We start from the raw sequence: 251,687 nt of genomic DNA on the forward strand, positions 1-251,687 counted from the left end.
GAGAAGACTCCATGAAAGTAAATACAAAGGGTTCACATCTAGATGCAAACCATTCATCAATTGCAAAAATAGACAGGCCAGAGTTAAATTTGCTGAAAAACACCTCAAGAAGCCAGCTCAGTTCTGGAAAAGTATTCTATGGACAGATGAGACAAAGATCAACCTGTACCAGAATGATGGGAAGAAAAAAGTTTGGAGAAGAAAGGGAACGGCACATGATCCAAGGCACACCACATCCTCTGTAAAACATGGTGGAGGCAACGTGATGGCATGGGCATGCATGGCTTTCAATGGCACTGGGTCACTTGTGTTTATTGATGACATAACAGCAGACAAGAGTAGCCGGATGAATTCTGAAGTGTACCGGGATATACTTTCAGCCCAGATTCAGCCAAATGCTGCCAAGTTGATCGGACGGCGCTTCATAGTACAGATGGACAATGACCCCAAGCATACAGCCAAAGCTACCCAAGAGTTCATAAGTGCAAAAAAGTGGAACATTCTGCAATGGCCAAGTCAATCACCAGATCTTAACTAGAGATGAGCGAACACTAAAATGTTCGAGGTTCGAAATTCGATTCGAACAGCCGCTCAATGTTCGTGTGTTCGAACGGGTTTCGAACCCCATTATAGTCTATGGGGAACAGATACTCGTTAAGGGGGAAACCCAAATCCGTGTCTGGAGGGTCACCAAGTCCACTATGACACCCCAGGAAATGATGCCAACACCTCTGGAATGACACTGGGACAGCAGGGGAAGCATGTCTGGGGGCATCTAACACACCAAAGACCCTCTATTACCCCAACATCACAGCCTAACAACTACACACTTTACACACTCAATACCACCTCTCTGACAGTAGGAAAACACCTTGAAACATGTGTATTTGGCACTTGCAGTGAGGAGAGCTTGTCACCAGCAGTGAATTTGGCCCTTGTAGTAAGTTGAGGTTGGCACCAACATTTGTTTTGAAAATCAGGGTGGATTGAGCCTCTAACCAGCAGAGTTTGGGCAAATTCATGGTGGAGGGAGCCTCTAAAAACCCCAGTTTGGACCAATTCATGGTGGAGGGAGACTCTAAAAACCCCAGTTTGGACCAATTCATGGTGGAGGGAGCCTCTAAACAGCCCAGTTTGGGCAAATTCATGGTGGAGGGAGCCTCTAACCAGCAGAGTTGGTGGAAATCAGGGTGGAGGGAGCCTCTAACCAGCCCAGTTTGGACCAATTAATGGTGGAGGGAGCCTCTAACCAGCCCAGTTTGGACCAATTAATAGTGGAGGGAGCCTCTAACCACCCCAGTTTGGACCAATTCATGGTGGAGGGAGCCTCTAACCAGCCCAGTTTGGACCAATTCATGGTGGAGGGAGCCTCTAAAAAACCCAGTTTGGACCAATTCATGGTGGAGGGAGCCTCTAAACAGCCCAGTTTGGGCAAATTCATGGTGGAGGGAGCCTCTAACCACCCCAGTTTGGACCAATTCATGGTGGAGGGAGCCTCTAAACAGCCAAGTTTGGACCAATTCATGGTGAAGGGAGCCTCTAAAAACCCGTTTGGACCAATTCATGGTGGAGGGAGCCTCTAACCAGCCCAGTTTGGGCAAATTCATGGTGGAGGGAGCCTCTAAACAGCCCAGTTTGGGCAAATTCATGGTGGAGGGAGCCTCTAACCAGCCCAGTTTGGACCAATTCATGGTGGAGGGAGCCTCTAACCAGCCCAGTTTGGGCAAATTCATGGTGGAGGGAGCCTCTAAACAGCCCAGTTTGGGCAAATTCATGGTGGAGGGAGCCTCTAACCAGCCCAGTTTGGACCAATTAATGGTGGAGGGAGCCTCTAAACAGCCAAGTTTTGGGAAATTCATGGTGGAGGGAGCCTCTAACCAGCCCAGTTTGGACCAATTCATGGTGGAGGGAGCCTCTAACCAGCCCAGTTTGGACCAATTAATGGTGGAGGGAGCCTCTAAACAGCCAAGTTTTGGGAAATTCATGGTGGAGGGAGCCTCTAACCAGCCCAGTTTGGACCAATTAATGGTGGAGGGAGCCTCTAAACAGCCAAGTTTGGACCAATTCATGGTGGAGGGAGCCTCTAAAAAACCCCAGTTTGGACCAATTCATGGTGGAGGGAGCCTCTAACCAGCCCAGTTTGGGCAAATTCATGGTGGAGGGAGCCTCTAAACAGCCCAGTTTGGGCAAATTCATGGTGGAGGGAGCCTCTAACCAGCCCAGTTTGGACCAATTAATGGTGGAGGGAGCCTCTAAACAGCCAAGTTTTGGGAAATTCATGGTGGAGGGAGCCTCTAACCAGCCCAGTTTGGACCAATTCATGGTGGAGGGAGCCTCTAACCAGCCCAGTTTGGACCAATTCATGGTGGAGGGAGCCTCTAAACAGCCCAGTTTGGGCAAATTCATGGTGGAGGGAGCCTCTAAAAAACCCAGTTTGGACCAATTCATGGTGGAGGGAGCCTCTAATTAGCCCAGTTTGGACCAATTAATTGTGGAGGGAGCCTCTAACCAGCCCAGTTTGGACCAATTAATGGTGGAGGGAGCCTCTAACCACCCCAGTTTGGGCAAATTCATGGTGGAGGGAGCCTCTAACCAGCCCAGTTTGGACCAATTAATGGTGGAGGGAGCCTCTAAACAGCCAAGTTTTGGGAAATTCATGGTGGAGGGAGCCTCTAACCAGCCCAGTTTGGACCAATTCATGGTGGAGGGAGCCTCTAAACAGCCCAGTTTGGGCAAATTCATGGTGGAGGGAGCCTCTAAAAAACCCAGTTTGGACCAATTCATGGTGGAGGGAGCCTCTAACCAGCCCAGTTTGGACCAATTAATGGTGGAGGGAGCCTCTAAACAGCCAAGTTTTGGGAAATTCATGGTGGAGGGAGCCTCTAACCAGCCCAGTTTGGACCAATTCATGGTGGAGGGAGCCTCTAAACAGCCCAGTTTGGGCAAATTCATGGTGGAGGGAGCCTCTAAACAGCCCAGTTTGGGCAAATTCATGGTGGAGGGAGCCTCTAACCAGCCCAGTTTGGACCAATTAATGGTGGAGGGAGCCTCTAAAAAACCCAGTTTGGACCAATTCATGGTGGAGGGAGCCTCTAAACAGCCAAGTTTGGACCAATTCATGGTGAAGGGAGCCTCTAAAAACCCGTTTGGACCAATTCATGGTGGAGGGAGCCTCTAACCAGCCCAGTTTGGGCAAATTCATGGTGGAGGGAGCCTCTAAACAGCCCAGTTTGGGCAAATTCATGGTGGAGGGAGCCTCTAACCAGCCCAGTTTGGACCAATTCATGGTGGAGGGAGCCTCTAAACAGCCCAGTTTGGGCAAATTCATGGTGGAGGGAGCCTCTAACCACCCCAGTTTGGACCAATTCATGGTGGAGGGAGCCTCTAAACAGCCAAGTTTGGACCAATTCATGGTGAAGGGAGCCTCTAAAAACCCGTTTGGACCAATTCATGGTGGAGGGAGCCTCTAACCAGCCCAGTTTGGGCAAATTCATGGTGGAGGGAGCCTCTAAACAGCCCAGTTTGGGCAAATTCATGGTGGAGGGAGCCTCTAACCAGCCCAGTTTGGACCAATTCATGGTGGAGGGAGCCTCTAACCAGCCCAGTTTGGACCAATTAGTGGTGGAGGGAGCCTCTAACCAGCCCAGTTTGGACCAATTCATGGTGGAGGGAGCCTCTAACCAGCCCAGTTTGGACCAATTCATGGTGGAGGGAGCCTCTAAACAGCCCAGTTTGGGCAAATTCATGGTGGAGGGAGCCTCTAAAAAACCCAGTTTGGACCAATTCATGGTGGAGGGAGCCTCTAATTAGCCCAGTTTGGACCAATTAATTGTGGAGGGAGCCTCTAACCAGCCCAGTTTGGACCAATTAATGGTGGAGGGAGCCTCTAACCACCCCAGTTTGGACCAATTAATGGTGGAGGGAGCCTCTAACCACCCCAGTTTGGGCAAATTCATGGTGGAGGGAGCCTCTAACCAGCCCAGTTTGGACCAATTAATGGTGGAGGGAGCCTCTAAACAGCCAAGTTTTGGGAAATTCATGGTGGAGGGAGCCTCTAACCAGCCCAGTTTGGACCAATTCATGGTGGAGGGAGCCTCTAAACAGCCCAGTTTGGGCAAATTCATGGTGGAGGGAGCCTCTAAACAGCCCAGTTTGGGCAAATTCATGGTGGAGGGAGCCTCTAACCAGCCCAGTTTGGACCAATTAATGGTGGAGGGAGCCTCTAAACAGCCAAGTTTTGGGAAATTCATGGTGGAGGGAGCCTCTAACCAGCCCAGTTTGGACCAATTAATGGTGGAGGGAGCCTCTAACCACCCCAGTTTGGACCAATTCATGGTGGAGGGAGCCTCTAAACAGCCAAGTTTGGACCAATTCATGGTGGAGGGAGCCTCTAAAAACCCCAGTTTGGACCAATTCATGGTGGAGGGAGCCTCTAACCAGCCCAGTTTGGGCAAATTCATGGTGGAGGGAGCCTCTAAAAAACCCAGTTTGGACCAATTCATGGTGGAGGGAGCCTCTAATTAGCCCAGTTTGGACCAATTAATTGTGGAGGGAGCCTCTAACCAGCCCAGTTTGGACCAATTAATGGTGGAGGGAGCCTCTAACCACCCCAGTTTGGGCAAATTCATGGTGGAGGGAGCCTCTAACCAGCCCAGTTTGGACCAATTAATGGTGGAGGGAGCCTCTAAACAGCCCAGTTTGGGCAAATTCATGGTGGAGGGAGCCTCTAAAAAACCCAGTTTGGACCAATTCATGGTGGAGGGAGCCTCTAATTAGCCCAGTTTGGACCAATTAATTGTGGAGGGAGCCTCTAACCAGCCCAGTTTGGACCAATTAATGGTGGAGGGAGCCTCTAACCACCCCAGTTTGGGCAAATTCATGGTGGAGGGAGCCTCTAACCAGCCCAGTTTGGACCAATTAATGGTGGAGGGAGCCTCTAAACAGCCAAGTTTTGGGAAATTCATGGTGGAGGGAGCCTCTAACCAGCCCAGTTTGGACCAATTCATGGTGGAGGGAGCCTCTAAAAACCCCAGTTTGGACCAATTCATGGTGGAGGGAGCCTCTAAACAGCCCAGTTTGGGCAAATTCATGGTGGAGGGAGCCTCTAACCAGCAGAGTTGGTGGAAATCAGGGTGGAGGGAGCCTCTAACCAGCAGAGTTGGGGGAAATCAGGGTGGAGGGAGCCTAGTATTAGCAGAATTGTGCAACGCTTATGGTGGATGAGTATGAGGATGCGGAGGAATTGGAGAGGTTGAGTACAGACATGGAGTTTCATGTTGGGGTGCTTTACACAGGTGGGCACAAAAATGACGGCTCTACCCAGTGGTGGTTCATTTTTATCAAAGTGAGCCGGTCGGCACTCTCAGCTGACAGACGGGTGCGCTTGTCAGTGATGATGCCACCGGCTGCACTGAACACCCTCTCAGATAGGACGCTGGCGGCAGGACAGGACAGCACCTCCAAGGCATATAGGGCAAGTTCAAGCCACAGGTCCAACTTCGACACCCAATACGTGTAGGGCGCAGAGGGGTCGGAGAGGACAGGGCTGTGGTCGGAAAGGTATTCCCGCAACATGCGCCTATACTTCTCACGCCTGGTGACACTAGGACCCTCCGTGGCGGCACTTTGGCGAGGGGGTGCCATCAAGGTGTCCCAGACCTTAGACAGTGTGCCCCTCGTTTGTGTGGACCGGTGAGAACTTGGTTGCCTACTGGAGGAACTGCCCTCCCTGCCGCCAACGTCACATGCTGGAAACATCTCCATCATATTCTGCACCAATTGCCTGTGGCAAGCATTGATGCGATTGGCCCTCCCCTCTACCGGAATAAAAGACGAGATGTTGTTTTTATACCGGGGGTCAAGGATAGCAAAGATCCAGTACTGGTTGTCCTCCATGATTTTGACAATACGCTTGTCGGTTGTAAAGCACCCCAACATGAACTCAGCCATGTCTGCCACAGTGTTAGTTGGCATGACTCCTCTGGCCCCACCGGAAAGTTCAATCTCCATTTCCTCCTCATCCTCCATGTCTACCCATCCGCGCTGCAACAATGGGACGATTCGAAGTTGCCCGGAAGCCTCCTGTATCACCATCACATCATCGGACAACTCTTCTTCCTCCTCCTCCTCCTCCTCCTCCTCCATTAAACGCAGTGAAGCGGACAGATGTGTGGACCTACTCTCCAGCTGTGACGGATCGGATGCTATCCCTAACTCCTCTGTGTGATCTGAGTTATCCCTGATGTCAATCAGGGATTCTCTCAGAACACACAAGAGCGGGATTGTAAGGCTCACCATCGCATCCTCAGAGCTCACCCTCCTTGTGGACTCCTCAAAGACCCGTAGGATGTCACAAAGGTCTCTCATCCATGGCCACTCATGGATGTGAAACTGAGGCAGCTGACTTTGTGGCACCCTAGGGTTTTGTAGCTGGTATTCCATCAAAGGTCTCTGCTGCTCAACCACTCTATTCAACATCTGAAACGTTGAGTTCCAGCGTGTGGGGACGTCGCACAAAAGCCGGTGTTGTGGCACATGCAGGCGTTGCTGGAGAGATTTTAAGCTAGCAGCGGCTACTGTCGACTTGCGAAAGTGGGCGCACATGCGCCGCACTTTCACCAGTAGCTCTGGAACATTGGGGTAGCTCTTTAGGAAACGTTGCACCACTAGGTTGAAGACGTGGGCCAGGCATGGAACATGTTGGAGTCCGGCAAGCTCCAGAGCTGCTACCAGGTTCCGGCCGTTATCACAAACGACCATGCCTGGGCCCAGGTGCAGCGGCTCAAACCATATTGCCGTCTCATCGAGGAGGGCATCCCTCACCTCGGAGGCAGTGTGCTGTCTGTCCCCCAAGCTGATCAGCTTCAGCACAGCCTGCTGACGTCTACCAACGCCAGTGCTGCAACGTTTCCAACTCGTAGCTGGGGTCAATCTAACAGCGGAGGAGGAGGCGGTGGCGGAGGAGGAGGCGGTGGCGGAGGAGGAGGCGGTAGAGGAGGAGGAGGAGGGGGGTGTTCTTCTCGTGTCCCTGCCAGGAATGTTAGGCGGGGAGACGAGGTACACCGGGCCAGTTTGGGAAGCAGTCCCAGCCTCAACTACATTCACCCAGTGTGCCGTCAGTGAAATGTAGCGTCCCTGTCCGCATGCACTTGTCCACGCGTCGGTGGTCAAGTGGACCTTTGTGCAAAGCGCGGAACTAAGGGCCCACCTGATGTTGAGTGACACGTGCTGGTGCAAGGCGGGGACGGCACACCGGGAGAAGTAGTGACGGCTAGGGACGGCATAGCGAGGTGCCGCAGTTGCCATCAGGTCCAGGAAGGCGGGAGTTTCAACAAGCCGGAACGCCAACATCTCCTGGGCCAGCAGTTTAGCGATGTTGGCGTTCAAGGCTTGCGCGTGTGGGTGGTTAGCAGTGTATTTCTGCCGCCGCTCCAATGTCTGAGAGATGGTGGGTTGTTGTAAAGAAACGCCTGATGGTGCCTTTGATGGTGCAGGAGAAGGAGATAAGACAGGACCAGGGGAGGATGAGGTAGAAGTCAACAAAGTGGCGGAGGCAGATGAAGTGGTGTCCTGGCTCGTCCTCTGGAGTGCATCGCCAGCACAGTCAGCAGTGGCAGTGGCAGAGGCAGAGGCAGAGGCAGTGGCAGTGGCGTGAACGGCAGGCGGCCTTTGTCCTGCCGTTGCTGCCTGCCACTGATTCCAGTGCTTGGATTCCAAATGACGGCGCATTGAAGTGGTGGACAGGTTGCTCTTCTCAGAGCCCCTAATCAATTTCGAGAGGCAAATTGTGCAGACAACACTATATCTGTCCTCGGCGCATTCCTTGAAAAAACTCCACACCTTCGAGAAACGTGCCCTCGAGGTGGGAGTTTTTCGGGGCTGGGTACGAACTGGAACATCTTGGGAGATTCCGGGTGTGGCCTGGCTTCGCCTAAGCTGCTGACCTCTGCCTCTGCCTCTAGCTACCCTTTTTGGTGCTGCACCTGCCTCAACATCCACACTACTTTCCCCGCTTGACATCCCCCCTGTCCAGGTCGGGTCAGTGTCCTCATCATCCACCACTTCCTCTTCCAACTCCTGTCTCATCTCCTCCTCCCGCACAATGCGCCGGTCAACTGGATGCCCTGACGGCAACTGCGTCACATCATCGTCGATGAGGGTGGGTTGCTGGTCATCCACCACCAAATCGAACGGAGATGGAGGAGACTCTAGTGTTTGAGCATCTGGACACAGATGCTCCTCTGTTAGGTTCATGGAATCGTGACGTGGAGAGGCAGGTTGAGGGACAATGAAAGGAGCGGAGAACAGCTCTGGGGAGCAGGGACAGTTTGGGTTATTGTTCTGTAAAGCTTCGGAATTTTGGGAGGAAGGAAGACAAGACTGTTGGGTAATAGGAGGAGAGGAGGCAGAGTCTGACTGGCTGCTGGACAATGTGCTGTAAGCGTTCTCTGACAGCCATTGCAAGACCTGTTCCTGGTTCTCGGGCCTACTAAGGTTTGTACCCTGCAGTTTAGTTAATGTGGCAAGCAACCCTGGCACTGTGGAGTGGCGCAATGCTTGCTGCCCCACAGGAGTAGGCACGGGACGCCCTGTGGCTTCACTGCTACCTTGCTCCCCAGAACCATTCCCCCGACCTCGCCCACGGCCTCGTCCACGTCCCTTTCCGGGAGCCTTGCGCATTTTGAATTCCTAGTTAGAAATTGGCACTGTATACCAGTAGTAAAAATTGTGGGTGCACGTAACCCCAATATATTCTTTGAATTACCAGTCAGAAACTGGCACTATATGGCAGTAGCAAGAAATGAGGGTATTTGTATTCCCAATATACTCTTTGAATTCCCAGTCAGACAATGGCACTGTATACCAGTAGTAAAAATTGTGGGTGCACGTAACCCCAATATATTCTTTGAATTCCCAGTCAGAAACTGGCACTATATGGCAGTAGCAAGAAATGAGGGTATTTATAACCCCAATATATTCTTTGAATTCCCAGTCAGACAATGGCACTGTATACCAGTAGTAAAAATTGTGGGTGCACGTAACCCCAATATATTCTTTGAATTCCCAGTCAGAAACTGGCACTATATGGCAGTAGCAAGAAATGAGGGTATTTGTATTCCCAATATACTCTTTGAATTCCCAGTCAGACAATGGCACTGTATACCAGTAGTAAAAATTGTGGGTGCACGTAACCCCAATATATTCTTTGAATTACCAGTCAGAAACTGGCACTATATGGCAGTAGCAAGAAATGAGGGTATTTATAACCCCAATATATTCTTTGAATTCCCAGTCAGACAATGGCACTGTATACCAGTAGTAAAAATTGTGGGTGCACGTAACCCCAATATATTCTTTGAATTCCCAGTCAGAAACTGGCACTATATGGCAGTAGCAAGAAATGAGGGTATTTGTATTCCCAATATACTCTTTGAATTCCCAGTCAGACAATGGCACTGTATACCAGTAGTAAAAATTGTGGGTGCACGTAACCCCAATATATTCTTTGAATTCCCAGTCAGAAACTGGCACTATATGGCAGTAGCAAGAAATGAGGGTATTTATAACCCCAATATATTCTTTGAATTCCCAGTCAGACAATGGCACTGTATACCAGTAGTAAAAATTGTGGGTGCACGTAACCCCAATATATTCTTTGAATTCCCAGTCAGAAACTGGCACTATATGGCAGTAGCAAGAAATGAGGGTATTTGTATTCCCAATATACTCTTTGAATTCCCAGTCAGACAATGGCACTGTATACCAGTAGTAAAAATTGTGGGTGCACGTAACCCCAATATATTCTTTGAATTCCCAGTCAGAAACTGGCACTATATGGCAGTAGCAAGAAATGAGGGTATTTATAACCCCAATATATTCTTTGAATTCCCAGTCAGACAATGGCACTGTATACCAGTAGTAAAAATTGTGGGTGCACGTAACCCCAATATATTCTTTGAATTCCCAGTCAGAAACTGGCACTATATGGCAGTAGCAAGAAATGAGGGTATTTGTATTCCCAATATACTCTTTGAATTCCCAGTCAGACAATGGCACTGTATACCAGTAGTAAAAATTGTGGGTGCACGTAACCCCAATATATTCTTTGAATTCCCAGTCAGAAACTGGCACTATATGGCAGTAGCAAGAAATGAGGGTATTTGTATTCCCAATATACTCTTTGAATTCCCAGTCAGACAATGGCACTGTATACCAGTAGTAAAAATTGTGGGTGCACGTAACCCCAATATATTCTTTGAATTACCAGTCAGAAACTGGCACTATATGGCAGTAGCAAGAAATGAGGGTATTTATAACCCCAATATATTCTTTGAATTCCCAGTCAGACAATGGCACTGTATACCAGTAGTAAAAATTGTGGGTGCACGTAACCCCAATATATTCTTTGAATTCCCAGTCAGAAACTGGCACTATATGGCAGTAGCAAGAAATGAGGGTATTTGTATTCCCAATATACTCTTTGAATTCCCAGTCAGACAATGGCACTGTATACCAGTAGTAAAAATTGTGGGTGCACGTAACCCCAATATATTCTTTGAATTCCCAGTCAGAAACTGGCACTATATGGCAGTAGCAAGAAATGAGGGTATTTGTATTCCCAATATACTCTTTGAATTCCCAGTCAGACAATGGCACTGTATACCAGTAGTAAAAATTGTGGGTGCACGTAACCCCAATATATTCTTTGAATTACCAGTCAGACACTGGCACTATATGGCAGTAGCAAGAAATGAGGGTATTTATAACCCCAATATATTCTTTGAATTCCCAGTCAGACAATGGCACTGTATACCAGTAGTAAAAATTGTGGGTGCACGTAACCCCAATATATTCTTTGAATTCCCAGTCAGAAACTGGCACTATATGGCAGTAGCAAGAAATGAGGGTATTTGTATTCCCAATATATTCTTTGAATTCCCAGTCAGACAATGGCACTGTATACCAGTAGTAAAAATTGTGGGTGCACGTAACCCCAATATATTCTTTGAATTACCAGTCAGAAACTGGCACTATATGGCAGTAGCAAGAAATGAGGGTATTTGTATTCCCAATATACTCTTTGAATTCCCAGTCAGACAATGGCACTGTATACCAGTAGTAAAAATTGTGGGTGCACGTAACCCCAATATATTCTTTGAATTACCAGTCAGAAACTGGCACTATATGGCAGTAGCAAGAAATGAGGGTATTTGTATTCCCAATATATTCTTTGAATTCCCAGTCAGACAATGGCACTGTATACCAGTAGTAAAAATTGTGGGTGTATATAGCCCCAATTCTATTGCTAGGGGACTTGCAGGGTATTTCTGGGGTGAAGGTGGGGGGGCACACCGTTGGAACGGGTATCGGGGTATATATCGGGTATACGGGAATACACTGACAGTGTATTCCATTCAGGATCCTGGGAAAGCTGGGTTGCGGCGATTGAGCCCGTCAGTGCCACGTTACACTGACAAGCTTCTCCCTGGAATTTAGCTCTTACAAGAGCTGTTGGTTGTCTTCTCCTTCCTATCCTAGCCTGTCCCTGCCTACCCAGAATCTAAGCCCTAGCTAGCTGGACGGAAACCTCCGTCCTCGGTGAATTGCAAGCTCAGAATGACGCGAAGCTGGGCGGCGCTGTTCTTTTAAATTAGAGGTCACATGTTTTCGGCAGCCAATGGGTTTTGCCTACTTTTTTCAACGTCACCGGTGTCGTAGTTCCTGTCCCACCTACCCTGCGCTGTTATTGGAGCAAAAAAGGCGCCAGGGAAGGTGGGAGGGGAATCGAGTAATGGCGCACTTTACCACGCGGTGTTCGATTCGATTCGAACATGCCGAACAGCCTAATATCCGATCGAACATGAGTTCGATAGAACACTGTTCGCTCATCTCTAATCTTAACCCAATTGAGCATGCATTTCACTTGCTCAAATCCAGACTTAAGACGGAAAGACCCACAAACAAGCAAGACCTGAAGGCTGCGGCTGTAAAGGCCTGGCAAAGCATTAAGAAGGAGGAAACCCAGCGTTTGGTGATGTCCATGGGTTCCAGACTTAAGGCAGTGATTGCCTCCAAAGGATTCGCAACAAAATATTGAAAATAAAAATATTTTGTTTGGGTTATGTTTATTTGTCCAATTACTTTTGAGCTCCTAAAATGTGGAGTGTTTGTAAAGAAATGTGTACAATTCCTACATTTTCTATCAGATATTTTTGTTCAACCCTTCAAATTAAACGTTACAATCTGCACTTGAATTCTGTTGTAGAGGTTTCATTTCAAAACCAATGTGGTGGCATGCAGAGCCCAACTCGCGAAAATTGTGTCACTGTCCAAATATTTCTGGCCCTAACTGTACATACACATATATACACACATACACTAATACACACATATATACACATACATACACATATATACACACATACACTAACACACACACACACAATCCTTATAGAAGAGTCCTGATTACTCCGCCCCCACACACAGATACAGGGACGGCTGTCAATCACTGTGTGTGGGCGGAGTAATCAGGACTCTCATTGTCTCTTCTAGGAGTCCTGACATCATTTACTCCACATTGTACTCTGAAATCTATTTTCAAAACATAAAAACCTACATATATATATATATATATATATATATATATATATATATATATATATATATATCCCCTATATTAACCCCTTCTGCCCTTATCACACACATACATCTATATATCACAGCTCAATTTCTCCCCGTCATCACCTGAACTTGTCACTTGGCTGATTCACCACTAGATGGAATTTCACCGCTAACTCCTCACAGTATTATAGCTTGAATTCTATGATAAAACCTTATGCACTACATCCGCCTGTGAAGGGAATTTAGAAATTTGTTTTAGCAACAGATGACTGCTATGCAAATGTATTATTGTTGGAAAACTGGTGCTAAAAATGACCTGTGAATAAAAGCTAAAGGGAACCTCCACCTTTTTTAAATCATAAGAATGGACTATTGATTTAATGTTTGAGAACAAAGAATGTAGCTATTATGTGTCCTGCAGGCTGCTGTATACGTAATCTGGCTCTGAGAATTGATCCCTGTATCAATTGTCAGTGGGCTAGTAAATGCGACTGTTACATGTGGGCTGTTGCCCAAAGCTGTAGATGATTCTTCTCAAAAGTACATACTTTGATTTTTCAGTGTTTTTTTCCCCTTGTTATTTTATTAAATTGGTCTGTAATAAAATTCCTGTAAACTTGAATATTCTTCTGTCTTTACTGTAGAAAACCCTTATCATTTACCCCACTACATTCCTATAAGCCTCCTGCACTACTATCCTACTATAAATACATTTTCTGTTGCATCACACCATCAACAACCATATTCTATATGTAGGGCGAAAAACTTTATTGGGGCTTGCATACTTGTGACCTTAGGCTGAGTTCACACAGGGTTTTTGGTCAGGATCTGCGTCAAAATCCTGACCAAAAAAAAGTCTCCTATTGAAATCAATGGGTGCTGGTCATTTCTTTTTTCCTCGAGCGGTTTGTTCCGGGATCAAATCACTCGCGGAAGAAAGAAGTGACATGCCCTTTCTTCAGGCGGATTCCACGGCCGCGACTGGATGCTGGTGCACTGCGGTTACCATTTTTTTGGTCCGGAATCTGAGGCGGCCTCTGCCTTCTATTAGTGCTGGAAAGCAACCTAGAAACAATTGATGACAAGGTAATGTATTACCGCTTCATAGGCCCGGTTGATATCTGCATTTAGGTTTTCTGTTCAGGGAGTCTGCTTGGGAATCCCAAAAGGAAACCTATATGCATTAAAAAGTGGTTAGCTAAGAAACCACACGGACCCAATAGACTATAATGGGGTCCGTATGGTTTCCGTTTTTTTCCCCTCACAAATCAGCAAAGTACTGCAAGAATGCAAGCAGCTCTTTTCTCTCCACATGTTTCGTGCAGAAACCACACGGACCCCATTATAGTCTAGGGGGTCCATGTGGTTTTTTAGCTAACCACTTTTTAATTCATGTACATTTACTTTGGGGGGGGGGGGGGTCCCCAACCAGACTCCTCAAATGGAATACCGAACGCAGCTATGAACCGGGCCTATGATAATATCTTGTCATCAATTGTTTCTAGGTTGCTTTACAGCACCAGGCCACCCTAAATATTACTTGTACTGGAAGAATCACACACACATACAGAGGTAGCAGAGATGACCAATCTTATGTAGCGTGATATGTTATCACAGAAGACTGCAAAAACCAATGAGAATACCAAACACAGATGTGATCCGATGCATACAAGCAGACGTAGCCCTGTTTCACTTGACGTTCACCTTCTGCAGTGTGATAACATTCTTATCCTATCTCAGAAGACCACAAACCAATTGAAGGAGTGCACACTCTGTGCCAGAGTGGAGTTAATGTGAGATCTGTACAGAGAATGATCCATCCCATAACATTATAATGTTAACAAGTGTCACAATAGCAGTATACAGGTACTGTAATATGACACAAGAGTGGGACCATCTATCTTGGTGTGTTTCTGGTAGGACACTTATTGTAGTGCACCTCAGACAAGAAGACAAAGGGAGGTCCTAATCTCCATGTCTCTTATTATTGCAGGTATAGTGATTATTACTGCAGCCATGTTGTTCAGTATATGTTGATGCAGTCACTGATGTAAAGGAATGATGGGCCTCAGTAGCTATTGCGATTGAGGCCCATGGCCAATGGTGTTATGAGACCAGCTCTAATTGTTGGTGTTTTTTGGTTTGGTCTGTTTTCTCCCCTCCCCCTATTTTGTGTTCTCCATTGGTAATTACCTGAGTAAAGGTCAACTTTGGTTCAGCTTCCAGAAGCTTCCACAAGTCTGCCTGGCAGCAGGTTTTCAAACAGCTGATTGGACCATTGAGGCACAGTGTTTATCATATTCTGCCTAGCAGCTGATCTGAACAGCTGATTGGACAGTTGGCGTCAATGGCGGGAAAATTTGAATAGAAATAAGCCTTGTCACCAGTATCAGGTGTCTTCTGGCCTCACCTCAGGATGGATCAGCAGTACCCAACCTCCCTCCCTTTCTAGTTTTAATTCCTATAGACTTGTCGTGTTGCGTTATTAGAGGGGCTTTTAGTCCCCCAGCTAATGTTGGGGGGACAATTTCTATACAGTTATTGGTTATATGATTGGTTATTAATTATTTTATTGATTTATTTCTTTATTTAAATATTATTTATTATTATTTAATTATTTATTTCAATGGAATTGGTAACCCCTTAATAAAGGCGTCGTGGCTAAAATTTTATCCACAAGTAAAGTGTGTCGGTCTTTATTTTATATGTTTATGTTTATATAATGGTTATGGGAGCATTGGGGTCTACAACGCCATGACTGAGGACTTGGTTATGTGCAACTACTAGGTAGTGTGAACGGACACTTATTGTAGTGCACCTCAGAAGGAGGGAGGTCCTAATCTCCATGTCTCATGCATGTCCCTTATTATTGCGGATGAATATTAATAAAGAATATAATCCCCTTCCCCCCCCCATCCACACCAGTGTCAACTCATTAGGCATACAACATTCAGATGTTATGAGACATGTATGATATACAGATGAATGGTCGCTTACATGTTTCAAGACTGTTGCCTAAATTGGGAGTTTCTATCCGTTTGTATGGTAATTTTTACGGTATCTAGATTTTCCTCTGGTGCTGGATTTTTTTTTTTTTTTTTTTTTTTTTTTTTTTGGTTTTTCAGTATGAATTTCTAAGTATGAATGGGATCTAAAGTTGGCCAAAATTGCAATTATGACTAGTTCGGCCAACCAGTCAATGTTCAGAGTTAGAATCAAAGTTTGCCCAAAATACCAAAGGTTCTGCTTGGCCAAGTGTGCAAGATGGCTGTCAACTGTTAGCCACATTCTTATTGAGCTATCAAAACTGTATGGCCAGCTTTATGATTCTCTATATAAAGTAAAAACATATGCAATGCTCCCTAAAAATTCCTTATTTACAGAGATATACAGTGTTGGCCAAAAGTATTGGCACCCCTGCAATTCTGTCAGATAATACTCGTGTTCTTCCAGAAAATGATTGCAAGCACAAACTCTTTGGTATTAATATCTTCATTTATTTTGCTTGCAATGAAAAAACACAAAAGAGAATGAAAAAAAAGTCAAATCATTGATCATTTTGCACAAAACTCCAAAAATGGGCCGGACAAAAGTATTGGCACCCATTGCCTAATACTTGGTAGCACAACCTTTAGACCAAATATCTGCGAACAACCGCTTCCGGTAACCATCAATGAGTTTCTTACAATGCTCTGCTGGAATTTTAGACCATTCTTCTTTGGCAAACTGCTCCAGGTCCCCCCTGAGATGTGAAGGGGGCCTTCTCCAAACTGCCATTTTGAGATCTCTCCACAGGTTTTCTATGGGATTCAGGTCTGGACTCATTGCTGCCACTTTACAAGTCTCCAGTGCTTTCTCTCAAACCATTTTCTAGTGCTTTTTGAAGTGTGTTTTGGGTCATTGTCCTGCTGGAAGACCCCTGACCTCTGAGGGAGACCCAGCTTTCTCACACTGGGCCCTACATTATGCTGCACAATGTGTTGGTAGTCTTCAGACTTCATAATGCCATGCACACGGTCAAGCAGTCCAGTGCCAGAGGCAGCAAAGCAACCCCAAAACATCAGGGAACCTCCGCCATGTCTGACTGTAGGGACCGTGTTCTTTTCTTTGAAGGCCTCTTTTTTTTCCTGTAATCTCTATGCTGATGTCTTTTCCCAAAAAGCTCTACTTTTGTCTCATCTGACCAGAGAACATTCTTCCAAAACGTTTTTGACTTTCTCAGGTAAGTTTTGGCAAACTCCAGCCTGGCTTTTTTATGTCTCTGGGTAAGAAGTGGGGTCTTCCTGGGTCTCCTATCATACAGTCCCTTTTCATTCAGACGCCGTCAGATAGTACGGGGTGACACTGTTGTACCCTCGGACTGCAGGGCAGCTTGAACTTGTTTGGATGTTAGTCGAGGTTCTTTATCCACCATCCGCACAATCTTGCGTTGAAATCTCTCGTCAATTTTTCATTTCCGTCCACATCTAGGGAGGTTAGCAACAGTGCCATGGGCTTTACACTTCTTACTGACACTGCGCACGGTAGACACAGGAACATTCAGGTCTTTGGAGATGGACGTGTAGCCTTGAGATTGCTCATGCTTCCTCACAATTTTGCTTCTCAAGTCCTCAGACAGTTCTTTGGTTTTCTTTCTTTTCTCCATGCTCATTGTGGTACACGGAATGACACAGGACAGAGGTTGAGTCAACTTTAATCCATTTCAACTGACTGTAAGGGGGCATTCACACTGAGTAACGCCGGGCATGTATCACAGCCGTACACGCCGGCATTACGGCAGACTGCCGAACACTTCCCATTCACTTTAATGGGAGCGCTCGTAACAGCGGCATTTACGAGCGCTCCCATTGAAGTGAATGGGAAGTGTTCGGCAGTCTGCCGTAATGCCGGCGTGTACGGCTGTGATACATGCCCGGCGTTACTCAATGTGAATGCCCCCTAAGTGTGATTTAGCTATTGCCATCACCTGTTAGGTGCCTCAGGTAAGTAACAGGTGCTGCTAATTACACAAATTAGAGAAGCATCACATGATTTTTCAAACAGTGCCAATACTTTTGTCCACCCCTTTTTTATGTTTGCTGTGGAATTATATCCAATTTGGCTTTTTCACAATTCTTTTTGTGGTTTTCCATTGAAGACAAATTAAATGAATGATAATACCAAAGAATTTGTGATTGCAATCATTTTCTGGAAGAAACTGAGTATTATCTGACAGAATTGCAGGGGTGCCAATACTTTTGGCCAACACTGTATGGAAGCACAGGACATTGATTCTATATGGATGACACCTAAGCAATGATTTTGGGTGAACTAGTAAATGCTATATGGCAGCAAATAGTGACAGTGTCAGATGGTGCTAAAGAGTCATATAGTTGGTATCCTCAGATGGCTGGGGATGCATGTTAGTCACAGGATCAGGGCTCATGCACACGTTCTTTATTATCGTCAGTGTTCTGTCTGTATTCTTATTTTTTCACGGATGGAACACTGACCTATAGAAGTTTAGGGGGCAATGCACAGTGTCCATTTTTTTGTTGGAACAGATCCATGAGTCTGTGCCATTTTTTAATATACAGCATGCCCTATCACTGTAGACTTCGCACTTTGAGGTCTATGGGATCAGTATAGAACTGGCATACAGGTGCAACACAGAAGTCTATAAATGGCTATGTACATGAGCATTCAGCGTTCTTTCCCTGAAAAATCTGACAGATAGATAAAAGCAAGGTGTGCATGGACCCTAAAGCGTGTGAAGCGGCAGATTGGATTGCAGTTTTAGCTCCTGCTACGTAATGGTGTCTACGTTTAATACCACACAGTTATTGCTTTCATTATACTTTATTTCTCCCCCAAGTTACATGGTTTAACAAGTTTCAAAATGTGACCCTTTTCTCAACACACTGAAGATTTAGAAAAAAAAATACCGCAAAGTAAAATAGGAGTTGTCCTGTAATCTGATGTCATCCCTGATTTCAAGCGCTAACTAGAAAAGCGAAATCTATGGCCAGCGAGATTTACCCAAAATGACCAATATCGAGCATTGATAATGACTGACGGTGCTCTTATGGGGGTACATTTTCCATTTATTATCAAGTACAGACTCACATTTTCCTTACGCAATTCCTGCTCATTTGATCATGTGTTGCTGCTCATTATTGTGTTTTTTGCCGATTTTTTTTTTTTTTTTGGGTGGGAGCAACTATAACATTACCTACTGTATGTACCCCTCTCCGTTGAACCTAAAACCCATCTCACACCAAGGCAGAAAGATATTTTATGCACAAAAAAAAATGTAAAAAATATATACTGTGTCAAAAGAGTACTCAACACTAGAGATGAGCGAGTAGTGTTCGATCGAGTAGGTGTTCGATCGAATACTACGGTATTCGAAATACTCGTACTCGATCGAACACTACTAGCTGTTCGAAGTTTAAGGTTCGATGCAGAACCAGCGTTGATTGGCAGAATGCTATACATTCTGCCAATCAACGCTGGTTCTTCTCTTACCTTTCCGAAGTCTTCTCCACGCTGCGTCCCCGCGTCTTCTTCCGGGTGGAATTCACTCTGCCTAGGCATCCGGCCTAGGCAGAGCCGACTGCGCATGCGCGGGCATGCACGCGCAGTTGGCTCTGCCTAGGCCGGATGCCTATGCAGAGTGAATTCCACCCGGAAGAGTACACGTGGACCCTGCGCCAGGAGAAGACTTCAAGCAGAATCAAGCCCGACCGTCACTCGTGGACTTGGTAAGTATGATTTTATCGAATGTTGCCTACCCCTTAAACGAGCATTTCCCCCCATAGACTATAATGGGGTTCGAAATCCGTTCGAACAGTCGAACAGTGTGCGGCTGTTCGAATCAGATTTCGAACCTCGGACACTTCAGTGTTCGCTCATCTCTACTCAACACCAATCTCCATGTTCCCTGCACCGGTGGAGGATGTGCCCACCTCTTCATAACCCTCGTAGTGCCATGCGTCTACACACTAGATCTATGCCAGCTTATAGCCAGGGCAGATTTCAGGTATCATACAAACTGACGTGAATGGTAATAAATCTATCACACCGCCCACAACATGACCACGTTGCGAAAAAGTTGAAAACTTGCGTAAGCAGTCTGCGACTTTGTTAATCCCTTGGATGCCAGATAACAGGCATATGAAACAGGCTATCGCTAGGTTCACCCTAGCATTCAAATTTCCATTCGTTGGGTCTACTTGGGGACCCAAAATACGTAAACCCTATCTTTCCACAAAGTGCAATTATAGACTATAATGGGGTCCGCCGGCTTTCCTCCATTTTTATTCTGCTTCCAGGACTTTTCTCTCCACCTATTTCAAGCAGGGGATTGAGTTCCTATAATATTGTTTTTCCCCATCAATAAGATGCAGTTGCATGAATTTCTTTTTATCCTCTCTCTAAGAGGGAGGATATATCAACTATATGCCTAAAGCGTGGCACAAAAGGAGTCTAAAACCTTCATATTATTTGGACGTTACAGTGTATATGAAAACTGTAGGTGAGAGGTATCATACCTCCCAACTGTCCCGGATTCAGCGGGACAGTCCCTGATTCCGTGTCCTGTCCTGGTCGCTAGCTATAATGTCCAGGAGTAGTAGGCGCGAGGCTGTGAAGTCACTTACTGTACATTGCGCCTGCTGATCTGTGAAGTCTCTGAGACCAGAGACAGCAAAGAACAGCTCGGGAATGCTTTGAGGGGAGTATTAGTTGTTTTTTTTAATGTTTGCTTGGATCCAGGAGAGACATAATACTTTGGGGGGAGCTGGAGGGGAACATTAAACTGTGGGGGCTACTGGAGGGGGATATTAAACTATGGGGGGAAGCTTGAAGGGGACATTAAACTGTGGGTGCACCAGGACTTTAGGGGTGTGATACTGCAGGGGGCACAAAGAGAAATGGATGGGAATGGGTAGAGTCGAGTCGTGTAAGTGGATGGGGCTAAGTTTGCCTTGACGCATAGCACATAGCATAGCACTGATAAGCCAGGTATGAAATTTAGTTACCTATTGGAGATAGCTTTACTACAAGTCAATGTCTAATTTTACAGGTACATGCACATGACCAGGATTACATGCAGATTTTCTACATGGATTTCAATGAGAAGTTGTATTTTTCAAAGATATGATGGAAATTCTTTTCCATGCACAAATTGAACCATGATGTGAATCGTCTGAATATCAATTTTAATTTTTTTTTCTGGTTTGGATTAAAAAATAAATAAAAAATAAAAATTACAGCTATTGCCTTTCATTAATTGCTTTGAGATTTTTTGCATGTAAATCCTGCTCATGTGCATGTACCCAAACAGGCCTTGCAGTATGACTAAAGTTATTGGTTTCTGAATGAGGAAAATACACCCAACTATGGACAGCTGCTTTGGAGAAACAGCAGTACCCCGACTACCTATGCCAAATCCATGGTCAGCCAGTACCATGCTCTGTACTAATGTGGAGAAGAACCCCGAAACAGCTGTATGTGGATAGGTGACCTTATCTTATGGCAAAGACTCTAGATTGACAGGTACATCTGCACTGGAGACTAACGACCGAAAATCAGCGGAGAGAGAGGTCCTGCACAGAGGACTCCTCTCTTCTGGTTTCAGCATAAAATCAGTGGACATCCAAAAGACTATAGTCTATGGGGTCCGACAGTGTCCACAGGAAACCACTGTTTTAGAGGACAGGCCCAGCATAGATGTGAACTTAGCCTTACGTATGATGAAAGGCGAATTTAAAGGGATTCTACCATTAAAACTTCTTTTTGTGGATAAGACGTCGGAATAGCCTTTAGAAAGCCTATTAGTCTCTTACCTATAGACGTGGTCTCCACCGCGTCGTTCCTCAGAAATATCGGTTTTTACCAGTATGCAAATGAGTTCTCCCGCAGCGAAGGGGGAGGGCACAGCACTCAAACAACGATGAGGACGTCCCCACCGCTGCCAGAGAAGTGTCTCCAAGCACCACCTCCTTCTTCGTCCGCCGCGTCATCTTCAATGTCTTCCGGTGCAGGCTCATAACTTCTAGCAGAGCAGACTGCGCAGGCGCATAGGCCACGGGAAAATGGCCGCTAACAATACTGTGCAAGCGGCCATTTTCCCATGACCTGTGCGCCTGCGCAGTCTGCTCTGCTCTGCTAGCAGTTACGAGCCTGTGCCAGAAGAAGACATTGAAGATTACGCAGCGGACGAAGAAGGAGGCGGTGCTTGGAGACACTTCTCTGGCAGCGGTGGGGGCGCCCTCGTTGCTGTTTGAGCGCTGGGGCCCACCCCCATTGCTGCAAGAGAACTCATTTGCATACCGGTAAAAAACAGTATTTCTGAGGAACGGCGCGGCGGAGACCACGTCTAAAGGTAAGAGACAATCAAATTGTACAGCGCTGCGGAATATGTTGGCGCTATATAAATAAAATGTATTATTATATTATAAGGCTATTCCGACGTCTTATCCACACAAAAAAAAAGTTTTAATGGTAGAATCCCTTTAAGGGTCAGAAAGAGATGTATAGAGAAGCTACTTCCAGTAGGTGGCCCTAAAGAGGCAGGTATTTTGGAACCTGCACTGTGACAGCACACAGAGTCTCTACAACTCAGTATTATGGACCGATAGGCGCTGCCTATGTAGCAATATGGTGCCTCCTCCCTGACAAGCACTTACAGTCCTATGAAAAAGTTTGGGCACCCCTATTAATCTTAATCATTTTTAGTTCTAAATATTTTGGTATTTGCAGCAGCCATTTCAGTTTGATATATCTAATAACTGATGGACACAGTAATATTTGAGGATTGAAATGAGGTTTATTGTACTAACATAAAATGTGCAATATGCATTAAACCAAAATTTGACCAGTGCAAAAGTATGGGCACCTCACTAGAAAAGTGACATTAATATTTAGTAGATCCTCCTTTTGCAAAGATAACAGCCTCTAGTCGCTTCCTGTAGCTATTAATCAGTTCCTGGATCCTGGATGAAGGTATTTTGGACCATTCCTCTTTACAAAACAATTCAAGTTCAGTTAAGTTTGATGGTCACCGAGCATGGACAGCCCGCTCTCGAATGATCTAAAAACAAAGATTGTTCAACATAGTTGTTCAGGGGAAGGATACAAAACGTTGTCTCAGAGATTTAACCTGTCAGTTTCCACTGTGAGGAACATAGTAAGGAAATGGAAGACCACAGGGACAGTTCTTGTTAAGCCCAGAAGTGGCAGGCCAAGAAAAATATCAGAAAGGCAGAGAAGAAGAATGGTGAGAACAGTCAAGGACAATCCACAGACCACCTCCAAAGAGCTGCAGCATCATCTTGCTGCAGATGGTGTCACTGTGCATCAGTCAACAATACAGCGCACTTTGCACAAGGAGAAGCTGTATGGGAGAGTGATGAGAAAGAAGCCGTTTCTGCAAGCACGCCACAAACAGAGTTGCCTGAGGTATGCAAAAGCACATTTGGACAAGCCAGCTTCATTTTGGAAGAAGGTCCTGTGGACTGATGAAACAAAGATTGAGTTGTTTGGTCATACAAAAAGGCGTTATGCATGGCGTCCAAAAAAAACAGCATTCCAAGAAAAACACTTGCTACCCACTGTAGAATTTGGTGGAGGTTCCATCATGCTTTCTGGCTGTGTGGCCAATGCCGGCATCGGGAATCTTGTTAAAGTTGAGAGTCGCATGGATTCCACTCAGTATCAGCAGATTATTGAGAATAATGTTCAAGAATCAGTGACGAAGTTGAAGTTATGCCGGGGATGGATATTTCAGCAAGACAATGATCCAAAACACCGCTCCAAATCGACTCAGGCATTCATTCAGAGGAACAATTACAATGTTCTGGAATGGCCATCCCAGTCCCCAGACCTGAATATCATTGAACATCTGGATGATTTGAAGCGGGGTGTCCATGCTCGGCGACCATCAAACCTAACTGAACTTGAATTGTTTTGTAAAGAGGAATGGTCCAAAATACCTTCATCCAGGATCCAGGAACTGATTAAAAGCTACAGGAAGCGACTAGAGGCTGTTATCTTTGCAAAAGGAGGATCTACTAAATATTAATGTCACTTTTCTGTAGAGGTGCCCATACTTTTGCACCGGTCAAATTTTGGTTTAATGCATATTGCACATTTTCTGTTAGTACAATAAACCTCATTTCAATCCTGAAATATTACTGTGTCCATCAGTTATTAGATATATCAAACTGAAATGGCTGTTGCAAACACCAAAATATTTAGAACTAAAAATGATTAAGATTAATAGGGGTGCCCAAACTTTTTCATAGGACTGTATTCTAGGCGAGAATACTTACACCACGCAGCAAGTCATGGATATATGCCACAATCGGACATGACCATGAATGCAGGAACTTTCTATGGTCTAGGACTTGTCAGAAAGCCAGCCATGATCTCCTTATTGTGGGCAGGTTATCATGGATGAAATTTATGCAAAACACCCCCAAAACTTTCACATGTGAATTTATCCTTTATACTGCTGTATATCAGAAAAACCTACAGGCTCTGACCGCAGCAAAACTCTGAATGTTACTTGCTTACCTAGCAAGTATAATAATCATGAATTGCATTATAATAGGTTACATAATAGCTTCAGTATGGTCCTACACATATAAGGAGCAGGGTAGCAAAAAAATAAGAGCTTCAATGTCTTTCTATGCAAAAATACATTCTATCTGTAGTATTTGTTTATAATCCCTTTAATAAATTTCTTAAAATTGTTAATTACTTTTCTTAATTTAGACAATGCTAAAATAAAGTTCATGTTAAAGGGATTCTATCATTAAAATGCTATTTTTTTTCTCCCTAACACGTAGGAATAGTCTTAAGAAAGGCTATTCTTCTTCTACCTTTAGATGTCTTCTCCGTGCCGCCGTTCAGTAGAAATCCGTTTTCTTCAGTATGCAAATGAGTTCTCTCGCAGCACTGGGGGCGTCCCCAATGCTGCGAGAGAAATCTCCAGCGCCGCCTCCATCTTCGTCTGGAACGACCTCTCTCCGCGTCTTCTTCCGGCGCTGGGTTCAAACTTCTACACATGCGCAGTCGGCTCTGCCATCGGGCCTCAGGCAGAGCCGATTGCACATGCCCGTGGCCATTTTTACACAGTAAGCTAGGGTAAGCAGCCACAAGAAAATTGCCGCGGGCATGCGTAGTTGGCTCTGCCTAGAAGTTTGAAGCCAGCGCCATTAGAAAACGCAGGGAGAGGCCGTTCCAGAAGAAGATGGAGGCATTGCTGGAGAGTTCTCTCACAGCATTGGGGACGCCCCCAGTTCTGTTTGAGTGCTGAGGACCGCCCCCAGTGCTGCGAGAGAACTCATTTGCATACCGAAGAAAACCTGGGATTTCTACCGAATGGCGGCGCGGAGAAGACATCTAAAGGTAGGAGAACAATAGCCTTTCTTAAGGCTATTCCTACATGTTAGGGAGAAAAAAATAGCATTTTAATGGTAGAATCCATTTAAATTATTTTGATCATCACATTACAATTTTTCAGGGATTTGCAGGAAGCATCTTAAAAAGCAAAGTGCGCTGAACAGAAAGCCTTTATCTTGTGGGAAAAGGTTTCAATATAATTTGTATTTCATTGATCTACAGTCATGGCCAAAAATTTTGAGAATGATACAAATATTAATTTTTACAAAGTCTACTGCTTCAGTTTTTCTAATGGCAATTTGCATATACTCCAGAATGTTATAAATAGTGATCAGCTTAACAGCAATTACTTGCAAAGTCAATATTTGCCTAGAAAATGAACTTTATCCCCCAAAACACATTTCAACATCATTGCAGCCCTGCCATAAAAGGACCAGCTAACATCGTTTCAGTGATTGCTCCATTAACACAGGTGTGGGTGTTGATGAGGACAGGGCTGGAGATCAATCTGTCATGATTAAGTAAGAATGACACCACTGGACACTTTAAAAGGAGGCTGGTGCTTGGCATCATTGTTTCTCTTCTGTTAACCATGGTTATGTCTAAAGAAACACGTGCAGTCATCATTGCACTACACAAAAATGGCCTAACAGGGAAGAGTATCGCAGCTAGAAAGATTGCACCTCAGTCAACAATCTATCGCATCATCAAAAATTTCAAGGAGAGAGGTTCCAATGTTGGCAAAAAAGTTCCAGGACGCCCAAGAAAGACCAGCAAGCGCCAGGACCGTCTCTTAAAAGTGTTTCAGCTGCGGGATCGGGCAACCAGCCGTGCAGAGCTTGCTCAGGAATGGCGGAGACTCTTGGAGCAAGGCCTGGTCTCAAGGAGCGCAGCAAAGAAGCCACTTCTCTCCAGAAAAAAACATCAGGGACAGACTGATATTCTGCAAAAGGTACAGGTAGTGGACTGCTGAGGACTGGGGTAAAGTCATTTTCTCTGATGAATCCCCTTTTCGATTGTTTGGGACATCTGGAAAACAGCTTATTCGGAGAAGACGAGGTGAGCGCTACCACCAGTCTTGTCTCATGCCAATTGTAAAGCATCCTGAAACCATTCATGTGTGGGGTTGCTTCTCAGCCAAGGGAATCGGCACTCTCACAGTCTTGCCTAAAAACACAGCCATGAATAAAGAATGGTACCAGAATGTCCTCCAATATCAACTTCTCCCAACCGTCCAAGAGCAGTTTGGCGATCAACAATGCCTTCTCCAGCATGATGGAGCACCTTGCCATAAAGCAAAGGTGATAACTAAATGGCTCAGGGAACAAAACAGAGATTTTGGGTCCATGGCCTGGAAACTCCCCAGATCTTAATCCCATTGAGAACCTACAAATTCTGACAAAATGCAAGCATTGATTGTGCAAGAATGGACTGCTATCAGTCAGGATTTGGTCCAGAAGTTGCTTGAGAGCATACCAGGGAGAATTGCAGAGATCCTGAAGAAGAAGGGTCAACACTGCAAATATTGACTTGCTGCATTAACTCATTCTAACTGCCAATATAAGCTTTTGTTACTCATAATATGATTGCAATTCTATTTCTGTATGTGATAAAAACATCTGACAAACACACATAAAAACCAGAGGGCAGTAGATCATGTGAAAATAGAAGATTTGTGTAATTCTCAAAACTTTTGGCCATGACTGTAAATCTGTGATCATTCTGAGTTTAGGAGTATAGTGGGCAGCTCTGATCAGTGAGATCCCCTTTTCTTGAAGATACAATTTTGACAGCGAAGGTACATTACTATGGTAGTAGAAGACGTAGCGTGGCCGACAAGGAATGCTAATTATTAAAGAATTTTTCTGGGCTAAATATATTGATGACGTCCCCCCAGTCCTGCCTTTCCTCCTTCCCATTTCTCTCTCCTTCTCCCTTTCCTTCTTTATTCCCCTCACTCTTCTCTGCTCTTGGTCCTATCTCATTGTGCTCTTATTCATAACATGCCTTGGGCGCCATTACCTCTTCTTTCCTACATGAAGTTATGTACCTATACATGCCTTATTTTTTTCATATATTTATAGTTTTGTTTTTTTCTGGTTTGAGCTTGTACCTTCTCTATGTGTCAAAATCAACAAAATCTGTATTAATAAAGAAAAAAAATACTGATAATCTATTAAGGATAGGTCATCAATATCAGAAAGCTCAGAGTCAGATACTGGGCACTTCCACTGATCAATGTCGTCTGTTCTCACCAGCTGAGGTACAGAGAATGGAGTAGAAAGCAGACAGCTCCCTTCTGAGTACAGAGCAAACCAAGCCACTGTAGCTTAGCTCATATACATTAGAATGGTAGCTAAGCTGCAGTACCTGGTCTGACCACTACACAGAGAACAGAGCTGTCTGCTTCCTGCTCCATTCTCTGTATATCAGCTGCTGAGAACAGCTGATAGGTGTCAGACCCCAACTATTCTGATACTGAGGATAGGTCATCAATACTTGTAACCCAGAAAGCCCCTTTACCTTTAAACAAGCATTAAAAAAGTCACACAGCATAAAGGGTTTGTCTACAATTATTAAGAAGGGTGGTTTGTTTTTTTAATTGTTTTATTTTTTTAGAGCCATACTTGTAAATGAATTGTTTCTACTTCTGCAGCTCAAACATGGTGTACATAGAAGAGACCGGTCCTCATCACGGTGCCAGATTTTTTTCCACTCAGTACAGAAGGTAGTGTTGTTTTCCCCCTTTCAGGACCCTCTGACCAATTCCTAACCATCATCATCCCCATCCAACAACCAAAGGGATAAGAGATATCTATAAGCTGCCATCAGGGGTGGGACTAGTGCCAATGCCTGGAACAGGTGTCCTGACTTTAGGCAGCACCAGTATTTTGTGTGTAGCGGCACATAAAAGTCCTTTGGGGTCTGATTTAGTTTTCAGGGACCGGTGTGGGGTTTGCATGAATTTGCATTTATGTCGTTGGGGTAAACACTACTGGTCTGCGGTATTATTTAAATTGTAGAGGACTGGTCTGGTGTCTATATTCATTATAGGGGGACTAGTCTGTTGCATTTATTGTAGGGGACTTGGTGTAGCATTTGCATTCATTATGAGGGACTTGGTCTAGGGTCTGTATTTAATTGTGGGGAACTGGTCTGGAACTTTATGGGACTGGTCTGGTGTCTGCATTCATTATAGTGCACTGGTTTAGAATCTGCATTCATTACACCAGACTTATCTGGTTTCTGCATTCATTATAGGGGACTTGTCTGGTGTCTGCATTCATTATAGGGGACTTGGTCTAGGGTCTGTATTTAATTGTAGGGGACTGGTTTGGTGTATGAATTACTTTTAGGGACTGGTCTGATTTCTGCATTAATTATGAGGGGCTTTTCTGGGGTATGATTTAAACTTTATGGGACCGGTCTGGTGTCTGCATTTATTATACCGGACTGGTTTAGGATCTGCATTCATTAGACCAGACTTGTCTGGTGTCTGCATTCATTGTAGGGGACTTGTCTGGTGTCTGCATTCATTATAGGGGACTAGTCTATAGCATTCATTGTAGGGGACTTGTCTGGTGTCTGCATTCATTATAGGGGACTAGTCTATAGCATCCATTGTAGGGGACTTGGCTGGTGTCTGCATTCATTACAGGGGACTTGGTCTAGGGTCTGTATTTAATTGTGGGGGACTGGTTTGGGGTATGAATTACTTTTAGGGACTGGTCTGATTTTTGCATTAATTATGAGGGGCTTTTCTGGGGTATGATTTAAACTTTATGGGACTGGTCTGGTGTCTGCATTCATTACACCGAAATAGTTTAGGATCTGCATTCATTATACCGGACTGGTTTAGGATCTGCATTGATTATAGGGTACTGGTTTAGGATCTGCATTGATTATAGGGTACTGGTTTAGGATCTGCATTGATTATAGGGTACTGGTTTAGGATCTGCATTCATTATAGGGTACTGGTTTAGGATCTGCATTCATTATAGGGTACTGGTGTAGGATCTGCATTCATTATAGGGTACTGGTGTAGGATCTGCATTCATTATAGGGTACTGGTGTAGGATCTGCATTCATTATACCGGACTGGTCTGAGGTCTGTATTCATTTTACCGGACGGGTCTGGGGTCTGCATTCATTTTAGGGTTCTGAATTAATATTAGAATGTCACTTTATTCCTGATCCTGGAAAAACTCTTCAGGTCACAACACCAATTTCAGTTGGATATTTTATAGCAGAAAAATACAATAGTGGTGTCACTAAAACCCAGTTGTTCACATTCGCTGAGAACAGACATGTTCTGAACTAACTCTAAAAGCTCTAAGATGCACGGACACGTTGGGGGTCTCTATCGTCCATTAACAAAAAAATAAATAAATGGAATACTGTATGTGAACTGTATCCTCTAAATTTGTAATAATACTATATATTAAAAAAAATAAAATAAACACACATGCATGATATTTACGAACTGGACACATCAATTGCTCTGCAGCGTGACCTATCTGAAGACTCATAATATATCTCTATATATAAATAGCCCTTTGTGTGATTACATCGCTCTGGATGTATCGTCCACAGAACATCACAGTCTCGCTGCCATTGATAGAGAGGAGAAGAAGAATCAGCAACCCATATTTTTGGCATGTTCAGTCCGCAAGTATGCAGTAACTCCACCCACTTGTGTGACATCATCATTCCATCTGATAATGTAACGGGATGCATAATAAGATTAGTGAGTGTAAAATACATTTATAAACAGGCAGGACCTTATACAGCGGACCCGCTTTGCTACAAATTCCTTATTCCAGGCACAGCATGAATACAGTCAATTCCACATCTCAGGCTCTATTGCTCTTTATTGGGTGCGCCCCTAAGAATAGATTTTTTTTTTTCCAAAATTCCAAAACATCTGAATTTTTTTTTCTTTTTTATTTAAACTTTTTTTTTTTGTCCTAAAAATCCTGTTTCCACGTTTGCAAAACGTGAAGTTCATTCCTGTCCGTGTCACGTGGGGAAGAAACCTACAATCTTAAGTGATGTCATCAATCATAGAAGTGGGCTGGGGGAAAAAAAAATAACATAAAAGGAGTTCATGATGTCACCGGTTTATGATACTCAGCATCATTATACAGTGTGACCTGCTCTTTAGCATCTGCATTCTCAGCATCACCTTACTGTACAATACGTATATTTGTTGATGTAGGTTGACAAGGTATAGGATACCTGGTATCGCTATACGCAGAGGTGTTTTCATTGGTGTGCAGAAAGACCACATCGTACAACGAGGTTGCATATTATTGGTGAACAGATACTCGGCATCATTATACAGCGCAGCATGTTGAAGGTTAATGTATAGAGATACTTAGCATCATGATAGTGCCATGAGAGCCAGACGTATTGAGATACTATGCATCAGCACAGTTTAGTGGGTTCACTATTAGTGGACAGGGAAAGGGCGGGCGGTGATCTCATATAGTACAGTGTGCTTTGTTTCTCCTCACATTGCTGGCCTAGCTTGCAGATTGGAGATTTCCACCCGCAAATATATTGTCTTCACTGGGTCTAAATCATAAGGACATTCACAATTAGCAGAAAAAGCGAATCATCTGCTAGTGAAGTCAGCAATGCATTGCTGTGATTGTACAGAGCTAACCATGACTGCCCTCTGCTGGGAGCACAGCACAGCGTCTACATATTCTGCAGAGCAACCTGTATGACTACCAATGCATCGCAAGCCGTCGGTCTACTCCAACAGATCAAATTTAGGGCTGTAGGAGCAAGTGTTTCATCAGAATCATACAACCGCATGCTCCTGCTTTAAAGAGGAGAGGAGAGGGATGCTAAGGGTGGGGTTTGTTCCTTATTGCAATAGGTGCTACTTATCACAGACAAGGGGTGATACAAAGATGGCGGACTGTCCAAAACCAGGGTGCAGTCTTTGTGCAATTGTGAGATTTTGGGGTGCCTTATTGCCTCGGCCCAGATAAGGAAAGGGGTAGTGGGGCTGCATAACAGGGATACCCCTTCCAAAAACCTTCTACTTTGGGTCTCTTCCCCACAAAGACATGAAAAATCTCCTTAATTTTAAGAATAATTAGTTGAAAAGTCCTGGCACACCATCTGTGGAACCCTCCTGACAGCACCGCGTGACTGCCAGATTTAGCCGCCTAGAAGTAGCGTGCTCTTGTGCCTTTCTCCCTGTGTCTCCCACTTGAGTCTGTCAGTAAGTCTATAGTTGCCAAGACCCTCCATTTCCCCATGATTGGCACACCAGAGGCTCTCTATGTCTCAGAGCCGCGTCTGTGCCTCTGGCACATAGATCTCGATGCTGTCCGCACTCTCTGTAGCAGAATTCTGGCGCACCGAGGCTGCTCTTTTGGCTGCCATCAGCCTCTTGCGGGCTTCTTGTCGCTGCTTGTCACTGTTGGAGGGGCCAGGTGCCTTGTCACGACTCAGGGGAGGCTTGGGTCGGGCTGGCTTCTTTGGCACAGGGGGAGGGGGCCTTTTTATCTCCTGTGAAGTGGAAAGATAAAAACAATCAGTTTTTTTTTAATGTTTTATTCTTTTTAGTTATTCATTTTGTCTTTCTCACTATATATTTAATATTTTGTAACATACCCATTACACAGCAGTAGTAACGTGTGATATTTGTGCATGTTAGGAATGCTACAATAGTGAGAATTAAAGGGGTTGTCCAGGAAATACAGTTTTTTTTCCCCCTAGAGGCCGGGGAAGCGCCCTGAGGCTTGATTCGGCAGGAGCTCTCGCTGCACATGACCACTAAGGCCAATCAACCGGACGTCACAGGCGACTTATGTGAGTGACGTCACCATTGCTTTCTTTAGTCCACTGATTGGCCTCTGTATACACGTGTAATGAGCACCAAAAAAAATCCCCTGGTCACCGCTGACCAGTATGTTTTTTTTTTTTTTTTTTTCACCTCCCCAGCCTCCAGGAAAAAAAACCTGTATTTCCTGGACAATTCCTTTAAGCCCCAGACCATATCTGCGTTCGGGGATTCTGTTCCCCTGTACACATGAAAAATATGGAGACAAAAGCACTGAAAGCAAGACTTTTCTCTCCGCATTTGTTGTGCAGAAACCAAGCGGAAACCACACAGACCCCATTATAGTCTATGGGGTCTGCGGGTTTTCTCAGGTAACTGCTTTTTATATGCGGATTAGGTTTTTGTTCTCAGGGTCCCCAAGCAGACCCCTGAATGGAAATCCAAACGCAGATGTGAACCTAGCCTAAGACAAACAGTACTTTTGTGTTTGGGGCCCTGTATCCCTACTCAAAATAAACAGCAGGCTGACGTGTTCAGGGCAAAACTGAAAAATCTCTGTTGCAGTAACCGCCAAAACTTGTTGGGTGAAGCCCAGCCTATTCATCTGTCAGTTGCAGTCTAAAAGGACGGACATTTTGATGGAATCCATTATAGTGAATGGGGTCCGCTGGCACTCGCTGATTTGATGATCCATGTGTCAGATGTTCTGGTCTTCTGACAGATCAGAGCAACGGACACAATAGTGCAGATGTGAACAGAATAAGGGTAAGTTCACACTGTGATTTTTGGTCCGGAACCCGAGGCGGCCGACCAAAAGCCAGGTAGCCGTGACTGAAAGCCGCTGCACTGCACCGACATGCTGATAACATAATGGGGCAGATTTACTAATCTTGTCTAAGTGAATTTCAGCTCTGAAAAAAAGCCTCCCATTGACTTCAATAGGAGGCTTTTTTTTTTTTTTTTCAGCGCTGAAATTCTACACCAAATTTCTCACCATTTTCCTCCGTGTGAATGGACCCTAATATTTACATTGTAGATAGTCTAAAAATGTGCCAGATTTATCCTGACTAGCTGAAGTGCTCACAGCCAAAATTTTGCTCTACAATTCTGGTGCACTGTAGCATTTTAAGCCACTCCTCCTTGCCAAGGAAAGGGTAAAATAGGACAGATAGAGTAAACTGGTCTAAAAGCAAATCCATTTAGTCACCCATACCAACCAATCACATCTTATGGCAACCTATCACAATGCAGCTTTTATTTTTCAGGAGCAGAATACAAAATGACAGCTGCGCTGTGATTGATTGCTATGGAAGATTCAAATAAAATCTATCTCAATGGCAGTCTTCATAACCCCATCAAGCTTTCCACTGGGCCGTGAGGCCGGACTGAAATCTATGCCAGTTTGTAGCTGGTGTATATTTCCATTAGATTTCCCAGAATGCGCTCACTACACCCCCTTTTTTGGGATAGTGGCATGGGCAACATAAATGTGGTATAAAATTACATTTGCCCCAATGTGTCTAACACACTAAATAAATATGGTGCACTGTCTTTAGTAAATCTGCGCCGATTCTGAGCTCTCCTCTTGTCTTCTTGCCCTAACAAGAAGAGGTCTTTTTAAAAAATATATATATATATATAAATAAAAAAAAAAAAATATATATATATATATATATATATATATATATATATATATATATTTTATTTTTTCTGCATTCTAATATCTAGTTATATCTCCATTATAGGTCACTATTAGAGATGAGCGAATAGTATTCGATCGAATACCCCCCTTTGCATAGTTATTGGTGTACTCAGTCGAATACCACGTGGGAAAAATTCGAATCCCCTCCCACCTTCCCTGGCACATTTTTTTTTACAACAATAACTATGCAGGGGAGGTATTCGATCGAATATACTCATCTCTAGTCACCATCGAAACAACTTTTTTCAGTACGGACATCATGATGATGTTCCATACTCTTCAGGTTTTCCAATGACGTCATCAAATATAGAATCATAGACTGAGGTTCTGTGGCTGTATGTTGCGAATACGTTCTGGCGGGGCTGAGACATAATGTTTTTTTCCACAGGAGGAATAGGCTGAGGCTACGCTGTAGAGAAAGCAGGCAGCAGCTGCTCGGAGGGGAGCGATGTATTTGTGGGAATTTGGAAAAATGTCAGGACTAAGTCATGCATGAAGGATACTGTGCTAATGAAAAGACATATGGAGAGCAGCAAAACGGCTCCAAATACTTATTAAGGGCACCAGTTTCACCAAGGCCGTGCTCTGGGCTCCCAGTGTTTATATGGCACAGCACAGAAACGAAAATTAAACTCGGAAATAGAAGTCCTTGCGTTATGACGAGTCTTAAAATTCTATGCGTTTGTATCTCAAAAAAACATCATGATACTTGCACTGTACACGCGTCCAAGTACCTTTATTTAGATAAAGTAGCTCATAGCTAGTCGGGTATGACACTAGTAACTAAAATGGCTGCGGGCGCCATCCTGTATGATAAACATGTCCTAGTATGTGTCGCCACAAAAAGACCTATTTTTCAATCAAAATCAACTTATTTTTAAAGAATGTTTGGTGAGGGTTTAAACATTTTTCATGTTACTATCTAGATTTAAAAAAAAAAAAAAAAAAATTACAGCTCTGACTCTGGCCACTAAGCCAAATAATATACTACAACTTCCTGTTTTCTTTGCAGCAGTCGTCTCATTTACAGTACACTGATGATCACAGCTATCATGTATATGTAGATAAGACTCAGAATCCACCTTTCAGAATAAGTGATTGAATTGCTTATCTACTTCCCTCTCTGTGCAATGATCTCTGCAGAGGTCACAAAGCATGACTAGAAAACTCTCCCATAGACGGCAAAAGGGTCTGCACCAGACCAATGTGTATGGCCCATGGTCCATCTCCAAGAGACTGGAAGTCAGAATATTTTAGGCTTAGTGGTAAGAGTTGCAAGATTTGTAGTTTTTTTTTTTTTTACTAAAAAGAGATAACATAAAAAATTAAAAACAAAATAATCAAAAAATCTTTAAAAACATATTTAATATAAAAATGTGACTTTAAAAAAAAACCAGGTCATTTTCTGGCGACACTTTCCCTAACTAGGATGGTTTACGTGCTGTTCCAGACCTATCGGGGTTGTGCCCAGTATCATTCCCTTCTTTACTATAGTCCTGCTAACTAGTCAAAACAAGCTCCTGTAGCTAACTAAGGGTATTCTGGAGGCATAATATTAATTGCTTTTGCCTCTTCACTACTTACCGAGCACAGTGTATAGTGGTTTTGATTAGTATTGCAGCTCAGGCCCATTCATTTGCATGGGCCTGAGCTGAAGCTTGTCCATGAGAAGACGAAGTGGAGCTCAAAATCATAGTCTTGGAAAATCACTTTAAAATATATTTCAGGGCAAGTACCTTACTCTGTTAGCTTTTTTTTTTGTAGGTTTTATTTTTAATGCATGTATTTTTTCGCCTAACTCACACAGAATCGGGAAGACAGGACATCTCCTTTTCAATGTAAAGGCCCTTGGACACATCAGAATCATTGTATCAGGTTTACCTAGAACACAATACTTACATTTCTATCAGGGGTCTCGCTCAATGCCCAGCCATTGGCTTTGAGCTGGAAGAGTTCATCAAATTTCATGCTAATATCTTCTATAGAAAGCTGTAACAGGTCCCAGAATCCAGCAAGGTCCTGTGCTGATGGACGTGGGTTGGAGTTCGGGTTCTGGAAAGCAGAAATACAGGGTGAAGAGTGAATGGCTTTCTTAAATCATTCCATTTTTCGCCGTTCCATCCAGATAAATGTGAGAACATACATCATGAATAAAACTTCTGACACGCTGAGACATATACATCCCCCACAGGAATATGAGATCAGCTGTGCCGTTCAGCTAAACCCACTCACTTAGACGGTGCCACATGGCCATCCGTGTGCCAGGGGATTTGTGTGTCCTCAGACTCTCCTGCCCCTTGCACCTTCTCCCAGCACTGACCGCCATGTACGGCCGGCCATCTTTGTGCACTACAATGTGGAACAATACGGCTATTACCGGCTGTTATAGTCTTCCTCCTCCACGTCTTTCAACAATACAGGTTTATATAATCTCGCCCAAGAAGCGCACGTGGGCTAATCTGTATATGAGTCATACCGTCAATGACAGAATCGCTTGTTCTACACAGTATCCTGTAAAACTGGTCTACTGGGTTATCTGATAGCATAATGTACATAGGACATAAGCAATATGTGGTATTATTATACATAATACAGGGTGGGCACGGCAAATACAACCCTGGGCCAGGACAAACACTGCCATGTTTCCCTTGTGCGGTTTGTATGGAATATTGCCTATTGGGCCTATCCACTAACACGGTCTTAAAGTAAAACAGCCTATGGCAACCAATCTCAACGTAGTCATTTAAAGGGGTTCTCCGGGAATAGGCCAAAATGTAAAAACTCAGGGTACCTGCCCTACCTACATCCTCTTAGCAAGATGCAGGAGCTGGTTTTGCCTCAAGGGGTAGCTTTATGGGAAAAAAAAATGGCTGCCAATACTCTTTTATACATAAAACCTATCCTAGATGGGTTCTCTCATGCTGGAACGGAGGAGGTGGACTAGGGATAGAGTTGGGGCGAGGCATAATACCGTTTCCGTTCAGACGGTATTGGCCCGATAGGATTTCTGGGGCAGTGACCATGGCGGATCTACCAGATGGTGGAGCAGTAATAGCAGAAGATGGTGGAGCAGTACAACCTTCTCATCTTCTGGTCACTGCCTGACCCTGGTACATCACGTGAATAGAAACCATAATATTAAGCCCCGCAGTCAACTTCACACAGCAGTGCTTTGATTCTCCGCTCTAATAATAGGGAACCTGCCATAGAGAAGAGTAGTGGCGGCCATTTTATCATACTCATACCCCTAGAGGCAAAGCAAGCGCCTGCATCTTACTAAGAGGATGCACTAGGTATCAGGGCAGGTACACAGACATCTCTTAATTTTTAGGCTCATTCCTAGAGAACCCCTTTAAGAAATTCATAAGGCCCATGGCCTTGTTCCCAGTAGAGTGGCACACTTTGTGGAAGACAACCACATACATGGACACCTGTCGGGAATTTTTGCGCAACTCAATGCGAAAATTATTCCAACTTTTAATACGGATGACCTATCTTTATGATAGATCATCAATATCAGACTGATGGGGGGTCAGACTCCTGGACAACTTTGCTGATCAGCTGCTTAAAGGGGCCATGGCCCTTTAATCCCCTTCAAATTTCCAGAACAGTAATACTATCCTTGGATTTGGGTGCAGCATGTGACAGCCTGTACTCCATTAAAGGGTTACACAGCGTTTAGGGTCTCAAAAGCAATTCAATGGTCACGTCTCGATAGATTTCTTCATTGACAAACCATAAGCAGTTGTCTGGGAAGAGAGTCCAATCCCCGGCCATAGACAGCTTATGGAGCAGCATGTGCATTACACTTGGTTTATTTGAGGACTATTTATAGGACATTACAGAGCAATAGGAAATCTCTGTATAGCAGATTAAAAGAAATAACCAAATTTCCAATATTATGTTCTTGTGTACAATCCCCAAAGGCTTTTCTCCATTGTTAAAATACCCCAGGAATAATGCCGGAAATCCGGCTGTGTGAGAGTTACTTTGATAGATGACTGAATAAGCGCTATACTTCATTGCACCGCAACAATAGTGTACATTAGAAGACGTGTATTTTTCCATGGCTTGTCTCATGACTTCCGATGTCTTAAAGTGCATAATGGAAGACTCTGCTCAAAGGGACTGTAATATTCCGTACAGACAAGGAGATACATTAATAGTATTCTGACGAATTGCAGTGTACATAATGACGCTATTATAAAGGGAATATGATGGTTGTATCGCCCTTTATAGCACACACTACCTATAAGGCTGGGTTCACACCAGTATTCTCACTTCTGGTTTTCTGCACCATTTTAGGTGAAAAAACAAATAAAGCACCGTGTTGGTTTCATGAATGGTGCCCAATGGACCTCATGGACTATACGAAAGTCCAACATGTTACCATCTGGGAGTCCAACATTTTGGAAAGAACGTGCAAGGCAATCGCCTAATGGAACCTGCGACGTATATGTGAACAAAGCCTATGGGGAATGAGTTTTAAGGGGTGTTCCCATTTCAGTATTTAAGGCTACATCCATGCCAGAAATATAGTACCTGATAGATGTGGGTTCCACCTCTGGGAGTCACATCTATCCTGACAAAGGGGCCTGCACCTTAAGGCTGAGTTCACACTGAGGCTGGTCTTGCACGGCCGTTATGATTTTACGGTCCGCAAGTTGCTGATCAGCAACATAGACTCCGCAGACGCTCGTAAACTGCCGCACTCGCCCATAGAATTCTATGGGCGAATCCGTGCAGTGCCGCAATTCACGGCCATTATGGACATGTTCTATAAATTGCGGACCACGGTTGCAGCCCGGCCACACCACAGATAATATAACCGGTGGTGTAAGAGGCTGCGTTGAATATAATGTGTCTGCAAATGGTCCGCCATTGAAAACCCTCAATTGAGGACTTACATTACGGCCGTGTAAGACCAGCCTGAGTTTTTTGGTCAGGAAACTGACTCAAATTCCTCCTCCTAAAAACGCCTCACCATAGGATTGTATGGTGAGGCGTTTTTTGAAGGAGGAATTTGAGTCAGTTTCCTGACCAAAAAACTCCATGTGAACTCAGCCTTTAATTCACCCACCTTCTAGCAATAAGGAGAGGACTGCATATTCTGTCCCAGTCTATACAGCAAAGCTTTCAATTGAGCTACAGAAAGCAAGACATATGATCTAGTCACCAATGCAAAAACTGGAATATTATAGAGTTAAAGTTTTTCAGTGGATTTGATTTTCAGCACACAATGCTATCTAAAAAAAATAGCTGCCTGGGTAATATAACTTCAAGCATGCAAGGTGAAGCAATAAGATAAGATAATCCTTTAATAGTCCCACAGTGGGGAAATTTCAGATGCTGAAAATAGTAAAATAAAAAAAAAAATACTCAATATTCAAGCTTCATATTAATCCTATATGAAGGCTACATCTGTAAAGACGAAATTATATATATATATATATATATATATATATATATATATATATATATATATATATATGAAGAGCTCAACGGAAAAATGGCCTAAGTCCAAAAATCAATATTGTGAGAAAAACGAAGTTTAAAGTTTTAGCCTAAAGCAAACGGGCATTATTGTGGAATATATCTATCCAATGTAATCAGCTAATGAACACCGTTAATCCTAATCATAAATTGTATTATTAATTAAAAAAATTGCAGCTTCATGTATAAATATTATTTATTTAATATTATTAATTAATTACTACTATTATTAAACGATGAAGAATAATAATTACCTGCCTCCCTTTTCGGCGCTAAATATGTGCAAAAGTCGATTTAGAGCCTTTTAAACAATAAGACAAAGTTTTTACACTAATATAAACAACAGACCGGAAGTCACGATTTCAATGAAAAAAATGACCAACGAGAGTGAAGTAAGTAAGTTTGTATTGGACTTAGGCCATTATTCCATTGAATGTAAATTCTTCTGCATTGAAATATATGGACTTAGGTCATTAATCCTAGGTACCTTGTAAACCCAATGCATAGAACGAGGTACAAAGAAGCTTTCTAGGTAATAATTTGAAATATGACAAAATGTGGACTTAGGCCATTTTTCCGTTGAGCTCTTCATATATATATATATATATATATATATATATATATATATATATATATATATATATATATATATATATATATATACACACATATACACACACATACACACACACACACTATCCTCACACATCCCATTACATCATGGCCTGAACTGGACACCACATAAATATAAGGAAGTAAATGAATCCAACCAAATGAGCACAAGAAAAGCAGAAATAAGAGCTGTAATATCCTCTAGTACAAACACACGGATACGACCTATCAGATAACAATTTTACTATACTCTCATTGAACCCTTTTGGCATAACCCAGCCATTACAACATACTCTTCCACCCACATAGCCAACAAGCCTTTGGCCCAATCCACACTCCTACATTGCACTTCTAATGAAAATGTAAATCCCCTTAGTGGCTGAATAACCATTTTCCTGGAATCGTAGCCATAGCGCCTGACAAATCCCATAATCTTGCTGCCACTTTAAACATCTCATCTTTCTGGGAGGCGACAATGAATCTGGGAGATATTTAAAACAGACCCAAATTCTACATTTTTTTTTCTGCTCTTTATATCAGTTTCCAAGAAAAAACAAGAATTTACCTTTCAGTGAAATGCAAATGTTAGATTGGAATGAGAAAATATGTCCATACAGTATATCGGGGTCTGCATGTGGTTCAGGGACAAATCATAGGTTATCAGAACGTTACTTTAAAGGGGAACCCCACCTAAAATGTCAAATAGATGTGTCAGGCGATATCACTGACAGCGTCCGTGAGCTTAGACTTCAGCTGATTCCTCAAAGTGGGTAGAATACTGAAATTCTGGCAGTGGGCATATTATACTGAGCCCCACGGGAACATGTACGTGTTTACTAATGCCGCCACGCTCTTTATCAAAATCATGACTCGTCTCCATTAGGTTATGAAATGCATTGAGTATAACACCTCAAGGCCCATGTATTGCAAAAAAAAAAAAAAAAAAAAAAGGCGCCGCAGGAAAGAATGCGGCAACACATTGTGGATTTTCCGGCAATTTTTTACACAGGAAGTCCGCAGAATTTTCCTCTGCGAACCTTCTGTTTCCATTATACCTATAGGGAAACCACCAGCATTATCGTAGGTATAATTGACCTGATGCAATTCACAAAGTCACAGTGTGTCCATGCGTGTATTTTTCCACAATGTGTGTATAGCATTCTGCCATGGCCTAACTGCAGTGTTTATGCCACCGGTGTTTATAGGACAACTGCAGTGTTTATAGGACATACTCCTGAAGAAGCTAAGGGTATGTTCACACGGCCAAAAATGGATTCTGCGTGTGAACAACCCCCACGGCTAGCCGCAACAGAATGCCGATGTAATGCATTGGCATCCCATCGCGCCATTCCGCTCTGGATTAGGCCCGAATGAATGTGCCTAATTGGGAGGGAGTCTCGCGCCGCAGACGCCACGGCTGAATCATTTGTGGAATCCACGGCAAAATAGGGTATGTCGCTTCTTTTTTCCGCTATTAGTCAATGGGAGACGTTTTTGGCAGCGGATTCCATGTCAAAATCCACTGCCAAAAAACTCTGTGTGAACAGACCCTAATGCTCCCTTTTCCCTCCCAGTGTAGACATACTCATTGATCTCCAGCTCACAGTGATATTAGATCTATGAAAAAGCTCTCCTCCCCCTCCTCTATAACCCGACTGTTGTCAGACATAACGCTCCCACCATGTAATGTCCCTTTTTCACCATCAGATGGCAGAGTATTACAAGCAGACTAGAAGGAGAGGTGCAGGAGGAGAGGCGCAGGAAAGTATTTAGTATATAAGGGTATAAGGGGAAGGTATTATCCAAGTGATCCCACTCTTGTGTACGTCCCGCTATTCCCTCCATCATAACAATATGTTGTAAACTCAATATGGTATAGATCACCCTATCAAGTCACCGACCTGCAAAGCATTACAGAGAAACCAACCATTAGCATTCATCTAATTAGAAACATGTCCGACATTTTCTATTCTCGGGATGTGACCATCCAGGTCTCAGCATCTACTAATGTTCATACCCACATCCGCTCCACTTAGGCAGAAAAGGAAGGAATATCTAAAATGACTGAATCCAAGGTCAACAGTAATGCAACTGAATAATTCAGTCTGGCCAGAATTAAACTATAGGATCAATTATTCAAGAGGATGCAAGTCATAATAGATATTATGGGAAGGCCGTGGATCCCAGGGATGGACTGCAGACATACTTCGTGGCTACAGATTAACCCTTTTCTGCTCTGTGACCTTCTGTCTGTTTAAAGGGGCTATGCCACGAAAATTATTCATCCCCCATCAAGTTAAACAGCGCTACATCTATACGTATTGAAAAGATGTATCCACATCTATCGGATATTTATGGAATATCGTGTGCATATGCCATAAATGTCCGAGAGAGGAATACGTCTTTAATACAAAAGAAGAAATGTACATTGCAGCCTGATCACCATTTCCATTTCCATAGGCTTTACCTAAGACCATAATCACATAATATTTCAGCATTAGCATATAGACTTTTCTTCCTTTGATGTTCTTCACGCCATATTTTTTTTCATGTGCCGGAACACAATGAGGACGGAATGAAAGACTAATAGACCAATTCTGGATCCATTACACGCTTTGTTTTTCTACAGCTCAATGCAATTAGAGCCCATTCGCACGGTGAAATTTTGCGCTGATTTTAAAGGCAGCTTCAAAATCAACGCCAAACTCCGTCTTCAATGTACCTCCCATTGAAAACATGGACGCTGAAGAAATAAGTGTCCGCACAGATGCCGCACAAGACACTCCACCCATTAGGATTATCTGAGGCTTTGCAGCGGGTGAAAGCCGCAGTGGAAATGGAACAAGAATTTGAGGTGGCAGTGTCTGAAATTCCCCTTTCATTTCCGTTTTGTGAACTTACCCTTATAGTGTTGTGGTGTCATAAGTAAATCTGCCATACGGTTGAAGACACAGAGATACTCTCCTGAGACTAATGACACCATGTCATCCTGCGCAATGACATTGCTTAAAGGGATTTTCTGGACCAAATCGAGTTCCATACTGATGACCTATCCACAGGATCAGCCAGAAACTTTTAATGGTCCGGCGGTATATGCAGCACCGCAGCTCACCAGAACCACCTCTATGTAATGGAAGGGGCTGTTGGGCTGCTTCTACTACCTGAATCGGTGTGGTGTTGCAACCTTTGGTATCTAGAGCTGATCTGAGCAGGGTCTGTGTGTTGGACCCTGACAGATCACAGACTGATGACCTATCCTGTGGATAGCTCATCAGTATGAAAATTTGATTTGGATATCCCTTTAAGATGGCTATAAACCTTACACAGATGAAAGCCGCATGCTTCTTCTGACAGCTATTCCTTCCATCTCCATATACTTGGAGTATGCATGTGGGAAGGGAATAAGCTGCTGTCAGAGACCCCTGCTGTCTCCTATATGTAAAATCCAACATGTTGATCCCTCTATAAAATTGGGGTGCCTCCATATGAACAAAAAAAGCGTAAAACGACAAAAGTAATGATACTATGCACAGCACACAGGATGACTGCTCATTCATTTTATATGGATCGCTTACCAGGTTTTGCTCACACAGGCCACGAAACTGCTGGAACTTCTGTGACATCAGGAGCTGAGCGCTGCCAACAGCACTGAGAACCTTCCCAATCACTGCAAGCAGAAGGCAGAGGTCACCGTGAGCAAATATCAAGCGAGAAATGCGGATCTGGGACATGAATTAGCTTCTACTAAGCCAGATGGACTATTGGCACTATGTTCTCACAGACAAGAGAGCGACCGGGTCTGGGAATTATAGGTGATTGTGTACAGCCACAAAATATCGGCACATGCTCTTATCAACATAGGACATTTATAGAAGGAGAACCCTGAATTTGGAAGAACGGCTTAAAAAAATTAAAATCAAAAGCAAAATCATGGTAAATTTTGTAATAAAAAAATGCGGTAGCAGACTCATCTGCAAAGCAGATCTGTGAACTTAATAGGCTACCCCATGTAAGGACAGGATATTAAAAGGGTTGAATTTTCACACGGATGACTTATCCACAGAATGGTAGGTGATCTGTGAGGGGCCGACACCTGAACCCCGCACAGACCATCTATTGTAAAAGCCTGCAGGTGCCGAAAGCTCCTAAGACGCCATGTGCAATAATAGGAGGGGCACTGCAGATCACCTGGAACCACCACAGTGGATAGGGCTGCTGTTCTTCCCCTATTACTTGCATAGGATCTACGCTGCATGCACGCCCCATCCACTAGCAGCTTCTGACACCTAGAGGCTAATAGAATAGATGATCTGTGCAGGGTTCAGGTGTCAGATCGCATACTGATGACCAATTCTGTGCATAGGTCATCAGTATGAAAATTCGATGTGGAGCTGGACAACCCATTTAAGGATGCAAATCCACATTTTTAGTGGCCAAAATGGCACACAAATGTTAGGTTGTTGTGGCCATTAAAAATGAAGAAAGAATGCACTGGATAAATAGTTGATGGGGCAGATTTATCACACCTTGTAGGCCAGTTGTCAGGTGTACAAGGCATGAAAAACTTGAAAATTTTTGCACAACCTGGGTCTTTGCATAAAAAAGCACTTTCCTTTACCCATTTGTATCACCCTTCCCAATTTTCAGGTAGGGCAAGGAGCAGGGCCATCAGTCTTACCAGATTTTTTTTCACTATCAGTATGCCTTTTGGAGTATGGGAGGAAATCCACACAAAGACAGGGAGAACATACAAACTTCTTGCAGATGTTGTCCTTGGCAGGATTCAAACCCAGGACTCCAGCGCTGCAAGGCTGCAGTGCTAACCACTGAGCCACCGTGTTGCCCCAGTCCTACCAGATTTCTGACCAGTTACAGCTGATGCAGGATATATGATATGATATTTTCAATGCCAGTCTGTATAAATCAGCCCTGATGAGTCCAGTGAATTCATGAGCAGAGTGGCCCACTCTCTCTCCACCCCTTAGGGCAGTGACTGACATGTTTCTGTCTAGGCATAAATGGACAGCAGCCTGTAAGTTACTACAGAGAAGCTCTCTCCTCCTATATTATGCGTCCAGTGCTTTTGTTCACCTTTGTTTGTAGCCATACGATACATTTTTCTGTTCCCATAGCCTTAATATGTGGCTGTTACATGGGACAGGATACTAAGCTGACAGATCAAGTGAGCCCAACCAATAAGTAGTAAGATTTTCCTGCATCTATGAAGTCTGGCTCAATTTCACCCATTTATTTGGTGCTAATAGGACATCATTTCATGAGCTGAAGACATTGACTACCCAACATTCCTGCAAACTAGTAAATTATGTTCTGGATATATACAACCCATACAGAAATAACATTCCATGCAATACCTTCTTCACACAAGTTGTTATCGCCTGTTTCTCTTTGCATCTGTTTACACCAGCCCTCGAGCCTTTCTGTCTCGGCCTGCAACAACTTCAGGAACCAGTGTCCATCCCTGCGGCAAGCACCTGCCTGGGCAGGCTCAGTAGAAGGAGGAGAGGCTGCAGAGTCCAGCCAAGGGTCTGGAGGAGGAAGGGCAGAGGCCTCCGTTTCCCCACCATCTCCATAGGAGAGGTGCTTTTTGGGGAGGGGCACTGGAGGACCTGGGGTGGGTTGGCGAGGTGGTGGGCAGTCGGGAACACTTTTGTCTGATGAATTGCTGGGCTCTTGCGTATCAGAATCTGTCTCTTGCTTGGAGGTCATACTGCTCGATCGACTATTCCTATTGGCAAACAAGAAAAAAATTGTGTTAAGTTTTTGAATAAAAAAAACACAGGTCGAAAGATATAGATATAGAATTGTATCTGTGGAACATGATATTTATACAGACGCTGATAAGAAAGGAACCCATTACAAAATAAAAATGTGGGCTCTGCGTCCTGGTGCTAGTCTTTGCCATGCAGGTATCTCAAACCAGTGGAAGGTCAGTAATGGTCGCCAATGCACCTGTAGCTGCCATGGTTCTATCTCAACACCTGAAGTAAGTCATGGCTGTGCAGCAGCTGCCTGGCATCACTAACCGTGACAACCTGTCCAGCTTTCCCAGCACCCTACCAAATCATTGGTTACACAGTGCTAGCGCGTTGCAAATCTGGTGATAAAGGTTTAGAGGGAGATGTAACTTCCTGTTTCCTCTTCCATCATCTCTATAATATATAAGGAGGTGGAGATCTACTTAATACACTGTCCAGCTACTTTATACTCCAGGTAAATGTGCTACGCCGAGTGCCAGGATCGCTGAAATGTTCCTTATATATTCTTCATGTATGCACGGGAGGCCATAAACAATGAATTCACCTTGTCTGCACTGCCACATTGACCGTCTAAGCAAATGTAGAGAATCGGAGAACAAGTAAACAAATAGGCATAAAATGATAAGATTATATATTTACATATGCCAACACCCGCCCATACTGGGTATTATAACAAGTTCTAGTTAATGGCCAGGAATAGTTTTACCCTTCCACACAGATGGCAGCTGATCCTGATATGTCAAATGAAACAACAGGAACGCAAAAATTGTAACACAAGGAAAGTATCGTGAACAAACATTGTAAGGACGCTAAGACAAGCAGTGCATTGTGTATCTTTTATGTTACACAAAAATAATATATAGAAATAAATAAAATAAAAATGAACATTTGTTGGCAGTGCATCACCGTGTGTAAACAGATATGTGCTGCCGACAAACAATGGAACTGTATAGGGGTTAAACATTCGCTTTAGCATTCTCCTGACAAATCACTTACATCAGCCAGCAAAATAGGCTGATGCAAACAAATACCAATCGACGTGTTATATTGTTGACAGACGCTTGTCCTCCCCTGCATCAATCTGTGTATTAGGGACTTTATATGCCTGTTGTTCATTATTTTACTCCCTATTATTGTGGATACCAGGACCAGACTGCTTGGTAAAGGAGGTCTTGCTTTTCCAGACTTTATCAGATTGAGTTAAAGGCAAACCCAATGGCAGATTTTGTAGCTGGACCCAAAATACCAAATGCACCTTGAAAAACTTTCAGCCGCTGGCAGATAAAATTCCAGCTCCCGTTCACTTCAATGGAGATTTGGGTGAATCCGCCTACAGATAGTTTCTTTTTACCGCTAGTTGATTTTTTTTTTTTTTCAGCTAGTGGAAAATGAAGTATCTGCCTCCTCCCCCCCTTCCCCATTGAAATAAATGGGGACATAATTTTTGCATTAAATTTCACTGCAAAAATTCCACCATGTAAACTTACCCGAACAGTTTTATAACTTTAGGTAATAACAGATGACAGATATACAATGAATATAATGACAGATCTAGAGACGGATTCAAGTTTACCTCCACTCTTCTTCCACTTGGACTCCAATGGACTGAAATTTGGCGGGAGGGGGCGGCTCGGGAACAGGCACTGGTTGTATGCTATCCACCTGTATGAAATAGATATAGAAATGGGATTACAATCAAAAATGATAGGGATATAAAGATAAGAATTAATGAATTTGTTATAGTTATCAAATACATATACATTATATATATATATATATATATATATATATATATATATATATATATATATTATATACACACATACATATACACTGTGCATTGGAATATACTACATACGTTTGTATGGAATAGCATCGTCTACTACACTACCTCATACCAGAAAAAGAAATGTTTCTAAACTATGAAAGCCTATTAGTGACATATTCCATTGTTTGACTATACATCCCACTGACAGGCAAATAATGAGATACCTCACTAACACGCTCCCATTGTGACAGTGTTCCAGAAGGTAGACCTACATCATGAAGGACAATGTAGAGTCTAGTGAAAACAAGGCGATAGATTGCAAGCTGTTCGGTTTCTTAAATTCAGCCATATTCTCTGAACTGTTCATTGATCCAGACTCCTAGCATCAAAGTCCCTATCTCTATGTGGACTATAGTCCTGTACAATAGGTGTGTCTTCAGTGCCGGACATCAGTCACATGGGGAGGCAGGAACTCCTAGAATTGTACATGGCTATGATGTTGGGAGTCCAGGTTCCTATTCATTGTCGGTGATTCATGGATCAAACATGGCTGTCTGAAACCGACCTTACATCTACTGTTCCAGCGTTCAGAAGCGATTAGTCAGATTAGATCTTTTCCTTAATGCTTGAAAAGACCTAAACCATCTTGAAAGCTTGCATCTTTAATCTATGCAGTTAGCCAATAAAAGGATCACTTATCTCTACATTGTGCCGCCTACCCATGATGGTTTACAAAGTACAACGCTCTACCGCATTTACCGATGGGATGGTAAGAAGAGAATTACCAACACCAATGTGAAACCAAGTACCAAGTGTGTGATTCTGGTACTCCTGTGAAGGTATCAGAAAGGTAGAAAAAACATTTCTAAGCATCTATATATAGCATGACATGTGACTGCCATCATTTATCTGGATATTACTCTTGATCAGGGTGCCCCTCACCAAATGGTTCAGGGATCATGACAGTGACCTCAGTGTATTTTAGTAGCATGCATGTATTGGACAAGTGGACTAGTGGGTGTCCAACCACAGGTTCATCAGCACAGAGACCTCAGGTCTCCCCCTTACTCACATCTACAAGACAGTCTATAGCTGCTCCACTTCTAGCCAAAGACGTAAGGGTTGGGGTGGAGATGTACCAAGAGTCCCTGTTCCAGCAATAAGTGCATACTCCAGCGGTCAAACCCCACCAATATAGCATTTGGACACGTGACAATTTCATCCGATCAGAATACCCCTGTAAGCCTAGAACCCATTGCTCAAGTACATTAAACCCCCAAGACGATAATCACATGGTTTTGAACCTATTAAGAAGATAGGGACCCTTTGTCCTACATGTACAACAGGTGGAAAACCTACAGTGTAGACTGTTCACTCACTTATGTCTACAGCAACTCAACACTGCGGACTGAGAATGACTTACCGCTCCCTAAAAGAAGGCTGTCCCTGTCTGAGCTAAAGGGCTCATAAAGGGTTAAAAATTAAAAGCAGCAATGCTCACGTCGCCAATCCCCTACTGCTCGTGTTCCAATGCTTAGTAGGTCCCCAGTGGATGATGCGTGTCACTATGGAGAAAGAAGCAAAACCAGAGACCAGCAGGTACCTGGTAAGTGCTGAAATGGGAACAGAGGGATATCGGTAATATGACTATTGCCGTCTCTCTTCCCTGTTGGACATTCCCCCTTAAAAGTGAGTGAAGTCATTCTCTGTTCACGTTGAGTTGCTGTGGATATAAAATAGCAAACAATCTAGATCAGACTCTCCCATGGGTGCCATGGACATACGTCAAGGGTGCCAAAACACTCCAGTGGGAAGATGGCCGCATGTCTGGATTCAACTCAGTATACTGCATGGGGGTATACAAAGGGAGCGTAGTGATGGTGAACTTACTGTGGGTGGTAGGTGATGGTATAAAGGTGGGGGTGGTTGGGTGGAAATGTATGTATAATATACGACACTGAGCTTTGAGGTTTCCTTCATGAGGTTCATTAAAAATTGCATGTATTTTTGATGCCGTTTTTGGGGAGGTTCTCTAATTTTACAAAATAAAGTAAATTATTTCACATATTTCAGCTATAAATTCAAAACTACTGTTCTGTCTTAAAATTTATTTAATAAGGGAGTCCCAAATTTTCAGGGAGTCCGAAAGATTTGTGAAACGCTGGCCTAGATCATAGGTTTTTTTTTTTAATCTGTTGTACATGTAAAACAGAGAATCCACCTCTCGATTCTCGTTCTCTGTGCCATGTATATTCACATGAAACAAACAGGTTCAGTTCTTACAGCAGGAAACAAATCTGTGCTATAAAAGTGACAATCATTGCTCGGAGCCAGAAATCTGCTCGGAGCAGTTGTCACTTCCATTCCTTCGCGCCGCGGTGAAGAGCACTTATGTTTGTGCTTGGCATCAACTGCGAAACATCACAGGCCCAACATTTCAGGACCCTTTTTGTACCCAACAGCTGCAGTTCTACATTGACTTTATTGTTTTGTAGGATATGGGTGGAACAAGTTCCTCTATGAAAATAGATTTATTCTCACAGACAGCAATTACTTTAATGAACACTTCCATCTTTTTCCCACGGTGTTCTCGCTGCACTGTAATAAAGTACCTTTAATTGAAAGGCGCAGGCATTGTGGGAATTATACCATGGATTCACACGTCAAGTGATCTCACATAGAAGTAGAAAACCTTTGTGTGAAAACAGTGTATACTCCCTCAGATATAGGAGCAGGTAAGTTACTAAGTGCATACTGTATCATTTTCTGCTTCACTGAGTAGTATGGATCAAAGTATAACCACCGTACACAATATAAATTCACTTATGACAAATTATGGGGTATCCAGGATCAGAGATATATGACTGCTTTCCTTCAAAGCAGCGACAGGTTACGGGTGGTATTGTAGCTCAGCCCCATTCACTTATTAGGGCTGAACTGCAATACCAGACACAACCCATGGACAGGTGTGGCAGCAGCGTCCAACCCTTTTAAAGGGATAGTTTGGTTTCCACAAGACAAGAGGAAACCCACATAATCATCAATGACCTAAGACCAACATCCTCTTATTATCAGAACCTCCCACGCTCGTATACAAGACTTCTCCCAAGCTGCACCACTTCTCTGGAATGCTCTACCCCGGACAATCGGATTAACTCCCAATTTCTACAGCTTCAAGCGCAAACTAAAGACACATCTTTTCAGACAGGCCTATCACGATTCCTAATGTAAACCCTTCTGTACTGTAATTAGAATTCCTAAAACAAACCCTCCTCTGTTCCCACTCCCATATTACCCTACATGATATGATGCCATTTCAGGATAACTTTATATGTCCAGGCACCAGCTGCATGTTAAAGGACACAACTGGTGACGGCTCATATCATACAGTCTTAGGTTTGTGTAATGACAGTAACCTCTATTACAGAATTGTCTGATCACTGTATAAGCAATGCTACCTCCGATATCACCCCTGCTACCGCTTGTGTCACCCCCTCTACCTCAAAAATCAGCAGGGCCCTCAGTCCATTGAGTGAAGTGACTATTTCTTTGTAATGTATCTCTTTGTCTGTACTTGAACCCTACAAATTGTACTGTACTGCGGAAAATGTTGGCGCAAAAAAAATATATTATTATTATACTGAAAACTCTTTATTTTCCTTGCAGCACCACAGTAGGGAAGGTAGATGCTGGAAAGGAGTGGCTAAAAAAAAAAAATCAGGTGATAAAATCACCACTCCTAAAAGGAAGAAGAAGAAGAAGCATGAAGTTGGACATTTTGCCCCTTCGTTCTTATCAACTCTATGAGTGAGTGGTCTAGGGATTCATAGAAAGACCATAAGCTATGAATCCAGGCACTACTCTACAAGGAAAATTGAGTAAAGCCTATCACAGAGGAAAGGGCACAGCGCTCAACTGAATCTTCATTTTAGCAATCGGTGGGGTATCAGCGCCCGGACCCTCACTTCTGTTTGTAAAATAGGTACAATTTTTTAAAAACTCAAAATACACCAACATGACCTAATAGGACCAACAGGAAAGTCGCTACACTAGAAATACTATGTATTAACCTGCAGATCCATTGTAAGCTGCTATTTATGGCAGCCTGCACTCTGTTAATGGAGTTCACATTACAGGTTACTGTGAAGCAGCACGCATCTCCTGATGGACCTGTAGGCTGAGACTTCCCCAAAGCTCTGCAGGTTATTATTGGATCATGTGGCTAATGGGATTGATTCCAATAATAACATTAAGTAAGACAATTTCTGTAGATATAATTCCCTAAGCTAATGATAGGTTTAACTTCCTTTTCACTTACGGTGTTCCTGAATGTTCCTGTGTGTTATATCTATAGGTCTATAGGGTGGAAGGATGGATATAAGTAACCAGGTTGAGTTAATTGCAATAGTTAAAAAAAGCAAAAGTTCCCAAGGAGAATCTGGTGACAAAAATATCGCAAGTTCTAGACTCACCTGAATTCCAATGGAGGACAGTTTGCGTTTTGGGAGGGGTTCGGGGGCACGCGGCTCTTCTTTGATGCTTTTTACGGCTGCATTTTTTGGGGGTATCTCAGGAGGGATTTGCCTGATTGGAGTTGGGGGGCCAATGCGGGTTACACTTGGTGCCCGGGTGCTTTCAAGGCTCTCAGTGGAGGTGCTGAGCCCTGACTGGCTGTTGCCTTCACTCTGCCCCTCCTGTGCATCCAGGTAAGAGTCCTGGGCAGATTCAGTACTACTTTGTACAGTCACAGATATAAAGGGTTTGGAGGTGGTGCGAGGGGGTACAGGTGGGGGGGTCTTCTTGTAACCCACCAGACAAGAGGAGCCTGTGAGAATAGAGAAGAAACCATGTTAACATGGGTGAAACAGTCATGATCAGCATGTGAACAGATAGCGCTGAAAGTTAGTACTAATAACATCCAATAACCAAAACCTAATAGTGTTTGCATCGGTTTACTACGCGATACCTAGTATTCTAGTTTTATCGCACCATCAAGTCAATTTTGCACCCCATTCCTAATAATGCCACTGATGGTACCCATTTCTATAAAGCTTTAAGTGGCATTCCTGACATTCACCCTCAGAAACCTGGGAATCATAGTATTACGGTATACATCTACCGTACGTGCAGGAAATGTCTGCAACCGTGCACCCTAATGGTTATAAAGTATGATGAAGTGTTCTCTCAGCCATGTCAAGTGTAACTATGGCACCCTGTAATGCCACCTTCATTTATACATCTGGGACTTGGCGATAAAGGGCTCAGAATATGGAAATATTACTGCTGAAAGGCTCTCAGGGTAATCCTAGACAGACATAGATCAGGGGGTTTAAGGCTCTCGCAATACACAGACATCAATGCATACGGCAATCTCAATGTCCCTATAAGGATCACAGCTAGAAGGCACAAGGTTCTGCAATGAATTACGACACCATAGGAGACAGGAGTATACGGAGAATGGAAAAACTGAAGCGTTTACCAGCAGGGAGAGACCTAAAGGGGAAAAAAATTTGGAATCCTTTCTTGGAATGCAACCTAGTCTATTAAAATACTCAGACACAATTCACACGCTGCAACTAGGGATACACGTAATAATCAAAACAGACAGCGACGTATGTGCTCAAGAAAGCCGCCACGCAACATAGCAGAGGCTGTACAATAGGCATACATGCTGCATACCAGACACATAGTATTACATTCCAGGCAGTGCACACATGCAGACACACACCCAGCACAGACACTTGCAGGGATTAGTGTCTGACTCCGCATCCTGATCGCTTCCCTTGATGTCTGACCTACATTTCCTGCACACATCAGCCGGTGACATATTCAGGACTACGAATTCTGCTCAAAGCAACAACCCAACTCTGCTTAAACTCATATTAGAAACGCAAGCGGGGGGGATAGTCAATTATTTACCATCATAAGAATTCTGTCAATGTGCGCAGGCTGTCCGAAAAATCATGGCTTAAAAAAAAAAACAAGTGGAGAGCGGAGTCGGATATACTTTATAGGGATTGTCCAATGCTGATAAACCTTTACGTATGCACTAATAGGGAATATGGGTGTCATAAAGGGGGCGCATGCTCAGCTATGGCAGACCTGGCCCCTCCGTCTGGTACAATGGCATGTGGACATGATGCGGCCCGTGCTTATTTTTGGGTCGTGTGCGGTCAATGGTTGTGGACCGTGCTTATTTTTGGGTCGTGTGTGGTCAATGGTTGCGGACCGTGCTTATTTTTGGGTCATGTACGGTCCATGGTTGCGGACTGTGCTTATTCATGGGTCATGTGCGCTCCAAGGTTGATTAATATATCACATCCTTGAAAAGTGTTTTTTTTTTTTTTAATTAAATTTTATATAATTTTTTTATGTTTTCGGGTCTGTAAAAAAACAGGCAGAACACAGTTGGCATCCGTGATTTTCTTGGGCCTGTACACTTGTGGCCATTAAATTCTCGTGTGAACATACAGAGAAATCGCACATTCGCAGAACGCGTACATGTGAATAAAACCTAACTCAACAAATGTTCTACAAATGGATGCCCCGCTGCAAATGCCCATATCAGCTTTCTGTCGGCGGCTTCACAGCCAGCACCCAGCGCATCATCGGACTACCATGCCAAGCTCGTGGCAACCCGTTGCGTGTTATCCAAGATATTCTATTTACAGTCTGTCCTTATTCCAAGTGCATTGGGGGCCAACGAAAGGGTACAATACAGCTATTAAGCAATTTATCTAAATTTTAACTCTAAGGGTGCATTCACACTGAGTAAACGCTAGCTTATTTTGTAGAGTAAAATTACACTTGTAAATTTTGCTATCCCATTGACTTCAATGACATTTTACAGGCGTATTTTTACAGGCGTATTTTTTACAGGCGTATTTTTTACAGGCGTATTTTTTACAGGCGTATTTTTACACTTGTAAAAAAATATCATTGAAGTCAATGGGATAGCAAAATTTACAAGTGTAATTTTACTCTACAAAATAAGCTAGCGTTTACTCAGTGTGAATGCACCCTAAAGGTGTTATACCAAATGAAGGCCATCAGTGAAGGTGTGGTGGGCTGTCACCTTTGCAGGATCCTTGCCGTTTATCAGAAAGAAGGGGCTGGGGCGTTCGTCGGAGCAATGTGGCACCTTCATTATATAGCGGGAAGCCATACAGTACATAGGATTGTGAATGGACTGGTACAATAGACAGAGCCATGCTCATATATATGGAACAATATGTGGGTACAGAGTAAATACATGCCCCTTATGAACGTCAACGGTCGTGGGTTGAGACATTAGTGGCCTATCCTAAGGCAAGCCCATACATTGTAAAATCCAGATAACCCCTGGAGCTTGTAACAAAAATCTAAGGACACGCCTCGGTTTCTGCTGCGCTTGCACAGGGCCAGTATGCCCAATGGAGCCAGTGTGTGGCCACCTATCGTTATTTAGGCAAAAAAAAGACCACACATTGAAATGAACCGGCAGTAATTGAATCAATAAGCAGTAGATTGGAGTTATTTCCCATGCTGATTCCGGCCCCATTTCCACTTCGGAATCAGTATTAAAGAAAAATATTGTTTTGAGGATCAGAAGGTAATAAAGTTGTACATATTCTTATATTATACCTTATATGAAGATATTCAAGCTAAAAATAAAGTGCGGTTTACCTTTTACAGTCACGTTGGTAAATACCTGTCAAGCATCTGATCACGGAGAAGCCATTTTACTGACGGCTTTGTACACATGTCAGTACTACTGTGCCAAATACTGTCATATGACAGATGTATAATTGCGGTGTATGGCGGGTACTGTCATGGATACAACCGCTGATAAGTGATTAACTTATCATCCTCAAAGCCCTGCCTAGATTACCAGGAATAAAAAACAGCACCTTCTATATAAGGGCTCCGCACGTGTAGTATAACATATAGGCCCACTTTTTATTCAAGTGTCGCAGGTTCGGTTTCTGCGTCCCGTCTAAATGCAGCAATAAGGGAACAATAAGCGGTGAGACTGGGCTTTAGATTTGTTGTGTTGGATCTTTGCTACACGGGTGTTTTGTACAATTTCAACCCCCAAAACATGCGAAGGACAATATTGTGTCGCTCTGTTTGTACACTGTAAATTATGCTGGGCTTCTGTTACAGATCTGCTCCGGGTGTCGCTTCCAACATTTATAAAGCAAGCCTGCTTGTATAACAAGTACTATGAGATCACAGTACATTGCAAAAAATAGCATACCAAAAATATCATCCCCTACAGCAAAGTAGGTCAATATATCATATCCAAACAATGCTTCTTAAAGGGAACTTGTGACACTGAAAATGCAGTACGGTATACAGGGAGCGAATTATAGTGCAGTAGGAACGGCTTAGGCTGGTTGCAAACGACCATGTTTTTCAGGCAGACCATGTATTAAAGGTACAGGTGGCGCATGGGGGACACGTGGATGTCTCCCGTGTGCCACCTGTGCACCGGCCTTGCTTCTGCGGCGACTTTCATTAAAGGCATCTCATCATTAAAACTCTATTTTTTGTCCCTAACATGTAGGAATAGCCTTAAGAAAGGCTATTTGTCTCCTACCTTTAGATGTCTTCTCCGGGCCGCCATTCGGCACAAATCCCGGTTTTCGTCAGTATGCAAATGAGTTCTCTTGCAGCACTGGGGGCCGGCCCAAGCGCTCAAACAGCACTGGAGGCATCCCCAATGCTGTGAGAGAACTCTCCAGCGTCTTCTTCACGTCTTCTTCCAGCGCTGGCTTCAAACTTCTAGGCCTTGGGCAGCCAACTGCACATGCCTGCCGGCCACAAGAAAATGGACGCTTACAATACTGTGTAAGTGGCCACTTTCTTGTGGCCAGCGGGCATGCAGTCGGCTTTGCCCTAGGCCCGAAGCCGAGAAGTTTGAAGCCAGTGCCGGAAGAAGACGCGTGAAGAGGCCGTTTCTGAAGAAGATGGAGGCGGCACTGGAGAGTTCTCTCGCAGCAATGGGGACGCCCCCAGTGGTGTTTGGGCGCTGGGGCCCACCCGCAGTGCTGCAAGAGAACTCATTTGCATACCGATGAAAACCAGGATTTAAGCCGAACGGTGGCCTGGAGAAGACATCTAAAGGTAGGAGACGAATAGCCTTTCTGAAGGCTATTCCCACGTGTTAGGGACAAAAAATTGAGTTTTAATGATAGGATCCCTTTAAATGAATCGGAGACCCGGAAGCACAGGCCACGAAGTAGGACCAGTTTTATATTTTGTGGCCCAGACTGTTGGCCCACACATGTGGCCATGTAATTCACAGTCATGTGTACGGGCCCATACAAATGAATGAGTGAGTGTGCTATCTGGGAAAATCATGGATAGAACACCAATTTCGGCCATGGTCGTCTGCAACCGGCCTTAGTGGGAAGAGTCTCAATGTAACTTACTGATCTAATTCTGTGCTAAGGAGTCCAGTGGGCGGCCCGAACCAATGACTCACAGCCCTTCTTGTATGAGTATGTTGTAAATCACTGCAGACCACAGACTGGGCTCCTAAACCCTGAATGTTGTTTACATTGTAGAAGTCTTACAAGAAAAAAAAAAAATTAAGTCACCAAGATTCAAGATTGCAGTCTTTGGCCTGCTATTGGCAGTTGTGTAACTTGTCACCTCGTAGTCCTAGTCTGAACGTATTCCTGTTATTTAGCCTGCCATCTAATGGCCTACATATTCATGATGACAGACAAAGCCACTTATTAAAACAGACTTGTCACATTGTGCACATCAATCGGCAATATATACTGACAAGCGGGAAACATGCTTCCTTGTATTACGGGTTACAGCTGTCCAGCTTCTTCTATACTTACAAGCGTGTTGTCAGGTGTCACCAAAGTCATAGAACCAGTATATGTGATTCATAGCTCTATAAAGTCATGAAACTATATGGTTAAATTAGTATTTTAAGGGGTAGCCATGCTTAAGACTCTCTTTATTAGATTACATAGTGTCCGTGCTACTCTGGGCACTGGAGGGATTCATAAACACCCAAGGTAAGTAATATATACCATGGACATCCATTCATTTCAGACTTCCATTTTATTGCGTCATAAGCAGTTCTGGCAAGTTATCGCTTATACAAGGGAGACTGAAAAGATCACCCAGATCAAGAGGATTTCAGGGTACACCTTTAAGGAGGGAACATTCTCTTCAACAGAGAATATCGGTAACATTTCAGTCCACGGGGAAGACTAAAATCAATACAGAGCGATGGCGAGGAGAACATTTTTTGATGAATTCTACAACTTAGTTGATGAGCCCCATACTTGCTTCATCTAACCTGACCACTGGTGTCCTATCTACATAGCACCCACCATCACATTACTCGGAAAGGAACATCTTTCTGATATCGAACTGCATACAACAGTATCTTAAAGGGAACCTGTCAAACCTATTTGGGGCACTATACCAGCATATGCCCGTAAGTGCCAGCGGTTAGCCCTACCCTAACGCTATCTGTGGTCTTTATATTCAGTCAGTTTCTGGTTTTCATGGAAGCTAGAGTAGTAGACTTTGGCTTCATCCAGTATGCGAGTTGCTTAGGGCGCATGGTCTACTTCCCTGGCTTCCGTGAAGAACAGCACAGGCTTGTGGAGGACCAGAGACGAGTCCAATGAGACTGATCCCTAGATAAGTATGTTGCGTTACGACACTGGGTCTGTGGTTGGTTTAGCGTCCCTAATAGACCTGACAGGTTCCCTTTAAGCTGCCCACAGCTAATTCCTACAGGACCAGCTCACCATCTAATGTGAACGGATCCTCACGACTCTCCCACAATGGAGAAGAATTGGGTTGTGGTGTTATACAAATAACCATCCTTCCCTCTCCTTGTTCAGAACGTAAAGTATATATGTTTTGCTAAGACGAGCGGGCCGAGAAAGACACTTATCAACCAAATTAATCTTCAGCTGTCGGCTATCTAAAGCGTATGGCTAGTGTTAGCACGGGCATTGGTGACGCCCTCACAGATTCCATCATAATTGCTATTTTTTGCATCGAGTCTATGACGACAGAAAGCAACAGGTTCTGATATATGGTAATGGGATCCAGCCAACCCAGACGATATCCAACATTTGACGGATCAGGCACTGTATTATAGTTTATGTTATGAACAGAAGCCACAATACAGATGTGAACAGAGCCTTTGGGCTTTTACACCTGGCAAAGCTGTGTGCATAGACCCTATGTAACCCCTAAATGTCTGCATCACATCACAAAGTTTCTTTGGTGAACATATTTGCAATTTTTTTTAAGGTCATGTGGATTAATATGGGTGCGTAAAAAAAATGTCTATGTTCCACCATGTAAAAATGGAGGGACACAAAGACTATGCAATATATAGCATCCTGAACAAAGCCAGCAGACCATGTGATGTTCATGGAAGTCTCCTGGCTCCGCCATGACCACATATATTGAGGAAAAGAAGGATCGGACATGTTGGATTTCATGTCTAATTCTTTGTTCTGCCAAGACAAAGGATTTCACCCTCCCCATAAATAAACACGACGTCTCAGCCGTGCCAAGCATTCATGTCTACAGCTGCTTGCCAGTTACCTTTAGGGCTATTTGCCCAAACCCTATAACATGGGACACATAGGGGCGGATTTATTAGTCTTTTATATCAATTTTAAGGCCTATAGAAAGTCACAAAACTTGGGTTTGCGACTTTTTAGACGCCGGTTGCTATATATATATATATATATATATATATATATACACACACACACTAGCTGGTACTGGTACCTGCGACTTCGTCTGCGGTGATTGTAGCAGTGGGTATATACAGGTGTGGGTAAGGTTTTCGTACTGTGTATAAGGTATGGGATATGAAATGTAACTTTGTATCTTGTTTTTGCTGTAATTCAGAGAATACGTGAGACTTTTGTGTTGGATGTAATTTGTATTTGAGCTGCTATACGGTGTTGTGAGAAACGTTACATAGTGACTTTGAGACAGAAGTATTTGAAGTTAACCCCTTCCCGTCGATGGCATTTTTTGATTTTCGTTTTTGACTCCCCTCCTTCTAAACCCCATAACTTTTTTATTTCTCCGCTCTCAGAGCCATATGAGGTCTTAATTTTTCTTGGGCCAAATTTTTCTTCATGATGCCACCATTAATTATTCTATATAATGTACTGGGAAGCAGGGAAAAAATTCTGAATGGGGTGGATTTGACAAAATAAATGCATTTCTGCGACTTTCTTAGGGGCTTTGGTTTTACGGCGTTCACTGTGCAACCAAAATGACATGTCCCCTGTATTCTGTGTTTCGTTACGATTCCGGGGATACCAAATTTATATGGTTTTATTTACATTTTGACCCCTTAAAAAAATCCAAAACTGTGTTCAAACATTTTTTTTTTGAAAAGTCGTCATATTCCGACAGCCGTAACTTTTTTATACGTCTGTGTACAGAGATGTATAGGGCGTCTTTTTTTGCGGGGTTGGGTGTACTTTTTAGTTCTACCATTTTCGGGAAATGTTATTGCTTTGATCACTTTTTATTCAAATTTTTATCAGAATCAAAAGAGTGAAAAAACGGCGGTTTGGCACTTTTGACCATTTTTCCCGCTATGGCGTTTACCGAACAGGAAAAATATTTGTATAGCTTTGTAGAGCGGGCGATTTCGGACGCGGGGATACCTAACATGTATGTGTTTCACAGTTTTTAACTACTTTTATATGTGTTCTAGGGAACGGGGGGTGATTTGAATTTTTAATCCTTTTTATTTGTTTTTATATTTTTTTTACTTTTTTTTAAACTTTTTTTTTGCATTTATTAGACTTCCTAGGGGTATTGACATGGGTGGGCGGTGTCGCGGATTGTCAGAGCGGTGGGGGTCGGTAAACATGGCTGCTCCGGAGCGTTAAAGAGAGCCTCCTGGAGTATCGTTAAGGTGAGGGGCAAAGTGCTAAAGTATATGTGTATGTGATTGTGTGGGGTTAGGGGCGAGGCTGTAGAGGGCAATATGAATTTTGTGGCTTGCTATGGTCCAAAGTGTGTGAGATTGCAGAGATGGTGGTGTGAGTTTGGGTTTTGTGGGGGTCCTGGCACAAACGTATGTGCGCTGTTGTGACGAAAAGTAGCCTATTGCGCAATCGAGTGTAGTGACTATGTTTGTGGAAAATTTCAGCCAAATCGGTCGAGCGGGTTTTGCGTGATTGAGGAACAAACATCCAAACACACAAACCCACAAACATCCAAACTCACAAACTTTCACATTTATAATATTAATAGGATATATATATATATATATATATATATATATATATATATATATATTGTCGCAACTGGCGTAACTGCACCGCCCAAGCCAAGGGGGGAGTGGTGAGGGTGCATTAGGAACGGGGACCCTACTAAATTAGATTTAACAGGTGCGGAGGGTGCACCACTTTTATGGATATGAAGTATATTGTCCAAAAATAATTGTAAATAATAATAAAGTTTTTTTTCGTTATTTTCTGATGCGACGACCATATTAGTACCGACTTCACCTTTGCAGCATATAATAACGTTATATGGCAGTATTATAATAAATGCATATATCTATAGCTCAGGACACGTATGTCATGTACTAAGCCAGTCACACACGTCTCCAGTCTCCCATCCATCCTACTGCTCTCCAGGAAATGGCCGCCAGGCCTCAGATGGTGGCTTCTAAGCAATGGATTCATTTCCTCCACACAGTTGCTGTGACAACACTCAGCCAAGCGGCGTCCTTTTAACCCCTTTGTTATGATAGCAACAAAGTCAGGCCCAAGCCAGTATAATACAGGAGCAGGGTAACGGTTAGGAATGAATAGAATGAAAGGAAAAGGACTGGAAGAAGCCAGACAATGGCTAGCTCCTTAGTGATGTCACTTATCAGCCGAGTACTCCTTACAAGTGGCTTGTGGAAAGTCCTTCGCAGACTGATGCTGGCATTTGATAAGACAATTTCAGTGCGGTTTATCCGGGGTAAGAGCGGGTCAATCGAGGGTCAAGTGTCCTGTCTGAGACATTTATAGACTTGTCAGTGTCTCCGTCAACCAAATGGCGGCAAGACAGGTGACAACAGCGCGGATTGTCTGTCAACATGTCCACATGGTCCTACTGTTCAGTACAGAGCACATGGAGACAAAAACTGACAGGCAGCAGACACGTGTCTTATAGTCTAAAAACTTAAAGGGATTCTACCATTAAAACTCTTTTTTCTGTGGCTAACATGTCGGAATAGCCTTTAGAAAGGTTATTCATCTCCTACCTTTAGATGGGATCTCCGCCGCACTGTTCCTTAGTAATACCGGTTTTTACCGGTATGTAAATTAGTTCTCTGGCAGCGATGGGGGCGGGCCCCAGCGCTGAAAATGCGATGAGGGCGTCCCCACTGCTGCCTGAGAACAGGATCCTGCGCCGCCTCCATCTTCTGCTGGATCCTCCCCTTCTTTCTTCCGCGGCTTCACCTCTGTCGGCTCTGACACTAGTAGAGCCAACTGCGCATGCGCGGCCATAGTTCCGAGTCCGGAATTGCGCGCATGCACAGTCGGCTCTACTAGTGTCTCAGTGGCAGAGCCAACTGCGCAGGCGTCAGAAGAAAGCCGAAGAAAGAAGGGGAGGATTCAGCAGAAGATAGAGGCGGCGCAGGATCCTGTTCTCGGGCAGCGGTGGGGACGCCCTTATCGCATTTTCAGTGCTGGGGCCCACCCCCATCGCTGCCAGAGAACTAATTTACATACCGGTAAAAACCGGTATTACTAAGGAACGGCGCGGCGGAGATCACATCTAAAGGTAGGAGACGAATAGCCTTTCTAAAGGCTATTCCGACATGTTAGCCACAGAAAAAAGGGTTTTAATGGTACAATCCCTTTAAGTTAAATGCGTCAGATGTGGATTTTCTGTGCAGACTTTCACGTAAAAAAAGAGAAATATATGCAAATCTGTTTTCCAGATTTGCATATATTTCCCATAATCCCCCAGTGGAGCGAAAATGGCTTGTAAGTCTCCATACGCCTGCAAAGGTGCCCACTCCCTAAGAAGTGTTATTATCCTCTGCCCCATGTAAAAAAGATTAAGAAACAGCCAAGTCGGTAAGACCTGTATACACTACAAAAACAGATGCGTGGTGTCAATGAACAGGGTCAAATCCACGGCAAACCTGCAACAATACGTGCGGATTTATCTCTAGAGAAAAAGCTGTGTGCAGATGCATGCTGAAAATCTGAAGATCGCACGTTTTCGGAAATGCAGCAGAAAAAAAATGCAACATTTCACAATTCCAGCAAAGTAGGAAATATTTTATTTACTGGTAATCTCATCCCCACACACACAGCAAGGTAAAAACGGATGCACATGACCATGTGCTAACCGGCGGCCGTGAATGGACGGCGAATCTCAGTCCCATCCTGAAAACTAGCAAAGATTTTTGCTAAAGTTTACGCCATTATTATTAGAAAATTGGCATTAGCATCATTCCCCCCCCCCCTTTTGTATTGTGTGTCTACTAATGCTAAATACGGCACCATTACCACTCTTACAGAGTTTTAACCAGTCAGCTTTCCTAGAGCCCTGAAAGGCAAATCTGCCTAGAAGCCCTATGATATATAAAATCTAGGACACGTCACAGCACTAGGTGGATTTACCATTTAGTTGCCTAGGAAAAAGGAGTAACAAGCCCTGTAGGAGCTGAATGGTAAATATCACATTGAGCAAACAGAGCACACGTTGCAGGCGGCTGGAACGTTTCTTGCATTGAGGTGCCTATATTATTTAGAGATGACCTCTCACCTCTCCTACCAAGTCTATTTTTAAACAAATGCTTGTATGACCTGTAAAAAAAAATAAGTATTCTGTGTTGAGAGATCCCTCTGTTATCCCTCCTGGAAATGTATGAATGGATTGACAACCGTCAACTGTTAAAGGGATGTACTACCACAGTCTGATACTCTCAGCACCAATCAGTCAGTGTTGTGTTGTGCAGAGACAACCCCAACACCCAGTTGTCAATTTTTCCATAAGCCTCCTGTCCCGCTGTATAGCCATACAGTGGGATACATTGTTACTGTAGGAGTACGTACAAAGGAATCTACTGCATTTTTGAGGCCGAAGAGCTTGAGCGTCATACACCCTGGGGGCAGAAGAACACAGCAACCCCTCTCCTGTTCTCACCATGATGGAGCCGAGGCCTGCAATATCAATGAGACCGTTGGGGGGGTCAAAAAGCGGTCAGAGGAAGCAATCCAAGGTGGGGTGGTGAAGAACATGACCTGGGTTATGTCACAGGGCCCTGGTTGATCGATTCCACAGCCCTGGTGGGAACGGAGCCAGTTTTGGGTGGAAATAAGTCACTGACTGTGACTAGACATATATAAATCTAATTACTACATTATACAAATATGAATTTTGTATCATTCTTATTACACGTATAGTGTGTTACAAAAATACTTTTATACAAAGTCAATCACTGGATTTTCTTTTGATTTAGAAAATCTTCACTGCTTCCGCCTGACCGTGGCTGTCAGCCATTTATGGAGGAGTCAGAGTAGGAGTAGGGCTGTTTGAGTTTTGGCCCTTGGACTCAATAGTCATGAGCACCAGGAGATATTATTGACCGGATCCCTTTCAGTGATAACAGTCTGTATATAGGCAGTGACGTCAATGGAGATACCCAAGGCATTTGTTTAACAGAGAGGCCAGTGACGGGTGTCCTGTATTGGCATCTGTCATCCACAGACTATTACAGCCTCCGTTAAACAGGTTAGGGTTTGTTTTGTTTTTTACGCGACTGCCAGATGGAAAAGCAAAGCCTGGTCTACTATACTTTTCCACTTTTTTTTTTCTTTTTTTACATTATACTAATCTAAACTGCCCAGACGGAGGCCAAAAATGTAATTCTTTGGCAACAGAAATTTTTCTGGCATTTGAATCCTATGGATACATTCAGTACGTATGCTGCAAACTCACACACTAAAGCTGAGGCCCCACGTTGTGGAAACGCAGCTGACGCTGGGTTCACACCAGTGTTTGGACTCCGTTATCAGGTTTCCGTCTTCTGCATGCAGAAGACGGAAACCTGTCATGCCGAGTCCGGCCGTTAGCACCGGTGAGCGTTTTATGCTCTCCGCCGCAAAACAGTTTTTTTTTTAACTGGACACAGAGTCCTGCATGTCCGACTCTGTGTCCAGTTTTAAAAAAACGGTTATGCAATGGAGAGCATAAAACGCTCACCGGCCGTACACTTTTCAAACCCATTCAAATGAATGGGTTTGAAAGATGCCGGCAGGTTTCCGTCTCCTGCCCAGTTTTGTACAGGAAACGGAAACCTGCAGAACGGAGTCCCGGGCGCAGATGTGAACGAGCCCTTATTTGTTGGAGATTTTGTTGCATTTTTTTGAGCCAAAGCCAAGAATGGCTACAAAACAATATGGGAAGTATATAGGAAGTTCTTATACTTCTATCACTATCTATCAACTCCTGGCTTTGGCTCAAAAACCACAACAAAATCTGCAACTAAAAAAAAAAAAAAAAAAAAAAAAAGGTGCGTTTCCGCAACGTGGGGCCTTAGGCTAAGGCCCCACGGGACGATCCGTGGAAAAACCGCGGCGAGAATGCATCGCGGTTCTTCCTGAAGCGCTTTGAACAGAAAGTTTGCAGAGTTTCCCTCTGCAGACTTTTTGTTACAATTATATCTATGGCGTTTCCTTAGATATAATTCACATGCTGCGATTTCCAAAACCGTGACGGTTTTGGAAATCACAACGTTTTCACGCTGTGGATTTTACCACAATGCGGGCATGGGATCTGCATGAATCCCATCCACTTTGCTGTTACCATATAACGCCGTGATTTTTCTGGCGGTGTTTCCAGCCCATGAGGCACCAGCCTTAGCCGGGACAAAAACAGGACATGTCCAATTTTTGATGGACTGTTCACAAGTGAAAAGCCCCATAAACAATCATTACAGGACAGTTTTTTACTGTTCATGTAAACAGAGCCCAATAACTAGATAACTCGTTTTAGGGTTTTTTTTGGTGTACATAGGGGGTTTAGCAACATGCAAGATTTTTCCTTATACATTTTAAGATCTCCAGCTAAGCAGGCGAACAATAAGCCACTAGCTCTCTCTATTCTGTGTATATATAATTATTTACAGCGTCGTACTGTTTTCATACAATTGCATCAGCAGCAGATGAGCAGATCAGCAGGGGCCGGGCGTGTACTGTGCTAATTCGGGAACTAGGGATTTATAATATCACTATAGACATCACAGCCAACTAAGCCTGCATCTCATTACATGCAAGAAATCTCACCGCCTCCTCCTGGCGTCACGTCAAGTTTCTATCACACCGGTATCAACATCTGACACCTCGAGTGGCAAGATTGTTTATATACGACCGTCACATGAACACGCGCATTATTGATTCACAGAAACACGTACACTAAAGCCACTTCACTGACCTGTCATCACATCTCCTTCCTCGAGAACGAGGCTGTCATCTCCATCAAGCTGTCAAAATTTCTATTAGGCCATTTCCTAGTCATATCTGTTTATGGGAATGGCGGAGGACAATTAATATGGTCACTAATACAGCAACTTGAGGGGTTGTCACCCAGCTTTTACAGATTCCTGAAAGGCAAATCCACCACGTAGTAGGGCAGGGGGTTTATATCAGTGTACATCTTGGAAGAATGTCATTCATGGATATGGGAAGTCTTAGGGACAAACGAAGGGGAAAATTGTCAAAAAGCTCCTATCCACCAGTCACAATTAAGAGATCTATACATTTTAAGACATTAAACGGGATGTCCCGATATGCACGCTTATGGATAGGGAATAAGTGTCCGATCGCTTGGGGCCGGTCCCTCAGTGGTCAGAAGGACGGGGGGGACGAAAGTCCCCCTAAGGCCTCCATGCGAATGGAGCCCCATTGCCCTTGTATGACTGGCGCTTCATTCACGGTTATCTCTGGCAATTGCACCCCCAGTGATCGGCACCTATTCCCCTGCTCTGTGGATAGGGGATAAGTGTCCATAACAGGACGACCCCTTTAACTCAAGGACTCTCAGATGAACTCTTAATAATCTAATTTCGGCAATAAGGAGCATACCACCTTTCTTAAGAGACATGTAAGAAGTTGTCTTATTAGGCTCCATTCAGATCACGTTTTTTTTTTTCCGCATCCATTTACATACACATTAGTGTTAAATAAAAAAAAAAAAAAAATACATAAATAATAATTTTTTAAAAATTAATACAGATCCATTTCTGTCCGGACAGAAAAACGTAAAATACCAGCATTCTGCTTTTCTTCTTCTATGTGCTCCGACACCTCGCTGTCTCCTGCTCTTCTCTAATCCGAAGTCTGACGAAGGTCTTCCGACCCGAAACGTTACATGTGATGGATTGCTAATAAATTAATCTAAACATTAATCTCTATTCTCTTGCGGATCTGCTAAACGGATGCAAAAAATGTGATGTGAATGGAGCTCTGTATTACATACCTACCTACTAGTGATCATATACATACAATAATACTAACATTGTAGTCTGTACAATAAAACATGTATAACATCAACATATAAAAGACATAAGCATGCATAGCACAAGTTATCATTCTACAATTATAGCAAGCGGACCCCATGCTGGAAAAAATATTGAAATTGAGGATTCTGCACACAACACCATATTGCAAGCCTTAGCGACAATGAGGCAAAGGGTTAATGCGACAGCCCAACAGAACCAAGCGCACAAATCTGGGGTCCGAGCCAGCAGCCCTACATAGAGAAGCATAGACAGACCTTAAGTGTCCCCGTCTGTACTTGGAGTGAATCTCCAGCCTTGTGGGATGCTGAGCTGGGTGTATACTCAGTACCACCCTATTGTGTGCTGAATTACATAGGCTTACATAAGTGGTGAGTAATGGCACATAGACACACCGCACCCTGCAGAGCATCGCACCCCACTGTATAAAAGGTAGACACCAACTCTTCCTTTATAAGGCATACTCTAACAAGAACTATATATAATACTGCCCTGTCTGTTCAGCAGATACATAAAACATAACACAAAAAGAATCATAAAACCTTAGGCCGCCGGTAGGATCGCTGCAAACCACCGCCAACTGTACGGCGTCGATAGAACTATCACATCCAGGATCATGTGTTTTAATTTCTTTTGGCAAAGAAGGGTTAAGTGCATTGCTGTCACACAAACCACTGAGCTGGCAGACACTCCCCCTTTTAAAGAGACGGCGCCATGTGACAGCGTACTCAGCTATGAGTCACAAAAAGACCGGCAAAGAAATACACACCCAGCATGTGTCATATCTGTGCTGTACACAAAGCCAAGTGTATTATTACCAACACGCTATATCGAAATAGTAGATTAGACTGGATTTTCACTGAGGATTTGTCAGGCCCTCAATTTATTCTTACTAACCTCCTATATCCTTGTCTGGAAGTGAAAAGGAAAAGTGAGGGCGAAGAAGGGGGGGCGGGCGTAGATGTGCGAAATAGCGCAGTAAACGTGAATTCATTTCCAGGAAGTGACAATCTCCATACATTCTCTACCAACGCCACATGAATGAGTATGGAGCCTTCTTGTCAGCTGCTCGGCCCGTGTTCACATGGACAGCTGGGCTGCAGCTGCTTTCATAGGCAAATAAACGTTATGTGGACTTCGATTTGTGTACATTGATGTTCAGATATGAATGGAGATCCTATTCCTCTAGGCACTGTTCACATGGCGTTAAATTGAGATGGCAAATTCCTACATGTGAACTCAGCCTTAAGGTAACGAACGCCTGAGCTGTGGAGTTGGGGGTCAAGGAGCCAGAACAAATTTATTGAATTAAAGGATCTTTACTGCTTGTGACCAACCACGGCTGTCAGACACTTATGAAGTCGGAGTTGGAGCAGGAGTCAAAGTTGGGCTGTGCAAAAATATAGGAATCAGATTTGATGGCTTGGCCTACCAACTCCACAGTCCTGGCCTAACCACAGGGCTGGTGTTCTCATTAAGCAAGAGAGGCCGTGCCCAAGGTTGGACCTGGAGACCGTGAGCAGCCTGACCTCTTCAACCTTGACTTAGACCATCATAGAAACAAATATTGAATCATGAAAGGTCAGAATGCATTCACATTACAGAACCATGACGCATTTTTTGCTGCCTAAGGCCGTGGCCCCACGGGACGTAAACACCGCAATTTGCCCACAGAAGTGACTGAGGGAAAAATCTCGTTTTACAGTGCAAGCAAAGAGGATGGGATTCATGCGAATCCCATGCCCACTTTGCGGAAAAAAACGCAGTGCGGACACGCTGCGATTTTCAAAACCATTACGGTTTTGAAAACCGCAGCATGTCAATTATATTTACGGAAACTCCGGCGGCTTTCCCATAGATATAATTGTAACAAAGTAAACTCTGCAAACTTTCTGTTGAAAGTGCTGCGGAAAGAACCGCAATGCGTTCACACAGCATTTCTTTCCGCAGCGCTTTAGCACTGCGATTACAGCACGTGGGGCCTTAGCCTAAGGGTCTGTTAACATTGAGTTTTTTAGCAGAGGATTCTGACGTGGACTCCGCCGCAAAAATCCACTGCCAAAAACAGCTCCCATTGACTTCAACGGGAGCCACTCGCTTCTTTTTTCCGCTAGCTAGTAGTGGAAAAAAGAAGCAAGCTGCCCTATTTTGCAACGGACTACGTGGCTGACTCAGCCGCGGGACAAGGCTCCATCCCGATTAGGCCCATTCACTTGGGCCTAATCCGGAGCAGAATTCCGTGACTGGATGGCGGCGCACTACATCCGGCATCTCGTCGCGGCTAGACACACGGAATGATCACACACACTGAATGCAAACATACCCTAATAAACACTATTAAAATCAGCACACTAGGCCGAATGATACAGGTTATTCAATAAAAATTCATCAAAGGGGGGGGGGGGGGGAGGCCCAAAAACCACATCACATCTCCTTGTAGAACGGGGAGAGGTACGGCCAACAATAATGTATATGGTGCACCGAACATTGCTTGTTGTGAAAAAGTAAAGTAAGAGGTGATTGGTTGCTACTGATAACAAGGTCACTTTGTGACTAAGAGTCTGCTACATGTGAACATGGCTTATTACAGAGAAGCTGATATGTGACACTATGTTTGGCGTAGTTAAGGTAGCCGCTTCTGGCCTAATGGTTCACTTAAGAAATAGCCCTGGGGCTCAAATCTGCCTAACAAGCTCTTACTAGAAATGTAGACCCCTGTTTGTACATCTACCATTTGCTCCTTGAAGTGGCAGTAGTCAGTGACTGTCTGATTAACCCTTGCATAGACAGTTTCTACTTTTTGCAATTGAAAACTGTCATGAGTTATATAGGACATATGTGCCAGTTCCTGACCAGTTCGATTCCGCCACGCGGGTCTGCGCCTGCTTTATTAAGAGACTAGAGCATCCTCATAATTAGAGATTATCTTCAACCATTTGGGTCTTTATTAAATGGGCTGTCCTGTTATGGACGTTTATCCCCTATCCACAGGACAATCGATGGGAGCCTGATCGCTGGTTCCCCCAGTGATCAGGAAGATGAGGGACCAAAAGTCCACCTAAGGTCTTCTCATGAATGAAGCCCCAGTGTGCTTGTGTGATCAGCTCTCCATTCCCTATCTAAGGGACTGCTAGGAGTGTGAGCTATTTAGCCATGTGAATGATGCCAGTAACTATCCGTATAGTATAGAAGTGATATAATAACTTAATTTAAGACTGCATATTGATGGCCTATCCTTAGGACAGCTTATCAATATACAATTGGTGGGGGTCCGACACCCGGCACCACTGCACCAACACAGCACAATGTTCAAAGCCAGAATAGACGGTTCTGTACACAGTGTACTGGTCAGACCATTTTATTGCAAGTCAACTCCCATTCAACTGGATAGGAACTGAGCTGCAATAGTGGACCATGGCACCTACACTGTGTATACAACCATCTGCTTCAAGCTATGTACACTGCGTAGTTGTATCATGCGATATTAGATTTTTCAAGCATCCCATCACTTCAATGGGTCTGTAGAGCGTGTACTATTTTTTCACAGATCTTGGGTGCCATTTGGCAGTGTGAACAAGCTCTGAGCATGAATATATTACTGTCTGTGTCACTGAACTAATAGTAACAATCTGCTGAAGGTATTATTATTCAGGGTTGCTACACTTGTTGCCTTTAGCCACTTCTTGTAACAATTAGATTTAGAAAATACTGTTAGGCCCGCTTCACATCTGCTTTCGGTATTCCGTTTGGGGACCCCCAAACAGAAACCTAATTTGCAGAAAAAAGCGGTTACCTATAGGAATCCCGCGGCGGACCCCATAGACTATAATGAGGTCTGTGTGGTTTCCGCACGAAAAATGCGGAGAGAAAAGTGACGCTCACAGGACTTTTCTCTCCACATATGTCACGTGGAGGGGGGAACGGAATGGCCCGAACGCAGATGTGACCCGGGCCTTAGACTTATTTATCTGTACGGCAAGTCTAGATATCAGTGCTAGTATTGAATGAATAATAGGGATTGAACGGTCATAGACCCATTGGCTTTATACATAAGATATAGTAGGACACATCTACCCATTATGAAGTAGTTGACGTTTCACGTATCGCCACCACCGTACATCAATGTATATGGACATATCCTCTCTATGTAATGTGACATTTGATAGAACTGCATTTATTTTCTGCTGTATTAAGAGCTTTCCATGTCCCCATATGAAATAGGAGGCACGGTATGGCCCCATAGACTTATAAGGTCGCTCTGATGAACTGGGCCGAGGTCCATATTTAAGGCCTCCGCTGCATGGAAAGTGTAAGTAAATGCTGACTGGCTGCTATAGGCAACAAAGCAATCTTTTCTCCAAGAGTATTGATACATTAGGCCCACTTTCTTTATATGCATGTGTATACCCATTTACTCCACTGTATATACTTATGGCTACATTACTAGTACTTAGTGGCTTCCTACACCCCGGAGGTTTACAGCTCTCTGTTCATTGGAATAGCTAGTTTACTATAGCAACGGATACAAAAAAAAGGGCCAAACATAAGCAGCAGCACGTATAGTGAAGAGCCAGGCATGTTTATAGTGTATATGTGTATCCTGTAGGGCTGGAGGACATTTACACTCACACTACACTACTGTGTATACTCAGGTGTCCCTTTGTCCTCTGTAGTCGGGCCTGACCAAAGATCACACACAGCTTATCAATTCCCTACACACAAAGCCCTACATCATGTACAGCTTATATTTCAACACAATAAGAGGACTCGGGAAAAAAGATAAGTATGGAAATGTTACACAACGACAGATGGTTATATTAACATCAGGGAGTCGGGAAGATGCAACATAGCTTCAACATATGGCATGGGGTGGATGACATCATACTATGATGTCATGATGCTAAAAAGAGTGATCTCACTAAACTCCTGAATAAGCCCCTTTTCCACCACGTGGTACTGACTCGTCTTGTACGCAATTTGTTTTTGCCCTGCAGAAAGTACTTGCTTGACATAACTAGTTGTCATCCACAGTGAAAACGGGCTGAGCAATGTGTGAGCATGTGACCAAAATACCATCCATTAAGATGACATGGAAAAGGGGGACACATTTATCACACACACACACACACAAACAAATGTTGTGTAGCCATACATGTATCCCATCTTTCAGCCATTTTCTAAAATCCCTCATAAATACGGATTTGTGAAAACGGACAAAAATAGTGCAAATAAAACGAGAGAAAAGCCCCAATGAAACCAACGGGAGGAAATGATCTAACTCTCTATGCCAGAAATTTTAAAATTTTGTGCCAAAGACGCATTACATTCCTCATTCTGCACCTCACTGAAAGGGCAGGGCAGAAACTGGGCCAGGGTTGGGACATCTTTGTCCAATATATGGATTATACCTCACGTGAGTTATACCGGAAATCTACGCCAGTTCCTAATGGGTGTAAATCTCCATTATGGTTGAGGCCTCTCCATAAATCAGTCACACCTTGTGCTAAGGCCAACATACAAAACCCCAATATTAGGCCTGGTTCACATCTGCATTCGGTATTGTGTTCAGGGAGTTCACATGGGGACCCCCTGAACCAAATACCAAACGCATTGACAAGCGGTGAGCTAATGAAAGCACACGGACCTTATAGACTAAAGTGGAGTCCATGTGTTTTCCGCTCAGTGTCCGCACAGAACATGCGGAAAGAAAAGTAGTTCATGAAAGCACATGGACCCCATACACTATAATGGGGTCCATGTGTTTTTCGCATGTTGTCCGCACGAGTCATGCGGAGAGAAAAGCACTTCATGAACTACTTTTCTATCCACATGACTCATGCAGACATGTGTGGAAAACACACAGACACCATTATAGTCTATGGGGTCCGTGTGCTTTCATAAGCTCACCGCTTGTCAATGCGTTCGGTATTCCATTCGAGGGTCCCCATATGGAATACCGAACGCAGATGTGAACTGGGCCTTAATAAATCTGCCCCACTGTCCATTACAAAAAAGTGTCACATGTGCATGAGGCCTTATAATATCCCATGGTGCCACAATTTTCCAGAACTGGCAAGTCCAGATATAGCTTTTGCACTGCAGCTTATAAGGAAGAATATACACAGGAGAACAAGAGAGCGCCACCCATGGGGATTTTTATCTATTTCTGTAAAGGGCTGTTCCTCTTCAAGTATACAAATACCTGCACGTGGAAGTACATGGTATGAAGGTATCCGAATAATGTGACCAGAAGCCCTGAGGCCTCATGCATACAGCCACTGTATAGAGTCATAAATATATTATAGATATACATTTTCTATTATTGAATGTCACCGACTGCTACTTCTTAATCCAACGACCACATGATAGGACAGGCAATAATCCTGAGGCCTGACCTCACATCGAGACCCCCACTAAATCCAATAAACAGCTAAACAGATCAGTTAGCACGCAACTACCTGCATTTAGAAAGCATCCCGGGCCGGGTACGAAACTGCCATCATGGTTCAGACGAGGTCCTCAAAACCCTTAAACAGGAATTATCTTCACTCAAGTATACACAGAGAGTTGAGGGAAAGCTACTAGATTATATGTTGGAAGGGTAAAACTTCATCATGGCCATACTAAATAAAAAATATCAAATTTTTTTTTTTAAAAAAAAAAGTGGACGAATACTGTGTAAAAACTACCACAACATGATAAAGAGAGTAGTAAAAGTTGGTGTTTCAGCTACTTCATTTAGGAAGCTGCAGTTCTAAAATACATTAAGGCCTTTATGTTACAGGTGATATCCATTGGAGGCTCCATGGGACGTCCGCGAACTTTGTGGTTAAAGTGCAGCGGGTAAATCCGTGGCGGAAACGCTGGAATCCCATCCACTTTGCCCTTACTGTAAAACGCCACGATTTTTCCTGCAGCGTTTTCGACCTTATACTGGTTTCACACTACCTGATTCTTGGTCTGTGAGCCATATTTACCGGCCTGTATACTATGCCTGCCGAGAGATGATCTCCGAGCATTATAGTTAGGCCTCTCTACTCCATACTGTAATCATTGCAGGACAGTATATAGCAGAGAGGCAGGAACCCTATCACATATAGCTAAAATGCTCAGAATCCATCACCCGGTCTAGTGTACTGTTAGGTAAATCCAGTGCACACTCGGACCAAGTCTTGCGTTCATTCATGACTGTATAGGGTGAAGCCAGCCTCAGTCATGGACAGCACATAGTTCTTATTCGTGTGCTGTCCATGGTTGATTCATTTTCACATCCGTGAAAAGTATTTCTATATGTAACAATGCCTTTGGGTCTGTAAAAACATATGATAGACGTATAATGCCCCCTACAACAAAAAAAAGGACATACTGCCATAATGTATGAATGAGTACACTGAAAATGAATGGATCTGTGCAGTGGTGTAACTAAAGTTTTGTAGGCCCGATCCCCCTACTGCGAATTCTTGATGGTGATGGGTACGGGAGCTAAGGAGTTTAATCCACCTTAGTGTGGTTAGAGGGATCTGGGGGGCTCCTTGGCTTATAGGCCAGATGGAAGCTGCAATCTCAATACTGATGCCCATGCTTATGGCTCCCCTAAAGCTCCTGGGCCCCGGCGCAACTGCACCCGCTCAAGTTATGCCCCTGGATCTGTGTGCGGTCTGTGATTGCATACAGAATTGAAAACGGATGTGTGAACAAGGCCTCAGACAATCACTGATGAAGTACTTGTTGAATAGACAAAATGGCGGCACATATTCAGAATTACCAATGGCACTTCCGATCGTGGCTACCATGCATATCAAGTTAGACTAGAAGAGTGTGTTGACTTGGTACCAGCTAGGTACAGATAGCATAGCTAGAGTCTATGGAGAAAAATCATTAGGTCCTGTGCTACAAAACAATTTGGAGAACTTAGAAGAAGGTGGCGCACACCATGCCCCTGGCTAACCCTATGTTGTGACAGTTGTTGCATGGCCTCAGTAACAGGAGTAGTAACAGCTGCTGAGAAATGAAGACATACTGAGGAGTCCTTCCATCTGAAGCGATCTCACTCCACCATAGATCACAAGGCACGCTGAGAATCACACCTATAATGGAGTCTGCGATCCCTGCAGAGCCGCACACATACCCGCTCCCTTATACCTATTAAAAGCACCACGCCAATAACAGGAAAAAACGGCTGAGACCACATGGAGCAACATCTGACATCTAAGCTCCTAACAAGGGACCACTGCAGGGAAACGCATAGACAAGCAGACAAACAGGAATTCCTACAGCGGCCCACAAAACATCACAGACATGTACGACACGGATCATACCATCAATGGGCAGACGCAAGTACAATGTAGACTGGCGTGAACGGAAATGAACAATGCACGGTATCAATTAGTATTTCACACATAAGCCCGTACACCCAGACATATTCTAAATGTGTCATATGCCATGTCCAGCCAGCAAAGTAACCCAGACTCAGGAAGAACGCCAATCTAGATGCCATGCGCCAGTAGGGGAAGCAATGCCAACTGGCACTAGGGGTACAATAACCCTTGCATGCAAGACAAAAAGGCAAGCAAAGCATTTATAACCCACCCCAATACATAAAAATGTCTATTCCCGGGGAGGGCAGCGAGCCTGGCACAGTACTGATAAAAATCTAATGTGAACAGGAGCAGAACGACTGCACTCCTCGTGTAATGTAACAGCATGGCCCAAATTTACATGCCAGCTTCACGGTTAACTGTGTGGATGCCAATACAACAGAGGGAAAAGGGACTGTATTCTGCCAGCAGCACAGATCTATGCCAGTGCCCCTATGGTTAATGAGTTAGCCCAAATGGGTGGCACTTCTGCCTGGAACCCACATGGAATTGGTACGTTCTCTGTCTTTAAACCCACCAAAGCATGCAAGGTTACTGGTTAAGTGGTATATGACAAGGTAAAGGGACGAGATTGACACGTGTCATGCCCAAGGGGCACAAGGAGGTACGGGGAAGAAAGTGGCTATATAGTAATAGAGATCTAGATATTTATGGAGGGAGTATAGATATATATGGACTATGGACATGGAGTGGTAGAGATATGTATGCACTATAAATATGGAGTATAGATATGTATGGAGTGGGTATAAATATGTATGGACTATAGATATACAGTATAGATATGTATATAGCATAGATATGGACTATAGATATGTAAGGAGTATAGATATATATGGAGTATAGATATATTTGGAGTATAGATATGGATCACAGATATGTATGGAGTGAGTATAGATATATATGGACATGGAGTGAGTATAGATATGTATGCACTATAAATATGGAGTATAGATATGTATGGAGTGGGTATAAATATGTATGGACTATAGATATACAGTATAGATATGTATATAGCATAGATATGGACTATAGATATGTATGGAGTATAGACATGGATCATAGATATGTATGGAGTGAGTATAGATATATATGGACATGGAGTGAGTATAGATATGTATGCACTATAAATATGGAGTATAGATATGTATGGAGTGGGTACAAATATGTATAGACTATAGATATACAGTGTAGATATGTATATAGCATATATACGGGCTATAGATATGTAAGGAGTATAGATATATATGGAGTATAGATATATTTGGAGTATAGATATGGATCACAGATATGTATGGAGTGAGTATAGATGTGTATGGAATATAGATATATTATATATAGACCATAGACAGGTATGGAGTGAGTATAGATATGTATAGAGCACAGATATGCATAGATATACCTGGACTAGAGATATATTTGGAGTATAGCTATGTATGGACAGTAGACAGGTATGTATGGATTATAGCTATGTATGGAGAGACTATAGGCCTATTATATATGGAGAATAGCTATAGGCCACCTTCTCCTGCCTATCCCAGCTGGCATCCCTGCCATTTTAGCCTCCCAGCACAAGGGGGGAGAGGATGGAGAGGTCCTCTAGGAAAGAGGGGGATTCAGCAGTCATCAGAGAACAAATACAAAGAGGGATAGGGGATGAAAAAAAAAAAATCAGCTTTTCCCCCACTCCAAAAATAACTGCCACCCCGCTGGGTAAGGAGGGCATGCCATGCAGAAGGGGCACAATACACAGAATCCAGAAAGCACTCACATTGCCTCCACAGCTCTTGAAACAAAGCCAGGATGATGGAATCAGTGAGTGGGAGAGACGGGGAGGGGCTCCGATCTTCTGGGGTCTCTAGCAGATGGGCACAAAGGGGGTCCAGGTGCCAGATCGGACAAGAGGTCGGATGCTGGTGGTGGGCAGACGTGGAGAAGAATATGGACAAGGGGGATCCGCCCTATTCATTCATAGGAAATCGTGCTGAAGAAAGCCTCTGCTTACTCCAGGTCTACGGCCGGCAGAGCCCAGGGCACAGACGGGGTGGCGGCCGGGCACTGCTCCGGAGGCCGGGGTGGGCACTGATGTGGGGGAGGGAGCTCGCCCAGGTGACAGAGAGAGACAAGGGACAGACACGGACACTCACCCTCCTGCCTTCTCCCTCTGCAGCGTCTCCCCTTTAAGAGGAGGGACTGCTTGGGTTAAAGCCCAGAACTAGGCCTCCGCCCACTGCTGACGTCACGGCATGGCAGGGGGCGCGGCTTCGATTTACTCACGATGACGTAGCCGGTTAAAAGGCCAGCGTGACTGCAGCCGGGGTTTTTTTTTTTTCTATCTGTTTCTTAAAGGGCCAGGTTCAGATAGAACAGAAAGAAACGCAGCAGATAAGAGGAAAGCTACTGAGCGCCATAGTGACACACAAAGGAGGGATAATGGAGTTTACCTTCACATAGTTGCTGCTGCCTCCTATACTGACGCCGCCACTATGTCTCCTAGGTGACTGTCACCAGACCCTTCCCATGACTGAGACAGGGGGAGGGGCACAGGATCCCCAGACTCAAATGTCACTCCAGGACAGCAGTCAGCAAAGCCCGGCATACATTCAGCAACTAGAGGGGTGCAGTTCCAGTCATGGCCTGAAGCCTGAGAGGGCGCAGTAGCTCTAGTAGAGAAGTAAGACTAGCATACCTCCCAACTAGGACTAACAAAGGAACAGAATGTGGGGTGCGCTACATGCATTATGTAGTAAGACCCATTCCCATACATGTCTCTATGTGCCCGTAACACAGCATGACCCCCATTATAATATCTCCCTGCAGTTGCCCCCATTATAATGCCCCCCTTCAATTGACCTTACAGTATGAAGCCCACATCCAGTTGCACTCACAGTATAGTCCCCCTCCATTTGCACCACATTATAAAGCCCCCTACAGTTGTCCCCACATTGCAATATCCCTCTTAAATTGCTCCGACATTATAATGTCCAACTCCAGTTGCCCCCACATAATAAAATCCCCCTCCTATTGCCCCCACAGTATAATGTCCTCTTCCAGTTGTCCCTACAGTAAAGGGGTAAGTTAACACAGGGTTTTCTGGTTCAGAACCTGAGGAGGTCGCCTCAGGTTCCGATCCAAAAACCGGGTAGCAGCGACTGAAAGCCGATGCAATGTACCGACATCTGGTCGCGCACTCTGCTCCGGATTAGTCCCAAATGAATGGACCTAGTCCGGAGGAGGGAAGTGACATCAGGCCGAATCGTGCGGCGCCTCGGCCTGAAGAATGAGCACCTCGCTTCTTTTTTCCGGGAGCCAGAATAAACGGCTCCAAGAAAAAGCTCCTGAGCTCCGTTGATTTCAATGGGAGACGTCTTTTTGGTCAGGATTTTGAAGTGAATATGGCTTCAAAATCCTCACCAAAAAACTCTGTGTGAACTTACCCTAAATTCGAATGGCTCCCTGCTATACCATTGTATTTAACTTGTAGACGGAACATACCTCCTGCCAACTGGGACAGTACGTAGAATCCAGGACTATCCTGCTGAATCTGGGATGACTGAGAGGCACGGACTAGGGCTATGAGATAACTTGGGCCACATCTCCCGTCACAAGGTAGAAGATCATCATGTCATCCCGCAACTCTTTCACTAAGTGAATGGAGTGACATTGTGACCTCTAGGGTGCTGCGACTAAGACTTCTAGTTACAAAAGAATCCTGCAGTGCTCCATTTTTTTGCAATCAGTAGTCGCTGTCATAGCATCGCGGACTCCATCACTTACACTGAAGTCGCAGGGGAACATGGTTTTGATGTAGTTGTAACTGAGCCCACCTGCACTGTCTAAATACACCCTTAGGCCTCAACAGGGTCGGACTGGGGTGCCTAGGGCCCACCAGTGGGATTATTTCCAGGGGCCCACCCTACTGCCATATTAAATATCGTCCGTCCAGTTTTTGCCATTATGCACGTTTAAAGTGCATTTTCACACACAATACAGTGTTCAAAACAGAACTGTATTGTCATTTGTACTAAATTGATCACTTTTAGCTGCACCTTGGTTTACTGTCTTTGAATAGAAAAAAATATTTTATTTTATATATGGGTATGCATGGTGAATATCATGGTGAATATTGACAGGAGTAACAATCACACAGGGACTCATCTATAGCTTATGCGTCCCTTCATAGCTCATTCAGATGTGACAGAATTCTGCACCAGAATAGAAGCCAATTTCTACTTGCCTCAACTCCCCTAGGCAGTAGGGGAGCAAACCGAGCAAACCTCAGCAAACCGAGGTCAAACCAGAGAGGCAAAACAGTATCAAATCACAATCCAAAAGAGTAGTCAATAAGCCAAGAAGCAGAGATCAGTAAATACAAAACAAGAGCAAGGACAAAGCAAGGTCAGAGACAATATCCAGCAAACATTTAACCCCTTAAGGACCAGGCCATGTTTTGGTTTCGCATTTTCGTTTTTCCCTCCTCACATTTCAAGAGCCATAACTTTTTCATTTTTCAGTTCACAGAGTCACATGATGGCTTATTGTTTGCGGGACAAATTGTACTTTGTAATGGCACCATTCAATATGCTGTGCAATGTACTGGGAAGCTGGAAAAAAATTCAGAATGAGGTGCAATTGGAGAAAAAATGCATTTGCGCCATTTTCTTATGGGTTTAATTTTTACAGCGTTCACTGTTTGGTACAAATGACATGTTACCTGTGTTCTACGTGTCAGTACGAACGCGGTGATACCAAATTTATATAGTATTTGAAATGTTTTGATACTTTTAAAAAAATGATAAACTTTGCAAAATAGAAAAAAAAATTGTGTCATCATGTTCTAACACCTGTAACTTTTTCATATTTCCATGTATGGAGCTGGTTGTGGTGTCTTTTTATGCGGGACAAGATGTCGTTTCTATTGATACCATTTGGGGAAAGATCTGATGGTTTGATCACTTTTTATTCAATTTTTTATAGGAGGCAAAGTGTTGAAAAAAACGCTTTTTGGCGGTTTTTATTTTTTTTGCCGCTACGCCGTTCGCAGTACGGGATAAATGTTTTAATATTCTAATAGTTCGGGCATTTTGGAGCGTGGGGATACCTAATATGTTTATGTTTAATGTTCTTTAATTACTTTTATAGCTAATCTAGGGAAAGGGGGGTGATTTGAACTTTTATATTTTTTTTATTTTTTTAATACTTTTAAAAACTTTTTTTTTTCTTCTGTTACATTTATGATCAGACCCCTTAGGTACCTTGAAACCTAGGGGGTCTGATCGCTCATACTATTCACTGCAATACTACAGTACTGCAGTGAATAGCAGAATCCCAGCACTTCTATTAGACGATGCCTCTGGCCTCTGGCATCGTCTAATAGATCTAGTGCAGAGACAAGCCTGGAAGCCTTCAATAGGCTTCCGGCTGTCATAGCAACCGATCACCGCCCTCATGTGACGTTCAGGAGGGCGGCGATCGGGGAAACATGGCGGCGCCCATGCCGCCGGCGCCGTTTACACACTGCGATCACGTTTGACCGCAGTGTGTAAAGGGTTAACAGCAGCGATCGGCTCGGGCACCGACCGCTGCTGTTAGTGGCAGGTCCTGGCTGTATTATACAGCCGGCATCTGCCGTGTATGGAGCGAGCTCAGCGTGTGAGCTCGCTCTATACATCCCCATGCGACCCATGACGTACAGTTACGTCAAGGGTCGCTAAGGGGTTAAGGAAGCCCAGAACCCGTCTCAGGCTAAGCTTTGAAACACAATGCAAACACCCCTTAGGGTGCATTCACACGGTGGAAAATGGTTGAATTTGGTGTGGAATCCGTGACAGATTCAGCGCTGAAAAAAAAGCCTCCCATTGACTTCAATGGGTTTCTTTTTCTGCAAAGCAACCCATTGAAGTCAATGGGAGGCTTTTTTTTAGCGCTGAATCTGACGCAGATTCCACACCAAATTCAACGGTATTTTCCTCTGTGTGAATGCACCCTAACAATAACAACACAATAACAAGAGACCGGGAGCAGGAATCATAAGCAGACAGGCCTCCTGCACTGTACAATGCAGCAAGAGAATTGTGCAGGAGTTCGAACGGGTGAGCACGTAACATGAGTATAATTTTTCTTTATAAGGGGTCATTCACATGGAGTAACGCCTCACGTGTATCAGAGGCGTACACGCCGGCGTTACGGCAGGGCTGCCGAGCACTTCCCATTCACTTCAATGGGAGCGCTCGTAGCACTGCCGTTACGGCAGCGTTATGAGTGCTCCCATTGAAGTGAATGGGAAGTGCTCGGCAGCCCTGCCGTAACGCCGGCGTGTACGCCTCTGATACACGTGAGGCGTTACTCCATGTGAATGGCCCCTTATGCTGTGTTTTTTTCTCTTTCAGGTTACGATGATCCATTGGATTATGTTGGATTCCATTGATGATCATCATTTTTGTTTTATTTTTTTTTAATTCTTTAATAAAATGATCAACGATTTGTCTATTTCAATAAAAACAAATTTCTTTCACGTCTTGAGTTTTTATAAATACTTTCTTACCCCTTAGTAATGGTGACTGATAGACAGCATCCATTACTAAGGTGTGGCTTAGCATTAGTGGTGAATATTCTAGCACTAACCCTCCAATTATTACCCAGCTACATAACGCTGAGAAGAATTGGTTGTCATCCAATACCCGGCTGTTTAATAGAGACTGCTGAGGATTGGGGCAGTCACAGGCTGGAATTATTAGGGTCAGTGCACACTGAATTTTTTGGTGCTTATTTTGACGCTAAATCCGCCTCAAAATCAGCCTCCAAAAAAAGCCTCCCAATAGAACTGAAAATGAGCACCAAAAAACTCTGTGTGCACTGACCCTTAGGCTGGAAAAGGCCGAAAACAACAGGCTGGTATTATGGCTGAGAAGGGCCAAAAACCATGCCATTTCCACCCTTGTAATGTCAGGATACTGCTTGTTATATCTGCCTGGCTCAGGAATATTGGGGGGACCCTATGTTGCTTCATAATTAGAAAAAAAAATGACATAGGGTCCCCCCAATTTTTCATAACCAGCCAGATATAACAAGCAGCAGCAGCCTGACATTACAAGGGTGGCAAGAGCCATGGTTTTTGGCCCTTCCCAGCCTTATAATACCAGCCTGCGACCACCCCAATCCCCAGCAGTCTCTTTAGACAGCTGGGTATTGGACGATACCCAGCTCTTCCCGGCACCCCTGATGGTGTTGGGTACCGGGGTAATAATTGGAGGGTTAGTGCTAGACTATTCACCAGCTAACACTAAGCCACACCTTAGTAATGGATGCTGTCTATCAGACAGTCGCCATTACTAAGGGGGTAAGAAAGTATTTTAAAAAAAAAAATCAAGAGACATGAGAGAAATTTTTTTTACTGAAATAAAAACGCCCTCAGACAACCCTCGTTGACCATTTTATTAAAAAAAAAAAAAAAACGATGATCATCGATGGAGTCCAACAAATCTGATGTAATCCAAGCGATCCATCATAACCTGAAAGATAAAAAAAAAAACCTGTATGACGGAGAGATTGCCGCTGTTGTGAACGTAGCATAAGGCTATGGCTACACTACTACTTCTGTCATGCAACCAGTGTCGCTTTGGGACTCTTTCACATTAGTAAATGGAGTCGCATTGGGTCCCTCAGGTTGCAATGTGACTCCATTCACTAACATGAGTGAAAGAATCACAGAGCAACACATCTTTGGTTGTATGACAGAAGTTATAGTGTAGCCATAGCCTAATGCTAGGTTCACAACAGCGGCAAGCTCTCCGTCATACAGGTCCGCCATGGGACCAGAATGACGGAGAGGTGGGCTGCCAAAATGGCGGTTACACCCAGACAGTGGCAGACCTCATTAACATAATGAGGTCTGCCAGGTGTCAGCCATTTTCAAAGTGACAGGCATATAAGTCCTGAGTGGTTTCTGCAACTTGGATATTGTTATGCTGGAGCCCTAGAAAAGGGCACCAGCATAACAATAGAGTGGGACATTATCTATAAGGTGGGTGCACTACAACTCCCAGCAGCTCCAGATGCCCTGGAGCTGCTGAGAGTTGTAGTCCACCCACCCCATAGGTAATGTCCCACACTATTGTTATGTTGGTGCCCTTTTCTAGGGCTCCAGCATAACAATACAGTGAGACATTACCTATGGAGTGGGTGCACTACAACTCCCAGCAGCTCCAGGGCATCTGGAGCTGCTGGGAGTTGTTGTATTTGAAAGATTTGGGGGGCAAAATAGGGGACAATAAAATCAGGGTTTTTTTAATTGCAAAATTCCCACTTACCTTGTCGCTGTCTGCAGGTCTGGCCTCCGCTTCTGCAATCCAGCCGCCGCGCTCTGCGTCAGGACATCAATGACGCATCAGAAAAAGAGCTGCGGCTGGATTGGCCAATTCGTTTCCAGGATACATGGGGGCGGGCCCAACTACAGACGTTCTCCCGCCCCCATGTATCCGGCAGCTCTGCGTAGATAGGCGACTGACAGGACACCAGGCTAAACCTCCTCCTGGGCAGGGGCCTGAATTGCAATGTCAGGGCCCCGATCGGTCCCCTAACCATCCCGATCGGCCCTTGATCATGCAGATCGGGCCTCTGCCTATACGTTTTCTTAAACAAAACTATCAAAAATATAGTCGGGGCCTGGGGCCCACCGGGGGATCCCCCGGTGCTCCGGCAGGCCAGTCCGACCCTGGGCCTCAATCACATGACCTTGTAAATACCCAGGGGATTTATCAAGACCAAAGTATTGTACTCCAGTCTTGATGATCCCTGCACAAGCCCTTAGCTGTTATAGATTTCAGGCTACGATGATAAAATGGATGGCCCTGCTCACAGCACACTCTTACCACGGCCCCTTTTTAGAAGGTGAGGCCCACGGTTTTTTTTTGAGCCAAAGTCAGGATTGGATTTAACAGTATAACATCTTCCTATATATTTTCCATTCCTTTTCAAGTCACACCAAAAAACCGCAGCAAAATCTGCAACAAAAAAACCACTGCATCTCCCCAAAGTGGGGCCTTAGGGGGCATTCATATTACTGTTGTTAAAGGGGCTCTATCAGCAAAATCATGCTGATAGAGCCCCACAAATGCATGAATAGCCTTTAAAAAGGCTATTCAGGCACCGTAAATGTTATATTAAACTACCCCCAGTTTTAAAATAATAACCTAAAAAAGAATGTGATCTACTTACTCATCGTGCACGCTGGGCAGGCGTTCAGGGTGCGCCTTCTTCTTCATCCACGCCTACTCTTCCTTCGATGTCCTCGGGTCCTGTCCTCCTCCGGCGCTCGCGAACGGACATTGACAAAAAAAATGGCCTGGGCGCATGCGCAGTAGCATGCGGCTTCTACTATGGCTACTGCGCATGCGCCCAGGCCATTTTTTTTTATCAATGTCCGTTCGCGAGCGCCGGAGGAGGACGGGACCCGAGGACATCGGAGGAAGAGGAGGCGTGGAGGACGAAGACGGCGCGCCCTGAATGCCCGTCTGAATGCCCGCCCCTTAATTTCTTGTTGCTTTTATATCACCAACATGTTCCGTAGCGCTGTACCTAGATTACAGTCATCCCAGCCCACCCAGTCCCACTGCCAGATTATGTGACTAATGCTTGTCTGGAAAATATGATGGAGCAGAGATAAATGGTTGTGTATGTAATGTACAGTATATCTGCAGGGAGTACGCTATTCTTATTGCTATGTCTGGTGGTCCAAGTGGGTGCACGCTGGCCATCTCCAACAATGAGAGGGGTTATATATGTGCCCAATTATCCCATCATGTCTCATGGATGTTCAAATGCATGGCTCCTCTTCATACACATGCCAAGTATTGACATAGTGACTAAGGAGTTGCGCTTGCCCACTCACTTAGGTGTAGTTATAATCCTATAGTTGTATAATAATGGCGGTTTTATGTTTTATCTTGTTCACAGATTGTGTGAAGTTGTATAATACATGATGCATATTGTTAGAGGTGTCACATCATTATTAATACATATTGTGGGTGGCATAATAACACATTCATCACTATTGTTGCTTTGATACCAATGTGGGTGCATCAAGTTTATTTGCATTTGTTCTACTTTTTACTATAGCCTATATACTAATGAATTCCTCCAAAACTGACATCTGTTTGTGCCAATTTTAGGGGAGTTAAATTGAACCTCTACTATATAACCCTATATATCACACAGCTCAGCTTCTCTCCTCTATCATATAACCCTATATATCACAGAGCTCAGCTTCTCTCCTCTATCATATAATCCTATATATCACACAGCTCAGCTTCTCTCCTCTACCATATAACCCTATATATCACACAGCTCAGCTTCTCTCCTCTATCATATAACCCTATATATCACAGAGCTCAGCTTCTCTCCTCAGTACGCAGAATCCAGGACTATGCTGCTGAATCTGGGATGACTGAGAGGCACGGACTAGGGCTATGAGATAACTTTGGCCACATCTCCCATCACAAGGTAGAAGATCACCATGTCATCCCGCAACTCCTTCACTAAGTGAATGGAGTGACATTGTGACCTCTAGGGTGCTGTGACTAAGACTTCTAGTTGCAAAAGAATCCTGCTTCATTTTTTTGCAATCAGTAGTCGCTGTCATAGCATCGCGGACTCCATCACTTACACTAAAGTCGCAGGGGAACATGGTTTTGATCACAGAGCTCAGCTTCTCTCCTATATCATGTAACCCTATATATCACAGAGCTCAGCTTCTCTCCTCTATCATATAACCCTATATATCACAGAGCTCAGCTTCTCTCCTATATCATATAACCGTATATATCACAGAGCTCAGCCTCTCTCCTCTATCATATAACCCTATATATCACAGAGCTCAGCTTCTCTCCTATATCATATAACCCTATATATCACAGAGCTCAGCTTCTCTCCTCTATCATATAACCCTATATATCACAGAGCTCAGCTTCTCTCCTATATCATATAACCGTATATATCACAAAGCTCAGCCTCTCTCCTCTATCATATAACCCTATATATCACAGAGCTCAGCTTCTCTCCTCTATCATATAACCCTATATATCACAGAGCTCAGCTTCTCTCCTCTATCATATAATCCTATATATCACAGAGCTCAGCTTCTCTCCTCTATCATATAACCCTATATATCACAGAGCTCAGCTTCTCTCCTCTATCATATAACCCTATATATCACAGAGCTCAGCTTCTCTCCTCTATCATATAACCCTATATATCACAGAGCTCAGCTTCTCTCCTGTATCATATAACCCTATATATCACAGAGCTCAGCTTCTCTCCCTCTATCATATAATCCTATATATCACAGAGCTCAGCTTCTCTCCTCTACCATATAACCCTATATATCACAGAGCTCAGCTTCTCTCCTCTATCATATAACCCTATATATCACAGAGCTCAGCTTCTCTCCCTCTATCATATAACCCTATATATCACAGAGCTCAGCTTCTCTCCTCTATCATATAACCCTATATATCACAGAGCTCAGCTTCTCTCCTCTATCATATAACCCTACTAGCTGGTACCCGCGACTTCGTCTGCGGTGATTGTAGCAGTGGGTATATACAGGCGCGGGTAAGGTTTTCGTAGTGTGTATAAGGTATGGGATATGAAATGTAACTTTGTATCTTGTTTTTTCTGTCATTCAGAGAATACGTGAGACTTTTGTGTTGAAGTTAATTTGTATTTGAGCTGCTATATATATACGGTGTTGTGAGGAAATTTACATAGTGACTTTGGGACAGAGGTATTTGAAGTTAACCCTTTCCCGCCGATGGCATTTTTTGATTTTCGTTTTTGACTCCCCTCCTTCTAAACCCCATAACTTTTTTATTTCTCCGCTCCCAGAGTCATATGAGGTCTTAATTTTTGCGGGACAAATTTTTCTTCATGATGCCACCATTAATTATTCTATATAATGTACTGGGAAGCAGGGAAAAAATTCAAAATGGGGTGGATTTCAAGAAAAAATGCATTTCTGCGACTTTCTTACGGGCTTTGGTTTTACGGCGTTCACTGTGCAACCAAAATGACATGTCCCCTGTATTCTGTGTTTCGTTACGATTCCGGGGATACCAAATTTATATGGTTTTAGTTACATTTTGACCCCTTAAAAACAAATCCAAAACTGTTAAAAAAAATTTTTTTGAAAAGTCGCCATATTCCGACAGCCGTAACTTTTTTTATACTTGCGTGTATGGGGATGTATAGGGCGTCTTTTTTTGCGGGACTGGGTGTACTTTGTAGTTCTACCATTTTCGGGAAATGTTATTGCTTTGATCACTTTTTATTTCAAATTTTTATCAGAATCAAAACAGTGAAAAAACGGCGGTTTGGCACTTTTGACAATTTTTCCCGCTACGGCGTTTACCAAACAGGAAAAATATTTGTATAGCTTTGTAGAGCGGGCGATTTTGGACGCGGGGATACCTAACATGTATGTGTTTCACAGTTTTTAACTACTTTTATATGTGTTCTAGGGAAAGGGGGGTGATTTGAATTTTTAATCCTTTTTTTTTTTTAATTTTTTTTTACTTTTTTAAAACTTTTTTTTTTGCATTTATTAGACCGCTTAGGGGTATTGACATGGGTGGGCGGTGTCGCGGATTGTCAGAGTGGTGGGGGTTGGCAAACATGGCTGCTCCAGAGCGTTATAGAGCGCCTCCTGGAGTATCGTTAAGGTGAAGGGCAAAGTGGTAAAGTATATGTATATGTGATTGTGTGGGGTTAGGGGCTAGGCTGCAGAGGGCAATATGAATTTTGTGGCTTGCTATGGTCCAAAGTGTGTGAGATTGCAGAGATGGCGATGTGAGTTTGGGGTTTGTGGGGGTCCTGGGAAAAACGTATGTGCGCTATTGTGACGAAAAGTAGCCTATTGCGCAATGGGGTGTATTAACAATGTTTGTGGAAAATTTCAGCCAAATCGGTCGAGCGGGTTTTGCGTGATTGACTAACAAACATCCGAACACACAAACCCACAAACATCCAAACTCACAAACTTTCACATTTATAATATTAATAGGATACAGCCTGTGTACAGGAGTATATATGTATCAGGTACTGTATATAGCAGTGATAGGAGATACATGTAATTATATAGTATATACAGCCTGTGTACAGGAGTATATATGTATCAGGCACTGTATATAGCAGTGATAGGAGATACATGTAATTATATAGTATATACAGCCTGTGTACAGGAGTATATATGTATCAGGTACTGTATATAGCAGTGATAGGAGATACATGTAATTATATAGTATATACAGCCTGTGTACAGGAGTATATATGTATCAGGCACTGTATATAGCAGTGACAGGAGATACATGTAATATATAGTATATACAACCTGTGTACAGGAGTATATATGTATCAGGTACTGTATATAGCAGTGATAGGTAATACATGTAATTATATAGTATATACAGCCTGTGTACAGGAGTATATATGTATCAGCACTGTATATAGCAGTGATAGGAGATACATGTAATTATAAAGTATATACAGCCTGTGTACAGGGGTATATATGTATCAGGTACTGTATATAGCAGTGATAGGTAATACATGTAATTATATAGTATCTACAGCCTGTGTACAGGAGTATATATGTATCAGCACTGTATATAGCAGTGATAGGAGATACATGTAATTATATAGTATATACAGCCTGTGTATAGGAGTATATATGTATCAGGTACTGTATATAGCAGTGATAGGAGATACATGTAATTACAATGTGATGTGTTGTATTGTGTATGTATAGTGGAAAGCTATATGTAAATGTGAGTGAGTAGAGTGAGGGCTACTCCTGAGGAGACAGTAAGGAGTGTGCAGGCAGGTTGAGGCAGGAAATGCCAGGCAGTGTGTGTGCGTCTATAGCTGGGGCTAGGAGTCCTGCTTTTGTGAGTCTCCTGCTAGGAAGCCATGTTGTTTAGTGGCACCAAAAGTAGCCTGTGACTCAATCCTGAGGGAAAACTATGTTTGTGGAAAATTGCACGCAAATCCGTTCAGGCATTTTAGCGTGATTGAGGAACAAACATCCAAACACACAAACTTTCACATTTATAATATTAGTAGGATAGGATATATCACAGAGCTCAGCTTCTCTCCTCTATCATATAACCCTATATATCACAGAGCTCAGCTTCTCTCCTCTATCATATAACCCTATATATCACAGAGCTCAGCTTCTCTCCTATATCATATAACCATATATATCACAGAGCTCAGCCTCTCTCCTCTGTAATATAACCCTATATATCACAGAGCTCAGCTTCTCTCCTATATCATATAACCCTATATATCACAGAGCTCAGCTTCTCTCCTCTATCATATAACCCTATATATCACAGAGCTCAGCTTCTCTCCTCTATCATATAACCCTATATATCACAGAGCTCAGCTTCTCTCCTCTATCATATAACCCTATATATCACAGAGCTCAGCTTCTCTCCTCTATCATATAACCCTATATATCACAGAGCTCAGCCTCTCTCCTCTATCATATAACCCTATATATCACAGAGCTCAGCTTCTCTCCTATATCATATAACCATATATATCACAGAGCTCAGCCTCTCTCCTCTATCATATAACCCTATATATCACAGAGCTCAGCTTCTCTCCTCTATCATATAACCCTATATATCACAGAGCTCAGCTTCTCTCCTCTATCATATAACCCTATATATCACAGAGCTCAGCTTCTCTCCTCTATCATATAACCTATATATCACAGAGCTCAGATTCTCTCCTCTATCATATAACTTTATATATCACAGAGCTCAGCTTCTCTCCTCTATCATATAACTTTATATATCACACAGCTCATCTTCTCTCCATCATATAACCCTATATATCACAGAGCTCAGCTTCTCTCCCTTTATGATATCCTATATCCTATCCTATCCTACTAATATTATATATGTGAAAGTTTGAATGTTTGGGTGTTTGTTACTCAATCATGCAAAAACAGCTGAACGGATTTGGATGAAATGTGGCACATAGATAGTTTTTAACCTCAAATAACACATAGGCTACTTTTTATCCCCATAAATGACATGGCTTCACGACTGTTATAAAATTTATGTTCATATACTATATTAAACTGCTCTTGCCAGCAGCAGTGTCTCAGCTAATTGAAGTTTGCTGATAAAGCAAGGACTGTTATCTCTCTATGTAAACACATAGATAACACTGATCTGCTCTAGTGGTGAGACACTGTCATGGCAATACCCCTTTAATCCAAATTAGCAGTTTGCCAATTTTAAACATGCCAGGAAAAAGAAAATATAATTTGTTGCAAAATTCTTAAACAACGAAAGCTATGAAGGTAGCCAGAAGTCACAGAGTTCTCCTTAAGCGGAGCTGAGAAGGATTAAGCAAGCTAGGCATCAAGCAGCTCTTAGAGAACAAGTTCAGTGGCAGGCCAGCTTAAGAGCTGCCGAAACACTGGAGCAGACCAGCAAACCATTGATGTCAGCAATTTGCTGAATATAGGTGAATCATCGACACCAACAACACGCAGATGAAGTCGTGGGCAGTGGCTAGTAGCCCTATATATCACAGAGCACAGCTTCATTTTCTATCCAATAAACCTATATATTATACAGCTCAGCTTCTCTCCTGTTATATAAAAAGTGGGGCGTGCAATATTGTTCGGTCCCCTTGCGTTAATACTTTGTAGCGCCACCTTTTGCTGCGATTACAGCTGAAAGTCACTTGGGATATGTCTCTATCAGTTTTGCACATCGAGAGACTGAAATTCTTGGCCATTCTTCCTTGAAAACAACTTGCGCTCAGTGAGGTTGGATGGAGAGAGTTTGTGAACAGCAGTTTTCAGCTCTTTCCACAGATTCTCGATTGGATTCAGGTCTGGACTTTGACTTGGCCATTCTAACACCTGGATAAGTTTAATTGTGAATCATTCCATTGTAGATTTTGCTTTATGTTTTGGATCATTGTCTTGTTAGAAGATAAATTTCCGTCCCAGTGTCAGGTCTTTTGCAGAGTCCAACAGGTTTTCTTCCAGAATGGTCCTGTATTTGGCTCCATCCATCTTCCCATCAATTTTAACCATCTTCCCTGTCCCTGCTGAAGCAAAGAAGGCCCAAACCATGATGCTGCCACCACCATGTGTGACAGTGGGGATGGTGTGTTCAGGGTGATGAGCTGTGTTACTTTTACACCTAACATATCGTTTTGCATTGTGGCCAAAAAGATGGATTTTGGTTTCATCTGACCAGAGCACCTTCTTCCACATGTTCGGTGTGTCTTCAAGGTGCCTTGTGGCAAACTTTAGACAAGACTTTTTATGGATATCTTTGAGAAATGGCTTTCTTCTTGCCATAAAGGCCAGATTTGTGCAGTGTACGACTGATTGTTGTCCTATGGACAGACTCTCCCACCTCAGTTGTAGATCTCTGCAGTTCATCCAGAGTGATCATGGGCCTCTTGGCTGCATCTCTGATCAGTCTTCTCCTTGTTTGAGATGAAAGTTTAGAGGAACAGCCAGGTCTTGGTAGATTTGCAGTGGTCTGATACTCCTTCCATTACAATATGATTGCTTGCACAGTGCTCCTTGGGATGTTTAAAGCTTGGGAAATCTTTTTGTATCCAAATTCGGCTTTAAACTTCTCCATAACAGTATCTTGGACCTGCCTGGTGTGTTCCTTGGTCTTCATGATGCTCTCTGCGCTTTAAACAGAACCCTGAGCCTATCACAGAGCAGGTGCATTTATACAGAGACTTGTCACACACCGATGGATTCTATTTATCATCATCAGTCATTTAGGACAACATTGGATCATTCAGAGATCCTCACTGAACTGAACGGAGTGTGTTAGCTGCACTGAAAGTAAAAGGGCCGAATAATTTTGCACGCCCCACTTTTCAGTTTTTATTTGTTAAAAAAGTTTCAAATATCCAATAAATTTCGTTCCACTTCACAATTGTGTCCCACTTGTTGTGGATTTTTCCCCAAAAAATTAAAATTTGATATCTTTATGTTTGAAGCCTGAAATGTGGCAAAAGGTTGAAAAGTTCAAGGGGGCCGAATACTTTCTCAAGGCACTGTATTACAGAGCTCAGCTTATTTCCTCTATCATATAAATCTATATATTACAGAGTTTAGCTTCTCTCCCTCTACTTAAGACCCTGACGAAGGAGATTCAGGGCACTACTAACATCTCTTTTGTTTTTTCTTCAATTTCTCTTATGGTCTTTTGAAGGTAATTTTCTTCAGGGATTTATCAAGACCACAGGAATATGTGTCTCATTTCTTCCCCTGGAGACAGCTGACTGGAGGAGGGGTCCGTCAGTGGGTGCCATAGAATTAGGACAGCACTAGGGTCTTTGTTGGACCTCCACTGCTGTGCAAGGAATCTGCCCCTCCCTCCACTATGTATATATTATATAGGTATTTCACAGAACTTTGTTAGAAGGGGGTTAGTTGCTCATTAACATGGATGGACATATGAAATACTGTGAGCTTCAGTTTATGGCTGAGCTGTATGTTCCGATTAATAAAAGTTATTTTACATGTTGTTATACCTTTAGGGTCCGTTCCAATGAAGCTACAGCTGCGTGTAGCCGCCAATGATCTCAAGAATATACAGGACCATACAAGATGGGACAAATGTGAATTTTCCACCCTGCTGCAAATGCATTACAAGCGTAATTGGGTGTACACACAATGTATCGTGTGAATTGTTCCAGATCGGGGATGTTACCTGATAGTACTTGGGGGAGATTATTTATTGGGTGACCCAGTTTTAAAAGTTCTGTATATTATACATTTACGTATCTTGTATTGTAATTGTATTGTGTTCTGAGTTAGGCTACATTCAGGCGACTGAGGTGCAAAATGGCTGTGAAAAACGTCCGATTTTCACAGCTGTCGTGCCCAGTACGTGCCCAGATACAGGAGATATCAGTGCCGTTAGTTTTGACACCGATATCCTTTCAATATCAGAAGGCCAGGCCTTAATGCTCAGCGTCATTGCATTTTTCTAAAATGTGTGGATGGGATTCGCTAGAATCCTATCCACTTTGCAGGGACTGTAAGGCCCCATGGGATGTCCCGCAGCACTGCAGGAAAATCTGCGGCGGCAACACACCACGATTCTTCACGCAGCGCTTTAGACAGAAAGTTCGCAGAGTTTACCTCCGCGGACTTTCTGTTACAATTATAACTATGGGGAATCCATTGGCATTTCAGTAGGTGTAATTGACATGCTGTGATTCCCAAAACCGAGTCGGTTTTGGAAATCACAGCATGTCCGCACTGCAGTTTTTACCGCAAAGTGGGCATAAGATTCGTCAGAATCCCTTCCACTTTGCCTTTACTGTAAAATGCAGCGGAGTTTCCGTCCGGTGGTGCCCCGGCCTAAAATGCAGCAGTTTTCTGCTTATGCATTTCCGCCGCGGCCAAACTATGGTGTTTACGCCACGAAGGGACCTGGCCTTAAGAAGTTTTTTAGTAGCACTTTAGTCTCGAACCGCGGACACCTCGGCTGACTCAGCTGCGGAATTTGCGGGAAGATAGGGCATGTCACTCCTTTTTCCCTTTAGCTGAAAAAAATCACTAGTGGGAAAAAAAAAGCGAGTAACTCCCATTGAAATGAATGGGAGACGTTTTTGCAGGCGGATTTTGAGGCGAATGCCGCGTCATAATCCACCTGCAAAAAACTCTGTGTGTACATACCCTTACTGGGTACACATAGATGACCAGTGAATAACATCAGTTTTAAAAAAAAAATAGGACAGTTCTTCTGTTCATTTACTGACACTAAAAACTGACGCAAAACTGATGCCAAAAATGACGAAGCCAGAAAACTGATGAAAAATATGTGACACGCAGATTAAAGAAAAACACCGTTACAAATTGACAGTTTTATCCATTTTTTGCTGTCTGTTTTTTTCATGTAGCTTTAGGCTAAGTTCACATAGGAAAAATGGAATTTAGTCTGTAAGGCTTCTGTCACATGATCCCAACCGCATCTGAAAGACTCCATTGACTACATAGCGGGCCTGTCAGCTTCTGTCATCGTGTCTATAAGTATTACATAATTCTTTTTTTCCTACCAAATTTAATGGAGTCCATGAGAATCTTAGATGCAGATGTGAACAGAGCCTTATGTTGTACTTAGCTGATGTTACCTCTTATAAAACCATCAGCTATTACAGGCACAAACTGTAGTGTGAACTTTTACTGTTAATCTATAACCAGTGGCCATGGGTCACCTCTACTATAGAAATCTGTAAGGTCCGTGCCATATGTGCTGATACACATTAAGGGCATAATAGGTGGAGGTCCAGGGGAAGTGTAGAAAAATAAAAAACGTTTATACTCTCCTTCCGTCACTTCTTTTGGACCTCCATGCGGTGTCCAGAACTTTCTCTTGGTGACGTCATGTGCCTGGGGTCACCACTGAGACTTGTGATTGGGCCTCAGCGGTCACATGGGCACACTGAGCAGGATGACATCATGAGGCTTAGCGTGCCCATGTGACCTCTATGACCCAATCACATGCCTCAATGATGACCCTGGGCACATGACGTCACCAGAAAAGTTCTGGCATCAAAGAGGTGAGGGAAAGTTTTTTGTTGTTTTTTTTTGTTCACGTCCCCTGGTCCTCCACCTATTATAGTCTGGGGTTTGAAGAGAGTCCAGAGTATAATAATTTACCACATTGCTTTTCATGGTGGCCATTTTAGTTCGCCCAAGACGAATCCCCAATTTTTCTCTTTCATTAACGCATGGTCTCTATCTGTACCAATCCCTATTTTTTTTATTTTAATACATACTCCCTATTTTCATGCACCTCTCCTATACACACTCAGTTCTTGAAGCAGGGCCAGCTGACCTCACTACTATGTATTTGTAGTACGGTCTGATGGCTTCTACAGCTTCTGTTCTGGCTCCATCCCTCACCTCTATTATATACATTGCTACCTGCCAAGTGCCGTCTTCAGTCATTGGCTACAGTGGGCACACGTCCCAAAGTGTAACACTATCCCTGTGTCATAGGCTCGGCTCTGTCAACAATGCATAAAAGGGAAGTATTCCTTGTACACCTGCCACTACAGCATTATGTGTCATGTCCAATTAGTTGAAAGAAGAAATTTAATGGCAGATCATTGTCCTTTTTGTGATTCATAAATTGACGTCCTACTCCACCTAAGCCAGTCCCGCTCCACCTACCCCCAGTGCTGCTCCACCTACCCCCAGTCCTGCTCCACTTACCAACAGTCCTACTCTATCTATCCCTATTCCTGCTCTACCTAACCCCAGTCCTGATACACCTAAGCCCAGTCCTTATACACCTAACCCCAGTCCTGCTGCACCTAACCCCAGTCCTGATACACCAACCCCCAGTGCTGCTCCATCTAACCCCAGTCCGGCTCCACCTAACTCCAGTCCTGCTGCACCTAACCCCAGTCCTGTTCCACCTAACCACAGTCCTGGTGCACCTAACCCCAGTCCTGCTCCACCTAACCCCAGTCCTGCTGCACCTAACCCCAGTCCTGTTCCACCTAACCACAGTCCTGGTGCACCTAACCCCAGTCCTGCTCCACCTAACCCCAGTCCTGCTCCACCTAACCCCAGTCCTGCTGCACCTAACCCCAGTCCTGCTGCACCTAACCCCAGTCCTGTTCCACCTAACCACAGTCCTGGTGCACCTAACCCCAGTCCTGCTCCACCTAACCCCAGTCCTGCTCCACCTAACCCCAGTCCTGCTCCACCTAACCCCAGTCCTGCTGCACCTAACCCCAGTCCTGCTCCACCTAACCCCAGTCCTGCTCCACCTAACCCCAGTCCTGCTGCACCTAACCCCAGTCCTGCTCCACCTAACCCCAGTCCTGCTGCACCTAACCCCAGTCCTGCTCCACCTAACCCCAGTCCTGCTGCACCTAACCCCAGTCCTGCTCCTCTTATCCCCAGTCCTGCTCCACTTACCCCCTTTCCTACTCTACCTATCCCTAATCCTGCTCTATGTACCCCAGTCCTGCTCCACCTAACCCCAGTCCTGATACACCAACCCCCAGTCCTGCCACCTACCCCAGTCCTGCTGCACCTACCCCCAGTCCTGCTCCACCTAACCCCAGTCGTACTCTTCCTACTCCAGTTCTGCTCCACCTAACCCCAGTCCTGATACACCAACCCCCAGTGCTGCTCCATCTAACCCTAGTCCTGATAGACCTAGCTTAGGCTGGCAGCAGGGGTGTTGCCGGGTTGGTGGATCGCTCTCCCTGTGGGCACTGAATTGTGTTGATGGTGGTTGCTATGTGACACGGCACCCAGTAGGGAGTAGGAACCCTGTATATAGAGGTTGTCAAAAGGCTTATACACGGGCTTAAACACAGTGGTGATAGTGGAATATGCTGGGGGGAGTTGGTAGACCCCTCCACCAACTCCCCCTCTTTGTATCCTTCAATAGATGCTACTCCACTGATACCAGCACAGTTGGATTTTACTCTCTAGTCCCCACTGTTCCTGAGCAATAATTGCAGTTTGTTACTATCATGTGGGCAGTCCTCACATCTGGAATAGAGAGTCTGGGACCGCCCACCTGACAGTAGTGAGTCTAATTAGCATATTGGGTGCTAAAACTAACATAATGATTGCTCAGGAATGGTGGGGGCTAGAGAAAAAATTCCAACTGCAGTGGAATCAGTAGAGCAGCACCTATTGGGGGATGCAAAGAGTTGGTGTTCGTGGAGGTGGTAAAAGGTCCTCTTTAACTTTACTGTCACCTTTCGTAAGTCGAAAATAACAGAAAAGTTATAAGATGTTCTCTAATGAGCTCACATAACGGGTTCAATCGCTTTGATGTGCCGTAAAACCGACGCAGATGTCTGGATGTGTCATTTTATCTCCCAATAGTTACTTTCTCTATGAAATCCCAACTAATTAACAGGAAATAACCGGCAACTTGTCTGAGATAAATTGTCAGTGCAGAACAAAGCTTTACACATTCGCCTCTGATATCATTTACAGTAAAAAAAAAAAAAAAAATCTTAGAAAAAAAAAAAATTCTTAGACAATTTACACTGATTCAGATAATAATTATTTTCATCCCCAAACAGGAAATAAATGAAGCACCAGACTATTGCCATGTAAATATTTACCATGGTGTTACACCCATCTGTCTCATGATGATAAAACTGAATATCATAGTACGTGCTATACTGATAGCTAACATTCCCCGCGCACACACAAGCCACACGGCTGCCGAGCTGTCACCTGCTTATTAATATTTGATGTCTTCCCATACTCCCTTTGCTCCTTTTGATATCTCTAGATAATAAATTGATATAGTGTGATACAATATGGAGCCAGCCGGTGATTTATTGTTATGGTAATCTATTTATACTATGGGAGTATAGGCAATATCCAGCCTGAGCCCCCGAGAAATAAAATACTGCACTTTCCATAATTAAACTATACCTATTACCCCAAATACCCTAGGGGACAATGTAGAAAGTTGACAACCTATGGATTTGTAATCTATAATAGATTCTCAGGACATTTTGTGTGTTTTCCCCTGGATTAATGTAACTTTTTATTTTTTTAAGATTGGCTCGCTATATCTAATATTACATACCTTCCACCTTTCAGATGACCAAAAGAGGGTCAAGATCTGCAGCAAATTTAAGTGTCATATAAGCCACACTTCTAACTCTGCCCGTGTCCCATATGGCCTAACCCAATCCCTTTGTGCCCCAACAGTATAATGCCCCTTTAGTGGCTCCAACACACTATAATGCCCCTTAGTGTTCCCATACAGTATCATGCCCCCTTGTAGCTCCCACACAATATAAGGCTTCTTAGTGCCTCCAACACAATATCATGCCCCCTTGTGGCTCCACACAATATAATGCCTCCCAGAAGGGGCAACACAGTGGCTCAGTGGTTAGCATTGAAGCCTTGCAGCGCTGGAGTCCTGGGTTCAAGTCCCGCAAGGAACAACATCTGCAAGGGGTTTGTATGCTCTCCCCGTGTTGTGTGGATTTTCTCCCATTCTACAAAGACATACTGATAGGAGAGAAAAATGTACATTGTGATCCCTATATGGGGCTCACAATCTAGATTTAAAATATATATATATATGTATGTATATATATATATGCCCCCCCAGTGACCTCCACATGGTAGAATCCCCCCCTGTAGCCCCCGAACAGTATAATGCCCCTTTAGTGCCTCGAACACACTATAATGCCCCTTAGTGTTTCCATACAGTATCATGTCCTTTTGAAGCCTCCACACAATATAATACTTCTTAGTGCCCCCAACACATTATCATGCCCCCTTGTGGCTCTATACAGTATAATGCGCCCCAGTGACCTCCAACTAGTATAATTTCCCCTGTAGCTCCCACACTGTATAATAGTATAATGTCCCCCTTGTGGCCCCCATATAATATAATATTCACTTGTCGCCCCCACACACTATAATGCCCTTTAGTGTTCCCATACAGTATTATGCCCTTTTGAAGCCTCCACACAATATAATACTTCTTAGTACCCCCAACACATTATTATGCCCCCTTGTGGCTCCATACAGTATAATGCGCCCAGGCAGTGACCTCCACCTAGTATAATTCCCCCTGTAGCCCCCACACTGTATAATAGTATAATGTCCCCCTTGTGGCCCCCATATAATATAATATTCACTTGTCGCCCCCACACACTATAACGTCCCTTCCTTTCGGCCCCCACAGTAAAATACACAAAAAATAGCTGGAAGGAGAGCCAGGGCTAAATGCGGAAGTTTCTCCATTGCATTTAACCCTTTCATTGTCTGAAGGACACAGTTGGTATTGAAGCAGGGACAGTGGGACAGAACCCGAAATCTGGGACTATCCTACAGGATCTAGGATAATGGAAGGTATAAATACAGTGTCTGATATCTGTGACATGAATTCCAGTAGGGGTGCTGAAGATCGCCACAGTACAGTACTGACTATCTTTGGCGTTCTGATTGAAATTAATGGAGCAGTGCCGTACGACCACTTCATTAAGAATGGGGGACAAAACTCTCCATATAATGGGATTCTGAATTAGGCCCCAACCAATTTTCAAGTCATACACTTTCCTATGGGAACACCTCTTTAATCTAAAGTGTATGGGCTTCTTGCGATGACTGTTCCCGTGCGGGGAATATCTGCTATAACAAGTTAGGCTCAGTTCACATCTGTGTTCGGGCCATTCCGTTCCCCTCTCTGCATTTTTCCTCCGGAAACCACATGGATCCCATTATAGTCTATGGGGTCCACGGGTTTTCGAAGATGAGTGCTTTTTTATGTGGATTAGGTTTCCGTTCGGGGGGTTCACAAGTGGACTCCCCGAATGGCGACCAATGCGCAGATGTGAACTGGGCCTTATAGGGGTTATCAGTAAGGGTTTGTTCACATGGTGTAAAAATTGAAAATGTGTCTAGTCATGACCCAGGGATAATGTCCAGGTCATGAAGTAGTTAAAGGGAACCTGTCAGGATCCTATTTCCCCCCAAACCATCACTACAGTCATATTGTGCAGAGGCCTTTTTGTGTTTAAGCATTATCTAAAAAATGGAGTCGAAACGCGTCACACGTAGCCTGCAGATTACCTAAGGAGTGGCAACACTCTCCACTTCAGATTCCTGTTCACTTTCCACTGTGTGAACAATCCCTTACCCTTACTAGATTCCGAAGGGATACATTTACTTATCTATAAATTGATACATTGTCCAACTCTATATTACTTTGTATCTAGATGAATTTGATGCTCCGTGGTCTATGGTGCGGACTGTGGACTTTTTGGCAGCTCTTATGGCAACCATTTCCTTTTGCCACAACAGCAGGGAAGAAACGTCTGAATAAAATCTTATCAACTTGACAGAAGAGGACGACTCAAGGACTCACTTACTGAAGATTATTTTTATAATTTTTGGTGAGAATGCTCCTTAGGGAAAAAGAGGTTTGACATAAATAGGACATGTTCAGACTACATAAGAGTTGCTAGTGGCTTATTACACGGGTCAGTTCTGGGTCCTGGTTTGATCATATTGTGTATAGAGCGAGGTCTTCACGCCTGGGGATGGACGGGATTATATAGAGTAATTATCAGACAAGTTAATAGTATTACACCACTGAGGCTATTAGATCACTATAAAGTTACATTGGGAAATAGTAAATTAATTTTATTTTAGTAATATCATTCATGAGACCATAAGAATAAATGTTCTACTTGGGTATTATTCACATCTGAACACGTACATAACCTTTTTGATGAATATATTCTCCGTGAAGTGCTGTGGACATGGCTCCATGGGGCATGGTTGATATGCATGATAATTACAATGTAGGATGTTAATTGTGCTATGGGGGCGCCACTGAGCAGTGTCCAGATCACACTTACTATTCCATACTTAACCACTTGCTGACCGCCCATTGACCATGTACATCTAGGTAGTCTGCGCTTATCATTACAAGGACGCAGAGGACCCCGCAGCTGCAGGGGCAGAGCACTGGATGTTAGAGACAGCCAGACTTCCCAATGTTGGGATAGATAGGGATGGTTTATTACCATCCACACGTTCCTGATCACTGTATACATAGTACTCAATGGATACGGCTTACTCTTGACCTGACAGTTATGTGATTATTTGATGCTGGCGAACTTCATAAGTTGCTGGGTCCTAGAGGACTCCGATCAGCACTGCCGTGTATACTAGGAAGCTGTATTCTTACTGCAACTAGGGCTAATATATGAGTCTCAGTGAGGCTAAGGCCCCACCTAGCAAGCCACAGCAAATAAACGCTGCAGAAAAGATATGGGTGGAAACACAACGCATTTCTTTCCCCACTGCTATTCACAGAAAGTCTGCAGCATCTTCCTCTGATTTCAAATACACAGCTTTTCCACTGTGGATTTTTTTCTGCAATGTGCGGCTGGGATTAGCCATCCACTTTGCAGGTACTTGTAAAACGCAGCATTTTTTTTCATGGCGTTTCCACCTCAGCCAAAATGCTGCGTTTTCACAACTTTGGGCCCTAACCTTACAAGGGAAATTGCAAAAAAAAATATTGGTAAAAAAAAAAACTAAAATTAAGACAAAATAAAACAAACAAAAAGAACACCCCACAATCTAAGTGTGTCATCACTATTAACCATCACTACTGTGATATAGTGCAGAGGCCTTTATAGGTATACTTGTCACTGCACCAAATTCGTGTTTCTGCATTATCTAAAAGAAGAAGTCTGAACGCGTCACACACAGCATGCAGATTACCCTGAGGATTGGCACCGCTCTCACACACAACCTGGCTTTCTGACCTTTCTGGTTTGATTGACATCCCTCTGGACAGGATTTGTCATTACAAGCCAGCTGCCGCGCATGCGCAGTGATGTACTTTGTGCTGGACTCAGCTTCATCTCTGCACTGCACATAACACAGTGTTATCTCCTAAACTCAGGGGTGGGATCCATCCCAAGTCAGCAAACCAGGTATAATAGCTGGTTCGCCAAAGAAGAAGCAGTCCCCTGTTCTAGTCCTGTAATAGCTCTGAGTGACTGTTTATAGTGGCCGCTGACATATACACCCACATTGCTGCTGCTCCTCTGCACTGCGTTCACTCTGACTGCCACTGTTCTGCTCAATTTGACAAGATGTTACTGTATTCCTGACACCTTCTAGTGTGGCCGCCCAATATAATGCTTCTAAACTGGCAGGCAATAACAGGATAAGGATACGGGGAAGGGGGGGGGTGATGTCAATTGGGACGGGTGAAGAGTGCAGGCTAGTTATTTAGAGGTGAAAGTCAGGGTTTACCCTTAAGAGTACGTAAGAATTTCTAAAATGTAATGATGTCCCCCAAATCTCCACTTTAACCAGTTGCACCTTACTACTTGCCCCTGGCCTTATTAACTCTTATATCAGCTTGCTGGCACCCTTGTAGCTTACCCCTCTCTGCGGGTTTCTTCACCTACCTTGCCCTTAGTGAACCCTTCCAAATCAGGGCACAAAGAGGAGAATTTATTCACATTGGCAATGGATATGAAAGTTGGTGGTAGATGTGCCAGAATTTTTTATAAAGAACTGGCATAGATTTCAGGTTTCTGGAGCAAGTTATAGTAAACTGAGAGGTGTCCCCAACTTTAATCCTCACCTCACTTCCCACCACCCACTTTTTTCTTAACAAGGTGATTAAGAAGCTAGAAAACTTGCATTATTACTTTAGAAAATCCCCCCACCCATTGTGTAGTAGTATTTTATTTGGACCACAGTGTGGTAGAATTCAAGGGGTACAATGTAATATAATTGTAATTGAGGCGGCACAATAGGGTATAAATATATTTAGGAGACACAATGTGGTATTTTCAGAAGGCATCATTGTGAAGAGTTTGTGTTAGTACAGAGGTTAAGGACGTTCTATAAATGTCAGGAGGTAAAGCAAATTTTATAGAGATGAGTTAAGTTCAGGAGAAGTTGTCATGGACGTCTGGGCCAGATGGAGAAGAAAATGACTACAATAAGAGAGATGTCAACTGTAAGTCACTAACTGGCTCTTGAGAGCAGAATTAGATGTATTAATATATTTTAGATTTCACGTTATTATGCTGTATATTTCAATTATTATTATTATTACTTATTACAATTATCATATTTGCTTATTAGGCAATTATGAGACCCCGAGTGCATGCTTTTATCACAAAATAAGAAATCATTTGTTGATTATACCAATGCTTTAACTATTTGGAGGGGAATTTCTAGGTACTTTCCTTCTAAATGTAGCTATTTAAGTTCCCTTGTAGCCAAAACCTTAACCTTGACATGTGAGACAGTGACCCCTGCCAAAAGAGACTGCAGCATTCCCCCGAGTGCTCCAACCTTCGTACAGAAAACCGAGAACTTGAATGGGACTGAACTGCAAACAGCCATGTGACCTATGAACATGATGTTGATCCATGGTGGTCCTGACTCTTGGACCCCTTCTGATCTTCAGTTAATGACTAGAGATGAGCGAACAGTAAAATGTTCGAGGTTCGATATTCGTTTCGAGTAGCCCCTCAATATTCGACTACTCGAATCGAATATTGAACCCTATTATACTCTATTGGGGGGAAAATGCTTGTTTCAGGGGTAGGCAACATTTGATCAAATTATACTTACCAAGTCCACGAGCGAGGGTCGGGCTGGATCCTCCGAGAAGTCTTCTCCGTGCAGCGTCCCTGCGGCATCTTCCGGCTCTGAATTCACTCTACCAGGCATTGGGCCTGGGCAGAGCCAACTGCGCATGTCCGCACTACAAGCAGACATGCACCGTCGGCTCTGCCCAGGCCCGATGCCTGGCAGAATGAATTCAGAGCCGGAAGACGCCGCGGGGAAGCTGCACGGAGAAGACTTCTAAAGGTAGGAGAAGAACCAGCATTGATTGGCCGACTGTATAGCATTCAGCCAATCAATGCTGGTTCTGCATCAAACTTTTACATTCGAATAGCGAGTGGTACTCGATCGAATACGAGTATTTTGAATACCGTAGTATTCGATCGAATACCTACTCGATCGAATACTACTCGCTCATCTCTAGTAATGACCTATCCAATTGCTAAAACCCAGAAAATCCCTTGTATTTTTTTTCTCTTATATCCCAGCTTTATATCTTTTGCTAGCCAAGCAATTCCTTAATAACTAGTAGTCAAGCTGCAGCATCATGTAGAGTCAACTCAACATGATGAAAAACCCCTTTGAAGCTGTACAGATTTAGGAGTTGTCATCTCTGCTGACATGTCTGTTTTAGGAAATAATTCTGTTTACCATAATACAGTATAAGAGTTCTGAAGCATTTGTAGCAGGAGAATTGTGCATTGTACCACTCCTCTGTTATTACTCCTAGACATTTAGGAACATTGATTAGGATTGATTTAGGAACATTTTGGACATTGACTAATGGACATTACCAGTAGGGGTTGTAGGGGTCCCTCCCTATACAATCTTTTTTTTTTTTTTTTTTTTTTTCCTTTTCATAATATTTTTATTGGTTTTCCAAAAAGAAATGACACTTAAACAGCATAATATGAAATGTGAACAGAAAATTCGTAAAGAAATACAAAACATTTTAGGAGCGTACTAAAGAATGTAAACGATTCCTATGAAGGCTATTAGTTTCAGCAACTGAAAAAGCATGTGTTAGCTAATTTAGAGAACAAGAATTGAGGAATACGAGAGAGCCATTCCACCACACGAACATATACATAGAGAGCGCATCCAAGGACAGAGGGGAAAGGAGGGGGGGGAGGGTAAGGGGGGTAATTAGACTGTGGGCTAGAGTTGAAGCTGTTTCCAGGGGCCCCAGGTTTTGAGAAAAGCTTGATGCCTTCTTGCCTGCCAACTGGACAACTCTTCAAACCTAGCTATCTGATTTACCTTAGCTATCCATTCAAGTCTGGTTGGGGGTTCGGTACTAAGCCACCTACCCGGGATAAGTGAGTTGGCCGCCGACAAAAGCAAGGAGACTAAATTAGATCTGGACGGTTTATAGTCTGCATTGGGGAGTGAGAGTACTACCATGGAGGGGAGAATCTCGAAAGAATGTGAAGTGACTTTCCTGACAGTAGTTTGAACATCATCCCAGAAGGCGCGGATAAGCGGACATTGCCACCAGATATGAAACAGGGTGCCTGTATGCAGTTTGCACCTCCAGCATAGCTCCGAGGCATTCAATTTCATACGTGAAAGGCGTTCAGGAGTGTGATACCATCTCGTTAATAATTTGAAATGCGTTTCCTGCAAACGCACACATGGGGAAAAACCATGAGAGTTTCGCAAGACCACGGTGACTTGATCGTCCGTCAGTTTGATCCCTAGGTCAGACTCCCAAGAAGAGACATATGCAGGTTTATAAAACGATTGTGGATCGATATACTGTTTCAAGACAAAAGCTGTCTTGCAAAGCTGTGCGTTGTGCGCCAGTACCGATCGCTCAAAGGGTGTAAGGGCTGTGCGTGGTGCGTTACTCGCCAACCATTCCTCAGCCAACTTGTGCAAATGATGTTTTTGGAGAAAGGAAAGTGTAGAGGGAGACAAGCGCGATTCCAACATGGCATAATCAATTTTTGAGCTACTGTCTATATTGTCAATAAGCCTGTGTGGCAGAAGTCTTTCCCAAATATCTCCATATGAAGAGTGTGGATGGCCTAGTTGTGAGGGGATGAGGCCTATAGGGGACAAAAGCGAGGAATCGGGGGCCAATCTTCCCTTGACCTCTTTCCAGACTTCGCAGGGACCCAAGATGAGTTGGTCAATCGTCTTAGTACGATTACCAGGTGATCCAAAAAGCCAAAGGTCTGCCTGAGATCGGGGGCCGAAGGTTTGTAAAGATATGTCTGAAACAAGGGATGGAGTGGAAAGGTTCGTCAAGTCAACCCATCGCTTCAGTTGTATCGCTCTGTAGTAGCTTAGAACATTTGGCATACCTATACCTCCTTCCGTCCTTTTCTTCATAAGGAGCGACAGAGGGAGTCTCGACTTTTTACCATTCCACAAAAACGTCGTGAAGAGGGTTCTGATTTCTTTAAAGAAAGTTTGAGGCAACCTTATGGGGAGCATATGCAGGTTGTAAAGAATTTTGGGTAGGATATACGATTTGAGGAAATTTTTACGGCCCAACCAAGAAAATGGAAGTTTCCGGTAGGAAGCCAATTTAGAGCGTATATCTTTCAGCAGGGGGACAAAGTTGGCCGGATATAATTGACTAGGATCCGCCGTCAGAGTGATTCCCAGGTACTTCAGGGATGTGGACGACCATGTAAATGGGGAGGAGGATGCCAGAGAAGTGGCCTGAGACCGCGGAAGAGTAATATTCAATACCTCCGACTTATCTAGATTAGCTTTGTAGCCTGAGATCCATCCGTATTGGGACAACAAACGTATAATGGTAGGCAAACCCTTCTCTGGGTTAGAGACCAAAAATAGGACATCATCCGCAAAAGCTGCAGAATAAAGCTGGAATTTCCCTATTTGAAGTCCCGATACATCTGGATGTAGGCGAACCGTTTGCAGAAGGGGTTCCAACACTAGGAGAAAGAGAGAGGGGGAAAGGGGGCAGCCCTGCCGAGTACCATTTTTAATATTGAAACTCGACGACAGAGTGTCATTGATTTTGAGTCTAGCATGCGGCGCATGGTACAGAGAGAAAATTGCTCTAATGAACGGGAGAGGAAACTTAAATTTTTCCAATGTTGCGTACATAAAGCCCCAGTCTACCCTATCGAACGCTTTTTCTGCGTCGAGGCCCAACAAAACTAATTTAGATTGGTACTTATGGGCATGTGCAATGGCATGAAGCAAGCGATGGGAATTATCCTTTCCCTCTCTCCCCTTCACAAACCCTGCTTGGTCCGGGTGTATCAGATGAGGGATTAGTGGCTTAATTCTAGTGGCTAGCACCTTCGCCCATATCTTTAAATCCAAATTTAATAGAGATATGGGACGATAGCTGCCACAGGATAAGGGGTCCTTCCCCTCCTTGGGTAAAAGGGTAATGTGGGCCTCCTGAGCCTGACTGGGGAGGGGCTTACCCCCAAGTAGGGCGTTACATGAATTGGAGAGATGGGGAATAAGTTCGGATTTAAAGACTTTGTAATACTGTAACGGGAAGCCGTCTGGGCCTGGGCTTTTCCCGGAGGGGAAACTATCTACCACTTGTTTAAGTTCCTCGTGAGAGATGGGATCCAGGAGGGCCGTCGCCTCTTCGTCCGATAGAGACGGTAGAGGAACAGATTCCAGAAAGTCCTTCCTCTTCTGTGCCTTATCATCTGTGTCAGAAACAGAGTCATTTCCATTGAGGTTGTATAAAGAAGAGTAAAATGAGAGAAAGGCGGAGGTAATATCTGGAGTGGAAGTACAAGTTACACCTGTCTGATCCTTAACTTTAGCAATAAAACATTTGGCCTTTCTTTTCTTAATCAGTGAGGTCATTAACTTACCACTTTTGTCGCCGTGGGCATATAACTTATGTTGGAAGTGGAGAAATTGTTTCGCCGTACGGGCATTTATTAAGTCCCTCAATTCCTCCCTCAACTTGATGAGTCTATCGTGAAGGGGGCGCTGAACACTCAGCTTCCTTAGGCGTTCTATGGCCGCAATCTCAGAAAGGCGAGAGTCCAGTTTAATCTGCGATTCCTACCTAGCCTTGGAGGCCAATGAAATAAAGACCCCTCTTATGACGGACTTGTGGGCTTCCCACGTGATTACAGGGCAAGTGTCTGGGTTAGCATTTATCTCGAAATATACATCCAGTTGTTGTTTAACTGTTTGATGGAAATCAGCCCTGTCCAGTAAGGACTCATTTAAGCGCCAATTCCAGTCTCTCCTAGGGAGCTGATCCAGCGTCAGTGTTGCCCATACCGGAGCATGGTCCGAAACCGAGATCAAGTCAATGCGTGAGTCCAGCGAGTATCCAACCAGAGATTTGGAAACAAATATATAGTCCAGTCTCTGATAAGATTTTTTAGGGTTGGAAAAGAACGAATAATCTCTCATGGATGGGTTATGTGCACGCCACAAATCCACTAAATTTGCATCAGTAAATGCCTGGTTCAATCTACCCAGCGCCTTCTGGGATATTGAGGAAACCCCGGAAGAGGAGTCAACTGACGGGTTAAGCGTAGCATTTAGATCCCCTGCCAAAATCACCTGTCCCTCAGCAAAAAGTTCTAATGTCTTCAGCGCTGTAATAAGCCAATCCACCTGGCCCTTGTTAGGTGCATATAAGTTTGCAAATGTATAGACACGGGAAGCTATCGTTCCCTTCAGCAGAAGCATTCTACCATCCGGATCTTCGTATGTGTGAGTACACATGAATGGGACAGAATTATGAAACAGGATAGAGACCCCACATGTACGTTTAATCGGGTTTGCCGAATGAAAACAGAGGGGGAAAGCATTGGTGGGGAATCTAGGGATGGAACCAGACTTAAAATGGGTTTCTTGTAGAAAAGCTACGTTGGTACGGAGCTTCTTCAAAATTGTAAAGACTTGTGATCTCTTATTGGGTGAGTTCATCCCGTTTGTGTTGAAGGAGGTAAATACTAGCTTAGCCATGGGGGCACTCCGGTATCAGAACTAGGTAGAACTATATGTTAAGAGCGCAACAAAAGTAATAAGAGGCTGGGGAAAGGGGGGAAAGGTGGCGAGGGGGAGGGTGAGGAGGATGCAGATCAAGGAAATAACCAAGCGGTGCGGTCTTTACGTGTGGGAAAGGTTCTCTCTATATTTACCCGCTACAGATTGTTTCAAAGAGTAGGCAAAAATATGCAGTAATATAGTACAAGACAAACAATAATAATTATACTATGAAACTGATAAACTAGGGTGTCTATAGCCGCGGCAAGCCTGATATCCGCAGACTATGAAATTCACTGTCAACAGACAGCCAAATGGAGGTAGGAGTTGGGATCTAATCATGAATATCAGCTGACCACTCCAAACTGAAAATGTAAGTACAAACGAGGCACAAAGAAATGCAATAACTGAAAGTAAATAAGACACATATCAGAGGTTACAAGCAGAGGGAACGGAATCAAGGGATGGAGCAAGGAGAAGAACCAGGAGAGTAGTCGAAAAAGAGATGAGCACATGGAGACGAGAGAGGGACATGGTTTATAACGGAGCAGTAAAAGACAGACTAGCGAGCACGGAAGACAAATATGCAAGAAGTAAATCTAGCATCTCAAATTTCAGGGTGCCTCAAAAACTAACAAGTAGCTATTTCACAAGTCCTGTGCTTAAGGACAGTAGAATTGAGGCAATATAATCCCCCATCCATATGCTGGACAGGGTCTGAGAAAGGATAGCCACCCGAGGCCGCGGGGCCACCAAAAGAGCCTCAGGGCCACGGGCAGGACCCCTCCCAAGGATACACAATATGGTACAAGCAGAACTATGGCTGTCAGGGCGGAAAATATCCTGGCACAATACAGCGCCAAAGGCAGGTAGCCATCAGTGGAGCATAACAGAATGAGTCCTGAACCAACTCTAAGTCTGAAGAACCAAATAACAAAAAACAAAAAATATGTGCCAGGGTCAGGAACCAAGAACCAAGAGGACCAACTAGAGCCAGTCAGAAAAAAGCGTCCGATGGGCAATTTAGGCTGCCATAAGCAGGAGGAAGCAAGTCAGTCCCATCGCTAATAGAGAGATTTCCGAGAGTCCAAAGTTTCAAAGGCTCAGGGGACAATCGCCTTCCTTGCCTTCGGGGATTTTGGCTTGTGCGGGCATTCAGGCCAGTCAGAATCCGGGAGTCTAGGCCAAGCATTAATATCCATATTGAGCGCCTGCCAGGAGGGTATAGGAATAGGCGATATATCTAACAGAGGCCAGGCGGCTTCAAGGTCTGCAGGCGAACGGATTACTATTCTGCGACCCTGCTTCAGGACTGCCAGTCCAAATGGAAAAAGCCACATGTATTGCAGACCTTTTTCCTTCAATGCCTCTAGTAATGGCCGAAGCATGCGTCTTTTAGACAGGGTTTGTGGAGCCAAATCCTGATATAGCTGGATGTCTGTTTGCTCGTACTGGAGTGGTCTCTTTGTTCTGGCTGCAGCCAAAATCTCCATAGTGTCCACTGAGGTTAATAGTCCACATATAACGTCTCTGGGGGGGTCTGTAGCTGCTGGTTTGGGCCTGACTGCACGATGTACCCTTTCAATTTGAATAATGCTCGCCCTTTCCTGGCCCAGGAGCCCTGTGAATATGGATGCCATGATATTTCTCAAATCCTCCTGTGGGTAGGATTCAGGCAAACCTTTCAGGCGAATATTCCTACGTCTGTTGCGGTTTTCTAAGTCCTCCAGCATTTCACTGGCTCTATTGATGTGAGCATGGTGCAGGGCGACATGTTGTTCTACAGTAGCAGAGTGAGCAACAAGGGCAGAGCATGCTGTTTCAACCGACGAGACCCTGTTACCTAGGCCTTGCATATCCTCCCTTAGAGCTGCTAGCTCCGACATTATCGGTGCCATCGTCTGAGAAATTAGCTTGCGCATAAAGGACTTAGTGACCGTAGCGGAGGGGTTTGTGTCTAACCTGTCTGCGCTGGTCACGCTCTCCATGTCGGAGTCCTCAGCGTTGTATCCCTCCTGGACTTCCTCCTGCGCCATCTTGCGCGCCAAAGCGGGGGACCGGGCCGGCTTCTTCTTAAAGAATTTATGCATTTCCCCTTGCTGATTTCTCCCATTCGGTGTACCGGGAGCGTCCTGGCTTCTGTCACGACCGTTCTTCCCCATTTGTGCGGCTGTTCGCTGAGTTTGGAGCGGGTATAAGCTGATTTACAGACGGAGCTGCAGGCTCAGGCGTCCATCTGCATTGACGGTTAGGCTCCGCCCCCCCCCTCCCTATACAATCTAACATTGTCCCATCGATGCTGACAGTACCAGATTGTGTTGTGATATATCCCTAGACAAGGGAAATGGTATGTATTTATTCATACATTTCTAGGAGGAATAACAGAGGAACAGCACAGCAGAGTTATAAGAAAAGATGCTCCAGAATTGTGTTTCGTGGGGATTACTCGTACACTGAACTAGACAACCAACCACTGTATTTAGCAATTTAGTCATTTTAACACAGACATAGACTGAATAGTAGCAAACTCTAGAAATCTTGACACATTTTCACTTTTTATGTAGAAAGATTTGCAATCCTTAATTCTTAGGCTAAGGCCCCATGTTGCGGAAACGCAGCTTTTTTTCTTGCAGATTTTGTTGCGGTTTTTTGAGCCAAAGCCAAGAATGGCTACAAGAGGAATGGGAGATATATAGAAAGTTCTTATACTTCTACCTTCTGCTCAATCCTACTGGCTTTGGCTCAAAAAACCCACAACAAAATCAGCAACAAAAAAAGCTGCGTTTCCGCAATATGGGGCCTTAGCCTTAGGCTAAGGCCCCACGGGTCAGAAATGTAGTGCTACAACGCTGCAGGAACAACCGCGGCGTGAACGCATCGTGGTTCTTCCCGCAGCGCTTTGGAACAGAAAGTTCACAGCGTTTTCCTCTGCGGACTTTCTTTTACAATTATATCTACAAGGATGGGCAAGTGGTGTGCAGTGAAAGCACACAGACCCCATAGACTACTTTTCTGTCCGGAACATGCGCACCGCTTGCCAATATGTTTGGTAGTCCGTTCAGGGAGGTCCCCATGTGGACTCCCCCAAACGGATTACCAACGCAGATATGAATGAGGCCTAAGGCTGAGGTCCCACATTGCTTAAAAGCAGCTTTTTTCATTGCAGATTTTGCTGAGGTTTTTCCACAACGTGGGACCTCAGCCTAATGAATAGTCTAACCATGACCACCGCACGTGGCCATGGTTTTCGGCTGCATGCAGCTACCTGCAGCATGGGACCGTACCCTTAGTAGTGTCGCAGTTGTATAATACTGTCCTACTGATGCATTTTCTGCACCTGATGTTAAAATGACACGCACCCTTGTAGAAACGTAAAGAAAGAAGCTTATCAGTATGGAGCAGGAAGACAAGAAGCAGCCTGGTGCAGGAAGGAAGACATGATAAAGGGCTGTCGTAATGAGGGAGGATCAGAGGATAGAAGGAGCCGGTCACAGCTCAAAATGGACAACTCATTAGTGTTCAGAGGTATTAACAGAGCTTAAGTGAGCGGACGCCGCGCCATTACAGAACCGCTTACAAGGCAACAATCTGTGCACAAAAGTAGCCGATCACTTACGGATGAAATGGATTAAAGCGATGCATCAGCACTTCAGCCATACACACCCAGATCTAACAGAATATAGTTACTGAGAACATAGCCCCAACTAAATACAAAGCACACTATCTACTTATCCATCCATCTTAGTAAAAGGCTGGCAGTGATATATGGCCAGCATTCACAGACACTTTATCATTCTAGCTGTGAAAGGGAATAGGGCCTCATGCACACAACGGAATGTGCCGTCCAAGGGGGGCTCTGATACAGCAGGTCCTATCCTGCTCATGATATTGGAATGGGGAAGGACCCCCTACAGAAATGAATGAATCATAGACGGCACTCAGATGACATTTGGATGTCATGTCAGTGTGATCCAAAAGCCTTCCCAGTCTGCACACTTAGGGTAAGTTCACAAGGAGATCTTTGGTCAGGATTTTGAGGCCGTATTCGCCTCAAAATCCTGACCAAAAAGACAGCTCCCATTGGAAACCGGCCATGGATGTATGGTCAGCGATATAACTAAGGGCTCATGGAGCCTGATGCAATTGGTTCGCAGGCCCAAACACCTGTCTACACCACCAATGACAAAACCACATTCTCACCTTGTATATAGATCGTGTACACAAATACAGTCCTATGAAAAAGTTTGGGCACCCCTATTAATCTTAATCATTTTTAGTTCTAAATATTTTGGTATTTGCAACAGCCATTTCAGTTTGATATATCTAATAACTGATGGACACAGTAATATTTCAGGATTGAAATGAGGTTTATTGTACTAACAGAAAATGTGCAATATGCATTAAACCAAAATTTGACCGGTGCAAAAGTATGGGCACCTCAACAGAAAAGTGACATTAATATTTAGTAGATCCTCCTTTTGCAAAGATAACAGCCTCTAGTCGCTTCCTGTAGCTTTTAATCAGTTCCTGGATAAAGGTATTTTGGACAAACAATTCAAGTTCAGTTAAGTTAGATGGTCGCCGAGCATGGACAGCCCGCTTCCAATCATCCCACAGATGTTCAATGATATTCAGGTCTGGGGACTGGGATGGCCATTCCAGAACATTGTAATTGTTCCTCTGCATGAATGCCTGAGGATTTGGAGCGGTGTTTTGGATCATTGTCTTGCTGAAATATCCATCCCCGGCGTAACTTCAACTTCGTCACTGATTCTTGAACATTATTCTCAAGAATCTGCTGATACTGAGTGGAATCCATGCGACCCTCAACTTTAACAAGATTCCCGATGCCGACATTGGCCACACAGCCCCAAAGCATGATGGAACCTCCACCAAATTTTACAGTGGGTAGCATGTGTTTTTCTTGGAATGCTGTTTCTTTTTGGACGCCATGCATAACGCCTTTTTTTATAACCAAACAACTAAATTTTTGTTTCCAAAATGAAGCTGCCTTGTCCAAATGTGCTTTTGCATACCTCAGGCAACTCTATTTGTGGCGTACGTGCAGAAACGGCTTCTTTCTCATCACTCTCCCATACAGCTTCTATTTGTGCAAAGTGCGCTGTATAGTTGACCGATGCACAGTGACACCATCTGCAGCAAGATGATGCTGCAGCTCTTTGGAGGTGGTCTGTGGATTGTCCTTGACTGTTCTCACCATTCTTCTTCTCTGCCTTTCTGATATTTTTCTTGGCCTGCCACTTCTGGGCTTAACAAGAACTGTCCCTGTGGTCTTCCATTTCCTTACTATGTTCCTCACAGTGGAAACTGACAGGTTAAATCTCTGAGACAACGTTTTGTATCCTTCCCCTGAACAACTATGTTGAACAATCTTTGTTTTCAGATCATTTGAGAGCGGGCTGTCCATGTTCGGCGACCATCAAACTTAACTGAACTTGAATTGTTTTGTAGAAAGAAATGGTCCAAAATACCTTCATCCAGGATCCAGGAACTGATTAAAAGCTACAGGAAGCGACTAGAGGCTGTTATCTTTGCAAAAGGAGGATGTACTAAATATTAATGTCACTTTTCTGTTGAGGTGCCCATATTTTTGCACCGGTCAAATTTTGGTTTAATACATATTGCGCATTTTCTGTTAGTACAATAAACCTCATTTCAATCCTGAAATATTACTGTGTCCATCAGTTATTAGATATATCAAACTGAAATGGCTGTTGCAAACACCAAAATATTTAGAACTAAAAATGATTAAGATTAATAGGGGTGCCCAAACTTTTTCATAGGACTGTATATTACGAATGTATGAGAGTAAAACGTCAAGCTGTACGAACCTTTATTATGGCCCCCATATCACTCTCTGCACCCCCTACCGTACCTCCACACGCCTTAGATTTTATATAGAAGCATAAATTCATATATAATGTAAATCTATGAGTAAAAAAATGATGGCTGCTCCATTACATGTCGTATAGTTAGAGTCCAATTGTGTTGCAGTAGGCCTCCAAATTAATTTAGGGTACATGCACAGATCAGAAAGGGCACCACATGGTATCTTTGTCTTCCACAGACACATTGTACTAGGAATAGGACCTACCCTAAGTTATGAATCCAGGATCACAGGACTGCAACACAACAGTGCTAACCACTGAGCCATTTACGCAAAAATACAGTTGCATGAATTACGCCTTAGACCTCATTCAACACCCCTAAATAATCCAAATCCCAAAAATAATGCAGACCCCAAAATTGAACTCAAAACCTTAAGATTCGGCCAGTATTGAAGAGTGTAAGTAGATGGAGGTAATATGATGGAGGTGATACACTGGAGGTGATGTGATGGAGGTGATGTGATGGAGGTGATACAATGGAGGTGATGTGATGGAGGTAATATGATGGAGGTGATGTGATGGAGGTGATACAATGGAGGTGATGTGATGGAGGTGATGTGATGGAGGTGATACTATGGAGGTGATGTGATTATCAGAACCTCCCATGCTCGTATACAAGACTTATCCCGAGCTGCACCACTTCTCTGGAATGCTCTACCCCGAACAATAAGATTAACTCCCAACTTCTACAGTTTCAAACGCAAACTAAAGACGCATCTTTTCAGACAAGCCTATCACAATTCCTAATGCACAAAATTGTCTGACCCCTGTATAAGCAATGCCACCCCTGCTACCTTTTGTGTCACCCCCTCTACCTCATAGATTGTAAGCTCTTTTGAGCAGGGCCCTCAGTCCCATTGTGTGAAATGACGTTCTTTGTTATGTATGTCTGTATCTGAACCCTATAAATTGTACAGCGCTGCGGAATATGTTGGCGCTATATAAATAAAATGTATTATTATTATTATTATGGAGGTAATATGATGGAGGTGATGTGATGGAGGTGATACAATGGAGGTGATGTGATGGAGGTAATATGATGGAGGTGATACAATGGAGGTGATACAATGGAGGTGATGTGATGGAGGTAATATGATGGAGGTGATACAATGGAGGTGATACAATGGAGGTGATGTGATGGAGGTGATACAATGGAGGTGATGTGATGGAGGTGATACAATGGAGGTGATGTGATGGAGGTGATGTGATGGAGGTAATATGATGGAGGTGATGTGATGGAGGTGATACATTGGAGGTGATGTCCCACGCCTGCACACCCTCACTCACTGTTGATCTATCATTGTGTCTGGCACTTTATGGGTTTTCTATGGTTTGCTCAATTATAAGGGAAATCTGGTCCAGGGTATTTCAAAAAATGTCCGAGCTGCATGTTCCCATCCCATTGCAGAGGATAGCATATGTATCATATCAGAATATTGGTGGGTATGGACATGGTTGGGTATGTTTATAGAAGATTAACGTTAGGAAGTGCAGAGAGTGCAGTCAGACCTCAAGAGTCTTAGGGGGCCCATAAGGTGTCTCTTTCCAAAATGATGGGACCAATACTACAAACGATATAGTATAGTTAGGAGACATGATTTTTAATTGGGGCCCAAGAGCTAACATGTTATGCATACTATAATATACTTGTAGTCCGGTTGTATATTTTTAGATCACAAATTAGGATGAATATACATGAGTCTACATCTATGGCACACATATGGCGGTTGACAGAATTGAAACTTGATGGACAGCTTTATGGCACAATGGTTTGTACTGTTCTCCAGCAACAAGGGAGAAGAGGTTAACTACAACCAGGAACATCTGCTTGGAGTCTGTATGGTTTCCCCGCTGTAAATTTGCATTTCCTCCAGGCAATTAGATTACAAGTATTATCATTCAGACGAGGCAAATGTATATGGGTGAAGTGCTAGGAATATGTCGTAGCGTTGTATTGTATTTACAGCTGGCGCCATTGTGGACATGTTATATGAGAAGCCGTACGTTCTCTCTTTATTGTCGAAACCAGGTGGGGGATGAGGCAAATGCCTTATAATACTGGAAACCAACGATTTAAAGGGGCCTGTCAGGGGAATTTGGGATATTACAACCACTGACAGATCCTTATGGACCAACTATCCACATACGATGCTTGTATCTGTGTTCACTTGATATGGATACACTGGAAATTTTTCTGCCAAAAAAATGAGTATACAAAATCTGCAGCGTATTACAATACCAGCAAAGGGAATGAAATAGAACTAAATATCTGAAGTACTACTTGGCCATAGGGATCAATGGAGAAACAGCCCGCGTGTCAGACTTCCACTGCATTTTAAAAGGGGGGACTCAAGACATTCATTGGGGATCAGTAGCAGGTTATAGTATGGCCTTTTAGGATGGGCATTACACTTAGAAGTGGGCTGTGGTGGCTGCCGAATTTTACATGAACCTGTAAATACACACACATCTACAACTAGTCTTCCCATAACCAAGAGGAGCATCATAGTATGGGTTTGGGGTGACTTCTCCCGGCATAGTGAGGGACCCTGATGCTCTTTTCACCCTCATGTACCCTTTGGTCATTATAGACAAAGTTTCCTGGGTTTGGCAGCATCCCAAGCGCCAAATGATGTACATATTGCCTGTGCCATGTATAAACCCAACCTAACATTTGGAATTGGTTGAGATGGAACATTCCTATGAGTCTCATTCATCTCATAGGCCTGGTTCACATCTATGCATGGGTTTCCAATCGGGCAGTCCACTTTCGGACCCCCTGAATGGAAACCTAATCTGCATAAAAAAGCGGTAACCTTAGGAAACCCTTATACCCCATAGACTATAATGAGGGCCGTGTGGTTTCCGCACAAAAAATCAGGGAGAGAAAAGTACTGCTTGCAGTAGAGGGGAACGAATCTGCTCATAAGGCCTTGAAAAACTTTTGCCTAATGGGGGCCCCACACTCTTCATACAGACCAAGGCCTATGGTCGAGCCTAGTAGTCGGACACCCACCCACCAGACACTTAAAAGGGAATATCAGCATATGTTTAACCCCTTTAAAGCCCTATTAAATATTGGGCACAACTTTGCCCGATCCTATGAAGAACCAAGTAAAATTCCCATGACTTTCTCTAGTGTGTGGTTATAGCTGAGCTTATTCCCACACTTAAATGTTCTGATATATGGGAATAGTTTTACTTAATGGCAGACTGTGATTGAGCTTGTACTTGGGCTGTAATAGGGAAATAGGTTTCCACGAGCATCGCATTATTTCCAATTGTTTTCTGGGAAGGCATCAATATATGCAATTTCCTTACCGAAAATGCATTCTCTTAGCAGCAAGACACCTATAATGAGGTCATGAATAAGTAAAACTGCTAAAGCCGGCTATTCATTTTACTAATACAGTCCTATGAAAAAGTTTGGGCACCCCTATTAATCTTAATCATTTTTAGTTCTAAATATTTTGGTATTTGCAACAGCCATTTCAGTTTGATATATCTAATAACTGATGGACACAGTAATATTTCAGGATTGAAATGAGGTTTATTGTACTAACAGAAAATGTGCAATATGCATTAAACCAAAATTTGACCGGTGCAAAAGTATGGGCACCTCAACAGAAAAGTGACATTAATATTTAGTAGATCCTCCTTTTGCAAAGATAACAGCCTCTAGTCGCTTCCTGTAGCTTTTAATCAGTTCCTGGATCCTGGATAAAGGTATTTTGGACAAACAATTCAAGTTCAGTTAAGTTTGATGGTCGCTGAGCATGGACAGCCCGCTTCAAATCATCCCACAGATGTTCAATGATATTCAGGTCTGGGGACTGGGATGGCCATTCCAGAACATTGTAATTGTTCCTCTGCATGAATGCCTGAGGATTTGGAGCGGTGTTTTGGATCATTGTCTTGCTGAAATATCCATCCCCGGCGTAACTTCAACTTCGTCACTGATTCTTGAACATTATTCTCAAGAATCTGCTGATACTGAGTGGAATCCATGCGACCCTCAACTTTAACAAGATTCCCGATGCCGGCATTGGCCACACAGCCCCAAAGCATGATGGAACCTCCACCAAATTTTACAGTGGGTAGCATGTGTTTTTCTTGGAATGCTGTTTCTTTTTGGACGCCATGCATAACGCCTTTTTTTATAACCAAACAACTCAATTTTTGTTTCCAAAATGAAGCTGCCTTGTCCAAATGTGCTTTTTCATACCTCAGGCAATTCTATTTGTGGCGTACGTGCAGAAACGGCTTCTTTATCATCACTCTCCCATACAGCTTCTATTTGTGCAAAGTGCGCTGTATAGTTGACCGATGCACAGTGACACCATCTGCAGCAAGATGATGCTGCAGCTCTTTGGAGGTGGTCTGTGGATTGTCCTTGACTGTTCTCACCATTCTTCTTCTCTGCCTTTCTGATATTTTTCTTGGCCTGCCACTTCTGGGCTTAACAAGAACTGTCCCTGTGGTCTTCCATTTCCTTACTATGTTCCTCACAGTGGAAACTGACAGGTTAAATCTCTGAGACAACGTTTTGTATCCTTCCCCTGAACAACAATGTTGAACAATCTTTGTTTTCAGATCATTTGAGAGCGGGCTGTCCATGTTCGGCGACCATCAAACTTAACTGAACTTGAATTGTTTTGTAGAAAGAAATGGTCCAAAATACCTTCATCCAGGATCCAGGAACTGATTAAAAGCTACAGGAAGTGACTAGAGGCTGTTATCTTTGCAAAAGGAGGATCTACTAAATATTAATGTCACTTTTCTGTTGAGGTGCCCATATTTTTGCACCGGTCAAATTTTGGTTTAATGCATATTGCGCATTTTCTGTTAGTACAATAAACCTCATTTCAATCCTGAAATATTACTGTGTCCATCAGTTATTAGATATATCAAACTGAAATGGCTGTTGCAAACACCAAAATATTTAGAACTAAAAATGATTAAGATTAATAGGGGTGCCCAAACTTTTTCATAGGACTGTATGTACAGTATAGGGAGAATTTGTAAAACAAGGTTATTGCTGTCATTTTTTGACTTTAAACGGGTTGTCCAGAATTTACGAAAATTTAGTTGAAAGCAGGGAATGAGATGAAATAGATAAAATATCCTATATTCGTCTCTTCAATCCACTGCCGCTCCAGCCACGCCGCTCTCATGGTTCCTGCCAGTCTCTGTTTACTTCCTGCAGTGATGAAGTATCATACATGGGCATGTCACTGGCCACCGAGGTCAACCCGACTTGTATGCCAAGTGACCCCGAGGCCTGTCATTGACTGCAGTGATCATATGCACATATCAGCATTGTAGGAACTCATCATAGACTGCAGAGACCATCAGAGATGCAGCGCCGGAGCAGCAAGGGAATGAAGACACCAATTTATGTAAAGCACTTTGATATCCACATACCCTATGGAATGGGTGCTCACACTTTTTCAGCAACTTATAAAATGACCAAGTCAAAATGATCTACTGCGTGGGCGGGGCCTGTCCCGTGTATCTCGGCGGCGGAGCGGAGGGAAGAGCCATCTGAATGGAGCCGGACATGGACGGCACTGCAGGAGCTGGAGGGGAGACTGCCCTGCTCTGTGTGGTGAGTATGGAGGCTGTATGTCATAGGGAGCGGATACAAGGCGCAGTGTGAATAATGTCATTGTAATACACGGGTATATGATGTGTGCGGAGTCAGACTGCAGGCTACTATGGAGGAGAAGCGGCTGTCACGGAGGGATCTGGTGGACACGGAGAGCGGGGAGCGTGATCGACCCATACTTACTTTGCGATTGACCGGTAGATTGCGATTGACGTATTGGGCACCCTTTCCCTATGGGATATTTCATGCACCATACATATTTTCCAAACAGTTTATCAATCTCTATCTGTAAGTGTTTCCTGTCGGAAGTTAATATATCATATGTCAAAGGTTAGTTTTATACTTGCATTCCATAGTGGTATTGGATTCATAAACCACACATATGAATGGACAGGACAACTACCTTTGCATTTTTTATGGTCTATCTGATCCATTCTCCATTGGATTGAAAGGGCCCAGAGTGGATAATGGCCACTAATGTTATTTTTCACACTTAGTTTGAAAATAGTAGTGACATCCCAACCCTCTTACTAAGTCTATTTGTGGTGACATCCTGGTGATCCTGTGATAGTCTTGTATTGCGTCCAAACATATCAACTGTGCCCCGCAGATAGGTAGATTAGGTTCACCTAAATCAAACGGTGTTTCCCCCTTGTCTGCCTCCATTGCCAAGATATTGCTGCTTTTGTCAATTTGCAAATTAACTTTTTGGAGCAACGAGCTTCAAAAAGGGATAAGGGATAAGGGAACACTCTTGTTGTTCCAAATAGCTCATTTGCATATTTAAAAAAGGCAATATCTCAGCGATTCACAAGATGAAAACACTATTTTATTCCGGTGACTCTAACCTATCTATCTGTGGGGCTGGGTTGATATGTTGAGCTCTGGTGACCTTAACCTATCTATCTGCAGGGCTGGGCTGATATACTGGGTTATGAAAACCCTAGCCTATCTATCTGCAGGGCTGGGCTGATATGCTGGGTTCTGGTGACCCTAACCTATCTATCTGTGAGGCTGGGCTGATATGCTGGGTTCTGGTGACAGACTACTATTAAGCACAACAGCCAGTCTACAGGGGTAGATAGATCAGTAGCCTCAACCAATGATTAGATAGGAGGCGTGTCTCAGACTACCTCACACTTCCTGTAGACCTTACACTTCCTGTAGACTTCACACTTCCTGTAGACTTCACACTTCCTGTAGACACTGTAGCTAAATTGAGCTAATGAAGATAAACTAAAAAGCAACCAAGGGTAAGATCCGGGGAAAATAAACAGTAGATAATTATCTCCTGTATATACAGACTTGCATAAAAGTTTTTGAGCTCCTAAGTAGACAATTCCTTTAATAGTGAATGTTGTATTGAGCATTGCAAGTTATTTTTTACTTACATTATAAGGAATCAGAAGCAGGCGGCATGATCTCTATGGAGAAAGTGGTGACATTGTGGGAGGAATGACAGAATGGTGCATTATGGATCATTGTTTACACCTATATGAGTGATCTCTGGGTCAGAAGAGCATTAGTAGAGGAATGAGGAAAATTCTCCTATAATATCTTTCATTCACTGCTTCATGCTCATGTAGCAAACGTAAAACTGAGTGTAAGCCATTCCTGGTGGTACTGGACATGCATTTGGAACTGATGGATCAAATGAAGTATGAAGATCAGCATTGAGGAGAAATGCTGGTCCTGCTGCTTAACTCACCGATGTGTCTGGGTAGAGTCCGGCTGGTGATTGGTAAAGGAGGTGACATGGACTGTAGGGATGTTGTGTCGTCGTCCTGTGAGCAGCCAGCCTGGATGGCACGGAGGTAGCTGTGGCTGCGTGAGCGGAAGTAACTGGGTAGATGGAGGTCAAAAACTTCAGTTTGGGATTGTTCTGTTTCTCCGAACACAGCCTGAACCAAAGGGTAACGCTCTCTCTTTTCTTCTGCAGACATTGGGTACCTTACAGTTGGCTCCTCTGGAACCTGAGATAGGGGGTACCTTTCCCTTTGCTCCTCAGGCACCTGGCACAGTGGATATTGTTCGTTGTCTTCTTCTTCATCTACTTGGCACAGCTGGAATCTCTCTCGAGGTTCCTCGGGAACTTGACATAAACTGTATCTTTCTATGGGCTCTTCTGGAACCTGGCATAATGGGTACCGATCCCTCTGTTCATCCGCTACCTGACTGAGGGAATGATATCTTTCCCTCTGTTCTTCTATTTCTTGTGTTTGGAACTGCAGCACACACCGTGGCTCAGGATCCTATAGAAACAGGGACATTTTTATTAACCATCCATTTTATTGTTAATTCCTATGGTAAATGCTGCAAACAAAATATAATGTGCACTGAGGTTTTAGCTTTTGTGCAAACAATGAAAATATTAAAGTAATATTATTCCTAATAGTGTTTCTCGAGCTACACGACCCACACTAAGGTGATTTTAAGATTGTGTTTCCCTATTAGAACTGTAGGAAAAACTTGGAGTGTGTAGGAACCCAACAAAGATCGCCGGAAGCTTGCTGGAAGAAGCCTACATGAAGAACACGGCAAAGAGGAGCAGCTGTCGAAGCTGGAGAGTCTTCAAGCAGCACAGGGACGCCCCCTGTGCTGTCTGGAGAATCATTTGCATACCGGGAAAAACCCAGTATATCAACGAAACGAAGGCGTATAAACATAGAGGTAGGGAACAAATAGCCTTTCTTAAAACTATTCCAAAGTGATATGATCTGGAAAAGGGATTTGAATGATAGAATCCCTTTAAAATAAGACCGAGATCATGTCTGTAGCCCACCTGGATCTTGAGATATCACTAGTTAAAGCGGATCTGCATATACTCGCAGCTTTACTTTAACCAGTATGCAAACAAACCTAAGCAGTTGAGTGTAGCGGGAGATGAAATTGATTTTATTATTCTCCTGTCTCTGTCACTTCAGATAACCCCAGGGGAAGGTATACCATGAACTTCAGCTTCTGCTAAGCTCTGTTTATAAGTGAGAGATCTCTTTTGACACCTCTATATCTTAAAGATAAGGCTATTTCATAGAATTGTGCAAGAGATTAATAAACTAGCTAGCAGGTGCCCCCTCCCCTCTCCATAGACTTCTATGCAGAAAGCTAAAGACGGAAGGTGACGCTATTAGAGATAATAGTCTGAATGGAAAACAGTTTAATGAGTGGACAAATATTATTTATTTGATAAAATATATATCAAAATTTCTTATATTCACCTGTACTATTCATTTATGAAATGCTATTTTATACTTAGAGGTATATTTCTATTAATGTGCTAAGACCTCGTTCCCATCTGCATCGCTAATCTGTTCGGGGAAGTCTCCCCCGAACAGACTACCGACCATGTTGGCAAACGGTGTACAGTGAAAGCACACAGATCCCATAGACTATAATGGGGTCCATGTGGTTTCCGCACAGTGTCTGCATGGAACATGCGAAGAGAAAAGTACTTCACAATCTACTTTCCTGTCCGCATGCGGAGACCGTGCAGAAAGCACATGGACCCTATTACAGTCCATGGGGTCCGTGTGCTTTCACTCTACACCGCTTGCCAATGTGTTCGGTAGTCCGTTCGGAGGGAGCCCATGTGGACTCCCTGGAACGGATTACAGACACAGATGTGAACATTGAGAGTGAGCAGCATAAAACAGATCCCATTGATTTGAATGGGTGCCGGCTTAGCGCGCTACCCATTGAAATCAATGGGAGGCTTTTTTAACTATTGCTTTCAATGTGATACACACGTATCAAGCAATAGGTAAAAAAAAGCCTCCCATTGACTTCAATGGGTAGCACATGTATGCCGTCACCCATTCAAGTCAATGGGATCTGTTTTTTATGCCGCTCACTCTGAATAAGTTTTACGTTCAGAATGAGCAAGCGTAAACTCTGTATGCAGGCTCCCTAACACTTGGAAGTAAGGTGAGTTTGCAGTGTCATATATTGGGGGCTCTATCATTTTTAAGGTGACGTGTTAATAGGTTGAGAAGACTGATCCGGTGAGTCCAGTCCATAGATATGCACTAGAGCTCCAAGTTGTACTCCAAATGGCTGGTTAGATCAGATACTTTACTCGCACTCTGCTATGTAATGCTAAGACCACTAGGTTTTCCACATAGACCAGTCCAAAATGCCTCTAGTTAAAGAGACACCTGGTAGGAAAGACTTGGGCTGGCTGGTGAGGCCGACTGACCACAAGCCAAAGAGTAAGACCTACAATAACCAATTATTGTCAGGAAACTAAGCTTCATAGCGTTAATTCAGAAATGACTTAACTTTTTGCAAAACATTCTTTAGGCCTACACGCTGAAGGTCATGCATTCTCCAATTGGAAATTCAACACTCTAGCCAAATTGGCCAGCTACTCGTGCATTTGGCAGCCTTGCCAACAGAAAATCTTTTTTTCATTTTAATAAAAAATAATGGAAATAAATTTTAATCTGAATGTCCTACAATTCATTAAGGAAGTGCACTTTATCGCGGAGCGTGACTATTTTACTATGCGACAGATGGAAATGCCAAGGCAGTACAATGGCGCATCGGTGGTTATTGCAGGAGCAATTTTCCAGTTAGGAAAGTTCTGGCATGTTTGCATAGTGCCTATGGAATAAATAGATCCTTACCACTAAGCCATGGAAAACATTGCATTACATTTAGTGAATGGTAGTTACACTGTGTTATACCTCTTATGATATACATAATAGTATACACAGTGCACACAAGTATATAGTCAGTACAAAGATCTTAGACAGGTGGGTTAAAAACACTGTAAAGTAAGAATGCTTACAGAAATAGAAGGGTTAATAGTTTATTTTTGTCAATTAACAAAATGAAGTGAATGAAGAAAAGAGAAATGTAAATCCCATCAATATTTGGTGTGACCTTTGCACTTTGACTTCCATCAATTCTTTTAGGTGCACTTGCAGACAAAGGTATAACTTAAAGGTCCTGGGCTCCAACATTATATCTGAAATAGGGCCACAAACTACGTTTTGCCATCGAGAATACTGGTATGTTTTATGGGGTAAGGGACCGCTGGGAGCCCTGTAGTGACTGCTACCTCTGCGCCCCCTACAGCTACACCCCTGCTCGCAGACAGTTTTTAGCAGAACTCAGCAGGGAGGTTGTTCCTGCCATCTTTGAGAACTAAGCCCAGATCTTCTGTGGATGTAGACTTGCTCCAATCCTTCTGTCTCTTCATGTCACCCCAGACAGACTGGATGATGATGAGATCAGGGCTATATCTGTGGGGGCCGTATTATCACTTCCAGGACTCCTCCTCCAAAGGGCAAAGATCACACCAAATATTGATAGGGCTTACATTTCTGTAGGTGTGCGCCCCTCCTCACCTGACATAGACTGCTCTCTTCCGTTGCGCTCTCAGTCAGCTGATTATAATCGTCTTCCCAACTCTGGAACTTTGGTGGGGACAGGATGTCCATGGAGTCCACACGTTCCAGGCTCCTAAGGAAATAACCACAGACAATTCTGATGGTTTGGTACTGGCAATACCATAATAACATGGACACATAGTAAAGATATCCAGACAATTAAGAGAGGCAGATGTCCTGTAGCCTTCAACCTACATTCTCACCTTGTACTACACAACACCAAGGGGTACTTACCATGTCTCCTAGAGATACTTGCACTGTCCTTATAATCACTGTGATCATTGCTTTTGGGGTACAGATATATAATTTATTTAGATAGAGGGGACTAAATGAGCTTTTAGTAATACAGGTCTAGAGGACTCACCTACAACCTGCATAACATGAATTTACAACCAGCATGGAATGAAAAGAGCCATCTGTTCTTAAAGGACTTTGATATTGAAGGCTTCCGGGCACCCCTGCAGATCAGCTGACTGAAGGGACTGTGACACTCCAGCAAGCAATGTGTCCCCTTCATTACGTCCAAGCTCTGAACATCTTCTAGTGGCTGTATCTTGTACTGCAGCTTTGTGCAGCTCAGGCCTATTGAAGTGAATGGGTCTAAGCTGTAATAAAAGGTACGGCCACTAGAAAATATACTAACCTGTTTATAAAACCTGTACCCCTGCAATCTTCTGATCTAATGTGTCTCAAATTATTGAAAAATGTTTGGAAATGATGTGAATGACTATATAAGAACACAATGGAAACCTCTTATTTGGCCACCTGCGCCCCGCTCATATATAGCGCATAACATACTGGAAATTGCCTTTAAGAACAATATGAGTATACTTATACACGAGGTTTTTTTACTGGTATATATAGTTGAATGTGAACCATAGCAGATGCAGTCATGGAAACAAATTCCTCGTATCCACCGTTACCTGATTCATGATTGATATATACATATACATACATATATATCTTGGGCCACCAATGTTAAAATAGCTTGAAGACAATGAAACTCTTTGAACTATATTTGATGCCACTATGTGTCCCAATAATAAAGGGGGCTCATGAGATATAAGGGGCAGTTAGTGATGACTATGGGAGGGGTTGTGGAAAGTATATTGTGGCCTCATCATTAGTTTTATCATGGAGCCCTATGGATATCACTATGTACATTGTTTCATCAATGTGTGCATTGTTTCCATACTGTGAGATCTTTGTATGAATTATTTCCGTATCGTGATATTACTGTGTGCATTATTTCCATACTGTGACATCACTTGGTGCATTATTTCTGTACTGTGAACATACTGTGTGCATTATTTCCATACTCTGACATCACTATCTGTATTATTTCCATGCTGTAACATTACTGTATGCATTATTTATGTATTGTGACATCACTGTGTGTATTATTTCTGTACTGCGACATTACTGTGTATATTATTTCTATACTGTGATATCATTGTGTTCATTATTAATGTAGACATAACTATGTGCATTATTTCCATACTGTGGCTTCGCTGTCTGCATTATTTCCGTACTGTGACATTACTGTGTGCATTATTTATGTATTGTGACACCACTGTGTGCATTATTCTTGTGCATAAAGGACACCATATAATCAAAAGCAGGGGGGCCTCTACCCAACTGGCCCAGTCGGTCATTGTTAGTATTATATCTACCTGTATACTCTGTGTATTGTATGTAACCCCCAAATGTAAAGCACCATGGAATTAATGGTGCTATATAAATAAACAATAATAATAATCATAGTGAAGAGGGGGGTCCATTCCAATCTTCCAATTCCATTCCAAAAGAGGGGGCAGTCAGCTCACTTACTCATCCCTCTGATTACTTTTATCTTGTATGGTCAGCTTTAGATGCTTTTCTAGATCTGGGGTTGAAGAAGAATGCACAGCTCCTATTTATTCTTAGTAACCGACTTGAATCATCTCTGAGATAATGTTTTCTTCGCCACCGTCTGCATATATTTGTACCTTTACATTAGTACATATTTCTCGCCCACATCGGTGACTGATTCGCATAGTCAAACAGCAGGTAAAAATCTTATGGAATGCTAAAAACTTTGTAGGAATATAGAAGTGGCATCCAAATGCAATAGAGGTATCTTATAAATGATCAGAATTCTTATACATGAAAACCTATTTCCCCACATCATATAGCTGCTTTATGACTTGAGAGTATGGCAGAGGGAACAGTGACTTTGCAGAATTGTACGCATTATCATAGTATGTGCTGTGACCTATATATGGGCAGACGTGGCTGATTAAATGGTCACAAACTTTTTAGATAACAGTCTCATTTCCTAGAGGATGTGATTCTGGACCAAAATTTAATGCACTTTATTTAAAAATGTTGCTGTTTTCTGCCTGGACATACGTTTTTAAAACTCTTATCACTAGATGTCTCCCTTCGTACTAATTTACTGTTCGCTCCCTGTTACTTGGGAAGTTCTGTCTTTAGAAACCAGCAAGCTCAAGAAAGCAACACAATTAGTGAAGGGGAAAAGGACAGATCTCTTTTGACACCCTCTGCATGTTTCCACACAGCTTTCCTTGCTTGTATACTGCACAGAGGAGTCTAAAGCTTCTTAAGCTTGTTATTGCTGATGGGATGTTACTCATAGTCAGTAAGTAGTTTTTCTGACTGTGCTCAGTTTTCTCTTTTTCTGTGTCAGGGATTTTTTTAGCTGTGTCATGCCCTGTAATTGCAGTCCAGTGTACTTGGATCTCCTATATTATGCTTTTTTCTGATATTTGTTTGCTATTTTACAGTTACTCCTGGCTGAATTTCATGTGAAGAAACCAGTAGTAGTAATAATGGACAGGGGAGGGGGACACACTAATCTGTATTGTATGCACCCCCTGCCTCAGACAGAAGAGAAAAATGTGCTGCAGCCATAATGGAGCTATCAGCATCAGACAAACTGATAGGACAGCAAGTATGAATGTTTATACAGCCAGAGGACAGACTGTCCATGGAGACCCTGCAGATATTCAACTTTTTATGAAAATCAGGTGTAAGCAAGTATAACTAATGCCCCATGCACATGACCAAATGTGCTGTCTGAGGGGTCTCCAGTGCTATAGGCCTGGAGCTCCCAAAAGAAATGAATGAAACATGGAAGGCAATCGAACAATTGTGATCTGAGTGCCTTCCTTTAAAAAATCAGCACCCACTCGGTCATGTGCATGAGGCCTAAAGCATCTAAAAGCTTGCAGTGAGCATAGTAATGTATTATGTCAGCATTGTGCTTTGTATTGCATTGCTGCTTTGTATGTATAAGTGCAGAGGCAAACCTTGGAGCAGACACTCAAAAGGGCAAAAGTAATAGGAGGACAAAATCCTTCTTCACGGCCAGGCTGGTGTCACTGTAATTAGAGGATATAGCTGGAGATATCCAAGTACTTTACTTCGCCAGTCTCTAGCACCCAAACCAAAGTGAATGGGAGCGCCGTCCACCACCAATCACGTTTACATTTAGCTTGATTGTGGTCAGGCTGAATTCGCAGTAGGGGAGATAGAACCCCCTTTTCTCTTAACGAGCAGGGGTTCCCTTCCTTTTTATTTACCAAGCACAGCGCCATACACTATATGGTGGTTGTGCTTGGTATTGCAGCTCATCCCCATTCATTTGATTGGGACTGACCTGCTGTTCTGCCATGTGACTGACTGATGGATGTCACTGGCCTGAGAAGAGAAAATGGAGCTTACCCTAATACTGCAAGTTCTTGAAACAGCAAATCGATGGGGATCCCGAGTATCAGACCTTACTGATCTAATACTGGTGGTCTGTCATTCATTCTGCTTACTGACAGTGGATACAAATCAGTCCATGGTCATGTGATATACAGTCCATGGTCATGTGATATACAGTCCATGGTCATGTGATATACAGTCCATTGTCATGTGATGTACAGTCCATGGTCATGTGATGTGCAGTCCATTGTCATATGATATACAGTTCATGGTCATGTGATGTACAGTCCATGGTCATATGATATACAGTCCATGGTCATGTGATGTACATTCCATGGTCATATGATATACAGTCCATGGTCATGTGATGTACAGTCCATTGTCATATGATATACAGTCCATGGTCATGTGATGTACAGTCCATGGTCATGAGATGTACAGTCCATTGTCATATGATATACAGTCCATGGTCATGTGATGTACAGTCCATGGTCATATGATATACAGTCCATGGTCATGTGATGTACAGTCCATGGTCATATGATATACAGTCCATGGTCATGTGATATACAGTCCATGGTCATGAGATGTACAGTCCATTGTCATATGATATACAGTCCATGGTCATGTGATGTACAGTCCATTGTCATATGATATACAGTCCATGGTCATGTGATGTACAGTCCATGGTCATGAGATGTACAGTCCATTGCCATATGATATACAGTCCATGGTCATGTGATGTACAGTCCATGGTCATATGATATACAGTCCATGGTCATGTGATGTACAGTCCATGGTCATATGATATACAGTCCATGGTCATGTGATATACAGTCCATGGTCATGAGATGTACAGTCCATTGTCATATGATATACAGTCCATGGTCATGTGATGTACAGTCCATGGTCATATGATATACAGTCCATGGTCATGTGATGTACAGTCCATGGTCATATGATATACAGTCCATGGTCATGTGATATACAGTCCATGGTCATGAGATGTACAGTCCATTGTCATGTGATATACAGTCCATGGTCATGTGATGTACAGTCCATGGTTATATGATATACAGTCCATGGTCATGTGATGTACATTCCATGGTCATATGATATACAGTCCATGGTCATGTGATATACAGTCCATTGTCATGTGATGTACAGTCCATGGTCATGAGATGGACACACCGGTGCACAGCTCGTTACAGTCACTGCACAGTAATTAGACCTCTGTCTTGTAACGAGCCATTCACCTTGTGTCCATCAGAATGAATGACAGCAAACAGGGATCTAAAAAACCATGAAGAATTATTACAGAAAGTATATAGAAAATTTTCATTACAGAAACAATAACATTAACTTGACAAAACTGGACAACCCCTTTAAACAGGTCCTACGTTATTTTACATCTCCTCTTTCCCTGTTATATTGTGTCATAAACACCATTATGTGATATCTAAAAAGTCACATTAATATATATTATATATACTGTATATACATATCTGTATGCACATAGATTGATTTTTCAACCAGTAAAGTATGTTAAATGGAAACCAATACATGAATACAGCATATGCATTACCACACGGCCACCACAGGGGGGCACTATATTCACAGTCAAGAGTCATCTCTATAAGATCAGTTTCATCTGTTGTGCTTTGTGTCCATCTGAATCTATGTCAATGGTAGAAATAGTGCAATGTCTTTCTAGGTACCTCTGTGTGGTGCTCTGCTCACTTAGTGACTGTTGTGTGGCCTTGAGGTAGCTCTGCCTCCTTGCTGCAGTTTTGGGGGAAGGTTGGGGGCTCCCTTCTGAGTCTTCACTGTCTGCATCACCCATAGCTTTAATATAGCTTCCACTGCGCATCCGTCGACATGGGATGTCATCGTCCTTACACGGAGCTCCAGACCACTCTCCGCTCGGAACCTGTAAATCACATATATATAAGTATGTTTAGAAAATAATAGATCAATAAATATTATAAACACGGGCCTAGATTTACTGTGTCTTATACACCGGTTTTGTGGTGTACATGGAATATAAAGTCGCAATTTTTTGCACAAAACATGATTAAAATCTGCGCCTACTTTACCACTTTCCTGAAAAGAGTTAGGCAAGCACACAGCCCACAGCCATGGGGAGGATTACACCCAATGTGTCAGTAATACTAACAAATATGTTTAAGGCTAAAGCCCCATATTGTGTAAACGCAGCTTTTTTTCGTTGCAGATTTTGCTACGTTTTTTTGAGCCAAAGCCAAGAAATTCTACAAGAGGAATGAGAAATATATAGGAAGTTCTTATACTTTTCCCTTCTGCTCAATCCACTCCTGGCTTTGGCTCAAAAAAACGCAGCAAAATCTGCAACATAAAAAGCTGTGTTTCCGCAACGTGGGGCCTCAGCCTAAAGGGAGTATTTGGGGATGGGCCCATATTGATGTTTCATACAGATGTCCTATTCAAAGGAGAGGTTATCAGTATGAACCTGTATGGGTCCGACACCCAGAACCCACACAGATCAGCTGTTTCCAGCAGCCTCTAGTTTCTGGAAGCTGCTAGTGGATGGGGAGCGCATACAACATTGCTCCTCTACAAGTAATAGGAGTAGCGCAGCAGCCCCGTCCACTACATAGTGGTGTTTCCGGGGAATTGCAGGGTGCTGCTCCATTATATGAATAGGACTGCATGTGTTTCCAGTCCACTAAAAGCTTTGGGCTCTCAGAGGCAGCGGCAACAGCAGCCGATCTGTGCGGGATTCGAGTGTCAGACCCCGCCAGATTACATACTGTTGATGACCTGTCCTGTAGATAGTTTGTCAGCATGTATAATCAATTTGGGGCTGGAAAACACCTTTAAAGGGATTCTACCATTTAAACTCTTTTTTTTACTAGTCGACACGTCGGACTAGCCTTAAGAAAGACTATTCATCTCCTACCTTTATAAGTCATCTCCGGCCCCGCTGTTCGGTGAAAAATCATTTTTTTGTCGGTATGCAAATTAGTTCTCTTGCAGCACAGGGGGCGGGCCCCATTGCTCAAACAGCACTGGGGGTGTCCCCAATGCTGCGAGAGAAGTCTCTCCAGCGACGCCTCCATCTTCAGCAACCGCCTCTTCCATCTTCTTCTTCCGGCAGGGTTCAGACCTGTGTTCCTGCGCAGTCGGCTCTGCCATTGGGACGCAGGCAAGAGCTGAGTGCACAGGCTGGCCTGTTCTCCATAGAACTACAGGAGAGTACTGCGCATGCACGTGTAAGCGGCCTCCAAAAAATGGCTGCCGACCAACCTGTGCACTCGGCTCTTGCCTGCGTCCCGATGGCAGAGCCGACTGCGCAGCCGCACAAGTCTGAACCCAGCTGGAAAAAGAAGATGGAAGAGACGGTTGCTGAAGAAGATGGAGGCGTCGCTGGAGAGAGTTCTCTTGCAGAATTGGGGACGCCCCCCAGTGCTGTTTGAGCGCTGAGGCTCGGATTTTTCATCGAACAGCGGACCGGAGACGACTTTAAAAGAAAAAGAAAAGAATTTAAATGGTAGAATCCCTTTAAGTAATTGTATTCTTCATACTATAACAGTACTATAGCAATACTGTAAGTCTGTGTTGTGCCGTTCCTCTGTTATGCCTCCTAGAAATTTATTAATAAACTGACCAATTGGGAGGGTGTCCATGTACACAGGGACACTATCCATTCAGAGTTACATTGTGTAGGGGCACACCCCTTTGACAAGTTGGATTGACAACATCCTGTTGCTGATGATTCAGAATTGTTATTTCATGGGGAATACAAGTATTTACTAAATGTCAGGCGTATTAGCGGGTACTGGTATACGGAGACCTAGAGAGTATTAAGACAATGCTCCATTGGAAAAAGTATGTAGATTAGTTCTCATCCAAAAACTGAGAAAGTATCCCATACAAGCCAAACCAGAGACCCATTTGAACAACATTATACAATGTAGGGTAAGTTCACACAAGAGTTACTAATGGACAATGATGTCAATGGCGAACACCAATGGATCCCAAGGGACTCATTGGCTATAATGGAGTCCATTGCGTGTGTGTTATATTCTCATTTCGCCAGATGGAAACGTCCTACATGCAAGACATTTTTCATCCATGATTTTAAATAATACTATGTAATTTTACTTGGACACAGATGTGAACATATCCTAATCCAATGGATACCATCTAATGTATACTTGCTTCCAAAGGAACGGGATAGTTGAATAGGTAAATGGGGGTTCAAGTTATCCCAGCCCATTGACCTTGGTAATTGTCTTCCAATTTTATCTGATTGACCTAAAATCTTAATTTTTGGTCTAGTCTTTGCTAGTAACACTCTTACCTGCAGATACTGGTAGCTAAGATCCTGGTGACAGGACTTGGACTTGAGCAGTGCTTTGTCTATGGTGGCTGATGCCTTCTGACACACCTCTCGGGCATGACTTAGTGTTAGTGTCGACCAAGAACCTCTTTTGAGAGATGATGTTGAGCTAACAGGGACCACCTCACGAGGTGTAGGCAATGGAGACAAGGTAAGTGATGGGGGCTGGAAGGGAGTGAACTTGAGGTCATTATTGCTTTTGGATGCTTTCAACATGCTCTCACTGATAGTATTATATCCACTCAAGAAATGTCGAGTCCCATGATCAGGGCGCCTTCCAAGAGTCATCATGCCTGCTGGGTTGCGGTAACTGCCTGTGTCACTGTCTAAATTGTCATCCGAACTCCACCATCCCGAAACTCCACCACTTCGAGCCTGGCCCTTACCATCCCCCTTTCCACGTTCTTTACTTTTACTACGTTTCGTTCCTTTAGTGTCCTCTGACGACCCTTTCTTGCCGTTCACACTGGCCCTTCCACCACCCTCGAGGGATTGTGACTTTGCAAACAGTTTTTGCACAGAGTGGACTAGGTGACGGATACGCCCCGGGCTTTCACTACGGTCCTTTCCCTCTGGGGCTTGCCTTTGGAACTGTAGTGTACTGAAGCCATCCCTGTGAATGGGCAACTGCTTTTCAAACTGGTCCAGGAGGCTGGCAGGAAGGCGGTTGATTTTGGCAGGAGGTGCATGAGGGGTTGGATATGGTGGTGTCTCCTCAGGAGGTTCATAATGGGAATTAAAGTGAATACGAGGAAAGGTGCTACTGTTTGAGAGCTGGTTGTTGAGGGGATACAGGCAGTCAGGGTGTAGAGAGTTGTCAGGGTACCGAGGTTCAGGTGGGTAGGCCTCAGTAGAACTGATTAGGTAAGGTGTCCGTTCTTGAGGAACATACAGGGTGTCTGAGTGAGAGTCCAGGTTCCCGGACAGGTGCCGGCTACGGGTGTCCCCCAAACCCTTCATTGCCGTCGGCACCTGCAGATCATCTCGTCACAGGTTGCTAATCTGGATTTCAGGAGCCCTGGAAAAGAAATGTGGCATCAATACAAGACCTGAAATTTTTCGCCTTACAAACAGGGTATGGATTATTCTTGCTTCTTGTCTCACATTGCTTAGTATACTTGTGTCTTATCCAGATACCCTCTGGGAACTCTTCCTAATACCATTGCCTCATCATTTACAATCATAATTCTTTCCTTTGTTCCTCTGTCCTTCACTTGTCTATAATATCTTCACTGATTCCTCCCTCGGTGCCCTAAACTTTCATGTGATTCATTAGAACTGGGACGCCGGCTTGGCTATTATGATGTCTCCATTCTTGCCAGTAACTCTTCCTACATCTTCCCCCCCACTAATACCTAAAACAGGGCATCCTTCACCCTCTCGTCTTCATCTTACCGTCTCTCCAACAGTCTTTTCATGTACCATGCTATCCCTGCCCTTGTGACTGTCCCTCTATTCTTCTATCCCTTGGCTCAGGATTAGAGATAAGAACACTGTCAGAAATTACAGTTTCTCCCTCCTCACCCCCCACTCATGTTTTATACAACATAAAGGTGGATGGGAGGGAGAGGAGCCATCCCCAGTGCAGCGGATCATAGGCGCACAATCCTAAAGCCGTAATCTGGATATTAATCTGCTCAGTTTAGCCTTTCTCATAGAGTTGCACTGTTATCACCAATTCTATCGATACACGGCCATCTGATACACTGCTGTCTCCTCTCTCTCATACTGCTATCTCTAGATCTACATCTCTCCCCTTAAGATATACAGCTATCTTTCACTCCTTCAGTGTCTATAATCCTCATAGCCTGGCCACCATTGCTTTTCTATCAGTGCTCTCCAGCTAGAAATCTCCAATTTATAGTCCTAAGTATCAAATGCAAAGCTTTCTCCATTTTCAAGCCTGCTCTCATCCTCACGTCCTTAAGATGTGATATCTTAAAGGCGTTTTTCCCATAAATAACATTACGTATGTATTCACTTTATGGGTTCGACTGCTGGGGCCCACTAATCACAAAAATAGGGCCCAAAGCTCCTGTTATGAATAAAGCGGTAGGGGGAATGCAGGTCCAAAGCTACATTTATTTTGGGGGGTCTGATGGAGTCCCAGAAGTGAATGGAGTGGTAGTTATTAGAGAGAGAGTAGGTATTCGATCGAATCGTCGAATATTGAGGTCTACTCAAATCGAATTTCGAATTTTCGAATATTTCACTACTCGCTCATCTCTACTGTATACGTTTTGGTTTTTTTTAATGCCTACATTGTCACGTTTTGTTTTTTTTTTATGCCTACATTGTCCTAGTTCCTGTCCCACCTCCCCTGCATAGTTATTGGTGTGAAAAAAGCACCAGGGAAGGTGGGGGGGGAATCGAATTTTTACTGCGTTTACAGCATGGTATTCAACCGAGTACGAGTATTTCGAATACCGTAGTATTCGATCGAATACTTACTCAATCGAATACTACTCGCTCATCTCTAGTAGGTATACATACAAACTACGGCTTCATTCACACAGAGGGCTTGGGGATCCTAAGGCATTATACAAACAATGAGAGTGAATGGGTGTATTCACATGTCTGTTTTTTTACGCAGCTGTCAAAAAAAATGGACATGCTCTATCATTGGATACAAAAATACAGTGAATGTACCCATTAACTTTTGCACCTACCAAAATTTTTTCGACTACGTCCAGTTTAGGAGTATGTTAGATAATACAAAAAAACATATTTTTATGAGCTATACACCCATAGCCAAACAACAAAGTGACTATACAAGAACAGAACCTGGCCCCTAGTTTACCATCTGCCTGCGGCAAGTTGCTAGTCTATTAGCAGAAGGGCCCCCCTGCCTTCAGGGGCCCTGCACAGCTGCACAGGTTGCACATATTGTATGTACGCTCCTGTGATGACCCGTAGTAGTGAGGCCCAGCTGGCTGTCAGGAGGCCACATGCAGCCCTTGTGTGTTTGCTGCACAGTCCTAGCCCAGAGGGAAGCAGCAGCATAGAGTACAGCTGTCGTCTCCAGATTTACGATCATGCAGGAGAGCTCCTGAATGCTGAGCAGTCTGCCTGATCCTAGAGAACAGAGGAGCTGTCATCTGTCTGCTGTTCTCTCTCCTGCAACCCAGCTATGGAGTAACATAGAAGGGAGCTTATCTCTGCTACCTCTGGCACACAAGAAAGGACTTACTGTGAGCGAGCGCTAATTGGTCGCTTGCAGAAGTTTTCTTGTAGGAGATAACAGAGCGGCACAGTAACTTGAAGGATTGGTTCATTCTGCCTGTTTTCTTATTGAAGGCTGCTATTGCGATGGGGACACTTTGCATCTTATGGCACCACAATATGGATGACCTAGTTCATTTAGTGACAGGGTTAGGGTGTGCATCTGTAGGCCATATTTGTAGTCTATAAGAGCACAGTTTGGCACGGTGAAAGGTGAAACTTGGAAAAAGATGATTTTTTTCTGCAAAGTGTTGTATGGCAACACAAGTTGTATATCCTGACTCGGTTATAGGTTTCTCTCCTCACTTTAATGTGAATAGGGGTCTGCATTTATATTGGTTGGGGCCCACACTTTGAGAATAAGTCAGTCACTGGCCACTATGAATGGAGAAGTTCCTGCACATGTGCCTGTCTCTCTCTCGCTCTCCCTCTCTAGTGGTGAATGGAGAGAATTGCACATACATGGCCACCTCTCCATTCACAGTGGCCCCTGTTCTCTCACTAGAGGTAGATCCTAGTGTGAATTACCCACCTATTAAACATGTAGGCACGCTGGATGCAGAAGCAGGCAACAAGGCACTAGTTTGGTAAGGGTATTAAAAGAGTGGAATGGGGTGGCACAGCAATTTTTTTGGCGCAAAATTTTTTGGCTGGTGTGAAAAAAATGCTGCAAAGTAAGAATGCTTTCAGAAATAGAAGGGTTAATAGTTTATGTTTGTCAATTAATAAAACAAAGTGATACCGGGAGGAAAAAAACAGATAAGATGTGCTCCTTTTATGAACCGTAATATAGACACTTATGGATTTCCGATCTGACTCTCCAGATCTTTACGTAATCCACATTTCCCAATAATACTGGGGTTGAACGATGAAATCGATAGCCGGATGTATGTCAATATGAGGGTCACAATTCACCCAGTGGAGCAGCACGGTGGCTAAGTGCAGCCTTGCAGCGCTGGAGTCCTGAATTTGTATCCCCTCAGGAACAACATCTGCAAGGAGTTTGTATGTTCTCCCCGTGTTTTCATGGATTTCCTCCCATTCTACAAAGACATACTGATTGGAAAAAAAGATGTACATTGTGATCCCTATATCTACATAAAAAAAAAAAAAAAATTCACCCGGTGAACCGACCGGCAAGCAGAGGCCGAAACACATCGGTGAGTCGACAATGGACTCACTACCAGACCTCCGAGCTTTGTAGGAAAGCCGCAATACCACAGCATAGATCTGACGAAGGGGTGTGCTTTTATAGGGCATTGATACCCCGAAATGCGTTATCTGTTCAATAAATATCTGTTTCATTCGCATCCATTGCTTGGTTCAAGTTCTTTAGGAGTGCACCACCTGGATTTTGACAACTGTTCTGCAGTTCTCACACCATTGTCATGATAAAACAAAGAAAAATCTAAATCCATAAATTTCTTTAATTAATGATATGGGCCCCACAGAAATCTGATCTCAACATGGTCTAGTCTGTCTTGGATGACATGAAGAGGCAGAAGGATTGGAGCAAGCCTACATCCACAGAAGATCTGTGCTTAGTTCTCCAAGATGGCGGGAACAACCTCCCTGCCGAGTTCCTTCAAAAATTATCTGCAAGGCAATGGAAGGCAAAGGGCAAACCAGATATTGATGGGATTTAGATTTCCATTTTGGTAACACTTCTATTTTTAAAAGCATTCTTACTTTGCATCATTTTCCCCACACACATGTCTAAAACTTTTGCACAAAACCCCATAAACACAATTATCATATGCAGTGTAGCAAAGTCAATTTCAGCCTAACTCCTACATAACATCCATTACTCTTTGTCCGTCTGCTGTTGCCTTCAGTAAATCCAGCCATACATGCATTGCATTGCTCTCAGTTCGGTTTGGAGACACATTATCCGCTGGCATTATGTATTGTCCAGGATATTAAATGTTAATATTGGAATACATCCATTAGGCAGCTGACAATGTTTAATTTTGGACCATGTTCTAGTTGGATGTATCAGGGGATATAACCTTGTTCTAAATACCAAGACATACAATTCCCCATGCCTCCTCCTGCCTGGCTGATTTACATGTCCACCATAGATAACCCTTCACGCAGAACGCATTAACGCCACAGTGCGAGCACGAACACTCCAGTTGTGTAATACTCTATATTACTCTGTGCCCTCCATGTTACACAGCATTGTGTATTGTGCTACTTTTCCGTTTATCACTCTACCTCTGTTCCATGGATTTTTCCATCTTTGTCTTGTCTCCGATTCTCCTCCCTCTGCAAACTCTGACTATTTTTTATCCTGCAGGATAGAAAAAAGTGAGCGGGTTCAGAGCAAGAACGGAGGTAGGAAACATGAAAGAGAAGACTGAATGAGAGGAAGAGGAAGGCTGCTGCCAGGATGTAGGGAGAAAGGAGAGAAAGATGGATGGAGAGAATGAAGCCGTCTGCTGGGAAGGAGTGAGAAGGAATGGAGGAACTGTATACGGAAGAGGAAAATGTGATAGTTACACACAAGACACGGGGCACACAAATACAGGGATGGGTGACGCAGAATACAAGCCTGATGGGGAACCATTTCATTGGTGGTTTTAGGTATGTGAGAAAGATCAAAGATGATCTTACCACTGAACCGGTGAATGGGGGACAGTCAATAGCAGTAGATGCTCCCCAGGTTAATGTAACCAGGTTATGGTGTAACTTTTACATCTCACAACCTGGTAACATCACTGTGGATTGCAGAATACGTTTGTAACAATTATACCAAATATGATGAATATTTATTGTATTGTATTGTATCAGTATGCTATCCAGATGGCACAACGACCCATTGTTTCCTATGGCCCCATACACACAACCATGTTTTTCACAGTTCTGTCCACAAGTCAGGATAGATCCTTTTCCTGTCCGTTTTCCTGTCCAGGTAATTCATGGAATACACAAATGACACATGGATGCCATCTGTGTCGTCTGTTCAGTTCACATACCCGTACATGTACACTGTTGTGCGCATTTACTATCAGATCAAGAGGCAGGAAAGCAAACTATTAGGACACTTTGTAGGGAAATCCTGCAGGCAGCATATGGTGAAATGGCAATGGCAATAGGTCCAGCTAGTTAGAAACCGTATACATGTCTCATTGCTGGGGGTCTCACTGACCATATCTTGTGCTTCCCCGTGAATAAATCAGTGGTTGTACATACAGTCCTATGAAAAAGTTTGGGCACCCCTATTAATCTTAATCATTTTTTGTTCTAAATATTTTGGTGTTTGCAACAGCCATTTCAGTTTGATATATCTAATAACTGATGGACACAGTAATATTTCAGGATTGAAATGAGGTTTATTGTACTAACAGAAAATGTGCAATATGCATTAAACCAAAATTTGACCGGTGCAAAAGTATGGGCACCCTTATCATTTTATTGATTTGAATTCCCCTAACTACTTTTTACTGACTTACTGAAGCACAAAATTGGTTTTGTAACCTCACTGAGCTTTGAACTTCATAGCCAGATGTATCCAATCATAAGAAAAGGTATTTAAGGTGGCCAATTGCAAGTTGATCTCCTATTTGAATCTCCTCTGAAGAGTGGCATCATGGGCTACTCAAAACAACTCTCAAATGATCTGAAAACAAAGATTGTTCAACATAGTTGTTCAGGGGAAGGATACAAAAAGTTGTCTCAGAGACAATCCACAGACCACCTCCAAAGAGCTGCAGCATCATCTTGCTGCAGATGGTGTCACTGTGCATCGGTCAACTATACAGCGCACTTTGCACAAATAGAAGCTGTATGGGAGAGTGATGAGAAAGAAGCCGTTTCTGCACGTACGCCACAAATAGAGTTGCCTGAGGTATGAAAATGCACATTTGGACAAGGCAGCTTTATTTTGGAAACAAAGATTGAGTTGTTTGGTTATAAAAAAAGGCGTTATGCATGGCGTCCAAAAAGAAACAGCATTCCAAGAAAAACACATGCTACCCACTGTAAAATTTGGTGGAGGTTCCATCATGCTTTGGGGCTGTGTGGCCAATGCCGGCATCGGGAATCTTGTTAAAGTTGAGAGTCGCATGGATTCCACTCAGTATCAGCAGATTCTTGAGAATAATGTTCAAGAATCAGTGACGAAGTTGAAGTTACGCCGGGGATGGATATTTCAGCAAGACAATGATCCAAAACACCGCTCCAAATCCTCAGGCATTCATGCAGAGGAACAATTACAATGTTCTGGAATGGCCATCCCAGTCCCCAGACCTGAATATCATTGAACATCTGTGGGATGATTTGAAGCGGGGTGTCCATGCTCGGCGACCATCAAACTTAACTGAACTTGAATTGTTTGTCCAAAATACCTTTATCCAGGATCCAGGAACTGATTAAAAGCTACAGGAAGCGATTAGAGGCTGTTATCTTTGCAAAAGGAGGATGTACTAAATATTAATGTCACTTTTCTGTTGAGGTGCCCATACTTTTGCACCGGTCAAATTTTGGTTTAATGCATATTGCACATTTTCTGTTAGTACAATAAACCTCATTTCAATCCTGAAATATTACTGTGTCCATCAGTTATTAGATATATCAAACTGAAATGGCTGTTATAAACACCAAAATATTTAGAACTAAAAATGATTAAGATTAATAGGGGTGCCCAAACTTTTTCATAGGACTGTATCTGCCGACACTCCATTTGAGCCTATGGGCCTGCCAAAGATCACCAGGCACCGTAATCGGCTAATTTTGGCAGTGTTGAATGGAAAATGGAAGACATGAGCAACCACAGCTACCTTCAAATGGAGGTAAACAGGACCCCCTTCTTATGATCAGTGGGTGTCCCACTTATCTCCTATCATATGTTCATGACACAACCCTTTTTAGTGTATTTTTGGATCTTGCATTGTACACAGTAAAGCACGATGAACAATCTATTTTTCTTAGGCTGGGTTCACACTACTGTCATTATAGTTTGTTGTTCTCATCCGTCATAGGAAGAGAGCCGTGCAGGTAAACGGTGACAGATAGCTGATGTAGACAGAGCCCCCTCCGTCTGCATTCACTCTAATGTAAAAAACACGACAGCTGCTTTCTTCACTTGTTTACTTTTCTAATGGAAGAAAATCTCGTACCTGCCAGACTTATTCTTGTGTTAGAAAACTAAACAAACATGATGGAAGAAAACTTCTGAAATGTTTGTTTTCATCCTATAACAGATAAGAACAATGAAGTATTATGACAATAGTGTGAACCCACACTATAAAGGGTCCCTTGTTTAGCACCCAGTCGTCTGTATGTAGTTCATCTGTTGGTAGCTGCAGATACTATTGTAACTACCAGGGTAGCAGCGGCAGCGGCTGCCACAGGGCCCGGGACATTAGGGGGCCTAACAGGGCCCTGATGTTTTAGTTTTTTGTAATAGGCTGTTACCTATTTACTTACCCATCCTGGCTCCTTTTCACAGCCATCTGCGCTTCCCCTTTTGCGGAGGCGGCTGTGAGCAGGAGCAGAGATTGGTAAGTGAGGCCACGGGCCCGTGAACACCACAAACACTGCTATCATTGTACTCTGGGGTATTTTCAGAGTCCAGCGTATAATGATCGTAGAGCCAGGGGAGGTGAGGGAACATAAAAAACACTGTTACTTACCTCTTCTGCACTTCGGCAGGCTTCAGGCCTGTTTGGTGACGTCACAGATGTCACATGGCTCAGGCCATCATTATTTTGCATTGCGATGCTGGCCTGGATCAGGTGATGTCTGATGCAACATTGAATTGATCTGCGGGGAGTGCGCCAAGAAGAGGTAAGTAACATTGTTTTTTATGTTTATATCCTCTCCTAGGTCTCTAATCATTATACTCTGGGGTCTGAAAAGACCCCAGAGTATAATAATTGTTCATGTGTGGGGCACAATACTGTGCGCAGGGGCCACTATGGGGCATAATACTGTGTGCAGGGGCCACTATGGGGGATAATACTGTGTGCAGGGGCCACTATGGGGCATAATACAGTATGCAGGGGCCACTATGGGGCATAATACTGTATGCAGAGGCCACTATGGGGCATAATAGTGTGTGCAGAGGCCACTATGGGGGATAATACTGTGTGCAGGGGCCACTATGGGGCATAATACTGTATGCAGGGGCCATTATGGGGCATAATACTGTGTGCAGGGGCCACAATACTGTATGCAGGGGCCACTATGGGGCATAATACTGTATGCAGAGGCCACTATGGGGCATAATAGTATGTGCAGGGGCCGCTATGGGGCATAATAATGTGTGTATTGGGGCCGCTATGGAGCATAACACTGACTGCAGGGGCCACTATGGGGCATCATACTGTGCAGGAATGTGGTTTCTGCAGGGGGGAAGGTCATGGGGCTGGGGGTGGGCCCCATGTCAAATGTTCACCTTGGGGCCCCGCCATTCCTAGTTACACCACTGATTTGTATACTAGTTACACAAGGTATATCATAGTGTTACTGTACATTGCCACAATGGTCTTATCTTTCATGTACTGTGGATTAACACCTCCAGTCCTACCTAAATTTGGTAGGAGAAAGAGAAGTTCATCAGAGTCACTCTTAGCCCTGGCTAATAAATAAGAAATCAAATAGGGAAATGTTTTCTGTCTTCAATTAAATCAACATTCTTTAATAAGGTATGTGAAAATAGGTTTTCTGAACCAGACAACCCCTAACTTATCAAGATGTTCCTTGTACTTCAGGTTTCCTTACAGCGGTTGAGCCTGGACTACTGCACACAACGTTCCTTTTATGAAACAGATAACAGCTCTCTATAAATGTTAGAGGGCTTTTTTAGTAAAGATTTTTAATAGTTAGGCAGAATTATTACAGATTTTTAGATATTTCAGCATTTCTAGCAGTTCTCCCCTCCTCAAGTTCTAGTTCTCATTCTCAGTTATCCCTGACCTGCTCTGATATGTCCCATAAACATGGCTGAATAGTAATATATAATGTATGAATAAAGCTCTGGGGTGAGATAGGAAACTTACCATTAGCTGCAGCACTATGTCTATGCCTGTGTCTATGCTTTTATCTTACTCAGTTCCTCCTCCTTCCTCCACTCTCCAACATCCTTTCACTTCTATGGGGCAACTGTAACCTAATTCCTCTGTAAGCTGACTGTCTGTCTTGGGAACCCAAGACAGATTCAGCAAAGTTTTCACAAGAGCTTAGGAAAGAGTGTGAAAGGAGCAAAGGAGCCTGATAAGTGAAGAAAAAAGCATTTTATACTATATTACAACATTTCTTATGTTTGCTCATTGCAAGGTTAGTGACCATTTAAGAATAAATTAGATGAGAATATTATTTATGTATGGAAATGTTTACTTTGTTCTTTATCAGCAGCAGAAACATGGGGACAATATCAAAGGGGCACTGTAAAAACATGCCATCGGCCTAGATAAGAACAAAACCTCTGATCTGATATCTCATTACTGGAATTTTAATTCTAAGCCATAGAAAAAAATTTCCTTGAAGATTTATTAACACAAAGTTAAAACAACAGCAATGATAGTATAACAATGGTACGAACAAGTTGTTGCTTCTTCTATGTTGTATATCCATTCATGAGATCAAGGACTGATCCTGCACTTGTAGAACAAATCTGCCAGTATACTATGTTGCCCTAGTTAAAGCCAGCATGCAGTATATTCGTGTAAGCGGCCACAAGAAAATGGCCGCAGACATGCACAGTCGCCTCTGCCTGAGGCCCGATGGCAGAGCCGACTGCGCATGCCTAGATTTAGATCTAGAAGACGCCGGAAGAAGAATCATCACAGAGAACGTGGCGGAGAGGCGTGCCAGAAGAAGGTAGAGGCGGAGATTTCTCTCGCAGCATTGGGGATACCCCCAGTGCTGTTTGAGCGCAGGGAACGACCCCCAAAACCCATTAGAAAACCAGGATATCTACCAAAGGGCAGTGCAGAGAAGACTTCTAAAGGAGAAGAATAGCCTTTCTTAAGGCTATTCCTACGTGTTTGGAAGAAAAAAATTGGATTCTAATGATAGAATCCCTTTAATCCTTCCAGATGATACAACCTATGCATGTAATGGGAACATCAGAGTTCCCAGTGTTATACTTTTTTATCGCCCTTTAGTCATTTCTTCTGATAAACCAAAGGATTCCTTAAGAGGACGCAGTGATAATCCTAATCATATGTGGAAATTCTCATATTACCGTGTAATATCTGTATATTCCCTCTATATACTTGCTGTATGCTGTTCTCTCCATAATGCAAAATTATTAGCAAGTGGTATTTGCCAAGAAAATTCGTAACTTGCTGACAAGATAGAGGTCTACACCTCCCCCCCCCCCCCCCCCACCAGTACTTATTGTCCCTGGTGGCAACGAGAGAAAGACGTCTGCGAATCTTCGAAGCTGTTTTTGCAGTTTTTAGCTCAGAAAAACAAGCCTAACCTTATTTTACCTTATAAAGAAAGTATTAAAATATTAATAATTCTGCTTCTGAAAGTTTCCTTCAGTTTGTTTGTTTATTGGGATCAGCCAAGTGTTCCCTGAAATTTTATATCGAACAAATTCTCTGATTTCACAAGTAAGGCTAAGTTCACATAGCGTCGGAGTCTGTGCTGGAAACTAGGCTGCAGAAACAGATAGAAATTCGCAGAGACAAAAGTCCTGCATGGATGACTTTCCTCTCCGCTGGTTTCAGTATAAAAATGGCGGACAGCCAATGGACCCCATTATAGGTTATGGGGTCCATCAGTGTCCATGGGTCAGGTTCTCAGTTGTTCGGGTCCCCAGCACAGATGTGAACCTAGCTTAATGGGCGCATCCACATCTGTGTCATTCTGTCCATTCGTCAGATACATTGTCAACGTTTGTCATCTGGTTCGTTGTAGGACGAGAAGAATGGAGAAATGGTCTGTCTAATAACAGACAACAACAGGGACCCTATTGAACATAATAGGGTGTGTTGGGAGTCCATTATTTTTCCCCAGGCAAAAAAGTTAGGCTTGCAAGAATTTTTCATCCAGGATTTCTGATCGACTAAGTTCTAAGGGGACTGTACAATAGACCCAACATTTCAGGCGACTTTTCAGAGAACAATGTATATGTAAAATATAGAGACATATAGAGAAAAACACAATCTATGACCATTATAAAATGTATTTCTTGCATTTTAGCAGTTTTCCCCTCTGCAGCATCTATCTCTAATTTTCACTTTTTCTTGAGCTAGCGGGTGGAGACTAGCTACAATGAAGTCTTCCAAAACAGCACAAAGAGAAACCAGGAGATTCTGCTCCATAAGTCTCTCTAACTCAGAAGCAGTGTAGGGGACATTATACAGCAGTGGTGAACAATATTGATTTGAGATGAGCAAACCATTTCATGAACTGGTTTTGTTATGAATTTACCAAAAATTTGAGGTTCAATTGAAACCAAATTTTTTGGGTTCGCCACGCATGAATCATTACTATACTCTGGGGCCTGGAGAGTATAACAAACAGTGACCCAGGGAAAGTGCCTGAACATAATAAACACTGATACTCTCCTTTCCTCACCTCTCTCGGGCTCCTTGAGTTAAAGCGTCATGTTGTCAATGTGCCCTATGTGACCAGTGAGGCGCAATCACAGGACTCAGTAGTCGCCTATGGCCAGTGAGGTCATGCAAGAGACTAGAAGAGGCCAGAAGGCACCAAAGAGAATTGGATGATATGGATGATAAGAGAATTGGATGATGACCAAAGAGAATTGGATGATATGAAGGTACCCAGGAGAGGTGACCGGGGCTTCTGCTTATTATACCCTGGGATCTGAAGATACCCCGGGTGGGGTGTGAAAGAAGGTGGATGAACCCTCACAAATATTCATGAAACAAATCTTGTGAGGTTCGCCCATCTGTAGTATTAATACTTCGTATTGTGAATATGAGATAGGACGACATAGAAAACTTACTACTAGCTGCAGCAGAATGTGTTTGCTTTTGTTTCTCTCACTTTTCTCTTCCTCCTTCTACAAGGAACATGTAATCTGATCCCTCTGTGAGTTATCTCAATAAGGATATAGCAGAGAATTCAGAGTAAATCTCAGCCTTATATGTGGAGACAGAGGCTATTTTTCGGATAAGATTTATTACAAAGGATTATGTAGATAATCTTGTTTCCCTTAGTCCTAACAGCGGCACAATGTGGGGTATTTCGTGCCCCTGTGTGCTGGTAGGACAGGCGGAATTTTAATTAGCCATGTATTAATTTCACATGGCTTGTTCCCTTTAAGAGGGCACAGATACCTCCCCCCTGTGCGTAAATAACAAGTAATAATACATACATTCCAAAATAAACAACAATAGGGGGGGAATCCTTGTGCCGCTGTTAGGACTAAGGGAAACAAGATTATCTACATAATCCTTTGTTCCCTGTCGTCCCTACCAGCGGCACAATGTGGGGAAATAGCAAGTAATCCCCATAAGGGTGGGAGATTAAACACAAGCAGAATGTAATACAGTACGCCCGAAGGCAGTAGCTTCTGAGCCATACCGATCAAGTCGGTAGTGCTTCACAAAGGTCAATTCTGAAGACCAGGATGCTGCTGCACAAATCTGGTCCAAGGTGAGAGCCTTGACCTCTGCCCAAGAGGTCGATACTGCCCGCGTCGAATGGGCCCTTAGGACGGTCGGCGGAGGTAAGTTCTGACTCACAAACGCCAACTTGATTGCTTCCTTCACCCAGCGAGAGATGGTGGCCTTAGAAGCCTTGCGGCCTTTATGGCCCCCTACATAATTTATTAACAAGTTCTCAGATCTCCTGAAAGCGCGTGTGCGCTGAAGGTAAATCTGCAGGTTCCGGACTAAATCTAGGGTATGCCACTTCTCCTCCTCAGGGGAAGTGGGCACGGGAAAAAAGGTTGGCAAGCAAATGAGCTGACTCACATTCGCCCTAGAAGAAACTTTCGGCCTGAATCCTGGCAGAAATCTCAACTGAACACGGTCTTCAAAGAAGGCAATGTAAGGAGCTTCCGATGAGAGTGCTTGAAGCTCCCCTACTCTTTTTGCCAAGGTGATAGCGAGGAGAAAAGACACCTTATAGGTCAGCCACTTTAGATCCACCTCCTCCAGAGGTTCGAATGGAGCAACACAAAGTGCCGTTAGGACCTTGCTGAGGTCCCATTGGTGGACAGGAGCAGAAACTGCTGGTCTCAGCCTAGTTGCCCCTTTGATAAAGGTGCTCACTAAAGGATCCTGAGACAACCGCCTCCCCAGATAGGCGGACAAAGCGGCTACATGTACCTTCAGGGTAGAAGCTGCAAGCCCTCTGTCTAGGCCGTCCTGAAGGAAATCCAGGATCGCCCTCACAGGGGGATCGGAGGAGTCCACTTCGTGTTCCGTGCACCAGGCCTGGAAAATATTACCGATCCTACGGTAATTCTTATTGGTCGAGGTGGCTCTGGCGCTGGCTAAAGTCCTTAGGACGCCTTGAGACAGTCCTCTATTCCTTAATAGGGACTGGTCAACCTCCAGGCTGTCAGATTGAATCTCCTCAGATCGTGGTGTCTCAGCTCTCCTTGTGTCACCAGATCTGGGAGGGGGGGAAGCCTCCAATACCTGCCTTGACTCATCCACATGAGCTGGGCAAACCAAGTCCTTTTCGGCCAGAACGGGATTATGGCAATTCCCGAGACTTGGTCCTGTCTGATTTTCATCAATACCTTGGGTATGATGGAAACTGGAGGGAAAATGTATATCAGCCTGAACCTCCATGGGATGGACAGGGCATCCACTGCCAAGGCATTGTCCTCCTGGTACAGAGAGCAGAAGGTTTCCACCTTGGCGTTGAGTCGGGTTGCCATGAGGTCGACATCCGGAAGGCCCCATGTTTGGACAATCTGATGGAATATGTCTTGATTGAGAGACCATTCTCCTGATACAGGGATACCCCGACTCAACTGATCCGCTACTATGTTCAGGGAGCCCTTGATGTGAACAGCGGATAGGTGGGTCAGATTCTTCTCTGCCCACGTGAAGATCAAGTTCGCCTCTCTCAGTAGGGCTGGAACCCTGGTGCCGCCCTGTTTGTTCAAGTATATTACCGTCGTCATATTGTCTGACCGGACCTTGATTGCCTTCCCTTCGAGAAAGGGGGCGAAGTACTTCAGCGCCAGATACACTGCTTTTAGCTCCTTCAGGTTGGAGGTTCCTACCTCTGGATTCCTCCACAGACCCTGGACAGTCCTGCCGTCCAGGTGGGCTCCCCATCCCGAATGGGACGCATCTGTTGTCAACAGGGTCCAACGAGGTTGAACCGAGGACCTTCCGTCTTTCAGGTGTCTCCACCATCTGAGGGAAAGACGGGTACCGGGAGAAAGGCAGATCTTCCTGTGCAGTCCCCGTGGAGATCCGTTCCAGGCTCTCAACACTTCCATCTGAAGGGGACGCAAGTGCCATAAAGCCCAAGGGACCGCCTTGGCTGAAGAAGACATCAGGCCTAGGACCCGCATGGCGGTGCGAATGGTGATCCATCGGGACCTGAGGAGGCCCCGAACCGAAGCTTCTATTTTTGCTCGCCTTGGACGAGAAGGAAAATCTGCATGCTCTGGGAATCCAGAACAAACCCTAGGAATTCCTTCCGGGTGGATGGCACTATTTCTGACTTCTCCCAATTGATCAGCCAACCTAACTCCTGGAGGAAGGCGATGGCTATCTGGAGGTGGTGATGGAGAATTGAAGTAGACTGAGCTTTTATAAGCCAGTCGTCGAGGTAGGGAACCACGAAGAGGCCTTGAAGTCTGAGAGCGGCGGCAACTGGTGCGACCATCTTGGTGAATACATACGGAGCTGACGATATGCCGAATGGCAGAGCAGTGAACTGTAGGTGCTCTCTGTGACCAGCCATAAGAACGGCTATACGTAGATATTTCCTGTGTGGCGGGAAGATGGGGATATGTAAGTAGGCATCCTTCAGGTCCAGGGTGACCATGACCTCGTTGCGCAATAGGAAACTGGTTACTGAGTCTATGGACTCCATCCTGAAAGGTTTTTTCTTTATGAAGAGGTTGAGGAACCGAAGATCTATAATCATCCGCCACCCTCCTGTGGACTTTGGAACCAAGAACACGGGTGAATAAACTCCTTGACCCACTTCGGGAGGAGGGACCCTTTCCAGGGCCCCCTTTAAGAGATATTCTGCGACGGAAGCCTCCAGGCAGTCTTGTTGTAGGGCTGGTAAGACCCGCGTAGTGATGAAACGATCCACCGGAGGATGGGAGAACTCTATTGCGTATCCTCGCTGAACAACTTGAAAGACCCATGGGTCCAGAATGCGAAGATGCCATGCCACAAGGAAATTCGAAAGGCGCCCTCCTACGGGAGAGCTGGTCACAGAGAGCGGCGTCTCCTCAAAACCCCTTCTTCTTAGGGTCCTCCTTGGGGATCCCGCGACCCGCCCCTTTCGGACGGTATCTGGGGCGTCTCTGGCTTCCTTGTTGAGGCCTGTATTGAGACGTGGAGCCTCGACCCCTAGAAGGGGGAGGCCTTCCTCCTCTGGTTGCTTGTGGTAGTGATCTCCCTCTACCATCAGCCAATCCCTCCATCAGATCGTCCAGCCCTTGGCCGAAAACCTTCCCAGGTTGAAAGGGGAGGGAACACAAAGAAAACTTGGAGGCGACATCAGCCCGCCAAGGTTTGAGCCACAAGGGCCTCCTGGCGGCGGTATTGAGGGCCATGGCCTTGGAAGCCAGCTTCACCTGCTGTCTTGCCGATTCCCTCAGGAAATCCGTAGCGAGACGGATCTCCCCCATGGATGCCAGGATGTCGTCCCTGTTAACCCCGGAGTCGATATCCCGTTCCAGGCGGTCCAGCCGGGCTTGAAGCTTATCAGCTACTTCCGTTGAGGCGATGCCCACCGTCACCTGGGCTGAAGCAGACGAATACGCCTTCTTGAGCGTTGAATCCACCCTTCTATCAAGCAAATCCTGAAGATTTGACCCGTCATCGATGGGCACGACAGTGCGACGGGAAAGCTTAGAGATGGCTAAATCCACCTTGGGTGGTGGACCCCAGCGATCCAGCTGGGAGGGATCAATCGGATACACTGCTTTGAAAGCTCTGGTGGTGACGTAAGCCTTCTCCGGCTGCTTCCATTCTTGTTCCATTAGGCTGGCCATGGAGGCGTCCACTTGGAAAACCCTCCGCTTCCCAGAGGTGGACGCAGAGGCTTCCCCCTCGCCAACCTGGTCCCACGACCGGATGGCCTTCAGCAGTTTATTAGTCTTTTCCCGATGGAAAATTGGTCTGCTGGTACAGGAGGACTGATCGTCCGATGATATGGACACCTCCTCCACCTGGAGGCGCTCCAGGGAGGGCAGTGAAGCAGAACGCCTTTCCACGCGCTGCTTCTTGGTGAGCTGAGCCAGTGAAGTACGGATATCCTTTAAAGAATCATCCTGCAAAAAACACAAGGATACTTAGAAGCCGGAGGGGACCCTTCCCCTCTTTGCGGCAACCGTACTCACCATGTACTCCTTGACCCATGCTACCATATCACTGGTAACGGGTTCCTCCCGCAGAGGTCCCCTGCATTGCTGGCAGCGTGACCAGTCATAGCCTAAAGGCAAAACAATGACATTCAGGATACTCCCACCATTGGGAGAATTAGCAGACGAAAAAACCGCACCTACCATCAGGTAGTGGAACGTCACAATCAATGCAAGCCAGGTGTCTCCTTTTAGAAGACTTCTTCCGTCTTACTTGATCCCCGGGAGGGGTAGAAGAGGAAGACATGACAAATAGAAGCTAGTTTTCAGCGATACCTAAGCATGGAATATGAAACATCAGAGGAGTACATTCAAGGAACCATATGAGGAGACTCACCCAGCTTCTGCAGACCACTTACCAACCTTCAGCAGAGTTTGCAGTAGAATAAATGCAGTTTGAAGCGGTAACCACAAGCCACAGCGCAGAAACCAGCTAGGGATTAGACTAGCAGGCAATGAGGGATGCAACCTGCCCCCTTTTTACAGCCCCATATCCGGAAGGGGCGTGGCCTTAGTCAAAAGCTCCGTTCCTTTGCCCTTCATAACACTCCTAGCCCTTCAAGTCACGCTCCCCCCTTGAGCCAACTACATTGGCACGTACCTTAATCTCCTGAGGACCTCCAGTGTCCAGCGCTGCTGTTCGCGTGGTCCCGGAGCGGCGAATGCCGAAAAACCGGAAGTTGCCGGTGTTACACTTCTAAACGACCGGCCGGAACCCTCCTACGCAGAGGAAAGGTTCCGCGAAAACCGGAAGTTCCCCTCATGGAGCCGCGCGAACACGCCGGCTGGCTGCGCGCGGCTCCGAAGCCCAGCAGGACTGGATGCCGGGGAACAGGAGGTAGGATTGCGTGAGGGAGGTGGGCAAAATAGGTAACTTTAATCTTACCTATTCTCTTTGCAGGACCGACAGAAGTCCAAAGGGGCAGAGTGCATGATTGAAGACACCTGAACAGGTCTGAGCAGGTAAGTACCTGAAACTTCTTCTTACTCTTTCTCTTTAGGAGGACACAGAGTCCTCCCCACCTGTCCGATCCTTTACACAGGACAGAAAAAAACGCACAGGGGGGAGGTATCTGTGCCCTCTTAAAGGGAACAAGCCATGTGAAATTAATACATGGCTAATTAAAATTCCGCCTGTCCTACCAGCACACAGGGGCACGAAATACCCCACATTGTGCCGCTGGTAGGGACGACAGGGAACAAAGTTTGCTATATCCACCTGTACTGCTGATTTATGCAAAGTATGTTGAAATGAAGTGACCGTCTAAGCATGAAACAACTAGGGTTCCTTGTACCGGGCTGAGATCGTCTCCAACCAATGTGTTAATTATCATTTGCATTTGGAACAAGTAAATGCCGCGTGGCACAGGGAATACTAAATAATTAAAGAGAAGCAAAACAGGATCAGCAAAACAGAAGCAAACACTGGAAAAGTTATATAAACCCTGCAACAAGAGGCTCAAGAGAGACGGGTAACAGCAGTAGTTGAAGCAACTAGTCTGCAGGTCTGTGGGTAGCATCATCATTTTGATCATCTGATCAATTGGAAATATTGTTTTACAGGGTGTTGATACCTATTTAACATGGAGCAACCCCTATCAAGTTTTACATGGACCTAGACATACAGTATGGTGCAAAAGTTTTAAGCAGTGTAAAAAAAAAAAAAAAATACACTGCTTTAAAGGCGTATTGAACCCAGAAATGAATGACATAATAAATACAATGCCATGCAAAAGTTTTAGGCAGGGGGGGAAGAAATGCTGAAAAATAAAAATGCTTTCAGAAATAGAAGGGTTAAAAGTTTTATTTGTCAATTCACAAAATGAAGTGAATGGAAGAAAGAAAAATGTCAAACCCATCAATATTTGGTGTCACCTTTACCCCTTGCCTTCCATCAATTCTTCTCGGTACTTGCAGGCAGCTTTTGATGGAACTCGGCAGGGAGATTGTTCCCGCCATCTTGAGAATTAAAGGGGTTTTCCACACAAAAATTATTATTATTATAATTTTTTTTTTTTTTTAAAGTCTGTTAATGCTATTAATGGGTTAATAGATGCACCCATATACCTTTTGCAATGTTTTAAGTGATTTCTGGGTGTCTCTGGATGCTCCTGGTATCTTCTGCATTTGTTTACAAGGTTCAGCTTCCTACTATGTAACTTCCACAGTAGCTCCCTCTCACCTCACTCTCGTCCTTCCTCTCTCCCTCCCTCCCATATACCTCCTCTCTGTCTCTCTAGCTATCCCGCACAACTCCCAGCCCTTCCCTATCTACTCAGCTCAACCCCCAACCCCATTATATACTTACCTCTCTTCTTTCCAATCTTCTTCCCACAGAACGGCCCATCCTTCTTTACTCACAGCTATAGACCCAGTGCTGCCCTCTAGCCGACGATCCACCTCTACTGCAGAGGTCTGTGATGCTGCTCCCACACCTGCACAGTAGAGGTGGATTATTGGCTGCAAAGTACGGAGGATAGCTGGGTCTATAGCACATGCCGGCAGTCAGAAAACAGGGAGGAGCCATCCTGCAGGAAGAATCCTGGAAGTAAGAAGATAGCCAAGTATGATGGAGTGGATGGGGGGGGGGTAGTAGTTACGCTCCGTTTCTGGAAACAGAGATACGGATTGTCACCGGATAACCAGCAAAAATATGGGTAAATATACAATTTTGATAAATTATGGTATTTATAAACTAAGAGGGTGTTTAGATTAGTGTAACAGTTTAATTTTATCCGGACAACCCCTTTAAGCACAGATCTTCTGTGGTTCTCCAACCCATCAGTCTCTTTATGTAATGCCAGACAGACTGGATGATAATGAGATCAGGGCTCTGTAGGGGTCATATCATCATTTCCAGGACTCCTCCTCCAAAGGGCAAAGGTCACACCAAATACTGATGGGTTTCAGATTTCTCTTTTCTTCATTCACTTCATTTTGTGAATTGACAAAAATAATCTACTAACCCTTCTATTTCTGAAAGCTTTCTTACTTTGTAGCATTTTTTTTCACGCCTGCCTAAAACTTTTGACCTGCACTGTAAATGCTATACAATCTAAACCTGATTAATAAAAGAAAACCATTAGGGAATATCTCTCCATCACCTGTTATAATTGGCAAAATGTACAGATATAAGACATAAGGATGACATAGGAAAGCTGTAATAAGACATTTAGCTAAGGAACTGAAAAACTGCACCATACAAGACAATGTAAAGCTCTACAGAACTCTGAAGGCAAAAAATGGGGTCACTGAGCAAGAACAGAAATTGCTGAAAATGGTAACACTGGAAAGGAATATTCGAACGCGAAAATACTGAGCTCCAGGGGCATTAAGAGCTACTGACAAAAAGATGGAGAAGGTAAGGTCCAGGGAAGAGTCATCCGACAGGACAGTACATCTGTTTTTTTAAGGAATTGTAAAAATTGTAGACGCTAGGAGGAATAGGAGCTTCGATACAGAAGAGAGGGGAGCTAAGGTCAAGGAATTTAAGGGTCTCCCTTAAAAGGTTTCAGCTAGAAAAGGGTAAATAAGAGTTTGCACATAATAAGAAGAGATGATACATGGAGAAAAGCAATTTCATCGAGACGAGGGGGAAGATACAGGAGGAGGAAAATAGTAATGCAGTAGGGAAGACTAAACAAGTCTATCTATCTATCGATCTATCTATATAGATAGATAGATAGATAGATAGATAGATAGATAGATAGATAGATAGATAGATAAATAGATAGAGGATAGATAGATAGATAGATAGATATGCTAGGCTATTCACATCTGTGTTGTGTGACCAGTCAATGGAACTATTCACACAGCTGTTTTTTTGGGGACCATATATCCAATCTGATAAAAAATAGACCATGTCCTAGTTTGATCCTTTCTTCTTTGATTACTCATAGCTTTAGGTTTATGGAATCAGTGTTAAATGGATGCCATATAGGTGCAAATCAGCCATTATATATCAACGATGTATTTGTGTTACATGACTGAGAATTGGATTTGGTTGTGTGATGGTTCTCTCAATAGAACTGGAGGTATAAACAACTGCTAGAGAATTCTGGTTAAACTTATTGTCAATGAACCAGATAGGAAAAGGTAAGTCGTTACCTTCCCCATGGTAGCCACATTGACTACTTCTAGAACCTAATGACTATGCCCATCTTAAATCCAATCCTACTCCTTCAGTAGCTGGTCTGCCTACAGATATTCTTCTCATATACACATGCATTCTTCCCTCTGTCAAGTGTGCATGTGTTCTGAATGGTGATAGGGGAATTTGCCTTAAGAAAAAAAAAAGGATCGGGCAGGTAAAATTCATCATGTCTGATCTTCTGTTGGAGGCGTATTATGTATATAAGACACAGAATCCACAAGTCACAATTGGTGAATTCACAGCTTATGTATTCCCCTCTCTGCACATGTTACAGATCATGGCTAAAAAAATCTTTCCCATAGAAGTCAATAGAGTCTTCTCCAGACCATTGTGTGGTCCGTCTCCAGGAGACAGGAATTCACAAACTATTTTACGATTAGTATTGCTATTTTAGGCTTAGTGGCAAGAGTTAGAATTGCAAGAGCGTTTTTGATATATAGCTAATAACATGGAGAGTCAAAAGCAAATCAAAAATTCTTAAAATATATGATTTTATATATATAAAAAGTGATTTAAACAACAGGTCAATTCCTGGGCGACACATCACCTTTAATCTTGTGGCTTTGGCATCTTTCTAGACAGAGTGTTTAGTATCAAAAGTATTTATCGGTTTGTTGCAAACTGGTAAGCATCTATTAACCCCTGACAGAGAGAACAAATGCTAAAACACATAAAACAGAGCAAAAATGAAACAAAAGGTAACAGAAAAGATATGTCTACAGAGACAAGGCTGCTACAGAGTATACAAAGGCATTATTGCAGAGATTGGATCTATAAAACTTTATGAGGAGTTCACCTAGTGACAGGCAAGGGCTTTCTAAATAGAAACATAGCAATATAGATTTGCGGAATAGAAGAAAGACATCCAGGACTGCCACGCTTTATAATAGGGGTCTACTGACTCGCCCTTATGCCTTTTATATTTTCATAAATAGCAATTTAGTATGTCCTGGATTTGCCCTCATGGACGGATATTTCAGTTAACTTCTACTGGATACAAGCAGGAAATAAAATGAATTGGACCAGGTCAAACTCGGCATCTTCATACCGAAAAGTCCCCATAAGCAGAGTGAAGAGAGACTGGGACTGGGACTTCTGCTATGAGGAAGTATATGGCAAAACAAAAGGAGCGAACAATTGTGCAAAACCACCATGTAGGGGACATAGAACCTACTGACCCACTTCCATGGAAAGAAGTTTGGCCAATTTACGAAACTCAAGCCCCCATTTAGGAGCTGTTTGATGAGACTTTAGGGTTCCACCGAACGTCAGGACCTCTTGACTGCTTACAAAACAATGCTGTAGATTTTACAATCACTATGCTTGGTATTGCATTTCAGCCAATTCGTTTGAAGGGGACTAAGTGCAAACAGGCCATGTGACTGATGAACCTGATACCACATGGCCTGTGAAGCAGAGGCGGCAAACTGCTGATCTAAGGGTGTTCATATCTGGAAAATTGAGGCTATGTTGTTCAAATTCATAAAAAATAATACAAAAAAATTGGATACATCCATTCATTTGCATGATAAGTAAAAAGTTAGTTTCGACTTCTGTGTGATTTTTTTTTTGGAATTGGCTCTGTCTAGAGATGAGCGAACAGTATAATGTTCGAGGTTCGATATTCGTTTCGAGTAGCCCCTCAATATTCGACTACTCGAATCGAATATCGAATCCTATTATAGTCTATGGGGGGAAAATGCTCGTTTCAGGGGTAGGCAACGTTTGATCAAATTATACTTACCAAGTCCAGGAGTGAGGGTCGGGCTGGATCCTCCGAGAAGTCTTCTCCGTGCAGCGTCCCCGCGGCATCTTCCGGTTCTGAATTCACTCTGCCAGGCATCGGGCCTGGGCAGAGCTGACTGCACATGCCCGCACTACAAGCCGATGCCTGGCAGAGTGAATGAAGAGCCGGAAGACGCCGCGGGGAAGCTGCAGGGAGAAGACTTCTAAAGGTAGGAGAAGAACCAGCATTGATTGGATGACTGTATAGCATTCGGCCAATCAATGCTGATTCTGCATCGAACTTTTACATTCGAACAGCGAGTAGTACTCGATCGAATACGAGTATTTCGAATACCGTAGTATTCAATCGAATACCTACTCGATCGAGTACTACTCGCTCATGTCTAGTTCTGTCCTCGAAGGCCAGGCTATACAATGGGAACAAAGACCCTACCACCAACCCTACCAGCGACCCTAAGCCAAAGTGGTACAGATAAAAAACATTGTGAATCAGAATGAATAGTTGTGTAATATTTAATAAGATTATGGCTGAAGCGCCAAACCCTTTAGGGTAATACACTATGGAACATTTAATACCCAGATGGCTTCTTTCCCAGATAAAATGAGTAAGATCTCATTAGAATTCATGGAGTTAAGGTCATGGGAAATGAAGTGGGTCGAGTCCAACAGTAATAAAATAAGCATGGAAAAACAACCATTTGGAGGGTATACATCCAAATCAACCATAATAGAGAGGGAAGGGGTCCTATAGTTTCAAGAGATATGTAAGAGGGTGGTTGAGTGGTCCTTGTCTCCATTACACCTTAGACCTTGGTCAGCAATGTCAGGAAGTCAATTCCCACCCATGGGTCTTCCAAAAGATCCCTAGGTCACACACTTAAAAGGAATGTATCACCAATTTCTATATTTATTTGTTAAAACCAGGATAGATCATATTTTCTCATTTGTTTTTTGGTTTTTTATATATACATATTTATGGGGACGGCCATCTTGCCTGAGATTCTCCTCTGTTCTATTAACAGCATTTAGTGATATGCTTCACAGCAAAGCCATGGCTATAGATAGAAATAATAACCTTGATTCAACTCATTAAGGTCTATGGGATTGGTTTTTAGGCATGTTCTGTGCAGGGATGGAGAGTAGATCAGCTGTGACACCATCTATAGTCAGTATTGTCTACAGAGGTGTTATCTTCTATTGTAATATTGTCTGTGATGTAAATGAGGTGACTGCTGCAAAAAAAAACCTTACATACTTGGAAAGTGTCTAATATTTGGCTTAGTGGTCATAGTAAAAATTGAATACAGGATTGAATACTTAAAAAAAAAAGATACACAGTGACATGGAAAACGAAAAATAAATTAAAATGTTCCTAAAAAATATGTTTATCATAAATATTTCTTGGTGACAGACTCCCTTTAAGCCTCCAGCTCACCTTCTTTCCTGTATTAGCCAATTTTCTGCGGCCTCACAGCCCAACGTTGTTCCCTCAATAACCCAACTCTGACCTTGTTCACCGGCACTTCTTCAATGCAGAAGTCTCAGGTCTGCAAATTACAAAAGCCAACTGCAGGTCAAATTGATACCTCGTACAGACCATCTACAATTGGCCCCCTGGCACCAAAGCACAACTTTTATTAGTTTCTCTATGTTATTGGCTCTTCTTTGTGATATAGAGCAGAAAGCTGCAGCTTTAGTTGTTTTAGGGCTGAGTAAGAAGATGGCTCTGTTAGTGGATGGGGTATAAGGGACTTTGCAGGGAATATAGTTAACTTAGCTGTCAAGAACTTGGATGACATCTTGTGAACTCTATGTAAGTGACTGATCGGGGGATCGGGGGGCAGAGAATTTTTTTAGTAACCAACAGGCCATTGGCAGCCGAGGTTTTTTCCAGGTTTTAGGTGTTGTATTACATGTTTAACTTCCTCACCTGATACTTTTCCATCTAAGCTTTGTATAAAGCCTTTAAGGTAAGTCAAGGTAGTGAGGCTTGGTGAGAAAAGGGTCAATTGCCTCTGGCGACTGAACCAAGGTTTTGCAGTAAAGAGCTTGATAATACTGTCTAAAGACTTCATAAATGAGGGTAGGATTAGAAGTCGGCTGACCCTTGTATGCCTAAATCGGTGTCTTAAGGCACTGTCTCTCCTCAATGTCTGTGCCAATAACATATCAGGCTTGTTTGCCCACTTGTAGTATTTGGACTAAATCCATCTCAATGATTTTTAGCGTTTTGTGTGACAGAACAGCTTCACATTGGATTTTAGCCTCTTTATTGGCTCTATATAGATATAGTAGGCTTGTTTTCCCATTGTATCATCACAGAAGAGGAATGTAAAATGTCACTTTTAGTAATATACGCAATAAAAACATATAAAATTGCTAATGATGAGGCCCCCTATAGCTGGAATGTGTTAGGCAATGTGGGGCCAAACTTTGCCCCCCAAACATACCAGGTATACTGCCCCATATACCTAGTGACAAAAAATAAGTGGCTTCAAAAAAAGCCAAACAAAACCAACAGAGAAGAATAGGTCCCAATGCTTTTACCCATCATCAATGGTTCATCAGGGGACAAAAAGACCCTAAAATAAGTAAATAGCAAACTCACAATGGAGCACGGAAGATGGCTGAGGAGAAGTATGGTAGGCTTGGAATCACTGGTAGCTGCAGTACTGAGAAAGATATAGATGACCATGTGGTCAAAAAGCATGTCTACCTTGTGCAATGTGATGATAACTTCCTGGGAAGGTGTTGAGCGCCCATTGGGCTGCTCTGTAAATTAATGTTCAATCTCAGATGCCATGGCAATGAGTCACCCTCAAAATCAATGGTCTATATAGTTACAGAGTTATAGTTGAGACATACGTACATCAAGTCCAACCTACAATTCTACAGTGATGATCCAGAAGATGGCAAAACCCCCTATGAGACTTACACAATCTCCCCATATTAGAGGAAAAATTCCTTCCAGACTACAAAAGTCACTTGGAATAAACTCCTGTATCAATGTCCTATCTCCATAAATCTAATACACATAACCTGTAATATTATATTTTTATGCCATCCAGGCCACTCATGCACTTGCTCATTGAATCAGCCACCCACATATGAGAGCTCCATCGTCTCACTCCACTTGCCTGATATTCTGGAAGAGATATGAAGGATCGGCCTTACAATGTGGACTGGGCACTATGTTCTGAAGACTGGGTCCAGGATCTGCCATGTTGGTTGGAGGCAAAATTGTCAGCAATGGAGTTTAGGAGTGGGGTCCATTGTAGCTGTTCTTGTTGGAGTCATGTCTAGAGCTGTTTACGAGTCAGGTAACTGCTAATAGGTATTATACAATGCTGTAAAAAGTCTTGAGTAAGAAGTCAACATGGAGGTCACATTAAAAACATCTGGTTTGGTATCTTGTATGGTTACGCCACCCTCCCTTAGGTCTACAAAAATTAATAGGGAGATGAATTGTGAATATTATACAGTGAAACCTATCTAATAGACCACTTCTTTGAGGAAAACTCCTACTTACCCAGACTACAATTTTCCATTCGAGCTATCTTCTTTGAGAAGACCAATTCTCCAGAAGACCACTTTTTCATGCAATTTTGGATGGTCATCTCAAAAAGGCTTTGACTGTATCATATTGTAGTTTCACTAAGGTTTGGTAATGAGGGTTCAGTAATGTTCCAAGATAGAGGCTACTACCAAATACTGCAAAATGGATGACATTGGTAGATTGAAAAGGTGAGGAAGTCTAGAGCTGGTATTCTTAGAAGGCATCAACCTTCTTTCTGCTGTTGTGGAAGAGATGGGAAGGATTGGCTGGGCATTATGTGAGGAGGTCTAGGGCTGCTCTCTTCTTTAAAGAAGGCACCATCTGATACTTCTATTAGAAAGATTATAGTAGATTGATGAACACATGACCTTCTAGTCATTTAGTGGTAGCAGCACATAGCCTTAGATTGGTAGCTTTAGGCATGGGACCACATGTCTACAAAAACCTATGCCCTTTTCTCAGAAAAGTGTCAAAGCCAATCTGGCAATTTACTGTCCTCTCTATAATGTATCTAGTCTTTGGACAACCCTTATTCCCTCTAGGTCACAGCTACAATTTGACCCAATTTGCGGGGATTGGAAAAATGTCACTTTGACTATTATATATATACACCATTGGGTCACTTCTATCTTAGACCAGTCATCTGTTTTAACCATTGTGAACAGAGAAGGGACTTGTGCAGATTAGACACTCCTTCTCAGACAGTGTTGCAAATACTTATATACGCTAATGCCTTTATTTGACTCCACCTGTCCGCCACTGTCCACCCCGGGGTTTCCGTCCTAAACCCGGGGGAAACTGGATAGGGGACAGCTTCATTTCAATGGGTTTTTAAAGGTAACCGCCGATGTCCGTATGCATCCTCTCCGCCTGGAAACCATTTAATTTGCACTCACACAATGTCCTGCAAGTATGACTTTGTGTCCGTGCAAACAAAATGGTTTCCAAACGGAGAGGCTGCATATGGACATCAGCGGTTACCTTTAAAAACCCATTCAAATCAATAGGTTTTAAAACGGTACCAGCACACCGTTCCCTATGCGGTTTCGCCAGGGTTTAGGACAGAAACCTGGGACGGACAGCGACGGTAGTGTGAGCGTCCCCTTTGAAGTATGTCAATGTATAGGGTTGCTTACGGTACGTTGTCAGGAAGTTTTTTAGTCTGTTTGCTCTTTTGCACATTGCATAAAAGATCAATTCTAATTTCATGGATTAGCAGAGACCTAAGAATCCTGCTTCCCCACAGTAACAAAGCAATGAAGGCTGACAAGACGTCATTATTTACCTCATTAGTTATGCTTGAGCCTATGCGTAAAATTTGCTCCACTCTTAAAGGGAGTGTGTCACCAGAACCAAGCTTATCAATCCAGCACTTCAGATCGATAGGTTAGTGTCATCAGACCCCAGCATATCAATTCAGCACTGCAGATAGATAAGTTTAGTATCACCAGATCCCAACATATCAATCCAGCACTGCAGATAGATAGGTTAGTATCACCAGACCCCAGCATATCACCCACCCTTGCAGATAGATAGGTTAGTGTCACCAGACCCCAGCATATCAATCCAGCACTGCAGATAGATAGGTTAGGGTCACCAGGACCCAGTATATCACCCCAGGCCTAATGTTGCTAAGATATTTCCATTTATGTCAATGTGCAGAAGACCTACTTGGAGCAAAGTCAAGTATTTCTACCAAACTACCAAAGTACAGTACTCATAGAGTCGTCTGAGGAGCTTATGGCCATTTAAACAGAACCTTTCACCAACGCCAACTAGTCCAGTTCTCTACACCATTTAATAGCTGATGCTCCTCTGATTCTCACACAGTTGGAATTTTTTCTCTAGCCCGCACAATTCCTGAGTTATCAATGCTATTTTGGTATCTGATCTGCTATTTAGTGACAATGGAGGATTATGTAGATAATCTGTTTTGCCTTAGTCCTAACAGCAGCACAACATACAGGGTATTTTCTGCCGGAGGACGCAGATCTGAGTTGAATACAGACGCGACTAAAGCAAGGAGCTGTCACAGCTCAGCTCCTTGCTTTGCCGCTGCATTTCGGCTAGTCGCTTTTCAAAAGTTGTGAGGTATGCACTCAGAAGGACAGGCAGCAACCAACGGTTGTTTAATATGGCACTCGCCATATTGCTGTCTGTCCTCCTGACCCTGAGTGCCGGGTCGGCCCGTCACTTTCCTCAGCACCAATCTGTGTGTGTGTGTGGGGGTGACTAAGGAAGGATCATTATACTATCTATACACTAGATTAGCGTTTTCTTGTTTACTACTGATGGTACTGTTTGGCCATCAGGTCGCCCATCATTGACGGAGCCTTGCCCAGCTCACTAGCTGTTCCGCTCAGCAGCTTCCAGGGCTTAGAGGGAACATTGACGGAGACCCGAATGCTGGTGTGAACCCAGCGTAAGGCATCACAACTACCTGCACTTGTTGCTCAGGAATGGTGGGGCTAGAGAGAAAATTCCAACTGTGCTGGAATAAGTGGAGTGGAGTCTATTAACAGATGCTAAGAACTTGAATGGGTGGACGTCATGAAGGGTCTTCTTTAACTAAATAAAGAAGGGACAGGGAATAGGAGGAACCATGTAAAAAAGATTTTAAAAAAGGTGCATACAAGGGACTTTAATTATGTTTTATATATTAATTGTGACATTTTTTATGTATTCACTACCCGTAGCCTGAAAGATTTCCCAACAACTGGACAAATTAATATTTAATATTCTATTGAATTGTTTATGTAGCTCTACAGGAAAAATCTCAGAAAAAGATGTAACTTCAAGCACTTGTCTGGAATTAACAATGACATGTAGTCAGAAGGGGAGGGCTGTCAAATAAATTTGCAACTGTAAATACCCACATCCACCTATCCGTTCCTGCGCTGGGAGGGCTGTCAGCTCCGTCAATGTGACATAACCGCCATATACAAGTGTAGCAGAAGAGCTGACAGCCATCAAATGGCAGGAACAGAAAGGAGGATGCAAGTAAGTACAAGTGCACATTTATTGTATAGCCCTCCACTCCTGACTGCATGCCATTTTTTAGATCCCTGACATGCCCTGAGCCCCTCTACAAAATCTGTGAACTACGACACATCCTTGGTGTCCTCAGATGGACCTTTAAGGCCCCCCTTCTTGGTTCCAAGGCGAGGTGTCGCTACATCCTCAAAGTGACACTATCTGTAATGTCTCAACCAGTGGATTATTCCATTGTGAAATCACTGCGAGGCTTCGGGAAGATAACATGATATGACATCATCGGTCCAATATATATACAGTACATTTCTGTAAAGCAAGTGTGCTCGCTACTTATCTCTTTATACATGACAGCCTGCTTAAGCAGAATAAACCAAAGCCGGGTAGATATATTTAGAAGTGGCATAAACATTCAAGCTATTTTAGATGTATTATTCATCTTGGTAATATATAACATTCGCAATATATTAATGTTAAGTAATAGCTTCTTAAAGAGAGGGTAGTATAGCTGGCGATAGTCAGCAAATGCTATATGAATACTTTATAAGGCCGTTCCTTCTTATAAATAGAGACGTATAGCCATGGAACGCAGCCGTCCTTCACATTATGCAGCACACGTTTGCATATGTGCATTGAGAACACAGAGCTTTTGTGTATCAAGCGCATCAGAAAACTGCAGTGGTGTATGGTATAGAGCGCGCATGTTAATAAGATAGTGAGCTTGCTATCTAATATATAGTATTTGGCTCGGTGGCCTATCATGGCAATCGAGTATGGATGTGTACAGAATATACCAACCATCCATGGGTATGATATATGCTGTTTGCAACGTATCAGAAAGCACCAGGAGTCAATGGTCTATTCTATATCTGTGCATCTTCAGTATATTGACCCCTATAGCAGGCTCTCCCCCCCTCTGTGCTTCCTTTCATCTTACACTCCATGCTTAGCATGTCCTTCATTTGGTCTCTTTTCTAAGCGCTCGGTACAGAAATCAGACCCCTTACTGCTTCTTAATTAATATCATTAACAGGATTAGATGTCTGTATATCTGAGAGCTGCACGCTTTACTTGACATTCTCCCTTATCTCACTTTTTATTACTGCTCCTGCTATGCACAGCCAAGCCACCATCACCCCCCATATTACTGCCCTAGTTTTACATAAGCGGCTAGCTCGAGCCAAGGAATCCGTATAAGATATATAAAGAATTGCAAACCTGCTGGACAGAAGTGCTAATGACTTCTAGAATTTTAGACGTGATGGTATCAGGTTTTTTAGGTAAGAGCTTAGGCTTCGTTTTTGTAGAAGTCTTACGTTTTCATGCATGGATAGCGTTACTAAATCTACGTTCTCATGCGTGGATATCATTACTAAATCTGTCTTGAAAATGTCCATAAAAATGAAAAAAAAAAAAAAGAAAAATATTCTTAAAAGGAATCAGAAAATATCCGTCTAAATCTAGTTAAAGGGATCATATCATTTAGAAAGTATTTTTTCTCCCTAACACGTAGGAATAGCCTTAAAGGGATCCTATCACTCAGACATGATTTTTTTCTAAGTACCACGTCGGAATAGCCTTAAGAAAGGCTATTCGTCTCCTACCTTTCGTCGTCTTCTCCACGCCACCGTTCGCCTACAATACCGGTTCTTGTCAGTATGCTAATGAGCTCTCTTGCAGCATTGGGGGCGAGCCCAGCGTTCAGACAGCTTCCAATACTGTGCAAGCGGCCATTACTGCTCTGCCCAAGTCCCAAGCCTTAGAGGTTACAAGCCACCAGCGGAAGAAGAGGCTGAAGATGACGCTGCTGAAGAAGAGGAGGCGGCGCTGGAGAGAGTACTCTCGCAGCATTGGGGGATGCCCCCAGTGCTGCCTAAGCGCTGGGGCCTTCCCCCAGTGCTGCGAGAGAGCTCATTAGCATACCGACAAGAATAGGGATTGTGGGCGAACAGCAGCACAAAGAAGATGACGAAAGGTAGGAGACAAATAGCTTTTCTTAAGGCTATTCCGATGTGGTACTTTAAGGATGGCTATTCTTCTCCTTCCTTTAGATGTCTTCTTCGCCTCCCCATTCAGTTAAAATTCTGTTTTCCATCACTATGCAAATGAGTTCTCTTGCAGCACTGGGGGCGGGCCCCAGCGCTCAAACAGCACTAGGGGCTGTCCCAATGCTACGAGAGAGCTCTCTCCAGCGCTGCCTCCATCTTCTTCTGGAACGTCTTCTTCATGCGTCTTCTTCTGGCGCAGGCGGTGAAATTTGTAGGCCTCGGGCACAACCGACTGCGCATGCCCACAGGCTACAAGCAAATGGCCACTTACTTACTGTGTAAGCGGCCATTTTTCTTGTGGCCACGGGCATGTACAGTCGGCTCTGCCCGAGGCCTACAAGTTTGACTGCCTGCCTGCGCTGGATGAAGATGCATGAAGCCACAGTTCCTGAAGAAGTTGGAGGCGGCGCTGGAGAGTTCTCTCGCAGCATTAGGGACGCCCCCAGTGCTGTTTGAGCACTGGGGCCCAACCCCATTGTTGAGAGAGAACTTATTTGCATACCAACGGAAAACTGAATTTTAACCGAACGGCGGGGTGAAGAAGACATCTAAAGGTAGGAGAAGAATGGAAGATTATATAGATAATCTGTTTTCCCTTAGCCCAAACAGCAGCACAAGATGAGGTATTCCTGCCCCTGTGTACTGTTATGACAGGTGGAACTTTTAATAAACTAACAAGTTCCCTCCCATAAAAGGCCCAGGAGACCTCCCCCTCCCTGTGTTAGTCTCCAAGTACCATATAGCATAAGACCACATATAATCTTAACAAGCCAAGGGAGGGAGCTTTGTGCTGCTGTTTGGGCTAAGGGAAAACAGATTATCTATATAATCTTCCATTCCCCCTACGCCCAAACAGCAGCACAAGATGGGGACTTAACAAGTAATACCCCTTCTAGGGAGGGCGATCCTGACAGGCCGAGGTCAGGATTGAGTAACCAAAGGACTTCGCCTTGGAGGTATGCCAGTCCAATCTATAGTGCCTGGCGAAAGTCAAGTGGGAAGACCAAGATGCAGCCGCACAGATCTGGTCTACTGAGAGGGACTGCCTCTCTGCCCAAGACGCCGCTACCGCCCTGGTAGCATGGGCTCGCAAAATTTCTGGGACCGGCAGCCCCTGTGTCTGAAGGGCCACTGAGATGGCTTCTCTGATCCACCTTGACAGAGTAGTCTTGGACGCCTTATTACCCCTGTTGTGACCAAAAAAATTGACAAGTAGGTTTTCTGACCTGCGGAATGGACCTGTCCGGTCCAGATATATCCGCAGAGTTCGTACCAGATCCAAACTATGCATTTTCTGTTCCCACTCCGAGGAAGGAGAGGGGAAGAAGGTAGGTAAGGTTATAACCTGGTTTATGTTTTCCACTGAGGGAACTTTAGGCAGAAAACCTTGAATAAACCTAAGCTGGACTCGGTCCGGAAAAAAGGTCGTGTATGGCTCTGATGCCGCCAAAGCCTGGAGCTCTCCTACTCGCTTGGCAGATGTGATTGCCAGGAGAAAGGTTACTTTCCATGAGAGGTATTTGAGCTCCACCTCTGTCAAGGGTTCAAATGGAGGGCCGCATAGTCCTTGCAGGACCGCACCTAGGTCCCATTGGGGGGCCGGGGGCCGTACCGGGGGTCGGAGCCTAGAGGCCCCTTTCTGGAATTGCCTTATGAGAGGATTCTGAGACAATCTAGTCCCCAATAGAGTGGATAGCGCCGAAACATGCACTCTCAAGGTGGCCGGGGACAATCCCTTGTCCAACCCCTCCTGTAAAAACTCCAGGACTGATTCAATGGACGATGTATCACACTGTCTCCTGGCCCCCCAGTCCTTAAATACTCGAGCAATCCTCTGGTAACTGCGATTGGTCGAGTCCGCTCTAGAGTGGGCCAATGTTCTTAAGACGGCCTGGGACAATCCTCTGTCTCCACGTACGGTGCGGTCAACCTCCAGGCAGTGAGGTTGAACCTGTCCAGGTCCTGGCAGAGCTGACTGTTTAGAGTTACCAGGTTTTGGACACACGGAAGCCTCCAGTAGGTCCCTCGACTCATTACCATGAGGTGGGTAAACCATGCCCTTTTCGGCCAGAACGGCATGATGACAATGGCCGAAGTCTGGTCCTGCCTGAGTTTCGCCAACACCCTGGGAATCATTGGAATCGGAGGGAAAACGTCTGCTAGTTTGAAGCTCCAGGGTATTGACAGGGCATCGATCGCCAAGGGATTGCCGTCCCGATACAGGGAGCAGAATTGTCCCACCTTGGCGTTGTGTTGGGTGGCCATCAGATCCACCTCGGGGAGACCCCACATCCTGGTGAGTTGTTTGAAAACTTCCGGGGACAGAGACCATTCGGCTGTTGTTATTAGTCCCCTGCTTAACTGGTCTGCCAGGACGTTGAGGTGGCCCTTGATATGCACCGCTGACAGCCGGGACAAGTTCTCCTCCGCCCAGGAGAATATCAGGTTGGTCACCCTCATCAGGGAGGGAGACCTGGTGCCTCCCTGTTTGTTGATATATTGGACGGCCGTTGAATTGTCTGTCCTTATTCTGACAGCCTTCCCCTGAAGGTGGGGAGTCAGAGTCCGTAGTGCCAGATAAATTGCCGTAAGCTCTCGCCAGTTGGAGGAGCGAGTTCTCTCTTGTTGGTTCCAGGTTCCTCGTATTAGGGTCTCCCCCAGATGCGCTCCCCAGCCTGTAAGGGAGGCATCTGTGGTCAACAGGGTCCAGGAAGTCTGGACCGTGGACCTCCCGTCCTTGAGTTGAGACCACCATTCCAGTGATCGACGGGTACTGATGGAAAGCTGGATAGGCTTCTGAAGTCCCGAAGGACTGTGGTTCCATACTCTCAGGATCTCGAGTTGTAAGGGGCGCATATGCCATAGTGCCCAAGGAACTGCCTCGATGGTTGCGGACATGAGACCTAGGACCTTCATCGCTGTCCTGATTGTAACCTTCCTGGTTCGGGATAGGTAGTGAACCGCTCGACCAATCTTCTCCTTCCGAGGAGAGGGCAGGGAGATCATCATACTGAGAGAATCCAAATTGAACCCCAGGAACTGAATCCGGGTTGATGGAACCACTACCGACTTTTGCCAGTTTACCAGCCAGCCCAGCTCGCTCACAAAGGCCACTGTGATATCCAACTGTGTGGCCAAGACCTCCCTTGACTGAGCTTTTATCAGCCAGTCGTCTAAATAAGGGACAATAAATATCCCCTGGAGGCGCAGGGCGGCTATGACCGGGGCCACTACCTTTGTGAAGGTGTGGGGGGCCGAGGATATACCGAACGGGAGAGCTGTAAACTGGAAGTGATGTAATCTTCCGTTTAAATACGTGGCAATCCTTAAGTACTTCCTGTGTGGAGGATAAATGGGGATATGGAGGTATGCGTCCCTCAGATCCAAGGTGACGAATAGTTCTCCTGGCTGCAGAAAGGGGAGAACCGATCTTATGGTCTCCATACGGAACCGGACCTTGCGGATGAATTGATTTACATACCTCAGGTCGATAATCATGCACCACCCTCCGGTGGACTTTGGTACTAGAAACACGGGTGAATAAACGCCTTGACCCTGTTCGTCTAGAGGGACGGGTTCCAACGCAGCCTTGTCCACATACTCCTGCACGGATCTTTGAAGATGAAGCTGTTTGGTGCCCTGAAGAGGGCGGGTCCTCCTGTATCTGTCTGGAGGGGGGGATAGGAAGCTTATTTTGTAGCCTTCCCGTAAAAGCTGGAGAACCCATGGATCCTGGATATGATGGTGCCAGGCGGCTAGATGTAAGGAAAGCCGACCCCCCACCTTGGCCCTGCAGGCGAGGGAATCGTGATAGTCAGAAGGTGGATCTTTTCCCACCACCACGGGAGGAACCTCGACCGCCTCTAGGGCCAGTGGGGCGCCCTCGAAACTGGCCTCTTGACATGCCTCTCGCGGGGGCGTAGCCACGAAAGGATCGTTGCCTGGATCCTGTTGACTGAGGTAGGTTCTTACCTTTCGAATCGGCCAACCCCTCCATTAGCCGGTCAAGTTCACTCCCGAATAGCCTGCCTGGCTCAAAGGGCAGGGCGCATAAATTGAATTTTGAGGCGTTATCTGCCTTCCAGGGCTTGAGCCAGAGGGGGCGCCTCGCGGCGGTAGACAATGCCATGGTTCTCGCTGCCAGCTTGGTCTGATAGAAAGCGGTCTCAGAGAGGTAGTCGGACATGAGGCTAATGGTTGTCATAGCCTTTAACAGATCGTCCCGATGGACACCGGAGTCGATGTCCCTCTCCAGATTTGAGACCTCCGATCGCAGTTTAGCGACTACCTCACTAGCCGCGATGCCCACCGAAGCTTGAGCTGAGGAAGAGGCGTAAATACGCCTCAGGGACCCCTCCACCCTGCGATCCATCACATCCTGGAGGTTAGAGCCATCCTCCGCTGGCACTACTGTGCGTTTAGATAATTTGGAGACCGCTATGTCGACCTTAGGCGGGGGGCCCCAGGAGCTGGACTGGGCCTCGGCCAAGGGAAAGAGCGCCCTAAAGCGCCTAGAAGTATTGAATGGACGTTCTGGGAATCTCCATTCAGCTTCAAACCTCTTGACCATATCAGGGTTGGCCTGAAAGGTTTTGAGGGAGGTGGACGGAGTCTCCTCCGTGGCCTCCTCTACGTCCTTGGCCCGTAAGACCCTAAGCAACTTAGGCATCCTATCCACCGGGAAGACCGGCTTAGTTGGGTCCAGGTTGTCCTCTTCTGAGGAAACCTCATCCAAAATCTGCAGCGCCTCCATAGGTGGAAGCGAAGGGGGTGATGACTCCATGCACGGTCTCTTAGACAGCTGAGAGATTGAGACCTTCATTTCTCTCATTGACTCCTCAACGAATTCTCTCACCCAACCAACCACGTCACGGACAGAAGTGTCTTCTGAAGGGGGACCTCGGCATCCGCGACAACACTGGTAGGCGTAGCCGTCCGGTAAAGGCACCTCACACTTAACACAAGCAAGGTGACGCCGTTTGCTAGAAGCTTTCCTCCTAGGATTCTCCGCAATAGAGGAGGAAGATGACATCTTGGATATAGTTCAGAAAATCTCCAACGTAGGGGAAATTCCGCCTTCTGGTTCTGGCTGCCCAGGAACAGTAGGAACCTGCAAGCTAGAGCTGACAGGCAACCTACACTGGGCAACCCAGAGCTAAATAAGGGAGAAAGGGGGGGCGGAGTTATGTTAGCTCCGCCCTCTATCCCTTTCTTGCCCCCTACAATGGCTGGGGATTGCAAAACCTTCCCCCAGCCTAACCTAATTACAGACTAAGGCAGGGGGGGGGGGAACCTGTCCCCCTGAAACAGCCTTCTAAGTAGGCACTGAGCGCAGCGACGAAGCGCCCTGGACTGCGCATGCGCGAACCGGCAAAGCCGCGCATGCGCGAAGCAAATTCCCCTGCGCATGCGCGGAGAAGCGGAAGTCCGCGGCACCAGATAGTGCCCGCGGCACCAGATAGTGCCCGCGGCAGAAACTTGTAGAGCGCCGCGAGGTTCCTCCTCCCCCGGCCGCCAGCGCCTCTGCACATCCAGGCGGCGGGGGAAGCGTGGCGGGACGGGGACCGCAGTCCGAACATCAAGGATGCGCCGCAAGCCTCACTCCCCCCCCGGCCGCCGGAGCATCATTACCCAGGCGGCGGGGGAGCAGAAAGCGAGCGGAGCCGCAAGGAATCCCCCTGCCCCAGGTAAAACCCAGAGGGGGAGGGGGAAACCTAAAATCCAAAAGGAAAGGAAATCTTTTTTTTTTTTTTTAAAAAATTGTGGGAGAGGAAAGGAGACCTCTCCCTCCACCTGTCCTGGTCCACAGGACAGAAAAAAACACAGGGAGGGGGAGGTCTCCTGGGCCTTTTATGGGAGGGAACTTGTTAGTTTATTAAAAGTTCCACCTGTCCTAACAGTACACAGGGGCAGGAATACCCCATCTTGTGCTGCTGTTTGGGCGTAGGGGGAATAGCCTTTCTTAAGGCTATTCCGACGTGTCAATGACAAAAAAAAAGTTTTTAATGGTAGAATCCCTTTAAGCTAAGATTTCTAAAAATGGGGTGATTTTTTTAAAATAAAATTCAAGGATTTCAATTAAGTCTCACTATAGGCTGATACTTCCTGCTCTATAGAAATCAGTTTTCAGTACTTTTTTATCACCATGATGGCCAGGATTACAATGAATGTTAACACCTGTATACAACAGGGGGAATTTACTTACCCATCTACCCCTGATTTCGGCTAAATATGGTAAATCCTTGGCACACAGCCCTTTTTCGTGCCAAAGATGTGCTACATTGTTCTTCTAGTGCCATGCTCACCATTTTGGCCCAGCAAGTCTACTATAACCTGATATATGTTATACCTGAAATCTATATCAGTTCCTTACTGGTGTTGATTTCAATTATAATGCATAGTAGTCATTTTTAAATATTTTTAAGACTTTATGGTGATTTTTATAATAATATCCATATTTAAAATAAATCCTGAGATTTCAGTTAAGTCTCACTATAGGCTGATACTTCCTGCTCTGTAGAAATCACTTCTCAGCATTTATTTCATCACAATGACGGGTAGGATTACAACGAGAGTTAACGCCTATGCACAATGGGGGAATTTCCTATCCCATCTACACCAACTTTTTGGTGTTGATGAGTGATAATGTGATAAATCTTTGGCGCACAGCTCTTTCTTGTTCCAGAGATGTCCCACATTATTCCTCCTGTGCCACACTCACCATTTTGGCCCTATACATCTACTAAACCTGAAATATATTATTTGTGAAATCTGCTAGTTCCTTACTGGTATAGATTTCAATTCTAATGCATAATAGGTATTCAAATTCATAAGAGGCTGGAAATTCTCCAAGATTTAGACAAATCTCACGCCTTATTAAGACTGGCATACAGAACACCATTCTTAATAAATTGACTCCAATATATCTCTATGTAGATAACAAAGGATCATCCATTCACAATAGGCGATCGTCACCTCCTCCCTATCCCAGCACAATGACGTCTGCCCAGGTCACCGAGCATGACCACAACAATCCTTCTCATACAAGTCATGTCATCTCTAGACAGCAGAGCTCTAAGCTCCATGTGGCTGCTGTAAAGCATATTTCTGAATGTTATTAACAACAGCGCAGGCAAGATGGCCGCCCCCATGATCATGAAGGGAAGAAAATATAGATAAAAAAAAGACATATTAGAAAGAAATGTGTGTATAATGTTTGTATAACCTTTCCCTATTTTCTATATATACCTCCTAGCTTCTATATTCCATATAAATCCAACTGAAAATAATCGTGGCCATTATTATACCGAATGATGTATTCTGGAAATATTGTACCCTAGCTGTGTCGCGTCTTGGGGAGAATATATCTGTAATACAATGCCTTATGGTGACACCATATGGCAGCACACTACGTGCCTACAGCTTTGTACTTTAGCCATAGGGTTTCCATGTGCAGCAATGCAGGCCCGGCTGTGTGCATAAGGCCTAAGTCACAACACAACCTGTAATGTCTGCTGAATGCGTTACTAAGGTCAGTAAATAATAGTGTCGTATTCTTTCATGTTAAAAATACATATGACATTCATGTAACTTGCTCACAGTGACATTTCCACTATCTAATTCACTTTCCATTAGTTCCCTTTTAGTACTTGGCAAATGACTCAATGCCGACTCACACGGAACATACATTTTCATTATATGTAGAAGATTTTCATGTGACATTAACAGTAACTCCACCCAAAATACATAGCTCCCTTTTGTGTGCTCTTTTACATGTAAAGCTACATTTATTCAGAGATCCCAAATTTTCATACATTAATTGGATTTTTTATGAAAAGCGGATCTGTCATTCCTGACATGTCTATTTTAGTAAATATCGAAAAATAACAAATTATATGTAAAATAAAAATAAATAAATAAATAAATAATAAAAATATATAATAAATAAATATCTAAAAATAATAAATAAATAATAAAAATATATAATAAATAAATATATAAACATAATAAATAAATAATAAAAAAAATATATAATATATAAATATCTAAAAATAATAAATAAATAATAAAAAATATAATAAATATATATAAATAATAATAAATAGATAATAAAAAACATATAATAAATACATATATAAACATAATAAATAAATAAAAAATATAATACATAAATATATAAAAATAATAATAAATAAATAATAAAAAAATATATAATAAATATATAAAATAATTTTGTATAACATGTAAATATACATTTATTCAGAGAGTCCCAATATTCACACGTTAATCATATTTTTCATTAAAAGCGGATCTGACTTTCCTGACCTGTCTGTTTTAGTAAATACCATAACATGACAATTATAAAATGTATAATAAAATAAATAAATATATAAAATAACAACTTTGTATAAAATGTAAAGATGCATTTATTCAGAGAGTACCAATAGTCACACGTTAATTGTATTTTTCATTAAAAGCGGATCTGACTCTCCTGCCTGGTCTTAGTAGATACCGTGAAATGCCAGTTTTATATAGAATTAAATAAATGAAAATATAATATGTAATAAAATAAATATATAAAATAACAATGTTTTATGAAATAAAATAAATAAAAATAGATCAGAAATAAATGTATAAAATAACTATTTTATATAGAAATAAATTATATATATATATATATATATATATATATATATATATAGTACATATATATATATATATATATATATATATATATATATATATATATATATATACTGTATATATTTTGGAGTATCTTTGCTTACGAGCCTGTGTTACCAGGTTGAGGCATGTCCCTGTATACTTTAACATTGTCCAATAAGAGATGACAAGAATGGTAACACCCAGTTGTCAATTTTTTCACACATTTCTAAGAGGAAAACAAAGGAATGGCACAAGGCTGAGCTGAGAGAAGATGGCTTACAATAGCTATTTCAAGGGGAATACAAGTATTCGGTAAAACAGAAACTACAATTTTGTCTATTTTTTTTCTTTACACCATTGTAGCTTATAGCTGAAGAGGCATCACTCCCGTATACTTCTATTTTTAAAATATATGCCTAAAATTGCTCCGCTAAGTCAGAAATTTTGCATAGCTGTGCACTTAATTAAGTCTTTTATATGCAGCCTCTCTGTCATAATTACAAGGTACCCGAGTCACTGCAGGGCTCTGTACAGTCAGGTTATCAGTTTTTGTAACATAAATCCGGGGCCAGAAATTATATTAACTTCCATGAATAACATAACAAAAGTGATATCTTTCCTTATGTGTTTATGCCACATAACTCATCAAATTATTTATATACTTTACACCTGGACGACCCCTTTCCGTATATGTGAGGTCATAGAAGGGGGTCCCATGTTTGGGACAGATTTCACTCTATTGAAAATAGTTCATCCAAGTAATTTTATGGTCAACCATTCATTTAAAGGGAGTCTGTGACCAGAACCCAGCATATCATATCACCCCAGCCCTGCAGATAGATAAGTTAGGGTCACCAGAACCCAGTATATCACATAGCCCTGCAGATAGATAGGTTAGGGTCATCAGAACCAGCATATCACTCAGCTCTGCAGATAGATAGGTTAGGGTCACCAAACCCCAGCATATCTCCCCAGCCTCGCAGATAGATAGGTTAGGGTCACCAGACCCCAGCATATCAACCCGGCCCTGCAGATAGATATATTAGGGTCATCAGACCCCAGCATATCTCCCCAGCCTCGCAGATAGATAGGTTAGGGTCACCAGAATCCAGCAGGGCCTCCTGCTTCCAGAGACAGCAGCCGAATGCTAAAAAAGGGAACAGCTTCAACTCATCAGTGTCCAGAGGATGCCAATGAGTTGGGGAAGATTGGACCCACTGCCCTGGTCCTGCATTTGCTGTCCCACAGTCCAAAGGGGGCCCCGCTACCAATGAAAGTGCACAGTTGGCCCTATGGTTAAAGCAGCCCTGACTTGGAGCCCAATGAAAAATATTACCTATGCTATCTATAATACTAGTATCATCTTAAGTTGTGGAATGCCATTTGACCCTCACAGACTCCAGCAATTGCTACCTCTGCACCCACTATGGGTACGCCCCTGCCTATGGATAAGTAATAAGTTGAAATCTTGGGGTAACCCCTTACACAATTAGGTTATGATAGTCCTAATGCTTTCATAGCATCCGTTGTAGTATCAAAAGGTTAAAAATGATGTCCGATGACTCAAAACATGTCATACGCGGCAGTATATCATAAGTTATAACTTAGGCTTTATGCACTATTCATAGGAGATCAAATATTTAGCGTATTGTTAAACTTATTGCCAATGGTAATTACTCGACAAAACATGAAGGTAATGTATAATTTACTAAGATCTATTGACTTTATATTACATTTTGTAAGCAAGAGCCTTGCATTATTTATGGGATAACTACATTAACATCAAAATTGTGAGATTTCAGCCGCTAGGATGATGTCTCAAGTTTGTGACTCTCCAGCTGTTGTGAAACTACACCTCTCAGGCTGTCAGGATCATACACATTGGATAGCTGGCCATAGCTATGAGACAGTGGTCAAACGAACCTTCATTTGGCCACAGCTATTTCACCCGACTTCCCTATAAACCTGCTTGCTTAACTTTACTAATGTGTTGTGAGAAGATGGGCGAACCTCCCAAGCTTCATTTTGTTTCGGCTTCAGAGTCCCGGGTCAAACAAGTTCCCATAGACCCAGAAGTGAAATGATACTATTATATCACTATTATATTCTGCAGACTCCAAAGTATAATAGTTGGAGGTCCAGAGGTGTAAAAAATTTTTTAAAAAAACATTCATACTCCCCATCCCGTACCTCATTTGGGCCTCCTTGAAGCATCTGGCGCTCTCCTTGGTGATGTCATACTCCCAGGGTCACTGCTGAGGCCCCATCATGTCACCACAAGGAGGCCTAAAATAAGGCCTTCCTTTATTTTTACCACCCTGGGTCTCCACCTTTTATACTCTGAGGTGTGAATTTATCCCAGAGTGTAATTACCTCATTGCACATCATGACGGCCTTCTTAGTAAGTCGAAGACGAAACCCCATTTCTTCAGTTTTGTTTTGATATTTTTGGATCAAACCCAGCTCGTGACAAAGCAGATTACCCATCTTTAGTTGTGAGTGGGAAGATCTGAAACTCACTCTACGACAAGTCTGGTGCTGGCTTATCTCCCCAAGAACAAAAAGATTGGGCAACTGCTGATCCTCACCTCCCCGGCAGGGCCTCATACACATTAGAAGGTCAACCAGCATCACTGGAGGCAGTGGGTCAGTCTCGGCATATCTAATGTGTATGGCTAGGTCTAATGTTCTGCAACAGCTGAATGGCGACGTTCCCTATTTTGGACCCTGATATTGATAACCTATCTGATCAGGGACAACCTCTTTAGTTTCTTAGGATTTTTCAATGATGTTTTATGGACTTCCATTCCACTTCATTTATTGATATACACTTCTGCTCACTGTGGGTTTAGTAGTCATGTGGGCGGCCCGAATCTGTGATTGACAGTTTTCTCTATATGCACTCCTGCATACAGAAGGCTGTATAGCAATGAGTAGGACCGCCCAGAGGACTCCTAAGCCCAGGATGACCAAAGATTTTGAACAATGATCTATCCTTAGAAAAAAATCATAAAAATTGAAGATCAGGTCAACACCTGGGACCCCACTGATCAGATGGGAGCCTTGTGGCCTCATCACACAAAACCAAGCATAGCACTGTACATTGTATAGCAGCTATGCATGATATCACAGCTCAGCCCCATTATTTTATTTGGACCCCTGCTGATCTTCAATTGATGACTTATCCTAAAGTATAGGTCATCAATGGACAAGCCTGGAAACCTCTTCAGGCCAGGGGCCCCAGAAAGAGAGCCACAGTGAAAAAACATTGCGGGATAAGTTGCGGTGCAAATAAGTTGTGTAATTTTGCTGCAGCACTGTTCACACAATGTCCACGGAGTTTTCCTCTGCGGACTTTCTGCTTCAATTATACCGATAGGGAAAACACTGGTGTTTCTCTAGGTATAACTGATATGCTGCAATTTACAAAAACGCAAAATTTTGGAGATCGCAGTATGGCCGCTGCAGATATTTTTCTGCAATGTGTGGATGGGATTCCCCAGAATCCCATCCATTTGGCAGGGACTGTAAAACATTGCAGTTTTATGCTACATGGGTTATCCCGGTTTCTAGTTTTGATGGCCTATCCTAAATATTAGATTTATTGGGGATATGGGGGAAATCCGACAACTGAGGCCCCCGCAGATCAACTGTACAGTGCGTTTATATTCCAGGAGCGGCACCGTCCCATTGACTTCAGAGCTGTTACCAAAATTTCATTGATTAAAAATCAGTTCTCTGCATCTACAAAGAAGTCTATTGTGACAACAAGCCCATGAATTTCTGCAAGTCCCATTTAGATTAGTAGGAGAAACAGAAATTTCTGCAAAAATTCTACCGTTGTGGCTCATATTTATCCAAGCGATTGCATTATTCCCAGGGTTCTCTCTTCCAACATGGCGCTATAGGAATAATAATGAATGGAGAGCGTGCACGCTATGCAAAGCATTTGCACTGTAATTCATCTATCGGTTGTACAACCCCTTGAAGCCCACACAAAAGCATTGTCTACCGCATTAGTTTAGCAGTCAATACAGATCCCTCGATTGATTCCACCCCCTCCTCCTGGTACCAAGTAATTGCTGCAGCCCGTCTCTGCCATATTTGGGTTTGCTGAAAACCGTTTAGTTAGCAATAAGCTTTTCACACTCAACAAGCTCACATGCTGCACCGGGGAGAAATTACTGAAAACCTTATCACGTGACTCGGATGCAGAGAGATGCGAGAAGCAAACGCGTTTGCCAATAAGGTGCTTGGGAACAGATGGACGGCTGGCATTGGCTGCGTGAGCCTTCATTCATAAAATCTCTCCTGTCTTATACAAAAGACCATAGGCATGTTGAGAATGCAACGCACTCTGTCACCGGTAGAATGGCGAAGTAATATGCTGTGACACTGTCACGGAGCGATTCTCATTCAGTAATATAGAGAGTCAGGAAAGGGACATTGACATTAATAAAATACATAGAATGGGATGAACCAGGTGAAGCATATAACCTGCAATATCCTATACCCGGGTCATAAGCTAAGCAATATTATCTGGGGAGAATTCTGAGGACCATGTCGCGCTGACTCATGAATGACACTCATTGATGCATACAGCAGCGTCATCTTCATATACATGAATAATAATATCCTCTATTGATACAGAGCCCACTAGATGCATGTCTCAGCCGTGTCCAGTTCATATATGCGCTCGATGGTATGAGCAGGTGAGGGGGCCCTGTCGCAAAATCAATATTAAGCCCCCTGCTAGTGATGGTTTGTTGCACAACCCTCATACAAACATGTCAGCGCTTCTAGTGTTGTGTTACTCAGCTCTATGCAGTATAACCGGTCTGACATCTAACTGTATCCGCTCTGATTGACAATCCTGAAATTGCCACTAGGAGGGGGACAGTTCTACGCTAGCAGATCCGGTATCAGTGATGTACGTTGCCTCTATGACTGTGTACATGTTCAGGCTTTATACAGGTATATACTGTATAGCTTCGTAAAGCAAAATGTGCATTGTGGTCAATGTTAGATTTTTATCATCAAGCGGGTAACACATAGCCATCAGCTAAAGAAATGTAATGGGGCCCAACTCACTCCACATGGACTATTCTCACCAGCAAGCTCAGAACATAGAACGTGGAAAGCTGATTTTGGTCTCCCTTATGCATAGGGATTTCACAATAGAGGAATTACGCACACAGTGATGTCACAGTACATGGATAATACACACAGTGATGTCACAGGACAGGGATAATACACACAGTGATGTCACAGTACAGGGATAATACACACAGTGATGTCACAGTACAGGGATAATACACACAGTGATGTCACAGTACAGGGATAATATACACAGTGATGTCACAGTACAGGATAATATACACAGTGATGTCACAGTACAGGAATAATACACACAGTGATGTCACAGTACAGGGATAATATACACAGTGATGTCACAGTACAGGATAATACACACAGTGATGTCACAGTACAGGGATAATACACACAGTGATGTCACAGTACAGGATAATACACACAGTGATGTCACAGTACAGGGATAATACACACAGTGATGTCACAGTACAGGGATAATACATACAGTGATGTCACAGTACAGGGATAATATACACAGTGATGTCACAGTACAGGATAATATACACAGTGATGTCACAGTACAGGAATAATACACACAGTGATGTCACAGTACAGGGATAATATACACAGTGATGTCACAGTACAGGATAATACACACAGTGATGTCACAGTACAGGGATAATACACACAGTGATGTCACAGTACAGGGATAATACACACAGTGATGTCACAGTACAGGATAATACACACAGTGATGTCACAGTACAGGGATAATACACACAGTGATGTCACAGTACAGGGATAATACACACAGTGATGTCACAGTACAGGGATAATACACACAGTGATGTCACAGTACAGGGATAATACACACAGTGATGTCACAGTACAGGGATAATACACACAGTGATGTCACAGTACAGGGATAATACACACAGTGATGTCACAGTACAGGGATAATACACACAGTGATGTCACAGTACAGGATAATACACACAGTGATGTCACAGTACAGGGATAATACACACAGTGATGTCACAGTACAGGGATAATACACACAGTGATGTCACAGTACAGGGATAATACACACAGTGATGTCACAGTACAGGGATAATACACACAGTGATGTCACAGTACAGGATAATACACACAGTGATGTCACAGTACAGGGATAATATACACAGTGATGTCACAGTACAGGGATAATACACACAGTGATGTCACAGTACAGGATAATACACACAGTGATGTCACAGTACAGGGATAATACACACAGTGATGTCACAGTACAGGGATAATACACACAGTGATGTCACAGTACAGGGATAATACACACAGTGATGTCACAGTACAGGGATAATACACACAGTGATGTCACAGTACAGGGATAATACACACAGTGATGTCACAGTACAGGATAATACACACAGTGATGTCACAGTACAGGGATAATACACACAGTGATGTCACAGTACAGGGATAATACACACAGTGATGTCACAGTACAGGAATAATACACACAGTGATGTCACAGTACAGGGATAATATACACAGTGATGTCACAGTACAGGGATAATACACACAGTGATGTCACAGTACAGGGATAATACACACAGTGATGTCACAGTACAGGAATAATACACACAGTGATGTCACAGTACAGGGATAATATACACAGTGATGTCACAGTACAGGGATAATACACACAGTGATGTCACAGTACAGGAATAATACACACAGTGATGTCACAGTACAGGGATAATATACACAGTGATGTCACAGTACAGGGATAATACACACAATGATGTCACAGTACAGAGATAATATACACAGTGATGTCACAGTATAGGGATAATAAACACAGTGATGTCACAATACAGGGATAATATAAACAGTGATGTCACAGTACAGAGATAATAAACACTGTGATGTCACAATGTAGGATAATGGTGTATATAACCATTTTTCTAATACCCTGAGCATAGTGTTCAGAGCCAGAAGCAGATGGCTCCATACACTGTGCAATGGCCAAGCCAAGCTATTATAGTTCAGCTCACTTTCAGTTGAATAGGAGCTGAGCTACAACAGCGCTGCCAGGCCACTACACAGTGTACAGAGTCGTCTGCTTCTGGCTCCATACACTACGCTCAGAATAGTTGATCAGTGTTGGTTCCAGGTGTCAGATCCCCACTGATCTCAAATGAATGACCTATCATAGGGATCAGTCATTCCTTATTGGATATGGATATATCTAAGTCTTGGATTCCTGCATTGTGATCCTTTATATATAAAATATCAGACTTGTTTCCTGTATAGTATATTCTTCTATATTATTCATGAGGATATATTTTCCGTAGGGTTGTAATTTAACACATCAAATAACATTCAATGTCCCCGGCTGTGTTCACTATCCACAAATAGATCCATAAGGATACTCATTGACAAGTAGTTGTAATGAATAACTTGTCTTATACATATTTAATGAGATCCTAATGGAGTGCTTACAATTTTGTCAAGTACACACAACAAGGATTTCTGTATCAAACAATAGGGGTTTCCTTAGCTTAGTCTATGACTTTGTGATCAGTGAATGTTTAGCCATCACCTCCTCAATCAACAAAACAGATTACTTACACTTAAAGGGAATGTTGCAACCAAAAATGCCTATTTTTCTAAATGAAGTTTGCATGTAAAACATATTTTTTATGGGGTCAACATGGTGGCTCAGTGGTTAGCCTTGCAGTGCTGGAGTCCTGGGTTCGAATCCCGCCAGGAACAACATCTGCAAGGAGTTTGTATGTTCTCCCCATGTTTGCGCGGAGTTCCTCCCATTCTACAAAGACATACTGATAGGAAAACAAATGTACATTGTGATCCCTATATGGGGCTCACAATCTACATTCTAAAAAAAAACAAACATATTTTTTAAAGCTTTTAATGATTTATTTTTAATTTCCCATGTCACTAACTATATTTTCTGAAAAGTTCTATATCCTGAAATTTTCACTGTGATTGCTAAGCCTAATAATGTACTGACATTTGCCAATTGTGTAGGGATATTTATTGCATGAGAGATAGGATCACAATAGAAGATAACACCTCTACAGATGACTTTGCACCCACTACTGACAAATGATGATGCCACAACTTATCTACTCCCCATCCATACCATGCCTAGAAATTTCTCTCATAGACCTCAATGAGTTGGCGCCACCCTATTGCTACCTTTAGTCATGACTTTGCTGTAAAGCAGATCACTAAATGCTGTTAACAGAGTAGAGGAGAAACTATGGCAAGTTTGAGACCCATCATAGACAGGTTAAAAAGAGTGGTAAGAAGTAAATAAATATTAATAGAGACCTCTGTCGTGCCCTCAACCAACATCTAATGTACCGTAGAAGAATACTAAACAGGACGTCATTTGGGAAGTTGACTCCACTCATGGATATCAGTGCAGCCTGTGGTCAAGGTTAGTATATCCAAGATGGAGCCTACACAAAAGCCTATGTATTGGACATCGCACTGTACTTTACTATAACCACCATGCATAGGGTTGAAGAACATGTCTACTACAAGGATGATAGTGTAGGAATGTAGGTGTAAGATAAACTAGATGCCTTCTATAGAGGTGAAAAGGTTGGCTATGATAATGTCAGCAGGAGTGGATAAGAAAATAACTTATTAATCCAGACTGCAAATGTCATCTACGTTCCAGATGTAGATGTCCTTGTATCCCCAGCTTGGTCAATATCTATCACATACAATATTCATGAGTGGTAAGACCAAACCTGGAAATACATTGCATTCTTCAAAACCAGAGCTACGAGCAGAACTGGCAGAATTATCAAGGGAACAGATGTATAGGATGAAAATCCCCAGGCAAAATATTGTTCAAACATGTCATCATAAGAGTATACTATCTCCGGAAAGTGAACGATGACAAAGAGGACTCCAAGCCTGAGCTTTTATGGCTGCTTTTATTGCAAATCTTTGTCTGGAGGTGATGGACATCAAAGGATACATAGAGTATCAGACCATGCGACTGCCATAGAGAGAAGGTGCCCTGTCCTGGTTGGTCACATCATATTTACTCTTAGGTGGAAAGAAGATATATAGAGTACTCCGCTCTACAGGAACTACATTGTTAGCAAACTTAGGGCTGGGGTATTTAGCAGAGGGTAATAATCAGGGGGGCAGAGGGGGAAACAACCACCACAACCTTCTGGCGAAACTATACTACACATCTCCTTACTCTTAGTGTAGTCAATGCCTGGCCAAGATCCTACAGTCAGCACAATATAAACCTAATAAGAATTATATACCAGAAACACATGTCTGTCATAGTATCAATACATTGTTTAAGGAGGGATAGGTTATCGGTCAGAGGTATAACTATAAAGGGTGTAGAGGTAGCATTCATACCAGGACCACATAGGTGGACAACTGGATTACAAATATAGCATATAGTTTTTCGTAGGCCTATTCCCAATAGTAGTTGTCCCAAGAATTCAACCTCTTTAAAGGAACACTGAACACAAGCTCATCCATGTTCCCATTCCTCCTCACAAGTCCTATACCCGGCTGTAAGATAACTGGCTGGAGAAGGAGCTTCCCGGCTGTGCACTGTGTGTCAGGCTCCAGATGGGTCAGATCAACACAAGATTAATGTAAATCCCATCAATATTTGGAGTGACCTTTACTCTTTGGAGGAGGAGTCCTGGAAGTGATGATACGGCCTCCACAGATATAGCCCAAATATCATCATCATCCAGTCTGTCTGGGATGACACAAAGAGACAGAAGGCTTGGAGCAGGGGCAACACGGTGGCTCAGTGGTTAACACTGGAGTCCTGGGTTCAAATCCTGCCAGGAACAACATCTGCAAGGAGTTTGTATGTTCTCCCCATGTTTGGGTGGATTTCATCCCATTCTACAGAGACATACTGATAGGAAAAAGAAAATGTACATTGTGATCCCTATATAATCTGCATTAAAAAAAGAAGGCTTGGAGCAAGCCTACATCCACAGAAGATCTGTGCTTAGTTCTTCAAGATGGCGGAAACAACCTCCCTGCCGAGTTCCTTCAAAATCTGTCTGCAAGTAACGAGAACTGATGGAAAGTAAAGGGCAAAGGTCACACTGAATATCAATGGGATTTACATTTCTCTTTTCTTCATTACCTTACTGTTATTCATTGACAAAAACTATTATTTCTGAAAACCTTCTGACGATGCAGCATCCCCCTGCCTAAAACTTTTGCTTCATAGTGTATTCCTTATACCATTCATTCCTAGATTCAGAGCTTCTTCGAAGAGTTAAAACGTTGGATGTTCGTAACACTGAGTCTTATTTTATTTATCCTCGGAGTGAGAATCACACTTAAACTGGGATTTATTTTCACACAGATGATGTCTGACTAATGGCAAACTATGTGAAAAATGTGGACATCTATATGCCTGACATCATCCACAGTTAGATGCAAAATAATAGACAACAAATCTAACACTAGGAGAAGGCTGCTTATTCTGGGAAATAATGTGAGATTCCTGCTGACACGCACATCTTTATTGCAAAAATTCCCTTGTTTTTCTAGATTATGCGAGCGTATTTACTGCTACCTAAATCAGCCCTGACAGTTCCTGCTTACTGACCCCAATCTGTGGAAATGAAGCATGTATAATTTAGCAGGGGGTTTTCAGCACCTCGGACAGGTCATAAACGTCTTCAATATGCGGCCAGGGAAGGTGGGAAGTGGCATAACACTTGTCAGGTCGTAGGGAGATGTATCCAGTAGAGGCATCTATATCGTAGGCCTCACTGTACAATTTGATCCTTAAAAAAAAAACTTATGTTTTAAAAACCTAAAATGTATATATAAAAATAATATCATTTATCAAATCGAAAATATATATACACAGGTATACAGTGAAGCTAACTGGAAGTAGCCATTTTAGGTTGTGGAGAGGGTGATTGTATTGTAATTCAATGGGAGTGTCCGCCTTATGATCGGGGGTTGACTGATCATTTCGGCATTAGGGCAGTGCTTCGAAATTCATGGTCAGAAGGGGTATTAGGTAGGGTATATTATTTTGGGCAGTGTACTCTCTGCAGCAGACTTAGTAATACAGGGTGGTCCAAAGGTATGGAGACATCACAGTGGTCTAAAGGTATGGAGACACCACAGTGGTCCAAAGGTATGGGGACACCATAGTGGTCTAAAGGTATGGAGACACCACAGTGGTCCAAAGGTATGGAGACACCACAGTGGTCCAAAGGTATGGGGACACCATAGTGGTCTAAAGTAATGGAGACACCACAGTGGTCCAAAGGTATGGGGACACCATAGTGGTCTAAAGGTATGGAGACACCACATGGTCAGAAGGAGAATTAAAGCAGTTAGGTAGGGTATATTATTTTGGGCTGTGTACTCTCTGCAGCATATCAGCAGACTTAGTAATACAGGGTGATCCACAGTTATGGAGACACCACAGTGGTCCAAAGGTAAGGAGACACCACAATGGTCCAAAGGAATGGGGACACCATAGTGGTCAAAAAGTATGGAGACACCACAATGGTCCAAAGGAATGGGGACACCATAGTGGTCAAAAAGTATGGAGACACCACAGTGGTCCAAAGGTATGGAGATGGTGTGTAAGAAGGCCATCCTGTATGTGGTATGTTGCTAAGGAGAAGAGGGCAAGTCTGTGTAGAGAGGTGTCCAACACAGTGGCCATTTTGAAAGCTGCCATCTTGGAACCATGTCAAAGTGGTGCATGTGACATAGGTATCTGATAGACAGCTATAACCCTAGCAACAAACACTGTCCATTTAGGGCTCATGCACATGGTCCAATGCTCCATTCCATACCAAAGAGTATAGAGCAGGTCCTATCTTACTCCATGACATTGGAGGATCAATGGAACCCCAATTGAGGTCCATGGGGGACAGAAATAACTTAGATGATGTTCACATTCTGCTATAAAATAACCCTCTTAGTCTGCACACTCGGTCATGTGAGGCATGAGGCCTTATTCAGGTGTCTCCATTCCTTTGCACCACCCTGGCGTCTCCAAGACTTTAGACCACTCTATATACACCGCAGTCCTCCCTTGCACTGATTCTTACATTCCAACAATACTGTAGGGGGTGGAAGTCATGGTTCTACCTCCCCTGCTCACTTTTGGAATTAGGGTCTGACCCTGCTCTACTCCTACTACTTGTACACTAAATAGATTGAACACATTACCCAAAAATATTATTTCCCACATAAGTCCTTTAAGCCCCTTCATCATATAGTACAATAATGAATGAATTGACCCTTAAAGTGCGTTTTATTAGCCCAGATCCTGTATGTCTTTACTATGGTGATTGGTAAGGGGCCCATAACCTGTAATGTCCATAGGGCCACTCTTAGTTCACCCCTGCACACAGTTACCACATCCAATCTGAACTTCTATACGTGATAAACATCTCACACTGGTTTTTATAGGGCTCTATAACATGTCTAACCTGACAGTAATCCCACCCATAACATTACACAAGACTACAATCTATTGCAGCCATTTCAGACTGATAATACCATTCCCCAATGGGGCTGATGACATTGTGTCCTGTCCGCCCCGTGATCACTACCTCATATGAATAATCTCTACTTCTAAGAACCTCCGAAAACATTTACCTAGATATATGTGAATGATATTGGCTGTAAAGTTCACCACTATAAGCGGGGTACCTACTCCTTACTTATAGTCCATTGCATTAAATGAGGCTTTCCCATCAAAATTTTATTAGAATATTTATACTCATAAATGACGCCATAAACAACTTGCTGAACTATAATGGTTGTAATGACAATAACATTTGACTAGCGGAGCGCTTATCCATTTTATATAGATACTGTTCTCTACATTATCACAATTGATGGTTATACTTAAGGATCCTTCCTAGAGGAAATCCGGTGGTAGTCTTTGATCCTCTTACTTATATCACTGTGCCGCCAAACAGTAGTCAGCTTCAATATATTTAATTGTCTAATAGTGTTCTATGCAGCTCAGCACTGAGCCAGGCTTATGTACTGAATGGACTAGAAAGGAAAACCTGTAGGACTCCACTCCACATCCAAGTCATAAACAAAAGGCAATATTAATACAATTTACATCTTTCACAATTCTGTACAACACTGGAAAAATTCTTAAATGGGTTGTCCAGGAAACATATGAAACTCAGGGGCGGCCCGGATGGATGAGATAGAAATAAGACAGTCCCGATCCCTTCTCCCTCCCATGTAGGGACTTACCGAAAGTGATGAGGCTCACATGATCACTGAGCCACCCATTAACCCCAGCGGTCATGTGAGCCTCTCCACTTCCAATCTTGTAGACTGGGACTGAACAGTAGAGCATTGGACATCCCCCGAGTATTAAACCCCACCCCTGAGCTTCCTATGATTCATGTACAACCCCATTATTATTTTGGCAATCTTAGATCTTTTTAATTTTTAGACATAACCTAATATAGTTAATAGGCCCCAATACACAGAAGAGAATCATCCAAACCCATCGATTTTGGCAGGACAGGCCAGCTATGTGTATGCGAAATTCCTGACTCTCCCCAACAAAGAGAAGACAAGGAAGTATCAGCTATGGTGAATTTTATCATGCCTGATTTTTTGTTAAGCTGGGACCACTAATGGATCCTTTTTTTTTTTTTAATGTAGATTGTGAGCCCCATACAGGGATCACAATGTACTTTTTTTTTCCTCCTATCAATATGTCTTTGTAGAAGGAGGAAATCCATGCAAACACGGGGAGAACATACAAACTCCTTGCAGGACTCTAGTGCTGCAGTGCTAACCACTGAGCCACCATGTTGCCCTGGATCTTATTAATTTCTATGCGAGTCAACCTGATGCATCATTTGGCATTAATTTTAATCATTTCTATTAATTTTTTTTACTTTTGTGGTCAATAAGAAATGGATTGAAAAATGGATGCCAATTTGTCATGAAGTTTTGGGTTTGTTCGCACTATTGTCATGGCTTCTATTCTTAGTAGGGCCATTATGGCAAATGTGTTTTCATTGCAATGATTCCCAATGGATCCCGCTGACTTAAAGCCCTATTAGACAGATAATAGGCCTGTATAATAGTGCCGCCAATCAGCTGAGCAACGGTGCAGAGGGGCATCGCATCGCCCAGTGCTATCAGGGCAGAGGAACAATGGCAGTAGGGATCGTACCTTCCCCATTCAGTTTGCCTGGCTTGTTTTTGGTTCATCAGATCTTCGATTGGTCCAGATCTGACTGTCCAATACAGCCTTTATGAGCATCCTACGCTATTCTGACCATCAATAGTAAAGGAAACCCACAACAACCCCATTGTCAACAGAGACGATTTTTCCTCATTGATTTAACCCATGAGAGCCGGAGCCCTTGCTGGACTTGGGGCACTTGTGACAAGATAAAGCCCCTTTTCTCTGCACAGATACAATAGCCACAAAAGTACAGTAATATGCAAAAGTTTTAGACAGGTGTGGCAAAAATGCTGCAAAGTAAGAATGCTTTCAGAAATAGAAGTTTATTTTTTGCAATTTCTAAAATGAAGTGAATGACAAAAAGAGAAAGGTAAATCCCATCAATATTCGGCGTGGCCTTTGCCCTCCATCAGTTCTTCTTGGTACACTTGCAGTTTTTGAAGAAACTCGGCAAGGAGGTTGTTCCCACCATCTTGGAGAACTTAGCCCAGATTTTCTGTGGATGTAGGCTCGCTCCAATCGTCTGTTTCTTCATGTCATCCCAGACAGACTGGACGATGATGAGATCAGGGCTATATCTGTGGAGGCCATATCATCACTTCCAGGACTCCTCGTCCAAAGGGTAAAGGTCACACCAAATATTGATGGGATTTACATTTCTATTTTGTTAATTGGCAAGTATAATCTATTAACCCTTCTATTTCCAAATGCACTTTTCACTTTATGTTTGTGCAGGTCTCCTACTTGGCACTGTTGTTAGCAAGTACAAAACTATGCAAAAAACTTGTAAATTTGTAAATCTATTCATAGGTACCAATCTAGAACACTTTTTTGTGGACTTTCGGGGAATGCTCCAGCTCGTCTTGCCCGGGACTGAAATGGCTGATAACAGAGAACAGTAGAGGGCACATGGCTATGGACCGACTTTCTCCTCTTCTAAATCTTGCTCATCTACAATGCGCATATCATCTTCCACCATGACCCATTTCCAGGCTACACCCCTGCTTGTGACTTATTTTCCTGCAGCAGTAATCTGCTGTAATAATTAATGTGAAAGGTGCCGTTTTTTTTCACGTCAAGCAATTAAGTTGGTACAGGTTATTACAATGGGAAAATAATTAGAAGGGTGAGGGGCTACTGGTATAATGTCCCAGCGGGAAATGATTCATGTTAGGAGATCAGGTAGGTATATGGCACAATTACTCGGCCTTCGCTGCGTATGGACATGCAAGGAAACTCCCAAAATGCACTGCACGCCGGTGATAATGCACCCAGCAGACTTCGTACAATTATATAACACCCAATATAGAGTACAAAGTACTAAGCAGAGGGAGACCTTACATCTATATAGGACTATTGAACTTAAATACTTTGAGTATAGCAGTAGTTATATGCTCTAGGCTGAGGCGCCATCGAATTGTATAAAGTACTATAAGTTCTCAATGAGATTTCCTTTAGATTTTATTTGTAAATGTGGATATTTCTCCATTAAATGATGTCTCATACCCTGTCATCCAACCCTAATGCTATTTCCTCCTACAGTCTCTTGAGTCATGGACTTTAACCCCTTGAGAGTTACAGATTGGTGCACTCCTGCCTATCTACACCAGGGTTAAATCCATCTATCTAGTGCAATTTGCATCAGAATGGTTTTCCAGATTGTCTGAAGATTCTGAGCATCCAGATGACCTTGTAATGTCCTTGTCATGCTGGCATGTCAGTACATGAATCTCTCTGCCCCCAAACCATGAAGATGAGTTACATTTCTGTAACCCAGAGACACGAAGGAATCCTTTAGCACATCCAATATGCTTCTGCCGTGCACTGGATGGCAAGAAGGGGTTAAGAGGTGAGGTCTTGTAGCATTAATAATCTGTAAGGAGTCGTTTCTCTCCAAACTGCAGCCACTAAAACTTCACATAGAGAGATGTCTGTGTGTTTGTGCCTTTGACAGATAGAAGCAGAGATCATGGAAGCCTCACGTAGAAATTGGTATTAATGCAAAACACTCCATCGCTTTATGTAAGAGGATTAACCCCTGATGGGCTGCACATGTGGAATTTATGCTACAGCAGAGTCACAGGAGAACACGAAAGCAACCTTTGGGTAGAAGTTTGAAGAAACACAAGCAGTGTAAGGATGATACAGTATGGAGACTACAGAGGCACTGGCACATAAATCTGGATAACAAAGAGAGGTTTATGGGAAGGAGAAGGAACAGAAAGCCGCACCGGGCACAGATAGTGAATATTACATGCCACATAGAGAAACGTAGTATACATCATTGCAGAAAGTACTGCCTGTAGCCAAAGGGAATCTGCCATAAGCTGTACTTAAAGGAGTTGTTCATTTGTAGCAAATAAATGTTATGTTTTATAACAATAAAAGTTGTACAATTTTCCAATATACTTTCTGTATCAATTCCTCACGGTTTTCTAGATCGCTGCTTGCTGTCATTCATTCTGTTTACTTCCAGTAGATAAAAGTCAATCCATTATCTACAGTCCATGATCATGTGATATACAGTCCATGGTCATGTGATATACAGTCCATGGTCATGTGATCTACAGTCCCTGGTCATGTGATCTAAAGTCCATGGTAATGTGATCTACAGTTCATGGTAATGTGATCTACTGTCCATGGTCATGTGATCTACAGTCCATGGGCATGTGATCTACAGTCCATGGGCATGTGATCTACAGTCCATGGTCATACAATGTACAGTCCGTGGTTATGTAATCTACAGTCCATGGTCATGTGATCTACAGTCCATGGTAATGTGATCTACAGTCCATGGTCATGTGATCTACAGTCCATGGTTATGTGATCTACAGTCCATGGTTATATGATGTACAGTCCATGGTCATGGGATTAATAGTCCATGGTCATGTGATCTACAGTCCATGGTCATATGTTGTACAGTCCATGGTCATGGGATTAATAGTCCATGGTCATGTGATCTACAGTCCATGGTCATGTGATCTACTGTCCATGGTCATGTGATGTACAGTCCGTGGTCATGGGATTAATAGTCCATGGTCATGTGATCTACAGTCCATGATCATATGATGTAAAGTCCATGGTCATGGGATTAACAGTCCATGGTCATGTGATGGACACACAGGTGCACAGCTCGTTACAAATCAGAGCTCTGATTACAGTGCAATGACTCGAACAAGCCGTGCACCTGTGACCATCACATGACCAAGGACTGATTTTTATCCACTCGAAGTAAACAGAATGACAGCAAACAGAGATCTAGAAAACCATAACAAATTGATACATAAAGTATATATTACAATTTTTCATTATACAAAGAGTAACATTAATTTGGTGAAACTGGACAACCCCATTAAGGAGGACCTATTACCTCTCCTGACATGTCAGGTTTAAGAAAATAGTTGTATATTTATATTTGACAACTGGGTGTTACCAGTTGGCTGTGTCTCTGTAGACTTCGGGCACTGTCCAATCAGGGCTGACAGTATGAAATTGTGTAAGGACACACCTCTTTGACAAGAGGAATGGTAACACCAAGTTGTCAACGTATTTATACATTTCTAGGAGGAATAACAGAGGAACAATACAATGAGATGAGAGGATGCAGAATGGTTATCTCATGGGGATACCGGTATGTACTAAAAGAGGAGAATTAGAAGTATTTTCATGTCCTACTTAAATACTTTTCACATCTGCCTTGTTCAATCCACTCTTCGGGTCCAGGAAAAGAAGAATGGATGAAACAATGAAAACAGATCCATCTAATGATTGACAACAACGGATCCCAAGGGACACCATTGACTATAATGGGAGCCTGTCAAGTATCTGTTGTTTACTAAGTCTCTTCGCTGGATGAAACAAATGGTTTAGATGGACTCCGCACCGGACGTTCTCTGATGCAGATGTGGATGTAGCCTTACATGGGGATAATAATGGCAGATTTACGGAACATAATAGGTCCAATATAATTTGCCTCTTTGGCAGAGCAGTAGAGCAAGGAGTAGAGAATATATCAATATATGCACATATATAGACCCCTGAACGCACACACATACATATACATACATGCACATACAGTATATAGACCAGTGTACGCACATACATACATACACTACAGTATACACACATACATACATATAAATACACACACAGTATATACACATACATATGAATAGAAATTTTCGAATATATAATGGACATATACATTCATATACACACAAACCCAGACTAATGCAACATCATGACCAATAATATTAATATCGCTGTATTTCAGCGCAGGGATACTGTTTAAATGAATGCAAATAAACCCAATTTCCCTTGTTAACTTCACTGCGGACCACCCATACAGTAACCTCTATACATGACGGCCATGGTGCCCTGCAGTGATGATGATGTTCTGTCTATAAGGATGGAAAGTTGAGGACAGACAGCTTACGATGGAGTGAGAGGTTGTGATTGCAAGAGGAGAAGGAGACAGATGTAGGGGGTTCTGGATGTGAGGGGAGGGGGCAGCAGATGATAGTGAGCAGGATTAACCTGAGGGAACACAAGACAGCACAGTGCAGATTACACAGGGGAGCAGAGACGACACACAGGAGGAGATTGAGAGAGCAGGAGGTGGAGACTGGAATTGTAGAGCTGGGGGGAAAGACAACAGGGCATGGGAGATAGTGGACAGACATAGGGAGACAGATGCAAAAGGCCATCGGTGGTGGAGGTATGGAGGAAAATATAAACACTTGGTGATGAGTCCTCCGGCTGGAGAAATATACCCGCCACGTCAATTCTTGCAAGGTTGTGTTACCATGAAATGAACAGTAAAAGAATAAGTGAATGTTCTGAAAATCTATACATGTATCCGGTTCTAGTAGCAATTTATAAGTAACTATTACCCTGACCATACTCACAGATAGGAAACTGTCAGCATGACAATTTTCAGGATGGTGTTTATCCAGCAGACAAGAAGCAATCTGATCTTTAGACTCTTATTACAATGTCATTTCCAGTACATTCATGACCAGGGCTCTATTTTTGCTTAGCACTATCTCTCCGAAAGCCTGCCTGTTTGAGACGACCACCTGCTTATCCAGAACGGATTTCTCATGATAGATTTTCACTTCTGCCATGTATTACGTATACTGACATAATAACAGTCTTGAGTAGGTGACTTTAATAGAAGCAGAAACATACCTATGTGGTCATGAAGGTAAAAAGATAATCATCTTTTAATGAATTTGCAAATCGTCCTACAAGTGCATTGGAGGCGGGACTGAATTGTCAGAGTTGACTACAGATGGCTCCAGGTCCTCTAGCTTTTCTTTGGAATTACTACCCAAGGCCACCCCTTTGCCGTAATTGACATTTTCAGGCACTTTCTCCTTCATAGCTGTCTGTAGGCAAATCTGGCAAGATGGACCCACCCCCTGTGCACTTGCAATCTAAATGAATAGCCATAAAAATAGGATTTATCTCTGCACTGCTTCATCTGTTTGTCTTATGATTTTACTCCTCCACATTGTATTGTTATTGGTTTTGGAGGCATTTTGGATTTGACACTCTCTTTAAGACCACCCCCTGCATAAGACCCCTATGCGAAGCAATTTTGAGTTGTCTCTTAGAGGTTTCACTGTATAAAAAAGCACTTTTTCATGAATTTTGAAGATACAACCCAGGACTACAAGTCTTCACATCAACTGAGAAATCAATCTCCGAGGTGAGATCTTTGTACAAAACCACAGAGGCAATACAGAGAGGATCAACCTTTTATGGAAAACACTCTGCAAGTGCACTGTGGGTGGGGCTATAGTGTCAGAGTTGACTACAGGTGGCTCCAAGTCCTCTGACTTTCCTTTGGAATTGCTGTTTGCTACACTTGCATGTACGTAAAGCCGCTTTAAAGGGTACACTACAAACATAGCGCAGGAACACGTTTTTTACAAAGTGGAATATACATACATTAAAGACCCCCTTTAAGAATTATCTAGTAGTCTGGCCAAGACCCCACCGATCTAATGAGGAAATATATTAGAACTGTACAGACATATAGTAGTAACATAAAAGAACATCCCACAAGTAAGAAAACATTCGTATCCACAATACGTAGGTTGATGGGGATGTCGACCTGGGACAACAGATTTTTCTACTCGACATCCATCTCCTTTGTTTACTGTAAGAATTTATTTCCAGAAGGCCGCTATTATTTGATAGCCCCGGAACGTCTCATGAATTGTCAACTAGTATCAATGACAAGACAAAATAGCTGGTAAAAGCAACACAAAGCAAAAGGAACAATGGCAAGGCCAACAATAGTGAAGAGTACAAGAATTGTGAGCGTATGACGGGGATAGACCAGAATACATATTAGGCTTGGGAGATAAACACTTCAAGGGATTAGACAGCAATGGAAGACAGCTTGAAAGAGAGGCAAGACGGGAGCAGTGAAGAGAATGGAATGAGATGTGGAGCAGAAGAAGAGGGATATGGGGAAATCAGATGTGAGCCGGCGAAGGAAGTAGAACAGTATGAGAAGTGGAACATCAGGAGGAGAAAAGTGAGAGCTCACAGTGCAAAGAGGAAATGAGGCTGCAGCAAACACTATGAGAGGAGCCCAAATTTAACCTCTCGCTGCTTCGATCTTACCCCACACCTGACAACCAGGCACGGATACATTGGTGGCTCTTCATTTAGGATACAATCACAAGGCGGTGAATCAGACTCTCTTAATACCTGGCTGTTGTATTAGTCCTGATGCAGGTGGGACATAGATAGCAAAGGGGTGTGGTTAGGTAGCGATGATGTCAACATGCAGGAAACCCTGCTTGGCATCAGCAGTGACATCACAGGATATGACAAGCAGAGGTAAATACTGTTTGCGATTCTTTTTTTCGAGGTAAACAGAGATCAGGAAAACTAAAGACTATATATATATATATATATATATATATATATATATATGTACAGGCCAGGACATTGTCAGTCAGTACACTATGTAGCCTATTAGCACATCCTTCACAGCATCTCAGGGCAAGGCTGTGGCGATAGAAGGTCTGGGCATGACCAATAAGAAAGCCAATAGAGATATCCCCATGGGGCTTTGGTTAAAACAGAAAAACACAGTGAAGGACAGTGACTATATAGCGGGGTATACATAGCACCCTGCAAACACCTAACTGCAAGGGGCCCTGCTGTGTATCATAGGCTCTGCACCCCGTGTGATGGGCTAATACAAGCGCTATTGTGGGATTGGAAAGGTTAACGCTGCCCTCCACCCTGTGTATCCTCCAAAGCCCACTCTTATGTCTATGGCCACTATTGCTGCAACCACTGTCAACACGGGAGCAAAGATGCAGCCCCCATTCTCTGAAATGTCAGTCCTGCCAACCTTAGCACCAAGCATAAGTCTTACCTGTACTCCAGTGTGCAATATTCAACACGGTTCCTCTCACCCCCTCCAGTCTTCCTTCTTCTATGTCTTCAGGTAAAAACCGGCTGCATCCCCCCCCTCTTTAGTCGCCACCACCACCTCCTTCTTTCCACCTCTCCTCCCCCTCTCCTCCTTCTGCAGCGTTACAGAGGTCTCTCTCTTTCACTCCTTTCACCTCCTCCAGCCCACCCCGGTATAATCTGTTAGGGTGTCCCCCTCTTTCTCCCCCCACCCCCTATATCCCACTCTGGTTGATGATGGAGAGCAGAGATGCTGTGACTGTGGCTGGTGCTGATGCAGGATCTATGTGCTCTGCCTCCCCACAGAGGAGAATGAGAGGGGAGGGGGGAGGAGTGGAAGAGCAGGGCTGGAATCCTGCGGGGATGGGGATCTAGGACACAGGATCTGGAGCTGTCTGTATACACACATCCAGCATGCACTAACTTCTACTGTACACCATGCACATACATATCAGCACACAGCTCAACATGCAATGGATGCAGCGCCCTGGACATAGGCAATCTCAACCAAAGCACAAAAATCTATAGATATAGGCGCTCAATAGCCAGGATAAAGAAGGGCTAAAATCTTTATTATCTACCATATTTCTTATTACGTAGAGTCCTTGCAAGGAACAACATGAAATCAAATAAACCTTGCCCCCGATCCTGGTGTAGCGTTGTGACATTATTCTCAAATAATTTACAGTCGGATGTATTGTTATCTTGTCACTCTATTTGAAGTGCCACTTCCATCCACTGCGAGGGGGCTGCCTGGTGCAAAAACCTACTTTAAGATATTGACATAGGGTACACACATTTAATAGAGGGGGTCAGATCCACATCTATAAGCTTCCCGTGCTCTGGAGGACCCGGAATATTTGTGTACTACATGGAAAGCCCATTGATTTCAGTGGAAATGGTGTAAAGCTTTATTTTACCTGCGGGGGTGCTGCAGGGGGATTTAATCCCCCCAATACAGCACTTCACTGCGGGATTCTGCTGTCAAATCATTGTAGTGCGGGGCAACACGGTGGCTCAGTGGTTAGCACTGCAGCCTTGTATCGCTGGAGTCCTGGGTTTGAATCCTGCCAGGAACAACATCTGTAAGGAGTTTGTATATTCTCCCTGTGTTTGAATGGATTTCCTCCCATTCTATAAAGACATACTGATAGGGGAAAAATGTACATTCTGATCCCTATATGGGGCTCACAATCTACATAAAAAAAAAAAAAAAAAAAAATCATTCTAGTGGGAGCTCACTAACTAAAATTTTGGTGTTGGAGGAGGGTTCATACTGGCAGGATAAAATGTATTGTAAAAAGGACAGAATGAGTTAAATCAAATCAAATAAAACATACCCTCCACCAATCCCTGATGATGTTGTGATCCTTACTAGGCCCCGCTCATCTCTTCTTCCTGATCCTGCAAATGGGAATCCGGCTAAGCCAATGATTGGGAGATTGGTCAGTATTATTAGTCTTATTTTCTAACCCATCATGGCCTTTTTACAAAACATTTTCCCTTCCAGACACCTCCTTTAAGGAGAACCTATCCAGTCTGGGAAGCCCAATGACATCCCTTATTTGATAGGTCAAACTGAACATTTTGGTGTATATCCAGATCTGTTCAGCTATTCCAAAGATATAAGCCTTTTTAGTGTTGATATAAATGGTAACACTGTGGTTTCTCTAGGAGGTCTCTGTGTACTGTGTATCAGGTTGTGTTGCCGCCTACTTGGCTAGTAGATCCTAATGTCTGTCAAAACTAAAAGGGCTTATATCTTTGGAATGGCTGAACAGATTTGGATAAACAAAACACCAACGTGCTCAGGGTGACAGCACCTATCAGATGATAGATATCATCGGGCTTTTCAGACCTGTGCTCTTTAAAGTGGTTTCCCATTTGGCATATTTTTGCAATTCTGCATCTAGATATACTTAGCTTCAAAACTTACGCTAGGTTCACACCTGCGTTCTTCTTTCCGTTCTGTGCTTTCCGTCTTCTGCATGCCAGAAGACGGAAAGCACAGACCGGGTCCGGCCATGAGCGGCGGTGAGCGTTTTATGCTCTCCGCCCCGAAACCGGATTTTTTTTATCCGGACACAGAGTACTGCATGTCTGACTCTGTGTCCGGATTATAAAACCCGGTTTCGCGGTGGAGAGCATAAAACGCTCACCGCCGCTCACGGCCGGACATCTCTCCTGCATCTCTCCTGAGAGACTCCTGCAGGTTCCCGTATCCTGCCTCTGTTTTAGGCAGGAAACGGAAACCTGCATAACGGACACCACAACGCTGATGTGAACGAGCCCTTAGATACATTTGTATATCCATTCCTAGGTATATTTGTATTCACAATTCTGCCTGCTTCTAATCCCAAAGTCATTGTCCAGATTAAGGGTCAGTGCACGCAGAGTTTTTTGGCGCTGATCTTGACACTGAATCCGCCTCAAAATCAGCCTCCAAAAAAAGCCTCCCAATAGAGTTCTATTGGGAGGCTTTTTTTGGAGGCTGATTTTGAGGCAGATTCAGCGTCAAAATCAGCGCCAAAAAACCCTGCGTGCACTGACCCTTAGAAGAACAAAGCTGCATTCTTCCCTGAACAGTGCCACACCTATCCATAGGCTGTGTGTGGTATTGCAGCTCTGCTCTATTCACTTGACTTGAGCTGAGCTGTAATACAAGATACAAACTGTGGACAGATATGGCGCTGTTGTAAGAAAAGAACATAGCACGCTTATGTGTCACCATGCGCAGATCTGTACTGATACTATATGCTTGCTCTGTAAAATGTCATGTAATGGGACATGTCACATATTTTTTTCTGTTGCATTCATATGGATTCTCATGTACCTCTATAGGTGACCTATTAGGGAAAGTTCACATAGGAAATATATACCGTATACACTGCAGACCTCAGCGCTGTCCAGTAGCAGCAAAGTGGAAGAGATTTACACAAATATCATTTACGTCCTTACAGAAAAACCTGCAGGGAAAATTGTCCTACATGGAGGGATTTCCATCCACAACATATGGATTTTCATTGCAGCTAGCACTCTTACAATGCAAAGGGTAAAACCCGTAGAAAATATCCATTAAATTACACCAAAAAAAGAAAAAAACACTGTATTTCATAACCATTTTGGCGTCGCAGAATTTGGACAGATCCACTGCTGATTTTCCTATGCAGTCAATCAGCAGCGGACACATCCCTTGTGGACATAACCTTTATGGTTCTCTTCAAAGCAGAGCTGTGATATGGCAGTGTGAATGAGGCCGTACACATGGTAGTTACAAGATGGGTTGAGAAAATTTAAAGCATACCTGTTATTTCAGGTGACTTACAGGCCAAGCTATTATGTGTCAGTCTATGCGGAGTAACGCTATTTCACATCATTATATGACTTATATTCTGCAGTTTCTAGCGTTTTCCCAGTCTGCAGCTGTATCTGTACTTTGCATTCAACTCTGAACTGGCAAATGTAGAGTAGCTGCCATATAATGCATACAGCAAGTAGAGGAGAATCTGCCAAGTGAACAAGACATATTATATAAAATAACATGCTACGTGTTGTTACAGTACAGGCATAATGTACACAGTGATGTCACAGTAGAGGAATAATGTACACAGTGATGTCACAGTACAGGGATAATACACACAGTGATGTCACAGTACAGGGATAATACACACAGTGATGTCACAGTACAGGGATAATACACACAGTGATGTCACAGTACAGGGATAATACGCACAGTGATGTCACAGTACAGGGATAATACACACAGTGATGTCACAGTAAAGGGATAATACACAGTGATGTCACAGTACAGGATAATACACACAGTGATGTCACAGTAAAGGGATAATACACACAGTGATGTCACAGTACAGAGATAATACACACAGTGATGTCACAGTAAAGGGATAATACACACAGTGATGTCACAGTACAGGGATAATACACAGTGATGTCACAGTACAGGGATAATACACACAGTGATGTCACAGTAAAGGGATAATACACAGTGATGTCACAGTACAGGGATAATACACACAGTGATGTCACAGTACAGGGATAATACACACAGTGATGTCACAGTACAGGGATAATACACACAGTGATGTCACAGTAAAGGGATAATACACACAGTGATGTCACAGTAAAGGGATAATACACAGTGATGTCACAGTACAGGGATAATACACACAGTGATGTCACAGTACAGGGATAATACACACAGTGATGTCACAGTAAAGGGATAATACACACAGTGATGTCACAGTAAAGGGATAATACACAGTGATGTCACAGTACAAGGATAATGCACAGTGATGTCACAGTATAGGGATAATACACACAGTGATGTCACAGTATAGGGATAATACACACAGTGATGTCACAGTACAGAGATAATACACACAGTGATGTCACAGTACAGAGATAATACACACAGTGATGTCACAGTACAAGGATAATGCACAGTGATGTCACAGTATAGGGATAATACACACAGTGATCTCACAGTGGAGGGATAATACACACAGTGATGTCACAGTACAGGGATAATGTACACAATGATGTCACAGTACAGGAATAATATACACAGTGATGTCACAGTACAGAGGTAATACACACAGTGATGTCACAGTACAGGGAAAATATACAAGGCCCAAGCCCATCAAGTTCAACCTACAACCCTGTTCTTAACCTTATGCTTATTATATTCCTATCCTGGTATTCTATTGATGAAGAATCTGAGTAGCTCGGCCAGCAGACCCACCAGGATACCACTGACTGTAGACCACTAAAGTGGACCTTCCACCATCTCCTCTAACTCCAACTCTTTACATCCTTCAATAGTTCCTTTTCCACTGATTCTGGTACAATCTATCTTGTTAGTTTAGCACCCAATATGCTAATGAGGTTCTCTACTGTCAGGTGGGCGGTTCTCCGCTGGAGCAGACAGAGACTGCCCACCTGATAGAGGATATAGTTAGCACATTGAGTGATGAATATAATAGCACTGATTGCTTGGGAAAGGTGGGGGCTACAGAAAAAATTCCAACTGTTCCAGAGTTAGTGGAGTGGAGGAAGTACAAGAGTTGGAGTTGGTGGAGGTGCTGAAAGATTTTTTTTAAAGGGGTTTTCAGCCATTTGCTAAAACACTGACCAGGGATGTGTCTGTGTCACAGCAGCTGGATTCACAATAGGAGCAAAGTACCCAAAATTTTCAGGATTGGTGGGATTCTCAATAGCCAGAGCTCAACAGATCCAGCCTTTCATCCTCTATCCTAAATATTTATCATGGCATAGCCCCTTTAACAATATAGTTTCTACAAGGTTCTTTAAATTCTTCAGGGAATTTGCAAAAGAAAGAAGCACATTAGATACGTCATTGGATTGACCACAGGGACATAAGCACAATTTATAGAAGGTTAATGGTTGTGTAAGCTGCGTTCACAAAGTAGTGGAACACGTCGCAGTGTTGGCCTTGTATGGTTACTGAGAACGGCTGTACATATGCAGCCTGCGGGCTCATTCAGGAAACACTTGGCAGGATGGAGTCACTCACTCTCTGCTCCATTTGGAACACCATAAGCACAAACCATACTGAATAAACTTCAAGCTTTACTACCATATACCCAGAGACTGTAAATATCTGCCGTAAAGTGAAGGAGATATGACAATGAATCCAACATACATGGTGGTGTGGTATCATTCCTCAATATGGATTCTTATCAGTATGTCTTATTATTGACCTCCGTGTGCTGTCTTGTGTGCACATGGACTAGACTCAAATCTACCACCCACCTTCTAAACGGCATATGTTCTATATTTTGCCATTTACATAGTCAGGGCTTACTTTTTGAGACCCAAATTGTACATCATATTGGTACAGTTTAATAAAAATTCTCAATAAAGTACATGTAGAAATAAAATACTGCCATGCCATTTTATTATGGGTTTTGCTTTTAAGGCAGTCACTGCACGGTAAAAATAACACGTTAGCTTTGTTCTTCGGGTCAGAACCATTGCAGTGATTTATATAGTTTCTGTGTTTGAATACCTTTAAAAAAAATTAGCTTGCATTGCCATATTATGACACTTGTACATTTTTTTATATTTCTATATACAGAGGTGTATAGGGGCTCTTTTTTTGTAGGATGAGCTGTAATTTTTAATAAAACCATTTTAGGTATAGTCACAAAAATATAACTTATAATAATTAGAGATGAGCGAACAGTGTTCTATCGAACACATGTTCGATCGGATATCAGGGTGTTCGCCATGTTCGAATCGAATCGAACACCGCGTGGTAAAGTGCGCCAAAATTCGATTCCCCTCCCACCTTCCCTGGCGCCTTTTTTGCACCAATAACAGCGCAGGGGAGGTGGGACAGGAACTACGACACCGGGGGCATTGAAAAAAAATGGAAAAAGTCATTGGCTGCCGAAATCAGGTGACCTCCATTTTAGACGAATAGTGGATTTCAAATCCGGGTCATATGAGAATGTGAACTTTGTGACTATGAGACAGGGATAGCTGTACAGGCAGGGATAGCTAGGGTTAACCTTTATTTAGGGGGGAATGTTATTAAAAATAACTTTTTGGGGCTCTATCGGGTGTGTAATTGTGATTTTTGTGAGATAAACTTTTTCCCATAGGGATGCATTGGCCAGCGCTGATTGGCCGAATTCCGTACTCTGGCCAATCAGTGCTGGCCAATGCATTCTATTAGCTTGATGAAGCAGAGTGTGCACAAGGGTTCAAGCGCACCCTCGGCTCTGATGTAGCAGAGCCGAGGCTGCACAAGGGTTCAAGCGCACCCTTGGCTCTGATGTAGGAGAGCCGAGGGTGCACTTGAACCCTTGTGCACCCTCGGCTCTGCTACATCAGAGCCGAGGGTGCGCTTGAACCCTTGTGCACACTCTGCTTCATCAAGCTAATAGAATGCATTGGCCAGCGCTGATTGGCCAATGTATTCTATTAGCCTGATGAAGTAGAGCTGAATGTGTGTACTAAGCACACACATTCAACTCTACTTCATCGGGCTAATAGAATGCATTGGCCAGCGCTGATTGGCCAGAGTACGGAACTCGACCAATCAGCGCTGGCTCTGCTGGAGGAGGCGGAGTCTAAGATCGCTCCACACCAGTCTCCATTCAGGTCCGACCTTAGACTCCGCCTCCTCCGGCAGAGCCAGCGCTGATTGGCCGAAGGCTGGCCAATGCATTCCTATGCGAATGCAGAGACTTAGCAGTGCTGAGTCAGTTTTGCTCAACTACACATCTGATGCACACTCGGCACTGCTACATCAGATGTAGCAATCTGATGTAGCAGAGCCGAGGGTGCACTAGAACCCCTGTGCAAACTCAGTTCACGCTAATAGAATGCATTGGCCAGCGCTGATTGGCCAATGCATTCTATTAGCCCGATGAAGTAGAGCTGAATGTGTGTGCTAAGCACACACATTCAGCACTGCTTCATCACGCCAATACAATGCATTAGCCAGTGCTGATTGGCCAGAGTACGGAATTCGGCCAATCAGCGCTGGCTCTGCTGGAGGAGGCGGAGTCTAAGATCGCTCCACACCAGTCTCCATTCAGGTCCGACCTTAGACTCCGCCTCCTCCAGCAGAGCCAGCGCTGATTGGCCGAATTCCGTACTCTGGCCAATCAGCACTGGCTAATGCATTGTATTGGCGTGATGAAGCAGTGCTGAATGTGTGTGCTTAGCACACACATTCAGCTCTACTTCATCGGGCTAATAGAATGCATTGGCCAGCGCTGATTGGCCAGAGTACGGAATTCGGCCAATCAGCGCTGGCTCTGCTGGAGGAGGCGGAGTCTAAGGTCGGACCTGAATGGAGACTGGTGTGGAGCGATCTTAGACTCCGCCTCCTCCAGCAGAGCCAGCGCTGATTGGTCGAGTTCCGTACTCTGGCCAATCAGCACTGGCCAATGCATTTCTATGGGGAAAAGTTAGCTTGCGAAAATCGCAAACTGACAGGGATTTCCATGAAATAAAGTGACTTTTATGCCCCCAGACATGCTTCCCCTGCTGTCCCAGTGTCATTCCAGGGTGTTGGTATCATTTCCTGGGGTGTCATAGTGGACTTGGTGACCCTCCAGACACGAATTTGGGTTTCCCCCTTAACGAGTTTATGTTCCCCATAGACTATAATGGGGTTCGAAACCCATTCGAACACTCGAACAGTGAGCGGCTGTTCGAATCGAATTTCGAACCTCGAACATTTTAGTGTTCGCTCATCTCTAATAATAATGTATCATAATAAAATAGAATACGAAGGTTAAATCATGAGTCATGCATATATGACAGAAAGGGCATACACAGGGGGCCACACAGTGGCTCAGTGGTTAGCACTGCAGCCTTGCAGCACTGGAGTCCTGGTGTTCAAATCCCGCCAAGGGCAGAAAACCATCTGTAAGGAGTTTGTATGTTCTCCCCGTGTTTGCATGGATTTCCATCCCATATTCCAAAGACATACTGATAGGGAAAAATGTACATTGTGAGCTCTATGTGGGGCTCACAATCTACATAAAAAAAGAAAAAAAAGAAAGGGCATACATAGTGGGGGGAATATTGTATATGGGACCATGAATAAGGTGCAAGGCCTTCAAACACAGGTCACTATAGTTTTCCTAGTATTAGATTCTGTCCGATATTTATTAGGTTTACTCCAACATAACCAGGTTACAAAGTGCAATGAAGTTTCAGCATAAGATATTGCATGGTTTCGGAGGCCCTGATGAGTATAGCGGCCCACCGTCAGGGACCCGGGAAGTGCAGTTCTAATATTTTTGTCCTGTTTATCTTTTTACCTCCAGATGATCTCAAATTCACTTTTATTATGGGGGAAACACATAGAGGTTGAAATGAGGCTGTATCCTTTGTATCCCTATATGCTTTCATCGTGTTTGAATAGGGGATAGGGATCACAATAGGGTCCACATTGGGTCCACATGGGGACCTGAAAGACGAAGACCTTGTCTGCTTAAAAAGCAGTTACCTGTGGAAACCCACTATAATGGGGTCTGTCGGAGTAAACCTAATCGATATTGGACAAAATCTAATACTACGAAAGCTATAGTGACCTGTGTTTGAAGGGCTTGTCCCATATCAATATACCGCCCCAGTCCCTTGGAGAAAGTAAGCCATTTGGGGTAACGTATATATATATATTTTTTGGAGGCAAAGCTTAAGGCATTTTAATTTTTTTTTGGTTATGGGGTAAATATTTTTTAAATTTAATAGTATGGGCATTTTGGGACATGGAAACGTGTGTTATTAATTTTTTTGTTTATTTTTATGTGATTTGTAATTTTATATATTCTGTGTATTTTATATTGTTAAAAACTTATTTAATTTCTAGACTTTTTTAGCCCCTCCTAATGGTTTTGAACAAAAAATCACTAGATTCTTTGTACAATAGACTGACATGTCAATGGATAAACAGATGAATAGAAGATAAAAAGTGATAGAGAGGGGAAAAAATCTGAATTTCTCTCTACTGCTCTATATTCACAGAGAGCACCCTTCACTATGGATATCACCCAGTATGAGAGATTACTCTTAGGGAAGGGATATAATATAACACCCGTCCACCCCAATTTCAATACTTGTGATCCAGAAAGAAAAAGATAGTGAAAAAAGGAAAAAATCCTTGGAAAAAGTCCCCTGATCAACATCCTATCCCATAAATTTCTAGTTCCCACAACCTTTTATATTCTTAGTTTCAAGAAAGTCATTGGGGCCCCTCGTGAACTTGTACAACTTATCAGTCATCACCGCACCCAATGACAGATCACTCATTAAAGTGCCATTGATGCCTAAGGGAAACAGAAGGGCAAGGCTCCAGTGGGAAGAAAAAGCAAAAATTGTATCACTGAGCAGTAGGCTGGACTGAGGAGTCTACATTTTTGTTGCACCATGCTGTTGGGACAGTAAGAATATAGTGCCAAGAGCAGGAATAGATGAACCCATTCTGACAAGTGTCAACAGTTCAGGTTGGTGGAGCTTGGGTAATAGTGGTATAGATAGATGGACAGATAGACATGATAGATAGATAGATAGATAGATAGATAGATAGATAGATAGATAGATAGATAGATAGATAGATAGATAGATAGATACTGAGAGGTACATTGCTTCCTATGAAATTGACCTTAATGGATGTTGGGGATGAGTGCCAATGTGGCATCCACAACTTCTTTGATCCATAACTTTTCACGTAGTTTGATTCCCTTGTGTGAGAAAAACACATTACAAATGATTATCATTGTGATAGATAGATAGATAGATAGATAGATAGATAGAAGGCAACACTCTATTTTTAGATAGATAGATAGATAGATAGATAGATAGATAGATAGATAGATAGATAGATAGGAGATAGATAGATAGATATAGATAGATAGATAGATAGATAGATAGATAGATAGATAGATAGGAGATAGATAGATAGATAGATAGATAGATAGATAGGAGATAGATAGATAGATAGATAGATAGATAGATAGATAGGAGATAGATAGATAGATAGATAGATAGATAGATAGATAGATAGCTAGATAGATTCTGAAACTTGCAGAGAAATAGCCAGCAGCATTTCACCATTATCCATGTAATATGAATATTATGTGTTTTACGCTCAGATATAAGATTTTTCCACGGATGGATGGATTGTTTATATTAGTTCTTATATTATCTCTTCTTCGCTATTAGCTTAACCCTTTAAATCTATAATCTAAGACCTCTAGGCTGATTATTTCCAGGCATATGTCTGAAGCTTGGGTTAAATTCCATATTATCCCCATCACAGCCAATAAGTCCTCTCTTTTTCTAATCCTGAACCAGGACTAGGTGGCTTATGTTTCTCATAACACTGTGACCTAATGGCTATTACTGGAAGATTTTTCTGTCCCAGTTCTAACCTTGACAGCCCTGAGGGAAGCAGAGCCCTAAACAACTCAAGTTTGACTCTATGGTGTTTAGCAGTATCATATAATGCCTTGTCATGCGGCCGTGTTATGTAATATATTACATTACATTGCAATCTCCTATGAAACCCTATATACTGTAATCGATGTCCTGTTTGCTCTTTACTGTTATATGCTATACCAACCTGTTGTAGTCACATTATTTACAGGTATTACAATTATGTCATGTATAAGGTGGCACTCTACGTCCCCCTTACTGAGGATCATTCCCTTCGGTAGTATACACCAATTACCTGATAATCCTATTTGTCTCATGGTTATTTAGTAATCTGTACTTTATGATCGCTCTGCTCTTGCAGTATTAGGAATCCATGCACTGACTTCTGGTGAGTTTGTAATAGGCTTGTGTGTATATACAGCAGCCAATCAGAGGAGGAAGAGCTGCAGGAGGAGGGACAGACCGGCAGCCTGAACCAATGATAAGACAGTGGGCGTGTCTCAGACTACCAGAGACACCCTGTAGGCACTGCTGTAGCCATAAATCTCAGTTCTGCAAAAAAGTAATATAATTTTTGTGCTTACCATAAAGAGGACCTGTCACAAGCTCAGCCCAATGATATAAATCGTCTGATAGGCGCGGTCATCCTGAACATTTTTGTTGTTTATCCAAGTCCGTTCAGCCATTCCAAAGATAGAATTAGGGTCTAATAGTCAAGTGGGCGGAAACATTGCACAGCGTTTGGAAAATAATGTAGAATGTAGGTGTCACTCAATTTTTCTGTTTTAGTATCCATTGTAGAAGTTAGGGTCCCAGTCCTTAAATTCACAGCAGAGAAGAGGTCTCACACGTTTGCAGGTTAGTAGAGCAGATAAGAATGTTTCGGTCATGGGTGCAGGAGAAAAGCAGTAATACCTGTGTAGGAACAGAAGCGCCATGTTTAAATAGCAAGTATTAAGGAGGAGCCCTGGACATGGATGCCTCCTGCACATGCACAGTAAAGCTCCAGTATGTATGTGTTCAACATTGCCGAAACAACGGGTTGTTTTACTACACATGAATGAATACACTGAAGTTACTCTTATTATCTGCAGAAGTGTGAAGTCTCTTCTCTACTACCTAGCACGTGGACACCCCACCTCCCCTCACACACAGTAGGTTGACAGCCAGTGTTTTGTACATGCTAGTATAGTGGATGAGATTTGGCATTGCAAAGGTTGAAGGCAGCGGAAGACCTGTCATGATTCCTGCAGAAATACAACCGCGAAGGATATATAAAGTGGGGTGTTTATTTTCACAAAAGGTCACTACTGAATGTCCATGATAGAAATTCTATTCTGGAAAATCAACAATGGAATCGTCCTCTGTGGACATATCCTAAAGAGTCCAGTGATCGTCACTGAAGATTATTTATAGCGGCGGCTACACATATTGATTACTCTTAGCTCACAACTCTGATATAAGGTCTAGGGACTGTGACCACTTCTGAATATTTAAAGGGGTTGTCCCATCACAAGGATCCTATCTATACTGCTAGTTTATTTGGCTTTAAGACTTTTCCTAAATGCATTGCTTTATCAAAACTGCTTTGTTTGGCCACTATCTAAATTTATTCACTTCATTGTTTACACTCCGTTTCTATGGCCCTTGGGATTATCTGCTCATTTGTCAAGTGATGTAGCTGCCTGCTCTCAGAGGGAGAGGGAGGGGCTGGGAGCAGCTCTGAGCTGTTTGTGTCTGATAAGTAGCGGAGCTTCTAGGCTCAGTGAGAGCTCCAGGATTTCTGAGCTCTTATCAGTCGGTTTAATTGAATTTGGCTGATAAGGGCTGAGATAGGGAGTCCATTACCTCTGTATGTAATGCAAACTGACTCAAATCCAGCTCTGCTACATCAGCTTTACACTGTGGTAATTCATTTACAACCAATCCCGCCCACCAATGTGCCGAGAAAAGCAGGAAGTGAAGAGAGCACAACAGCCTGCAGGTTAGTGAACAAGCGTCATGGGAATACCCCTTTAATGGTCTCTAACTTTTCAACAAACTTTTCATAAACCAATAGTACAAGTGAATATAAAAAACTTTGTAATATATCTTATTATAGAAACATGCCACTATCTCAACTTATTTGGCTGTTTCTCTCCTTCCTCTCATTGCTAATCTGACTTTCACTCTGAAATATCTGCTGTAAATCATCTTGCTAAACCAAGATGGACTGAAAGGTGTCATATTACAGCTCACAATAAAAGTCTCTGGAGATGGGATGGGACGGAGTTGCTGAGTTAGAAAGGAGAGACAAAACAATTGGCTATACTGCAAGCAGCTAAGTAGGAAGTTTCTATCTCACCCCATTATAGGTCAGTACTTGCACTGTTATTTCCTATATGCTCCTGCTGCAGTTTCAAAGAGAGTGACTTACAAAGCAGATTCTCCTCTACTTCCTGTGTATTGTCTGTGGGAGACATCATAGCAGCAAGTCTCCACTAACACTACAGGAATAGAGCGTCAGCCAAAGACAACATTTTGGATGCAAATCTATTTAAATGTATAACATACAGCTATATATGTCCAGGTTATACATCCGACATACACACCAAATATTGTAACGTCTCTGCCTGTTCTGGTCTCTGTGCCAGCTTCCACTCACACACTGCGGTGCAGGAGGCGTATCCAGTTTGGTTCTTTGCTTAGTGTTTTTTGTTGCACTGTGTGAACACTGCTCTATCTCTGTAATTGAATTTCCACCACACCCATCTCCTGCACCTTGTTTCCCTCTGTTCATCAAATGGTTAATTCTAGCCTTGCCTGTGTGATTGACAGCCTGTTTTCCAATCAAGCCTAGGGCGGGTCTTGGGCTTTCTATATACAGGAGATCGGTCCTCACTGACTGACTGGCTATTGAGACTCTGTCCTGTGACTTTGTGCCTGCTAAGATCCTCTTCTGCTACTATTGTATTGCTGACCTCTGACTTACTATTTGACTACTCTCTTGGATTACGATTCTGTACTGCGTTGCTTGACTGTTACTGGACCTTTGGCTAGCTGACCGCCCTTTGTTGTTGTTATTTGTCTTGTCTGCATTCTGTGTTGTCCCTTATATAGGAAGGGCCAGTCGACCAGTTGCCGCCTATTGCTTAGGATAGGACTGGCAAGCAGAAAGAGACAGCGGGGGGAATTCAGCTTAGGGCTCACTGTCTATTGTGCCCATCCCCCCAGGGTTCACCAGCAGCTACTGGGGAATTGCTCCTATTGCAATTCCCATACAAATATGAACAAAGTCTTACTTACAAGGTCATAGCTGTTTGTGCTTGTTGTTGACCCATCTCTCTGCCTCCAGTTATAATAGGATCTGGTATATAATATTGTTTCACACTCTCATACAATCCCTTTGGCAGACCTTTTCCAAGGGATATATTTCTTTTGGAGCTGCATACATTAACAACTGGTTGTCAGTAATTTCATCTTTTAGTCACTGAGATTTTTTCCACGTTATAATATCTAATTCTAGGATATCATTCTTCATAATGTTTCATACAGATAGCGATGTTTCGTATGTAGGACCATGGCAGAGCTGTCTGTGTGATACATGGGGATAGTAAAAGTGTACATTTTTTTCTCAGTATATGATTTCTATTCTAGATGAAGAGATTTAAATGTATTTAGGGAGTCATAATTGGCAGAGCGAAAATGAGGAAAAGGATTCTGGGTAACAAATTAACAGCAAGAGATGTAAATCTCATTGCCATGGTATGGCGAATGCGAGGAGCTCATTAACACTTTATTAATAGGCATAATTCTTAGGGTCATTACATACCCACACCCCCAAAAAATATATGAAATATACATGTCTTTGTCTATCTATCTATCTATCTATCACTATCTATCTATCTATCTATCTATCTATCTATCTATCATCTATCACTATCTATCTATCTATCTATCTATCAATCATCTATCTATCTATCTATCTATCTATCTATCAATCATCTATCTATCTATCTATCTCCTATCTATCTATCTATCTATCTATCTATCTATCTATCTATCTATCACTATCTATCTATCTATCTATCTATCTATCTATCTATCTATCTATCATCTATCACTATCTATCTATCTATCTATCTATCAATCATCTATCTATCTATCTCCTATCTATCTATCTATCTATCTATCTATCTATCTATCTATCTATCACTATTTATCATCTATCTATCTATCTATCTATCTATCTATCTATCTATCTATCAATCATCTATCTATCTATCTATCTATCTACTATCTATCTATCTCCTATCTATCTATCTATCTATCTATCTATCTATCACTATTTATCATCTATCTATCTATCTATCACCTATCTATCTATCTATCTATCATCTATCTATCTATCTATCATCTATCACTATCTATCTATCTATCAATCATCTATCTATCTCCTATCTATCTATCTATCTATCTATCTATCTATCTATCTATCTATCTATCACTATTTATCATCTATCTATCTATCTATCTATCATCTATCTATCTATCTATCTATCTATCTATCTATCTATCTATCTATCTATCTATTATCTATCTATCTATCTATCTATCACTATCTATCTATCTCCTATCTATCTATCTATCTATCTATCTATCTATCTATCTTCTATCTATCTCCTATCTATCTATCTATTTATTATCTATCTATATATCATCTATCTATCTATCTATCTATCTATCTATCTATCTATCTATCTATCTATCTATCTATCTATTATCTATCTATCTATCTATCTATCTATCTATCTATCCAATCTATCTATCTATCTATCTATCTATCTATCTATCTATCTATCTCTTATCTATCTATCTCTTATCTCTCTCTCTCTCTCTCTCTCTCTCTCTCTCTCTCTATCTATCTATCCAATCTATCTATATGGTTTCACTATGTGCTACACAAACACAAGTATACAGGACTTGATTTTCAATGTGTACTGCATACAGCTAAGTAGAACTGGACATATTGACTTTCTTGATGACAGACTGTGGATCCTTAGGCCCCCCTGTGCAGAGCCCATCCTCCATGTATATATTATACGTGCACATTCACTTTTACTTTCTTCTCATCATTGAATGCACAGGATATTTCATGAATAAAATCTGCTATATTATTTTCTGATTTATCCCATAATAATAGACCCTGGAGGCAATTGATCAACTACAATGCCATATTAATAAAGCATGAGGACCAAAAGGGTAAAGCATTTTACTCTCTATAGTTCCTGCCACTAGGTGTCTCCCTCCTTACTAATTTGCTATTCGCTATTACAAGGGCATATCCCTCTTTGTAAACCAACTGAATCAAGATGGATTACAGTAAATGAAGAGGGAGGGGTAGGTCTCTCTTCACAGTCTCTACATGTGTACACAGATCTTCTGCTCAGTGCTCCCTGACTATACACTGAGAGGAGTCTGCAGTTGTCACAGCTCTCAGTGAGTCTATCTACTTCTGACTAGCTGCTTGTTTTATTGCTGATGCATATCAGCTATTTGTTTGCTATTTTACAGTTACTCCTGGCATGAGATCTCATGTACATGGCCATAATGCATCTGGAGTTTTCAGACCATATTATGGCATCGAATTCCATTCCAACCTTGTCAAATGACTAGAGATGGGCAAACGGATTTGTTCGGCTTCGACCCAAGTATTCCAAATTGTTTGGTTTGTAACAAATAGAAATAAATGGTGATTTATTTCGGATTAACTAAAATAGCCACCATGACCTGCATTGGGCATTGAAAATACCGAAGACACATGTCTGTGAGTCACTATGACGTTCTGGCACCACCTGACATCACCTGATGGCCTCTCAGCCAATAGTTAGTGGTAGTTGGCTATCTTACAGTGCTGATGTCATTTCTAGTATATAAGGTACTGTGAGCCAACACAAGATATATCAGTGAGGGCAGAGGTAGAAAATGGATGTGTTATTCATCACTGCATGGTCCAAACTAATTACTCCATTTTCTTCAGCAATATACAGCACTGAGTGCAGCAAAGCTTGTAATACATCTAGAGAATCATTTTAGGAGTAGGAGAATTTGTACAAAGTTTAGTAAGATTTAATCAATTACAGGCAAATTAGTGATAGCAATCATAGGTGTACAAAGAATGTCTGTGCTGTGTGAGCGCTGACAGTATTCTACACTGCGTAGGCATCGGAGGTTGGACTGAGACGGAAGACAGAAGACAGAAGAGGTGGTTGCAGATGAAGATGGAGGCGTCGCTGGAGAGCTCTCTGGCAGCAGTGGGGACGCCCCCCTCGCTGTTTGAGCACTGAGGCCCACCCCCACTGCTGCAAGAGAACTCATTTGCATACCGGTAAAAACTGGTATTTCTACGGAACGGCGGATCAGAGACCACGTCTAAAGGTAAGAGACGAATAGCCTTTCTAAAGGCTATTCCGATGTCTTAAGCACAAAAAAAAACTGTTTTAGTGGTAGAGTCCCTTTAAGTTCCTAGGAGCCCTGACAGTCTTATACACTATGTTTTAAGCCAATTTCAGCTGTTACTCAAACTGAACTTGTTCGACTTGAAACAAATCTTGAACCCAAACCCCAAAATAAACAGATCTTATTAGGTTCATCCATCTCTACTAATGATAAGTATGAATCATTTGTCCCATGGTAGGGACAGAATTTTCATCCATATCATGTTCCAGGAAATCTAGATGCATTACGATTACAGGCAGGACTTTGCTATATCAGATCCTTGTCATGCAGGTGGATTTACTGATACTATAGTTGATCATGCTGATGTGTAGTTTACAAAAAGTTTGATGGACAAATCTCATCCCTGCGAATATATTTCCAATAAGGTATGTTAAACATGATAACTTGGAGCACATTATGTAGCATGGCAGAACAAGCCTTATGATGTATACATTCCGTAGGAATTTTCTGGTTTTATGCAAATGAAGATCATCAAGATATCAAGATCTCTGTTATCAATGAAGATGAATATTCTTTCTTACATCTAGAAGCATACAGCTGTATCCAATCTAGGCAATGCTTTGTACGCTAAACAGTCTGGACACCAGGGTGATATCGTGTAAAGGAATTGTCCAATTTCTAATTATTTGCCGTATTTTGCTGCAAACAGCACATCGTAACTTACTCACATAAGGTCCAGCAGGTGCAGTCCATCTGTTCTGACTTCGCTATAACCCCTGCACTGTTTACTGTGTTCATAAACTATCCAGTACTGAGTCCAGACATGGCCACTGATGGAGGGTCATGTGACACGGAACGTATTGCATTGGCTAACACTGCGGATGCCCAGATAAGCTAGCGCATGCACAATTTGAAAGTGTGGGGTTAAGTGTATGATAAATTTCCTGTAATATACATTACTGTGCAAAGGTTTTAGGCAGGTGTGGAAAATGCTGCAACGTATGAATACTTTTAGAAACGGAATTGTTAATAATTTATGTCAATGAATAGAATGAAGTGAACAAGGAAAAGAGAAATCTGAATCCCATTAATATTTGGTGTGAGCGCCTTGTGAGTCCTGGAAGTGATGATATGGCCCCCACAGAGCCCTGATCGCAACATCGTCCAGTCTGTCTGGGATAACATGAAGAGCCAGAATGATTGGAGAAAGCCTACATCCACAGAAGATCTGGGCTTAGTTCTCCAAGATGGCGGGAACAACTTCCCTGTCGAGTTCCTTCAAAAAACATCTGCAAGTACCAAGAAGAACTGATGGAAGGCAAAGGGTAAAGGTCACCCCAAATATTGATGGGATTTAGGTTTTTCTTTTCAGGGACTGTAAAACGTTGCTGTTTCCACCGCGGCCAAACCGTAGCCACGTAGGACTCCAGCACTTTCTCTGCAGTGCCCCCACAGGTGGAATGAAACACTACATTGTCAATAGAATCGATGAACTGCCCATGTAATTGATGTACTGAGTATTACAAAGTAAGAGATGCTCTTTGTAGCTTCTCTCTGATGTGGTCAATATAGTACAATATCAGCTCAGAATTTCCTAATTGGAATCTGTTATAGTAAAATGATTTTAATAAACCAGTTGAACCTTAAACATTAAAGTCACAAACTGTATGACAAACCTTTAGAATCCGAGGCTTTTGTTGACAGTAATTCAATATATGAATAAATCATTTTTAAACATTCAGCCATGACAATGTAATATAACTTGTGGACAATTCTTAGCCTTGATCCACAGATTTCTATATTTGCTAAGTGATCATAATGCAAGTGTTATAACAAAACACACAAAAAGGAAACTCCACTTTCACCTGCAGATACATATTTAGTGTATACAGAAATTTTTACTCATTTTGTAGACCAGCGTTGGCCAACCTGTGGGTTCACATACAGTATGGCTCTCCGAACATCCGTATTTGGGTATTGGCAGCTGAAGATACTGTTATTATATTCATATAATATACTGTATGACTATAATATGTTTAAATAATGTGACTATAACTATATTTTGTTTATATAATACGACTAACTATATTATGTGGGAAGAATATGCAAATCTGACTTCCATGATGTAATTAGGATGCCAGTGCCTCAAGTATGCACACCAATAGAGGGCGCTCACTGAGGATGTGCAAGTCTAACTTCCATGATGTAATTAGGAAGACAGAGTCTCAGTCAAGACATCCAATAGAGGGCGCTCCCTTTAACATCATGCCGACCTTCTCAGAGGCCTTTGTTTGCAATGATGTTGGGATTTTACCAGATACAGTCTTCTCAGCCAAGGACAGCTGTTTCGATGTTCTTGCATCTCATCAGCTTGGTGCAGAGAGGACTGATCTGGCAGAGGTGAGAGGCTTAGATAGGGTTGAGGGAATATCGTCACTCCATAGGGAGAGAACCACCATTTAGGTGTGTGGAGTCTTATTAAGCCATGAGCGCTCCACTATGCAAAGGAACATGGGAAGAATATGCAAATCTGACTTCCATGATGAGAAGGTCGGCATGATGTTAAAGGGAGCGCCCTCTATTGGATGTCTTGACTGAGACTCTGTCTTCCTAATTACATCATAGAAGATAGACTTGCACATTCTCAGTTAGCGCCCTCTATTGGTGTGCATACTTGAGACTCTGTCTTCCTAATTACATCATGGAAGTCAGATTTGCATATTCTTCCCATGTTCCTTTGCACAGTTGAGCGCTCATGGCTTAATAAGACTCCACACACCTAAACGGTGGTTCTCTCCCTATGGAGTGACGATATCCCCTTAACTATATTATGGTAATATAACTACACTTATACAAGTGCTCTATTGGATATTTTCTTACAATAAAAATGAGCATGAAAGATTACTCTGGTCAATATATTAAAAAAAGGTTTTGAATGGTATAAAAAAGATGTAATACTTGCCTCATACAATTCCCGCCACTCCTGTTCCAATGCGCCCCGGATTCCCCATCAGTCTCTACTTCACAGTCTCTTTCTACACAAAGGAAAGGGCAACCATATAATGAGGCTGTTGATATTGATACTGATGTTGATACTGAATTTCCCCGTGGTGGGACTATTAAAGGATTATCTTATCTTATCTTATTCCATGGTACACCATATAGAGTTTTTATATGGTGTCTTCATGCAGAAGCGTATTCTGACTTTCACATTGTCATACTCCTGTAATGAGTCCTAGCAAGGGGCTGCAGGTTCCTCTTTGGATCTTGTCTTCATCTGCAGCCCTGGTGGATTTGACCATGGCATACTTCCATATCACAGCAGATGGTGTTGGGTTGACAAGTCAACTGGTGCCCATTGATATCACAGAGCTGGCTGCTGATTGGCTGCAGGCACGACATTGTGGGTGATCCCGCGTTCCCAGAATTCCTTGCCCCATGTCCTAATTTGCAGCAGCGATTTTATTTTTAAAAATGCAACTCGTTACTACGAAGCGTAAGGAAATCCAGATTCGATACAAATTGAATATTTCCTGAAATTCGGATCAAATTCCACTTCGTCAGCTTTGATTCACTTATCTCTGCTTGTCTCCAATCCTGACTTTGTTACTGCCAGGGGTGTAACTACCGCAGAGGCAGGGGAGGCAGCTGCCACAGGGCCAGGGACATTAGGGGGCCCGGTGCCAGCCGCTACTGCTGCATTTTTTTTTTTTTTTTTTAATAGGCCGTTACTGGCTGAAGTTACTTCAGCCGGTAACAGGCCCTATTTACTTACCGATCCTGGCTGGGCCGCGATCAGTAAGTGACACTGCGGGCCCCACAAAGACTATCATTATACTCGGGGCCTTTTAAGACCCCCGAGTATAATGATCGGAGGCCCGGGAGAGGTAAGGGAATGTAACAAACAGTGTTACTTACCTCTCCACGATCCATGCAGGCCTCAGGCCTACGGTAGTTATCTGACATCAGATGATCCCGGCCTGCGTCCCGGGTCATGTGACATCCGACGTCATTAAAGAAGGACGAGAGCGGCGGCCGACAGCATAGGAGCCGGGGGACAGGTAAGCAACAGTGGGTTTTTTAATGTTTTTATTCCCCCGGGTCTCCGATTATTATACTCTGGGGTCTGTAAAGACCCCAGAGTATAATAATTGTTTATGGGTGTCCACAGTAGGACATAATACTGTGTGCAGGGGCCACTATGGGGTATAATACTGTGTTCAGGGGCCACTATGGGGGATAACACTGTGTGCAGGGACCACTATGGGGCATATTACTGTGTGCAGGGGCCACTATTGGGGATAATACTGTGTGCAGGGGCCACTAAGGGACATAATACTGTGTGCAGGGGCCACTATGGGGCATATTACTGTGTGCAGGGGCCACTATGGGGGATAATACTGTGTGCAGGGGCCACTAAGGGACATAATACTGCGTGCAGGGGCCACTGAGGGACATAACAGAGTGCGCAGGAATGCAGAAGAGGGGTCGGTCGAGGTCTTCGGCGTTGGTCGCGGGGGTGCATGTCAAAAGTTCGCCACGGGGCCCCGCCATTCCTAGTTACGCCACTGGTTACTGCCATTACTTTGTGACTATTCTGGGGACCATGATCGGGAAAGTTCATGTGGTTCTTAGGCTGTATTCACACTGAGTAACGCTGGCGTTTTTTGTGCTTATTTTTGCACATAGCGCCACGTTAACGCCGCGTAGCGCCGCGTGTACGCCGCGCTATTTTGCGGTGGGGTTGCCCGGCGTTAACGCGGTGTATACGCGGCGTTAACGCGGCACTATGTGCAAAAATAAGCACAAAAAAAGCCAGCGTTACTCAGTGTGAATACAGCCTTAAAGGGTTTTCCCAAAAAACATACCCTATATAAATCTGGACTCAAATAAAAATGAAACATTTTAGCAAATATAAATAATTAGAAATTATGTGAGTTTTATAAATTTTCTCTATCCATCGTAGTGGTGATAGTCTGTTGTCTAGATCAGTTGCCATTGGATTGCCATGAACGCAGGAATTGTCTATGGTCTGGGACCTCATTGTGGTCGGGCAGGGTCAGTTCATGTATGAGAAGATACATGGGAAAAAAGAATCATCCTTTTTCAATGGGAGACAGATTCTGGAATTTGTAGCTGATTTTGTAGCTTAATCTGCCTCATAATCATGTCCCTCTGTGTGAACTAGCCCTAACCTGGATTAGTAGTAGTGTCTGTACAATGTAGTGCAACTCCTCTGCTTTCACATCAGTTGCTGTCGAATTAACTTTGAGGGAATTTGTCCAAGTTTATTGTTGGACGTGTCCACAAGATGGATGTCATTGTTGGTGCGGTTTTAGCCGTGTAGATTTGTATAATTGCATATTTACTGTTGAGTGTATTTCCTATAGTTGAGTGATATGATTGACTACGTGGCTTGGGACTATTATTTATTACCATCTTACTCTCAGTAATTTTCCATAAGGAGATGACCTGGCCTTAAAATACTGTGCCAAGTATGGGGGGAACTTACTATAACCATCACTATGAATGGTTTACTATACCTGTGAATGTGTAAGCCATGACAGACGGGCCATTCTCCAGTAATCTTACTGTCCAGGTTGAAATCTACATAGCAAATTTCTCCTTAAAAATACATTATGACAAGAGGTGCAAAAAAGTTAACAATTCTTATTTTTTCTTTTTTTTCTTATTAAATAACAAAAACATGAAAAAAAAAAAAAAAAGTAAATTAATAAATAGAAGGAAACATTAAAAAAAATTCTAACAATTCTGACCAGTCATTGCTCAGTCTTAAATGTTGGGCAACAAAAAGTATAATTGTCCTTAGGATCCTCAAACATATTACAAGAGTTCTGCATTCTTGATCACCCTTTCTACTAAGGCCAGATCCAGGGTTCTTGGGCAACTGATCCCCAGTGGGCCCCTTTGTGGTGCAACGCATGCAGCAAAAGTGTGTTCCTCTAAAACACCTGAAGTTGGGTGGTTTTGTTGCGCCATTACCATCTGGAATTACTGTAGGACTTCTGTAACTTTTTACATTGGTAAAGGTTGAAATCCATGGGTGAGAGGCATAAGAGCTCTTCATCCTCCCCACATGGAATATTGGCCTCTTCTTTCTCCCGCACAAAGTAATGGCCCTTTTTTGCCCCACACATGGAATAATGGCCCCTGCTGCCCCACAAACACAGAATAATGGCTCCTAGGTACCATATGCCTATGGAAAAAAGGTAAGCAAATTGATTTGACAGAATTGGGCTCAAAGTTTCAGGTTCAGTCCAAACCCCAAACTTTTGGGGTTTGTCACCTTGTGTTATTAAACCCAAGATTTTAATAAGTGGTTTCCCCATAGAGTAAGCTAAATAGCCTACTTAAAGGAAGTCTGTCAGCAGTAAATTGGTAATAAACCTCATCCCAATACTTTGTAGAGGGGATTTTACAGTTTCCGAATATGCCTCCATTTATCTTTGGTGCCCATTTTACTACACACAACCCCAAAGCCCTTTTGCATATGAATAAAATTGTGATTTACATGGAAATTGGGCTCTAAAGCTGAATATTCTCACACCTTTGCTGCTGACAGACTCCCTTTAGATATATGATATGTACTAGTAAATATGTATGTTAACCATACAGCACCTCTTCCCAGGATCATTAAACAGAACAAATTGCTAAATTCAGAACATTAAACAATAACTATAACTCCTATAGACCCCTTTAACTAATGGCACCAATTAGGAGGTCTTCCAATGGCTCAGTTGACCCCTGCCATATGATTAGGTGCAGTATTATTAAAATGAGCTCCCTCTCACTCCCAATAATCCCAATGGCATCAGTCATCCTCCAAGTGTATTTGCATTATGTCCAATAATGATCCTCCTGGTTTTGAAAGGATCATTATTTGGTAGGGGGTCTTGCAGGAGCCCAGCAAGTAATGGTATTGTATAAATGATCAGATATGCCTGCAGCTACAGCATCTTAAAGATGCGGAATCTGCTATCGTAATTGCCTTGGCCATTTCAAAGACAACTATATTTGGATAAACATTATTGGACTTTGTGTGTGAACGTAGGACTTTTGCATTTCAGGTCCTGCTCATGTATTCGATCGGAGCAGATGCAATAACTGCAGGTTTCTGTTCCTTCTGTAAGCCGGGTATTGATTGTCTGTGATCTCTGATAATGAGCTCAGCTTTACTAAATTTCCAGCAACCTCTACACATATTTAAAGGCAAATGAAATAGTGGAGACTGTTGGAGAATGTGTGCTCTATCCTGCTTTGTTCTTTGTTTATATAGCTTTTTCTTGTTGCTGTTAAAGGGAGTATGTCACCAGAACTCAGCATATCACCCCAGCCCTGCAGATAGATAGGTTAAGGTCACCAGAACCCTGCATATCAGCCCAGCCCAGCAGATAGATAGGTTAGAGTCACCCGAATCCAGAATATCAGCCCAGCCCTGCAGATAGATAGGTTAGAGTCACCAGAATCCAGAATATCAACCCAGCCCAGCAGATAGATAGGTTAAGGTCACCAGAACCCTGCATATCAGCCCAGCAGAAAGATAGGTTAGAGTCACCAGAATCCAGCATATCAACCCAGCCCCAGAGATACATAGGTTATGGTCAACAGAACCCAGCATATCAAGCCAGCCCCGGAGATAGATAAGTTAGGGTAACCAAGCCCAGCATACCAACCCAGCCCTGCAGATAGGTAGGTTAGGGTCACCTGAATCAAATAGTGTTTTCTCTTTGTGAATCGCTGCCATTTTCCCCATAATATGACTGTTTTTGTCAATTTGCAAATGAGCTCTTTGGAACAAAGAAGGAGTTGCCATTGCTCCAAAGGGGTAAGTGGAAATACCCTCATTGCTCCAAAGAGATGCAATTTCCATAGTGACAAAAGCAGTGATCTTGGGAATGGAGGTACCAGTTCATTTGTGTTGAAAGTTACAGTCATCCAGCAAGCGGTCAAATTTCCTAAAACAGTAACGTTGCAAGATGGGTGTAGATCATTAGCCACAGATGTTTGGTTCTGGCTCTACTGCATTGTAGAGTCTGAAGAATCCCCTGGTTTTCACACTTTAACCTCTATAAGAATTAGTGGACTTAGTTGTAGGTGGATCCCGAGATTGTGGCTGCCAGAAAAGTTATCAGTTGGATGCAACAGAAAAGACAGGACAGACACAAGAACAGATGTGGAACGTGGAATAAGTTAGATCAGGAACACAGATATCAGGAACGGACTAGAAGCTGGAACCAGGACCAAATACATGGTACAATATGGACACAGAAGAATAAGTAGAAGATCAACACAGGGACAGAACTGCAGCAGGGACAGAGGAGCAGAACCAGATTGTGGACAAAGGAGCAGGACTGAAATAGAAGGAACAAGAGTCCTCAGGAACTTCCCACTAAGCCTCAGCAACATGAATGAGGGATCTATCTGGATATATATAGTAGATCTTGATGAGGACATCAAAAACAGATACATAGCAGCATAACTCAGAACCAGGGAGAATTTGCCTCCTCCCTGCTGTCGGCTGGGCTGGACCAAACTCCACTAAAAATAAGGAGTATACCATCCATAGTGGAATACTCCTGGTCAGGGGGAAAACTATATACAAACAGTGGTACATCATAGGAAAACAGTTGTAACACCCCCTTTGGCAACACCCCCGGGTAGCGGGGCGTTCAGGTAAGTATGAGTTGCCGTTCTACCGTGCTTAGCGCAGTGCCTCCACCCTTGTCGGTGATATTCTGGTGCTTCCGGGTTGATAGTGCCTTTCTTCAGATCTCTGCCAGAGGCTTGACAAGGGAAAGCCCCGCCCACGCCAAAACGTCAGAGAGGATTGTGGTATAAACAAAGAAACTTGTATATGGAACTTAATAAAAGTAATGGTGAAGTACAATATGCAATAACATTCACAGCATCAGTAAGAGGTGGTACTGTAAGCGATAAACCTATCTAGAAAATGGCAAGTCTATATGGCAAAGCCCTAGGACAATGTATAACAATCACAAAAAACTCAGCTTAAGCAGTTATACTAGCCAAGAACAATTTACTCCTGGATCATAGGATGCAGTATAAATAAGAATGTTGGTGGTACACTTACAGTCCCAGCGGGATTAACCCCGTTCCATCCTACAGGCTGCCAAAGGGTTAAGCCTGAAAGAATGTTCAGGTGTAGCAGGGAGGCGCCTCCGTCCATTGTGTGAACACCCAGTCTCTTCAGCAGATCCTCCTGTGGAGCCGGTAACCTTTTCTCTGAAAGCTTAAAATCTTCTTTCTTTTTACTTTCAGCCTCTGGTAGCTCATAGGATCCTCCTGTTGCATCTACCTGTGATCCCTCTCTCTTGCAGACTGCCTGAACACATGGTCTTGCTTGCAGAGCTGCCCCTCCCACCCTCCAAGGATTTGATAAACAAACACAATTGCTTTCATCCTGCATGCATAATGTCTGCAAACTGTTAACCCCTCGTTGCCTTGAACTGCACACAGGGGTTACACAGTTATGAAATAAAACAAAACAGTTTAGCAGTGTCCATTGGGATACTCCAGGTTAACCACTGCTTTGGAGTAATGTTACACAATGTAGATAAACCCACAACAGGAGAGAAACAGAAATAAATATAAACTTGAAAGGGCCACCAGGAACAAATGGCATCCTGCTAGATACCAGCTGCACAGTTCATAACGCTCAAGTTGACTTGCCCTTGACTGAGCAGTGGTAAATTCTGCTGGCAATTGCTATGCTTCAAGATAGTCTCCTATGTGTCTTCTGTTTGCCTGCGTATGCAGTACTCTGTTGAGGCCTGTTTATCATATCAGAACGTGCCCATAGGAGAATATTCTTCTTTACACTGGTCAATTTGACCCTGCTTTTTTCTTATCATGCGCAGGAGGGAATTCATTATATACAACTAATTTGGTTAAGTCTTTAAGCATCTTGTTGCTTTCAGCAGAGTCAGTGCTAAGGGGAATACTGGGGCCACTAACTAGGCAGGCATCGTGAGAGAATGGGCCTAGTATGCAGATTTCTTGGAAATAAATTTTCACATGTATGGCCACTTTTAGCCTTGTTAATGTGTCTGTCTCACTAGATCTATAAATCTTAATCCTGCCCTAAAGCACAACAACATGGCACTAAAGCACCGCAACTGATCAGCAATTAGCTCTTACCTTGCTTGCTTTAGATAATGAATACTCATCTATGGTGGATTTGCTTTTATAGGTCACCAAAATGTAATGTTACTAAATTCTTTAGCCCCTTCAAGACCAAGGCTTTTGGTGCCTGCTTGTTCACATCTTATCAAATCAATACTTTCTAAGGGTAAATGTATTTTAGATTTTTTTCATTTTTACATTCTGCAGCAAAGCTTGGACTTCCATATAGTGTGACAAGACAAGGATCTTTCCATTTTAAGTTGTCTGTATGTATGTATTATGGAGGATAAAAGATGTAGGTTATGCATATTATTATTTTTCAAGTAACCACCCAGCTCTACTGTGACATCAGTGAATAGATTATTCCTATACTGTACTATGACATCACTGTGTACATTATCCCTATACTGTGACATCACTGTGCACACTGTCCCTATACTGTGAGATTAATGTGTACATTATCCCTATACTGTGACATCACTGTGTGTATTATCCAGTACTGTGACATCATTGTGTATATTATCCCTGTAGTGTGACATCAATGTGTGTATTATCCCTGTACTGTGACATCACCGTGTGTATTATCCTGTACTGTGACATCACTGTGTGTATTATCTCTGTACTGTGACATCACTGTGTGTATTATCCAGTACTGTGACATCATTGTGTATATTATCCCTGTAGTGTGACATCAATGTGTGTATTATCCCTGTACTGTGACATCACTGTGTGTATTATCTCCTGTACTGTGACATCACTGTGTGCATTATCCCTGTACTGTGACATCACTGTGTGTATTATCCTGTACTGTGACATCACTGTGTATATTATCCCTGTACTGTGACATCACTGTGTGTATTATCCCTGTACTGTGACATCACTGTGTGTATTATCCCTGTACTGTGACATCACTGTGTGTATTATCTCTGTACTGTGACATCACTGTGTGTATTATCCCTGTACTGTGACATCACTGTGTGTATTATCCCTATACTGTGACATCACTGTATTATCCCTGTACTGTGACATCACTGTGTGTATTATCCCTATAGTGTGACATCACTGTGTGTATTATTCCTGTACTGTGACATCATGGTGTATATTATCCCTGTACTGTGACATCACTGTATATACTATCCCTGTACTGTGACATCACTGTGAGTATTATCCCTGTACTGTGACATCACTGTGTGTATTATCCCTATACTGTGACATCACTGTGTGTATTATCCCTGTACTGTGACATCACTGTGTGTATTATCCCTGTACTGTGACATCACTGTGTATATTATCCCTGTACTGTGACATCACTGTGTGTATTATCTCTGTACTGTGACATCACTGTGTGTATTATCCCTGTACTGTGACATCACGGTGTATATTATCCCTGTACTGTGAAATCACTGTGTATTATCCTGTACTGTGACATCACTGTGTGTATTATCTCTGTACTGTGACATCACTGTGTGTATTAGTGTTATGCAGTAGATTTAATTACCCTTCTCACATTATTAGCTGCCTGTCATCCAATGATTTATTCCGGCTGGTTGTAGTTCATTAAAATGTTCAGAAACAAACTTTCTCTTTGTTTTAGAAAACATCAGATATGTCCTTCCTTACCTTTCCTCTCTGCTTGAGATATCCTGAGGTGACTGGTGCAAGATGATCAATTTTGACAAACTCAAAGTTATCATTACTCTGCTGGGTGTAATATCTTCAGACCCAAAGTATATTAGGTGGAGGCTCAGGAGAGGTGATAAAAATCAAAATTCATACTCACCTTCACTCACCTCTATTGGGCCTCCTTACAGCGTCTGAAACTCACCTGTGATGTCATACACCCAAAGTTGCCTATGTGGCCTGTGACTGGACCATTAGTGGCCACTTGAGCACACTGAGCATCCTGAGGTAATGACACACAGTGTGCCCAATCACAGGCCTCAGCAGTGACCCTGGCCAAATGACGTCACTGGAGAGCACCAGATGTAACCGAAGAGGTGGAGAAAGAGCACCGGTCGCTGCAAGGAGATCCAAAAGACGTAATGGAAAGTGAGTATGAATGGTTTTTTTTTATGTTGAGAACCCAGAGTATAATAATGTCACTTTTACTTTGACATAAATTCAGCTGTATGCCTTAGAGAGCTAGAAATTACATAGGTTCCTAGGAGCCCTGAGAGTGTTCTACACTATGTTTTATAGATAGGTTCCTAGGAGCCCTGACAGTGTTCTACATTATGTTTTATAGATAGGTTCCTAGGAGCCCTGAGAGTGTTCTACACTATGTTTTATAGATAGGTTCCTAGGAGACCTGACAGTGTTCTACACTATGTTTTATAGATAGGTTCCTAGGAGCCCTGAGAGTGTTCTACACTATGTTTTATAGATAGGTTCCTAGGAGACCTGACAGTGTTCTACACTATGTTTTATAGATAGGTTCCTAGGAGCCCTGATAGTGTTCTACACTACGTTTTATAGATAGGTTCCTAGGAGCCCTGACAGTGTACTACACTATGTTTTATAGATAGGTTCCTAGGAGTCCTGGCAGTGTTCTACACTATTTTTTATAGATAGATTCCTTGAAGCCCTGACAGTGTTCTACACTATGTTTTATAGATAGGTTCCTAGGAGCCCTGACAGTGTTCTATGCTATGTTTTATAGATAGGTTCCTAGGAGTCCTGACAGTGTTATATACTATGTTTTATAGATAGGTTCCTAGGAGCCCTGACAGTGTTATATACTATGTTTTATAGATAGATTCCTAGGAGCCCTGACAGTGTTGTACACTATGTTTTATAGATAGGTTCCTAGGAGCCCTGACAGTGTTCTACACTACGTTATATAGATAGGTTCCTAGGAGTTCTGACAGTGTTCTACACTATGTTTTATAGATAGGTTCCTAGGAGCCCTGATAGTGTTCTACACTATGTTTTATAGATAGATTCCTAGGAGCCCTGACAGTGTTGTACACTATGTCTAATAGATAGGTTCCTAGGAGTCCTGACAGTGTTCTACACTGTTTTATAGATAGGTTCCTAGGAGTCCTGACAGTATTCTACACTATGTTTTATAGATAGGATCCTAAGAGCCCTGACAGTGTTCTACACTATGTTTTATAGATAGGTTCCTAGGAGCCCTGACAGTGTTCTACACTATGTATTATAGATAGATTCCTAGGAGCCCTGACAGTGTTCTACACTATGTTTTATAGATAGGTTCCTAGGAGCCCTGACAGTGTTCTACACTATGTTTTATAGATAGGTTCCTAGGAGCCCTGACAGTGTTCTACACTATGTATTATAGATAGATTCCTAGGAGCCCTGACAGTGTTCTACACTATGTTTTATAGATAGGTTCCTAGGAGCCCTGACAGTATTCTACACTATGTTTTATAGATAGGTTCCTAGGAGCCCTGACAGTGTTCTACACTATGTTTTATAGATAGGTTCCTAGGAGCCCTGACAGTGTTCTACACTATGTTTTATAGATAGGTTCCTAGGAGCCCTGACAGTGTTCTACACTATGTTTTATAGATAGGTTCCTAAGAGCCCTGACAGTGTTCTACACTATGTTTTATAGATAGGTTCCTAGGAGCCCTGACAGTGTTCTACACTATGTATTATAGATAGATTCCTAGGAGCCCTGACAGTGTTCTACACTATGTTTTATAGATAGGTTCCTAGGAGCCCTGACAGTATTCTACACTATGTTTTATAGATAGGTTCCTAGGAGCCCTGACAGTGTTCTACACTATGTTTTATAGATAGGTTCCTAGGAGCCCTGACAGTGTTCTACACTATGTTTTATAGATAGGTTCCTAGGAGCCCTGACAGTGTTCTACACTATGTATTATAGATAGATTCCTAGGAGCCCTGACAGTGTTCTACACTATGTTTTATAGATAGATTCCTAGGAGCCCTGACAGTGTTCTACACTATGTTTTATAGATAGGTTCCTAGGATCCCTGACAGTGTTCTACACTATGTATTATAGATAGGTTCCTAGGAGCCCTGACAGTGTTGTACACTATGTCTAATAGATAGGTTCCTAGTAGTGTTCTACATCTGAGGGTAACTGGCTGGGACTGGAATTATCTCTGATAAATGGCTGGGGCTTGACTGTCAGTCATTGTCAGGCTTCTGTGCTGACCATGCAGTCATTCTGACTTAAAAGGATTTCTTACACTAGACTCACTCTAGTGTTACCTTTCCTTTGTTCTTATCCATCGAAGGACCAGAACAACAGAGAAAACCACTAAAATAGTGGTAACACACAGAAACTGATGGACCCCAGTGACTGTATTGGGGTCCAATGGCTGTCAGTTGTTTTAAAAATGGGCAGGACTTTTCCTTTGACAATTTTCAGGTGGACACTGCAATAGAGTCTTCAACGGAGAATCCACTTCAGATGAGTGGATGTGTTAAAAAGGGTGACTATGTGAGATTAAAAAAACATGGCTACTTCTTCCAGAAGCAGCACCACTCCATAGTCCATGGCTTCCATCTTTGCATCTTTTCCTGTAAAATTATTTATTTATATTTCACAAAAGCAAAATAGGCACATAGATAGATAGATAGATAGATAGATAGATAGATAGACAGACACAAGAGAGATAATGGCTTGCAGCATGTAGTAGCTTAGTAACATCACACTCAGAATCACAGTATTATCGACTGGCTGCCATCACATGGTTAAAGTCCAGCAGAGTATTTTAATATTCATGTATGAGAATACCAAATGGTCAAAATGAATGTAGTGCCAAGATGTTCTGTGTTTACACAATAATCCCTTTGTAGAAATGGCAGGCTTTTTGCTATTGCAAACAACTGTAAGGTATACGATTGCCAACAATTTTGCAGACCTCTCCTGTGTTGACTATAATTCGATGACCATACACATTAGATTTTGGTTGAACCTGCCAATTTTGACTTGACCATCTAATGAGTATGGGGGCCTCCAAACTCTCCCCTAGTGGCAACCAACTGGTGAGATAAGGATTGGAGACTGGGGCTCTATGCCAAAAAGACATGTATGTGGATTTTCTATGCATTTTTCTGTAATTTTGAGTCGTGGAACAGCTTCAACAGAAGCATTTGGAATACACAAATGAGTGGGATCTATAGAAAATTAAAAATCTAGTACATGAAGTGGTATATAGGAAAATATAGAACAATTGTTACCTGTATTTATAAAAAAAAAAATTCAGTACACGGTACACAGTACCAGTAAAGAAAAAAAAATACTTTGATGATGTTTAATCCATTTGTATTGAAAATTAGGAAGCAATTCAATTTTTGAATCAAAGAGTTAATAAAAATTCAATAGGTTAGGGATTTGGGTTACTTTTGACTGTCTGAGAGTCAGCTTGCTGCAACAGAAACCTCCCCACCAGATCTTTCTGCATCAAACAGGCCACGCCCCTTTCAATGCTCCAACCAGTCTCAAGGCAGGGTGTCAGGTTTCTACAGGACTATTTTATGAGCTTGCAGAAAGCCTTGCACATTTAAAAAAAGAAATAAATTAAAAATAAGCGTTTTTGCTTTTTGGTAGTATTATGTTTTTCTTCTTCTTTTCTATTTAAACCTTAGTGAATCCTAAATCTGCTTCTAAGGGATATGGAAAAAGTGGTTTTAAAGCATTATAAGACATTGTAAAAGTCTTATAATTAGTCTGAGAATGTATGGGAATCCGGAAATACTTTGGGGACTCAATTTTCCTATTTTATATTATATTTTTTATCGGTAAGAAGAACAGAAAAGAAGCAACGGAAATGATTTCGCTTAGAAAGTTGGTTTCCCAAAGGAATGAGATAATGACGATTTCCACTGAGTCTAAGTCTCCGGAGTATTAACACGTTTTATATTACAGGAACTTTCTTTATACCCATTTCTAATTTATAAACAGATGAAAACATTTAATACTAGAAGGTCCAAAGTGCCTTTGTTAAAGCTGAGGGGCTGAGCATTGCCAACAAAAATGAATAAAAACATTACTGACCTAGGTCATAACAGATAACAGATTGGTGACATTCAGGACCCCCACCATTCAGCTATTCTAAGTGGCAGAGACACAGAGAATGGAGTAGGAAGCAGACAGCTCTGTCCACTGTGTATAAGGATAAATCAGTCATAAAAATGAGCTGGAAAACTCCTTTAATAAGGAGGCAAAAAGGGAGCATTAGTAATAAGGGGTGATATTTAAGGAGCATACAGTGTCTGGAAAAATGAGGCGTTTCAATGTCTGTGTTACAAACTTTATAGAGACAAGTCATAGCTGGAAGAAGGGTCATGGTGGTCAAAAGGGAAGAGTGGTGGTGTCCGCCTGCGGCCTCTTTGTGGGGAAACCATTTTTTGGGGGCTGGATAGGAGAGATCATTTATATAAAAAGGCTTATAGAATATAAGGGGTCATTATTTATATAAGGAGTCAATAGAGTGCATTACGACTGTTGGGGGAGAGCATTTATATAAGGGGCATAAAGAATATAAGGGGCGTTATTTATATAAGAGTTATTAGGGGCATTAAAGGGGTATTCCCACATCGCATACTCACCAGTCTTCACTGCTGTAAAATCTTCTTTCTTCCTGGTTTCTTGCGTCATTTGGTGGGCAGGGTTTCACATGCAACCTGCCATTTAGCTCCGCCCCCAAATTAGAGTGTAGCTCCGCCCACCACATAGCGTGATCCTATGGGGCGGCTGAACGGCCTGTGATGTCATCAAAGGTCCTCAAATTACACTATATGCACAATATTGGACTATGAAGTACAGACAGGAGCTCCATTCTGTGTTACATACAGAGACTGCCTGTCTCTGCCATAATGAACACAATTGAATTAGCTGGCCTGATAACTGGGAGAACAGAAGACGAGTTCAGAAATGAAAGCAGCTCCTCTCCCCTATCTGAGTGCAGGAAGCTAGGTCACGTGGTGTAGACACAGGAATAGCTAGATACACAGGCTGGCTCCCTGCACTTAGCCCCTCCTCCCTCCCTCCCCCCTGAGAGCAGCAGATACAGTCCTATGAAAAAGTTTGGGCACCCCTATTAATCTTAATCATTTTTAGTTCTAAATATTTTGGTATTTGCAACAGCCATTTCAGTTTGATATATCTAATAACTGATGGACACAGTAATATTTCAGGATTGAAATGAGGTTTATTGTACTAACAGAAAATGCGCAATATGCATTAAACCAAAATTTGACCGGTGCAAAAGTATGGGCACCTCAACAGAAAAGTGACATTAATATTTAGTACATCCTCCTTTTGCAAAGATAACAGCCTCTAGTCGCTTCCTGTAGCTTTTAATCAGTTCCTGGATCCTGGATAAAGGTATTTTGGACAAACAATTCAAGTTCAGTTAAGTTAGATGGTCGCCGAGCATGGACAGCCCGCTTCAAATCATCCCACAGATGTTCAATGATATTCAGGTCTGGGGACTGGGATGGCCATTCCAGAACATTGTAATTGTTCCTCTGCATGAATGCCTGAGGATTTGGAGCGGTGTTTTGGATCATTGTCTTGCTGAAATATCCATCCCCGGCGTAACTTCAACTTCGTCACTGATTCTTGAACATTATTCTCAAGAATCTGCTGATACTGAGTGGAATCCATGCGACTCTCAACTTTAACAAGATTCCCGATGCCGGTATTGGCCACACAGCCCCAAAGCATGATGGAACCTCCACCAAATTTTACAGTGGGTAGCAAGTGTTTTTCTTGGAATGCTGTTTCTTTTTGGACGCCATGCATAACGCCTTTTTTTATAACCAAACAACTCAATTTTTGTTTCCAAAATGAAGCTGCCTTGTCCAAATGTGCTTTTTCATACCTCAGGCAACTCTATTTGTGGCGTACGTGCAGAAACGGCTTCTTTCTCATCACTCTCCCATACAGCTTCTATTTGTGCAAAGTGCGCTGTATAGTTGACCGATGCACAGTGACACCATCTGCAGCAAGATGATGCTGCAGCTCTTTGGAGGTGGTCTGTGGATTGTCCTTGACTGTTCTCACCATTCTTCTTCTCTGCCTTTCTGATATTTTTCTTGGCCTGCCACTTCTGGGCTTAACAAGAACTGTCCCTGTGGTCTTCCATTTCCTTACTATGTTCCTCACAGTGGAAACTGACAGGTTAAATCTCTGAGACAACGTTTTGTATCCTTCCCCTGAACAACTATGTTGAACAATCTTTGTTTTCAGATCATTTGAGAGCGGGCTGTCCATGTTCGGCGACCATCAAACTTAACTGAACTTGAATTGTTTTGTAGAAAGAAATGGTCCAAAATCCCTTCATCCAGGATCCAGGAACTGATTAAAAGCTACAGGAAGCAACTAGAGGCTGTTATCTTTGCAAAAGGAGGATCTACTAAATATTAATGTCACTTTTCTGTTGAGGTGCCCATATTTTTGCACCGGTCAAATTTTGGTTTAATGCATATTGCGCATTTTCTGTTAGTACAATAAACCTCATTTCAATCCTGAAATATTACTGTGTCCATCAGTTATTAGATATATCAAACTGAAATGGCTGCTGCAAACACCAAAATATTTAGAACTAAAAATGATTAAGATTAATAGGGGTGCCCAAACTTTTTCATAGGACTGTACATCACTTGACTTTAGAGCAGATAAGTCAAGGGCTGTGTCAACAATGAATTGAATAAAGTAAGATGTGGACAAACAAAGCAGTTTTGCTGAAGCAGTGTATTTAGGAAAAGTCTTACATCCACATTAACAAGCAGTATAGATAGGATCCTTGTGATGGGACAACCCCTTTAATATAGGGGTCATTAGAGGGCTAGAGGGCACATGGGGTAGTATTTAACTCATGGGACATAATATAAGATGGCAATTGGGTATTATTAAATTAAGAGTCACTTGGGCTGTATTACAGGGGTTTTCCAGCTCATTTTTATTGATAGTCAGTCCTCAGGATAGATTATCAATAAGAGATCAGTGGGATTGGAAGCTCATCTGAATATTTCTGGTGCATTCTGGGAAGAGGAGAAGAGTCGCCTTAATCTTATCGATTGCTGGGAATTGCTGGGTCTCGCTGGTTAGAGGACATCGCAAAACCGCGCGCCTAATGGTGCGCGAGTTTCTACACTTCGTAGACGGAGTCAGACGAGAAAAATATATATATATATATATATATATATATATATATATATATATACAAGATATATATATTTACAAATATACAAGAGCATTCATCCAAATTTAATGAGCAACATGGAAGAGGAGAAAACCCACATGGTGAGCTGCAACACTTGCTATATGTTTACAGATCTGCCGGACCATAAAGCCAACTTCACCTGTATGAAATGTAAACTAGTGGCCCTTTTAGAAGAAAAAGTGCAGAGGTTGGAAGAAAGAATAGTGACATTGAGAAGCATCAAAGAAAGTGAGGTCTTCATTGATGAAGCTGAAGCAAGCCTCCAGAACACAGTAGGGGATGAAAGTGCTAGAGAGCCTACAGTTGCAGAGACTGATGCAAGTCCCCCGAATACAGTAAGGGAAGAATACTTGAGAGAACCTACAGAGGCAGAAAACTGGACACATGTGACCAAGAGATGCAAATGGATCACAAGGCCATCACCACTCACACAGCTAAGTAACCGATATGAAACTCTCATGCAGGTGGATGAAAATGACAAAAATAACCTATCAGCAAAAGAAGAAACAAACGTCACCCAGAGACAATCAGGAGCAACAAGAAATGGTGTTGCAAGGAAGAAAAGAAGAGTAGTGGTTATGGGTGACTCACTGCTAAGAGGCACAGAGGCAGCTGTCTGCAGGCCAGACTTAACCGCACGAGAAGTATGCTGCCTCCCAGGAGCAAAAATCAAGGATGTGGCCGATAGGATACCAAGCCTCCTCAGCTCTAAGGACGACTACCCATTCCTACTGATACATGTGGGTACAAACGACACGGCAAAAAATGATTTACCAACTATCTATAAAGACTTTGAAAATTTGGGGAAGACAGTGAAGGAACTGGATGCGCAGGTAGTATTCTCATCAATCCTCCCAGTTGATGGTCATGGCATCAGGAGATGGAATAGAATACTAGAGGTAAACGCCTGGCTTCGAAGGTGGTGCCGAGAGCAAGGATTTGGATTTTTGGACCATGGCGTGAATTACCTCTACGATGGACTCCTTGCTAGAGACGGGATACATCTCACAAAACCTGGGAAAAACATATATGCCAGAAGACTTGCCACACTCATCAGAAGGGCTTTAAACTAGAAGAAGAGGGGATGGGAAGAAAAAAGAAAGACAAGAACATGCAGCTAAAAGACATACTAAACAAGGTTACTAGATGTGGTAAAGAGGACCCAAGACAGGATACTCAGAAGGAAATTACGAAAAAGGATACAACAGAGCACAATCTGAAATGTTTTTACACAAACACACAAAGTATGGGAAACAAACAAGGAGAACTAGAGCTGATGATACACAAGGAAAACTATGACGTCATCGGCATCACAGAAACCTGGTGGAACGACATGCATGATTGGAACATACAGATGGAAGGATACAACTTATTCAAAAAGAATAGAACTAATAAAAGAGGGGGTGGAGTTGCATTGTATGTTAAAAAAGAACACATCTCCACAGAAATTACAGTTTTACAGAATGATAATCTACTGGAAATTATTTGGGTAGTAATTCAAGGGAAAAACAATGATAAGGACATCATACTAGGCGTTTATTACAGACCACCAGGACAGACAGAAGACATGGATGAGATTTTTTCACAGCAAATGACCACGCTCTCAAAGAAACATGAAATAGTGATCATGGGAGACTTCAATTACCCTGACATTCATTGGGAAACCCACACAGCCAAGAGTAAAGGCTCCATCAAATTTTTATCCTCTCTAGCAGACAACTTCATTGCCCAGCTAGTAGAAGAAAACACGAGAGGAACATCCATTTTGGACCTAGTCCTAACCAGCAAAGAGCACATGGTTAAGGGACTACGGGTAGCAGGGACACTGGGATTCAGCGATCATGCTATACTTGAGTTTGGGGTTGCAAGAAGAAGAAGACCTGAGAAGACACAGACTTCAAGGCTCGACTTTAGCAGGGCAGACTTCAAGAGCCTGAAGGCAAGGGTTAGCAGAATTCCATGGTGCAAAATTCTTAAGCACAAAAATGCACATGAAGGGTGGGAAATCTTCCGTAGGGAAATCATTAAAGCACAGGAACTAACAATACCTAGAAGGAAGAAAAATGGGAAGCACCTAAAAATATCAGGATGGATGACCAAAAAATTACATAACCTGCTAAAAAGGAAAAAGGAAACATACAAAAAGTGGAAGATGGGAACTATACCTAAGGAAGAGTACACAGCATCCTGCAGACTCTGCAAGACAAGCATCAAAGGAGCTAAGGCTGAACACGAATTGAAGCTTGCAAAAGAGGCAAAGAGTAAGGTAAAAGGATTTTGGGGATATGTTAAAAGCAAAACAAAAGTGAAGGAGACCATTGGAGTCCTGAAGAATGACAAAGGAGAAACAGTTAACATGGTGGAACAGCAGGTGGAGCTACTAAATTCATATTTTGTATCCGTCTTCTCCCAAGAAACTAATGGAAATATCGACATTAAAGGTGATGGAGATGAGGGGAAGGAGGACTCCAAGCTGTCTATAAGCAAAGGTCTGGTAAGAGAGCACTTAGCCAAGTTACAGGAAACCAAGTCCCCAGGACCAGATGATTTACACCCTAGAGTCCTGAAAGAGATAGCAGAGGAAATAACAGAACCCCTTGCTATAATCTTCAGTAAGTCATGGGAAACAGGAGTGGTCCCTTTAGATTGGAAAAGGGCAAATGTTGTCCCCATCTACAAAAAGGGGAAAAGGGACGATCCAGGAAATTACAGGCCGGTAAGTCTGACCTCGATAGCAGGAAAAATCTTTGAGCAAATTGTCAAGGAACATTTACTTCGGTACCTGGATGGGAAGGCATTAATTAACCAGAGCCAGCACGGCTTTATGACCAATAAATCTTGTCAGACTAACCTGATTTCCTTCTACAACAAAATCACTGAATGGTTGGACCAAGGGAATGCCGTGGACATAGTATATCTTGACTTCAGTAAGGCATTTGATAAAGTATCACATAACCTTCTTATTGAAAAAATGATTAAGTATGGCTTTGACAAAAAATCAGTTAGGTGGATTCACAACTGGCTTAATGATCAGGCACAACGAGTAATACTAAATGGCTACACATCGAACTGGAAGAAAGTCAAAAGCGGGGTGCCGCAGGGCTCTGTTCTGGGCCCAGTACTTTTTAATATCTTTATAAATGATCTGGATGATGGAATTATTGGGGAACTCATAAAATTTGCAGATGATACGAAGATAGGAGGAATAGCCAACACTAGAGAGGAGAGAGAGTGTATTCAAAAGGACTTAGACACACTGGAACAATGGGCTGAGGCGAACAAAATGGTATTTAACAGGGACAAATGCAAAGTTCTACATCTGGGTAACAGAAATGTAAAAAACATATATAGTATGGGAGGAATAGAACTAAGTGATAGCATAGGGGAAAAGGACTTGGGCATAATAGTAGATCACAAATTCAACATGAGCCAACAGTGCGGTGCTGCTGCAAAAAAGGCTAATAAAATTCTGGGATGTATTAAGACAAGCATTGAATCTAGATCAAGAGAGGTCATTATTCCGCTGTACTCTTCCCTGGTCAGACCACACCTGGAATACTGTGTACAGTTCTGGGCGCCTCAATTCAAGAAAGACATCGATATATTGGAGCAAGTCCAGAGAAGAGCAACCAAAATGGTGGAAGGTCTGCAAACCATGTCCTATGAGGAGCGGCTAAAAGAACTGGGATTGTTTAGTTTGCGGAAGAGAAGGCTGAGGGGAGATTTAATAGCAGTCTACAAATATCTGAAAGGTAGTCACAGTGCAGAGGGATCTCCCCTATTCTCATTAGCACAAGGAAGTACAAGAAGCAATGGCATGAAACTAAAGGGAAAGAGATACAGATTAGACATTAGGAAAAACTTTCTGACAGTGAGGGTAGTGAGAGAGTGGAATAGGCTGCCACGGGAGGTGGTGGGCGCTCCATCAATGGAAATCTTCAAGCGGAATCTGGATAAACATATAGCTGGGATGATTTAGGAAAACCTGCACTCGCAGGGGGTTGGACCCGATGGCCCTTGAGGTCCCTTCCAACTCTACCAAAAGTAAAGTAAAGTAAAGTAAAGTAAAGGGGTTATGACACTTGAGTTAGATTGCATGGCCTCTATGAAACAAACAATTCAATGTAAATAGAGAACGGGTCATGGAATTTTCACATGTGGTGTGATCCCCTTCAAACAGCTGGTCATAGGGGTCCCGGGTCTTAGAACTCCACTGATTTTTTTTATTTTTTTTTAAATTGGAAAAGGAGCCAAAGATGGCTTTGTTGCAAACTTTACAGAGACACAGCTGGAATAAGTGGTCATGGCGGCCGTGTCCAGATAGAGACAGAAAAGGTGAACGATTACAGTCAGAGACATCAGCTGTAAGTCACATGACGTTTCCTGTGCTGTATTCCCCTAAATTGTCTACAATTAGAGATGAGCGAACAGTGTTCTATCGAACTCATGTTCGATCGGATATTAGGCTGTTCGGCATGTTCGAATCGAATCGAACACCGCGTGGTAAAGTGCGCCATTACTCGATTCCCCTCCCACCTTCCCTGGTGCCTTTTTTGCTCCAATAACAGCGCAGGGTAGGTGGGACAGGAACTACGACACCGGTGACGTTGAAAAAAGTAGGCAAAACCCATTGGCTGCCGAAAACATGTGACCTCTAATTTAAAAGAACAGCGCCGCCCAGGTTCGCGTCATTCTGAGCTTGCAATTCACCGGGGACGGAGGTTTCCGTCCAGTTAGCTAGGGCTTAGATTCTGGGTAGGCAGGGACAGGCTAGGATAGGAAGGAGAAGACAACCAACAGCTCTTATAAGAGCTAAATTCCAGGGAGAAGCTTGTCAGTGTAACGTGGCACTGACGGGCTCAATCGCCGCAACCCAGCTTTCCCAGGATCCTGAATGGAATACACTGTCAGTGTATTCCCGTATACCCGATATATACCCCCGATACCCGTTCCAACGGTGTGCCCCCCCACCTTCACCCCAGAAATACCCTGCAAGTCCCCTAGCAATAGAATTGGGGCTATATACACCCACTATTTTTGCTACTGGTATATAGTGCCATTGTCTGACTGGGAATTCAAAGAATATATTGGGCTTACATATAACTTCAATTCCAGGGAGAAGCTTGTCAGTGTAACGTGGCACTGACGGGCTCAATCGCCGCAACCCAGCTTTCCCAGGATCCTGAATGGAACACACTGACAGTGTATTCCCGTATACCCCATATATACACCCCAAATCCCCGTTCCAACGGTGTGCCCCCCCACCTTCACCTCAGAAATACCCTGCAAGTCCCCTAGCAATAGAATTGGGGCTATATACACCCACTATTTTTGCTACTGGTATATAGTGCCATTGTCTGACTGGGAATTCAAAGAATATATTGGGGTTACGTGCACCCACAATTTTTGCTACTGGTATATAGTGCCATTGTCTGACTGGGAATTCAAAGAATATATTGGGGTTACAAATACCCTCATTTCTTGCTACTGGTATATAGTGCCATTGTCTGACTGGGAATTCAAAGAATATATTGGGGTTATAAACACCCTCATTTCTTGCTACTGGTATATAGTGCCATTGTCTGACTGGGAATTCAAAGAATATATTGGGGTTATAAATACCCTCATTTCTTGCTACTGGTATATAGTGCCATTGTCTGACTGGGAATTCAAAGAATATATTGGGGTTACGTGCACCCACAATTTTTGCTACTGGTATATAGTGCCATTGTCTCACTGGGAATTCAAAGAATATATTGGGGTTACGTGCACCCACAATTTTTGCTACTAGTATATAGTGCCATTGTCTGACTGGGAATTCAAAGAATATATTGGGGTTACAAATACCCTCATTTCTTGCTACTGCCATATAGTGCCAGTTTTTGACTGGTAATTCAAAGAATATATTGGGGTTACGTGCACCCACAATTTTTGCTACTGGTATATAGTGCCATTGTCTGACTGGGAATTCAAAGAATATATTGGGGTTACAAATACTCTCATTTCTTGCTACTGGTATATAGTGCCATTGTCTGACTGGGAATTCAAAGAATATATTGGGGTTACAAATACCCTCATTTCTTGCTACTGGTATATAGTGCCATTGTCTGACTGGGAATTCAAAGAATATATTGGGGTTACGTGCACCCACAATTTTTGCTACTGGTATATAGTGCCATTGTCTGACTGGGAATTCAAAGAATATATTGGGGTTACGTGCACCCACAATTTTTGCTACTGGTATATAGTGCCATTGTCTCACTGGGAATTCAAAGAATATATTGGGGTTACGTGCACCCACAATTTTTGCTACTGGTATATAGTGCCATTGTCTGACTGGGAATTCAAAGAATATATTGGGGTTACAAATACCCTCATTTCTTGCTACTGCCATATAGTGCCAGTTTCTGACTGGTAATTCAAAGAATATATTGGGGTTACGTGCACCCACAATTTTTGCTACTGGTATATAGTGCCATTGTCTGACTGGGAATTCAAAGAATATATTGGGGTTACAAATACCCTCATTTCTTGCTACTGGTATATAGTGCCATTGTCTGACTGGGAATTCAAAGAATATATTGGGGTTACAAATACCCTCATTTCTTGCTACTGGTATATAGTGCCATTGTCTGACTGGGAATTCAAAGAATATATTGGGGTTACGTGCACCCACAATTTTTGCTACTGGTATATAGTGCCATTGTCTGACTGGGAATTCAAAGAATATATTGGGGTTACGTGCACCCACAATTTTTGCTACTGGTATATAGTGCCATTGTCTCACTGGGAATTCAAAGAATATATTGGGGTTACGTGCACCCACAATTTTTGCTACTGGTATATAGTGCCATTGTCTGACTGGGAATTCAAAGAATATATTGGGGTTACAAATACCCTCATTTCTTGCTACTGCCATATAGTGCCAGTTTCTGACTGGTAATTCAAAGAATATATTGGGGTTACGTGCACCCACAATTTTTGCTACTGGTATATAGTGCCATTGTCTGACTGGGAATTCAAAGAATATATTGGGGTTACAAATACCCTCATTTCTTGCTACTGCCATATAGTGCCAGTTTCTGACTGGTAATTCAAAGAATATATTGGGGTTACGTGCACCCACAATTTTTGCTACTGGTATATAGTGCCATTGTCTGACTGGGAATTCAAAGAATATATTGGGGTTATAAATACCCTCATTTCTTGCTACTGCTATATAGTGCCATTGTCTGACTGGGAATTCAAAGAATATATTGGGGTTACGTGCACCCACAATTTTTGCTACTGGTATATAGTGCCAATTTCTAACTGGGAATTCAAAATGCGCAAGGCTCCCGGAAAGGGACGTGGACGAGGCCGTGGGCGAGGTCGGGGGAATGGTTCTGGGGAGCAAGGTAGCAGTGAAGCCACAGGGCGTCCCGTGCCTACTCCTGTGGGGCAGCAAGCATTGCGCCACTCCACAGTGCCAGGGTTGCTTGCCACATTAACTAAACTGCAGGGTACAAACCTTAGTAGGCCCGAGAACCAGGAACAGGTCTTGCAATGGCTGTCAGAGAACGCTTACAGCACATTGTCCAGCAGCCAGTCAGACTCTGCCTCCTCTCCTCCTATTACCCAACAGTCTTGTCCTCCTTCCTCCCAAAATTCCCAAGCTTCACAGAACAATAACCCCAACTGTCCCTGCTCCCCAGAGCTGTTCTCCGCTCCTTTCATTGTCCCTCAACCTGCCTCTCCACGTCACGATTCCACGAACCTAACAGAGGAGCATCTGTGTCCAGATGCTCAAACACTAGAGTCTCCTCCATCTCCGTTCGATTTGGTGGTGGATGACCAGCAACCCACCCTCATCGACGATGATGTGACGCAGTTGCCGTCAGGGCATCCAGTTGACCGGCGCATTGTGCGGGAGGAGGAGATGAGACAGGAGTTGGAAGAGGAAGTGGTGGATGATGAGGACACTGACCCGACCTGGACAGGGGGGATGTCAAGCGGGAAAAGTAGTGTGGATGTTGAGGCAGGTGCAGCACCAAAAAGGGTAGCTAGAGGCAGAGGCAGAGGTCAGCAGCTTAGGCGAAGCCAGGCCACACCCGGAATCTCCCAAGATGTTCCAGTTCGTACCCAGCCCCGAAAAACTCCCACCTCGAGGGCACGTTTCTCGAAGGTGTGGAGTTTTTTCAAGGAATGCGCCGAGGACAGATATAGTGTTGTCTGCACAATTTGCCTCTCGAAATTGATTAGGGGCTCTGAGAAGAGCAACCTGTCCACCACTTCAATGCGCCGTCATTTGGAATCCAAGCACTGGAATCAGTGGCAGGCAGCAACGGCAGGACAAAGGCCACCTGCCGTTCACGCCACTGCCACTGCCTCTGCCACTGCCTCTACCTCTGCCACTGCCACTGCTGACTGTGCTGGCGATGCACTCCAGAGGACGAGCCAGGACACCACTTCATCTGCCTCCGCCACTTTGTTGACTTCTCCCTCATCCTCCCCTGTTCCTGTCTTATCTCCTTCTCCTGCACCATCAAAGGCACCATCAGGCGCTTCTTTACAACAACCCACCATCTCTCAGACATTGGAGCGGCGGCAGAAATACACTGCTAACCACCCACACGCGCAAGCCTTGAACGCCAACATCGCTAAACTGCTGGCCCAGGAGATGTTGGCGTTCCGGCTTGTTGAAACTCCCGCCTTCCTGGACCTGATGGCAACTGCGGCACCTCGCTATGCCGTCCCTAGCCGTCACTACTTCTCCCGGTGTGCCGTCCCCGCCTTGTACCAGCACATGTCACTCAACATCAGGCGGGCCCTTAGTTCCGCGCTTTGCACAAAGGTCCACTTGACCACCGACGCGTGGACAAGTGCATGCGGACAGGGACGCTACATTTCACTGACGGCACACTGGGTGAATGTAGTTGAGGCTGGGACTGCTTCCCAAACTGGCCCGGTGTACCTTGTCTCCCCGCCTAACATTCCTGGCAGGGACACGAGAAGAACACCCCCCTCCTCCTCCTCCTCTACCGCCTCCTCCTCCGCCACCGCCTCCTACTCCGCCACCGCCTCCTCCTCCGCTGTTAGATTGACCCCAGCTACGAGTTGGAAACGTTGCAGCACTGGCGTTGGTAGACGTCAGCAGGCTGTGCTGAAGCTGATCAGCTTGGGGGACAGACAGCACACTGCCTCCGAGGTGAGGGATGCCCTCCTCGATGAGACGGCAATATGGTTTGAGCCGCTGCACCTGGGCCCAGGCATGGTCGTTTGTGATAACGGCCGGAACCTGGTAGCAGCTCTGGAGCTTGCCGGACTCCAACATGTTCCATGCCTGGCCCACGTCTTCAACCTAGTGGTGCAACGTTTCCTAAAGAGCTACCCCAATGTTCCAGAGCTACTGGTGAAAGTGCGGCGCATGTGCGCCCACTTTCGCAAGTCGACAGTAGCCGCTGCTAGCTTAAAATCTCTCCAGCAACGCCTGCATGTGCCACAACACTGGCTTTTGTGCGATGTCCCCACACGCTGGAACTCAACGTTTCAGATGTTGAATAGAGTGGTTGAGCAGCAGAGACCTTTGATGGAATACCAGCTACAAAACCCTAGGGTGCCACAAAGTCAGCTGCCTCAGTTTCACATCCATGAGTGGCCATGGATGAGAGACCTTTGTGACATCCTACGGGTCTTTGAGGAGTCCACAAGGAGGGTGAGCTCTGAGGATGCGATGGTGAGCCTTACAATCCCGCTCTTGTGTGTTCTGAGAGAATCCCTGATTGACATCAGGGATAACTCAGATCACACAGAGGAGTTAGGGATAGCATCCGATCTGTCACAGCTGGAGAGTAGGTCCACACATCTGTCCGCTTCACTGCGTTTAATGGAGGAGGAGGAGGAGGAGGAGGAGGAGGAAGAAGAGTTGTCCGATGATGTGATGGTGATACAGGAGGCTTCCGGGCAACTTCGAATCGTCCCATTGTTGCAGCGCGGAAGGGTAGACATGGAGGATGAGGAGGAAATGGAGATTGAACTTTCCGGTGGGGCCAGAGGAGTCATGCCAACTAACACTGTGGCAGACATGGCTGAGTTCATGTTGGGGTGCTTTACAACCGACAAGCGTATTGTCAAAATCATGGAGGACAACCAGTACTGGATCTTTGCTATCCTTGACCCCCGGTATAAAAACAACATCTCGTCTTTTATTCCGGTAGAGGGGAGGGCCAATCGCATCAATGCTTGCCACAGGCAATTGGTGCAGAATATGATGGAGATGTTTCCAGCATGTGACGTTGGCGGCAGGGAGGGCAGTTCCTCCAGTAGACAACCAAGTTCTCACCGGTCCACACAAACAAGGGGCACACTGTCTAAGGTCTGGGACACCTTGATGGCACCCCCTCGCCAAAATGCCGCCACGGAGGGTCCTAGTGTCACCAGGCGTGAGAAGTATAGGCGCATGTTGCGGGAATACCTTTCCGACCACAGCCCTGTCCTCTCCGACCCCTCTGCGCCCTACACGTATTGGGTGTCAAAGTTGGACCTGTGGCTTGAACTTGCCCTATATGCCTTGGAGGTGCTGTCCTGTCCTGCCGCCAGCGTCCTATCTGAGAGGGTGTTCAGTGCAGCCGGTGGCATCATCACTGACAAGCGCACCCGTCTGTCAGCTGAGAGTGCCGACCGGCTCACTTTGATAAAAATGAACCACCACTGGATAGAGCCTTCATTTTTGTGCCCACCTGTGTAAAGCACCCCAACATGAAACTCCATGTCTGTACTCAACCTCTCCAATTCCTCCGCATCCTCATACTCATCCACCATAAGCGTTGCACAATTCTGCTAATACTAGGCTCCCTCCACCCTGCTTTCCCACAACTCTGCTGGTTAGAGGCTCCCTCCACCCTGATTTCCACCAACTCTGCTGGTTAGAGGCTCCCTCCACCATGAATTGGTCCAAACTGGGCTGTTTAGAGGCTCCCTCCACCATGAATTGGTCCAAACTGGGGTTTTTAGAGGCTCCCTCCACCATGAATTGGTCCAAACTGGGCTGTTTAGAGGCTCCCTCCACCATGAATTGGTCCAAACTGGGGTTTTTAGAGGCTCCCTCCACCATGAATTGGTCCAAACTGGGCTGGTTAGAGGCTCCCTCCACCATTAATTGGTCCAAACTGGGCTGTTTAGAGGCTCCCTCCACCATGAATTGGTCCAAACTGGGGTTTTTAGAGGCTCCCTCCACCATGAATTGGTCCAAACTGGGGTTTTTAGAGGCTCCCTCCACCATGAATTGGTCCAAACTGGGGGTTTTTAGAGGCTCCCTCCACCATGAATTGGTCCAAACTGGGGTTTTTAGAGGCTCCCTCCACCATGAATTTGCCCAAACTCTGCTGGTTAGAGGCTCAATCCACCCTGATTTTCAAAACAAATGTTGGTGCCAACCTCAACTTACTACAAGGGCCAAATTCACTGCTGGTGACAAGCTCTCCTCACTGCAAGTGCCAAATAGACATGTTTCAAGGTGTTTTCCTACTGTCAGAGAGGTGGTATTGAGTGTGTAAAGTGTGTAGTTGTTAGGCTGTGATGTTGGGGTAATAGAGGGTCTTTGGTGTGTTAGATGCCCCCAGACATGCTTCCCCTGCTGTCCCAGTGTCATTCCAGAGGTGTTGGCATCATTTCCTGGGGTGTCATAGTGGACTTGGTGACCCTCCAGACACGGATTTGGGTTTCCCCCTTAACGAGTATCTGTTCCCCATAGACTATAATGGGGTTCGAAACCCGTTCGAACACACGAACATTGAGCGGCTGTTCGAATCGAATTTCGAACCTCGAACATTTTAGTGTTCGCTCATCTCTATCTACAATCTCTGTATAGTGATAATATTGGTATTGGAGGCCCACTTGAGCATTTTTGCCCCCTTGTGTTGAACCCCTAGTTATACCTCTGCTTAGGATACTTCATCAATAGCTGATCAGGCGGACTAGCTGTTTTTCAAGGATCGGTAGTTCATTGTAACTAGCACACAGCTCCATCCCTGAACATGGCTATGGTGGCCCTATTATGGCTTAATATAGTAATATCTTCATAGTGATGCATGTATCACCCCTCGATGTGTGGAGAGGCTACTAAATAACTAGAAATATAGTAACGTCTTATAGATTATCTCCAACAGAAGTACTTAAGAATCTCTATGGACTTCCCATGGAAAGAATGTTTACCGAATAGTAACAATGTGGAAAAAGCAGATACTAAGTAACATCTTAAAGTCTGGAGATGCTGCTCGTCTTAGAATTTACTCCGAGGATTACTAAACTCTAAAGGATTTTACATGCTTCACGGCAAAGACAAATATTACAATTCTGCACTTTTCCAGTTATGCCGCACTCCTGAAAATCCTTAAATATCTACATAATATAGATAGTGATGACAGTTCCCTTGTTAAGCCCTGTGATCTATTGTATAAACTTGCCTTTATTCACAAGGGCATATGGAAAAGTATAATATTCTTCAATGTATTATGGTCTATCACTTTTTGATTAAAATTTTTATCATTTTATTTATTTTTTATACTTGAACCCCAGGGGGGTCTGATCACTAATGCAATGCATTACAATGCTAATGCATTGCAAAAAAACAACATTTCTATTGCAGGCTACATAGAGTTCAACTTTTCACCACATCTATTTACATCAACTAATAGTCACTGCTCCACGGATTCTGGCACAATTGGAATTTTTCCTCTAGCCCCCACCATTCATGAGCCAACAATGGTGCCTGATATGCTATTTAGTTTCTGTACTGTCAGGAGGGCGGTGTCAGGCAGGAGCAGACAAGGGGGGTGATTTTGAGCTCTAACACTGGCTGACTCTGACAGGAGCTGTGAATCACCATCCCCCCCCCCCCCCCCGGCCCTTCTGACATTACAGAGTCTAAATAGAACATCAGGCACCAAAACTAACTGCACTTGCTGCTCAGGAATGGTGGGGGCTACAAAATACCAACCACGGTGGAATCAGTGGAGCAGCGACTATTAACAGATGCTAAGCACTGGAGTTGGTGGAGGTGGTGAAAGGTCCTGTTTTATTCTACTATACAAAATGACAGACTTTCCCCTCCTCTTTTGTTATTTCATGCATTTTTGTCACTGGAGATATTGAATAACAACCATTATGGCTGCCTATATAATTTCAGTATATATCACCCAGCTTTGAATAGCAAATCTGATCAAGTCTGCACAGATACAATCCCAGTCCATTGAGGCACGTTCACATTGTAATGCTGATTCTGTGCCGAAATCGGCTTCATATCTAATGTCAACATTTCATGCATGTGTATAGGGTTTTCACAACGACTAGTGCAGAAACCTGGCTGCTGTGGAAATTAGTAGTATGGAAACTTTTGCATTGAGGTCAGTGAGCAAGGGCCGCAACGGTTTTCTTCATGACCCCATACAAGGGGCCATCAAAATACATAGTTGTGTGTATGGAGCCATAGAAATTAAAGGGCCAGTGTGCTAGCTAGTGAAAAACACGCTAGCACATTGCACACGGTTGTGTGTATGTGACCTATGGCTGCTTTCACAACTGTTATAACAATGGATGGCGTTCATTTTTTTGTGTCCATAAGGTTTGTGTCTTCTTTATTTTCCAGCACCATGGGCCCATTTCCTACCATGGGCTTCCCTTTTTTTTTTTTAATGGATACAGAATTTGTTCATGTGAAAAAGCCCTAAAGCCTGGGACAAACATTGTGTACTCACAGTGGGTTAGCCGCTGCAAAATCACCTACAGTACAGTAGCAGTGTAGTGGATGTGATATAGACAAATTCCCTCCACAAACCCCAGAGCAAAGTGTCTTGCGCTGTGGATATCGAACATGGAGCATGTAAAATATTCCTCCCTGTTCACCTGTGGTTTTCAACCTTTGCAATGCAAGACTGTTTTTTTCAGTGGGTAGACCTGCTGTAGACCCGATCCATGTAGATCCCTACTGCGCACACCCAGAACATCTGCAGCAAGCCTTGGAGTCCTTACATGGATCTTGTAATTAATGTCATATTTGAAAATTTGACATGTGAACTTTTATAGGTTATACTTGATGGTCATGAGTCTTCATCCAACTTCATCTACTATATAACAACAATATATAACCAACTCTATAACTCCCTAACTAGTCTGATTAGGATCTCTGATTCAAGAGATGCCTGAGGCCACCTATATGGTGAATGTCAACCATATCTCTTATATACAAAATGAGTTTATGTCTGTCTGTCAGTCTGTTCTCTATGCGTGACTAAATGAGTGGACCGATCTTCACCAAATTTGGCACAGAGATACTTCAGATGTCCGGGAAGGTTTTACACTGCGCCTCAACTCTTTCAGACGTACTGTTCCTGAGATACAGTGTTCCCAAAACAATGACCTGAATTAGCCAATACAAACCTGCAAGTCTTTCACCCATATTCCAATGGCCATATATACACAGTCACTCGACATGCAAAATCCAACACTGATCTCCAAACTGAGATGCACACATCAGAGGTTTAAATACACAAGTCAGCACACAGTATCACACGCTAGAGCATTTGATTCACAGCTCAGCACACAGTATCACACGTCGGAGGATTACATACACAGCTCAGCACACAGTATCACATGTCGGAGGATTAGATACACAGCTCAGCACACAGTATCACATGTCGGAGGATTAGATACACAGCTCAATACACAGTATCACATGTCGGAGGATTAGATACACAGCTCAGCACACAGTATCACATGTCGGAGGATTAGATACACAGCTCAGCGCACAGTATCGCACGTCAGAGGATTAGATACATAGCTCAGGATGCACTATCACACATCAGGGGATTAGATACACAGCTCAGCACACAACATCACACATTAGAGCTTTACTCCAAGTTTCCATAGCAATCCAGCCATTTTTCTTCACTTCTATAGGTCAGCTTTAAAGGGGCAGGGCGTTGTAGATGACACTGTCACACAAAGTCACATTAACACAGTTTTACTCCAGGTATCCATAACAACCGATCACAGGTTTTTCACTGATATCCAAACTGAGATACACATGATCACATGATGCTTATGGACACACACACAAATGACATAAAAAATACACCAGTGCAAAATTGGGCAATTCTTATGGGGCCATTACACAAAAATGAAATATTCCTATGCGAAGCCGGGTCCTCCTACTAGTTGATTATAAATGAGCCTTTCCAGAACCAGATGCATCTAACAAACCATAAGAATACCTACAAGATGTATAGACTAGAGACGTGCTGTCACATACATATTACAGTGCTAGACACAATACCAGTGAACAATGTATAAGCTTCTCTGACCAATTGGTCTTGTCTGGGGAGAATACATGGTGTCACTTTCTACACTATATAGCTGCTCGCCCGCTGGATTAATGATTTCTTCCAGCCAGCGAGACCCTGATTAATAATTAGCCACTAATTAACTTGTACTTGTGGCTTGTGCCAATTGCAATAAAAGCGGCCATAGAAAGAGCCAATGGATGTTTTGTATGGGGTACAAAAATATACCATACACAAAATATGTGAACATAATAGCAAGCACCATATAAGTATACAGCAAGAGGAATGCAAGACAGATCCTTGGCAGTGGACTTGATAGACAGCTGTAAAGTTTAATGGGTCTAGTAATGCTGCTGCTCATTGCCGGTCAGTACGCTGGCTGCCGGGAAGGAATATCATTTAAGTCCTACTTCCCTTCCATAAAACGCTCTACGTTGTGGTTCCTTCCTAAATCTCCACACCATTACCTATGATTTCTCAATGAACTACAGCTATCATTGTCACCAGTCACATCTTCCCATTTCTGTCTCCTCCACTTGACCTACCTTCCTCCTATGGTCCTCTATGCACTGTCATGATTCAGTAGCCTGAGACTCAAATTTGTCATGAAAATCCATCATTTTGGGATGCCGGTTAAATTTCCTAAATTCAGTACACTGGCAGTATAGTCATGCCCTTGGAGAAACGTAATACTTCCTAATGAATAATTATTTGGCTCCGCTGCTTGCCACGCACCGGCCTGAATATGTTTGGTCCATTGCTTAGCAACACAGGCCACAGAGCATGGGTGACACATTCGGCTTTGGAACTGGATGTGTTGCCTACATTCAGCTTAACCCCTGCAGAGGTTTCTGGACCCAAATTGATTTTTCATACTGATGACCTACGTACAGGATAGGTTATTAGCATGTGATCTCTGGGGGTCCGACACCTGGACCCTGCACAGATCAGCTGTTCTTGCGACCTCCGGGTACTGGAAGCTGCCAGTGTCCGCACTGCGTATTTTTCCGCAAAGTGGGCATGGGATTCGCATGAATCCCATCCCCTTTGCATGCAGTGCGGGCAAATTGCAGCGTTTACGTCCCGTGGGGCCCCGGCCTAAGGGCAGGTTCACACCTGTGCTCCGTCTCCGCTTTAGCCCCAATTTCTCGGGGCAGAAGACGTAAACCCGCCAGATTGGCTAAAGCGGAGACCGGGCGCAGGTGTGAACCCGCCCTATCATGCTGTGCACCACATTTATCAGGGTTTTAGACACTTTTTAGGCACCTGAATGACTTGCACAACAAAAAGGGGCTTCACAAAAGGGGACGTGGCATAAGTTGCAACAGTGCAGTGTGAAAATGCACCAAAATTTTACCCCATTTTTCTGGGGTAAACTAAACAAACTAATAGGAGTTATAAAGTTAGACTAGACACTCTAAAAATATGACTTATTTATCAAAAACATCAGACACTTTGATAAATGTGGTAAAGTTTAAGACTAAATCCATTCCTGACATCTGCTGTACTATTACAGCAAATATTGGGTCTTTAAAGATGGCAGCCACTCTGCTGCAGCATGGGCCAACATAGCAATCTGGTCTCTGCTGTAATGTACATCGGAGACCTGGAGCTAATGCCCATGATCAGAGTCCAATTGGCAGCACTGTGAGGCTAATTCCTCCCCCACAAAGTCCAAAAATTGGCCCTGGATCAGTCCCCACCGTCCCCGTCCCTTCTATGCAGCACTGTGAGGCTAATTCCTCCCCCACAAAGTCCAAAAATTGGCCCTGGATCAGTCCCCACCGTCCCCGTCCCTTCTCCTGCACAGCCGTCGTGGGAGCCATCCTGTTCATATGGCAGCCGGAAGTCTTATGAAGGCTTCTAGGCTTGCCATAGGGGTATTACTATTGAGGCTATTTTTGAAATAGTTAAAAAATATATCAAAATTTTTAAAAATAGAAAAAAAAATGAATAAAAACATACAAATTCAATCCACCCCCTTTCCCTAGATTTGAAATAAAAGTAAACAAAACCAAAACAAACATAAACAAATCATACATCCCATGTCCAAAAATGTCCAGTCTACAAACATATAAAAATATATTTCCTATACGGCGAATGCGGGAACAAACATCAATAGAGCCAGACTGCCGTTTTATTCGCCATTGCACCTCTCATAAAAATTTCAATAAAAAATTATCAAAACATCAAATATTCCCCAAAATGGTATAACTAAAAAGTACACATGACCCTGGAAAAAAACAGACACCCTATGCATTCCTATACACAGAAATATAATAAAAGAAAGTTATATAATATATACAAAATATGGTGACTCCAAGAATATTTTTTTTTTGCAACGCTTTTGATTAAAATGTAAAAAAAAACAAAAAACTATACAGTCCTATGAAAAAGTTTGGGCACCCCTATTAATCTTAATCATTTTTAGTTCTAAATATTTTGGTGTTTGCAGCAGCCATTTCAGTTTGATATATCTAATAACTGATGGACACAGTAATATTTCAGGATTGAAATGAGGTTTATTGTACTAACAGAAAATGTGCAATATGCATTAAACCAAAATTTGACCGGTGCAAAAGTATGGGCACCTCAACTGAAAAGTGACATTAATATTTAGTAGATCCTCCTTTTGCAAAGATAACAGCCTCTAGTCGCTTCCTGTAGCTTTTAATCAGTTCCTGGATCCTGGATAAAGGTATTTTGGACAAACAATTCAAGTTCAGTTAAGTTAGATGGTCGCCGAGCATGGACAGCCCGCTTCAAATCATCCCACAGATGTTCAATGATATTCAGGTCTGGGGACTGGGATGGCCATTCCAGAACATTGTAATTGTTCCTCTGCATGAATGCCTGAGGATTTGGAGCGGTGTTTTGGATCATTGTCTTGCTGAAATATCCATCCCCGGCGTAACTTCAACTTCGTCACTGATTCTTGAACATTATTCTCAAGAATCTGCTGATACTGAGTGGAATCCATGCGACTCTCAACTTTAACAAGATTCCCGATGCCGGCATTGGCCACACAGCCCCAAAGCATGATGGAACCTCCACCAAATTTTACAGTGGGTAGCATGTGTTTTTCTTGGAATGCTGTTTCTTTTTGGACGCCATGCATAACGCCTTTTTTTATAACCAAACAACTCAATTTTTGTTTCCAAAATGAAGCTGCCTTGTCCAAATGTGCTTTTTCATACCTCAGGCAACTCTATTTGTGGCGTACGTGCAGAAACGGCTTCTTTCTCATCACTCTCCCATACAGCTTCTATTTGTGCAAAGTGCGCTGTATAGTTGACCGATGCACAGTGACACCATCTGCAGCAAGATGATGCTGCAGCTCTTTGGAGGTGGTCTGTGGATTGTCCTCGACTGTTCTCACCATTCTTCTTCTCTGCCTTTCTGATATTTTTCTTGGCCTGCCACTTCTGGGCTTAACAAGAACTGTCCCTGTGGTCTTCCATTTCCTTACTATGTTCCTCACAGTGGAAACTGACAGGTTAAATCTCTGAGACAACTTTTTGTATCCTTCCCCTGAACAACTATGTTGAACAATCTTTGTTTTCAGATCATTTGAGAGTTGTTTTGAGTAGCCCATGATGCCACTCTTCAGAGGAGATTCAAATAGGAGATCAACTTGCAATTGGCCACCTTAAATACCTTTTCTTATGATTGGATACATCTGGCTATGAAGTTCAAAGCTCACTGAGGTTACAAAACCAATTTTGTGCTTCAGTAAGTCAGTAAAAAGTAGTTAGGGGAA

General features: G+C 43.2%; 1 protein-coding gene and 1 long non-coding RNA gene across 3 annotated transcripts; one reads left to right on the forward strand and one right to left on the reverse strand.

The window, feature by feature from the left end:
• Window positions 1-29,864: 29,864 nt before the first annotated feature.
• Window positions 29,865-196,047, reverse strand: DLGAP4 (DLG associated protein 4). Of its 2 annotated transcripts, XM_075277535.1 has the most exons (12): window positions 195,860-196,047; window positions 138,670-138,745; window positions 133,192-134,248; window positions 130,568-130,779; window positions 125,097-125,211; window positions 121,454-121,997; window positions 51,638-51,990; window positions 46,971-47,059; window positions 44,993-45,366; window positions 43,196-43,287; window positions 35,415-35,567; window positions 29,865-31,539 (listed from the first exon to the last, which is right to left on the reverse strand). In XM_075277535.1, exons 3-12 carry the CDS (start codon window positions 134,188-134,190, stop codon window positions 31,315-31,317), a joined length of 3,156 nt encoding a protein of 1,051 aa, XP_075133636.1. In that variant the 5' UTR covers window positions 134,191-134,248; window positions 138,670-138,745; window positions 195,860-196,047; the 3' UTR covers window positions 29,865-31,314. The 2 variants fall into 2 exon arrangements, with proteins under 2 accessions (XP_075133636.1, XP_075133637.1); XM_075277536.1 differs by lacking the exon at window positions 138,670-138,745.
• On the forward strand, window positions 114,549-115,453 carry LOC142208831 (uncharacterized). The gene is made up of 3 exons (XR_012716914.1): window positions 114,549-114,703; window positions 115,113-115,238; window positions 115,323-115,453. It is a non-coding gene; the product is annotated as an uncharacterized LOC142208831 (long non-coding RNA).
• Window positions 196,048-251,687: the final 55,640 nt, after the last annotated feature.

The sequence above is a fragment of the Leptodactylus fuscus genome, chromosome 6 (assembly GCF_031893055.1).
Source record: "Leptodactylus fuscus isolate aLepFus1 chromosome 6, aLepFus1.hap2, whole genome shotgun sequence".
Classification (NCBI taxonomy): domain Eukaryota; kingdom Metazoa; phylum Chordata; class Amphibia; order Anura; family Leptodactylidae; genus Leptodactylus; species Leptodactylus fuscus.

Excerpts from the sequence above, each read along its gene's own strand:
- DLGAP4 (XM_075277536.1), bottom strand. The coding sequence starts at position 134,190 with ATGAAGGGTTTGGGGGACACCCGTAGCCGGCACCTGTCCGGGAACCTG. Across the intron at positions 51,991-121,453 it reads GACTCTACCCAGACACATCG|GCTCCTCTTGTCTGGTGGGT; the intron begins GTGAGTTAAGCA and ends CTATTCTCACAG. Across the intron at positions 35,568-43,195 it reads GCCTGTGTGAGCAAAACCTG|AACCCGAACTCCAACCCACG; the intron begins GTAAGCGATCCA and ends TCTGCTTTCCAG.